Raw genomic sequence first — 288358 nt, forward strand, 5'->3', positions numbered from 1 at the left:
TTGCATCAGCCTCTGCAAACATCACTGCCTTCTGAGAAGGAACTCAGAAGGCCTTCCCCCCTTCTTTTTGCTGCACAGTATTAGAGACAAAATTAGTACAGGCATCTTGTGATCTGCTCCTCTCATAAGCTCTGCTAAAATTTGTATACATTCATACCAAATGACTTCCCACCATGCATCAAAGAGGTTATTCATTGCTAGTGAGGATATCCCACCCAGAGCATGCCAGTATAAACAGTTTGTGTGGCTCTGGGGCCTTCTAGTGTCTCAGGACCACTGGTGTTTGTCCCAGTCTCCCAATACTGTTCTCCTGGGCTCCTGGATGTGGCTTATGTCCAGAGAAGATGCCACCTATGGTATCTATCAACACAAGGGCTATGATCTCTGCCTCACTCACAGATGAAATGGGGAAGGGGACAACCATTCATGGAGTGCCTGTTGTTCAGTGATTTCAGTTGTGTCGGACTCTTCGTGACTCTATTTGGATTTTTTTTTTTGCAAAGATACTTGAGTACTTTGCCATTTCCTTCTCCAGCTCATTTCATAGATGAGGAACTGAGGCAAACAGGGTTAAGTGACTTGCCCAGGGTCACACAGCTAGGAAGTGTCTGAGGCCAGATTTGAACTCAGAAAGATGAATCTTCCAGACTCCAGGACTGGTATTCTATCTACTGCAACCACTTACCTTCCCCTAAGTGCCTGCTATGTGCCAGTCACTAAATGCTTTACAGATATTATCTCATTTGAGCCTCTCAGCAACCCTATGAGGTGGGTGCTATTATTATCCCCTTTTTATAGCTGAGAAAACTGAGTCAGACAGCAGTAAAGCGGCTTGCCCAGGGTTTCATAGCTAGTAAATGTATGAGGCTGGATTTGAACTCAGGTCTTCCTGACTCCAGGTCCAGCATTCTATCTGCCATGCCGCATTTCTGGATTTCATCATGATATTCTGTTTCTGTGTTAAATAACTCCTTTGATTAGAGGAGCTCCCACCCTTTAAAACAATTCCTCTCCCTCAAAGTGTGGACTAGCCTAAATTCCCAGGAATAACTCTCTATTGTCCGTTCCTCAGATGTAGCTCAATGCCAGCTGAGTGCTGCAGTGGACGGAGAGCTGGGCTTGTATTCAGGAAGACCTGAGTTCAAATTCTGCCTCAGATACTTTACTAGCTGTGTGACACCAGGCAAATCACTTAGCCTCTGTCTGCCTCAGTTTCTTTGACTGTAAAATGGGGATAATAATAGCCCCTACCTACTAGGGTTGTTGTGAGGATCAACTGGAATATTTGTAAAGCACTTATCATAGTCACTGGCACATAGTAGGTGCTTAACATATACTTGTTCCCTTCCCTTTGAAATTCTCCAGTAGGATTGGGGGGAAAAAACTTTTTGAATGGTTTTATTTGCCTTAATATTAGTGTTCTTAATTGTGCTGTCTTCCAAGACCCTCATTTTTTTTCTGACCTAATATTCTCCTTAAAATGTCTTTATCCTTAAGATATAGCTTTATTCCCACTATTAGAAGACCACTATCCTTTTCAAATGCAGATGCAAATGCAAGCCATCACTCAGCTGTTTCACTACCTGTCTTTTATAGACATTGCTGCCTGTGTGCTCACATTAATACAAAAATATCGATGCCCACAATAAATATGCAGCATTACGGCGACAATGCTCAATTGAATTAATATGCCATGCTTAAGCAATACAGCACAATAGCGCCGCAACTGACAAATTCAGATCATGAAGACAGAACCAATGGTTTTTTCATGTATCTACATGTAGCAATTAATTATGCATGTAGTCACATTGAAATTTTTAAGAGATACAGCATAGCAATAAATTCAGTAATCATCAGGCAGGATTGGATAAGCCCATCATAACTCCATAAAATAAAATAAAAATAAAAAAACACATAAGTACATCCAAAAAAATTCTAGGCTACAACTAGAAAGAAACAAAATTATCTGTGCTTCAAAAGAAAAAATTACTCACTGTGAAATGGAAAAAAAAATGCCCCAAAATGTGTTTTCTTGAATAGAAAGATAAAATGAGAGATGATTATGGAAAACATCATTCTTCAAAGTCAAAGAAGGTTCCTGCAACTCAATGTATAGCTAGAGGCAACACCAATTCAAATGAAAAAGGCTAAGTAAGGAATGGTAGACAAAGAAGAAGCCACAAGGATTTAACATCGGAGGGGGAAGGAAGGGGAATGTGCATTTATTAAATAACAACTATGGCATGTAGTATTCATGATATGACCAAACCTCAGAACCACTGAAAAAAAAATCCAATGATTTAAAAAAATTAAAAAAAGATTTTCTTGCAAAGTAATTGATTAGAAATTATTGTCATGTTCCTGTGAAGGGGTTCTCACTGTAGAGTGGATGTTTTTGTTGCCCATGTAGGGATGCACACACACACACAGACACACATATACATGTGGGTTATCTGAATGTGGCTCACAGAGAGACAAAGATAGATATCTCTGGAATCTTGTCCAATTCTCTCCCCTGGAAACCTTTATTCCTGCCTGGATGTGAAAAAGAGAAGGAGCCATGGCTAGCCGTGACTGATCACCTGTACTGAGACAGAAGAGTACCAGACTAGAATTATATCTATCTGTCCCTCTAATTGCTGGTATAGGGGAATGATTATCGTATCATTATTTTATAGGTTTAGGCCACTCTCCTAGTCCTTGTCTTTTAAAGAGAAAGCTTACATCTAAATGCTTGACTCTTTCCCACCGAATGCTAATTACACATGACTATCACAAATAGTGACTAAACCCATTTATTCAAGCAGAATACAAACAGAAATCAGAGAAATTATACAGATTAGAATATACATAGAGTAAAAGAACTCTCCCACTTTGGAATCAAGATTATCTCAGCTCAGAGAGGCCCCAATGTCACCCAAGGAGAGCTGGAAATCATGTTGAGAAGTCTGCTTTCCCTTACATGTGTTGGCTTCCAAAATCTGTGCTCCTCTTTGCACAGCTCTGTCCTTAAAGAGGGTCTGGGGCCGTGTTTGCTCTTCAAAGCAGTAATGAAAAAGAAAATCTCTTCTCCAAAACTTCTGCCCTATTTCCACTCCTCATGGAGGCATGAAGTATTTTACAAATGCCCCAGGCTGGAAACATGGGTTACATTTTTATTCTGAACTTAAATACCAAGTAGGATGGACCTTTGCACAAAGAGCAGAAAGATTATGCATGAAGCTTCAGGTTTCTATTATGTACAATTTGCTTTTCTTTTAAAGTATATGATAAGATCAAATTGTAGCTTTCAAAGGTGGCCACTTCTTTGACCTTCCCACTATTCTTTTGTCGCTATTAAAAAAACAACAACAAACCCTCCTTTAATTTTTTTTTGTGGGTGGGATGGGAAGGTTCCTTACTCCCTTTATATTCCAAGACTGACTTTTGGAAAAAATAAAACAATGAAGCTCTTGTTAAAAATATACATTGTTGTTGTTGTTGAGTCATTCAGTCATGTCTGATTCTTTGTGACTGCATGGACCTTATCACGCCAATGCTAGTCATGAGATTTTCTTGGCAAAGATACTGGAGTGGTTTGCATTTCCTTCTCCTGTGAAAAATATACATAGTCAAACAAAAGAAAATTCCCACGTTGACTGTGCCCCCCAAATGTATGTCTCATTCTGCATCTTGAATTCGTCACTTCTTCCTTAAGATGTAGATCCCAGATTTATCATCAGTCCTCTAGAAACAGGGTTGTCCTGTTGAGTGGATAAGTTGAGTGGATAAGAGTGGATTCAGTGGATGAGAATTCTCAAATTTTTCCAAGTAGTTTTTCTTTATAATATTGTTATGGTAGAAATTCTGCTTCTGCTCATTTCACTCTGCATCATCAGTTTTTACAGGTCTTCTCAGAAGCCCGAGTTCATTCTCTGACACCATTTATTTCAAAATTTCTTATGGCTCAATAATATTTCATTCCACTTATAAACCATAACTTGTTCAGCCATTTCCCCAATAGACGGGAACCCCCTTAGTTTCCAGGTCTTTGCCACTACAAAAAGAGCTGCTATAATTATTTTTGTACATTTGGTTCCTTTTCCTCTTTCTTTGATCTCTTTGGAGTATATACCTAGTAGTAGTATCTCTGGGTCACAGCTTATTGATTTTGGGGGGCCTAGTTTTGAATTGCTTTCCAGAATAGTTGGACTGGTTCACAGGTCTACCAACAGTTCATTGTGTACCTGTTTTTCCACAGGCTTTCTGATACTTGCCATTTTCCTTTTATTATTATTTCTATTTTTGCCAGTCTGGTAATATAACTAACATTTATTACAAAATGCTTTACAAACATAATCTCTCAAATGACCTTTACAACAACCCTTGAAGGTAGATGTTGTTCTCTCCTTTTTACAGATGAGGAAATTGAGAAAGAGAGGTTGAGTGATTTCTCCAGAGTCAATAAATGTCTGAGGCAGGATTCAAACTCCTTTTTATTCTTGACTCTGAGTTCAATGATCTATCCATTATTCTACCTGGCTGCCTCTGATTGGTCTGAGGTAGAACTTCAGAATTGCATTATTTTGCATTTCTCTAATTATTAGTGATTTAGAGCATTTTTTTCCTATGTTTGCTGACAGCTTGTGTTTCTTCTTTTAAAAGCTCTTCATATGCTTTGACCATTTACCAATTGGGGAATGAATGGCTTTTGTTCTTATTAATTTAAAAATGTCTTGAATATGAGACTTTTATCAGAAAAACTTTCTGCGCAGATTCCTCCCCTACCCCTGCCAGTTACCTGTTTCCATGCTTGAACTGGCTCACAAGAATCACTTATGAAGTTTTCAGTGTGAGCATTTATCCCTTGAAAATTGGCAAACAATGCAAATCAGGACTTGATTTATTGTTTTGTTGATTGCCTATACTTAGGAAAGTGATAGAGAAAATATTAAAAATGCAGATTCAACTTAAAAGTCTGGCATGTATCGATTTTTTGAGAGCAGTTGTTAAACATTTGCCTGTACCTACCTATTTCCCATCTAATTTTACCTGCATTGATTTTGTTTATGCAAAAACTTTTAAATTTCATATAATCAAAAATTGTTCATCATATCTTTTGTGATCTTCTTTATCCTTTGTTTGGTCATGACCTCTTAAACGCCATCTATTATTAATTAGTACAGGCTCCTTATTCTACATATGAGGTAACAAGGACAGGTACAATGACTTCATGGTCATACTTGTCTTTTTCCATGGCTAAGTCTTGGAAATCCTCTGCTTCTAGACACTTTTGAGCTTTCTTTATCCAAAAGTGGTATTTCATCGCTGAAGTTCTCCATAAAAGGAGGTTCCACAGCCTCCTTGGCTAACCTTGTTCAACATCTCTCGTTGAAAAGACTCTTAATGCTTGTTTCCTGTCTGTAAATTTGAACTCTCCTCTATTATGTTGAGTTGGGGGTCCACTACAATGCCCCACTTACTTCTTGTCTTCAAAGGCAACTCTGGTTATATATTTATCTCAATCATTCTGCAATGTATTTGCTTCCAGGTATTGGGAGTGTAAGAAATCCCTTCTCACCTAAGAACCTTATATCTAGTGAAGATTATCCCAGATCTTTTCAACTTTCTATAGTGAACCTATTTTTCATAAAAGATCCCTTAACTAATTTATTTATTCTGTCTAGTTCTTCCTGCTCATGTTGTGATGTCATTTTTCAGTATGACTGACACTTCATGACCACATGTGGGGTTTTTCTTGGCAAAGACAATGAAGTGGCTTGCCATTTCCTTCTCCAGCTCATTTTACAGATAAGAAAACTGAGGCAATGCATCAACAATGTTACTTGCAACTACTGTGGCTGCGTAAGGCCAATAACACCCAGAGCACACAGAAGGGCTGCTAGCACAGGTTCTTTGATCTGCTTTTCTAAGGAAAGTAACTTTAAGGGATTTGCAATCTCCCTTTAATCAAACATACATATATCATTCAGAGAAAACACAAACAGAAATTACAAGCAGAAATTATATAAACAGATCAGATAAACACAAATCAACAGACAGGCTTCTGTCTGACCATAGCAATATATACATAGTTACCAGAGAGAGAAGCACCAACATCTGGATTTTCAAAGCCGGGGGGCTCCTTAACAGCTACCCAAAGTCTCCACACTAACACTCTTCCAATGAGTGAGCCCCAAGTGAAATGCTAACCTCAGAGTATATATACACTTCTTCAGGGTCAGAGGGCATCACAACCATGTGCCTCAAACCCATGTGACCTATGCCTTCCTGTGACTTAAGCAGGTCATCGAAGACTCCCAATTCAATCAAAACTCTTGATTGAAACAAAAGGAAGACACAAATGGCCTTAGTGCTGAGAAGTACTGCAAAACAAAAGAAAACAAAAAGACCCACCCTGCTTGCCATGACAGGCAAACAGGGCTAAGTGACTTGCCCAGGGTCACACAGCTAGTAAGTGTCTAAGACCAGATTTGAACTCAGGGAGATGAGTCTTCCTGATTTCAGGCCCTGCACTCTATCCACTGTACCACCTAGCTACTCATTTGTCCCCATAGGAGGCTCTTAATAAATGTTACTGGATTGGAGCTCACCACTAGATGTGTGCCTTGCTTCTGCATCGATCAGCAATATAGAGATATGATCATTTGGTGACTCCCATGGTAATAATTTTAATGGTTTTAACAATTATAAAAAAAGAAGAACGTATCGGCATGACAACACGGTGTGCTGATTAGGTTAAGTGGTACAATGGAAAAAAGATGGGATTTGGTATCTGAGGAACTTGTGGGATTCAAATGGGTGGGATTCACCCAGCTCAGCCACTTCCTCAAAAAAGAGGAACCTCAGAGGTTCACCTCTCTAGACCTGTTTCCTCATTTGTAAAAGGAGGAGGTTTAACTAGATAACCTCTGTGGTTTTTTTCCCACCCCAGCTCTAAATCGATGTTCAAGTAACATACTGAGGGTGTGAGGCAGTCTGGTCATGGGGAATAAATGATAATGTTGAATCTTGGGGCTAAGAATTACAAACCAACAGAATACTGTCCGTATTTTAAAAATATTAGTAGGTATGTGTTAGGCAGTTAGGACTTTGTGGTTTTTTTATCCAGGCCAAATGAAGAAACAAACAAGATAAAAACTAGAGAATGATGGAAAATCTCCAGAGAAAGAGAGGTGATGGTAAATCAGTGTACTGTGGCAGATATGTAAGATAATTTGACATTGGGTTTACATCGTGGCTCTGCCACTCACTAATGACATAACAATTTTACCTCTTTGTTCCTTTGTTTTCTCATCTGTACAGTGGTCTTAGATGAGGTTACTGTAAGCATAAGCACAGTGGATTTTTGTTAGTATTTTTTGGATTTGGTTCTCCAGGATCCATGACCATAACAATCTCTTGCCCCCAGGTGTTAGATATGAGTTCTATGATTCAAAACATCTCCACCATGACCTGTGTAGATTGTAAGGACCAGGTGTTGCCTGTTTAGATTGTAAAGGTCAGGACCCTGGAGGGGTGGAGTGAGTACAAAGCAGATGGGCACTGGTCAGTGAGTGGGGAACCTTTAGGGCTGAAATGTACAAGCTAGGATGCTGGATGTGCCTCAATTGGCCCCCATCAAAGCTTGGGGGGAATCTGTGTTTGCCTCAACTGACCCCCATTGAGGCTTGAGGGGATTTAGTGAAGTGAATGCGTAAGTTGTGCCTGTCTTGACTGACCCCATCGAGTCGTAGGGGGAGTTGCCCCCCACCCCACTTCTTGCTGGCCCCTGCGAGAAGGGTGATTGGGAATGCTGTGGGAGTCGGGTGCTTAGTGACCCTTGTGAGAAGGTTAGATAGAATAGAGTCCGCATTGTTTAAATAAAGCAGGATTGTTAACCCCTTTGAAGCTGTCATTCCTTTACAAAAGCAGATCAAGAGCCTGTGTTGGCAGGCCATCCTGATACAGTCACTTCTAACAGTCTCTTCTAGCTCATGGTACTGATGCTCTGAATTCCCACAGCCAGGGGTCTATGGGGACCACGTTTGGCCTGGACATTTAAGCCACCTTCACCTGCCTGTACCTTTACATCCTTGTAATTCCCAAGGCACTAATTTAGGAAATAGTAAGTACACGTTACATATGTAAGTTAGTCAATGAGTATTTATTAAGCGCTTACTGTGAGCCAGGCACCATGCTCAGCGCGGCAAATACAAATACAAGTAGAAAGAAAAACACTTCCTGTCCTAAAGGAGCTTAATAATCATAATGATAATAATAGTGATAGATGACATTTATAGAGCACTTACTGTGTGCCAGGCACCATGTTTAGAGCTGAGAATACAAATAACAAGTAGAAAAAAAAACACTTCCTGTCCTAAAAGATCATCATCGTCGTCATCATCATGGCCATAGTTAACATTTATGGAACATTTGCCATGTGCCAGGCACTGCGTTAAATACTTTACAATTATTATCTTGTTTGACCCTGACAACAACCTTGGGAGGTAGGTTTTTTTTATCTCCATTTTATTATCTCATCATTATTATCCCACCAATATTATCTCCATTTTACAGATGAGGAAACCGAGGCAAAGATTGATTTGATGACTTGCCCAGGGTCACGGAGCTGGTAAGGCCGGATTTGAACTCAGTTCTCCCTGACTCCAGGTCTAGCATTCTATCCATAAAAGGGTTCGGAAAAGGCGGTAGGAGGTGGGGAGAGGAGTCTAGACTTTTTAGCTGGAGACAGGATGAAACAGTAGGAATAGGAAGAGACCTTTCTGATGCATAAAAACATGGGGCCATAGATATCCACCCCCCAGGAGTCAGCAGCTCAGAGTAGAGGCCCAATAGAGAGCAGGACCAGCAGGAGTTTTCAGGAAAGGCCCCTCAGGACGTTAGTCCTAAACCCTTCTATATTAGGAGGCATGAAGACAAGAGGGGACCGGTCCCAGCGTCCGGTGGGGATTGTGCTATTTCTGTCTTTCTGCTGGAGGAGATCGGCAGCTGGCTGCATTCACGGCGAGCCGGGAGAAGGTCAGGGGAGGACGGAGAGCCCGAGGATGCCTCTCTAGAGCCAGGCTCATTAAGGAGGATGATGGGTAGTGCCTTGACAGGGTGGAATAAATGATTGAAGAAGGGAGGCGGGAGGCCAAAGATTCTCCGAAGTCAGAGGGGATTTAGGACGAGGTTCAAGAGGCCAGTGAGTGGAAGAATGTGACACAGAGGAAAAAGGGAAGGAGTTACGTAAGGGATGGGAGGTGCTTTCTGGGGGAGGTGATTATATAATCTGAGGAATAGGCAGCATCCTATGCTAACAAAACAATGAAGCCCAGTTCAAATGAGCCAACCAATTAAATCCATCAATAAACATCAAACACCCACTACTTTCCAGGCACTGCCCAAAGCACTGAGGATACAAAAAGAGGCAAAAGGCCTCAAGGAGCTTACAATTTAATGATTGCCAAAATGTTTAAGAGGTGGCCTGGCTGGAGTCAGGGGGACTTGAGTTCAAATCCAGCCTCAGACATTTACTACCCATGTGACTTAATCCTGATTGCCTACAAAGGAAAAGAAAAAGAAGTGTGTCTGGTACCTGGTGACTCTATGCTGGAGAGATATAGAGGCATTCACATAGTACAACTGATATGAAAAATTGGGAAGCACAGTTTCCATCTGGCTTGGGTTTGAGAGTGCCAGAGAGATTCACCAAGTCCATTGATTGCTGCCAGTTTTCTGGTGATTTGTGCAGGGGCAAATGAAACTACTGCCAGGAGAAACCTCAAAAGTATCAGTGGAGGGGCAGCTAGGTGGCACAGTGAGTAGAGCACTGGCCCTGAAGTTAAGAGGACCTGAGTTCAAATGCGGCCTCAGATATTTGACACACCTTACTAGCTGTGTGACCTTGGGCAAGTCACTTAACTCCAATTGCCCTGTCTTCCCTGCTCCAAAAAAAAAAAAAAAAAGGAAGAAGAATAAACAAGTATCAGTGGAGACTATGATAATTGCCGTTGTTTATAGAGAATATTTAGGTTTGCAAAATGCTTTGTGTACATTATCTCATTTGAGCCTTACAGATGAAATCAGGAAAGCAAGTCAAAATAGCACCATTTCAAAGATGAGGAAACTGAGTCACTTGCCCATGATCCACACAGCTAGTGAATGTCAGAGGTGGAATTTGGATTCATATCTTTCTGAACTGAGATGACTTGGTATATCACACTGCCTTCTAAGTATAAAGCCTAGGGCAGAAAAGTGAACTACCTGTGGGCACCAGCATCATTCTAATCTGGTTATCATGCCTTCAAACTGGTCCCCGTAAGCATGATCAATGTAGCATGGTTAGCCTGCTAAAACTTTTTGTTAAAAGAGGGCCAGAGAATGATTCTTTAGGCTGCAGAACATCCTCTGTCTTTTCCCCATCCCTCTCAAGCTTACTGCATCTTTTATCCAGTTCTTCTAGCTTCTGATCTTAGATTGTTTCTAGTTTTTCACATCTTGTTTGCATCCCTGATTATCTCATCTGACCTCTGAGCCTTCTTCGAGGTCCTCTATCAGATCTGGGTTTAAAATTGTATCTGGTCATTTTTCTTTCTTCCATTTTCTGTTTAAAACCCCTTGGTCGATCAGCAAGTCTACAGCCGAACACATTTTTCCTAGTCCTGATAAGATGCGTTCCAACCCTAGCCAAGATTCTTTTTTTTTTATCTTTTAAAGCTCCTCCACAAAGTTTTATTTCAATGCCCCACTGTGGAGTGGAGGTGACCCTGGGTTCTTAAAGACTGTACCATACCAAAGCACTAGCTTTGACAATTAATGTCATGTTGGAAAGGCAACAGACTGGGTCTATATTCCAAGGACCAGCCTAAGAAAATATGGAGAAAGTCACGACCAGTAGACTGGTCAGTAAGGTGATGAATTCTTTGGTCTTGGCCACCATGTATTTATGAAAATTCAATATGGCTCTCAATTCTGTGTGTTCTCATTCTGTTTCTTTGGTGATGTCAGAAAAGGGACAGAGTGATAAGAATCACATAGCTTTTAGATAATCTAGAAGCATCAATTTCACTATTAGTACTCCAAATGTGGTTGGTGAAGTGCAAGTGATAGGAACTTTCAGGGACTGTGACTTTGTTGTCCTAGAATTCTTGAAAGTCAAGAAGGGGAATGCTGTATATGCTTGGATTTGTATCCTTGATTTTAGGAAAGTGGATTTCAAAAAATTAAGAGAAAAAATAGATGTTTTTCTATGTACTTGTATCATTCCCTCAATCAACAAGCATTTATTTTACACACGCACACACACACACACACACACACACACACACACACACACACGGTATGCGCCAAGACAAATAAAACAGTCCTTAACTTCAAGGAGTTTGCAATTTATTAGAAAGGTCAATGTGTACACAAATAAGGATATATGAAATACATAAAAAAATACAAAGTAATATTGGGGGAAGGCACTAGCAACTGCGGATAATTAGTGACAATTGGGGAAAGTTTCATGTAGAAGGTGTTGTTTGAACAAAATTTTGAAGGCAACAAGGAATTCTAAGATACATTTCAGGCCATACTTCAGAAGGATAAAAAATGAAATACAGATGATTCAATTGCAAAGGAAAGTCAATGAAGAAGAGAAGAAGGAGCTAGCTAAAGGCACTAATGTAACTTTACAAGGATCTTATGGTTGAGTTCATATTAAAAAAATCATGCACTTAAGATAGTAACAGGAGACTTGAAGGAAAAACATAAGAGTTTTATGGATTTATGAGAATGGCATCAGGAATAATATCAAGACAATGAGCCAAAAGAAATGAGGCAAACAAAAAATGGAGAAAATAAAAAGGATTTTTTTTTATACCAAACCTGGAGCAAGGGGAGGAATAAGGAAGTGGATTGACCCTGCTTGGAGATAAAGGTGTCATGTGATCAGAAAATGGAGAGAAAACTCAACGATTTAACTGTTGTTTGTCTTTCTTATTTTCTATCAGGGAGAATGATTTTTTAGATTGGAAAAATGTAGGAAAAACACAGATGAAAAAGAATTGCAGTCAAAGATATGTGAGTAACAATGCCTTGAAATTCTAAACGAGTTCAAGTGCTCTGGCCTGGAATAATTAAACAGCTCAATGCTGTGACAACTTAATGCAAATACTGAACCACTGTTGGCAATTTTTGAAGAATTGTGGAGAATAAGAGAGTTAGTGGAAGACTTGAGAAACTGGTGAACATGGCCTAAATTTTGGAAAAGGGGAAGAGGCGAGTTCTGTAAACTTTAGGCTTGTGGGCTTGGTGTCGGTTCACAGCAAAATTCCTGAAGAGATTAATAGATGATTTGTGAGCATTTAGAAAGAGAAAGAGTGGCTACTATGAGCCATCCTGGGCTAAGGAACATTATTTCATCCTTATATAACATTCTATAAAATGCTCACATAAAATTATAATTTTACTTTGAAATAAAATATTCATCCTGCTCTCTCTTTCTTTTTCCTCATGGATTAAAAATAGCATTATGGCAGTTGACGCAGCTTGGTCCTCAAGGTATTCTTAAATTTCAGAACTTCTAGTGTTAAGAAGTTATGCCAGATAAAACTCAATTTTTTTTTTCACAAGGGCCTGGACTGTTGCTTTTGCTTGTTTGTTTTTGAGTCTAGACTTTTGACTCTTTTCTCTATTCATGCAGATCATTAACTCATCCATAAGATACAAGGATCAGTTTAGATAGTTGTTTGGGGCCATATAGAGCGTAAGTGCCTCACGCAGCCAATCAAAGTTGGACTTGAATCCATGTCTTTTTTATTCTAAGGCCAGCCCTCTCTCTCTACAAGACCAGAAGGCAACTAGGTACTCTGTCTTTACTTTTGCAAAAAATTAAATTGTAAGCATAATCTTAGGGTCTGAGATTTAGAGACAGGAAGGATTTTATCCTTAAATTAGAGGTAATTTTATTCGTTTTGCTTTTTCAATAAGTTCTCCATTTGGTCACTAACAAATGGGTGAATCATTCACAAATTTCCCAAGTGGAAGTGCTCTTTTGGGGGACAGATTTGAGAAAATGCTTCTAATTGTTCAAAAATAGAGTCAAGTCTGAAACTGAAAATGACAAAAATGAAGGGGGAAGGGAGAGAAGGGAACAAGAATTACTAAGTGCTTGCTATGTTCCATGCACCATGCTAAGTGCTTTATGGATATGATCTCATTTGATCCTTATAACAACCCTGAGAGGTAGGTGCTGTTATGATCCCCCATTTTATGGTTGGAGAAACTGAAGCACACAAAGGGTGTGTCCAATATAACACAGTTAGTAAGTGTCTGAGGCCATATTTGAACTGAGATCTTTCTGATTCCATATCCAAGACACTATCCACTATGTTACCTAACTCATTATTATAGCACCTATTTGCCTAAGGGAAGGAAATAACTCATAGCTATTTTCTTTTTTTGGCTATCACCCCCCAATTTTAACATTTTCTTTACCTCTTATGACTTGGTAACTCCAGCAGGGACAGGGAATGGATTCAGCTCAAGGGCAACCTAGGACCCAGGTCATCATTGTCTAGTTCTCCAGAAGGTGGAATCTGTGTCCTGGCTCTGGAACAATGCACTTAATCATGTACACATATATACATACACACACATGCCCAAACGCATTTAAACAAGGGGAAAATACTCAGGAGATCCGGACCATCCCCAGAAAATTGTTGTATTGATCCTGTGAGTCTTGCCTCAATTCTTGCCTCTTCACAAAGTTCTCGTTCATAATAGCAAGGATGTCTAGACTAGTTTCACTAGTGAAAACCCTGCTTCTCTTAGCTTTTATGTATTGATTGCCTGCAGCCTTAGCATGGGAAGAAAAGCTGATACATTCTTCAAGGCTACTGGGTACAATTAGTCCCTTTCCCCATTAGCTAGCTCTCATCAGCTATATTGCTTTGTCTAGTTATGCTGACATCATCAAAGTTACTATACAAATGAAAAACAGTAAGCACAGTGCCTTGGAGATGAAAATTTCATTGATCTCTAAATGATAGTATACAAGAGAAGTGAGTTTTCCAACCCATATTTCCTTATGAAACTATCAGGCTAATTTGAGTTTTTTGGATCCAAAAGGGTAGTGGATGGATAGGAGAGTTCCCTGGTTGACTTTGATGAATTTGCAGAGGTGAGCCTTTGTTTCAGACTTTAATTGTATCTCCATGTGAAGAGTGTAACCATGCCCACTCAAACTACTCTGGACTCAGTATTGTGAGAGCAGAGTTGTCCCTTTGTGCTAAGTCTGTAAAAGGGTATTTTCATTAAAGATTTAACCCTTTTTGCCCAGATCTGTAATAACCTGAGAAAGCAACGGAACTAAGATTAGCTCTAGATCCTGAGAATTCTCCTCTTTTCTCTCCCTGTTCCCTGAAAGTCATTGATTAGTGCACTGGGGCATCACAAGGCATTCCATGCCTTGGAAGTTGCACATGCTCTTACTTTGTGATAGGATGTTCATTATACACCCATGTGGCCATAAAGGAAAGGTCCTGGAGTCAGATCTGGGGAGGTATTGGTACTCTCAACCACCTGGATATGCATGCAAGAACCACGTGGTCCAAGTGATGAAGATGCCTGACCTCTAGCTTTCCAGATGAGGGTTGAGAAATTTTGATTTTGAGACTTTCGGATAGAAGATGGAGTAGTTCTTGGGAAATGTCAGCCTTAGTGTTACTTCAGTAGCATTCCCAAGTTTGGTGGATTAGGGATTCACCCTTTCAAAGAAAGAAGAGGCATTCTTGGTCATGTCAGCCTCTTGGTATGAGGAGAGGATTGTATGTGTGGCCCCTATAGCTAGTAGGAGAAGCAAAAAACTGAATATGGGGGAAGAAAAGACTTAGACTTCCTCCCTATTACTGTGAGTATTTGGACAGTATGGGTCTTATGGAAAGTAGTTATACTCCTAGAAACACTAAATACAATTTCCTTCCCAGGGAGTTTAGGAATGAACCTGATGTGCTCAGCTTGTGCACCATAAAGATGGATGCCTATGTGGGTCTTTGGGCAAAAATAGATCTCAGAAGAATGTCGGGAGACAGAACATCTAGCAACCTCAACTTCTTTTCTCTTCCAATGGAGTCTAAAATCTCAAGGTAGTACCATAAGGCAGGATGATGGTATGGATCTCTGGCATGCAAGTGAGATTAACTAGAATGTTGGGAAATTGCTTGTTTAACAATGCCAAGTAACTTTCCCTTTCTACAGGAGTCTGAGCTTTCAGGATAGTTTGATAAGGCTGAGTACTTTTTTGGGACACTAGGGAAAGGAGGAATTTACTGATGAAGGAGTATCTTGTATTGATAATCTATGAACTACTTTCAGTTTTTTTAATGTGTTTTCTGTTGTTGGTGGTTTTTTTCCCTTGTAGCATGAAGTAAAGGCTGTCCTACACCTAATATATACATTTACTCTGTGTGTTTATAGGGGAGTTGTAGACCAAAGTCTATATCTGAGGAGAACTAGACATGACCTATATCAATATCATTTCCCAGAGTAAACTCTGAACAAAGTCAAGAAAAGTCCAAGAGAGACATAATTTTGGAGGCCGCCCACAGGATTGAATATAGTTCGTGTAAACCCAAAGACTGGGCAAGGTGGAGCTGTGATGGATTACCCAAATATTTCAACTTTGATAACTCAAATAATTTTTCTCAAAACTCTCATGCTGAATGGCCAGTCCCATTTATAAGGGACCTGAAGGTGCATGAAGTGCAATCCTCTAATTTGTGAATGTGAGAACTGAAGCTCAGAAAGGTTAAGTGACTTGTCCTGGGTCACATAGGTAATAGGATTTCATGCAGAACAGGAATTTCCACTGGAGACTTAAGACTGAATTAAGAGGACTTTTTCCTATGGTGTACCTACTACCTTTAAACTTTGGTATGACGTACCACGTGGTATCTCTTCCCATGGAAGAAAGTTTTTGGATGTTTTCTTGGGGGGAAGGCTATTGGATGAAGTAGTAACCTGACCTATTGGGAACATTTTAGTTCCCAGAAACCTCTGCTCAGTAGTACTGACATTGTAGGAATTTGTTTTTTCTGCCATGTGGAAGCTGTCTTTGTGTTCAATGATCAAATGTTCAAGATAAAATATGTTTATTGATTATATAAAAAGTTTTGTATACCTCCTTTAATCTGGGACATAATTTTTGACTGTTAAATATTCATGATAAAGGCAATATGTAAATATTATTCCATTTATGGAAACATTTAATTTTCATTCTTATATCTGGGCCGTAGCACATGTTCAGGAACCACAGGCTACCCTACCTATCTTAAATGTATAGTCAGTCACTGCTACCTCATGCCCAAGAAATTAATGGAGAATTAGAACATGGTTACATCGACCCCAACGGGTATGATTGTACCTACCTTGTCAATAATAATAGCTAACATATATAGAGTTTACTCTGTGCCAGGCACTTTATAATGATTGTCCCATTTGATATTCACAACGACCCTGGTAGGTGGAAGCTAGTATCATCCCCATATTTCACTAGATGAAAGTAAGGCAAACAGAGGTTAAGTGACTTGTCCAAGGTCACACAGCTGGAAGTATCCTAGGCTGGATTTGAATTCAGTTCTTCCTGACTCCAAGCCTGAAGAGCTATCCAATGTGTCACCTAGGTACCCATCGCAGTAATTCCTTTTTTTAAGGTTATAGATTCTAAGAAGGACCTTTAGTAATGAAACTTTTACGGACCAGAAAAATGTTGCTTTAGAACAGCATTTGGGAAATTTGTCATAAATAAGTGAGCAGCATGGGAAGGTGGAATGAGCACTGATCCATGAATGAAGGCTTAAATCCTGCCTCTGACACTTAGGAAATTGTGTAATTTAACCTCTCTGGGCCTTTATTTATCCATCTGTAAAATGGGGGAGTTGGACTACATGGCCACTGAAGTCTTTTCTTAACTCTAACATTCTAGTTAGAAAATTCTACCCCATTTCCTTTCTTCGATAATAGCACCATAAGGCAGGAAGTTGGTATGGATCTCTGAGATGTAAGCAGGATTAAATGGAATGTTACGAAATTGCTTGTTTAACAATGCCAAATATGTTTCCCTTCCATGAGGAGTCCAAGCCCTTCTAAAAAAGAATTAAAAAAAGAAAAAGAAGAGAAAATTCAGCCAAACCTGTCACACACTGAAAAAACCTATTGTTTTATGCAACATTTCATGCCTATCGAGCCTGACTCTTGTAAAGGAGAAAGAAGAGATACTTTCTAACATCTCATCTTTGAGGCCATGGTTATTCTATATAGCTTTGCTATATTCAGTTTTGATTGTGGCTGTTCTTTCCACGAACATTGTTGCAGTCATGAATTCTTATTCTACTTACTCTACTTTGCATCAGTTTATGGAAGTCTTTCTATGCTTCTCTCTATTACTCATGTTTGTCATTTCTCGCAGTGCAATTGTATTCCACCCTGTTAATGTACCAATTTATTTAGCTATTTTCCAATCAATGTTTCCAGTTTACAAAGGACATGCTTCAAGAAATACATGCAAGATGATGCTCTTTTGACATCTTTTTGCTTTATTTATAGCCCCTGGAAACATTAATAGCTCCTGCAAAGCACAAGGGTAGTTCATCCAAAAGATTCACATTCTGTAAATTGCTTACATTTAATAGGATGGAAGCTTTTTGAGAGTAGGGATACTTCACTTTTTGTCTTGGTATCACTAGCACCCAAAGGGGCCTGACCTGTAGTAGACGTTTAATGAATATTGGATTGAAGGCCTACTACAAGCAAAATACCAATTAGGTGCCAAGGGTTATGATGAGATAAAAAGGAGATGATTCTTGCCCTCACAGAACTTATTGTATGCTACTTTCCAATCTGATATTATAAGGGATTAACGTCAGTTCAGTTCTGGCTCACGTCCTACAGATGAAAATCCACTTCAAGCCAGAATAACCCGGTTGGATTTAGTCTAGTCCTAGGTCACATATATAGTACTTCAGAGAACACCAAATTTGTGGGCCAGACCGATGCAGATGCACATGTTCAAGGGTAGTTTCAATAGCATTTTCTATATGAGGTAGGTAGTCTTACATAAGAAGGCAGTTTTATAAATAAAGAGTACTGGATTTGGCATCTGAAGACCTGAGTTTGAATCTTGTTCTCCCACTTAGTACCTGTAGGATCCTGAGTGAATCACTTTACTTCCCTGGGCCTTAGTTTCCTCATCTGTAACATGAAAGGGTTGGACTAGATCATTTCTATGATACTTTTCAGCTCTAAAGGCCAAGATCTTACATGTGGAATCTGTACCTCTGAAACTCATCTGCCAATGCAGAATTTTCCAAACTGCGGGTCACGCCACCATAAGGTAGGGCACAAAATCCTCTTGGGGGCTTAAAGCAATGTTCAAAATTATTGAATATTTTTTAGTACAACTCCTGTTCAAGTTGATGACATTAGTCCATTAATCAATAAACATTTATTAAGTTCCTATTTGGTGCTAGGAATTATACTAGGTGCTAAGGTTAAAAAAACCCAAATATTTCCTGCCCTCAAGGAGTTTACCTTCCATATCTGTGGAAGATAACATATTACAGTAATAATTAAATAAGGTATGTGCAAACAAGGTCAAATAAGAGTAGGCACATGCCATTCTTCAATAAAGGCACATCACTGCTGCCATTCATCAGCATAGGCTCATGATACCAAGAAGTTGTATCATTGCTCTGCCCCCTGCATTTGAATGTAAAGTGTATAAGCTCAAAAGTGTTCATTTAAAGTTAAACAATACTTCTGCGGAAGTTAAAATTACCCTAATATCTGTTAAGTTTCTTAATAACTTACTGTAACTGCAATGTAATAAAGTGGTTGCCAAAAAACCTTCCACTTTTAAAAAAAATGAAATAACTTAAGAATGGTTATAGATAATCATTTGAAATTTTCAATGATTAAATTTTACTATAATTGACTTAAATTTTTATTTTCTCTGATAAATAGGGAAACAATATATCTTCCTGATGAATAAGCATATTACAAATTTGCAAAGAAAATCCACTGGAACAGTTCAGACCAGTATAAGCAAAAACAACAGAGACCATTTAACTAATGGGAAAAGAACAATACAAGGTAATACAGTTATAGTCCAGGAAATAGAAATACACACATATTTATATTTATTCATATGTATGTGTATTTGTTGTTGTTTGTCCTTTGTTTTTAGGGAGAACCAATGACATCACAGGTTAATGTCTTGACTTGCACATGAATTGGATTTAAGTGAGACAGAGTCATCAGTCTTGCTCTCTCTTCCAGAGTCATTGAAGTCCAGCGGCAAGGCAAAAGTCAGGTTGACTTGTAATGGCCCAGGATGCAGTGGATGACCTTGGCATCTTGAACACCTGACCAGGTTCTAAGAACTCCACAGTGCCTGCTTCAGCTGCCTTCATGGCTGTTGGAACACGTTGTTCTCCTCTACCCATTCTGCTGGGGGAAGTCATCATATGCTTGGGGGTAGATATTACCCTAATTCACCATCAGGTTTGAGGACCATCAGTTCCCCTCAACCTGGTTTATCTTGTTTGCCTGGATGATTTTACTGGGGTGTGGTTGCTGCACATTACAGCTTCTTGGAGCCATAAGTGAAAGTGAACGAGCAACCCCAAAAGGGCTCGGCAAGCCCTCACACCAGAGATGCTAGTCCTCCCTGAACACCCTATACACCCGAGATGTGTATACATACACATACATATATACATACATACACACATATATACATATATACACACATATATACATACAAATATATATATACACATATATACATATACAAACATGTATATATGTGATATAACACAATATAAAATAATGGAATATACCACAATATTATATAATATGATATATGATATAATTAATATAATTTGTCATCTACAATATAATATAATGATAAATTATAACATAATAAATACCATTGTGTCATAACATAACAAATTATATTATATAGTGGATTCTGTTTTCTGAACTATGGCTCTCTACTTTGCATTTCTCTATTTCCATTAGTCAAACAATAACATATAATATAAAATCATATAATGCGTATCACATGATATACATTATCAATAGTGAGTCATATTTTCTTTATTTATTATGTTATATGTTATAATATTATAAATTATATATAAATAGGCATTCACAAGTGCTACTACCGATGGAGAGGGAAAGCTGCTGTGTTTGCTTTTTAGAATTAATTATAGATAGCATGAAACCTAATATACAGAAATGACATCTTAAAAGCTTACTTAAAGCATATGCTGGCAAGGCAAGAGAATTCCCCCCCCCCCCGAGAGAATTATATACTTTTAATAAGAAAAAACAATTTTTTTATAGTCTCATGGTGTCCATGACACCAATAGGATTGTTACACTGTTCATAGAATTGCTGTGTGTTGGAAGCCTTATTTAATAGAAGAGAGATTTGTTATCTGCAGCTAATGAAATTATTGAAACAATGCTTGGAAAATCATATGCAAAACAGTTTTGAAGGATTCCACTTGCAGTAATAGAACAAGAAGGAAAATTACTGATGTATCTGAAGGCTTTTGCAAATAATTAATTGAGAAGCTAAAATCCTCCTAATTTGCATTGTTAGGGAATGAAGCAACAGATGTTGTTAAAGGTGCTCATTTGATTACATATGTATGATGCGTTGGAACTGACATCAGGGAAGTTTTTTTTTCCACTTTACAAACTTATTAATGACAGTGGCACAACAAGAGAAAATTTCAATATAGCTAATGATTTTTGAAACAAAAATGATATAATATAAAAGAGTTCAGTCAAAGTGAGCACAGAACACAATTCTACAATCAGTAGTTTAAAATGGGGCCCCTTATGCAATTTGGACACATTATATACCTCACAGAGTAAATCAATTGTATCAAGAATTATGAATGAAGAGTTATATGTAGTTTTTCATTTATTTACAAGTGTCATCAACTTTACAAAAACTAATCCATGAAAATGAAGGTTCTTGACAAAATTGTGGGATGGTAGGTTAGAGGACACTTCTTTTGTTTTCATCAAACATTCCGACTTGTTCATGCTAAAGTACTTCAAAAAGTGTTGGAAATAAAAGAAAAAATTGCCATTTTTCTTAGTGACAATAATAAAAACAAAGCAAATTCACTTTATAACAAAATTATTTTCTCCTGAAACTTGTCCATTTGATGGATTTTTAAAAATGGGGTATTCTAAATAAAACCACATGGTCTTCAACTTCATCCTCTGATCTAGAAAGATAAAATTATTACACTTACAAAAAAGAGCTATGTGTACTGAATTTCCAAATAATATTTTGCTATGTTTCCCAAATTAAAAGTAATTGCCCCGTGAATGAAATAGAATGTCAAGATTTGTGACTGATCACTTGAATGGTCTACAAAAGCAAATCTTGGTTTTAAAAAAAATCCCAACCTATTTATAAAAATGAATGGATAAGAAACCTATTTGTCATTGGAAAAAAAAAAAGATATATTTGGTCTATTCCCACGTGATCATATTGTGGACATGAGAACAAACTGAAACAAACATCAAAAAGACTTATGTTAGGGCTATAGGTGAATAAAGACTTTATTTCTGACTTGTCAGTGAGAGGCAGCTTAGTATAGTGGGTAAAGAGATGTTCTGGGAGTCATGATGGACCTGGGTTCAAATGCTGCCTCTTGACACATGCAAAAGGTGTAACTACAAGCAAATCATTTTACTCCTAGGAGCTCTAGGCAATTCTCTGGGACTATAAATTGCAAAGAAGATGCCAATTAGACTTGGTACTTGGAGTTCTCTATATTAGTGAAATCACAGGTATAGACCCTGTCCCCTAGTTTATTGAAGTAATATAAATTTTACTACAATTGTGCAACATTTTGTTTATGTGAAATGAGATTTCCTCCTACAATTGTTATAAAGAAAAATATTAATTTTATTAGTAGTTTTAAAAGAATTATATCTATATGAACTGATACAGAATGAAGTAAGCAGAACCAAAACACCAATATATACAATGAATACAACAATGTAAATAGTAAGATTGACCACACACACAGACGCAGACACAAACACAAACGCGCGCACGCACACACACACACATCAAAATTAAAAGTGGATTTTGCAAAATTTTAAAGAACCAGTGTGGCTTGAAATGAAATGAGAGAATGTTCCCACTCTACCCCTTTGCTGACTTGGGAAGCTCATGAATGTTGTACTTTGCATATATTTTCAGGCTTTCATGATGTATTGATTAGTTATATTGATTTTTTCCTCTTCTTTTTCTTTTTTTATCTTTAAAACATTATTTATTATATGGCATGGCTGTCTGGGAGAGAACAGCAGATATGAGGGGATGGTAATATAAAAAAAAACTATAGTAATGTAAAAGCAATGATAATGTAAAACTATGAGAATGTATAAAAAGATTAATAAAAACTTAACTATGGTAATATTAAAAAACCAAAATACTTTGATAAAAATGTATTAAAAATTATGAATAGCCGTATGATGTTTCAAGAAACTGTGCTGAAAGACACTCATCATATTATTAATACATAATTGTATACTTACATAATTAATATATTAGTAAATAATTAATAATTAATACTATTATGATCATTATTTTGTACCCTATAGATATGAACATTTTAAATGATTTTCACCAACAAATGTCTGTGCATATTGCGTATTTTATTATATATTTAAATTTTAATGCTGTTATGCAATTATAATAAATTCTTGATTTTAGTTGAATAAAATGAGAGCTAACAAAAATATTTGCATGATTGTTTTATGAAAAATGTGGTGGAGGCTGCTAAGATTTTTCCTTTCTAAAGCAAGACATTGCTACATAAAGTTTGGAAAACACTGAGCTAATGGTTGACGTTCTGTGAGCACACAGTCATGCATCATGTGAGTTTTACTCACAATGGTAGTCTTTGGCCTGAACTTTCATTCTTTGTTTTTTTTTTATATGTTTAGCATTAAAAACAAAACCAGCACTCCCATAAGATTTGGGAAGGAGTTACCATGGTGACAGGAGGAATTTCTCCTTTCTCCTTTGTAAGGTGTGTAGGTGTAACCCAGGTCAGAGGATTACAGATCCAGAACTTGAGGGTCTTTTAATTCTAAGTCATAGAATCACGGGATAATGGGAGCATAGACTGAGGTCATCCTATCCACCCCTCTCATTTTAAAGAGGTCCCCAGAAAGATTAAGTGATTTTCTCAGGGACACGCAGAGAGCAAGTTTCTAAGGCAAGATTAGGTTGAGTGGAGGATAGGACACTAGGACTGGAGTCAGAAAGACCCTAATTGAAAGCCAGCCTCAGATGCTTACTAGACGTGTAGGCAAGTCATTTGATCTGTCTGCCTCAGTTTCCTCTACTGTAAAAATAATAGCACCTACCTCCAGGAGCTATAGTGAGGATTAAATGAGATAATGTTTGTAAAGTGCTTAGCATGGTGTCTGGCAAATAGAAGGTGCTTAATAAATGCTTTCCCCTTTTTTTCACTGTACTATATAGCAGTGAGGTTCAATGTAATCAGATTTTTTGGAGTTCGATACTTGACATAGAAGTCTTGTGCTTGGGAATCCATGACCGTTTGCATTAATGGGAAATGCATGTGAAGCTTCTACACGGGGCGCAGGTGTCATACCTCATCGGCTCTAAGCCCTTGTGAATGGGCATTCTGGCCTCAAGTCTAGAAAGAACATCCCCTCCCAGGGTGAGGCAATCTGTTGGCCTGGCCAGAATACCCAAAGCTACTTCAGGTTACTCTTTGTGAAATCTTCCATTGGGTTTTTGTTGGCAAAGCATATGATGAAACCCATGACACTGAGGAGGAAGTTACATGTTATTTTTTTCAGGGTTAGTGTTTGCTGAGTGGCTTGCTCTTTTGCACTTTTCCTTGAAGGGATGAAAACTCTGTCTAGTGTCCTGGAATTAGGAGATTTTGCCCATTTGCCCTTGGGGAAAAGGCCCCTCCCTCTGGGCTATGAGGAAAAGGTGAGAGATTTAGAAGCAACCAATCAACAAGTATTTATTGAGCACATGCTGTTATGTGCCAAGGAAGCATTAGGGATATGGAGACAAAAAAGTGAAACCATTCCTGTCTTCAAGCTACTTCCATTCTGTCTGCTAGATAGATATATAACATATACAGAATACGATTGTGGCAGAGGATGTATGTATGCTCCATGGAATATGTATGGGGAGGGGAATTTGTAGCAGTGTGCTGGAGCCAGCTCAGACTGGCTGGAGAGCCCAATTGTCAAATTTTCCATGTGATTCCACCTTGGAAATCAGCAAATGAAAGCAAATCAGGGATCGTGTCAATATTCTGTTGATTGTATGGATTTAAGAAAGCAATGGATAAATTATTAATAATGCATTATGAGTGTATCCTCCTGTGTATATTTGTTTTCTCAGAGAGCCACTTGTTAAACATTTACCAACACACCACTGCATATAGGCACCATCCCAGGGAAGCTCTAATCTTAAGGCCATAGTTTGAGGGTTGGCTGAAAGAAACACCTGTGGGAAAGAGAAATGAAAAAGAGCAATTTGTGGAATAGACTGAGTGAAAATGAGAAGAAGGGAGTGAGAATTACGCTGGAAAGATGTTAGCTCATGACAACACACACTTAGAGTTGGCTGAAAACTGAATGGCCTGTTTAGGAAGGTAGAGTTCTTGTGACAAGATGGGTGTTTTAGAAAAGACTCCAATCAGGGAGAGGGTTGAACTAAATAATCTTTGATGTTTTTTCTAGCTTTAAGAGTCCATGGAAATGTTTGATTTTTATATTGTCTTGAATCTTTAAAAAATAAGCATTTATTAAATGCCTACTATGTGTTAGGCAAATTGAGTGGTACAGTGAATAGAACACTGGGCCTGGAGTCAGGAAGACCTGAGTTCAAATCTGGTCTTAGACAATTACTAGTCACTTAACCCTGTTTGCCTCAGTTTCCTCATCTGTAAAATGAGCTGGAGAAGGAGATGGAAAACCATTGCAGTATCTTGGCCAGGAAAACCCCAAATGGGGTCACAAAAAGTCAGACCATCTGAAAGGACATAACAACAAATGTGTTAGGCAGTATGCTAAGTGCTGGGGATACAAAGAAGAAAACAAATAGCCCCTCCCCCCAAACAAAACAAAACAAAAAACCTAATCCCTGACCTCAAGGAGCTCACACATAGTCTAAGGGGGAAATCACATACAAAAAACTAGGTATAAACAAGTTATTATCTAGAAATAAATTGGAGAGAATCAGCAGAGGGACAGCACAAGTTTTGGGGGCCCAAAAGGGCCTTGGGCTTCTTACAGAAAGTGAGATTTTAGCTGGAGATTGAAGGAAGCCAGGGAAGGGAGGAGGCAGAGATGAGGAGGTAGATCTTTCCAGGCCTGGAGAACAGCCAGAGAAAATGCCTGAAGACAGGAAATGATGTGTGTCTTGTCTGATAGTCATTGGATCATATATTCATGGGATTTAGATCTGGAAGAAATCCAATAAATATTTATTAAGTGCCTATTATGTGCCTAGTTTTGAGCTAGGCACTGGAGGAAAAAAAAGACAAAAATCAAGAAATGCCAGCCCATGAGGTGTTTAGATTCAACTGAGAGAAAGGGAGTAAACACAGCATTTACACAAGTAAATAAATAAAGAGTAATTTCAAGAGGGAGAAAGTGCTAATAACTAGCAGGAAAATCAGGAAAGGCTTCCTAGGAGCTGGTACCTGAGCTGGACTTTATAGGATTCGCTGAGGGGAGGAAGGCATATATTCTTTCTAGGCATGAAGGACTACTTTTGCAAAGGGATGGAGGAAAGACAGGATGTAATGTGTGAGGAGCAGCAAGCAGGTCTGTTTCAATAGGATGGAGAATGTATGGGACTAAGTACTATGAAATCAAATTAGAAAATTAGGTATGAGCCCAATTCTGGAAGGCTTTAAATGTCAGGCCAAGGATTTTATATTCTCTTTTAGAGGCAATAAGAAACTATTTGAATTATTAGAAAAGAAGGATAAAATGGTGAGATCTATGTATTGGGAATAATAATTTGGCACCTATGTGGAAGATGAATATTCAAAATTATCTAGTACAACCCTTTCATTTTCTAGATGAGGCCCAGATAGAGGTAAGTGACTTGTAGTCATTAGCAGAGCTGGAATTTGAACCCATCTCCCCTGACTTTAAATCTAATGTCATTTCTACTATGCTTTTTATGGGTCACCAAAGTAGAAAAAAGTAGAAAAAAAATGAAGACTAGATTTAAGAAATGGCCATTTCTCCCAGTACTTTTTGAAACTTGTTTTAATCTTTAGCATCATATTATCCACAGATTAAATAGTGGGCATGCCTATGCCCCTTCTCCTAGAAGTATCAGAATATTTTGGTTTCTACTTTCCCAAGTGTTTTAATGAAATAAAATGCTAAGTGTTTTGTTAGCTGTTACTATCATTTGAAAAATATCTGTGATTTCATCGGTGTGGATACTCCCTCCGCTGAAGTAAATTGCAATCTCTCTAGACCTTCCTTCTCATCCAATGTGATTCTTGTCCCTGTTTTTCTAGGTCTCCCAGATAACCAAATAGGTAATTGTTAGAGAAAAAGATCAACAGGGAGAGGGACGTGCAGAGACAAAGACACATTCCAACTACTCCAAAACACCCAGGGGACGAGAAAGCAGAAACCAAAACCAAAATAAAGGAAACAAGGTCCTCAGACATATCCTCCTTTTGGCAGAAACCGAGAAAGGGAATCATGAAACAGTGGAAACTCTGAGGGTTTAACTGTAGTGTGACACCATCGTGCAATCTTTCTGATATTTAAAGCTGAAAAGAAACAACTCGTTCGGCTTTTTCTCGTGAGCCGTTTTCCAAGGCCTTTGTAAAAAGGTCAATGCCTCTTGGTGATTGTTGAAAGGAATATAGAGACTGTTTTTCTTGAAAATGGGGAGCCTACAGCTTCTTGGAATTTTCTCTTTACAACTCACTGAGAAAATCTAGTTGTTGTTTTTTTTTAAGAACTTGTTACATTGCAGCTTCAGGGGATTTCTCAGGCGATGGTCACAGGAATGATATTTGTATAAGGAGCAATATGGGCACCTATAGATTATTTTGTCTGACCTTCACAATGTCTGTAGGAGGTTGAAAGTGTTATTATGCGCATTTTATGGATGAAGAAAAAGAGACTCAGAAAAGTTCAGACATCTGCCCAGCCAATGATGGAGACGGGACATTCACTGTCCATGTTCTGTGCATGCCACCATTTGGAGAAGCTATTGCCTCTCAGTTTTGTTAGGTGATACAGAACAGATGTGACATTAAGCAAAAATCTTTTTTGTTGTAGAAAGCCCAACATTCTTAGGCCTAAGGAAAAATGGTCAACACATATTCCAAAAGCATTTCCTGAACTTTGGGGTAGCTTCTTCAAAAGTTCCTTCTCCATGGCTTCAGACAGTAGGTTGATAAGCATTTATTAAGCACCTAGTACATACTGCACTAAGGAATTCCACTCCTGGCCAGCAGGACCTGAGCTACCCAACTCAGCTCTATTCCCCAAGGTCACCTACTGCAGCATCCACCCAGTTCCCAGAGTATTTGTTATACATCAAATGAGCCAGGGATGTTTTTATGGAAATGATAATCTACCATACCGCCAAGCTGACTCTTCACAATCCAACCCTGTTAAGGGAATATTAAATTCAGAAGCAAGCATGTTCCCCCTGGCCCTGTCCACAGACAGGAGCCTCTTTATAGTAGAAGAAAGAAAACAATGACAGACTCTTGGGAGGTGGTCTGCAGAAACAAAAGAAAGGTTGTGGAAGGCCGATGTAGCAGTGAAGAAGCAAGAGGGCCAGGGTCAGGAGAGGCATCCGAAGTCCAGAAACAGGGCACTTTGTGAGCACTCAGATGCAAAGAGGAAGAACCCGTAGGTGTGGTTGAGGGGAAGGCAAACGTTCAAGGAAGAAGTGACCCCAAATGAGCTAGGGCTCGTCCAAAAGAGCATACTTTCCAGGCTGCTATTCTTTAATGCCTCAGTGTTTGGACTCGCCCTATCCCCTCTAAGCTTCCACCTGGGTTTTGGCTGTTCAGCTTTCCTCCCTGCTGGTAGCGCTTCCTGTCCTGGTGACAGCTGCATTTGGGTGGCAGTGGACACAGAACACATTGACTGTACTGTGAAGTGTAGGAGTGCCTCAAAGATCCTCAAGAGCATCATTTTATTGCTCCATAGTATAATATGATAATTAGCAAAGTATAATGTCATAATTAGTATAGTATAATAATTAGCATCCATCTTGATGGCTCAGTCATTAAGAAAAGATCATTTTTTTTTAAAAAGCAGAAAGTGAAGCATGTGACATGAGTTAGATTTCTGTTCAAGAATGGTAAAGGAAAAAAGCAAGTTACATGGAAAATTCAGTTAGGCAGAACATCTTTCTTTTTTAAAAAGAGTGTTTATTGAAGCTTTTTTTAGGAACACTTTATTTCCCAATGGGGCATTACAGCCCCTGGAATTGCTGTCTAGTAAAGCTACTGCTTTCAAATGCATGTGACCAGTTGCATATAGATATGATAGTTTAAAGCAGAATTCCCAAGTAGACAAATGAAGTTGGTAAAACTTCTCTTAAACCACGACTGATTTCCTGACCTGGGCAGGCAACATCAGTTGTCCATACTCAGACCATGTAATAATGGCATATATCTCTTTTGGGTTCTGTGTACTATAGTGCATTACCCTCTGTCCAAAGGGCCAGTCACTGAGAAATTAAATGACTTGGAATTGGCATAGGACATCCTGATTCTGAGGATGGCTCTCCATCCACCATGACAAGCTTTCTAATGATAAATGATCCAATTTTGTCATGTATTTCCAGATTCCTCTTTTCAATCCAGAAAGCTCTCTTTTCCTTTAGACTCATAGAATTGTACCAGGGCCACACTTGACAGGATCTTTTTTCAATAGTAAAATGTAATAAATAAATATATTATATAATTAAATTAAACATATAACATTAACATAATGTAATATAATACAACACAATACAACATAACACAATATAATATAATACAATATATAATAAAATAAAGTCATAGTTTAACCTCCTTGTAGCCTAGGGAAAATTATTCCTGTCTCTCATCATTGACATACTCATATTAACAAGTACAGTTACAGTATACTAGCTTACCCTATAGAAGTAGTATTTGCCATTTTGGAATTTGTACCTAGTTATTGAGCAAACTGGAAACCATCATTTAGATAAAAACAGGAGTGACTTCTGGGAATGTTATTTATCTCATGGCCATTACTTCTGTCCCTCCTGCCCACTCAGTGTCTCAGCTAGCCCAAGAAGAGGTACAGGGTTTTGGAGGGCAAGGTCTTCAGGACAATGGTGATGGGACCTGTGGAGACATTGCTTATCATCACTGTTTCCCTGTTTAGGAAGTTCTTCCTTGTTTTTTTTTTTTATCTGACTCAATGCTTTCAGTGCCAGTTCAATTGAGGTCATCCTTTCTGCCGTCCTCAGGGAGCCTGATGCCTTTGGCTCACCCTCCATCTTTTTCATGGCAGAGATGGCTATGTGCCATCCTGTAGGAGCCATGAGAGGGAGAGGACAGTGGGGTGAAGACAAGTTCTATGCTTCTGTTGAATGAAAATCATATTCTGGTAAGGACTACAGACTGGCCAGGCAACATAATACCAACAACAAGCAACTGTGACAGAGAGAATTGCTTTTGTGCAACGTCACTTCACATGGTATGATTCTGGGGCTCTGGGTTAGCTTCTCTTAATGACTTTTTCCTAATGTGCCTTCCTGGGCGGCCTCAACATGGAATCACTCTGTCCTGGAAAAAAATAGCTAAGTAGTGAAATCAGCGAATTGAGAGATTAAGACGACAATGAATAATTATTCTCTAAAGCAAGGGAGAAAAGGAGTCTCATTGGAGCCTCTGAGATAATATTTCAGACCAGCTTCTTCCAGAGATCAATATTCCCTTAACCGACCTGCCACAGGTGACAGAGCTTGTTAACAGGATGCAGATGCTTTAGGAGCTGAAATTTTTTTCCTCCATTTTCCTTGTTCTCTCTACAAACCTTGGTTTTATGAGGCTTTTTTTCTTTCTCATTTGCTCCCAAGCAACAGGGAACAGACAAATGTATTAATCTATTTCTGTCCTGGGGAACATGCACACTGCAGGCCTGGAAACTTGCCCCAAATATCAGCTATCCAGGCAGATTTGCTGAAGGTGATACTAGGTGTCAGTTGACCAGGAAAGAGAACTAGCAAGTTCACTACCAGTTACCCATGGAGATGAAGCTCACAGATTTAATTTAATATTGATTTCAATTTCAGGGGAAAGAAATTGCCCTTGTAGTAGGATATGTATTCTTCTATAGGGATCCTTGTTGGATTTTTTTTTTCTTTTGACCAGGCCAACTCCTCTTCAACCCCTGCTTTCCCCCTCCCCACTGCTTTACACAGAGGACATTTTGAAGAGCTTTTCATCCATTTTCAACAAGATGGAATGCAGAATAAAATGCATTCAGCCGAACCCTTCTCTGTAGGGTGAGATAGCAGTCCCTGTCAGAGAAGGAAGATGCCTTATGTGAGATGTTTACCAACCACAGGACCCTTCCAGACATTTAGCATGTTCTTACAGCTGTTTCTTTTCTCCTTCCTTTCCTTCAAGCAAACAACCAGCCCAAGAGCTTTAGCTTTTTTATACAAATTAATTTGATAACAATTAGAGCTTCAAAGACATATCAGATTAAATCATACTTGGATAGCTATAGATGGTGGTGATGTGTTTTTTTTTCTCCTCCCTCAGATTTCAGACAAATAGCCAGGAAAAAAACATGACATCACCCAGTGGCCATGCTTGCTTAATGTGGCATCTTCCTGAATATGTGCTCCCACAAACACTTATCTATTCATTCTGTCACTGCCCCACAGCCCAACACAATATAACTGACATATAAATTGTCCTGGGGAAGAGACTGGAGGGTTAGCTAAGCTGGGGACCCTGCCCATCCTCCCATCATGTAATAACGAAAGCTCTCCAATAAACACCATGTGAATTAATTGAATCTAAGCTGGGAGATAGGGTTTTTCTTGAAGTTAATTACGGTCGGCAGCAGTTTGGCGTATGAGTGCAGTAAATCTAACTGATGGCAATTCCTGGTCCTGCTGATGAATTGTCTCCCCTCTACCCAGTTTTTTCCTTTCCTCTCCTGCTTTCTGCTTCTCTTTCACGTTGTTTGTCCCTGGTTTTCTCTCCTAACCCTTCCCCCGTCCTCGCCACCATCATTTTTAGACTTCTAAGCACCTTAGTTACCCAGCTGAGATGGAACTCGGAGAGCCGAGCTTTGTGCCTTTTGGGGAGTCGCTCCCACACAGACCAACGAAGTGGCAGAGTCTTATTTCTCACACAAAGAGCATTCTGGCTTCTTGGGAGAGTGTCACTGGCCACTGGTGGGTGGTTTGGTGGGTGGAGAGGGGAGGGCAGTACTTGCTGACTTTGGGCTTCTTTGTTTGTGGCCAGGAAGGAACAAGGAACTGTGGGCAGATTTGAAAGCTTCCTGACCAACTTGTCTCCCACACCTGCAGGATTAGTCCCTGAAGGCACAGGCATAAATGTAAATTCTGTCCAAACATCACCTGTGCTGCGGAGGTTGCTGGCAGGGAATGCTGTGACCTCGAAAATCACCCTTTTATTTAATAATAACCATGGTAAAGTGTTGGACTTGGAATCAAGATGACCCGAGTTTGCATTCTTCCTTATATATTTGTTAGAGGTATGACCCTGGGCAAGTCACTTTAGCTTCTATCAGCCTCAGTTTTATCATCTGCAAAATGGGATAACATACCTAAAAAAAGTATATCTGATGCGTGTAAAGCACTTTGCAAACCATATAAAGCTAAATAAAAGCTATTATTGTCATTCTTATTAAATGGTTGACTCTGGGTCAGATGATCTTTTTTTGAAATGATGCTGGTGGGGAGGAGAGGCTAGAGCTTAAATTTAGGCTGCCAACTAAAGGGGTAAAACACTTGCTTCTTTCTTCTTCTTTGAGAAGCAACATAGGACCATGAAAAGAACTCCAGATTTGGATTCAGAAGACCTGGATTCAAATCCTGCTTCGGTTCCTTTACTACTTGTGAGATATTTGGGACTCGGTTTCCTCATTTGTAAAATGACAGCTTTGGACCATATGACATTTGAGGTCCCTTGCAGCGCAAGGTCTATGATCCCATGATTCAATCAATCAACAAGCATTTACAAAGTCCTAGGGATACAAAATGGGGCCTGAGATAGGAAAACAAAAAACAAAGCAATTCCTGCTTTCAAGAAGTTTACGTTCTACTGGGGAGAGGGGGGAGGGAGGAACTGGGATAACCTGGACACATAGAAAGTATAAGCAGAGTACATACTAAGTCATTAGGGAAGAAAGGCACCAGCAGTGAAGGTGCCCACAAAGGCTGCACATAGAAGGTGGTGTCTGAGCAGTCTTGAAAGAAGCGAGCGATTCTATGGGAGGGAGTGCATTCCAAGCATGGAGCACGGAAACGGGATGTGGCATGGCATGTCAGGAAGGGTAATTTGGCTGGACTGTAGAGCCCAGGAAGGAAAGTAATGGATAATGAACCTGAAAATATAGGGTATGTTTGGGGGGAGGGTGTGGGTTGTGAAGGGCCTTAAAAGCCAAACATGTTTATATTTGATCCTAGAGGTAATAAATAGCCAATGGAGTTTGCTGAGCAGTGGGGTGATTTGGTCAGTTCTGTGCTTACGGAAAATCACTTTGGTAGTTGGGTGGAAGATGGTTTGGAGCTGGAGGAGAGACTCGATGTAAAGAGACCAATTAGGAGGGTGCTGCAATATTCCAGGGTGCACTGTCTATAAGCCAATTGGCTCATAGAAGAAGAGAGAACCACTTGAGTGGGAAAGCAGTGATCCTTGGAGTCCATTTTGTTTTCCTCATATACACTGTGTATTGCAGTCCTCCTATAATGCTCTTCAGCTTCATCGCTGAAGGATAAGATATCTTAAAAACAAAACAGAAACAGAAGAGGTCGGAGCCTTCCAGAAACCTTTCATTTTCTGCCCTCACTGACTTCATTCTCTTGAAGTGTTTTTCCTTGAAGTGTTTTGAAGTCTTTGAAGGGTGTATATGTGACTCACAAACAGCTTCTTCTACAGAGCTGAACACTGATGGATAGACTTGGAGTGGCATATTTCCCCTTCCGACCTTGCAGAAAGGTCAGAAAGCTTCCTGTCTTTCTCCTATTCCCCTTATGCCCAGTTTTTCAGCTTATGCCCAAATTTAATTTCATATGCCAGTTTGTTGAAGGGTGTGCCCCCAACTATCCCATCCCAGAATCCACTCAGAGATTGCCACCGAGCCCATACTTTTGGACATCCCCCAACATCCCTAGCTGAAACCATCCCTCCCAGATCCCACCATGATCTTTCCTTCCCTAAGGTACAACCTCCAGACCACAAGATTTTGCCATTGGTCCTACAGCTGAACTCTAACATATATGTTGTGTCTGCTAGCTAGAATGTGAACTCTTTGAGAGCAGGGATTGTCTAGCTTTCTATTTTTATTCCCATTTTTTTTAGTTCTGTGATTACAAAGTACTTAATAAATGCTTTTTCTTTCCTTTCTATAGAACACTGAACTAGGAACCAAGAGAGTTTTAAGTCTGTCCTAACTTTACTGATAAATAGCTATGTGACCTTGGAAAAGTATAATAATCCTTTCTGGTTCTCAGTTTCTCATCTATAAAATGGGAGAGGTTGACTAGATGATTTTTACAGTCCCTTTCAGCTAAGCAAAGGGTGATGATGGGAAACCAACTTGATTTTCAAAAGGAGTTCCATGCCAGGTTCTGTCCCATTGAGTCTGCTGCTATGTAGGAGTTGTAATGGGCAGCCAGATGGTATAGTGGATAGAATGCTGGGTCTGGAGCCAGGAAGACTTATCTTCCTGAATTCAAATCTGACCTCAGACACTTACTAGTTGTATGACCTGAGCAAACTGTGCCTTAGTTTCTTCATCGGTAACATAAGTTGGAGATGGAAATGGCAAACCACTCCAGTATATTTGCCAGGAAAACCCCAAATGGGGTCATGAAGAGGTAGACATGACTGAAACAACAAAGAAGTTGTAATGGAATCTCCTCCTACATACTTCTGTTCAATTCATGGAGATTTCCTTCCACAGGTTGTATGGGGCCAGTCTCTGACCTCTGGGTCAGCGCATCAGGCCCACTCCGTGCCTGGAGAAGCAGCCATCCATAGTCTCATTTTCCCAATGGAGACATCAAGCATTTGGATAACTTGGGTGAGTCAGATGGTGAATTATCACTTGAGACAAATAGAACTCAGCTATCTTAAATTTCCAACTTGAGTATCCCTGTGGATCACAATTTTTCAAAGGAAGAGCAATGCTATTTCTTCTACAGCACAGATGCCCTACTGACCTCTTCAGAAAAGTCTATCAATTTTAACCAAAGGATTCCCATTGGCTTTGACCCAGGTCAGATTACAGAATCCTTCATCACTGGGAAATCAAAGCATCTGGCCTACTGGGAACTCCAGGAAGAAAGGACCTGAATGCATCCTTTCAGCCCATTGCCCTGACTGGCTGTCCAAAATCCTTTATACAGACCCAGTTTCATTGAACATTTGTTTCTCTCAAAGAACCTGTAGACCCAATTGTCACTAATACGCTTCCTACTTAAAAAGGTACAAATGAATCAAGACACTTGGGAAGGCAGAAAAACATCCATTCAGCTGGTATTTTCAACTTGAAAAAGTAATAGCTGCTGTTTAGACAGCACTCTATATGCATTATTTTGACTTGATCCTCACAATAATTCTGTGAGGAAGTGAAAAAAGCAGTGGATTTGGAGTCAGAGGCCTTGGGTTCAAATTACACTCCTGATACAACCAAATCAACTTGGGTAATGAGGAGGTTGGATCAATGGCATCCCAGATCGCTTCTGGCTCTGAGTCTATCATCATATGAGCTAAGTTCTATCATGATCTCCATTTGACAAATGGAGAAGCTGAGGGTCAGAGAGATTGACTTGTCTATGCAGGTAGTACCTGGGACAGGTGGGATTCAAATGCAGGTATCTCCTAACCCCGAGACCACTGTTTATTCCTATTATCTTACCCCATAATTCAGCTACCAGACTAGTCCCTGAAACCGAAGAGGGGAGGGGCTTAGTCAACATTTAACAACCTAGCTCTAAAGACGATGGATCATTCTAAAAAGATTGTCAAATTATTTTTAAAGGTCATCTGCAAACAGGAGTACAATAATACTGAGTGTCCCCCAGAGGACCTACCTAAGTTACTGAGCAAATGACAACTACACAGTATAATGGGATTAATAAGTGATCACAGGCTCTTTATTGGCAGCCTGTTAAAGCTAGAAGGAACCTTAAAGGTCATCTAAACCAGAGGTGTAGATCTCGAATAAAAATGGGGGCCAGTAAAGCTGTTCCTAAAGATCCCTGTGGTCTATGTATTTACTTCGTTTTAAAACGTAATATTACCTATGTTTTATTGAATTTTTTTTTGTTGTGTATTCCCCAAAGATACTTTAATCTGGTTTGGGCCCCACTGGGGAGTGCTGTGGGCCATATGCTGCCCGTGGGCAGTCTACTTGCCACCTGGCGCCAGACCAGCTTCCTTATTTTACAAGGGAGATCGTTGAGGTGCCAAGTGTTTAACTGACTCCTCCAAGTCGCATGGTGAGCTTGGTCCTGTGGAAAGAGCAAAAGATTGCTGCAGTCACAGACCTGGGGCTGGAATTTCGACTCTGCTGTTTGCTAACTGTGAATCTGAGTGAGTCACTTCCTGTCTCAGTTTTCTTTAAGTCTCTTTGAGTTCTAGGTCTTCAGATCTAGGCTTGAATCCAAGTCTCAACTCAACTGTCTGTGCTTTTCAGAGCCTCTCACGTATGATGTCCTATCCTTTGCCTAAGTCAATTTTTCAATAAACAAGCATTTGTTTGCTTATCTACCAACTATTTCCTATGTATCTATCAATCTATCTACCTATTTCCTATCAATTTTTTCCTATCTATCTATCTATCTATCTATCTATCTACCTATTTCCTAGCAATCTATTTCCTGTCTGCCTGTCTATCTATCTATTTATCTATCTATCTCAGGGCTGTCCAAAATGCGGCCTGCGGGCTGCATGCTGCTGATAGGCTGCATGAAGCCTGCAGTGTGATTTAAGCACCTGCCTACAAGCATAGAAATTTACATAAATGCTTTAGTAAGGGCAACTGAGCTACCACAGAACTCTCACTAAAAATGCAAATCAAAATATATTGTCTATAGTTTCAATAAAAACCTAAGGTTGGACAGCCCTGATCTATCGCTCTATCTATCTATCTATCTATCTATCTATCTATCTATCTATCTATTTCCTATCAATATATTTCCTATCTCTCTATTTCCCATCTATTTCCTATCAATCTATTTCCTGGCTATCCATCTGGCTATCTACCTACTTCCTCTCTCTCCCTCTCCCTCCCTCTCTCTCTCTCTCTCTCTGTCTCTCTCCCTCTCTCTGTCTAATCCTCTGTCTGCTTATTCTCTAACTTTCCATCTGTTGTTGTTGCTGTTGAGTCATGTCCAACTCTTCACGACCTTACAGACCAGAGCACGTCAGACCCTTCTGTCTTAGCTCATGTTTGCTGAACGTGTTGGACACCTTCTTACCTGAGGGGATCCCCTTCTGATGTCATATCTTTTAGCATTTTAATACAGTCCGTGGGATTTTCTTGGCAAAGGCACTGGAGTAATTTGTCATTTCCTTCTCAGCAGATCGCCTATTGTCAGGACTCTCCACTCTGACCTGTCCGTCTTGGGTAACCCTGCATGGAATAGCTCATGGCCTCATTGAACTAGACACCCCCTTTGCCGCAGCAAGGCAGTGATCCAGGGAGGGGATTTATCTATCTGCCATCTGCCCATTTCTCTCTCTGCCAGTCAATCTATTTGTTTATATTCCTTCACTCATTTACTTTTTGTTTGTTTGTTTATTGATAGGCTGGGTCTCTATATCACTGGTGCTGGAAGTGCAATGGCTACTTACGAGTCCAATTCCGTTGGTGATGGCACAGAATCCTTGACCTGCTCTGTTTCAGATCTGGGCTGTTGCTCCCCCTTAGTCAGCCTGGTGGCCTCTCCCTCCTTGGGGTGCACCATACTGGCGCCAGACTTGGTGTGGACACCAGAATGGCTTTAGCCCCTCTGCAGTGCAGTAGCTCTCTCCTTAGTGGCTGGGAATAACAGGCACGTCCACGCCCAACAAACAATCATTTATCAGCATCCACCAGGTCCCAGTCAGTGTGCTAGGCACTGGGGATACAAGGAAATTTTTGCTCCTTGCCCTTATGGAACTTATGGAATTACAGAATATTATGGAATGTACCTGGGGGAAACAAGAAATCTACAGATAAGCAGAAACAAAATAGATACAAGATGGTTTGAGGGAGAGGCAGCATTAAGGCTGGCATTTCTATAGTACTTTGAGGTTTTCAAAGAACTTTACCCATTATTTCATTCAATGCTCACAACAACCCTGTAACGTAGGTGCTGTTAAGATCCCCATTGTGCAGATCATGAAAATGAGGCAGACAGAGTTAAGTGACTTGCCCAAGGTCACACAGCTACTAGGCATCTGAGACAGGATTTGAATTCCAGTCTCCCTGACTCCAAACATGGCATGCTATCCATTGTCCCCTATGTGTGCTAGCAGTGGTAGGCCTGGGAATCAGGAAAGGTTTCCTATTGAGAGTGGTGTTTAAGCTGAGCTCTGAGAGGAATCTAAAGCATTTAGGGTGATTCATTTGCATACATCTGACATCCCCCCCACTTCCCTGTTCTCCCCTCCCTTGCCCCAAGCTACAGAGGATGATTGTGTGGTCCAAGAGAGGCTATACTGGATAAATTTGTGTTTCAGGTACCCAATACAGACAGTCAAATACTCATAAGATGTGTCCCAGATGCCACAGCTGAGCTCAGGCAGGTGGTTCATTTCATAACTCCTGGAGCGTGCTGAGACTCCATAGTCCTATGGATAACTTGGCACCAGTGGACTCAAGAGGAGTTTATCTATTTATAGGAAGAAAGATATCTATTTATAGGAGGAAGCCCTGATGGGGGCTCACTTATCTGGGATCAGGAGGGCTGGAGCACAGCTTTGATTAGACCCTGCTCACTTTGTATGGTGTAAAGGGGACATACTTTTCTTACATTTACATGTATAGCCCAGGAGAATTTGCTTTCCCTGGGCCTGGAGAGATGATTCAAAGAGATAAAAGAATTAGGCAAATTCCCCCAGGCTACCTATGCAAAGAAAAACATATTAAAATCAGAAGTAATCAGAGGAGAATGAGGAAGTTCAGATCATCACAACACTGATGGATTTTTTTTTTTTACACAGTGGCAGGGACATCCTGTTTGGGAACCCACAGTTTGTCTGTCCACTGGAAGGAGAGGAGATAGGAGCCCTGGGCTGTGGTTTTAGCTTTAATAAGTACACAAAACCACCTACCCCGTTTAGACCTGTCAAGGGCAGGGAGTTTGGATCTTTCCTGCTCCATCTTTATGGCAGGATTAAGCGCAGAGGGGCAAGGATGACAAACCAAACAAATGGTCCAGCAAAAGGAACACTCAGGACTTAGAATTTGTTTGCCAGACCAGGGGCAGAGAGGAGGCCAAAGAGGAAATGAGGTCAGGAGTAGAGGGGGGTTGTCAATAGCTCACCAAGTCAAAATCATGAGCTTCTGAGAATATGTATGTTAAACCGAGGGCAGCAACAGTAGAGATGGAAGGGTAGGGGAAACACCACAGGAAGATCAAGGTCATCTTCTACAACATCTTACAAGACTTCGACACCTCACCTTCAGAGAACTTGCCCAGGGGCCCATAAATACCTGGCTGAACCTTGTGGTGTCTCCTCTTTCACCTCTCTCTGACTTTCCTATGAAGCCCAGCACACTCCCTTCCCTAGAGGGGGCCCTGACCTCAGTTTTCTCATCCATAAAATGAAAACAATAATACCTCATGAAAATAAAGGAGACAAGAGTTGTGAGAGCCCTTGGGAAAAGGTAAAGTTGAGTTGGCAGCACAGGATGGTGTCATTACCGTAATAATGAGCATTATTTAAGAAAGTTTCATCGATGTATTTCTTTTCACATCATAGACATATTCAATATGCCTCCCACAGTCCTCTTTGACTACCCTTCTGAGCCTTTCCTTGTAAATAGTATTAATATTATTTTCTAAATGCAAAAAGAAGCAGCAGTATAGTGGATAGAGTGTTAGGCTTGGAGGCAGAAACATTTAGGTTTGAATCCTACTTCTAATCCTAGTAAACTGTGTGTAAACTTTTAATCTAGTAAACTAACAAAGCAAAGGAGCTCCCTAGGTTAGTGGATGGAGTTTCCATCCTGGAAGTCTTATACTGACAAAGGATAGTTCCTTTGCCTATTTGCATAAAAAAGTCCCATCTGTGCTAATTGATATGTTTGTGTCCATTATTATTCTTCTAAGTATTTTGGGGGGATAAAAGAAGAGGCTAAAGACAGTCCCTGCCCTCAAGGGGTTTACAATATAATTAGGGGAGACAACTGGAATTAATAAGGTTTACAGAAGGTTTCCTTTAGAAGGTGGGATTTAAGGAAGCCTGGAAGGTCAGTAGCTGGCAGAGAGGAGGAAGAGTACTCCAGGCATGAGGGATAGCCAGCATGTCTAGAGCTGAGAGATGGAGTGTCTTGTTCATGGAACAGTATACTCTCATTGGACTGAAGAGTAGCTGTTGGGGAGGAAGGTGTAAGAAGACTAGAAAAGTAGGGCAGGCTAGGTCATGAAGGGCTTTGAATGCCAAACAGAGCATTTTGTGTTTGATCCTGGAAGCAACAGGGAGCCACTGGAGTTTATTAAGTAGAGGGGGGAGTAACAGGATCAGACCTTTGTTTTAGGAAAATCACTTTAGTGGTTGAATATGGGATGGACGGGAGTAGCTACTGTAATAATCCAGGTGTGAGGTGATGAGGGTCTGCACTAGATTGGTGGAGTGTTAAAGGAGAGAAGGGGGCATATTTGGGAGATGTTGGGAGATGGGTGAGAGATAGTGAGGAGTTCGGGATGACTCCTAGGTTGTGAATCTAAGGGACTGGGAGGACAGTGTTACCCTCTACAATGACAGGAAAGGTAGGAGGTGGGGGAAGTTAAGAAGTTCTATTTTGGATATATTGAATTTAAGACTAACAGGAAGATAGGCCGTGCCCTCAATTAGCTTCCATTCTAATGTGGGAAGACCATGTATAAAAGGTAAAATGAATGCAAGGGTAGAGCCATCTTCAGGGTGAAATGTTGATGGAGTGAAGTTGGGAAAATCTAGACGATCAGGCTTGGAGCTGAGACAATCACGCTGCAAATAGCCCAGACCAGGGGGGGTGAACCTGCGGCCTCGAGGTTCGCCGGCCCCAGACCCAGGGTCAAAATAATGGCAAACTGCAGAAAGCTAGTAGGCGGGGCTCTATATATGCAGAGAACTAACTAGCAATGTGTGGTTTACATGCTCCCTGTCCTTGCATTAATGAGTAGGTTCTAGTCCTCTAGGCTCAGTTTATAAGAGGAGTGTGGTTGATAGTAGGGTCAGGTTTATCTCTGTCAGCTCTTGCCCTGTGGCTGGACTTGACTCCAGAAGCTGCTAAGTGATTGACAGAGTTGAGAGAGTCCTCACAATCCTGATGAGCCTGGCACACGCCTGAAATCCTCGTCTTCACTGGAATGCGGGAGTTGAAAGAGCAATTAAAATTACCTGCCAGCCTCAGCTTTATCCAGTTTGCCAAGTTACCCTGTTTCAGCCAAAATTGTGGGAGGCACTAGTGTGATAAACATAGTGACTCAGAGGGTGCACCTATTAAACCTGTCTGTCCTGAGTTGTTTCTTGGGGGGTTAAAGAGCCTTGCAAATAGACCGAACTGGTGTTCTGTAGGCTAGTCAGTCAACACACATTTATTAAGTGCCCACTGTGTACTTGGCTCTGTGCTAAATGCTGGCCATATGTAGAAAGGGGAAAAAACAAGGGACAATGAACCTTGGGAGTAAAGAACTTTTCTCTTCTTTGTTGAGAACTGTATATGGATATGATTGGAGATTGATTTGTATATGGTGTTACACTTAATATTTCAAAGATTGTGATTTTTTAGTGTAGACAGTCACTTCAGTGATTGTACTCACAACTCTACATAGAATATACTGTTCTTCCCCTGACTGTTTATGTTATTGTGCTTGAAAAAGTTCATTTAGTGCTCCATCTTCTCATGATTAAGGCCTCCATGTTTAACTAGGTTAGTCTTTGGATGACAAATACCATTACTAATTACATATCACAAGTCTTTCTTTCTTGGTCAGACCTGGTGGAACATCTACTCCATTGGCAAAGCCTCTGAGAATTCAGGTATACCTCCATCTCATAGGGAGGTGTCATAGTTGGCCCCTAGTTGAAGAGGAGCCATTGTATAAAGTTTCCCTGGAAATTACTCAATTAATTGCTCTATAGCTAGTCATAGAAAAGATTGTGAAACTGCAAGTTGGGTGAGAAGCCAGAAAGGTTGAGACTTTCCTTGAAAGGTAAGTCATTGGCCCAGTTAGAGGAAGGATGTGTTGGAAGAGGAAAGAGCGTGCAAAGAAGGCAGCTGGACAGACCCAAAGGCTATGGAGAAGAGGCCATTGGGCCCAGAAGTTTGTGCCAACAGACTTGTTCTGGATTGGGTTATCTTAGGATAAGCTCTCTATGACCTTTAACTCACAATGGAAAGAACACTGGCTCTGGAGTCAGAAGACCTTGGGTCAACTATCACAACTGACATAACCACCTATGTGACTTTGGGCCCCAGTTCCTTATCTGTAAAATGAGGGGTTTGGACTAGATGACTGCTGAGGTCTCTTCTGTTTCTAGACTGATTATTCTTTGAAAATGTGGCCATCAATTCTGTTTTACTGTGCCCTTGCTTCAGTCTAATCCAACCTACTGAGCAATTATCAAGCACATGCTATGTATGTAAGGTACCAGCTCTCAGCGTATAAACTAAAACTGGGTAAATCCCCAAATCCAGCTAGGAATCCAGATTCTTCTGGAAGGTGCTTCTGTCTGGTCTCAATGAAAGGGAAAATTTTTGAGAAGACCCAGTCTTTGCTTGGGGCAACAAGGTAGTGCAGTGGTTAGAGTGCTGGACCTGGTGTCAGGAAGACTCATCTTCTGAGTTCAAATATGTCCTCAGATACTTACTAGCTGTGTGACTCTAGGCAAATCACTTAAGACTGTTTGCCTCAGTTTCCTCATCTGTAAAATGAGCTGGAGAAAGAAATGGCAAACCAGTATCCTTGCCAAGGAAACCCCAAATGGAGTCATGAAGAGTCAGACATGACTGAAATAACAGAAAGAGGAGGAGGAGGAGGAAAAAGGAGGAGAAGGAAAAGAAGGAGAAGGAGAAGAAGAAGAAGAAGAAGAAGAAGAAGAAGAAGAAGAAGAAGAAGAAGAAGAAGAAGAAGAAGAAGAAGGAGAATCTTTGCTTCCAGATTGACTAGGAAAGAAAAAGGAAGTAGGTATAAGAGCTAGTGATACCAATGAAAAACTACAAATGGGGTCATAGGCCTCTTCTCCACCCTAAATTTTGACAGTAAATAAAGGTCAGGGATATGACGGCAGCAGAAGAGGAAAATCCTTGTTGAGACTGAAATTGGGCATCAGGTACAGATGAGGGAGCCCGACCCTTTCCGACTTGGGGTTCCATTTCCTTCTGAGCCCCTGTTGCAGCTGGTTTGTTGTGAGACCTGACTTTACAATCATCCTCTCAGGCTTGGGATGGCTACCTGTTTCATATCAGATAGAAAGATTCAGTCCCTGGTGATGAAGGCTGTCACTCCTCAGAGAACCACACCCTCCTCCTTTCTACCCCAGTACATGGGAATGGCCATGCTAAAGGAAGGGTGACGTGGGGATAATGAGTTTGTTGTTGTGTGAAATGAAGGAAGGCAATCCTCTAGGCAAGGGGGATGGGGGCAGGAGGGGAAGGGAAGGACTATTTCAAGCACAGCTGAATGACTGCAGCCCTGTTTCAAGTTGTACAACATTGATCCCTGGGGAAACTCGGCAGCAGATGGAGAGTGTGGAGATGGAGGGCATCACAATAATAACAATAATAGATCCCATTGATATAAAGCTTTGCACTTTGCGGAGCGCTGGGACGGGCCTCAGACAAAATGTTCTCTCACCTCTCAGACAAGAAAGAGATCTGCGAATTGGAACAGGCCTTGGGGGGCAGGGAGGGGGAAGAGCTGGGGTTGATTATTAATGCGATTGGTTATGAAGGGGCGCTAACAATCTTTTGCGTCGGATTCATATACCCAGACAGCTGGCAGAGTTAAAGATGAGGCACAAACTTGTGGGGGAGGGAAAACAAGCCAATGCCCACCCAAACTCCCATGAATCTGTTCTCCAGACTGATATCAGCTGTTTACTTGAAACCAGACAACAGAGGCCTCAGGGTCTTCCAGATCGTGGTGTCAAAGGGAAAGGTCCCCTGCCTTCCAGAGAAGAACCAGCAAAGCAAACTAGCACCTCTCATTGTCCCCCTCACCCTACAAAAGCCTTGTGACTTGTCTCTTCATCCATAGGTCTTATGAAGGCAGGAGAGCTCTGTGCAACCGCGTAGAGAGGGGAATGATAGCTCCCCTGTATACTAGCGAGGGAGGGCCTTCAGTTGGGGAATAATCCTGGGCCTTTTTAGAGGGCTTGGTGAGTCCAGAGGATTTCGACCGTCTGCCTGCTGCAGCCTGGGAAATCAGCCACCAATCGCTGGAAAATGCTAGAGAACAAAGAAGCAATAAACATACGCTGAACGCTTTTACCAATTGGCCAGACCCCAAGCTGAAATGAAAAGGGAATTTCTGCGGGGCATGTGTCTGAGCGTCTTAAAATGCTCAGGGAAAGAAAAATAAACTCATCTTCGTGAGGAGGAAGAATTCATCCTGGCTCATTCTCATGGAAGGCAAGAATGAATAAAACGATTTCAACCCAGACAAATGGATCCCTTGAAAAACTGACTTGATGTGCCCTCGAATCTAAATGGAAGTTGCCTCTGACCTCTAGAGCCCCTAAAGCTGCTGCTGACTTCTGACTCGGAGCGCGTGTCTTCTGTACAGGGAGGTAAATGGATTTAAATCTGAAAACACAGACATGGGGACAGGTTAGCGATGTCTATTATATTATGATCCACAAGTTAGGAAGCTGGACGATGAAATAGAGTTTGTCTCAATATCCACTTTATGGATTTTTGTACCAAGCTTTGCAATCGACTAATTGACTAAAGAAAAAACAAAGACATTTTTCTCACAATAAGCAGACCAGGGAACCAGTCATCATGATCTTGGATCAATTTCTGGGTTCCTCACTCTTTGTTCTTCTCTATTAGTCCAGTGAAGGTAATGACACAAGAAGACCTGGAGTTCATCTAGTTGAACATTTTCATTTTATACCTAAGAAAACTGAGGTTCATAGGGCTTCAGTGGTTTGACCAAGGCCACACAGTTGGCAAGGGGCAGCTGGAACTTGAATCTAAATATCCTGATATCCCAATACATTCTCTCTACTGTACTGCTGTAAAAGGATGCTTCCCTTAATAGTCCTCCATTTCAAAAGCTTCAAAGAATTAGTGTCTCTAACCATCTTTCGAGTATCTTGTAAGAGTGTGTGTATGTGTGTGTGTGTGTGTGTGTGTGTGTGGGGCATCTCCAATTGTCCTAAAGTGTATCTGGCCACTGGACCCCAGATAGCCCTGGAGGAGAAAGTGGAGCTGGTGACTTTGCATAGCCCTCCTTCGCTTAAATCCAATTCACTAGCATGTCATGGCATCACCTCCATGATATTATGGTCCTCTTCAAAAGTGAAGGACAAACAACAATAAAAGTAGGGAGGTTTTTTGTTGCCCAGAATAGAGTCACAAAGGCCAGTGAAGAATCTTGGTTTTCCTGAGACAGTAAAATAATGAAACAGTCCCAAATTCTTCTTTGTTGGGTAAAATGAGAGATCATACATATATGCTTCATTTTTAAAAAATAAGGTAAATTATTTGTGCAGGGCTGGGTAAGAGTTTTATGCACACACACACACACACACACACACACACACACACAACAATGGAACCAGGAGCCAAATTACAGGCATGTCTAGACATGCAGTATGAATGCTAAGTAGAGAAAGATGTAAAAATCTTATTTCAAAGAAACAAACAAAACTCAAGTCATATGTCTTAAGCTGTTTATCTTAAACATTTGTCCAAAAAGTCTGATTTAGGTGAATCTGTTCTGTTGCTCAATATTTGCTGCTATTCCTGAGTGAAGAAATAGTGCAAACCACAATTGACTGGAACTATGTGACTTTAATCCAATTCTCCAGACCTAGGAGATGTGGTTGGCTCACTCGACCATTTCCAAGAACTGCCATTTATGGGTTAGGGGCCTACCAAATTTGCAGATGCAGGTTCTGAGGAGGAAAGCTTGGCAGGCCTGGCCTTGAAAACCTGAACTTTCGAAGAGACACCACCACATCTTTTCTTTGTATAATTGTCCCAGTGCATGCATTTTATTCTTTGAATTTCATGTGAACACATAGAAGGCGTCTTTCCTTTTGTTTACTTCTACGTCTCATAACCCAGTCCAGTGTAATGCATATGGTGGATGTTGGTATTTTGGTAAGTTTTTGTTTATAATGGACTTCCTGGTGAAGCCCCCCTCCCCCATTTCATTTCCTTTTAAAAACAAGAAGGAAGAAGGACAGAAGCCAATCATCAGTGTCCGTAGCTCATTTTGGCAGACTTGTGAATTGCTTTAAATTGGTCCATCAGATCATGTATTTGAAGTTAAAAGAGATGTTGGAGACCTAGTCCAACTTCCTTATTTATCTGACTAGGAAGCTAAGGCTGAGACACAAGGTAACTTGTTTAAGTTCACGTAGGTAGTGGGGTGGGGTGGGAGGAAGAAGAAGAGGAAAGAGAAAAAGAAGAGAAGAGGAGAGAGAAGGAGAGGGAGAAAGAGCTAAGGGGGAGGGAAAGGGAGAGAAAGAGGGAGAGAGACAGTAAAGGAGGGAGGGGGAAAGAGACAGTGAGGAAGGGGGGAAGAGGGAGGAAGAGAGAGAGAGAGAGAAAGAGAGAGAGAGAGAGAGAGAGAGAGAGAGAGAGAGAGAGAGAGAGAGAGAGAATGGAAGAGAGGAAGAAGGAGGAAGCAGTAGTGTGGAAGGTGGGAAGAGGGAGGGGAGGGGAGGAGAGGGAGGCTGAGATATAAATTACCACACATACTATGAAGTTAGAATAAACAAGACCATGTTGAAAAATCAGGTAAAAAGGTACATAATGATTTCAATTAAAATTCAGGCCCAAAGGGAATATCCTAACGACACCATAATGTGAATATTGTGAATAATGATTCAAATCTCAGGCTGCACCAGCCTGGCACACAGCCCTGGGTTCATGCCCGACATAACATAGTGCTATTAGCCTTCCCTGGTTTATTGGGTCCTCTTCACCAAGGTGCCTCAGCCACTTACATGTAAATTAGTTCTCTGGCTTATTCTGTGATACAACAAAGCAAGGTCATTGTCCAGAGAATTCTAGCCTAACAGCAAAAAGGAGGGGTGTATGTGTGTGTGTGTGTGTGTGTGTGTGCTCATGCCCAGGAGTTGGCACTGAGGTTGCAGCCGTTTTGCAAGGGATAGGCTACACACAGCTTGCCTGGGCACCCTGGGAACCCACAGAAGAGATCGGCAACTGTAATCCCAATGTGGAGCCTGTTTCTCAAAGCTGTCCTCCTCTGATTAATTTTGTCCTGTGCTGGGTAGATGTGCCTTGAGTCTGAATGCCTCTCATACCAATCAATGGCAGTGTTGTTAGTTTTTATAGAAAAGGAGACAAATCACTTCGACAGAAAGCATTCCCGGAAATCTAAATCAATACCGTGCTTTGAGCTGGGAGACTGGAATAAGAGAATTTAGGGGCTTCTCCTCTCAAAAGCTGTCTTAGCCAGCTGGGTGTTGGTAGTCATGACCTTTCCCAGAATCCTTAGCAATCTCAGTTTTCCCTCAGGGAGTTTTTTCTGAAGGCTCTTCATTATAGAGTGTAGATTCACCTGGCCAAACAGGCCTCTGCTCTTGGTAAAAGGCTGTTCCAGGATCATGACTTGGCCTCCAAATGCTTCTTTTCCCATTCACATCATCTGTAAGTGCAGTGTTGGAACTGCAGCTAATTACTTTCACACCTTGGCAGCGCAGCTCTGAGGCCTGAAAAGAGGGAATTTTTGTTTTAGTTATGAGGACCTCTTGGGGCCGATTCTTTTTGTAGGGAAAAAGGTATCCCTCCCCCTACGGCAGACCCAAGAGAGCAAAAGAAAATGGTCAGAGGCCCCAGAAAGAGCCATACTCCTGTGTTGACAAAATGACATGTATCCTGAGCCACTTTGCCATATACACAAGAGAATACCACCCGTCCCTTTCAGTGCATTGTAGTGGATTCTTTGGGATTTATAAGTTCCAAAGCTCTCTGGATCATATGAGATCATTTATAACCCCTAATTCTTCAGTACTTGGAAATTCACTGGGAAAGGAGGTAGATCATAGGACTTACACATACAGTGGGGTGGGGGAAGTAATCAGGGGAACCCTCCCTTGCTTCTCAATAGGCTCTTAAACAACATGCCTGGATTTGGTTCTCTTCCAGAGATACACTTACCCTGGCTCTTTCCCTACACTGTGCTGGCTCATTGATGAAAAACTTAAAACTTTGGGATGCAAACCTTGGCCTTTGTTACTAAGCAGGGAAAGGAGGTTCTAGCAAGGAAGACAAGCTGTCGAGATGAAAAGAACCACCAAAGGAAGGAAGGACTTTGCTCTATGGCGCTCTCTTCTTCTTTCTGGAATGTGTAGAGTCACACGTTTCCCCATCTTTCTCCAATCACACTTATTATCATTATGGATACCTAGGATCCGGACAGACCAAAGGCCCAATCTGCCGGGGCCATACCTAGGTAAGGCCCACTTGAGTGCAAGCTCAGCTATTGCATCAGGCTAACTCTCACAAGAGGAAATCATCCAGGCCATTGCTGGTGAGTCACTTATCAAGTCAGCCTCCCTGGTGTAGAGTTATTTAGGGCTTTCTTAAGTTATTTCTTTCCCTTGCTTCTGCAGGAAGCACCTGCATATGACTGTTGACAGATGGTTTTTCTCAATAGCATTTTGATGCCTCTTTCCACTTAATCCATTAAACCTTCCCTGGTGCAGCCTCAGCTGATGCCAGATTAAGGCTATCCATTCAGGAGGAGGGGGCTATGGTCTCTTAGGACCTGGGCCTGTACCTACTGTCTGTAGACAGCCAGTCCACCCTGGCTTGTGTGGATGAACCATCTGTGGGAGGATAACAAGCTCATGCCTTCATTTGGTCATGCTTGTGTCAAGATCCCCAGTGCCCATGTGAGGTCAAGTTTCCCTGGACTATACCTGTGTTGCTTGCCAACTCGTGAGAGAAAAGGTAGATCAGTTAGCTGAGAACACATGTAAAGCTTTCTTCTTCTCCTCTTCCCCCTCCTTCACCTTCTTTAAAATGAGGATAAGTGGGAACTGATCACAGGAGAAAAATAAGATTAATTATTGAAGAGAGGAGAAGGTAGGACCTCTGAAGAAAAGTCAAAGGATTTGAAGGTGTTTAGCCTAGAGAAGAGAACAGTAGTGGCCTCCAAATGTTTTTGTTCATGCACCCCATCAGTAAAAGAAAATTGTGCACATGCTTCCAATATGATTATTTGCTTATTCATACAACAGTATACGTGTACTGTTCTACCTATCATCGTATGTATCGTAAATTTTACACAAAAATAAAAAAATATAAATGAATGAAATGATATTTGATCTTAGAGTCAATAGAAAACCACAGCAATTTATTGAATAAGGACTGACATGATCAAATTTGGGATTTAGGAAAGTAATTTTGGTACCTGAGCAGAAGAGTAGAGCTTGGAGTCCAACTAGAAGGCTATTATCTATTGTAAGGGGCAGCTAGCAGTGGATAGAATGCTGGGTCTGGAGTCAGGAAGACTCGTCTCCCTGAGTTCATATCTGGCCTCAGACACTGTGTGACCCTGGGCAAGTCACTAAACTCTGCCTCAGTTTCCTCATCTGTGAAATTAATGTGAGGAAGAAATGGCAAAACCCCTCTTGCATCTTTGCCAAGAAACCCCAGATGGGGTCACAAAGAGTCAGACGTGACAAACCACTGAATAGCAATAACAATCTACTGCAGGGAAAGTGAGATATGACCCATCAATTGGGGAACGGCTAAACAAGTTGCGGTAAAATGATTGTGATGAAACACTATTGTGCTATTAGAAATGGTGGGCAGAAAGGCTTCAGATAAACCTGGAAAGACTCATATGAATTGATGGCAAGTGAAGCGAGCAGAACCAGAACATTGTACCCAGTAACAGCAATATTGTGTGAATGACTTACCTATTCAAAGCAATACAATGATCTAAGACAGTTCCAAAGGACTTATGATGAAAAATGCTACCCAACTCCAGAGAAAGAACTGATGGAATCTGAATGGAAATCAAGGTATACTTTTTTTTTTACTTTTTTTGTGGTTTTATTTTTTTGGTTCTGAGTTTTCTTTTACAATATGACTAATCTGGAAATATGTTTTGCATGATTGCACCTGTATAACCTATATCAAATTGCTTGCCTTCTCAATGGGGGGAGGGGGGAGGGAGGGATGGAGGGAATTTGGAACTCAAAATTTTTAAAAAAATGATTGTTAAAAATTGGTTTTGCACGTCATTGGGAAAAATAAAATATTCAAAATAAAAGGAAGGAAGGAAGGAAGAAAGAAAGAAAGGAAGGAAGGAAGACAGACAAAGGAAGGAAGGAAGGAAAGAACCCACAGGTCCCCTCCAGAGACAAATAAACAAAAAGCCCAACCCAAAGTGGCAAGCTCCAAGACATGTACTGGTTGAATTTAACAATTCACTTCAGAAACAGTGTGTGCAGAGTTCTCACATGGAAATTAATTATTGCTTTTTTTAAAGTATTTTTTTTATTTTCCTAGATTCCCCCGCAGGTAGTAAAATGCCCTATCACTCTTCTCACATGCTATTTTCCTCAGCATACCCTACAACCCAGGCAAATGGGAATATTCTTTGTTCTTTAATCATGTTCAAGAATTTATTACCTCATTGCCTTTACTCATACTATTCCTTATAACTGAAATATTCTCTCTCTCTCTTTTCCACCTTTCTGAGAAGGTGCCTCCTCCTCTGTAGACCCTTCCTCTGATTGGTCATTCCTCCTAGAATCTCCATTTTAAGGAAAATGCCCAGGTCAGCCATAGTCACTCCTCCATTCCTCTTTGGGCTGTGTTTCTGACTCGGTACACTTCTTTTTTTTCACAATCAACCAGTAGCCTTTTTACCCTGGAAGGTCTTCCCTCCCCTATAGTACCTTCCAATGACTGATAAGTTCTTCCCAGATCCTCCATTTTTAAGAAAAATGTCCAACCATGTACACTCCTACGGTCCTCTCTGCGATCCATTTCAGACTCTGGACTTTTTTCACCAGCATGTCCTCAAATAAGTCCCTCTCTCCTTGACCCCCTTGTTTTTTTTAGCTTCCTTGCATGTATTAATGTCTTTGTTAGAATGTAAACTCCTCCAGGGAAGGGACCGTTTTTCTTTTTGCAATTATTTGCATCTCCAGCTCTTAGCACAGTACCGGGCATATGGTAGGTACTTAAATGCTCATTGACTTGAATTCCTACACAGTCTTTCCACCCTTACACAGATCATTTCTTCCATAAACTGTTCCTTGATTCCCCCAGTTAGTGTTAAATTTTTCTCCCTTAGATATCACGTAGCACTTATTTTTTACATCTCTAGTGGACTTATCATTTTGTATTACAGTTTTATGTAAAGGTAGCATAACCCCTTATTAGACTGTGAGCCTTAAGAAGGCAGGTACGATCTCTTATCTAAACTTTATTTTCTTTCTTCGGTATCTTAAATAGTGTTAGGCATGAACAAATCAAAGTTTTTATTTAAAATTATGCTTAATTGAATCACATAGTTTTGTTTTTTTTTTCCTGCTCAAAAGCCTTCATTGCTTTCCATTACCAAAAGAATCAAGTCCAAACTTCTTATTTTTGCTTTCAAGGCCCTTCTACAACTAGCCTTAGGCTACCTTTCCAAACATATATATTGGGGCTCCCCTACACATATCCACCCAGAACAGATTGCTCTAGTCATTGTCTTCGGAGCCTCCCATGTGTACTCCTACCTCTACAGCTTAAATCCCTCCCTTGGCCCTGCCTAGAATGCCCTTCACCCTCCTCTTTGCCTATTTACAACCTTCCTTCCTTATCCTTCAAGTCTGGCCTCTTCCTCCTTAAGAGCTTCCTAAACGGCTCCATCTCAAAGTGATGTCTTGTCCCTCAGAAATTCTAAAACACCGATTGTCCTTGTCTTGCCCATTTCACTTTGTGTTGGTTGTCCCTTTTTTTTCTTAAACTTTTAAAAATATTTTTATTTTTCAATTAACAAGGATTTATTTTCTCTCTCCCCACTGGAAATTTTTTTTTGAGAAATCAAATTATGGTAACAAGTATGTACAGTCAAGTAAGATAATTTCCTGCCTTGTTTGTGGCCAGAAATGTTTGTCCCATTTTGCACTCTGGGACTATCACCTCTCTATGAAGAGATGATTAGTATTGTTCATCATTGGTCCTCTGGATAATGATTGGCTATTGCATGGATCAGAATACTTGCATCTGTCAAAGTTGTTTTGCTTTACAATGTTGTTTTTCTTGTATAAATTATTCTCCTGGTTCTGCTCATTTCACTCTGCATCAGTTCATACAAGTCTTCCCTGGTTTCTCTCAAACTGTCCCTTTTATCATTGCTTATGGCATGATAATATTCCATCACATTCATATACCAGAATTTTTCCAGCCATCCTCAATTGATAGGCATGCTAATTATGTTCTAATCAGTACATAGAACCATGGCATTTAGAATTTGAAGGGACCTTAGAGATGATCTAGTCCACCTGAACCCACCTTTCATTTTACAGTAAGTTAACTGAGACCCAACTTAGTTGAAGTGATTTGCCCAGGGGCACACAGATGATTAATGACAGAACCATAAATTAAACTCAAGTAGATGACCTGATTCCCAAGTAAGTGTGCTTTTTCCTACATTATACTGTCTCCTATATGCCTTTTAACTCCAAATAGATTTTTACTCTCCCTAAAATTAAGGACTGCAATATATACTTTGAGACTCCAGCCCACTTCCCCACAAGTCCTAATACTGTGTTATGATCAGAGAAGGTGCATAAAAAAGGAACAAAGAATGCTCTAACCTTTTCTGGAAGCTTTTGAAAAGGACTTCAACATCTTCAGCCCAATCACTTGTGGGTCGACTTGCTGTCTGCCTAGGATCTAGCTTGGGGAAGCAGATGGTTGAGTAGGTAGGTACCTCTAATTGCTTCTGCCTTGTCCTGCATGGCGGGAGTTCCTTGCTGAGTGCCTTGGTGCCCTGCATTCTATTTGAATCTCTGCTCCTGCAGCCTCCTGATGGCTGACCTGGAATAAGTCCCCAAAGCTTTTTACTACCTCATGTCCACTTTTTAGCGGCTAAAAGCTGGACAGCAGTATTTGCCATCTACTTTCCTCTCTGGGAAGGGCATTGTGAGCTCTGTTAGTGCTGGCAAAAGGCTCCAGATCTGGGCTGACTAAAACTGAATTAGCTCTCAGTACAAAATTTATTAGGATAATAGCACTGGCAGTCTTTGTCCCTACTGAGATTATGGTGCTTTGGAGATAATGGAAATGGAAAATATCTGTCCCCACTCTCTCAGGGCCAGACAGATACATCTCCTCCTCAGAGTTTTAGGGTACCCTGAGGAATTGGGGGGAGGGTGTATATTTTCTCCTTTGCCATTAGCTCAAACCCACACTGGCTGTATTTCCCCCTGTTGTTAGGGGCCAGCAACTGGCTCCCTACTTGTACTTAGCCACTCAACAGTAGGTAGTTTTTACAAAGGAATATTTACTTCAAAGAATAAAATACCAACGTTTTCTCCAATACCATGTGGACATACTCTTCCTCTTTGGGGCAGTAGGCTTAGTCCTATTTAGCATTGGTCCCATCAAGTTTACATTCAGGTGTAACTTGACTGACAGATGATTCCTTCTGTAGGGCTGGGGTCCAGAAGGTCCTCCCTGACTCCTTGTTCCTTGGGATATTGATACTGGGCTGGCTATAACACTTGGATTCTGATTCCTGGATTTCTGTAGTTCATGCTCCTGACCAAGGTTGGAGATTCAAGACTAAGTATTCAGGCCCTTTCGGGGAGGTCAGATGATCTCAGAGGGGGAAGAAGGCCCTGAGGCTTCCTCCCTTGCAGCAGAATTTCTGACTAAACACCATTAGAAGAAGTTGCTAAGCACTTCCCAGATGTGAATGAAGCCAAGAGGTAGCTGAAGATGACTCAGGCATTTTCTGAAAACATTGATAGTTCCAACTATGCAATCGATGGAAAAAGTCTCCTCCTAAATCCATGGAACCAATTAATCAAGCAGAACCAGTTACAGAATGTCCATGCATGCTCCCCAGTCTCTCCGCATCATTTCTCTTACATGTTATCAAGATTCTCCAAGAAGCCATCTCCCTAGTGTTCCCAGTGGAGAGTTACCATTCAATCAGTTAATAAGCATGCATCAAGCACATACTGTGTGTTAGACACTATGCCAAGCACTGGGATACATAAAAAGGCAAAAGACAGTCCCTGCCCTCAAGGAGATTACAATCTTGGACTCAATGTCCCTTGAAATCACTTATAACTTTGGGAGTCTATGATTTAAGGAACTTTTCTTCTGCTGGAATGTGAGCATGGGATATCCCCAGATAGAGTACCTGAGATAAGTTGGTCTAAACAGGTGTATTTGGATCCTTTCCTTATGGAGCAGTGATCCCAACTGGGCCGTGCTCAAAACCCAACTTCCAATCTTAAAAATAAGAAGGTGACTTTTTCCTTTTTAAAAAATAGAAACCTGAGCCTGGGTGGCAATAGGGGGTGGAGGAGGAGATGGGCACAATGTAATGTAGCCTTGGAGCAAGCCTAGTCATGAGGACTATGGGAGGGGAAGGCTGGGTCCCTTGACTAATTTGGGTGAGAAGGGAGAGGAAGAGCAGCAAAATCCTTATTGAGAACCTAGAATGTGCATGTCACTGTGATAGAGACTGGAGGCAACACAAGACATGGTCTCTTACTTTTGAGAAATTCATATTCCGATTAAGAATGTAAGACTAAAAACACAGAGGATCATAGATTTAGAGTTGGAAGGGCCCTGAGATTTAGTCCAAAATCATCATTTTACAGAGGGAGAAAGTGGAGTCCAGAGAGATTAGCATGTTGCCTGGCAAAAAGTAGGCACTTAATTAATGTTCGTTGACTTGTTGATCTGACCTGATTTGCAGAACCAGGATTTGAACCCACCTCCTTTGCCTCCAAAACCAATGCATTTTTCATTGCCCTAAACTGCCTCCCAAAGATAATGAAATATTGGTGCAAGATCATTCAGTCATTTCAAAAGCATTTATTAAGAGATGACTGTGCTAGGCACGATGCTATGTCCTGGGGCTCCGAAGACCTAACAAAAATATAGTCCTGTTCCCTGACATTTTACTGGGGGTACATAATATTTACATAGATAATTAGGATAATTCAAGGAACACTAATTGCTATAGAAATTGGGAAAGGATTCTGGCAGGACGTGACTTTGAAGGAGAGCCTTGATGGAAATAGAAGATTTTGAGGTGGAGAGGAAGAAGGAAAGAGTTCATTCCAGGCATCAGTGAGAGTCCGTATAAAGACATGGGAGGCAGGTGATGGGAGGTCATTTTGGTTGGATCATAGAGTGTATAATGGGGAGCAATGTGAAACAAATCCGGTCAAGTGGGCTAGGGCCACACCATGACAGACTTTGAATGCCAAGGTGAGGAGCCTTAATTTTACCTTGGAGGCAGTAGGGAGCCTCTGAAGATTTTGGAGCAATGGTTGGATGTGGTCAGACCTGTGGTTAGGTGATTATTTTGGCAGCTGTGTGGAAGACGGGCTGGAGAAAGAAAACAGAAGCAGGATGATCAGTGAAGAAGAAGCTGTTGAAGTAGTCCAGACAAAAGATAATGAGGGCCTAAGCTAGTTAGGCTGGTAGGCCGTGTGAATGGAGAGAAGAGGGGCAGATAAGAGAGATATCATGGAGGTAGAATAGCCAAGACTTGGCTATTGGAAATGAGGGAGATCATTTGTGACATGGGCCAGATGATTAGGAGAAAAGCTTGCTGTCATGAAAAGTACTACAGCGGCTTCGGAGTCAGAAACCTGTATTTAAGGCTTTACTCTGCATTTCGTGTGACCTTGGGGTAGATATTTGCTATTTTTGGGCCTCAGTTTCTTCCACTATGAAGTGTGGGGGTTGAACTAAATGATCTCTGGGGCCCCTCTGGTCTTTGGTAGAATGTGATTCTTATTGGCATGAGCAGAAGGTCTATGAGGCTGACTCAGTGGTTAGGGTATCAGGCATAAAGTCAGGAAGGCTTAAGTTTAAATACCTCTGGCTGGGCAAGTCATTTAACTTATGCCTGCCTCAGTTTCCTGAACTATAAAAAGGGAAGGACAACAGTACCCACATCCCAAGGCTGTTGGGAAGGTCAAATAAGATAATACCTGTGAAGCACTTCGCACTGGCACAGAGTAAGTGCTATATAAATGGTAGCTATTACTATTTTTAGAATGGAGAGGAAGAACAAATTAAGGTGGCAGTGTCTAGGAAAGACTTCCAGGAAAAGGGAAACCTGAGCTGGGCTTTCGGAAGAAAAAGCAGAGTACAGAAAGTGCTAATGGGAACGTATAAGAAGTTGTTGAAAGAGCTCTCCAAGCAAATTCCCACAAACCATGATTCACAGAAGTCCTAGGGGCAGAGACGTCCTTCTATTTTTTCCCGTTAGTTCATTGTTGTTTACATTCCCCAAGTACATATTGTGCACTTGGGTGGGTTACGAACAAAAGGCTGTCCCTGTCTCAAGGCACTTGCTAGTTGGGAGAGATTCACACAAGTTCCAAGAAGGTATCCAACCACTCCCCTGGTTCATGTTTCCACTCCAACAATCCCCACTGCAAACCAAATAAAGTCCATGGGCTTTAGCCTGGCATTCAATGAATCAATCAAAAAGCCTTCATTTATCACTGGCTGTGTGCCAGTCAAGGTACTAAGAGAAAACACTCAGAGTGCCTGCCCTCAACAGTACTTGACATCCCAACAACTCCTACATGAAATGGGCATGTACTGATGGGTACAGAGTGAACCAGAGAAGGGAAGGCCCCTGCTTTCAAGATACTCTTCAAATTGGCCTGACCCAACCCATCCAGACTTATTTCTCATTCTCTTCTGACATGATCCTTCTGTTCCAGCCAGACAAATGTGATTGTCCTCGGAACACACTGTGCTCCTTCCAGCTCCAAGCCTTTGCTCATGCTTTGCTGAGGGACTCTAAACAGTGTTTGTTGAGGCCTGAGAAGGGAAGGTTGTGTCTTTGAGGGGGAGCTCGGAGTAAGTACAGATGGGAGTAATAAAAAAAGGGGAGTCATGAGTGGAGACCTCGCTTCCAAAGACAGACAAAAAGAGTGTATGGTTGTGAGTCATGGAACCAGGCTGCAATCTCGAAAGGATTGAAGTTGACCGTCACCCCAATGGTGATGGAGATTTCTCAGAGAGTGTGAACAGGCTGCCTTCTCTACAAATAAGGAATCAGATGGGAGAGTTGCTGTGAAAGATGTCATTAAAGACATGAATGATAGGGGGAAAAAAGATTGGTGCTCCTGGTACTATAACAGTGTAACATGACTGTCCCACAACCCCCATGCTCTACTGGTACCCGTGCAATATCAAGAGAACATGAAGACGGCCCCACTGTGATGAACTTAGAGGATGAGACAGAAGAGGGTCCCATAGAATGGGTAAGAACCTGTGCTGTTGAAGAGAACACCTGCATCACTGAAATCACAGACCCTTGGAGGCCAAAGCTCGAACTGGAGGCACAGTTAGTCAAAGAAAAATAAACAGCTGCATGTTGAGTGGCAAGTGCATCTCTTACTCATCTGGGCTGTAGAGGGAAAGAATGGGTTCAGTATGAAAAATAAGAAGTCTACTGTAAACATATGGAAAATGTTTTTGACAGTCACTTAAAACCCTGGAACAGTACCCACAGAAAAGCTGTGGAATCTCCACTGGGGCAAGCTTTCGAGAAAGCTTAGATGGCCTCATGGCTCTTTCACTGAGTTTAATTATAATGCTTTGGTGTTCTACTCATGACATCTGCTTTTTAGTAACAAGGTAGGGGAAGTTGAGCTGTCCCCTCGGGCTCATTGTCTGTCTGAAGGTTTTTCCTTTTTTTTTTTTTAGTCCCTCTGGCAGTGTTAATTTTTAATGTTTGTTTTGTGAAGCATTAAGATCTTTCTTTTTCTTTTTCTCTTTCTTCCTTCCTTCTTTCCTTGCTTCCTTGCTTCTTTCCTTCCTTCCTTCCTTCCTTCCTTCCTTCCTTCCTTCCTTCCTTCCTTCCTTCCTTCCTTCCTTCCTCCTTTCCTTCCTTTTCTTTTTCTGCAGTAAACAGTTGAATAAAACATAGATGGTTTGGTCCAAATTGTCTCAATGCCCCCAGCTTTAAAGAGAAATCAGAGTGAATGCAGCACACCAATGAGTACCTAACCCTTCAGAGTTCATGCTAACTAACCTGTATGCATTGCAGGGTCTCCCTAACAGAAACTTTGAAACCATTCTTTAGACTGACCCTTCTCAGATGGACGTCAGCCTTCATTTTGGAGTGCTCTGCCATCTGAGGACGCTTTTAGGATGTTCTCACTCCACAGTGCAGGAAGCCACGGCAAGCCCAGGCTTGATTCCCTTCCTGGACCGAACTTGTACCTCAGAATTGCTGCCTCTTTGCCGTTCCAGTCATGATCCCCAAAGTATGATTCCTGACTTGGAGGCCAAGGAAGTATAGCCTGTCTTAGCATGTGATCTTATGTAAGAGACTGTGTGTGTGGAGCTGGCAGGAAACACATCTCTCCAGCCCCCTGCTTTCAGAGCACTGTTGGAAAATATTTCTGCTGCATGGCAAGTCCCCTTGGTTTGGGTCTTGTTGCAGGGCATTTGTTGATTCTAAAATCAGAACAGCTACATATTTTAAAAATCTGCCAAAGACTTGAGAAACGGATAATTCAGAATAACATTTTGAGCACAGGGGTTTTGTGGCTTCTTGGTCCCTTCTACAGCATCCAGGAATCAGCAGCTGATGGGTTTCTACTTGAATACTTCCAATGACAAACAACTCACCACCTATCCCTATAGCCCATTCCAATTTTGAGACATTCCTAATTGTTAGGGAGAAAGACAGCATAGTATAGCAGACAGAGAGCCAGGTGAAGATTCAGGAAAATCTGGCTTCTGGTCGGTGGTGTGCAGGTAAATGCTTAACAACTGGTGCCCTAAAGCTAGTTTGAGATGGCTCCAGCAACCCCTGGTTCAAGCTCTGTGACCTTGGGCAAATTTCTTAACTTCTCAGTGCTGCTAAGCAGTTCTCTAGACTACACTGCAAATAAGGGTCAATCTGTGTTAGTGGAGAGGGTTTTCTCAATAGCATGTCCCTATGCCAGGGGGATCACTGGTCCAGTTAAAAGAAAAACAAATTAGCAACTTCCTTCTTATATTAGCTAAAATCAGTGTCCTTGTACCTAGTCATTGGTCCATATCTTTGGGCCAAGCAAAATTAATCTAATTCTACTTCCCTATGTCAAGGTTTTGTGGGAACTTCTCTTGTGAGAATTCCTTTCTCTGATGAAGATTGTGACCATTTCCCCCTCATTTTAAAAATATGAAAAAAGTACAGTGCTTTGCACAAAGGAAGTATTTAATAATGCTTTTTTATTCATTTAAAAAGGAAACCAGGGATGCAGGAACTTCATAAGGCCATAGATTTGGAAATGGAAAGGACCTCAGACCTTCTCTTATCTGACCACATTGTTTTGCTACTGAGGAACTCAAACCCAACAGGTAATAAGTGGTAGAGACAGGATTTGAACTCATATCCTCTGACTGCAGCTAGGTAGTACAGTGGCTAGAGTTCGGGGTCTGGAGTCAGAAAGAACTCATCTCCCTGAGTTCAAATCTGGCCTTAGATGCTCACTAGCTGTGTGACCCTGAGCCAGTCACTCAATCCTGTGTGCCTCAGTTTCCTCATCTGTCAAATGAGCTGGAGAAGAAAATGGCAAACCCCTCCAGTATTTCTGCCAAGAAAACCCCAAATAGGGTCATGAAGAGTCAGACGCAACTGAACAACAATAAACAGCCTCTGACTCCAGAGCCACTTTAGCAAGCTTTTTCTTCTGAGTAAATGTTCTTAGATCGACCAATGCCTATGGTCCAGTTTCAGGGCCCCTCATCATCTCAGTTGCTCTTCTCCGGAGATAGTCCAGCTTGTTACCAATCTTTAAGCTAGACCATACTCCAGATGGGCACCGAGCAGGGCAGAGTGCAGCGGCAATGTCACCTCCCTGGTTCCAAACGCCATGTTTCTATTAATGAGCTCTTTTGGCTGCCAGATCTTTGTTTTTCTTCCACTTTTCCCAGCTGATGGGGGAGCAATGGTATTCTGTCACCTCTCGGCAGTTTCCTGGCAGCCTGGCACCGGGACCATTTGCCCGGCATGCTTTGGGGAAGATTGTTCTCCCCTCTCCCCAACCCATATGAATCACATGGTACCCAAGACCAAAATAACAGCTCTGATTTCCAGAAATGTAACTGCCAATTCTGGCTCCCAGACCAAGCACCTCAAAAAGCACCCATGAAAAGCAGTGAGACAAATTCAGTTGTGAAGGTCAGATGGGGGAACTCTGGGTGTCATTGTGGTAATAGATTTGGAGTCAGAAGATATTTTGTTGTTGTTCAGTTATATCTGACTCTTTGTGACCTCATTTGGGGTTTTCTTGGCAGAGATACCATAATGGTTTGCTATTTCCTTCTCCAGCTCATTTTACAGATGAGGAAACTGAGGCAAACAAGGTTAAGTGACTTGCCCAAGGTCACACAGCTAGTAATTTTGAACTCAGGTCCCAACACTCTATCTACAGCACCAACTAGCTGTCCCAGTCAGAAGACCTGTGTTCAAATCTTGGATATGCCGATTATTGCCTCCATAACCTTGAGCAAGTAATTTATCTTCAGTTTAGCCCTCAGGTCCTTCACCTGTCAAATGAGGGTGTAGTATGAAATGACTTTTAAGGTCCCTTCCAGCTCCAAATCTCTGCCTCTATGATCTACAACAGCCCTTGGTTCTTTGGATACAAGGCTCTGTCAAGGGAGACCTTGGGATGCTTCAGCGCTAATACAGGGGAAGCCCCTACCAAAGGAAGGAACAGGGCTGGTCTAGGTTGGACTGAGGAGATGAAGCATACTTAGGGTGTAGACATGTGGGACACGTGGTGCAGGGAGAGGAGGAAAGAGATATGACAACTGAGAGTGCCTTATTTTAACCAATTATTCCAGATCACTAGGAGCTAAACTCGTATTTCTCACTGCTAATGGAGCTATCGGCATCCTCTAAATTTTGTCGCCCTGAGGCAAATCTGCTGTTGCCTAGTCCTAGTAACAGTTTTACTAATTATTTCACTTTCCTGAGAATTGGAAGGCACTTTTCATACATGGTGCTAGATGCTGCAAAGACAAAAAAAGGAGTGAATTGCTTCTTTTGGGTTGGGTCTGGTCTGTAGTGCAGAAAGAGGCGACGTTAACCAGTCTTGGGTCATTATTACAGCTTATCTCTCTCTGACAGGATCAGATTCATGATGGGATTCATCTGAATTACCTCTCTGGGAGGTAATTGGTGATTGTCACTGCTGTCTTCAGAGTACAGATGGAAGGAGAAGGGAGCCACAAGGAGGTCAAGTGACTTAGCTATAGTCGCTCGGCTAGGTAAGTCCCCCAGAGTTTTAACACTGTGATGTCCCTCTAGTGGGCTTCTTCTAGTGACTTCCTCTTCCCTACTCTATCTCTCTGGAGATCAGGCTTGCCTCTTTCCTGGTTTGACTGTCCTAGGAGGCAGAACATCTTCTGAGCCACGGCCAAAATCCCCAGGAGCAAGAATTCCTCCCTCATTAGATCTTTGTTCCTACAACACTCCAGTCCTAGCAGGGATGAGGGCCATCTCCAGTCATCCTGATCTATATCTGGCCACTGGACCCAGATGGCTCCGGAGGAGAGAGTGAGGCTGGTGACTTAGCACAGCCCTGCCTCACTTTAATCCATTTTACCAGCATGTCATGGCATCACCTTCCTGATGTCATGGTTGTCTTTGAGAACAAAGGACAAACAATAGCAACCTAGGAGAGACAGAGAAGCAATAAGAAAAGCATGGGAAAGGACACGTTCTTTGTTATCTTAGCACAATCCTCTCTGGGTGAATGTAACCGACCCTGTGAATCCTTCCCTCTCCCCCATCGCTCACTACTCAGTAAGAAACAACTATATGAATCAAGCATTTGTTTTTTCATCGTGGCTAGCCATACACAAATTCTTTTGTGTTAAACCTCATTATTCTGCGTCCATTCACGAATATGCCGAAGTGGAGGATTTTGTTTTCCCTGAGGTTTGCACAGGACCTTTTTTATAGGGACATGTGGGTTCAGTTAATAAGAAGGGAGGAGCTGGAAGGTGGCTAAGCTCTGCTCTGCCATGATTTTCAACAGGATGTACATGTGTACAGCCAATGGGAGAACTGGGCTTTCGGAGTACAAAGACTCACTCAGAACTCATTGTAATCATCCTCCCTGATATATCTCCCTCTTGAACTTAGACATGATTCAAATGATCTGGTTTCACTTCCTTTTTCTCTCTCAAGGGATCCATAGGATGTCAGGTTTATGTGGAACATATAGTCTGAGTTAAGCCTTGTCATTAATACGACCATCTTCAGGGCTCTTGGGTATAGATTGGGGTGGAGAGCTGAAATGATGTCCAGATGATTTATCAGAATGACTAGACACCCCTCTATGACCCCTCCTCTCTATCGGGTACAATATAGTATTACAGACGCAAAGCACCAATGAAAAACACCCAACTTCAACATGATTAACTTTAATAACTGTCCTTGGGTATTACAGCCCTAATAATTTGACATAGGAAGCATATAAGGTTTAGGGGGTTCCAGCCAGGAACTGATAATACAAATTAAGTAGCCAGGTCCTGTCCCTGCCTCCTCACCAGAGCACTGGAGCTGAGAGCTGATTGGATCCCAAGTACTTGCCAGCCCAAGAACATGGCTGCCCAAGTCCAGGCCAGTGAGCAGCCTCCCTAGAGACTAAAAGCAAACAATCCTTAAACAACAAAAACAAACAGAACCTGTGGAGAGTCCCCAGCAAGACTATGGACAGGGATTCCCCTCCACATTAGCAACGTGAGACAAACAGCTCATTCTACATTGTTTGGAAGAGCTGTGGAACACAGTGGAGAAAAAAAAAGTAGTGAGTCAGGCCTAGAGAATTTCAGTTTCAGTAAGCACACCATAATGGGCTATTTAATTATACCTGTTACCTTCCATGGAAAGGTCACTCACTCTGTAGTAAAATATTAACTGCCGGCTGCTGCAAATTCTGTTCTGATTTCTTACACTCTGTAACTTAGCAGGAAAACCATAGGGTGTCTAGTTTTTTTTTTTTTATTAATAGCACATCGGCCCGCTTTGTGGCAAGTTTGATGATGTAGGCTTCCTCCACTGCCAGCTCCCCTCTCCCTGTTCTTGGGTCACAAGTATCAGTTGTGCCCCAAGCTGCCTGGCTGTAGTACATGAGCTATGGAATGTCTGGGATACCATTGGGTGGGCACCGGGGCATGATCAAGGAGAAGGGGAGGGGCCTGTGCTGCCATACAAACCAGCTGAGAGAAGGTTCTACTCTTTCCCCATGGTCTGTATTCTTCATCTTATAGGTATCAGCCTGCTGTGGTCAGCCATCAGTGTGGTCCAGAACGACAGGATAGCACACTACTCATGGGCTGTCAGAGCTGCTCTTACATGGGCGGATGGGGTCATCAGCGAGAAGCGGGACATGTCTTTGCTTTTGTCCCAAAGATCAAACCACAGTTGCTTCCTCCATTCAAAGGTAAAGTGGTAGTAGAGGGCTGAGTAGTGGAAAGAGGCCTGGATTAGGCATTGAGGTGACTCTGGCTCTTTTTAAAATGTATGTATTCATTTTTTGTTCTGAATATTCAAATAAGATGAACATTTGCATACACAAAACAGTCCAGAAAGAGAAGATTTCACATGCAGCCATGAATCTGGTATAGGTTGTGTCTCCCCCAGGGACACAACAAATTCAATATGTTATTTTCAAAGCCGTCTTGCTTTTCTGTTTATCACTGACCTTCCTTCTGTTCTCTTCTGTGCATTTAAAAATGCTTCTGCGTCTCTCTTTTCTTACTTCTATTTTTTCATTTTGGTAACTACTCCCCTCTTCCCTCTAACTTGCCCCTCTTCCAAATGAAGAGAAAGAAAAAACAAAAACTTTTGTCAAATATGTATAGTTGAGTAAAACAAATCCTCACCTTGGCCATGTTCAAAAATATTTGTCTCATCCTGCCTTCTGAGTTCATCATTCCACTGTCAGCAAGGAGGTTGCTTGACTGGTCCCTGAATTGATCAGAGCCCTTAAGTTTTACGTGGGTGTTTTAATTTACAGTGTTGTTACGGTATAAATGGTTCTCCAGGTTCTGCTTACTTCACACAGACTCGCACAAGTCTTCTCAGTTTGATCGGAAACCCTTCCTTTCATCTTTTTAGGCTACAATATTCCATTATGTTCTTATGCCATAATTTGTTCAGCCATTCCCCAATCAATGGCCACCTCCTTGTTTCCAGTTCTTTGGCACTTTGAAAAGAGTTGCTATCCAACACTGTGCGATGACCAACTTTGATTGACTTAGGTCTCCTCAGCAATGCAATGCAGTGATCTAAGACAGTTCCAAAAGATTCATGATGGAAAATGCCATCCACATCCAGAAAAAGAACTATGGAGTCTGAATGCAGATCGAAGCAGACTATTTTCTCTTTTTGTTTTGTTCTTTCTTGTGGTCTTCCCCTTTTGTTCTGATTCTTCTTTCACAACATGACTAATGTGGAAATATGTTTAATATGATTGTACATGTATAGCCCATAGCAGATTGCGCGCTGTCTTGGGGAAAGGGCAAGGGAGGAAGGGAGTAAAAAAAATTGTAACTCAAAATCCTGTAAAAGTGCATGTTGGAAACGATCTTTGCCTGTGATTGGAAAAAAATAAAATATAATTAAGTGGAAGAGTTACTAACAATATTTTTCTATCTCTCTGATCTCTTTATTATAGACCTAGTAATGATATTGCTGAGACAAAGGGTATGCAAGGTTTAGTGACTTTTTAAAAATTATTATTCCAAATCCCTTTGCAGAATGGCAGCCTCACCAACACAGTATTAGCATGCCTCTTTTCCAAAAGCCACTCCAACAATTGTGATTTTCTTTTCTTTTTCTAACTTTTGCCAATCTTTTGATTTTGAGGTGGAACTTCAGAGTTGATTTAATTTTGATTTCTCTAATTATTTGTTGCGTCTTCCCTCTGAGATGACCTCCAATTTGTCCTGCACATGGTTTCTTTGTATATGACTATTTGCATGTTGTCTCCCTTGCTACATTATGAGCTGCTTGAGAGAATGGACTGTTCTTTGCCTTTCTCCATATGCTCAGCACAGTGCCTGGCGCATAGTAGGTGTTTAATAAATCCTTGTTGATTTGATCTGGAGTATTTTTATATGTCTATTGATAGCTTACTTATATTTTTTTTTTTTTAGGAATATATCTGCTCATATCTTTCGATGGCTCTTTGGGCAATGCTGTTTGTTCTTACATATTTGAATTAGTTTCTGATATCTTTGATACTAGAACTTTATGAAGGAATCTTTCTGCAAATATTTTTCCCCCAGTTAACTCTTTCCCTTCCAATTTTAACTGCATTGCCGTGTGTGTGTGTGTGTCTGTGTGCATGTACACAAAAGTTTTTCAATTTCATCTAATCGAACTGTCCATTTTAACTTCTGTGATTCTAATTCTTGTTTGGTTATGAAATCCTTTCGTATCCATAGTTGCAATAAATATTTTTTCCTTGCTCCTCTGATTTGTTTATGATACTATTTGCCTTGTATCAATTTGGAGCTTATCTTGGTATACGGTGTGAGATAGCTACCAGACTGTGACTTTGGTTCTTATCTCAGCATTCCAATAAACCTACTTGTATGACCTTGGATAACTCATGTCAGTCCTAGACTTCAGCTTTCTCACCTGTGCTAATGAGCAGGGTGGACTGGCTGATCTCAAAGGTAACTCCCAACTCTAATATCCTGACTATGCAATGGTTTCCAAACTTTGGGCAGAGCAAGTGGGCCTTCTCTCTTAGGTACCCAAATTTAGAGGGCGCCAAGGGCACTTAATAGTTTAGAAATGATTGAAGTTAGTGCCTAGTGAGCAAGAATAATTAGTCAAGATTGGGAACTACCAGATGCTTTCTCAGCTGTTCCCCAGTTTTCTACTCTCCAAACCCCACAGAGTCCCAAGGTCTTTGAACATGGAGTGTCCTAGGGTCTCTGTATCTCCCCTGTGGTGCAGTATCTTGGGGGTTTCCCCACATCCAAAATTTGTCTTAAAAAGGTGTTACTTGTAATTAACATTTGGGCACAGTCACCCCAGATATGTTTTACACTATCTCCCCCGGCATAAAAAAATCACTAGTTATGTTATGGCTCTGCTGGGGGAAGGAGTGGCTGGAGGCCATTGAATTGTCTGTATTCAATGATGTGTTTTCTCAATTAGTAAATAGTACAATATCGTGACTATCAGCTGACTGTTTTCTTAGACATTGAAAAGAAGCTGTCATACTAAAAAAGAGTGAGATTCTCTGAATTTGAGACAGCGAGCTACCAGGAGTTTATGTACAATGCATAAAATTGCTTCATTTCTCCACTTCTTTATGTTTATGGAGACAGTCCTAATGCATTTCTCTTTTAGGCTTCTTAAGGGTAGGGGTTCGCCTTATTTATTTTTGTATACTCCTAAGTACCCAAGGCCTAATAGATGGGCACTCAATCTTTGTAAAATAAACACATGAATGAATGAATGCATTTCTTAAAGAAATTGTACATTTTATTTATAGCAGCCTTTTTGTGGTGGATAAGAATTGGAAATCGAAGAGATGCCCATCAATTGGGGAATGGCTAAACAAGCTGTGGCATATAATTGTAATGGAATATTATTGTGCTATAAGAAATGACAAGCAGGATGATTTCAGAAAAGTCTGGGAAGATTTACATGAACTGATGCATAAGGAGGTGAGTCGAACTAGAAAAACATTATACACAGTAACAGCAATATTGTTCTATGAAGAACTGTGAATGACTCAGCTATTCTCAGCAATACAATGATCCAAGACAATCCCACATGATACTATCTGCCTCCAGAGAAAGAACTGATATTGTTTGAATATAGACTGAAGCATACTTTCTTTCACTTTCTTACTTTCATTCTTTTTCTTCTATGTGAGTTTTCTTGAACAAAATGACTAATATGGAAATGTTTTACATGATTGCACAATATAATCTATATCTGATTGCTTACTATCTCAGGGAGGGGTAGGGAAGGGAGGCACAGAATTTGGTGCTCAAAACTTTATAAAAAAATGTTAAAAATGTTTTAACATACAATTGAGAGAAAAATAAATTAAGTTAAAATTAAATTTAAAATAAAAAATTAAAATAAAATAAATTTTAAAAAGAAATTGTATATTTTAGAAGAAGAAGCAAGGAGAACAGTGGAGGCAAGTTTACTTGACATGAGTAGGTTCCAAGTTGCTGACAGGCCTGAGGGATCAGTTTGTAAAGGGTGGCTAGGGAAATGGGAGCTCAGATTGGCCTCTTTAGCCTCAATGGTCTCAGCTCAAGCTCTTTTAAAATATCCACAGTATTCTCTTTGTCACCTTATCAGGTGACAAAAAAGCCTTGGATAACCTTGAGGATGCTGAAAGGAGGGTAGTGTGAGTGCAGAGTAGAGGGAGGGGAAAGGTCATTAAATTAATAGGAATAGACTTTCCCTGATAATACTTCCTTCTCACCTCTACCATTAGCAACTCTGGATGGGTAGTTCTCAGAATGAAAAGGCTCCAGGTGTTTGCTTATTAAGCATTTGGTGAAGGTCACCTCTGGACACCTGAAAGTTGCTGCTTTGAGACTTAAAAGATTACTCGCTTTTAGCTACAATTCTGAATTCATTGCTTAGTCTCTGAGGATTTATATGAATAGCTCAGATGTCTCTGCTGGGCCTTCGTGGATATCTTATGAGGGAGAGAATGAGAGAGAAGCTAATTGTCCTGGATGAATTCATCTCACCAGGCCCAGGTCAACCACACCTCATGGGGCTCATTGAACTGCTGGTTGTCACTTCTGTACCCTCATCAGTGATATCTGAAGGATTTGGAGAGTCGAAGAGGTGCTGTAGGACTTGAGAAGGTCAGATGGTATCCTGATTTCTTTTAAAAGAGAGAGAGAGAGAAGAAACTGGAGTCTTTGAACATTAGGTCATGAGCTTGAATTCAATTTTTAGCAAAATTCTAGAATACATTATTAAAGAGGTAATTATTGAGAACCTAGAAAATGAGTGGTGGTCACCAAGACTCAGCATGGCTTCACCAACAACAGGTCATGCCAAACTCAACTCATTTCTTTTTTTTGATAGGGTTCTGAAGCTGGTAGATACTTGGGATGCTATAGATAGAGTTATCTTCAAATTTATCTAAGCACTTAACACTATTCTATTCTATTTGCTATATTGTTTGACTAAATATCTTTTATTTGCCTTTCTTTGTACTCCCAGAACTTAGAGACAGCGTGGCACATAGCAAACATTGAATGAATGTTTGTTGACTGACTGGCTGTTGAACTAGTTTGTGGATAAAAGTAAATGCATTAGTTGGGGCTTGCAAACTTTGATTTTGAGTGGTTGCTGACTTCTAGAGGGTATCAAAGCTCTGATAGCTTTTTCTGGGGGTCATGGGAGAAGGGGGAGCCCCAGGTGCTACATGTAAAATTAAAGACTTGGTTTACATAATCTCTATGTCCTCTTCCTGCTCTAAATCCTTGATAAAATGTTTGTTGAACTGAATTGAACTCTGCTTGTTTCCCAGGTGTAAATGCTGAAGGGATTTGGAGTAATACTACTACACCTCACCTTTGACTACCAATGTTCCCTGAAGCCAAACTTCACAAACAGAATTAGAAGCCATGGATAGAGAGGCAGCCTCAGAGGAAGGAAGATTTGGATTCAAGTGCCACCTTACATACCTTCTGAGGGGGTGACTTCGGATGAGTTACCCTCAGTGACCAAGATAACTTTCCAAGGCTAAGCTGCAGAGCAAGGCTCAAAGTGCATTGGGGAAGAGGATGACCCTAAAACTCAGAATTCTTTCTTCCCCCTCTGCCGAAATCACTTTACTATGATTGGATAATGAATGCTGCCTCACTTCCTGTGGCATTACTGGCACTCTCTAGTAGTCACAGGGTCCCACATTGAGCAGGGGTAGACACAGATAAAGAGAAGTTGCTCATGTGTATTTAGAGTTTGTTTTTCCATAAGCCTTTCAAATGGAAAGCATTAGGAAAAAAAACCAAGGGAAGAATGAGGTCAATGATGAGCATCCCTCTTCCCTCAGCTTCCTCCACGCCGCCCCCACCCCCCCCAGCAAGTAAGAATACCATTTCCGAGAACTCTGTTTCCCTTCAGAGGTTCACATTCTCCTTTCATGTAATCTAATTTAAGAGGCTTAGACATTGCCTTGCCAATTGGTTCCAGCAATTGGGTAGTGGTTTTGACATCATTCTGAGGGATTAGCTTTTGTTACCTAGAGTTCAAGATGCCTCTTAAGTCCTCAATTTCTTGGACTTCTTTGTGAAATCTCTTCTGGGAACACTTTAAAAAAAAGCATGCAGGTCACAATTGCTCTGTTATTTATTTCACTGAGGTGAGTTAACATTTTATGCCTTGGGTAAAAAGAACATGAGCTTTAAGCGGAGCAGAAAGCATGTTTAGCTTATCTGGGGTTACGTGTGGATCCTGGCATGATAGTGGGGGTGCTGAGAAGGGGGTATAGAGGGCACACCATGAGGTCTCTTAAGTCAGGGTCAAGTCTATGACTTTAACCTCTATCCAGGTAGGATGGAATATTGTGCCTGCTAGCCCTGGCACTCTCTAGAATTTTGGTTCTCAGACAGTCTTATTAACTGAAGTCTGGATAAATAGTTATTCATTGTAGAGGTGAGTAAGTCCCAAGATATCCTGGGAAGATCACTCCCTTCTTCCTCATGGGTAAACAGAATTTGTATGTGGTATTATTTTCTTTGGAAAGTAGCATAGGGCACTTCTCCCCCACCCCCAAATCAGAGTTGGAAAGGACGTCAGAGGGCATTGAATCCAGTTCTCTTCTACATCATAACCAGCAAGCAGTCATTCCAGGCTTGGTTTGAAAACCTCTTATGAGGAGGAACCCACCACTACTTCCAGTGGCAGCACATTCCATTTTTCGATAGCACTACATATTAAGAAATTTTTCCAGGCATCGACTTTAAATCTGTGTCTCTATCACTTCTACTCATTGGTCCTTCTTGCCTTCTGGTACCAAGCCAAAAAAAAAAGATTAATTCCTCCCTTACATAATAGTTGTTCAAATACTTGAATACATCTGCCTTATCCTTCCTCCTCACCATAGTCTTCTTTGTTCCGTCACTGTTCTTTTCATCCTCGGGGTATGCCCGCTAGGCGGACATCCACTCTGGCTGCTTTCTCCTAGACAATCTACATCTTATCAATGTCCTTCCTAAAATATGGCATCTGAACTGAAAGCAGTACTTCAGAAATAGACTGCCCAGGGCAGAATACAGTGGGTCTACCACCTCTCTAGACCCGGACATACTGTGGCCCTTTTAGAGCACCCAAAGATTAGATTCACTTTTGTTGCCATGTTGCTCTTTTGAATCATCATGAACTTATAGTTCACCATAGTTCAGTCCCACTTGGACTTTTACAAAATAACATTCTTTTGTTTCTCACTTTCCATCTGTTCAAGCCTTTGAGGTCATCTCCTTTTATTTTTGTTAATTCTGCTCTGGCCTTAGATGCTGATAAGTCCATAGAAAGGCCTTGCTTATAAGTTGGGGCCAAGAGCACTTTAGGTAGTAAGCCACAATGTTCCCTGTCAAACATCTTCTAGGTTAGTTTGCATGCCACAGTAACACTGGGAGGCAGGAGGTGGGCAGAAGCAAAAGAAGAACCATTTGAGATGAAAGAGTCTAGTCCAAGTAAGCAAGCAGATACCAGAGGCAGGAGGTAAGTTCAATCTCTAAAGGAAAGGTCAGTGGTGTGGTAGCATTGGGATCCAAATTTTAAATAAAACATAGAAATGAATTCTAAGACTGGACAACAGTTTAAGATGGATGTTCAAACAGGTTTAAGTTTATAAAAAGGGATACACTGCCTAATGAATTTGCTCAAGATAGAAATCAGGCTAGATAGTTTTTGGGTCTAGTTCATACATATGTAGTATGTTCTGAATGAGCCTCAGCTAGGAACAGTCCTAGCCAACACCATTAGGGTAGACACGCTTTATTGTAGGGACAAAACCACTTGTTATAGTGAACAGGATTTGGTTCTATAATAAAATCTATCAGCAGTTCTTTGGAGAAACAAATAACATGAACACAGGGATTGAACCAAAATGGTAAAAGCAAAGATTTGTGTTATAAATGAAGAAGAATTTACTGATCGTAAGTTCAATGAGACAGTAGGGCATATTCCCAAGGAATACTGTTAAATTTTTCTTCTCAATATTTTTAAAAATAGGGTATGAAATTGTTATTTTGAGGGACATAATAATCTTAGCCCCACAGTGTTATCATGAAGAAATCATTATGTAATACTTGACATGTTAGATCATTGGGAAATATTATTCCAACTTTAAGCTTCATGAGGGCAGGATTGTTTTCTTCTTAGCACATGGTGGTTGATTGATTGATTGATGAGTGCTGTCCTTTTGAATTAGATATTTAAGAAAAACAGAATCAACACAACTGTACTTCTAGGGTCAGGTGGTATGATACAGAGGGAAGAACACTGGCTTTGGAGTTAAGACCTGGGTTCAAATTCCACCTCTAACTCTTAACACAATACTGGCAAGTCATTGCACTATTTCCTCATCTAAAATGAGGATCAAGGGTTCTTAACCTGAGGTTCATGAACTTGTTCTTTTTTTAAAAAAATATTTTGGCAACTAAATTCTAATATAATTGGTTTCTTTTGTAATCCTATATATTTCATTCAAAAACAATATTCTGAAAAGAGGGCCAAAGATTGCACTAGCCTGAAAAAGGAATCCACGATACATAGAAGGTTAAGAACCACTGGCTTAGATGCATTCTGAAGTTCCCCTTTTCCCCACTCACCCCAACTTCATGTTAATGGTCCTACAACGCACCAAATCATGAGCTTCATCGTTTATCTCTCTACTGGGTTTATCCATTGGCATAATATTTTCTCTATAGAACATTTTTATGGAACTGTTTTCTCCACTGTGTATGTCAGTTTTCCCCAGGGAAATTTAGGAAATAAAAACAACATGTTTTTCTATCTAGATGGAGGTCTGTACTAAACACAAAACTCACTCAGAGTAAAGGGTGCCCAGCTACAGAAGGATAAAGTAAACAAGAAGTAATGCTTGCATTTGGTCTAAGCCAAATGGAACATGGTGTTCAGAAGTTTCAAATTAAGTTCCAAAATTAGAACTAAATTTGGCAAAATACATTCTCCTGCCCCATTAGAAATGTTATCAGTTGAATTTCAGTGGTGGCTGCCTGTCTCCATGATTCATTTCAGTAGTTCTCAGGAGGCCTGAAGATCTGACCTCATGAAGCTCTTGACCAGGCCTAGTGCTGATGATTTCTCAATGGCCATTGCCAAATCCATGTCTCTTCTTTAGGAGGGAGCTAGACAGAACCAAGTTCTGCGGATGTGTGGCCTGCCCATCTTGCAAGGGTCTTCTCAAGGTCGACCTTCTCCACCTGGTATTTGCCCTTCTGTGAGGTACTCACCATCAATGCATTGACCATCTGGCATCCTGTAAAGTATATCTGGCAGCCTGGATGTCAGATCATTCAGTGCCTACATTTCCTGGCATGAAAGCCATTGAGGGAACATAGGATCATAGATTTAGAGCTGGAAGGCACCTTCAAGGTAGAGTTCACCCCCTCATTTTCTAGGAAATGGAGGCACAGAGAGGCTGTGACTTCCCCAGCATCGCAGACCTGGTAAGCATCAAGACAGGATTGGAATCCACATCTTCCTGACCCTGAGGCCAGCACTCTATCTATGACACTACTCTGCCTCTCCATCACTGACCTCTGACTGGTTCTAGAGCTTCTGGGGTCACTGGGCCACATTCTCTGGCTCATTCATTCATTTCTGCTCAGGGCAGGAGCAGATCTGCTTCTAGCTCAGAGAAAGTCCCATTCTGCTGCATCTTTTGGGCAAGCATCATGGTGGAGCTTAAGGAACACTGTCTCTGGAGCCAAAAGTCCTTCATTCAAGTCTTCAGCAAATGATTTTTCTCTAAGCCTGAATTTCCTCATCTACAAAGTGGGGATAATGATACCAATTGTACTATTTACTTAATAGGGTTGTTATGAGCAAAGTTCTTTGTAAACCTTAAAGTGCTGTGTAAATGTCAATTGTCATTACCACCATGATGTTATTTTATGTGATTACTTGCCATTTGGCTGAGGCATCATTAGAAGTAGATAGTGGGCAGTCAGGCATTTCAGGAGGCAATAAATGGACCTCTGGATGCTCAGGAAGGGGACTCTGGGTTAGATTGCATTTGAGAAATTGAAAAAGTTTTTCTGAGGATCCTAAATTGTTCATCACTGCAAAAAAAAAAGCATCTCTTTAATACTAATATTTTCTTGGCCCCCACATGCACCATAGTATCCATGTGGTTTTGATTTATTACTGAAGATTTGCCTCACACATGATTTCTTTTTTTCAACAGATACATTACGTCATCAGAGTGGATATGCCTTCCTCTAAACCAGATAGCAACCCTTTCAGTACTTAGCAGATGGTGTCATGAGTTGCTCCCCCACCTAAATAAAAACCAATTTAAAAGATCTATTACTTGGTAGCCAACCTTCTGGTGATGAATCTCTTTGAATTTAGCTAGGGCTGGTTTTCAGATTAGACACAGAAGTCATTACTAGATTTGTACCAGAAGCTTCTCCAACTCAGAAGGACTTGTAGAAGTCTACATAAGGATGTAGGTCCAGGCTTCAACAGCTCAATGTGTAATAGCGGAAAATGACACATATGCAAATGAATTCAACAAACCTTTATTGATTAACCACTATAGGACTATAGGACATGCAAATCACTCTGCACTGGGGAATATAGAGACAAAAGGGGGATGCCCTCTAGGAATTTCTCTTCTCTTGGAGAGATACAACATGTACATACAAGATAATTTGAACAAGAAGAGGTTACTGGCAATTGGGAAAATAAAAAAAATTCTTTTACTTCATACAGGCTGTATATATGAATTGTCTTTTTAAAAATTTTTAATTTTCTGTTCCAACTTCTTATTCTCTCTCCCTCTACCCCTTCTCCACTCATTAAGAAAGCAAGTAGTACTATATCCGTCATACATATGAAGTCCTGGAAAACATTTCCGCTTTAGCTGTGTTGCAAAGGAAAAAAAAGAAAAATGAAGGGAAAAAATGTTTCAATCTGCACTTGGAATCCAACTGAGCTGAGTCTTTAAGGAAGTTTGGTTCATTTCAATGTCTAAGGCTCTCACCCTACATAGAATTGTAGGAGTTCTCTTGGAGGTGAGAAATCTGAAGTATGGACACTTAACAGTTCTACAGGACTCAGATAGTGGAGCTGATAGACTGCAATACCACAGTCATAGTTCTGTCTTCAAACAATACATCGATCTGAAGGGCAATTCTCTATCTGGTCCTTAGAACTATCTGTGTCTCTTCTCAAGCTTTAAGAGATTTTCTTCATAAGTGGATTGGATCAGTTTCCCTTATAGAAATGTTCAGTTCCTATCCTTTTCAGTATCCAATTATTTATTTATAAAAGGGGAAGTATCCTACATTATAATTCTATGATCCACTTATATTTGGGGCCACCTTAATGACTACATCATTGACTAGAAATGTGGTTAGCGATTGGTAAAGGTCTTCCATACAGGAAAGGCTCACTGATCTATCAGCCAGCTCTTTGAGTTAGAACACCAACAGGAGGTATTGTGATGAGTAAACCTCTCTTTAGAAAGGACTATGTACAGATAGGATAGCCATGTGGTAGAGTGGTTAGAGTGCTCAGCCTAAGTCAGGAAGACTCATCAATCTAAGCTCAAATCTGGCCTCAGAGGCATACTAGCTGTGTGACCCTGGGCAAGTCACTTAACTTTGTTTACTCCAGTTTCCTCATCTGTCGAATGAGCTGGAGAAGGAAATGGCAAACTAGTCAAGTATTTCTGCCAAGAAAACCTCATGGGGTCATAAGGAATTGGAAATGACTGAACGACAAAAACAACAAAAACATATGCAGAAGTCAGGGCCAAGATCTTTGAACACTTCTCTCTCCCATCTCCACTGATTTCCTCAGTTTAACTTTTATCTGGTTTGTAGTCAGAAACTTATTTTAATTTATAGTTTTTATCATCTCTCTCTTCTCCCCTCCCCTCCCTTCCCTTCCCCCTATTCCTGTAAATAGCCCTAGGGCTCTACTTCCTCAAACAGAAAAGTTGCTGAAAAACACTATAAAGAAGTAACTGCTTTCACTCTCTCTCCACCTTGTTTCTCTATTCCATGCAAATCATTAGGTCTTGTTTAAGAGGATTTAAAATCCTAGTGACCTTGATGAGACTCTTGTCTTCCTCTCTCCCCTCTCCCTCCAAAAAAAAAATCATAGTCTGGGCTCTCTCTCCCTTTCTTCTTTCCTTTTTTTCTTTTCTCTGTCTCTCTGTCTCTGTCTGTCTCTGTCTCTCTCTCTTTCTCTCCTCCTTCCTTCCCTTTCCTTTCCTTTTTTATATATGTATATATATACATATATATGTATATTATGCACATATACCACACTATTTACTCATATTAAGTTGACGTTTTTTGCAATACCAATATCTTTTTGAAGATTATAGGGCTGTAAGGGCACTTAGCCCCTTATTTTGCAGATGAAGGTATTGAAGCCTCTGAGGAATGTAGTAAGTTTAATGTTCTGGCTCAAAAGGGTAATAAGTAACAAAGCAAGATGCAAACCCAATTCTTCTGACCCCATATCTAGTGCTCTGTCCATAATACCACACTGACTTACTAGGACTGTCATCCTGCATCCTATAATCATGCCATTGATTTTTTAAACCTGTTTTGGACTTTCCATTTATCCCTGTTAAATTTATTCCAAATAAATTTCTCCTTCTTAGAATCTATCCGTCATCTTTGCCTGTCACAATCTTTTTTGGATCCTAACTCTGTCTTCCAAGATTCTCTCATATGCGCTCAGGATATCTAGGATCTTTCTCTGGGGATTTCTGGGGAGGACTGATCCCAAATGTAGCTTTTTAAAACAGCGCTTCCCCTCAAGCATACTGAAGGCTGCCAGTTTGGCACTTTCTTCTTCCAGTGGAATCTGGCTCTGTCATAAATCACGTTGTGTTTGGGAACACAGTATTCTTAATATTTTCCCAATATTGAGCCATAATCAGCCTGTTCCTCTTCTATCTCAAAGGTGAGAGAGCTTTGGGTATAATGAAAAGAGGCCTCGAGGCTAAAGGTTAACAGGCTGGGTTTGCACAATACCCTGAATAAGTAAACACACACCCTTACTTGGATTCAGTTAATTAGGACAGATATCATTGCCAAGCTTTGGGACCCTGGGGTCCTATTGCCCCAGAAGACAATTAAGTGGCTCCAAGCTGTAGTCCAGAGACTTTGAAAATAACCTTCCTTTTATTTATTTTTTTTTAAATATTTTGCACTTATAGCAGGCTTATACCTTAACTACTAGTCTGCTTTGCTTTTCCCAGAGGACTTTGGTCTCTGGCCGTTTCAATTCATCGCTTCCTGTTACTTTAGAATTTCACTTAAAAAAAAAAAATGAAGAGAAAGTGTGTGGAGGTCACTTGAGGGCAGGAGGGAAGTTAACTTGACCCCGTACACATTCCAAGGACAAGGTGGGTTCAGGGCGAAACGAATGATGAAATTTCTTGGACAACAGTCATGTTTTATTCTATGGCCAAGCCAGTAGGACTGAGAGCACTGTGTTCCTGACAACAGACTTGACAATAATATTGTCTGTTTCGCGTCCAAAACCAAAAATGGTTTCTCTGCTTGAGAGGGGGAGCTTTCTTCCAAACCCACGGGATGTGACAGCTGGACATGGCTTCTGAACGTCGGGAACGCCTGCCTCCATCGGAGGGATCTGCCATGAAGGACCACCTGGCAGGGACGATCAGTTAAGGATGAACAGCTGTCTCTCATCTTGGAGCATCATCCCTTTTTTTGGCCTTTGCTGAGTGGGGGGAATTTCAGTTCCAAAGCTTTCTTTTTCTTATTCATCATCCATAAGCCCCAAGGCTCTGCGCTCTTTCACAGAAATTTAAGTCTGGGGCCAACTGCCTTTTTAGATCCTCAGTTCACACCAGTGTGAACTTTTCTTCAGGCTTGTCCTCGGTTGCTTCAGGTCAGCTGTGGTTGTTACTCATCCTTTGTTCTTGAAGAGAACCAATGACATCAGGAGGGTAGTAAGGCAGGGGAGTAAATGACATTCTCATAGAGAAACCGAAAGCTCATAGATAGCTAACCTTTAAAGAAAAGGGGGTAGGAACTTCGGGGCAGAGATGATCAGACAGTTGGCAGTGAATATGGGGTTATAGTTTTGCAGTATCAGGTACTACAGAGACATTAAATGTGGAAGAAAAAACCGTGCCATAAATCAGTATGCTTCCTTCATCAGTCTATAGCCTGCATGCTCGGTCCTGCACTCAGGCTAAGAGGGATGACAAAGAATTAAAAGAAACTGGGTCTGCCTTCAGAAACCCTACAAATTAAGGAAAGGGAATTAGGGGGAAGGGGAGGCAGGACAAACTAATGTGAATACTACGTAAAAACCTCTGTGGACAATCTCTAGTTGATAAATGGATAGGTAGCATTTGTAAGGTCAATTTGTAAATTGGTTGTTTAAATTTGGAACATATTTTCCTAAATGATCAATATTATAAATTCTAGAATCTCAGGGATGAAAAGATCCTAAGAGGCCATCTGATTCAGCTCTTACATGAACAGGAATCCCTCTACAACCTCACTCACCTATCAGTGATCACCTTGTTTACCCTTGGAGATCTCTATTGATGGGAAACTTAATTCCAACTAAAACCGTCAGTTAATAAGCATCTTTTAAGTATTGCTATGTGCCAGATGCTATTCTAATGGGGGACCCAACAGATAAATAATTAGGTTCTCTCTCTGTATATGTGTAACCTAATTCTGTATTTTGCTGTTTTATATACATTTATATATAAATGTATACAAAATATATTTATACACAAATATATATAAATAAATTTATATATTTCTATATAAATGTATATGTAAATGTAAATTCATAATATATTATACATAAATATAGTTTAATATAAATTATTTACATATTTTAATATATTATAAATTATTTCTATATTTATAATTATTCATAAATTTAAATAAATGAATATAAATACATTTATATAGAAATGAATATTTTTATATGTATATATAAACATATTTATGTATAAATACATTTATGTACAAACATATAAATAAGTAAGCAAATTATATAACAAATAAATATAAATTTTTATATATAAATGCACTTATAAAGTGACAAAATATATGATTAGGTTATACATATGCATTTATATATATACATATGCCTATATGCATGTGCATATATATGTATTTAAATACACATATAAAAATATATATGAAATATATATGTATATAAATATAAGGAAATCTCAGAGAGGAGGGCACTAGCAGCTGAGGGAGGGGCGATCAGGAAAGATTTCCTGAAAGTGGGATTTGAGTTGAGTCTTGAAGGAAGCCAGGGAAGCTTAGAGTGAGGAAGGGGGGAGAAGGGAAGATATTCAGAGCTAAGGCATGAAGACAAAAGATGGGGTATGATATGTAAGGAAAAGAAAAAAAATGAAACCAAACCAGTGTAGCTAGACTATGAAGAGGGGAGCAAAGTATATAGAAGACTGGAAAGGGAGGAAGGGGTCAGGTTGTAAAGAACTCTAAGTGCCAATCAGAAGGATTCATATTTGGTGCTGGAGGTCATAGGGCAACAGTGGAGCTTACTGAGAAAGGAATAATATGGTCAGACCCGTACTTTTGGAAAATCGCTTTGCCAAATGTAGGATGGATTGGAATAGGGAAGCTATTGAGGCTGAAAGACATATAAGAAAGTTATTCCAATAGTCTAGGTGAAAGGTGATAAAGGCCTGCACTAAAGTGGTGGCTGTTTAGTGGTAATAAGGGGACACATAGAAGACGTGTGAAGATAGAATAGATAAGATTTGGCCACAGATTGGATATGTGAGGTGGGTGTGAGGAGTCAAGGAAGACACTGAGTTTGCAAGCCTGGGTGACTGGGAAGATATTGGTGTCCTTCTCAGTAACAGGGAAATACCCAGAAGAGGGGAAGGTCTGAGGTTAAGGATAACGAGCTCTGTTTTGGACATGTGGAGTACGAGGTGCCTTTGGGACATTCACTCTGAGATATCCAAAAGGCAGCTGGCAATGTAAGACCTCAGGAGAGAACATAAGACCGGATAGATAGATCTGGGAAGCATATCGGTAGATATAATCATTACTTCCGGAAAAGCTGATGAGATTATTGAGTCAGAAGGATGTCAAAGGCCCAGGGTGGAGCCCTGAGGGGTACTTACAGTTAGTGGGAAGAGGAACCAGCAAAGGAGACTGAGGACAGAGAAGTGTTTTTCTTTATATCAAGCAGAAATAGGCCTCTTTAAAGCTTCTGCTTACTGTTCCTATTTTTGCCTTCTGGGACCACCAAAACAAGTGTAATCAATCTTCCACAAGAAAGGCCTTCAAGCTTCCATGGGCTGAGGCAGAGTGAAGTGAGCAGAACCAGGAGAACATTGTACACAGTAGCAACAACATCGTACAATGGTCAACTAGGATTGACTTACCTATTCTCACAAACACAGAGATTCAAGACAATTCCAAAGGACTTATGATGGAAAAGGCTATCTACCTCCAGGTAAAGAATTGGTGGAGTCTGAACACAGATCAAAGCATACTATTTCTACTCTATTTGTGTGTGTGTGTGTGTGTGTGTGTGTGTGTGTGTAGTTTTTTGGGTCTGCATTTGCTTTCACAACATGACTAATATGGAAATTTGTTTTGTATGATTGCACATGTATAACCTATATCAAATTGCTTATCATTTCAGGGAAGAGAGAAGGGAGGAAAGGAGAGAGGGCAAGAATTTGGAACTCAAAATTTTAAAAAGTGAACATTAAAAATTGTTTTTACGTACAATTCAAAGAATTAAGGCAAAAGTCCCATAAATCGTATCAATTGGGTATTGAAGGTACAGTTTTTGGGACCAAACTGGTGTTCTATTAATTATTAAACCTAAGACAAACATCTTCCATTTTGGTTTGAAGAAAAGAATCTTAGACTACCTAGGGTTTCCAAAATGGGAAAAGCCAATTTTATTTGGGTTTACTATTGACCCCTGGATATTGAGCATGTCTTGAAAGGCAAACATGTTTTATTACAAATAACTTATTTGACCTGCATTTTCTTGAAATTGACTACTCGGTGTATTTATACATCCCATCCCAGAACTTTTCCCCACAATTGCAATTTTTTTTGACAACTTTTCAATGAATTCAGTTGTGTATCAGGGGTCATCATTGTATTTAAAAAAAGTGTTCTGTTAATAGTTTGCTACCAGAATCTCATCCTTCTAAGGTAAGAAATAAGGGGAGGGATGAATAACTAGAAAGGAATATAGCTAGAGGGAAAATTTTTCAGTTGGTTTTAATAAATAGTTGTAATAAGATTAGGTAATTGTATATATCAAACATAAAATTTAGGTTCAGAATTTTTCAATTTTTCACTTATTCGAATTTGCCAACCTAAAAATGTAAATTCTCTGGGGTAGCGATGTTCATCTTAGTGCTGTTATGGTTTGAGCTGGCTCTTGCTACCCGACCTAGTTACTGTAATGGCAAACTAGATTAAGATCCATTTTGTTAGAGATATTTAACAGAGAAGGGGATCTCTGCGAGTGACCTGAACTGGAGAAGCAAAGCCACTAGAAGCCACTCTGAAGCCCCACTCATTCCAGTATTCCTGAGAGGAGAGATTTCCAGAGGACCACAGGAACGCATCAAAGGATGTTTCAAAGACTGGACAACTGTATGAGATGCATGACTAGGTGCACCTTCATCATCATCATCATCCTCTCCACAAACAACTAGCAATCCACCTGTTCCTGAGCCTGCAGTGACTGGAACCTCAAATCTTCCTTTTCAGTGTCTTGCTTCGGCTTTTGCTTTACTACCACCAACAATGACCAATAATTCCTTTGTTCATGGAACTCACCCTGTTCCTTATTTTCCTCCACTCCCTATGCTACAGCTGTCTAGATCTGTTTGTGTTGGCTGCAGGGATGTTGCCTTTCTTCACTGTAATGGAGTGGCTATTTTTTCTGATTTTATTTATTTATTTATTGTTTTCGACATTCACTTTTATAAGATGAGTTCTAAATTTTTCATCCTCCCTCCCCCTCCTCAAGATGGCATGCAATCTGATACAGGCTATTTACATTTACAATTATATTAAAAATATTTCCACATTAGTCACATTGTGAAAGAAGAATCAGAACAAAAGGGAAAAACCACAAGAAAGAAAAAACAACAAAAAAAGAGAAAATAGAATATTTCAATCTGTGTTCAGCCTCCATAGTTCTTTCTTTGGATGTGGATAGCATTTTCTACCATGAGTCTTTTGAAATTGTCTTAGATCGTTGCATTGCTGAGAAGAGCTAAGTCTGTCAAAGTTGGTCATCTGTGGGGGTGGCTTTTTGTTAAAATTGCTTGAATTGTTTTCATAAACTGAAAAGATTTCCAGAACCTGTGTGTAGGGCAAACAATGCTTGTGCTGTTGTGTTTGAACATGCCCTAAGGTCCTCCAATTTGCATATTTTGTAGGGCCTGTTTTGCTAGGGGGTACTTGTCTCTCGTGGTGCTTGGTTAAGTGAGAAAGTCACCTCGGATATTTATTGTGTATTTAGTATATTATGAGTCAATGTTATCGAATGGAACATAATCAATATGTTATAAGTTGTTCCTGTTTCCCCTCTTCTCTCACCTTTATGCCTCAGTAAGGGGACTGCCCCCTTCTGGTTTTGTGTTGTCCGTGGAGGACATCCCTCCATGCATGTAGGTGGTAATGATCCAAAGAAAGACTGTAATCTTTCTTTGTGGATCAAAGTGAGGGAATGTGAGAAATAAGTCATTTAGACCCCTACTCTCTTCTAATCAGTATTAATGAGTTCGATATTCTACATAAATTATGTAGGGCTAGGTAGGTTCTTAGAGTGGGCCCCAAACTTTAATGTAATGTTCACTGCTTGTTTACCAAGTTATGAGGCTCACTTGTGCAACCACAAGAATGCTGATAAAGATAACTCCATCCTGTTTTACTCAAATTCCATGTCCAAACGCAGCATGGGTGGGGTGCCTTGTTGCTTTGGAAATCCCCCAACTCATTTTTATACCTCTGGAACATTCTCTCTTGTCCCCTGTGAGCAGGTGACCATCTTATGACCACTTAGTGGAGATGCCCCATGCTTCATCCAACCTATGACACCGCCCCCTTCCACCCGCTAATATGTCATTTTTAGCCCTCAAGAGCAAGGTCTATCAACCAATGAGATTTTGTATTTTCCCATGCTTCTTTTGCATATTTGGGTATCAAACCCTACAAAAACAAGGTCTTGGAGGAAGAAGGTATCTCAGATCGTGAAGAAAATCTGGAGTCCATTTGATTGGAGGGGACCATGGACTCCTAATAAAGTGCCATTGGCTCAGACCTCTGTCTCAGTCCGTTTTATCATAGGATGGACAATTTTCATCACCATACTAGTATCTCTGCTAAGAGAACCCCAAATGGGGTCGTGAAGAGTCAGACATGACTGAAAACAGCTGAACAACAATGACGACAAAGTGTCATCTTAGGAGGGAGTGAGTTTCCTCTCCTTGGAGATCTTCAAGGAGAAGTTAGACATCCACTTGTCAGCTATGTTATGGGTTTGGGAGACAAGATGGCAGCTGAGGTCCCTTCCAACATTATCCCAGAATAATCTATGTGAATGCATGACTATGAAGCTAACTCTGAAGGTGCCAGTGGGAAGGGGCCAGAGAGAGACCCTGAAAGTGAAGAGGACATAGAAACAGCAATATCTGTCTTAATAAAAAGTCCATTGTTTGTAACCACAATCGTCGGCAATATGAATGACTACAGATGCATTGAGAGAGCTGGGGAAGTTCACTGAGTCACTGAGTCTTAAAGAATGTGGCCATTAGAATGGGTAGTAAAGGCCATGTAGTCCAACCTCTGCCTGAGGCAACGATAGGTGGCTAACCATGTAGGAGGAGTTTGGAATTACAGCATAGAAAATGATTTAGGAAGTCTGTCCACACTGCTCTACTGATTTCATTTCACAACTCAAGCTTCCCTGTGTAATCATAGTTTGAGAGTTAGGAAGATATAGGTTCAAATCCCACCTGCAACACTTATTAACTGTGTGACCAATTCTGTGTGCCTCAGTTTCTTTATTTATAAAATGATAGCGTTTACCTCACAGGGTTGTTTTGAAGCTCAAACAAGATAATTTATTTAGAGGGCTATATAAGTTTTAGTTATTAATGTTAGCCTCTCTTACTGGGAGAGTTCTCTGGACTTTGAATCAAGCCACAGAGACTGATACGAATCAGGACATGATGTTTTCATTGCATGTTGGGAAATCAGGAGACCTGGGTTTAAATCCATTTTCGACACTGATTATCTGTGTGACCTTGTCTTGGGTAAGACATTTCACTTCTCTAGCCTCAGTTTCTGTATCTATTAAATGGGGGTGTTGGACTAGAGGATCTGTAAGGACCCTTCAAGATGCAGCAACCAAGGAAGCAGAGACTCTCATCTCTTCTCTGTTCTCAATCCTTTTGACAAGAAGTGGTGTGTGACTTGGCATTGTCATCCCAACATCTGGTTGGCATTGATCACTGAAAGCCCGAAATGCAGCATCCAAGGGGGCGCATGGGCTAGGCACAGAAACAGTTGGGTTTAACTGGGCTGAAGCAAACAGAGAGCCCCAGAGGAATGAACTGTGCCTCCTGGGATCTGGATATGCTCCAGTGAAATCATGTAAAGCGTTGAGGAGGGGAGGGAGTGTTTGGTGCAGGGAGAGATTCAGCAGCAAAAAGGGAGTGCTGCTCTCTCAGAATCGGCTTTTCTCCTTGTTGGAGGGAGAATAAATTGACTGAAATATAGGCCCCAGAACTGAGGCTACTGAGAAACTGGTCATGGTGCATGTACAGAAAATGGCCTGAGTGAGCAGCCCCATCAGTAGGAGGCTATTGCCTGCATCTGCTCAGAGGGAGATTTAGGCTCAGCCACAGGTGAGGGCAGAGAGGGAAGGGAAGGCCAGGTATAGGGAAGCCATTTAAAATATTAAATTTTAGGTACCTCCCAGCTTTTTGGATACCCAGGGGTACAAGGTGCTCCTTCTACTATAATAGGAGCTGCCTGGTGGCAGCAAATGTTTATATCTTCAGGACCTTTTTCAAGGCAGCAATGATAGTAAATAGACATTTATACGGTGCTTTAAGATTTGCAAAGCATTTTACTTAAAATGTCTAGTTTTATTCTTATTAAACACAGGGTCGGGGAGAGGTGATATTCTCATCCCTGTTGTTAGCAATGATGAAACTAAGAGAGAAGTTAAGACGCTTGTCAAGAGCGATTCAGCTAGTATTTGTCTAAGGCAGGATTCCGATTCAGGTCTTCCTGACTCCAAGCAAGTTCTTTTTCTAGTTTTCTCATTTGGGGGGCTGCTTATGGTCTTATTTTTATTTCAGGGTTTCGTTTGTTTGTTTTTTTAAAAGCTTTTTGTGAAATAATAGCAGAGCTAACAAAGAGACTCCTTGTTAAGCATAGGTCTAGGGATAGGAAGCTTCTGCCATCTTTGAGATTGATGGAGCAGGAAGAATAAGGGACATCATGGTAGAACGGAAGGAGCATTAGCCTTGGAATCACTAATCCTGGATACGAATTCACTTTTCCCCCGAGAAAGGCAGTCTAGACTTTGAGTGGGAAGAACTGTTTCTGAAACTCACCTCCGACACTAGCTCTGGCCTCTTGGGCAAGTCATTTAGATTCCCCCAAGCCTCTGTTTCTTCATCTGTTTTAAAAAACAAAAACAAAACAGGGATAATATGACCTACCTCATTGAGCTGGTGTCAGGCTCAGATAGGAAAGATATAAAAAAGCACCTTGAAAGTTTTTAGATGCTCTATACATGTCAGTCGTTACTAATTTGTATGATCCTCAGTTTCCTCGTCTGTAAGATGGGGACAATGATACTTAGGTTACTGACTTCCCATGCTTGTTCTGGTGGAAGCCTGCTGTAAACTGTAAAGTGCCGTAAATATTCGAGGTAGAATTTATTATGATAAAAAATTAAGGCCAGGATTGCCGGGTAGTTCTAATTTAAATTCTGCCTTCAGAATCACGGCTAAAGCAGTGGAGGGAGATCATAATTAGGGTCGTGTAATCTGGGGTCAGAGTAATCTAGAGCTGGAAGGGATGTTAGATCAATCTAGTCCGAGCCCTCCTGCCCACTCCCACCCCCAGTTTTACAGGTGAGGAAACTGAGGCTCAATGGCTTAAAATCCAAAGTTACTCAGTTAATAAACTACAGAGCTGGTATTTGTACCTAGTTCCTTTGACTCTAGGTCCAGTGCCCTTTCCAATGGACTTCACATATTGTCCTATTGTTTGTTCACTTTTTTTTTAAGAAAAAGAAAAACAATTCTCCGGAGGTGTATCCACAGCCTTCTTTAATAGTAACTTACATTTCTATTTTATTTTATTTTATTTTTTTGGCAAATATTCTTCTCAACAATGCTGAAACTGAAACAGAGATTAGCTGATTTTTCCAGGGCCACAAACTAACTGAGGATCAGAAGCCAAGCCTTCTGACTCCAAGACATGTGCTTCTTGCCACCCTACTCTCCTACGGGACTCTGTGATCCAGTGACACAGGCCTGCTTCTGGCACATGCCACATTATCTCTCAGTTCGGAGAATTTTCCCTGACTCTGTCCCCCATTCCTGGGACATTCTCTCTCCGTATCTCTGCCTCCTGACCTCCCTGGATTCTTTCAAGTATCAGCTAAAGTCACCTTCTACAAGAAACCTTTCCCCGTCCTCCTCCTCCATCTCAGCACCTCCCCCCTGAGAGTACCCCAATATATCCTGTATGTATCTTGTTTGGCCATATTTATTAACATGTCATCTCCCTCATCTGTCAGTGAGATCCTTGAGAAAAAAGACAACTAGCAGCTCTTAAAGAATTTCCATCCAGTGTCTTATAAGTCCTAATGCTGGGATAGTCTTATGTCTAGTTAACCTAAATCCCCTGTTCCTCAGATTTGGGCCATTCCTTTTCTGCTCTGTCCTCTGTGAACATGGAGAGTAGCGGGCTGAAGGTTCTTCTTCTTTCCTGACCTTCTACCCTAAGGCTGTGACATGAAGTTAATCAAAAGATTTTCAAATATTAAGGAGAAAAATGAAGAAAGGGAAAAACAGTCTATATAGACTATCCTTAGAGAGAACCATGAGGTCACCTGTGCCAGCTCTTAAAAATAATTACAGAAGCTGAGGAAGAAATGCAGACATCATATTCTAACTTCACATCAGAGCCATCATGGGAACAGACTACAGCACACAACTCTCCCCGTCCCCACTTTCCCTATTATTTAACAGCCAGGCAGCCCTTTGTTTCCTGATTAATTAGGCTTGAATATTTGCAAAGTCATTGTCTCCTTTTTGTGAATGAGTATGCTGGAGCCAGCTCTAACCTGCTTATTTCACCATTGTTAAAATTTTAGTGTGAAAATTTATACCTTGGAAATCTGCAAAAGCTACATACAATCAGGGCTTGGTTTTATTTATTTATAATTGAAACAGTTAAGAAAATGATGAAGAAAGCGTTTATAATGCAGGTTGAACTTAAAAGTGTGTCCTGGGTACATTTTTTTCCCTTGTTAAATATTTACCAGCACACTCTTGCTTATGACTACACTGAGGCTTTTTCAGGGTGTATGGCTTATCCCAGGTTAACAAGAGAAGCAGAGAAAGAGGACCCCAGGTGCTGGGTTTAGCCCTAGGCAGAAAGTCTGATTGTCTTATTCACAATTACTCTTACAGGAAAAATGAGCTAAAATGGGCTTGGGAATGCAATTGTCCTAAAAAAACAGAGGTGTCTAAAACTCAATCCATGACACTCTCAAGTTCAGCCAAGCCAGAATAAAATGTAATTGTAATATTTAGTAAAATAAATAAAAATACAATAAAACATAGATAATGCCAATATGTGGTTTTCTAAGTTAATATGAACCCATAGGAAACCTTTTGTATGGTTTGGTGGCCTCATTTTCTATTGAGTGTGCCAGCAAGACTTTTAAACCAAGGATAATGCTGAAGCACAAGGAATCTCCTGGGTGGACAAGTCTGTCTTAGGGGTCAGTGTGAAGCTGACACTATCATCTTCATTAGTACTGGGAAAGAAAAGCCCTGTCTAGTCATGAACTTCTCAATTGGTGGGAAGGTCTCTCTGCTAATAATACTATCTGTGATGAATGTAATATATATATTTACCAGCCAGGTCAGGAAAGAGCTCAGTGGGAGAAATCTGCAGAGGATGACAGTTTATTCCAAGAGAGAGTGAGACCCACAAAACCTCCCAAAGAGAAAGAGGAAGCAACGACAGACAGACAGTGAGCAAGCTCATGTGCCTACTTGATGGCAAGAATGAGTTCACTACGTCCAGGGGGAAGAGGCTTCCCGTCAAAGGAAACACAAACTGTTACAGAAAGCAGGAGACACTTTTCCCACGGCAGTGGTCAGTGATGATCGATCTTATTCCCAGAAAATAATCACCACGTGAGTGGGAAGGTGATTTAGAGTTACTTTGACACGAGTTTATTTTTTCTTCATTTCAACTCACATTTATTAAGCCCTTCCTACTTGCAGAACACACAGTTGGTGGGGCAGATGAGGAGTTTAGATAACGCCTGGATCCCTGATGTCATAGAGCTTGTGGTCTTACAGGGGAATGTGACTCATAAGCAGATGATTGTAATGCAAAACGATCCATGCTAAATGTACAAGAAAGGGAAAAAATGCAAGTCAAATGATAGTCCAGGACTAGGGGAGAGAGGAAAGTTGTTATGGACAATTATGGAATCATCCATGATTCAGAGCTGGAAAGCCTTTTAGAAGCCATCACTTCATTTTACAGGTGGGAAAACTGAGTCCCCAGAGAGGTGAATATAGTAGTAGCAGCTAGCATTTATACGGTACTTTAAAGATTACAAAGCCCTTTATATATGGCATCTCATTCTATTCTCCCAACAATCCTGTGAGGTAGATGCTGTTGTTATCCCTGTTTAGGAGCTGAGGCTAAGAGGTTAAGTGACTGATCCAGGGTCACAGGGCTATTAAGTGTCTAATGCTGGATTTGAACTCAGCTGTTCCTGACTCCAAGTCCAGAACCCTAACCCTTATACTACCTGGCTGCCCTCATCCTTGCTGGTTGGGTGACTTGGGTGATGAAGCTAACGATACATAGAGCCCCAGTTTAAACGATGAATCTAGCCCTCTTTACACTGTGTTATTCTGACTCTTAGAAGAAGTAGCATTTGATCTAAGCAAGAATTAAATTATTATCGATGAACTCGCGATGGGTCTATTTCTGTGTCAATGGCCCAAAGTGGCTGATTTGCCAATGGCCTACCTTCACTTCCAAAATAGTGTCTGGTTTGGGTCTATGGGGAAGGAATAGTTTAATTCAGGACTTAAGAAACATTTAGGAGAAAGATAAGTAAGTTATGAGTGCCTTATGTACAACACAGAAGCTTAATACATGTTTGTTGAATGCGTTTCATAAAGTTAACTTAAAACACTTTTACTGAGTTAGCCAACAGAGACTTCAAAGACAAAGAAAAGCATGGGGGTGGGAAACTTTCACAGAGTTCAAAAAGCGGGGAAAAATTTATGGATTTGATTGTTTTTCTGAACTTAGGGTTTTTCAAATCAATACAACCGCCTTTTAAATTGCCTTTATTGTGTTTCATCTTGTTTCATTTTTACAACCTGAATTAAGTCTTTTTTCCTATACCCAGCCAAATCTTGCCTGCATGTTTTTCATTTCCAGTTAAGCATGTATGTTTGTCCTCTGGGAGGTAAGTATCATAAGCAAAATTATATAAGAAACCGAAACCCCATCAAACTTGCTGCTGAATCTCAGTGCCTAGAAAGACAGGTTTCTGAGGACTTCTATTTTTCCTGAGGGGGAAAACATTGAGAAATCTTAACAAGCCTAGTAAGATGCAGAGCTCATGTTGACAGAGCCTTGGACAAGGAAGTAGATGGTTTAGAAAGTGTCGGCTGGAAGAAGGAGGCACTGGGTGTGGAAGCTCAAGGTAGCATGGGGAAGGAAGGAAACTGAACAGGGAACAACAAGGCTGCTACTCAGGGATAGAAGATTCTGACAGGAAGAGAAAATTCATTTTGCTTCTATGGGCTGTCACTGAGGTTAGGTCTACCCCAAGCTGGACAATCTGAGCATCAGAGACATAGAGATGGAAGAGATTTCAGACTCCAACCTGTCCATCTTCCCCTCATTTTATGCTTAAGGAGCTGAAGCACCATGAGGTTAAGGGATTGGATTGAACCAAGGTCTTCCTAACTCCTGGTCCAGAGCTCTAACCACTAGACTATGGTGCCTGGTCTGCTCCCTCCTGCTAGTCTGTCTTCATAGTAATATCTTATTGTAATAGTAATATCCTTTTTAGTATAGTAATAGCCACATCTTTCTTTGTAGTAAGGAGCATTATGTAGTAGCACTATAGTTATCCATCAATGACTTTCCATAATCTTTGATTATAGGATCGTCCAATCATAAGACGTAGAGTTGGGGGCAAGCTAGGTGATGCAGCAGATGGAGTATTGGGCCCAGAGTCAGGAAAACTCCTCTTCTTGAGTTCAACTCTGGCTTCAGACTCTTACTAACTGTGTGACCCTGGGCGAGTCACTTCACCCTGTTTGCCTCAGTTTCCTCATCTGTAAAATGAGCTGGAGAAGGAAATGGCAAACTGCTCCAGTATCTTTGCCAAGCAAACCCCAAATGGGGTCACAAACTGAAGAACAACAGAATAAAGCAACTCATTTAAAAAAATAAAATAAGATTTAGAGTTGAAAAGACCTTAGAGATTATCTAGTGGTCTGTCTCTTCCGTTTGCTGATGAGGAAACTGAGTCCCAGAGAGGTTAAGTCACTCGTCCAGGGTCATACAGCTGGTAAGTAATGGCATCTTACTTTGAACTCAGATCTTGCTGTTTTCAAAGAGCATAACCCCAACCTATAAATCCACCTTTGCAATTACTTTAAAGATAAACCACCACTAGCTAGGACAGAAGCAATTTGCCTCCTAACAATTGCTTTTTTCTCATTGCTTCTAAAATGTAATTCTTGAAAAATACTCTGATGCAATCCGGGCCCATCTAATTTTTAATGACTTCCCTTGGTTCCATAGTAATTGACCTCACCACTAGAACAATTATCCTGATAACTGGTAGAAATTTTCCTTTGTTCCTTTCCATCCCATTACTTTATGTGGTCCCACACCATGCTGAGCAATTCACAGAAGGCTAGTTGGCTGGGATGAGAATATAGCCCAGGTCTGACGCTTTGAAAATACTGTTATTTTCCTTACAAGCCTTGGGGTAGTCCTTGTGATTAAACCAAACTCCCCCTTTTTTTCTCCAGCTGTAAAGTGAAGGGATCAGACTAGAAGGACCTCTGAGGTCCTTTCCTGATTGAAGTGGATAATCGTAACATCTGAAATAAGATTTGTGCCACCAGATGGCTGGCATCTTCATGTTTTAGGGACCAGACCTGTGATTTCATCCACATACCGAATTCTCAGGGAGGAAATTTGCTCTATCAGTGCAGGTCAGGTTTAGAGAGTTAGCTGAGGGCCCCGAGAGATTTAGGAACCTGCCCTGGGTCACACTGCCAATATAAGTCAAGGTGAGGACTCGAACCCAGATCTTTCCGACTCCAAAGACAGCTAAGAAATATCATGGGCTGTGTTTGAACTCAGCTCTTCTTGACTCCAGGTTCAACACTGTTTACTATGTTTTGTTGCCTCTCATGCCATACATCTGCAAAAGGTTAAATATATGTATAGTATTATAAACATTATACATATATTTATGTGAATATGTATAAGTATATGTGTATATGTATGTTATAATTATTTTATATAGACATATGTGTGTATACATATATGACTATATAAACTATTATATATACACACATATGTCTATATAAATTATGCATATATACACATATGTATATATAAAATATTATGTAATTATACATAAAAAGATAATATATAAAATATATGTATATATAAATATATTATATATATAAAATAATTATATAACTACATATGTACATATATACACACATATATTTCAATTCATACAGGCAGCTACTTGGCACAGAGGACAGAGTGCCAGCCCTGGATTCAGGAGGACCTGAGTTCAAATGCAGCCTCAGACATTTACTAGTTGTGTGACCTTGGCCAAGTCCCTTAACTCTATTTGCCTCATTTTCCTCATCTGTAAAATAAGCTGGAGAAGGAAATGATAAAACACTCTGGTATCTTTGCCAAGAAAACCCCACATAAGATCATGAAGAGTCAGACATGACTGAAATGATATAACAAAAATATATTCTTATGTTATGTATCAAAAATCAAACATATTATATCATATATATTGGTTGAGGAAGTCAGGAAACCCTGAAGTCAGGCTTTCATCCGACCCTTTCTAGCCAGGAATAGCTGGGTTGCCATGAACCCTTTACCTGTCTGGGTCTCAGTTTCCTCACCCATACAATGAGGACAATACCTGTCGTACCTTATTGTGAGGCCCATATGAGATAATGTTTGTAAGGAGTGTTGCAAACTTTAGTGCTCAATATGTCGGCTATTATGTGTGTATGTAAATATGGATGTGTTTGTTTGTTTGTATTTGTGTGTACACGTGTGACCTCCGCATCGCATATTCTTTCTCATTCCCAACAAAAATAGGAAATGAATTGATTGGGGGAGAGGAGCGGAAAATCTATTCAGTCTCCATGTTTTTGAAGAATTGGGCCCCTCTGCTGAAATCCATTTTCTCTTGTCCTCCCCACCCACTCAGTGCTTCTTTTCCATGGGGAATCCCCAGCAGTGGTGTTGGGTCAATATGTGTCTGGGTGTGTAATTTGATGAGTCACGCTAGCTGCAGCCCCAGCAGCCTTCTCCATCGAATTAGGGGGAAGTCAAGTCATTATCTTCCCACACTGTAGGCAGTGATGCTACACTGTGCTGGCCCCAAGGAGTAGGTGGTGAGGAAGGAGCAAGCAGTCCTCGAGGCTAATGGGGTTCAGGCCCCGCTTTGCTCAGCTGTGTGATGACTCCATGGCCTTGAAGGTCACCCTCACAAGCCTAGGAAGTGGGCCCTAGGGCATACTGCACACCTGGGGCTGCCAGGTCCTCAGAAGAGCCCTGCCAGCCACGCCCTTGCGTGTTCCTTCGGCACAAACACAGGTATATCAGGGTGCTCAGAAAATACGCCATGGCCGATGTGACTCATCTGGCATCACCCCAGAGCAAGCCCAGGCACTGGCATCCTTGTAGCACAGAGCAGGACGGAGCAACATTGATCGCGGGAGGATGAATTTCTCTCATTTGTCATGAGGCTGATGAGATGACCCAATACTCTCTCACCCAAAGGAGTCACTTTTCTCCCGTGGGTCAAATGGGCCTGTCCCTATCAATAGAAAACTTAAGCCCTCGCAGATGTCTCTCCTCAGAAAATTCACTTATTTTCTCTTCGGATGGTGACAGGGATGGGTCACAAGGCTGGGCACAGCTTTGGATCATCGTGAGAAAGACATGGCTGATAAATAAGATGAGAGTGGTTTTAATGAGGTCCAAAGGGCAAAGGTGCGCCGGAGAGGTTCAGTGGACAGGCCAGTGTCGAAGCCATGAGGACTCCTCTGGCTGACACCTCTGCTGTGAACACTGATTATGCCAGGGCCACAGCAGGAGCAGACAATGCAGGTGAGGCCTGTTGTTTGTGTCCTGGGCGTCAAGGAGACCAGGCCTCTGTTTGTTTGTCAGGAAGAAGAGACAAACTTAGGAAGCCAACCTAGCTTTTAGATTCTGGATTGTTTCCAACCTCCAGCTTGCTTATTGGCCTCAAAGCTCTGTCGAATTTAGTGATTTACAGCTCACTCTCTTTGTTTCTCTTTTTCTCTCTCTTCTCCCTTTCTCTTTTTTTCCTCTCTTTTTTCTCTCATTCTCTCTCTCACTTTCTCTCTTTTCTCTTTCTCTTTTCTCTCTTTCTCTCTTGTCTTTCCTCTCTTTTTCTCTCATTCTGTCTCTCACTTTCTCATTCTTTCTCTTCTCTCTTGTTTTCTCTCATTCTCTCTCTTGCTCTTTTCTCTTTCTCTTTTTCTCTTTTCTCTCATTCTCTATCACTTTCTCTTTTTCTCTCTCTTGCTTTCTTTTTCTTTTCTCTTTTTCTTTCACTTTCTCATCTTCTCTTTTTTTCCTCTCTTTCATTCTCTCTCTCCCTTTCCCTTTTTCTCTCATTCTCTCTCTTACTTTCTCTTTCTTTCCACTCTTTCTCTCATCTTCTCCTTCTTCTCTCTTTCTTTCTCTCTCTCTCCTATTTCTCTCCCTCTATGTATCTCTCTGTCCTTATCTATCTCTGTCTCTGTCTGCTTCCCTTTCTCCTTTTCTCTCTCCAAGTAGTTAAATACCATGTAGTAAATGAGGAGCAAAAAGTAAGGCCCATGTGCCCTGTGTCTGGAAGGACCACACCTAAGGTCAGCAGCTCACCCTTCAAAGCTCAGCTTAGACTCTGCCTTCTACACAAGGACCTTCTAATCCCAACCCCTCTCCTTGGCTGCTAATGCCTTCCCTAAATTACCTTGTATTTATTTTGTATGGAATGGGGGCAGTGGTGTGTTGTGATGGATGAAGAGCTGGCCTCAGAACTAACCAGATACGTGTTCAGGTCCTACCACTGACACATACTGGTTATGTGACCCTGGATGTGTCACTTGGAGTTTTCTCATCTAGGGAGTTCCCCATACTCATGAAATCAAAGATCTATTCCTTCTTGTTATCTATTTTATATACTTATGTAGAGCATGTGTGTTGCATATGTAGGTGTTCTATATATATATACACACACACATATATATGTATTCACAATAGTTAACTAAATGCAGCTTGTGACGAGACATGAATAGATATTTTGGGAATGATGCCCTCTCCTCTCCAATGCAGACTTTGATTACGGCCTAAAAGGGAGTAGAAGAGTCTACAAACCTGGCCTCTCTGCTCTTCTCAGAGCAGGAAAATTATTTTCCCTGCCCTACCCCACCCCCAGCCCTGCTTAGGTTCAGGTCATTTTCCTGGTCACTATCCTTTACAGAGGGGCAGCTAGGTGACGTAGTGGATAGAGTGCTGGCCTGGAGTAAGAAAAACTAATCTTCTTGAATTCAAATCTGGCTTCAGACACTTATAAGCTGTGTGACCCTGAGCAAGTCACTTAGCCCTGTCTGCCCTAGTTTCCTCATCTGTAAAATGAGCTGGAGAAGGAAATGGACAACTATAACAGCGCCTTTGCCAAGAAAACTTCAAATGGGGTCACAAAGAGCTGGATGCAGCTGAAAATGACTGAAGAACAACATGCTTTAAAGATGATATACCCCAAACTTGTATCCAAAGGTCTACCCTTTCCTACCAAACGCTAGTTACACAAAAGATTATCACAAATAGTGAACAACGCTTAAAACTCATTTATTCAAGAAGACAGTAAACAGAAATCAGAGAAGCTACGTAGATTGGAATATGCTAGATGATACAGAGAATGAATGAGCTCTCCCACTAAAAGCAATTTATCTTAGCTTAGCCGAAAGAAAGAGCCCCCAATGTCACCCAAAGGAAAAATCCCCTCACTCTAGGAAAGCAAGATGAAAATAAGGAACATGTTGAAGAATCTACTTTCCCTTACAGGTTTGTCTTCCAAGATCTCTTCTCTCTAGTGCATGGTCTAGTCCAAGGGTGAGGAACCTTTGGCCTTGAAGCCACATATGGCCCTCTAGGTCCTCAAGTGCAGCCCTTTGACTAAATACAGACTTCACAGAACAAATCCCCTTAATAAAAGGATTTGTTCTGTAAAATTTGGACTCAGTCAAAAGGCCGCACTTGAGAACCTAGAAGCCCACATGTGGCTTCAAGGCCACGGGTTCCTCACCCCTGGTCTAGTGTATGGATTGGAACTCCCTAGTATACAGGTCTCTCACTAAAGAGAATCCAGAACCTTGTGCGTCTCCCTCTTGAAGTAGGAAGGAAGAAGGTCTCTCACCTCCAAAGGGCTGACTCCATCCCCTACACAGGCACACAGTGTCAAGTCATCAGTCTCTCCGCTGATGAGGAGAGAGTATGCAAATGTTCAGAGCCTGAGACTTGAGCTACATTCCTCTATGTTCAAAGCATCTCTTCTGACGGAACATGACCTCCCTGAGGGACTGTCCTATTTTTGCCTTTGTGCCTCAGTGCCTTGCAGTACCTAGCAGGTAGTAAGTACTGGTTGAGTTATCTCCCAATAGAATCTGAGGAATTAGAACTAGAAGGAAGCTTAGAGATGACCTAGTCCACAACTCCCTCATTTTATAGATGAGGAAACTGTGTCACTACCATTATCCTCATTTCACAGGCTTGGACAACTTCAGTCTCCTTGACTTATAAATGTATGATTTTGTGAACCAGTGGCTTGTTCAGTCTCGCCTTTAGTCAGTGGCAGAACAAGGACCGAAACCCAGCCTTGTGATTCCAGATTTATGCTCCTTTCTGTTATCTGATGCTGACCAACTGGATGGAAGCAAGAAAAGGAAAAGGAGTAAGGAAAGAATCACATGGGCTCACAGAACGTAAGCTTCTTGAGAGCAGGTAACAACATTTTTGTCTGTTTCCCCAGGGCCTAGCATAGTGCCTGGTACACAGTAGGCTTATAATAAATGTTTATTATTACCAGGTAGATGGATAGATAGATAATAGATCACAGACAGAGATACAAAGAATAGACAAGTAGACAGGTAAAAGACAGAGCTAGGTAAGTAGATAATAGGCAGAAAATAGAGAGAGATAGAAAATAGATATAGGTAGATGGATAATAAAAAGATACATAATACAGATTGATAGTAGAGATAGATAGGCAGATGGTTAGTAGGCAGAGATAGATAATAGAAAGATAGGTATATAGATAGTAGATGGAGAGAGATAATAGAAGGAGAGAGGAGGTAGATAATAGGTAGCTAGATAGATAACAGACAGAGATAAGTAAAATAGTCAATAGGTGGAGATAGATAATAGATAGCGGACAGATAAATAATAGAAAGAGAGAGGTAGAGAGATAATGGATAGATAGATAATAGACAGATAATAGAGAGATAGATGGATAGATAGATGGATGGATGGATCGATGGATAGATAGATAGATAGATAGATAGATAGATAGATAGATAGATGGATAGGAATCATGGAGGTAATTTAGTTTACCTCCCTCATTTTATAGGTGAGGAAACTGAAGACCAGGGAATTGAAATGCCATGGTCAGGATCATGGAGCCAGTTAGTCACAATGGAACTGATAATTCAACCCAGTTCTTTGCATTTCACCTGCCAAGAAAGTACAGGGTTATCTGACTAATTGGGCCATAGGTTCATAGATCTTAAGTTGGAAGGGACTTCAAAGTCCCAGTCCAACCTTCTCATTTTATAGATGATAGGGCAGGGCTAAGGACAGATCATACAGAGGAAGGGATATAGACTGAGAAATTGAGAGTAGGTTGAATATTAGAGATTAATACAGAGATGATTGGAGAAGAGGAAGAAACTGAGTCTCAGAGAAGTTAAGTGACCTGGCTAAAGTCACACAGGCAGTGTGTAACAGGTGGGATTTGAATGCGGGCCCTCTGATTCCAGAGTCTGTGCTCCTCCTGCCGAGCTGAGCATGTGTTCTTTAAGCCCTCATGGGGATTAACTTCGGCAAGAGCACTCTCTTTCCTGGGATCTTTTCTCACGAGAGCCTTCCAATCAGCCAGCCAGTCAGTAAACATCTACTGTACTAGGCGTGGCAAGGGGTTCAGAACACACAGATGGCAAGCCCTTCTAGAACTTACAATCCAGCTTTGGGATCAGGGCCCACATGAGTCAAACACTTTTACAGGGTAATGAGTCAACAGGTGAAAAGTAATGCAGTGGAAATGGATTGCATAAGCATCAGAGGTGCCTGGGAGAGGAGTAAAATGAGTCATGTAAGGTCAACGCCAGGAGGTTCCCAAAAGGAAGTGGAATCCCAGAATCCCAGAGTGCTAGGACTGGAGGAGCCCTTTGTGATCCGCTTGGCCCACCTTATTTTATGGACATGCATTGTCAGGGCTGAGTTTTCAAGAGGGTGAAGGCTGTAGTTTCATGGAGAATAAAGAAGAGTCTGTTCCAGTCAAGGGTTTGGAAAACTGTGGACCTGTGACAGAAAACAAAGCATCTTGGCTGAGGAGGCCAGCCTGTGTAGAGGAGTGATAAGAATTGAGACTAAGGGGATAGGGAAGTGCCAAGACCTTGAAAATGAGACCAAAGAATTTGGCTTTGATATAGTAAGCAATAGGGAGCCCCTGGCGGTGGATGAGATTCTACATCATGTGGTTCAAAGGAGGGGTAATTTTTCCCCGGGGCTCTCTGAAAGGAGGATCTGTGAGTCCAAGGGGGAGGGAGGGACACCAGCTAGGAGGCTGTGGCAATAGATCAGGTATGTGGTAATGTCGATGGCCTTGGAAATAGACAGAAGCAGCCTCAAAGAAGAAATTAGAAGAATTTGGAGATGATTTGGCTATGGGGGAATAAAGGAGGAGGAGACCTTTAAAATGATTTCAAATTTTCAGGTTTAGGTATCTGGAAGGTTGGTGATACTGTTGACAACAATAGGAAAATCACTGGAACGTTTCCATTGTGGTAGGAAGATGATGACCTCACTTGGCGACACAGTAAATGGCAACACATGTAAGTGGTGGTGGTAATTCCTGATACAGGACTAGAGAGAGAGTTGAAGGCCTATGCTAAGACTGAGGGGGCCGATTGTGAAGCCGAGTGAGTCAGAAGTCCTTAATTCCAATCCTGCACTTGCTAAATACAACCTACAACTAACCTAACCTCTTTGGGGCCTAAGTTTTCCCATCTGTTGGATTACCTGACTTCCAAGGTCCACTCCAGTTTTAAATCATCCAACAATCCAATCCAGAAAGCATTTATTATGTACCTGTCATGTGCACGGTACTGTGTTAGTCTCCCGTGTAGAGTGGGGACCAAGAGAAAACCACTCTCAAGGAGTTTGCATTGGGGGAGAGGGTAAGAGAAGAGATGGAAATAACCCTATGTAGATTTGGAAGTTGTCAGACATACAGGCCCTTTCAATTCTATTTTTGGCTAGGCTATTGAGATCATTTCAGCGTCTCCTTCTTCCTTCTACTACAACAGAAAGCCAAGGCAAAGTGATTCCAATATATAGGCACTCAGCTGGTGATTGCACTGATCTAAAGAATTCTGGGATGAGAAGAATCACTTGACCATTGTTTGGAACCTTTCTCTGAAACTTCTAGCCTTAAAGAGTGGCCTGGGACACTAAGAGGTTAAGTGACTTGCCCAGGGTCATATGGCCAAAGGGCAGAGGCATTTGAACCTACATCTTTCTCCTTACCTCTTCCACCTACAAGCCTGAAGAGAAAACCCAGCCTATTGGGCTCTTGGTCACAAAGAACACTATTCAAGCTTGTGTGTGCCTCCAGTAGAAATGCACAAATGACTTCTTGGCTTGGGTACTAATGCACGGCATGTGATGTCATCAGAGACTGAGACTGGCATCCTCTCAGTCTGGAAAGATCCTCAGAGACTTGCTGTGGGCTCCGAGTTGAGAGGCCCAGACCATGGCTTTTGAAGTTGACAATCTCAATAAGCAAATGGAGACTGGGAGCTGGAAAGCCGATGTAAGTTCAAAAGAATGTCATGCGGTGGTATTGTTGTGAAAAACGAGAAACAGCAACTGCTGTATGGTATAGCACGCATTTGCAGGACTCAATTGTGTGGCGTCTGACTGAGCATGTTAGCAAAATAAAGACAGATGGTAATGGATTAGCTCCAACACTTCTTCAAGACAATGGCAGCCAAAATGGAGTTTTTGAGTGTACTCTTTCAAAAGGCCTCCCCCAGGAGCCTTCTTCTGTGAAGCTCAAGCAGCTGCCATCTAGCGACCCCTAAAGATACTGCACCTTATGTAATGCCTTCTGTTTATTTAGCACACACACTGGAGGCCAGTTGCAGGGTTGTTTCTGGAGAGGGAGAAAAGAAAGAAGGAAGGAAGGAAGGAAAGAAAGAAGAAAAAAGAAGGAAGGAAGGAAGGAGGGAAGGAAGAAGGGAAGGAGGGAAGGAAGGAAGGAAAGAAGGAAGGGGAGAGGAGGAGTGAAAGAAGGAGTGGGGAAGGCAGGGAGGAGCAAAGGAGGGAAGGAAAGAGGGGAAGAGAGAAGGAGAGAGGGAAGGAGGAAAGGAAGGAGGGAAGAAAGGGAAGAAGCAAGGAAGAAAATAAAAAATAAAAAAGAAAGAATAATTCAAAAGCCTAAGATTGAGAAGTTAACATTTACTGTTTTTTGTCACCTAGATAATAGCTATCTAATTTTTGGTTCTTCTCAGAATCTTGTGAGTCAGAAGCACTTGGTGAAAAGCAATGATAAATCCCAATGATAAAGGTTACCATTTCTAGGTCATGGAAAAGCATGTTCCAGAGAGGACAAACTAGTCATAGAATCATAATTCACAAGCTATAAGGGGCCTCAGGGGCCACCTAGTCCAATCTCTCTCTTTTATAGATGAGGAAATTGATATTTAGAGACATTAAGTGACCCTCTCAATGTCAAAAATATAGGTGTCCTCCGTAGTGGGATTTGAACCCAGGGCATCTGGCTGTGGAATCAATGCTCTCTCTGTTCTAGGCTTTATCCTGTAGTAAACCTGTCATATGGTTGAGGACAGTTTTTAAATGTCGGTCCTGGGCTTTTTAGTCCACTGGATGAGGAAATCTCCCAACTCACTCGTCGGTGACTGCTTGACTAAAAGAGGTCAGGACAAGCTGCCCATGTCCCTGTCCTCCAGAGGCCCTGAGGACAGCAGTTTAGGTGGTCATAGAACATGGAATCCTTAGCAGGCTGATATTTCTCTGGCAGAAGAAAGGATGGCAAAGGTTTGAGGTGTCCAGCTCTGAATGATGATCCTCAGAGTTGCAGTGTCTGATTATGTTTGCTCTTGAAACCCTCAGAATGCCATACATTCCCGGAGGGCTGAAAGCTTGGGATCTGGATGAGGTAGTGCATGGACACCCGTTGGAGTCAGAAAGACCCGAGTTTGATGATTGCTTCAGGCATTTATCAGTTATGTGACCATGCACGGGTCATTTAAAGCCTCACTTTCATCATCTTAAAATGAGCCAGATTTTAACATCTCCACGGTCCTTCTCAACTCTAAATCTAGGATTCTATATGACACTCTGTTCTGTGAAGTATATGAGAGAGAGAGACAGCAGCCTCCATTTTCTCATCTATAAGTCAGAATAATAATCACAGGGTTGTTGGAAGCAGCAAATAAAATATGTATATAATATATGCATATAATATATGATACAGGCATAAAATATATAGTATGGATATGTAGATGTGATATAAATATATATGTAATAGATGTATATAATATATACAATAATATATGTTTCGTACATAATATAAATAGCTACCATTTGTATATCACTGTAATGTTTACAATCCATTTTCCCTACATCTTCTCGTTTGCTCCTCATTGTAGAGGTGGAGATTGAGGCCCAGATGAATTCAGGGATTGACCCAAGCACTCAGAGGGGGTGAATGGAAAAGCCAGGGCCACAGCTCCTCATCATTCTGGGTAGTCAGTCATTTATGTCAATGGCCTTTCTTCTAAAGGTTCCCTCCCACACACAGCCCCTAGCACCAACCAGTGCTGTTGACCAAGAAAGCTTCATGATGTGTAGGTTCAGGAAAGATGACATGTAGACTCTCAGGGAGGAGTAATTGGTCTGGAAAGCCTTAGAGAGCCTCCTTTGAGGTTCATATGCTGGCTTGTCTGTCGCTTGCAGAGCTAAATATGTCTGCGCCATAGCAAAACAGGAAGCCACATTTCCAATGGTAAGAGTGTATGCTCCCAAGGGAATCTAGCAGCTGCTGCCCGGGGCTCACAGTACAATGGAAAGCATGCAGAATGTGGATAGGGAACTAGACATGGCAAATCAATTAACCTCTCTGTGCCTCAGTTTCTTTCCCTGCAGAAAGTGAGGTGTTGGACTGGAATGCCTCTGAAGTTCCTTCTGGCATGAAATCTATGATCCTCTTATCTTATGGCTGAGAGTGTGTGCCTTTGTTTCCTCAAATGCAAATGTTATAATTATAGCAAAAATATGCAACGTAATACAACATAGGCATAGCTGATAGCAGACCTTTGGGTCCAGAAGACTCTAACTTCAAGCCCTGCCTCTGACATGTACTAATTATGTTGACTCTGTGTAAGTCACAACCTCTAAATTACACAGAGGTTGCCTGTATGCACTGGTACGTGGAGTTTCCTCACAGACAATGTCCACATCAGGGAAATCACTGGTGTGAAAATCATAATCTTATATATTATTTTGTTATGTTATTGCTTATATCACATTACATATCATATCGTGATTTGACTCTTTTTTTTTGGAGGTAATTGGGATTAAGTGACTTGCCCAGGGTCACAGAGCTAGGAAGTGTGTGAAGCTCAGGTCCTCCTGACTCCAGGTCCAGCACTCTATCCCTTGAACCACCTAGCTGAATTGACAATCTCTAACACCGAATGATCTGAATACATGAAATGACTTTTGAAGAGTTTCATTTGCTTAATTTTTTGTTTACATAATTTCATTTCCAGTCACTGTTTAGCTCCTCCTTTCCCTTAGTCACCCCAACTCTCCAGAGCCATGCCTTGCCCCTGGAAGAGGAAGTGCCCGAGGACAATGAAAAATATAAACACAGAAGGGGCTGGTGGTATTGATCACCAAGAGACAAACCAAGACTATGGTGGCCAGTCAGGCAAGGCCTGGGGAGGAGTGATTGGCATTGGGGATGCAAGAGGAGCTAATGAGCTGAACCAGATGGTTTTTACTATTCCAGGAAGTGATAAGACATGACCACGTAAGGAATCAAGTACAGAGTCACCCAGGAAGTCTAGAAATAACCAAATCAACCTGGGTTAGTCAGGCTTCAGGAGTGAAGGACAGCGCCAAATATCAGGGTCAGCTCTTTGGCCTCAGGACTGGTTGGATCCAATCACTCCAAGCCTGTATTTCTGCTAAGAGATAGATAATCTTCTGCCCTCATACCACCTATAACAATGGTGTAGCTATCACGGTGTAGCTATCATGGGGCTAGGTGAAATGTGAGCCCATGGGGATCAGAGGGAGAACAGGAACTAAAAAAATCAGATGCCTCCTCTGTACCCCCCCCATAGGGGCTACACCTGGAGCAGCTTGACTGGGCCAGTTGTAAGACCCCTGGACAAGCATGTCGGCCCATTACTTCCCAGAGCCACATTGTTTACGCTCCCTCTTTTCCTTCCTTTCATATCCCTTCTCCATCCTTTCTGAACCACCCCAACCTTCTGAATTTGAATTCTCTCCATAACCTTTCCAAATGTCATAGAATCCCCAAATCTTAAATTTGAAATGAACCTTAGAGGTCACTTTGTCTCAACTATACCTGACACAGGAATCTTCTATACTAACTTCCTGACAAGTGGTCTTCCAGCCTGAACTTTCTTGTCACTGTCAGAATGAAAGCAATCACTGATCTGCCTTGTTAGAGGGAGTTTCTTCAGCAGGAGTCCCCTACACTGAAAGCTAATTATAGCTAATATATATGTATGTATGTATATGTATATATATATATATGTGTGTGTGTGTGTGTGTGTGTGTGTGATGTGTCAAGTACTATGCCAAACCTTTTACAATTATTTCATTTGATCCTTACAATAAACCTGGGTAGGTGGGTATCATGATTATCCCCACTTTTACAATAAGGAGGTGCTACCACTAACCCCATTTTACAGATGAAGAAACCAAGATAAGCAGAAGTTACATGACTTGCCCAGAGTCTCATGGCCAGAAAGTGTCCGTGGCTGGATTTGAACTCAGGTCTTCCTGACTCCAGGCCCATCACAGTATCCACTGTGCCACCTAGCTGCCATCATAGGTCCAGACCAAAAAACAAACAAGTAGAATAAGACACGCATCATCTATCTCTCAGGGTTGTTGTAAGGAAAGTGCTTTGTGAACCTTTATTGGGAACTGTTAATGTTGTGACTAATGATAATGATAGCAGAACTGATTCCGCTAAACCTTGCCTACTCACTTGGAGCTAGTACAGTGGCACATGTCCTGAGGCCATGAAATAAATGCTTCTGATTATGATTTTTAATGTTCTTGGCTTAGATTGTTCTCTATGTGCTTGGAAAGTTCCAATAGAACCACGAATCCTTTAGGAGAATTGTAGAGATTAGACTGATAGATATATACATACATATATATATATATGTATACATGACAGAGATAGATGAAAGAGAAATATAAACATATATACATATATGTATCTACATATATATATATATATATATACATACACAGAGAGAGAGAGAGAGAGAGAGAGAGAAAACATTTCTTAAACTTACTATATACTAAGCCCTTGGGATACAAATACAAGCAAACAAAAAGAGTCCTTGTCCTTCTGTTCTCATGGGGGAAATCAACACATATTGGAGACCTGGAAAATGGGGAAAGGGTACACTCATCTTGGCATGGCATGGCGGGAGTGCAGTAGGACCCTGGATATGGACAAGATAAGGCCAAAGTTGGCCTATTAAACCCCAGCATGGTTCTAGAGGTGGAGTCCAAGGTTCTGGTGGGGAAGAGGCAGGGATGAGGGTCCCAGTGGAGTCAAGTGGTGCTATAAGAATGTGATTTCTGAACAAATAAAGAAAACAACAACAAAGGCCTTGGGATAATTGGATGCTTGGGGAAGGCGCCTTTAGTGTGATTTTCCAATTGTATCTAATGGTATAGGGAGAAAAATGGGAGTTTGGAGAATGGTGTTTGTATAGACATATGACTTCACAGATAACAATTGGTCTAGTGGCTGAAGGGAACATATTCTCCATGTGTCTTTGCAAGGTAGTAGATATGCCCACCAATGGGGAAAAAAAACTGGGAAGCATCAAAATAAAAGAATCATTACATGGATTAAAAACTTTATATTGTGGTCATTGTTGGTATTTTGTTTTAGATTTAAAAGCATCATCATATACTTTCACACACTCCCACATGCATTTTGAGCATACTTCTTTATTTGTAGGAAACCAGAAGTATCTTCTACCTAGAGCCAATTTAGATTTATTTTAATCTGTCTCAGGTGTTGTTTCCTATTGGGCTCTAGATGACTTTTGGCCTGGTCTCCTTTCTCTAAGTCTCCTTGTTCAGACTAGGTGCTAATGAGGCTCTTGACATGGTCTTCTTGTCCCAGACTCCCCAGAGTTATTTGTTTAAGCATCAGGGGCTCTCTTGGTCTCTTATGAAATGTGATGATTGTCCAGGTAACCTTGAGGAGAAGGAAAATAGGTCAGGTTATCACAGCCTGGCCTCAGGACAACTCCAGAGTCCCCTGATGGTCTATAAGAAGCAGTGCCTATTGCAGGACCAGTCATGAGACCAGGCCTGAGTCAAATGCCAGCGTGAGAGCAGAGTCAAGAGTCAGGAACCAGGTTACCTATATGGGTCAGGAGCCAAGCATTGGACAGGACCAAGACAGACATGTCATTGCCCATTGGTCATCTTTACCTTTTTCTCAAGGCCAACCAGGACAATTGTCTGATTTGGGGTCAGAGCTAAGGCAGAAGAACACTTTATGGGAACAAGTACCATGATTGGTTTGGGCAAGGGAATCTGGGGAAGAGACAGGTGGACCCCAACATCCCCATCCTTTGTCCATCTGATGTAGAACTGTATGGTTCTGGGAGTTTGGGAGGAAGAGTAAACAAAACACATTTCACTAATAGGCTCAAAGACATGCTGTACTCATTCTTCGTCTTCCATGATGGTCGTCAGAGAAAGAATGTCCCTGTTATAAAGTCAAATTCACCCTGAGTAAATGAATGTCTCCATTTTCAACAGAGATTATCTATGTGGGCATATTGCAGAAAAATACAGCCACTGCTTTTTACTGTATCACAGTTGTGAGGAAGTGCCGTTTTGTTTGGACCTGTGATTTCATACTGTGGGGATTCCCTGGAAAGGAATTTGACTCTACTTACGTGGATCAGAAGAAACTGTCTTGCAACCATAGTCTCAGAGTTTCCTGAGGCGCTGAGAGGTTTTCAGTCAGTCAACAAGCATTTATCAAAGGCATATGTTATGTTATGTGCCAGAAACTATATCAAGTGCTGAAGACACAAAGAGAGGCAAAAACACTATTCCTACCCTCAAGGAGCTACATTCTAGTGGGGGAGATCACATGAAAAGATATGGGTATGTAGAAGATTTAGAGAAAGCAGATGGAAGGCAATTCCAAAGAGGAAGGTCCTAGCATCCAGGGGATGGTGGGAATGACTTTCTGCAGAAAGGTGGGATTTAAGTTGAGTGTTGAACGAGCTAGGCAAACTGAGGGGCTAGTCGAGGAAGACTATTAGTAGCATGGGAGGCAACCAGTGTGAGGGCATAGAGAGGAGAACAGCAAATAGGTCAGTGTAGCTACAGTGCGTAGAGGAGAAAATAAGATAGGAAGAGAACAGATTGTGAAGATGTGTAAAGGCCAAACAGAGAATTTGTATTTGATCCTAGAAGAAATAGGAAACCATTGGAATTTACTGAGTGGTGTGTGTGTGTGTGTGTGTGTGTGTGTGTGTGTGTGTGTGTGTTTGTGACAGAGAGACAGAGACAGAGGAGAGGGAGAGAGAGAAGAGAGAGAGACGGGAGAGAGAGAAATACAGAGAAGACAGAGGCAGAGAGAGATAAAGAGGAGAGAGGCAGAGATAGAGGAGGGGGAAAGAGAAGAGAGAGAGGGGGGAGAGACAGAGAGACAGAAAGGAATACAGAGAGGACAGAGAGAGACAGAGAGAGAGAAAGACAGAGAGATGGAAAGAAAGAGGAGAGAGAGAGAGAGGGAGAGAGAGAAAGAGAGAGAGAGAGAGAGAGAGAGAGAGAGAGAGAAAGAGAAAGAATTTCACTCTAGGAGAATCACTTTGGCATCTAAATGGAGGATAAATTGGAGTGAAATGAAACCTAAGGCCTGTAGATCAACCATTAGGTTACTGCAGTAGCTCAGAGGAGAGAAGATGAGGCATGAGGGTCTGGACTAAGGTTGGGGCTATGTGAGTGGAGAGAAGGGAATATCTATGAGAAATGTTATGAGGGTAGAAATGACAAGCTCTAGCAATGGATCTGATACATGGGGTGTGAGTGAGGGTTCAAGGATGGTGCCAAGGTTTCAAGCCTGGTGACTGGGAGGATGCTGGCACCCTCAAGAATAATAGGGAAGTTGGCAAGATAAGAGTGTTTGTGGGGAAATATAATGAGTTAAGTGACTTGCCCAAGGTCACATCGCTAATATGTGTCAGAGATGAAACTTGAACCTAGGTCAACTAATTTCTGAAGCCAGCTCCATGTTATTTCTTAGTAATAATTATAATGTCAGATAAACTAGCTTTTACTGTGAGCCTATTACCAAAGGCAGATGTTGTAATGGAAAGAAAGCTTCCCTGGAAACCTGGAAGACCTGGTTTCAGACTCTGCCTTTGACACACATAGGCTGTGTGGCCCTTGATGAGTCACTACCTTCTCACAGCCCTGGGCAACTTTCTGAGATTATAAATTGGAGAGAAGATACCAACCTGAATTAGTGGAGGAAGTTTCCTCACCTTGGAGTCCCCAATACTGATGAAATCACAAATCAAGGTCCTGTCTATCCCTTTCATGTCCTACTCTATAAAGGAGAGGAGATGGCCTAGGATTCTTCCATGTGGTGGCAAGTTATACTAGTCTTGGGAGGTTCCAAGCATAGGCCTAGCAGTGTTATGCAAGTCTGCCCTCCATGGATCAGCCTGAGTTCAAAGAAGCACATCACCAGGTTGGCCTGGGTGTGATGAACAGTTGACACACAGCAAGTCCAGAAGACCTTCTATTAAGTTACAGAAGAGCTGTGCGTTGTGGTGGTTGACGGGGATACCCACACCAGTGAAATTGCATAAGATTAAAGTGTTGAAACCTGTGTATTCATAGTTGTGTGTTTATGGTATACAACATAACGTAGTGAATAGAAAGTCAGCTAAGGAGTCAGGAAGACCTTAGTGTAAGTCCTGCTTTTGAACTGTACTAGTTGTGGGACTACATGCAAGTCATTCAACCTCTTAGTGACCCAGGCAAGACCTTATAAGCAATTCTATATGACTTAGTGCCAGGGCAGGTGCCCATGGCATTTGTACAAGGACTTTATTCATAAAGAGTTCCCTATACCAGTGAAAATACAGATCCCCAAAAGTATGTCTATCTACCTATGTATGTATCGATCTATCCATCCATTATCTTTCTTTTCCTCATGTCTATCCATCCATTATCTATCTACCCACCCACCAATAATCAATTTATCCATCTGTCATCAATCCATCCATCATCTTTCTACCCATCTATTTATCAACTATCTGTCGTATATCCACCTATCATCAATTCATTCATTATCTATCTATGCATTATCTCTATCTATACAGCCATTATCTATCTACTACATGGCTATCTATCTATGCATTATCTCTCTCTATTCATTATCTAGACATTATCTGTCTATCTGTCTATCTATCTTTCTGTCTGTCCATAATCTATCTAGTTATCTATCTATTATCTATCTATCTATCTATCTATCTATCTATCTATCTATCTATCTATCCATTATCTATCTAGCTAGCTAGCTAGCTAACTAGCTAGCTATCATCCATTATTTATCTATGCATTATCTATCTATTTGTCTATCATTTATCTATCTATCCAATATCTATGCATTATCTATCTATCTATCCATTATCTATCTATGCATTATCCATCTGTCTGTCTGTCTGTATGTCTCTCATCTGTTGAAGTTTTGGGGTCAGATTACGTGATATAGATAATGTGGCAGCGTTGGTGAAATGGAAAGAATACTAAATTTGGAGGGAGACAACCTGCACTGGAATGTAGGCACTGCCACTGAATAATTGGGTCACCTTTCTGATAGACACCGACTGTGTGACCCTGGGCAGGTCCCCTAATCTCCCAGTGCCCCCAGACAATTCTTTAAGACTCTAAATTCTGACATAGGTGCTGACTGACATTGATAGAGGTAGTTTCCTTACTCAGAAATTCCTTCCAACAAAGAAATCACAGGTCCGGGCTCTATCTGTGTGCTCTATTTTACATAGATACACCCTCAGAAACAATGTGATATAGTGGATGGAGAGTCAGAAGTGAGGAAGACCTGCCTCTGACACAGATTGGCCATGTGACATCTGGACCTCAAATCCGATACTCAGAGTTATAGAGCAGGTGCTAACCTGCATTGGTAGGAGGAGATTCTTCGCTGGGCGTCCGCTATGCCAATGGAATTCCAGGTCTTATTGAAAACAAAAATGTGTACGTATACTTATGTGTACATATACGTGGATGTGTATATGTTTGTGTGTATTAAGCTTTAATAGCTTATAACAGCCGTAAGATTTTGGGGATACACTATATATACATACATATACCTATGTTTACACAAACACACGTGCAGTGTTTACTTGTTTAATACAAACTTTTAGGCAATACTCAAGATAATTACAGCTATAATGTTGCTACGTACATGTGTCTAGGAATTTCCTGATGACATTCTGAGCCCCTTGAGGGAACAAAGCATATCTCAGTTTTCTTCAACCCCAGCATAGACAGCACAGAATAGGTACTAAGTACTCAGGACCTGCATGGTTGGTGATCGGTGGGACCATATTGATCCAATCTGAAGCGTGGTGGATGAGAAGTCCCAGTGGCCACTGGAGGCTCTCCCCTCTGTTCATTGCTAGGGCTCTCTCCTTCATCACCAACCCACAATGGTTGTGCTGGGATTGCCCATGTGCTCTGCAATTGCCTCAGGCCCCTGTTGTCTGTTTGCTGCTCTTTCTTCCCAGCAACCAGTGGTTATGCTAAACGGATTCAAATTATCGCTCATCATAATAAACATCCTCAGTGGTGCAATGGCTTCATTCATTCCAGGATCACCCAGTGCTTTATGGATACTTAACTAGTCCTTTGAACACAATCCACCATGGAGGAGGAGGGAACAAGTCTTTTGATTTCATAGATGGCAACATTGAGAGGTGCGGGGGTTAAGTGACTTCCTCAGTTTTCTATGATCCTTAATAGAGAGAATCATATTCCATTACTGTAGGGGCACAAGGCTCATTGACTCCCTGGAACTTAATTCCAGTCTTCTTTTTCCTTCAGACTCAAATTCTTTCCTCCACTCCCACTTTCATGAATGAATCACATGGAATTTCAGAGTTGGAAGGGACCTCAGCTGCCATCTAGTCCAACCTATACCTAGAAAGAACACAGACTTGACATGTCTTTGCTTGAAGACATTCAGTGAGCAAGGACCTACTATTGCCAAAAGTAACTACGTGCGTCTTTTTTCAATAGCTCTAAGTGCTTGTTGAATGAAGGACTAAATTCCTACATTCAAAAACGTCTTCATCTTCACTAAAACAGACTTTGGGCAAGTAACTTAACCTCCTGACCTCAGTTTTCCCATTTGTAACATTAGGGATTTAAACTAGTTGATGTCTAAAGCTCCTTCTGACTCTAGATCCTGTATCAAATTCTTGTATCTAGCCTTTGATCTTTTCCTCAACTCTCTCAGGAAGGGCTATCTTCATCTTCTTCTATAAACTACCCTCTCCAGTTGTATTCAGGACTACATCCCTTCCCATCACCCCTAGGACTTGACTAGCTGCTTGACTACCTACCTGTCTTATACCTTCCATCAACTCCCTTTTTTCACTTTCAAACATGTCCACATTCCCCCTAGATTACTGTTTTTAAATACTTTGCTGAAACCTATTACCCTTCCTAATGAGCATCCACCCTCTCTCCTTCACCCAACAGACTCTTCAAACACATGGTCTACACCCAATGTCCCTTCCTGTCCTTTCATTCTCTATTTAATTCTCTATAATCTGACTTCCAGTCACACTTGTTCTGTTGGAGCTGTTTATTTAAAATTCAGCGGCCTTATGTAGTGTCTCTCCTTCCTTAGCCTACTTCACACTGTACTCTCCTGGTTCTCCTTCTACCTCTTTGGCTCTTCCTCTACCTCCTTTTCTGAGTCTTCTTTATCTTCTAGCCCCTTAACAATAGGAATCCTTAGGCCTTTGATTCTCTCTCCCTCTCTTTCTCTCTCTCTCTCTCTGTCTCTCTCTCTCATCCTCTCCCTGTCTGTCATTCTCTTTCTCTGTCTCAGAAACAATATCCATTCCTCTGGATTCAACTATTACTTCTATAGGATAACTCCCAGAAACCTACTGATACCTCTGACTTCTCAGCTTCCATATTGTCCCATATTTCTAATGGCCTCCTTCTCTACTTGGGTGGTCCAACATCAACTAGAAACCATAAGGTCAAAACCTGGATACTTAACCTCAGCCTATGAATTGGCTCCTTTTTCCAAGAATCATATTCTTTTCAGGAGTGCCATTATTCTCTCAGTCTCTTAACCTGAGAGTAATTTGACTTATCTCTCTTCTTCATATCCAATTTATTCACCAAATCCTTTTGTTTCTTCTTTCACTTTTTGGATACATCCTTTTTTTTTATTCTCTCTACTCCCATGAATTATTGCCATGCTCATAACTAATCTTCCTGATTCTTTTCTCTCCTTTTTACATTAGTTTTTATATATCATCTTCCTGAACTTTCTGAATTGCTAATCTTCCTGAATTTTCCTCATGTCACTTCCCTGGTCAAGAATCTGCAATGGCCCCCTATTGCCTATCACACCAAGCCCAAACTCCCCAACCTGGAATTGAAGGCTTTTCACTCTGGCCTACCTTCCCTGGTCCGTCTTGTTTCCTCTTGCCTTAGAAGGCAATGAATTTTCCCCTCATTTTGGGGGAAATTGTATGTTGGACAAAGAACTCTTGTTCATGTATAGATTGGAAGGAAGGATGGAAAGAAGGAAGCAAGCAAGGAAGGAAGGAAAGGAAGCAAGCAAGGAAGAAAGGAAGCAAGGAAGGAAGGAAGGAAAGAAGGAAGCAAGGAAGGAAGGAAGGAAGGAAGGAAACAGGCATTTGTTGAAAGCCAGCTATGCTGTAGGCACTGTGCTAAGTACTTCTCAAGCATTATTTCACTTAATCCTCACAACAACCCTGGGAGAGAGATACTCTTATCTCCGTTGCACAGGTGGTGAAACTGAGATTAAATGACTTTCCCAGAGTCACGCAGTTAATAAGTGTTTGAAGTTGGATTTGAACTCAGGTCTTCCTGACTCCAAGTCCACCGCTCTATCCACTGTGTTCCCTAGCTGCCTAGATTGGAATACATGTCTTTTGAGGCTCCTTCTAGCTCTGATATTCTATGATTGTCATGGTAACAAATGTTTAAAAAATACTGATTGATTCTCATATATTTAGATAGATAGAACATTCATTAAGCACTCACTCTGTGTCAAGTACTGAGATAAGGGCTGGGGATACAGATACAAGCAAGTAAGACTGACCTTGCCCTCAAGAAGCTTACATTCTAACAGAGGACTGTTGGAAGGGCTAAGTGGAGGAGGGTACTACAAAGTGAGAAGACTGCTGGGAAGTGGAGAGGAGGCCTGGACCTGGCACAGGACAGAGCAAATGCTTACCTATCAGAATCGAAGAGATTCAGGGTCATAGGATATGTGAATGACTTCTGAAGAACATTTCAAAGAGTTGGGATTATTTGTCCTGGAGAAAACAAACATGAGACGTGATAGCTGTCTTTCAAAATTTTAAAGGCTCTCATATGGAAACACATGGAAACACACAGTCTGTGTTAGTCTTGGAGTCCGGATGAAAATTCATAGATAGATGTTATAAAGAGGCATATTCTGCTTAATATAAGGCAGGGCAAACTTTCCTAATGAAAAATCTGTCCGATGGATAGATAATTTGAATAATGGAATAGACTTCCTTGGGAGGAAATGAATATTTTTTCTCAAGAGAAAAAAATTGGATTTGTTCTATAGAAAAAGGGGGAGCCACTTAAGGTATTTTCCAAGTGGGCCAGTATTGGGGAGGAAGTTGTTTGGCCTTCATTCTCAAAGATAGGACCATGACATCAGGAAGGTGATGCCATGACTCACAAGTGAATTGGATTTGAGTGAAGGAGGGCTATGCAAAGTCACCAGCCTCATTTTCTCCTCTGGAGCCATCGGGGTCCAATGGCAAGATACAGATCAGGACGACTGGAGATGGCCCTGGATGTAGTGGAAGATGTTGGCCTTTTTAAGTTAAAGTCTTTCTCAGGTCTCAGTTTGACCGAGGCAATGCCCATTCATTGATTGGGAGGAAGTTTGTTGCAGTGAAAAGAACGCTGGATTTTAGAGTCAGAGGACCTGGGTTCAAATCCTGACTCTAACACTTACTACCTTGGCAAACTCACTTAACTTCTCTGAGCCTCAGTTTCCTCATCCGTAAATGAGGAGGTTGGACTAAATAACCTTGAAGTTTTGGCTCCAAATCTGCGATTCTATGTGCAAAGTAGTGTTTTTGGATGAGTAGCCTGTGTGGGATGGAGACAACTAGAGACAGGGGAACCAGTTAGAAAGCTATCGCATTGTTTCTGCTTTAAGAAGACAGTAGCAGAGAGGATGAGAAGAAGAGAGGGGTCAGGAAAGGCATTGTGAAAGAAAAACCCACAAGACTTGGCGGCTGGTTAAATTGGGGTGGCAGGTGAGGGAAAGAGGAGTCAGACGCATCTGGTAAGAACCGACTTCAGTAGGTCTATTCTGGATGTGTTTTTATTGTCTTTTGGTTTGGACAGGGCAGGCTCAAAACAACTTAAAGTAAGCTTTTGATTCGTGTTTTTTCACCATTATAGAAAAAAGTGGTCATTAAAACAAAGCTAAAAGAATCTCGGGGTCTGGGTGAGGAGGAGAGGTCGAAAAACACAAGTTCATGCACATATTAATACACAACATACACAGACCCATACAACTCCACTCTTGAGATTCTGTCTTTTCAAGATGACTGTCTTTTTGGGGGATAACCGGTTTTAGTTGCTAAGGAAAGGATAGACTTAGAGGTTTAGGAAATTACTCTGAAGGATTTTCCATGCTTTGGGAAATCATAGGTATTGCCACCCAGAGAGTCAGCTTTGCGAAAGTGATGGCAGTTTTGTCTTCCCTTGGCTCTCCCTCTCCCCTGCCCCAGCCAAAGGCGGGGAGGAATAAGAAATGGTACCACTCGGCAGTCATTCTGATTGGTCAGATCATAGTTCACCTCATCCACTTTGCATTAATGACTTGGCTGTGGGGTTTGGGTGTTGCAACATATAATCTACCTCAAAAGTTGTTTCTCTCTCTCTCTGTCTTTTTTTCTCTCTCTCCCTCTCCCTCTGTCTCTCCTTCTCCCTCTGTCTCTGTCTCTCCCTCTGTCTCTGTCTCTGTCTCTCCCTCCCTCCTTCCCTCCCTCCCTCCTTCTCTCTCTCTCTCTCTCTCTCTCTCTCTCTCTCTCTCTCTCTCTCTCTCACCCCGGATTTAAACTGAACCACCCTTGGTTCAGCAGGAGACCAAATTCTGCCTTTACTCATTAGTCTTTGTAGCACTTGAGAAAGAATATCTCCCTGATGGTAACCCTACCCACTTAGCTAAGGAGAAACAACCTATCCCTTTACATTGAGTTCCCAGATCAATATTTGAGGCCCAAAGTGTGACAAAACAACCTCACCGATTGCAGAACCCCAAATGTGGTGTCACATCCTTTCGACACTGAGGCAAAATTTCACATCCCCAGCCTCAGGGAACCAAAGAGTCAGACTTTCTCTGGTTCCTTCCTCTGACTCAAAAAACCCGTCTTATTTGACCATGCTCTGCAGACACTTGATGACTCTCATTTCACTTAATTGTTGCAGAAGAGGCACTAGGTTGGGGTTGCTTAGCAGCACTGATTGGTTTATTAAAAACAAGTTTCCATGAGGTAAGCAGACTCTTGTTTTCTTAAGGATTCGTGTCTTCAGCTTAATAACTGAGTTACGCAAAAGCTTTTCTTCTTTTCTTTTCTGAAGGGGTGATGAGAGAAAGGGGCTGAGAATACATTTTCAGCAAATCTCATTGTTCGACAGTTGACTGGAAATCTTTAGGTAACTGAGATACCATGTTTCTTCTTAGTAGGTACAAAGTAATGAGGTGCTTTTTATGATGATAACTGGAGAGACGGCATGCCCACACAGAATAGCACATTTATTTGGTGCTTTAATGTTTACAAAGTACTTTAGGATCATGGATCTGGAGCAATAGGGGACCCTAGACACCATCCAATTCCCCCCTTTTACGGATGGAGAAATGAATATGAAATATAAAGTAACAATCTTGCCCATGGCCACACAGGCAAGACAAAAGTAGAATTTGAATCCAGGATTTCTGACTCCAAACACCTAAATTTCCACAGTATCACATTGCCTTTAACAGGCTTTCCTCATAACAACCCCAGGTGATGGGTAATATTAGCAGTAACTCCATTTTACAGACAAGGAAAACTAGTTCTAAGGAGTAAAGTGATTTATCTATAGCCACCTAGTTAGTAAGTCTTAGAGCAGAGACTCAAACATGGGTTTCTTGTCTCTGGGTCCATCATTCTTTCTGGTAAGACTAGCCATATCTCGAAATTTGGGGGTGACGCTGAAAGGGGGTATATATTAATCTTTGTGAGATATGTATTGCAGTTATAAATATGATGACCAGATTTTCTAGGTCAGTTCCAATTTCAAGAAAGTGTCCTTTTAATAATGTCTTTGCAAAAAAAAAAAAAAACGGAAACCATAGGTTGGATATGAATGCTTATTTTTGGTCCAGAAGATACGGATACCATTGTTTGGGTAAGTTATCATCCATGTGTACGGACAAAATGTCAGGGCCAGCCCAATGGTGTGGATTAATTGTTGCCTGGGGTAAAGCACTATAAAATTAACCAGTACTAGGGGAAAGAGAATTTGGGGGAGGGAGGGAGGGAGAGAGAGAGAGAGAGAGAGAGAGAAAGACAGAGACAGAGACAGACAGAGAGAGACAGAGAGAGACAGAGCAAAAATTGAGAGGAAAGAGAGAGAAATTAAGAGGGAGAGAGGAAAGGGTGGAAAGACAGAGAAAGAAGGAGAGAGAAGCAGAGAGAGAGAGAGAGAGAGAGAGAGAGAGAGAGAGAGAAAGAGAGAGAGAGAGAGAGAGAAAGAGAGTAACCAAGACAGAGATAGAGATCAAGATACAGAGAGACAAAAGAGAAAGAGGAATGATTAAGACCTCCACAAATGAGGGAAAAAGAGAGAGGGTCCAGAATCAGCCAGCTCTGAGGAGTTGATTCTAACATGGCTAATGCCAGGGGACCACAGGCCCCCAAGTCATGTTGTAAACTGCAGGGAGGACAGGGACTCTCTTGCTTATGTCTTTGTATCTTCCACAACTAGCCCAGCACTTGGCACATAGAAGATACTTCACTGGTTCTTGAGTTTACCTGAGTCACTGAAGTTTACTAGCACGGCAGCTCTATTGTTGTTAGTTGCTGAGCAAATATCTTTGTTAACTTTGAGATTCTCTGAGATATACTGTATAATTTGTGAATTTTCTCTCTCTTCATCAGTAACCTTAAAATTGGCTCATGTCTGTAATTGGGGAAAAATGGGTTTAAGCTCCATGGGCCTGGGTATCCTGGTGAGTGAATTCCAGGGGCATTGAGGAGGTATGTCGAGGGTGGCACAGCCCAGAATTAGGTCAAATGTTTTAACTTGGGAGGCAGTGGCACAGGCCTGCCAGGAGATGTTTATCTTGGCAGTTGATCTGATGTTAGGGGCTGCCTGGCTCACTCTGGTGACAGAAGTGCCAGTAACACTTAAGTTCAAGACTATGTTATCACTACAGGAAGTAACACTTAGCGAATCTTTGGAGTTCCAGCTAATTTTGCACCCCCTCTCAGATTTCACTGTGGGTTCCCTTGGGTTAAAAGAGGGACAATGTATGTTCCTTTGGGTCCAAGTGAAGGAGGACAAATTGAATACAATGATTTGGGGCATCACAGGTGAACTAGGTCCTATCAACCCCTGTGCTGCCTGATCTTCTGAGGGAAATGACTCAACTCCTCACTCCGCTCCCAGCTGAGACAGACCTGGCCCTAAAGATGCTGAGGACAAAAATTGCTTCCAGCCCCAGTGCGTAGAACACATGCTGAAATCTTTTAGAAGTCAGGGGATAGATTGGTAGATAGATAGATAGATAGATAGATAGATAGATAGATAGATAGATAGATAGGATGGATAGATAGATAAATGGATGGATGGATGGATAGACAGACAGATAGATAGATAGATATGATGGATAGATAGGATGATAGATAGATAGATAGAATGGGTAGGATGGATGGATAGATAGATAGTAGATGGATAGATAGATGAATAGATGGATGGATGGATAGAAAGATATGATGGATAGATAGATAAGATGGATAGATAGAATGGATAGGATGGATAGATAGATACATGGATGGATAGATGGATGGATGGATGGATGAATGGATGAATGGATAGATAGATATGATGGATAGCATGGATAGATAGATAAGATGGATAGATAGAAAGATAGGATGGATTGATAGAAAAAATACTTATTAAGTGCTTATGATATGCCAGATACTGTGTTAAGTGTTGGACCTAACAAATAAAACAAGATGGTCCCTACTCTCAAGGAGAGGTTGTTCTTTGCTTTCTGAATTTCCAAGTGCTATGATCAGGGATTCAATGGTTCAAGGTTTTAGATAGTTCAGCAATGGGGATTAGCTTTTGTGATAGTTTAGCACAGTGCCTGGTACACAGTAGTGCTTAATAAGGGATTATTAATTGATATTGATTAACTGATTGATAGCTAGAATATAATCTCCCTGAGGAAGGTGCTGTTTCATTTTTCTTTTTGTATTCACAGTGCCTAGTACAGTCTCTGGCACATAGTAGGTACCAAATAAATGATGCTGATTTGGTGATGTTTAGTTCATACCAATGGAAATCGGAGGTTATTAATTCTAATGCCACAGTTTCCACATCTCAAGGCTTCCTTGACTCCACCTGAAAAGGATTTTAATTAGCACATGGACATTATCCTCTACTCACCTCTTCCTTCATTGCCTCACTGTGGCAGCACCTCTGGGTTCTCCAAGGTTACATCAATAGAGTTCAAGATCTAGATATGTCTTGCTAATCTGGAAATGCTTCAAGTACAGGTCTTGCAATGCCTGATATCCAGGGGCCAATCTAGCTAAAATCGGAGAGACTTATTCCTGGGATCTTGGCCAACAGATGATTAATGTATTTATCTACAGCGAATCATGAGACTGAGCTCTCAGAGACAGAGCATGGAAGGACTGTGATTTGACATGGAGGGAGACCAGTAACACTACAGATCATTAGTAGAAGTGGATATGGTATAGGAGTCTTTTCCCTAACAGTGACAGTTTATGAGCTGTGGGTTTACCCTTTCTTGGGTAAATATCCCATGCTCATTCAACAAGTTCATGAGATCTATGAGAGAAAGAATGTAAAGAATGTAGGACCTTAATAATAATAGCTTTTAAAAGTATGATTGGGAGAGATGCAGTTGGAGGCTTAAAGTCAGTGTAAGAAGTTTGAAGTGGAGAAGGAGACACAAAGGAGAACCAATGAAAGATGAATAGAAGCAATGCCAGGCTGTAGTGTGGACCCGGCTGAAGTTATGGACAACATTATGTATACACTTATGGTGACTAAAATCAGCATGATATGGTGACTTTCTTTGACCATGCCTATTAATCCAGGAACATGAATGGATTGAGATGGAGATGTTTCCCAGAGGTGAGATTTAATTGACTGGGAGCAACAAAAGGTTGGATTGGAAGAAATGGGTTCTGCAATGGTGACTAATGAATTGATGAAGTTGATAGATCGTGGGCTGAAGAATTTATATGGAGGAAATTGGAAGAGTTCAGGGCGACTGAGAGAAACTGAGGCATGAGAGGTCATCTTGGGGTTAAGCTGAAGGGTTGGGAGATGTGGAAGAATAGGAAGTTGTCATTTTGCAGAGTCTTATTTTAGAGTCCAGGTGCAGTTCCATGTGATGACGTGTGTGACCTTGCTGGCATAGGACTGAAGTAGGGTAGACACAGAGGCAGCTAAGGTGGAAAAATTGTGGAATAGTGAGTCTAGGATGCCTACATGGAGGGCTGCACCTCATGGAAGCACCAGGTGAAGTATTTCTCTTCCTTTTGTTTCTTTTTCTTAAGTGCATATTTTCCCCCCTTCAAAACCACTACATATTCTCTTTTGACCACCAAAATTATATAGCAATTTGATATTACCCACTATTGATCCTTTCCCTACTTTCCTCCAGTAGAACATTAACTTTTTGAAAGCAAAGACTGTGTAATTTTGTCTTTAGGTCTGTAGTACTTTGAGCGTAGTAGGTACTTAGTACATTTTCATTGCATTTAATCAATTGCCATTTACCACTGGTGTGACCTTGGGTAAATTTCTTTACTTCTATGGCCTTAGTTTGCCATCTGTTAAATGAGAGAATTGGACTGCTAAGTCCCCTTTCATGTTTAAAACTACGATCATATAATCCCATGAACTGACCCCAAAGCCTAGGATAACTAGGGTAGAACAACTGGGGCTTTGACTTTAGTAGCTAAAATTTATAAGGAACCAAAAGAAGTCCCTCAATAGTAAGGACACAATGGAGCTTGGCATCTAATGAAAAAGAATAATTTGTTAAAATAGGATGCTGTAAGATGGTGTGCTGGTGGTCATCTCCAGATTATTTCTTCTATATGTCCCCCTCTCTATCTTCCCCAGTTTCCATGGCAACATTTGAGGGCACATTCCAAGTGTTTACCCTGAGTACAGAAACTAATAGTTATGGTTCTTCCCAAAACAATATAGTAAAATAGCTATAGCTCACGTGTACATGGCACTTTAAAGTTTGCAATGACCTTCACATTATTTTATTTGATGCTCACAATAACCCTGTGAAGTGGATGCTAATAGCAGTCTCATTTTGCAGAACCAAGAACAGAGAATGTTAGCTTCAGCCAGCTTCTGGGGAGCTCGGGGGCACGGTGTCAGACTCCCTGCGACAGGTTGTACATATTATCCTAACCCTCTATGGGTGAGCAGAGGTTTTAGGAGCAGCACCTCTGGGCGTCAGGGATATTTATTCTAAGGTGGGGAGGACGAGAAGAATTAAGGGGCTGCCTGTCTTTGGTTAGCTCTCCAGGGAATCTAGGCTATCCCGCCTGCTACCTGACAGATGCCAACACTTAGTCCCTGTCCCTTATATTGGTGGCTGCCCTTTGAATTCATACTCTGTGCTTTCTTAGTCACATAACTGAGTAGCTTGTTCTGGAGAATCCCTTTCTACTTGTGTTGATACTGAGGATTTCAAGGGTCTCAGTTTCCCAATGTCTTAAAAGGACCCAGTGGAAAAGGGAGGCTGCAGGAGTAGAATAGCCCTGAGATCCATGGAGGCTTAGATAGCTTTCTGTTTTCCTGTTTTTGAATATGATCCCCGGAGCTTTACTCTTGATACAATCTAGTCTGGATTTTTTTCCCCTCCACAAATGGCTTATTACACTAAAAATAGACCTGCAGGTATTCTCGTACATCTGAAGTTTATTTAGAGCTCTTGCTCAGTGACTTGGATCTGACTTCATGGTTTTGGTTCAGTTCAGTACTGAGATGGATGAGTTTCTCCGATCTTTTGAAACATCTTTGCCAAAAGCCCTGATAGTTTTAAGTTTTTTATTCTTTCTCCTTTACTCAAACAGCCCATAGCTCTGAAACTCTGTCCCTGACTCCTTTTTACTGGTGAATTTACTGAAGAACATATTAGTTTTTTGGTATTTTTGAAGTTCACATGCCTTACTGCCTAGCAAAGGTATAACTAAGTTGAGGTGACATGGGTTCTGCCTCAAGGTGCTAAAATTTAGAGGCACTGACAGAGCTGTACTCTTTTAACTTCATATGGATTATTTGTGCTTGACTTGTGGTAGAGCCTTCCAAGCTTGTATTGGTCTGCTCAGCCACAGTTGGACACATGGTACCTTGACTCCAACATAGTGATGTCATTTTGGTCATCTTTGAGAACAAAGGACAACCAACCAACTCTTTTAGCATGTAAAAACAAATGAGCTCAACACCTCTTTGATTGCTGAGAGATAGCATGGTTCAGTAGAAAGAGCTCTGGATTTGGAGTCAGAGGACCTTGCCACTTACAACCTGTGTGACCACCCAAGTCATCTGATCTTTCTTGGGCTCAGTTGCTCATCTATAAAATGAAGGTGTGGGATTACACTGCCTCTAAGATCACTTTCAGCTCTAGATCTCTGATCCTGTAGAAATAATAAGGCAAAATAGGAAGATACCAAATTTCATATTTTCTCCTCCACTAATGAGTTCTTCTCAGCCCGTATTGTATCCTAGGTCTTGGTCTCCATGCAATATCCCTGATTTGCCATCTGAATTAGTCGTGAAATTTTGACTTTTCTACCGTTTGCCCTAGGTGTAAGAGATGACTAGTCAGAACTCTGTTCTCCAGTAGTCTAGGGGTAACTGGGCAGCTCTCGTCTCATTTCTAGTGTCCTTTCAATTTAAAAAATGGCTCATTCCCAAAGTATTCAGAGACTTACCCAGGATTCCTACTTTCCTTAATTTCAGCAGCTTCCATGGCTTCTAAGATCTATGGTCCCACTAATTATTTCTTCCACAGAAAGACGTGGATATTATCAGAGATCAGTTAGCCGAGCTGCCATATGCGCATCGCTTTTAAGGAAGTAACAATACTAAAGCAGGTCATTCATATACACCATCCTTTGCTCTTCTTGCTTCCACCATTCTCTGTTCTAAGACCCTGGCCAACCACAGCTGTCCAGAGCAATGAGACTGAGGCCAGGAGTTCTGAGAATGGTGGCGTGCTCTACTGGCCCACAAACTTCCGGTGAGTAGCTATTGTTCGTTCTTTGTACTCATCTCCTCAGTGCCCAACACAGTGCTTAGGACATATTGGGTATCTAATTAATACCGATTAATTGATTAACTCCATCTGCCTGGGCAACATCAGGAGGATTAACACCTTCCCCCCACGAAGGAAAGAAAGAAACAAACAAACATTTATTAAGTGCTTACTGTAAGCCAGGCACTGTGCTAAAAGCTTTACAAACATCTTATTGGATCTTCGCAACAACCTGGGAGGTAGGTAGTATTACTATTCCCATTTTATATATGAGGGAAACTGAGGCAGGCAGCAGTTAAATGACTTGCTAGTATCTGAGTCTGGATTTGAACTCAAGACTTCCTTACTCTAGGTCCAAAGCTCTATTGAATAGGTCGCCAAGTTGACTCGCAGAACCAATCCACAGAGTAAACCAGTTGGCTCAGATTCAAAGCTCAACCAGGGACCCTAATTTAAACATTAAATCCAACCTATGTAGATATATGACATATTCCACACACAACAGCATAACTGACTGTTGTTCACCCAGTCCCGGAGAATACAAAATAAAACATGTATTTGTAACAGCTAAAATAACTTCATCTGGCTTGAGTTGGTATCTGTTTTTTTTTTTTTTAGTTCCAAGAGCTCTCCTCCGTCCTGCTCAGAGGCTCTTAAGATATAAGAAGTCCAGATTCTCCACTGGTTCTTCTAGATCTGGGCACTCTGTCCGTTAGGCTTCTGGTCCCATGGGTGTTTGGATGGAAGGCCATCCCTTAAATGTGTCAAGTCGATGCAGCCCAGTCATGTATTACTTGTAAGGGGGAGACAAGGCACAGAGGTACTCTAGGACTCTCTCACCCACGCGCTACTGTCACTGGGGTTTTGTCACAGAGCCAGAGTGAGTAGCGTGCCGTTGGCATGGCGCTAGGCTCTTGCGATATCTTTTTATAGTCATGATCCTGGTGCTTAAATTAGAAATATGCTTTTGCTTTCTTCTTTCTGGCATCATTTGGCTGTCTGGCACTAGCGAGGTTTTAAGCTTTTGACCTACAGAAAGAAATTTTGTGGGAAAAGGCCAGCCAGCTTGCTAGTGTGGGCAGGTGGGATCATGTGGCCAGGTTATTTCCATCTGCTTCTTGATGCATTTCGTCCTTCATGCCATCCCTTACCAGGGATAGCAAAAACCCACAACTACATATCAGACAAGCTAAGTCTCTGAAGAGTGGCAGAAGCAAATTGAGCCTTGGAATCTGGTTTATGCTGGTCTGCAGACACAGTGTCTGACCTCAGGAATACCTTAGTTTCCCCATCTTTAAAAGGCATGTGATTATGCCTTCCCTCTTTGCCCATGCCTCTCTCCTTTCTTTTCTAGAAGATATACGGTGAGGAATGAGGCAATACTAAGAAAAATGCTTCAAGCTACTTGGAGAAAGGTACTGACGTAAATAAATAACTAGGTATGGTTATTCACAAGGACTCTCTGAATAAAATGATTCTGCAATAGCAAACACAGAAGTAGCTGCCTGCATGATTAATGTAGCCACAGTGATTCCTCTAGATGGAATTTAATGGGCTTGTGATGAATTTGTTTTCACACTAGCAAAGTGATGTCGATTATTTACCAAAATGCGAGAGACTTCAATGCTTTGCACCAGAGCATGGGGCATTTGTTGGGCAAGTAATGTAGAGAGCTCCTTCATTTTTGCCTGTAATCCAGTACATCGTTTCACCAAGAAGCACAGATGGCATTTAAAAAATGTATTTCATATTTTGTTTATCGATCAACCATCTATCATTTATCTATTTATTGCCACTCATTTATTCATTCATTTATGTGACTTATCTGAATTATTTTTCTGGTGAAAATGTTCTGGTAACTTGTATACATGCCCTATTTTCCAGAGCTCCAGGATGTTTACCTGAGGCAATCCCAGTTTGATCTGACAGAGGAGAACACTACATTGACAACTTTTCATGCTTTTGTCTGCTTATTTCTTACAACTGGAAATCTTTTACAATGTAAAGTTAAAGCTGGGATATCCCACTTTGTCATGTTGGGTGAGGACTGTATGTTCCTCTGGATAATGGGCATTTTCCCAACCACCCAAAAGCATTTCACTGTGCCAGACAGAACAATTTACCAACAGTCATTGCCCTTTTGAAAATTCTAGTCTATGGCATCCCAAAACATTACTATGGCTGAGCTTATTTTGGGGGATACTGTCCATGTCTTAATTTCCATTTGTCTCTATTTTAAGAACCAAAACTCCAACTAGGCTGGAACACTTAATCTTTGTTCTGGTCGCTGACCAGTCTCACCCCCTCCCCCCAGTTTTTTTCTTAAATGGCATTGATTTCTATTTCTCACCCAGTTGTTGCCTTCATATTTCCTGTGGAATCTTTCTGAAGTCAAAAGTATTTGCTTCACTCCTTGAATTAACCTCAAGGTACCAAGGAAAACATCCCCAGTTGGAAGATGGTATTAGAGTCACATGGAAAAAATATAGTCTTTGCACGAGCCCTCTTGAAATTGATTCGGGAATTTTTATTAGGAGTTATTTCTAGGCTTCTCTGAGTCAACAGCCTGGACAGCTGCCTCAGTTCTGGGACCATAAGAATGATTGAGTTTTCTCCATTAGGTCCATTTTAGATTATTCTCTCTGCTCAACAAATACATAGCCAAGCCCACAGACATAGATAGGAATTCTGGCACCTGGGACCACTTCAGTTGGGAAGGGGGGGACCAGATCTGAAATTAAATTGCTGATCATAGAACTTGAAGAAGCTCTTTTGAGAGGAGACAAAGGTACCAAGCTGTCCTGTTGGGAGGAGTCCCTAGGACACTGTGACTGGGGAAACCACCTGGAAAGGGAACAGGGCATGGCAGGGCAGGGCCAAGAAAAGCTTACCTGCAGTGTAGAAAGGCCTGAGAATCACACCTTAACCAGTGAGTAATATGCTTCACCTTAATTGGCCTAGGGATGGCTTTTAAGAAAGAGTTTGGAGACCAGGTGGGTCAGAGAAGGGATGGAGTCATGGCCCAGGGCCATGGGGCTCAGGGTGGGGTCTAGAAGACTCCCTTCTTTCCACTTCCCCCAAGAACTTCATGTCAGAGCCCTGGATCAAAGTTCCTATGGCCCTACTCTGCTTAAATGTTCTACCTAAACTCTAGTGGGAATGCATTGTAAAAAAAAAATTTATATATATATATGTAAATATATATATATGTATATATATACACATATATACATATAGAGACATATTTAAAATATATTTTTGTTATATATATATAACAGTTGTGTGTGTATACACACACATATACACATATATAGAGATGTATTTAAATTTTATTTTTTGTTATATATATAAAACAATCATGTGTACACATACACACACACATTAAAAAGACTACAAACTGGGGGGCATTGTAGCCCATAATCTATTGTGTAATCGATCCAAGACTCCTTGGATTTTGTCACTTTTTCCGACTTTCCTAAACTTTGCCCTACTTACCTTTAGTCATCCCTTCCACCACTAAGAACAGCACCTCGGGATTGACAAGCATGCCTGGGCCTGGCTGGGAAGGTGGGGTTGGGGCTCCAGCGCTCCCTCCTCTGATGAAATCTCCTGGGTCATCATGACATATGCATGCCATCACTCTCACCAGTGTCATCCATATTTTGTGGGAAGGCATTAGTTGCACACTCATCCAGACACGATGTTTGAGGCTGAGCCAAACCAAGGGGCGGGAAGGGCCCAGCTTAACACCTGCCTGGGCTGGGGAGGAACCCTGTCCCAGACTGCCAGATAAGGGCCTCATCAAATGTATTCTTGTGATGGAGCCCAGCCCTGGGGATCAGCATCTTGAAATAACTTCAAAGGCATCTCTAAGCATCTGGAGACTAGACACATTCAATGGTGGCCCCGAATGCTGAGAATGGCAAGACTATAAATCATAGATTTAGAGCTAGAGCTTGGAGGTGGAAGGATTGTATCAAATGAGAACATATTTGTAAAGCACTCAGCACCATGTCTGCCACATAGTAGGCACTTAATAAATGCTTTTTCCCTTCCTTTCATGAGAAAAAAAAAAAAAACCTCTGACCTTTGGCTCAGAATACTTCCTGAGGTTCTCATTCCATTTCCATCATGAGGTGACATGTCCAGAGATCATAGATTCAGATGCAGATGTGATTGATCATCTGACTTCCCTTACTCTGTAGATGATGACACTGGGGCCAGAGTAGTTGTGATTTACCCAGGTAATAAGTGTATGTGACAAGATGATGATGATCTTGATAATAATAATAACAGTCAGCCTTCTCTGGGTCTCAGTTTCTTCATCTGTTAAAACAACAGTAGGGATTTGATACTCTATAAGGTGCCTGCTGGCTCAACATCTGTGATTCTATGAAGCATCAGTTGGTGACGGAGCTGGGACTAAGACCTCAGGAAGTGTTCTGATTCTAAGACCAGTGAAACATCATCCTGCCACCCGGCAGGAGTTGAGAAAAGTACTGAATCTGATACTCTAGATTGTGCCTCATGGAGATAGCTAGTGGATAGGGGGAAACATTGACTATTCCAACTATGTATTGGCAATTTGGCACAATATGACCTGATGTCGTTGGGTCCTGGGTATCCTTGGGGACACATTAAGTCAAGATGGTGTGATGTAGAGGGTGCAGGAGGTGGTAGAGAGCACTTGAAAAGGGATGTGTGTGTGTGTGTGTGTGTGTGTGTGTGTGCACGTGCATGTATGTAACTGAGGAGTATGTTGCCATGGAGATTTTCCTGGTATACTTCCTGAAATGTAATTTCAGAAGAGATGAGTTTAAATCCTACCGTTGACATAAAGGCACGGGATCATACAACCATCTATAAGTCACTGAGCCCCTCTGAGACTCACAGTCCTCACCTTGCAAAATAGAGCTAATAATACCTACCTCACAGGATTGTTAGAAGTTATTGTGTCAAGTGCATTGAAAACCTCAAAACTCTATATAAATGTCAGTTATTATTATTCCTGGCTCCTCTCCCCATCTCTATCCTTTATCCCTCATCCCCAGGAGCAGAGCACATGCAGAGGATTTCTCTGGTCTTCTGCCTTTATCTTAGAAGCAGAATGTGGTATGGTATCTCAGGTGGGAAATGAATCCAGGATGTAAAGGTTGGTGAATTTTCCTTTGATGCTCAAGGGAGCATTTGGCTCACTCTTTGATGGATAAGAAAGAAGGGACTGACTTTGATGTCTTTCAAGAGAATATAGGCTCAATCCCAACTCAGTCACTTCTTAGCTTGGTGACCCTGGACAAATTGCTTAACCTCTCTGTGCCTCAGTTTCCTCATCTCTAAAATGAAAGGATTAGACTTCATGGCTTCTAAAACCCCTTCCAGCTCTAAATCTATGCTTCTAGTTTCTTAAAATGTTTAAGCTGTGAGTTTTGTTGTGTTTTGTTGATTTTTGGTATCACATGGATTAGTGAACAGATGCATCTGAGGCTGGCTGTGGCTAATATACCCTCTCAAGTAAAGCAGGCCCCACCTGGCGAGTACTAGCTCCTATGGCCTGTGGATAAGATGAGGTTTCTGGATTTCTCATGCTTTTCCTTCTACCCCTGCAGGGAACATCTCTGGTACTAGGCTCCCCAGTTAGAGACCATCCCTGGAGTAACCATCGAGTCCCTGGTCACTGCAGAGAGGAGAGCCAAAGATCTCTAGGGGAAGGCAGGAATTGGGCAGGAATTGACAGTCCCCACCCCTTTGTTCCCATGGAGGGTGGCTTCCAAGCGACAACAGATTGGACTTCAAACCTTGCCGTCACGTGAAAGCAGGCATACGTTCCTAACATTTCATAACCTGCCTCCTACAAAACACACGGCACACTTCCTTCCCCTTGTGTTCCTGGCTCCCTCATTCTTGACATTTTTAATGCAGCAAGTGTACATCAGACTTTGCATCTCTTAGACCGCCTACTTGCCCTGGCTCCTAGTCCCTGCATAGATTAGCATCCCAGCCACGAGCTTTTTAACAGAGGGCACTCTCAATTCTATTTCTTTCCCGACGAGCCTCGGTTCCTCGTTGTTCTGACATTTATGGTCTTGTTTGTTTGCCTCCTCTGCTCTAATAAATCAATGCTGCTCGTTATTGTCTACACAGTAGGTGGTGTTTGGGGGAAGGCAGAGTTTGGATAAGCGTGTGTGTTTTTTTTCTCTGCTGTCGGTTAAACACACACACACACACACACACACACACACACACACGCACACAAGCATTCTCCTCCTTTTTAGGCTTTTTAACATAGTATGGTGTTGAGCTTGAAATCTGGATGCCATTTTTTCCATCTTGTCTGCTCTGAGCTGCACAGGACATAGCATGCCTTCTTGCTAGGATCTCCTTTTAAATTGGCACATAGGATGGGCCCTTACCTGAGTCTCTCATGATTTCTGGCCCAGGGGTCCTGCTTTATAGTTCATCATAAGGCACGAAGGCATTCAGGCTCAAGGTCTAAATCATCCTAGAATCAAGAACCCAAGAAGTCAAGAACCAAAAATGGTGGTTCTGTGGCTGATTCTGGAGTTTGGGTTTATTCTTGGGCAAATGACAGAGTCCAGCCCTAACTTTGTGGAGGGGTAATGGCCATATTTATGCTTAGCAAGACTAATGGGTAGGAGGGACAATGGGGGAAAGGAAGAGGGAGGAAGAAAGCATAAAAGAAAAAGTAGAAGGGAGGGGATTAGTTAAGTTTTATTAATGAACAAATGAAAAAAGCATTTATTGAGCACTTTTTGTGCTAAGCACTGGAGATAGAACTAAAAAGCAAAGACAATCTTTGCTCTCAAGAAGCTCACATTCCAAAGGGGTACACAACCCACTTAAGGCAGAGTTGATATGATCATGGTGTCAGAATTGTTGATTGGGGAGTGGCTGGGGATGGGGGTGGGGCACAATTTAGGCCTATATATGATAGATATAGTATAATATAGAATATATAGATCTGTATCTATAGACATATATAGATATAGATATATAGATATCAAATATAGTACCATAGTAGACCTAAAAATTGCTGGTCTGGAATTGACCTGCCTCCAGAGTTGACCTGTCTCAAGAGTCACTGAAGTACATGATGCTATGGAAGAATTATTATCCTTTTCTCAAAGCCCTGCTCCCAATTCTTCCCAACTCTCTTCCCCACTTCCTACTTTCAGTGCTTTGCCCCAAAGGATAACCAGAAATGTACAGTTCCTGGCACACAGTAAGTACTTCATTCTTTTTTGACTCGACTTGGCAAGATGCCTAAAAATAATTCCAAATAACACGGCCTAGTTTTGGTCTAGATGTCTAGACTATACCCATCTGTCACTGCTAAATTTCTAGAAATAGTCTATATTCACTGGTTCTTCACCACTTCTTAACCATTTGCTCTTTCTTTATGTCTCTTCTATCTGAATTTCATCATGACCTCTCTATTGAAATTATTTTCTCCGGTATCACCAGTGACAGCTTAGTGGCCAACTCCAATCATCTTTGTTTTCCCTTCATCTTTTACTATAACATATTATATACTGTTGATCACCTCCTCCTTGGTAATCTTTCCTCCTCCAGTATTTCTTAAGTACTTACTATTTGCAGAACACCTTATTAAGTTCTCAGAAAGGGATTTAAGAAGTTCATTTGATCTTATTTAAGATATAGTTCTTGTCCTCTATGAATTTATAATCTAATAGGGAGATGACACCAACACAGAGAATTGTAATGCATAGCATCATCTGGTAAACAAAAAAGAGTTGTGTTGGGAGTGAAGAGGAAGGTCATTTCCACATGGGGAGGTGAAGGGACTTTCAAGAGGAAGTTACAATTGAGTTGAGCTTTGAAGGATGGGTAGAAATTCGATAGACAAAAGAAGGGTAAGAAGAATAATACAGGCACAGCAAACAGGCTGAGCAAAGTTACACGGGCATGAGAACAGTTTGTGTATTAAGTGAGCAGAGTAAGATGAATGGATTGTGAAACTATATGTCGAAAAACAAACCAAACCAAACAAAAAATGGAAGCCCTTGGGGACATAGGTGGTGTTTTTCTGATTATGGATTGTGGAAGGTAAGGGATTCAGTAGAGAAAGGGCAATGTAGGAAATAAACAAATGGCTAGGGAAGTGGAGTCTGAGAATGGGATTTGGATTTTTAAACCATGGCTTGTAATGTAGGAAGGGTGGGCTTGTAGCTAGAAAGGCAAATCATCTAATTAGGGCCAATATAACATTTTCTTGGAATCCTGTCAACTCTAATTAATATTTGAACAGAAAAAGAAGGGAGAAAGGAGAAATGTGCCATATATGTGTGTGTATATATATATATATATATATATATATATATATATATACACACACACACACACACACATATAATCCACTCAGTTTTGGAGCTCCTGCCTTTGGGCCCCAACTGCCCTGATTGACCAGTATGTGAGGCAATTTCAAATGGTCTTAATCACGCTTTATCTCCCAGCCAGTCATCCACCCCAATCATCTCTTGCCACCTGTCCTTCTACTTGCAGGAAAGTTTCTCAGTTGAGAGGGTAGGGAAAAGGGGAGCCATGGGTGATTTAAGGTAGGATGAAAAGGTGCAGGTGAGTGGGATAGTGAGTTAATTAAGAAGCTGTAAAAAGACTGCCTTGCAGCGGTGAAGGTCAGTTAAGGTTATGGAAAATTAATCGGAATGGACTCAGTCAGCATGGTTGTATGATTTTCACCACCTTTGTTCAGCAGTACATACATAGGAGCAAAGATTGTTATCTGGAAATGATCCAAGGCTCAGCAGGGCATGATCAGTGATATGATAAGGGGAAGAAAAGAACTAAAGAGGACAGTGTAAAGTTAAAATAGTTCACTAAGGGATTGAGCTGGGAAAGGGGGAGAATGTAGCTAGTACAGAGGTGATGGCTTGAGAAAGACCTGAGGGGTCAAGTGATTGGGGGGGTCACAGTGTACATGAAGAACAGCATTTCATATTGGAAGGCAGAAAGAGAAAGTAGAATGCCAATAGATGGTGATGAAATAAAGAGATTTCAGAGTTCTTGAACATGGAGGTGGTGGCGAGATCAAGGGTATGAGTATCTTTTTGTGTAGCTGAAGTGGAGTGGAGGTAGGTCTTGGAACATGAGTAAATTGAGGAACTGGGAGGTGAGGATGTTTGAGGGATTATCTCTACGTATGCTGAAGTCTCCTAGTATGAAGGCAGGAGCTGGGGAGGAAAGAAAGATTGTGAGCCAGATACTGAACTGATGTAGGAAGGAAGAGGTGTGTCCTGGAGGTCTGTAGACTACAAGTACAAGAATTCACTTTGGGTAATAGATATGGATTAAGTGAACCTCAAAAAGGGAGAGGTTTCTAAGTGATTGTGGTAGGGGAGAACCTGGAATTCCCAACTACAAACCTACCTTCTACAGAATGTCTTCCCTAATCCCTCTTAATTCCAGTCCTTCCCTACTTTTAATTATTTCCTATTTGTCCTGTTAATAGCTTGCTTTGTTTATATTTGCATGTTATCACCTCCAGTAGATTGTAAGCTCCTTGAGGGCCTGGACTATCCTTTGCTTTCTTTTGTATCCCCAGGGTTTAGGCATTTAATAAAGCTGTGTCATGGGGGGGTGGGGAGTGAGACCCAGAAGATATAAATAGTGGGAGAAGAAAGGGTGGGCACACGTCCCCCCTAGGAGGAGGATATGTTTCAGTCCTTCCTCCTTGCAGTGGTCACTGAATCCACACATTGCTTTAAGGTCCTCATCAGATGACCATACTGAGGGCCTATCTTTCCTCTGAATCCCTGTGGGACAGGACCCAGGACACTCTTGGGCACAGGGTATATCCCCTTTCAGCACAACTGTTCCCTGCTGCTCCACTCCAGCATAATTTTAGTTATGGCTCTGATTTTGCTATGATCCTAAACAATATCTTTGCACAGACATTCCATTGGTCCTTAAAATAAAGTCAATTTTGCACAGAGGTAAAGTAGGGAAATTCCTGGATGGTGTGATTTTAGAACCCCACCTCCCACCCCTGTCAAAGTCAGTTTGCTTAAAAACGTCTCCCTTAACAGTCAACCACGGTAACTCAAATTGCCACCATTTTAACTCGGTTAAGCCAGTATAGGATTTTGACAATCCTTTGGCATGGCTCATTAAATCTAATTGCCCATGACCATTGGCTGTCACCTCAAAATGGAGAAGGGCCTAGTGAGGAAAGGGTCACAGGGAGTGGGAGGATAGTTGACAGGGTGTCACTATGAGAAGTCAGAAAGCAAAAAAGCAGAAAAAGTCCAATGCCAGAACCTCCAATCTGACCAAGGTTAGGAGCTAGATTTTCCCAGCGCCACAGAACATTTTGTTTCTCTTACAAAACTCACTGTTATGAAAACATTCTTTGCTCTTCCTTGTTGGTTAGCACATCTTTACATGTCTCTACATTGTAATATCATGTTAAGTCTTTCAAAGAGCATACTATTACTGTTAATCACAGCGGCATTACAATTAGTAATAGCAATTTTTTTCTTTACATTTGCGTCATCGGCTGCACAAAAAGCCCTGAGGATTTGCACAGGAGTATTTTTAAAATGCTGTGTTAAAAAAAAACCACACACACACACACACACACACACACACACACACACCTTAATTATGATCAATCCCAAATACATAGTAGTAGTAACTTAGTGACTAATACAAGCTTTCCAACAATATGTTTTCCCCAGAGGTACATTAGGTTTAATACTGGTTATTTTGGGAAGGCTAATTAATAAACTTTGTTATAGGAAATAATTATATGTAAAGGTCCCTAGAGAGATTTTTGACCAAAAAAATAAAAACCCCATATATATGGGAAGGATACCTTGACAACAGTTCCTGCATCAAACCCAGGAACTAGTTTTTTTTCCTCCCAAAAGATCATGCTTCATTGCAGGAAAAATGAAGAGATGCAGTAAAGGGAAGGGGTAGAAAACATTGAAAAATGCTTAAAAACAAGAATAAGAAGCTGGTATTGAGAAATTCTGGATCAGGTCTGGATCAGGGTAAGGACCCTGCCCCAATTTCCAAGTGAAAAATCAATAGTGTAGCACCAACTCTGATGCCAGAGAGAAATTACACTGTGCAATGTAACATTTTTCTACGCAGTTGCTTTTTTATCTTGTTTTTTGACTTTAATTATTTATCACTGCAATTCCCACAGTGTATTTCACATAATAGGGTCCTCAGAAATGGTTGCTGTTGTGGTCAGTCCCCAACTTTGCCCAGGGCTACTCTTCTTCAAAGTGTGTTTGGCACTAAAGGTCCAGACAGATGGACACTAGCCCTGACTCACCTTGAACACACTTGGTCCTTTCCTTGTACCAAAATCTAGCCTATTTTAATTAGGTTTTAGCTCAATTATTTATGGCACCTTTATCCTGGACAATTGTCCTATGCAGCATAAAATAACTTTTAAAAAATGTTGGACCCAGAATTAGGAGACTTGAGTTTGCTCTCAGAGGTGCTCTGATAAATGTTGAACAAAAGGCTGGGGGTGGCAGTAGAAATTTATGAATGATACTTTTTTTTTTGGAAGGGGGAAGGCAAGATAACTGGGGTTAAGTGACTTGCCCAAGGTCATACAGCCAGTAAGTGTGTTAAGTGTCTGAGGCTGGATTTGAACTCAGGTCCTCGGTGCTCTACTCACTGTGCCACCTAGCTGCCCCTGAATGATACATTTTTAAAGTTTAATCTGCATAATTTACATTTTCTCCACAATTTTCTTAAGTTTAGATCATCAAATTAAGCCTTAATTTGTGTATTTGTCCATTTCTGGAGTGTAAATGCTCATGATGAAAGTTTAACAATGAGCTCTTATGACCCAGTAAGAGCTGGTTCAAACACACCACCGTATCCCGGGTCAGATACAAGTTCTATGACCATCGGAAAGTCACTTAAACTCTCTATGCCTTGGTTTCTTCATCTGCAAAGTGGGAACGATCATACTTTCAGAGCCCTCTCCACAGAGTGGTGAGGAAAGTGTTTTGTAAAACTTAAAAGAACTCTACAAACGTTAGCAATTAAGCAAAATAACTCTTCTGGAAAGAGAGTGGGTCCGTCATGTGGGGAAATCGTAGGATGGCTGACGGACAACCTTTGAGCTCCATCAGTGGAGGTAATGTGTACAGAATACTTTCTCACTATCAAGTGATTATAAATATGGGAATTATTGTTATAACAAGCAGATTTACTGCACACTCAGACCAGCACGAGAATCAACGCACTCAGCATAGAATGAATGAATAACCAATCCAATCACTTGCAGGATGGTGGTGAGGAAAATGCTTTGTGTCCTAAAGAATGCTGTGTGAATATGAGCGGTGGTGCTAGAGGTGATGATGCTGATGAGGAACTGCAAAAGAATCTGGTGATGATAATTCATAATTACTACCAAGCATATATGAAACATGGATAGATACCCACATGAAACTGGCAGAACTCTGACTCCTGCCTTCTAGAGGTTTACTCTCTACGACATAAATGTGAAAAATGGTGTTGAGGGACATAGAGACGTACTCACGCAACCAAAAAGATGATTGTCATGAAGAGCCACGTGCTAGAATATATATAACTTGATGTGATGGGTTTTTTTGGATTTGAGAATGGAACACCCACACAACAGAACAGATGATTATCATTAAGAGCCAAGTACTTCAATATATGCTACATATATTGAGATTTTGAGATTTGAGGAAGGGTAAATTGGAGAGCGAAAAAATGTGGACAGTTAGGTCAATGGATAGAGTATTGGGCTTGGAGTCAGGAAGACTCATCTCCCAGAGTTCAAATCTGGCCTGAGACACTTCCTAGCTGTGTGACCCTGGGCAAGTCACTTAACCCTGTTTGCCTCAGTTTCCTCCTCTGTAAAATGATCTGGCAAAAGAAATGGCAAACCACTCTAGTATCTTCGCCAACAAAATCCCAAAAGGGACCTGGAAGAGTTGCACATGACTGAAAATGACTAAAGAACAACAAGATGGTGGCTGGAGAGTAAGAAAATGTGGAAGTTTTCAAAGGGAGGCTAAATGATGGGTTGTTAGGATTATAGTAGAGGTCATCAGAGGGTCACAGGCTAGAGCTGGGAGGGGTCTCAGAGACCACCTCCTCAATCTTTCTCATTTTACAGATGAGGAAATGGCAGCCCAAGAAGGTAATGTGGCTCACCCATGGTCACACAGATAGTCTCCATCAGGCGAGGGATTTGAACCCAGGTCCCCTGAATCTAAGGCCAGTGCTCTTTGCTTTATATCAGATTTTTGATCCCATTGAATTTATAATAACTTGCATTTATATAGGGTCTTAAATGTCCTCTGAGATCCCTTCCAACTCTGAAATCTCATGATTCTACATACTTTTGACAGCCTGGTAAAAATGGGAAAAGCAGTGGTCCTAGTATCAGAGGGCCTGGGTTCTAATCCTACCTTTGCCACTGACTACTTGCGGTAGCAGGTCGCCCTGGGCCTCAGCTTCCTCATCCATCAAGTGAAAGGATTGAACTAGATGGCGGACCTTGGAGAGCCTTCCCAGCTGCAGATGTATGATCCTAGCATGCACTTGTGCAGAGAAGCTGCCATTTTCCCCTCCTGGAGGTCCCTCCTCATTTTCCTCCAACTAGCTGAATCCAACCCACTCTTCAAGTCCAGCTCAAATTCCATCTCTTCTTCCCTGAAGCCTTCCTTGGTGGCTCCACATGGACACAATCTCTCCATTTCTGAACTCCTAAAGTACTTTCAGTCTGGGCCCCTTTGGGCCATTCATCATGCCCAACTCACTATGGCAAGTTAGGTTTTCATGTGTACTTAGCCTTGTATCACTAACCTGATGATGAGCTATTTAAGGCCAACAATGATGTCTTCTTGACCAGCTGAGATCTACTCCTTGGCACCATGGGGGATACAGAATTAAGCTACCCTGTTTACTCTAGGCTGATGGGGTCTTTTCTCCATCTCAGGCAATTCCTTGACATACCAAGTGGTGAAACTATGCCCAAAGACTGAGTCAATTGACTAAGCAAAGGTAGAGAGTGCCATAATAGTAATATTTCTGATTCCTATTAGCACTTTATTATTAACAAATCATTTAGGAGTCCTCTCATTGGGGCAGTTCAATGACAAACCTGTAAGGATGGCCACAAGGGGATTTCTTATTCATTATTTAAGAGACAAACAAACTGAAATTTAGAGAGGTTAGTGACTTATCCGTTGGTTTTTAGTTGTGGTTGTTCAGTTGTATCCAACTCTTTGTGACCCCATGGGGGTTTTCTTGGTAAAGATATCAGAGTGTTTTGCCATCTCCTTCTCTAGCTTATTTTATAGATAAGGAAACTGAGGCAAACAGGGGTAAGCGACTTGCCCAGGGTCACACAGCTAGTAAACATCTGAGGCTGGATTTGAACTCAGGTTCTCCTGAATCCTGGCTTTGGCATAGCAAGTAAATGGCAAAAGGCAGAGCTGGCAGCCATATTTTCTAACCACAGATCTAATACTGCTCCTAGTACCCTATATCTTGAGTCAGAATATCCTGGGATCCAGGCCTGTGAGTGTCCATCAAAAGACAGCCTTTGCTCAAGTTACTTCTGTCTTGTCCCATGGAGGGATTACAGAAATCTAGACTATAAGCTCCTTGTAGGCAGAGACTCTGTCAATTTTTCTCTCTATAATAATAATAGTAATAATAGCTAACATATATATGCACACATACACATATATGTGTATATATATGCATATATTATATATACACATAACATCTGTGTACACATGCATATACACATATGTGATATATAATATTTATTATACCTCCTTGATATGTAGAATATGGTTTATATATTTATTTATGTATATATTTACATATTCATTTATATATACTTATAATACATGATTATACATGTCATGCTATACATATGTGTGTGTATGACTATTTGTATGTATGTATGTGCATTTGTGTATACACACACATTTTAAGATTTGTATCTCTATTCCGGCACCTAGCATGGCTTCTTATGCACAGTAGGAACTTAGTGTTTGTTGCATTTGAAATGATTTTTGCTGAGCGCATCGTCACAGAACCCACCTGTCAGCTCAGCCACCTTTGATCTCAAACCCATAGGGCATCCCTCCTCAGACTGGTCGCAATGTGCGGTTGCTTTTGTTCTCTCCAAACAGTGCCTTGAAAGGAGACAAAAGGCAGCTCGTGGAGCGAAGCCCAGAGCAGAAACTGTTCCCAGTCCTTCTTCTTCAGGGGTCTTCATCACTGGCGCTACAGTCCAGGGGTCAGGAGCCAGCCAGCCTGTCAACAAATAGTTCCCGTGCACCTGCTCCTAGGCTCTGTCCAAGAATGAGTCCAGACTTGGAGACTGAGTAAAAGGCTCCTCTAATCCGTCCAAAGCAGCTCCCTGCCAGCTCGTAAAGCATGCTGAGTTGCTGTGTGAACCAAGCTCCCTTAAATCGCTCTCCAGCCATGTTGGCACCCAACTATTCACCAGTGCATAAACAAGCCAGGATAAGGCCCCACCCGAAGCTGCTTTCTAGCCCACAAATCCTTGGCAAGAATAGGGAAGCAGCCTCTCCCAACGGGACGGTGCTTACTGTAGAAAAAGTCACATTTCTCTAGACCAGCTTCCAGTCAACAGCCAGGGCTGGGAGTCAAGAGATGTCCCATCTCTGCCCTGTATCTCTGTGCCACTGTGTAACCTTCTGTTCATGCTGTCAAGGTGCTGTCTACCTCCAGAGAAAGAACTGGTGGAGCCTGAATGCAGATGGAAGAGACTTTTTCTTTATGTTCTTTATTTTGGGGGTTTTTTGGTCAGTGTTTTTTTTCACAGCATGACTTACGTGGAAGTGTGTTTTGCACGACCACACAAGTATAACCTATGTCCAATGGCTCGCCTTCTCAGTGGGGGGCAGTTCAATGATGAACCTGTAAGGTTGGCCACAAAGGGATCTCTTATTCATTATTTTAAAGACAAGCAAACTGAAATTTAGAAAGGTTAGTGACTTTTCCATCGTTCGTTGTCATTGCTGTTCAGTTGTGTCACCATAAAGAAACCGTGACTCAGAGAGATTTTGACTTCGTGGTAACTTCATTTATAAAGTACTTTGAGGAGGGTTTTCTATGCATTGCCTCATCAGAGCTTCACAATAACCACATCAGGTGGGTACCATATCATTATGGCCATTTTACAGATAAGGAAATAGAAACTGAGTCAGGTGATATGGGACTGCCCAGGGGTCACACAAGTTTCAGAAGCAGAATTTGAACCCAGATCTTTCTGGCTTCAAGACCACGCTCCAGCCTTGGCGCTAAGAGTCAAACAGCGAATACACAGCCATCCCAGGAGTCGAATCCAAGCCTTTTGACACTCGACCAGGAGTCACTATAAGGACGCTACCTTTTTTTGTCTGTTGACCTAAAGAGAATTAAATAAAATGGCTCCTTGCTAAAGTTGGAAATCTGAGCCATTGTTCCTGGGGATAAAATGTTCTCAGGAACAATGAGATGCAGGTTGAAGCCAGAACTGTTGCCTAGAGATAGGAAGAATAAAGGGGGGTGGGGGGGGGACTCTTACAAATAACTCTGAGGCTGCAAGCTTCCTCTGCAGCTTTCTCCTACTCAGAGAATGACTTTCTGGGGACCTGCTGTAACAGGATCACTTATTCGAACTACAGGGGCTTACTGCTACCAGCACTCAGGGGGAAAAGCTAGACTAGCTGAGATCCAAATGAAGGCCTCTGTCCAAGGTGGTGCAAGCCTTCTGTCTGTCTGCCTTGCCTGGCCTTCTCACTGATTTCACTTGCACCCAGTGGCCTGGCTAATGATCCCCGATTTCCCCCTGCAAAGGTTTGGGGGCACAATAGCACCGCTCAGCTTTCCCCCTAAATCAAGGCATCAATGTTGCCAATTTGCCCAGTGCGATTACTCAGTCTTAGTCCTGAAAGACTCGAGGAAGTTATAGAATTAATATGAGGTTAGGAATGTTAATTGTCCTATGTTGATATTATTGTAGCTGGTGCTAATGTGAAAATAATTACTACCCTGTGTTTTTATGGCCCTTTTCATTGCCCTCTGGTGGATATGGAGTTATACGGGCTATTGACGGTGGTGACATAATGCAGGAGGGCTTTTATTGCCTTAGAAATACAAATGGGGGAAGGGAATGGCGGGCAGTGGGAGATGTTGGGGGTTGGGGGCTGGGTTTGGAAACATTGCTTTCTTTGTGATCTTTTTCCAAGAGCATTTAATCAGCTATAACAATAAAGAGGCTGAAAATATCAATATGTCTTCTCCCTAGGTGGATTTTAGGATTCAGGAAGAGCTGTAAGTAAGGTGGGGTCTTTGAACTAGGGAACAAAAATTCAGAGGGCGTTAAAAAGTGTTTGTGCTCCTTCAGAGGACAGAAATCACTGCACATGGCACTTAGTTCATAAGAATAATTACTTAAATTCTAAAGGGCTCATGATGAAAAAATGCCACTTCCGGAGAAATAACCGATGAACCCTGAGTACAGATTGAAGAGTACTTTTTTTATATTTTCCTTGTGTGTATGTATTTCTTTTGTAACACAGCTAATATGGAAATATGTTTTGCTTGACTTCACATGTATAATTGATATATTATTTGCCTTCTCAAGGGGTGGGGGAAGGGCAAGAGAAAGGGAGAGAATTTGGAACTCAAAATTTTAAAAAATGAATTAAAATTCTTTATATGTAATTGGGAAATATTTAATGAAATAAAATATATTTTGAAAAGAACAATTAATTAAAACAGGAGGTACCAGATACCAGGGCATCTCAGAATTGCAATCTGCCTTGATGGAAAGAGCATCCACACTGATGAGCTTACAGATCTATCAGAGCATCAAAGAATTTCTACTAACTCCTGCTTACCAAACTAATGATGAGTTCAGCTAGAAATGGGCCAGTTTTAAATAAATGACATAGAGATGTTTGAAGTTTCATTAACTCAGCCTAGATGAGGAGCCCTCCACCCTTATCAGTCTATTGCTAGCTGGGGGAGGCCATTTGACTGGGTGGCTCCAGCTGTAAGTTTCTATTTTGGAAAGGGTGTATAATTGCAATGGTGAATGGATTCCAAGCCATTTTCTGTGAAGATTGTTGAAGGAGCTAGAGATAGGAGGAGTCTGGGAGGAGCATGGCAGCTACATGTGACTATTTAAGAGCTTTTATGTGAAGGCCACATGGTATAGTGGAATGAGCTCTGCACCTAGAGTCAATCCACCTCATACTGGGCATGTGGGCTTAGGCGAGGCATTTCTTCTCTTTGGGCATCAGTTTCTTCATCCATAAAATTAGGAGATTGCACTAGATCATCTCTAGGGTCTCTTCCAGATTCAACAGCTTATAAGGCTTATTCTATGTAGATTGATAGATGTCATCATCTATGATGATAGATAGACAGGAAACAAGTAGATAGACAGACTAATAGGAAAGAGGTAGATAGGTAAATAAATAAGAAATAGGTAGATAGATAGGAGGATAGGAAAGAGGTAGATAGGTAAATAAATAATAAATAGGTAGATAGACAGGAAAGAGGTAGATAGGTAAATAAATAAGAAATAGGTAGACAGATAGACAGACAAAAGATAATAGATAGGAAAGAGGTAGGTAGGTAAATAAATAAGAAATAGGTAGATAGATAGAAGATGGGAGATAGATAGATATAGATAGAAAATAGGTAGATAGGTAGATAGATAAATATTTATAGTTGCTTACTATGTGCCAGTCACTGTGTTAAGAGCAATTACAAGTAGGAAGAAAGACACTCCCTGTCCTCAAGGAACTTATATTTTAATGAAGAAAGACAACCAATGTATAAAAGAAAGATGAAAAGGGGTTGGAGGAGGTACCAGCCTGGGGAGAGGTAGAGAAAGTCCAGAGACTCAGGAGTGTAGCCTGGAGGGAAATGAAGACAAGCCAGATAGGGAGGGACAATGCAGCTGGCAAGCAGGTGAGAAGAATGAAGTAGATTCCAGAGAAAGGTGAGGCAGGAGTGAGGTGAAGTATGGCTGAGATCCTTCCCAAAATGGCGGTCTCAGGGAGGGAGTCACGAATGTGGAGAGGAGGACCCCAAGGCATGTAAATCTACAGGGCAAGACCAGTACTACTGGATAATGATTACATGAGAATTACACTTTCCTCCATTTAAGGAAGTACATTCAAGCAATTCCAAAATGTAACCCACTGCTTCCTGCAGCAGTGAGTTCTTCGTTCCTGGGAGATGTGAAGGCACAGGCTGGACAATCACTTCTTGGAATGTAGAAGGGATTCATGTATGGGGGACGGTGTTGGGCTCCTTGACCTATAAGGTCCTTTTCAAACCTGGGGTTCTATGATGCTATGATGATTGATAGAAGTCATCCTCCTGGATCTTAGTTGATTTAGGTCTCTATAGACCAATAAGTTGAAAAACTAAGGATCAGACCCCTGTGGAAAGATCTAATTCCCTTTATCAGCTGAACTGTTCCCCTCAGGCAGAGCTGCAGGTTTCTTGGGTGCTCAAGATCTCAATATTCCAAACTACACATTAGAAAACCAATGTCAAACTGGCCACAAAAACTTATTTCTGAAGTAAAGGTACACATGCATGGTGTGTGTGCGTGTGTGTGTGTGTGTGTGTGTGTGTTACATACTCAGGTCACCGCTATTCCAAGCTTATAAAGTATTTACTATACCTTATTAGCTGGACTCATCTTTTAATATTCCTTATTCTCTTTGATATAGTTGCTTACAAAGTGTTGACTTTAAACAGACTCTATTAGACTCCTAATGGGCTAGGCAGATCCTGGCCAATGTTCTCTCTCCTTTTTAAAAGCTGTGAGCAGAGGATTGAACCAGGTGACCAAGCACCCTGCAGGCTGAGTACTGGTGCCTGGAGTTTATCATGATAATCAAATAAAGCCTACAATAAAGACAACCTGGCATATTTAACGGGATGCATAATCATCCTTGTGCAGTGTAGTAATTAGGAACAAATGATAAACACTTCGTGTAAACAACTGTAAAGAGTGTTGTTCTCACACACTCTAAATGGCCTCAACTGGAAAGAGGGAAAGGGAGGATTGGTTCTAATAGGAAGCTCCTCTGAGGCCTTGGGATCAACAACCCAAAATGACCCAAATGGGATCATAAATTTAGAGCTGGAGGCGACCTTTAAGTTGTTTCTGACTCTTCATGACTCCTTTTGGGGTTTTCTCGGCAAAGATTCTAGAGTGGTTTGTCTCCAGCTCATCTTACAGATGAGGGAACTGAGGCAAACAGGGTTAAGTGACTTGCCCAGAGTCACACAGCTAGGCAGTGTCTAAGGCTGGATTTGAACCCACGAAAAGTAATTTTCCTTACTACAGGCCCCGAATGCTACTCATTGTACCACCTAGCTGCCTGAAAGGGACTTTAGAAACTGTTTAATCCAAACTCTTCATTTTATAAATGAAGAAACTAAAGGTAAATTGGTTAAGGTCTCACAGATAATAAGTGGTAGATCTGTATTTGAATCCAGATCCTCTGCACCAAGATCTACAGCTCTTCATACTTAATTACAGCTGCTTCCCAGGGAGGCAGATAGAGAGGTGGGCTCATCACAGTCAGCCACAGAGCGTGGGCTGAGTGGTACCACTTTGCTCCAGGGTGAGCATTTCCATTGGTCTTGCCCCTCTATATGTGCTTATGAGTATTCAGAAGGCAGGATTCATGGGACCTAAACGCACAGGTCCCCAGGTGGAGGGAGCCAGGAAGGGTGGTTTAGCTTTTTTAGTTTTAGGGCAGGGCCATTCCCCTCTTCTTTGAAGGCTACAGATGTAAGAAAAATCAGTAGCCTAAATTTAAGGAAGCTAGTGGGAAAGAAGGAAATGAAGTAGTGACCCCCATCCTCCAGCAAGTGTGGAACTGGGGTGAGGGGTGAACTGAGCTTTGGAGGAGAAAGAAGAGTCATTGGCCTGTAAACATTGTGTGCAGGGGTTGGATACCCTGAATTCTCCTTTCATTGCCCCATTCCCAAAGCAAGTCTTATACAAGGGAGTAGGTTGAGTAGTATGGCTTAAGGCAGGGTCTTTTTCCCCAAATTACCGTCCTCCTTGCCTGAAAATCCATCAGGTATTAGAGATTAATTAGATTAACAAGAAAACACTCCTGGGAGAGTTAAGGGGAATTGCCAGAAAGTCATACCATAGAATAAATATATTTAATTAGTTTGTTTTTCTAACATCTGGCTGAGATTGACTGAAGGAATGGAAGTTTTGAGGGGATCTAGGGGGAGAGGTAATCTGGGAACATGGGAGTACTTTAGGGGAGTCCAGGAATGGATGGAATCATTATTATGAGGGAGTTCTAGAAAGCCATAGGGTAACATGAAAGCTTTGCATACCCAGGGGTGCCAGGAGGAAAAATGAAACGGCATCAGAGATAATACTGCCTAAAATCAGGCCTTCCTTCTCTGCTTCTAGTCAAGTTTGTGTTGAGTTGTTTCTCAACCATGTTTGACTGTTTGTGACCCCATTTGGGGTTTTCTTGGCAGAGATACTGGAGTGGTTTGCCATTTCCTTCTCCAGCTCATTTGACAGATGAGGAAACTGAGGCAAACAGGGAGAAGTGACTTGCCTAAGGTCACACAGCTAAGAAGTATCTGAGAACAGATTTGAACACTGGAAGATGAGCCTTCCTGACTCCAGGCCTGGTGCTCTATCCACTGTCACTTTTGCTTCGCCACCATCATTAAGTTCACTCCATTCAGTTGGAATAGATGGCCTTCTGGCTTGATATCTGTGTTCCTATGCCCTGTTCAGATCGTGATTGTTGTCAGCTATGGACGGTCACTCTCCTTCCTCCCTTCCAAATCCAGGCCCTTAATTGCATCTTCTTCTCCATCCCAACTCCTCCCCCTTTCATGCAGCCTTCCCCACCAAGTTCCCACCACCCTCCAACTCCTCAAGGCCTTTGTCTCTGGTCTATGTCAAGCACAAACAAGACGATTCTTACCTTACTACCCCTTCCCTTTCAATGACCGAACTGAATTTGCTCCAGGTGACAGAATTCCCCTTTATAACCCTGGCTGTGTATGGCTCATTTCTTTGAGACTGGATCTTCTATTTTTTCCTTTTCTTTTTCAGTCTCAGGTTGCACACAATCTTTGCTCTCTCCTGTCTTTTTTTACTCAGCATCGTATGCCTTTTCCCTTCCTTTTGTCTCCACCACCACCCACCTCTTCTCTCATCCTGTTCTTTCTTCGTTGATATATAGCACCTGTTGTCCAAAATACAGAAGGTCCTCAATCATCAGGCCATCTCTTGTGTCTGCAAGGTAACTGGATAACACTATCGCCTCCTAGAGAGGTTGTAACAGTGAGGATGGAGAGGTGGATGTTTTCCTGTCCCAGGTAAGATAGGACGATCTCCAAGTTCCATTTAAATCCTGTTGTTCTGTGATAAGAGACTATTCTTGGCTACCTATAAACCGGGAAAGGGACTCTGAATGCCGTGTAGAATCCCAGAACCAATGCTCTATCCACTGGTCAACATGCAGAGTTGGTTTTCCCCCCTTTCACATTGTCTTTTTACCATCCTGTGGAGGTTTAATAAAAAAAATAGACAACCCTCAGATGAAAATAATTATTTCGATCACCAGGAAGAGCTCCTGTCACAAAGCAGGGGACCCAGGGCAAGCAGCCAGTCAGCCTTTTCTTCATCATCCTCACAACTTGTTGACCCAAGGTAATGAACGGCCTATGCCCTAGGGCAGTCATGCTTATAGAGCCCAGGAGTATCTTCAGGCCCTGGTGAAGGCTACCCTGTGGGATTCTGGGAATGGCAGGTCGTTGTCAACGAGAGATGGACAGGCTCCTTGTGGGGAGATTAGGAGGCTGCAAACCTCTGCAGCATTACTTCCACAGCCCCCTCCCTCACCCTCAGAGAGGGCACTTACCCATGCCAACTGTTGGACTTTATCAAATAATAAAACATTCACAGTGGGTATTGAGAGGCATGGAATTATTCTAATGAGTTTGGTGAAATCTCATTAGCGTGAACAGCAGGCTATTACAAAATGTACGATCTGTGTGCAAATGGATTCTTTTCCCCCATCTGACTCTGTGCGGTTCCTTGGGCTCTTAGAATCAGAGCTGTCAGGGGGACAATTAGTCATTGCGATATACCCTCTGCATGGAGCTGTTCATTTGGAAGGGTTTCAAATGTATCATGGTTAAGGATGGCGATGACTTGAGACCTGGGGGATGCCCTCGGGGCAAGGCCTTGGTGTTTCTCCTTGAATTCAATCAGCAAGTGAGGGAGGTAGGAATGACTAAGAGAGCAGGGAGAGGGAGGCAGGAAGAGCATCAGGGACCAATTTTCCAACTGAAAACAGACATTGTTCTCAGGAAAGGAATGGCCAATCACTAAAAGAACTGCAGGGACCCCCTGCCCTGGTAGGAGCTGTAACTGAGAGAACATTACCTATTGCTATCACTCCTGGAACTGAAAGCTGGGGAATTCTTTTCCTATAATTATTAGCTTCATTACCATGATAAAATAGACCCTCCTGCATGCCTAGAGTGACAACAAGAAGCCTGAGGCACTCGATAATAAACCAGGGAGATACTGTTTAAGAAAATTAGCTGGCAACTCCATTGGAAGCTAGGACACCTGCGGTCTAGGATGCACCTGCAGTGAATCTCTCCCTCCTCCTCCCACCCCAATTCCTTTACATATTTCCTCTCTTTGGTTTCAAATATAAACCCAAAAGAAGATCCATCACAGGAACATTGAATTTGAGAGTTGGAGGAGACTTTTGTAAAGATCTTGTCCAACCCCTTCAATTAACAGATGGCCTAAACAGGGGTCATTTGTCCTAGGTCACGCTAACCTGCTAGAAACAGAGCCAGGACTATACTTCATGAATCCTGACTCCCTTGCCATCACACGGCCCTATGAGGAACCAGCATCCTGTGGTATATGAATCAAAGGCAACACAGGTAGGTGGTAAAGTGGATAGAATGCTGGATCTAGAATTAGGAAGACCTGAGTTTAAATCCTGGCTCAGATATTTATTAGCTAGGTGAATCACTTAGCTTTTTAGCTTCAACTTCCTTATCTATAAGATGGAGATTGTTGGTTGAGAACAAACCCCAAAATCTAAAAAATGTTTTTAGAAAGAACTTTATTAAGTCGGTTTGGCCAAGGAGAGAGCCTTGAGCTTATATGAGGTTTAGACTATAGAGTATTCCAACAAGGGTACCAGTACACGAACTTCTCAACATTGGTGGTTTGCTTGAGATGTTTATCAACAGGTAAGTATAAACATTCAACAAAATTGGGGCAAAGCCAAAACACAAACTAGTGGGAAAGCCACAACGCAAACTTTGAGCGGATCTAAAACTTGGGTGAGTGGACCCAAAACAAGACTTGAGTGGGACCCAAGCATTCCTTACAGCAGTCTTTCGCTTCCCTGGAGGCGAAGGTCAGTATGACCTACATAGTAAGTTTTGGGTTAGATAATTTCAAGTCACATAAAACTAGGTTCAAAAAATATTATAGATAATAAATGATAATAATAATGGATATAATAAATAATAGTTAATAAAGTATAACAGATAACAGATAAGAAAGTATTTTCCCCATAAGATAATAATAGCACCTATCTCACAGGGTTAGTATGAGGAGCAAATGAGATAATGTTAAGTAAAACATTTCACAAACCTTAAAGTGCTATATAAATGTTACCGAGATAGTAGTAGTAGCAGCAGCAGCAGCAGTAGTAGTAGGAACATCACAGGACAGAGTTTTTAGTCCAAGGGGGAGAGATGAACCCAGGTCTGAGAGCTCCTTCTTAGTGAAGATGCCTAAAAAAAAAAATCCCAGAGTAAAACTCATCAAGGAGGTGAATTGACTTTCAACTGAGCATATGTATGTCATATTCTTCAACCCTTCCCTCCACAAATATAAACTCCCCTGAGAGCAAAACCTGTTTTTCATTTTGTTTCTATGTCCCTAAACACAGCATAGAGCCTTGCACACAGAAGCTATTTAATAAATGCTCACTGGATTACTTTGGATTGGAGAAAGTAAAAGATTGACAAAACTGGCTAGGAGAACCAGAGGCTGAGGGGCCACTTGATTTGTGTCTATAATTATACTAAAGGCATATAGGAATAGGATAGATGGGTGTGTATTGAGCTCACCACCTCCATGCCACTACCATCTTATCCCTATAGGCGAGTGTGTGTTTTACTCTCCTTTTGGTTTTCTTTCTGTGTGATTATATAAGACCATGAGAGAAGGAAGAGAAAGATGATCTCTAGGGAGGCTTGGAGGAACAAACAGAGCTAAAAATCATATTAGAGACAGATCTGTTAAGCTGTGAGCTTCCCACTGGAAAAAGCAAGATTATAGGATGGTCGTAGATATGAAGTATCACACAAGGAATCACTCAAACTTAACCCTATGAGCTTCCTATGACCAGGCTGCAAACTCCTTTTCTTGGACATCTGTAACCAGCATACAACACTCTAATACGTGACTGCTCTTCTTTATCAAAGGTGAAAAAAGCACAGTGTGGTATAGCAGAGTGAGGGCTTGATCTGGTGTCAGAACACCTGGGTTTGAATGCTAACTGCATCCCCTGGGCCTCGATTCTTCCTCTGTACAATGAAGGGATTATGTGATATGGCCTTTATGGTCCTTTCAAGCCTCAAGCCTATGATGTTTCGTTATATCTTTATTACATAGAGTGCATATGATTAAGAGGCCTGGGGCTAAAAATCTCCCCTCAGTTTCCTCAGCTATTATTATGTCCAGTAGTGGGACAGTGAAAACATCAGGGTAGAGGTCTGATAGAAGGATTTCAAAGGAGGTTGCTCCTAAAAGACCTACAATTGGCTCCATCCTCAATTAAAGACCCCTAAGTCAACTCTGTTTTGTCCATACATGATGGACACTTAGGTAGGGGTCACTTTTTAAGCCTCACTTAGTCCCACTCCAGTAGTCCAGCCAAACCAGACTGCTCTCTGCCCCATGAACTTGCCTTGTACACCTCAGGGTGTGTCCTTACTGCTGCTGTCTCCTACTCTAAAATTATCATCTCTTCCCTGTGCAAATCTTACTATTTTTTTGTGGTGGGGTCCCCAGGGGTGTACTTCTATTTCAACCACTGCTTGATTTGAAAAACAACTCAAATGTCATTCCTTTCAGGAAGCCTACTCCAAACTACACATAAAACTTTGTGTTGTAACATAAATATACTTATTGAGTGATATTGGGTGTTAAAGGTATCTGGATCAGTGTCATACCTTTTGTTGTTATTCAGTTGTTTCAGTTGTGTCTGACATTTTCAAGTTTAATTTGCATTATTAATATTTTCTCCATTGCTTCCTTAAATCTAGACAAGCAACAAAATAATAGATGAAGCCGTGATTTGTAGCATTTGCCAATTTCCAAAGTGTACCTCTTCACACTGAATATTTAACAATGAGCTCTTGGGAGCCCATAGAAGCTGTCTCCAGCGTACTACTAAGGAGGTTGGGGGCGGAGATGGGGAGTAACAAGAAAAGAGGCTAGAAAGGTAGATGGGATCCATACTGTGCAGGAACCTACCTGCCAGACAAAGGCATTTGTGTTTTATCCTACGAACAAAAAGTAGTCATTTATTAAAAATAGATATTATTATATATTATTTAAAATTAATAATAAATGTATATTGGATTGGACTGGAGTAATTGAAGATTTTTGAGCGGGAGAATTACATGGTTGGATCTGGTTTTTTGGAAGATTTCTTTAGCAACTCTATGTGGGATTGGATTGGAGAGAGAAGAGAAAGGAATCAGGGAGACCACTTAGGAGAAGCAGAGAGATAGAAGTGAATGAAGAGAGAGTTCTGAGGATGCCCATCGTGGGTACTCTTGCAGTTCTCCTTGGTGTCAAATGAGATTGGACATATAGACAGTGCTTGGCAAAACTATAAAAATGCTGGTTGTTATTGTTGTTGTTTGTTAATTTTTAAAAGTGGACATCTTTATTATTCATAGCCATCGTTTATCACTGTTCTCTAATCTTCCTGAGGCCAGGGACTGTTCAATTCTTGCTTGCTTGCTTGTTTTTGTATTCCTAGAACCTAACACAGTGCTCGGAACCCAGTGGCTCCCAATAAATGCTTTCTGGTTGATTGTGGTTCAATTATTCAGATCATTAGTGTAGTAGCTGTGTCAATATGGTAGCTGGACACTTTCAAAAGCTTAGTTATTTCTCTCCCCTCCAAAGATGGATGCATTTATGCATAAAGCTGGTCAGGAATATTTGCAAAAGATGAAATAGCACCACAGAGTGACCAGTTAGAGCAGAATTTGATGCTTCAAAACATATTGGAATTCTTATAGCTGAATTCAGACGTTGTAAAAAAGCCAGCTGAGAGTTGGTTAATATGCAAATGTGATAGGAACCATTCACCATCCACTATTTATGGAGCTGGGATTACATGACCATCCAGGCTTCAGCCCCTCTTTATACCATAATCTGGTGTGGCGAGGGAGGAGTAGATGACAGAAAATGTGTGGGGAGGGAGATGGGTAGGCTACCAGTAGTGTGGTCAACCTAGCAACCACTGCAAGGATGTTGGCCGCACTGAGACTCCAGCCCTCTTTTCTGACTAATTCCTCTGACTGGAACATTTACAATTTGTTAGTGGCTGCCTTATCTAACTCCTCTTACATAATCACCCATAAGACCAAAGCACTTTTTGCAATCCTGCTTCATCAGTTGTGTTAAAATTACCAACAACCGAAATGCAACATGATGTACCCTCCCTAAAACCCTAAGCATGATGCCAGCGTCTTCAGAAGGCCTTATGATAAATCAGAGAATTTCTTGATGAAGTTTTAAGAGTGCTTTCAGTCCAGCTACATCCATTCTGGACTTCAAACAGGCTGTATTTTTTATGCTGGTGTCTCCTCAGTGTAGAAGGATGGTAAATACATTGTGAAGATTCAGAGGAGTTTGGCCTCCTTGTTCCTGAAAGTGGACATGTTATTAAACTAGACAAAGATGCTGCTCCTCCCCCCTTTCCCCCAATTCGTACATACAGTCCAGCACCAATTATGGGTTAACAACGCTTCCTTCTAAACAGGAGTCATATGTGAGTTATTGCTTTATTGTAGCAGAGACTAAGGACTAGCTGCACACAGACACAAGAAAACTTGGCCTAGAGATTCAAGTATAAATCAGTCATGGGAAGCTTGGAATCTTGTAGATTCCAAACCAGGGATCTCTAATGTGCACGCACACACACACACATACACACACACACACATACACACACACACACACACACACACACACACACACACACACACACACACACCAAAAAACCAAATGCAATTGAAACAAAGGATTGATTAACTAGATGGAGCAGTGGATAGAGTCCTAAAGTCAGGAAGACATCTTCCTGTGTTCAAGTCTGGCCTCAGACACTTAGTAACTGTGGGACCCTGACAAGTCACTTAACCCAGTTTGCTTCAGTTTCCTCATCTGTAAAATGAGCTGGAGAAGGAAATGGAAAACCATTCCAGTATCTTTGCCAAGAAAACCCCAAATGGAGTCATGAAAAGTCAAACATGGCTGAAATGACTCAAAACTAACAACAACAAAAGAGTCTCTGACAAATTGTAAAGCATCCAGAGGAGGGTTACCAGGATGCTGAGGGAACCTGAAACCCTCCATGAAACTTGAAATGTGACAATCCATTGAAGGAGCTGAGAATTTTTAACCTAAAGAGAAAGCATGGTGGTAGCATTGAGGGAAATGGGAGCATGAACCCTGCCTTCATATATTTGAAGGGACGTTGTGCAGAAGAGGGAATATTCACATTTGGCTCAACATGGGGGTTGGACAGAGAACTTTTGGATAATTTTGGTTGTCCAAATGTGTTTCATCCGTAGAGTTTGCCGTCACTGGAGGCCTTCAGACAAGGCTGGTGGCCACCTCTTGGGGATGTTGGAACAGATTTATATATCTATGTCTTCCCGCTATTCATGTGACTCCACGTTGTTGTATGCTTCGTTGCTCTTTTAGTTTAATACGGTCTAGATCCAAGATCAAAGGGGCTGTGGTCTCCTGGCTGTTTCAGTTCCATCTCTGCTCAGAGCATTTCTCTGCCTGTCTTCCGTGCCTAGAATGCTCCCCTTCTTTAGCTCTACCTAGTGACTTCCCTGGCTTCCTTTAAGTCCCTTAAAATCCCATCTTTTACTGGGAGCATTCCCCAACACCTCCTAATTCTATTGAATTGTCTTCCATACACCTATTTTTTCTAATTCTATATGTCTTCCCTCTGTTAATGATTTCCTCTTCATCCTGTATATTGCTTGGTTCATATATATATTTGTTTGCATGTTATCTCCCCCATTAGATAGTAAGCTCCTGGAGGGAAGGTACTGTCTTTTACCTCTTTTTTATCCCCAGTGTTTAGCAGAATACCTGGCATATAGTACTTAATAAATATTATTTGATTGATAAATAATGGAGCAAACATAGGAAACTTGGATTTTAGTCCTGGTTCTGCCAATAGTTTGCCGTGTGACTCTTCTAACGGCACGTATCTTTAATTTTTTCTTATGTCAAATAAAGTTGTTAGACTATATTGTATTAAAAGTTCATTCCAGTTCTAACATTTGTACTCTGTCTTAATAAAATAGAGTCATCTAAGTCACTAAGACTGCATATATACTATATTTACTACTAAAACAACTATATATAATATATACCATGTATACTACATATACTACCGTAACAACTATACCTACATACATATATATGTACATATGTATGTATATATACACACACATACCCCTACATATATACACATACATACATACATGTATCTATGTGTGTATATGTATATGTGTGTGTGTATGTATATGTATGTGTGTATGTATGTACTATAACCATGTATCAGTTCTAGTTTAGTTTTAACCTTATTTGGAACTTGGGGTTTAAACTGGACAAATACCTGCAGCTATTTTCTGCGCTAGGATTTCATATTATTACCATCCTCTCGGCATGTTCCCATTCTAGAGAAAACAGGACACAACAAGGTTATGTGGATTACTCAAGGCCACACAGAAGGTTAGTGGCAGACATTTGGAAATTTAGCCCTTGAATTCTGCATCTCCTGCTCAGTTCCCGGAGGCCTGAAGCTTGTGATCTAATATTGGGAAAAATCTGCTGAATCCTACTTTTATGCCAATGACAGAATGAGGTGAGAGGAGATTTTTTTGCTCCTCCACACTTTCATTCCCTGATTCCTCCCCCCTTTTATCTAGCCCCCATTCACATAGATGCCAAAGTTAGATGTAACCAGGTCCTTCAACGGGGATCTCAGGTAGATGCGTTGTGTGAGTCTCCCTTTGAAACCAATACCATTCTTAGTGTTCAGTTGGTTAGAGTTAGGCTGAACATGGGCCGTATGGTCTAAACAGTTGAGACAACTATGAAGGTCATTTGGGGAGAAAAGAGGGGACATCTCCATAGGATACTGTGCTCTTCTCTCCCACTCCTTCCAGGTTTGAAGTAGGAATAATAGGAGCCCAAAATGCAAAATATCACCAGGGCTATGTTTAGATTATCTTAACCATTAGCTTGTTCATCGTTTATAGTTTTCCAAAGCAAAGCTGGATATGATAATAATAATAGCTAAAATGTATATAGTGTTTTAAGGTTTGCAAAACACTTACCATGTGTTAATGAGGGAAGACAACAGACAAAAGGATATGAGAAGAGGGTTAGGCAACGAAGGTCGTTGTTGTTTAGTCCTGTCAGATTCTTCATGACTCCATTTGTGGTTTTCTTGGCAAAGATACTGGGGGGTTTGCCATTTCCTTCTCCAGCTCATTTTACAGATAAGCAAATTGAGGCAAACAGGGCAAAACAACTTGCCCAGAATCACACAGCTAGTAACTGTCTGAGGCTGGATTTGAACTCAGGAAGATGAGTCTTCCTAACTCCAGGCCTGGCCCTCTATCCACTGAACAACCTGAGAATGAGGGTACTTGATGCAGTTTGATGGTTTAGAAGTCCAGCAAATCAGGAAGAAGGCCGGGAATAAAATAAAGACAGTCTGGACCTTTCCCAAAATTGTTAGCTCAGGAAGAATTCACCAATGAGAGAAGGGAGGTGGGCCTTGGGAGGGGGTGGGGAGAGCTGTTCAATACTTCAGGATGAACATTTATTAGGGATGGTAGTCTGTTCCAGCATGAGGAGGCCTAGGTGCTTAGGGAAGTTCCAGGATGAGAGAAGAGATGATTTTGAGGAACAAAGCAAGGAAAATGACTGAAAGGATCCATGACTTCATTGGTCTAGACCTTAGTACACAGTCCTTATGAGTCATTATAGTGAAAAAATTACCCTCAAGGCTATCTATTAGTAACGAGCCTCTCCATACTTAAAGGTAAGCTGGTCCTCAGACAGTAGAATGTGCTGACTTACCACTGGGCCTATCCAAGGACCCTTTTCTCTTGGTAGACACTTTCAGAGTTCATGCTGGCTTGGTATTATCTTCCAGAGCTCGGGGTTACCTCTGTACCGGGGTGAGTAGAAGATTTTTTTGGTTCCCCCTTGAATACTCCCTAAAACTAAAACTCGTCCCTCAGAAACCCAGCTCTGGGACCACAAGGACCAAGTTCAATCTTGAAGAAATATTTAATAAGAAAAAATCTCTATAATAAGAGTATGATCCATTTTGCTCCCACCCGTGGAAACTCTAGAAACATCTGGATCTGGGTCATTTCAACTTCATTCATTGACTAGGTGGGCAAGTGGGCAGAACACTGGGCTTGGAGTTAGGAAGTTTTGTTGTTACTGTTTAATTGAATAGTTGTGGCTGACTCTTCATGACCCCATCGGGGGTTTCCTTGCCATTTCCCTCTCCATCTCATTTTATAAATGAGGGAACTGAGGCAAGTAGGCTAGTAAGTGTCTGAGGCCACATTTGAACTCAGGTCCTTTATGACTCTAGGGTCAGCACTCTATCCACTGAGACAACTTGCTGCCTGGAATTAGAAAGACCTGAGTTCAAATCCTGCCTCCCACCTCCACTTAACTTCTCTCCACCTCAGTTTCTTCATATGCAGAATGGGGATAATAATACCATCATACAGCTGGTGTGAGGATGAGATGAGACAGCATGTAAGGTACTTTTCAAATCTCAAAGTGCTATATAAATATTAACTTTTACTTTTATTATTCCTTTCCCCTGTAGGCATTCATCTGCCTACTAACCTACAGAACAGGTTTATTCAAAGACACATGAAGAACAGAAGAGGTAATCTCATTTAAATCAGGTGACTAATGGAGCATTTAAAACCCACTTTCTTGTGTCATGTTCTCCCTCCTCTCCCATCACCATGGGTTCAGTTAGAGTCCCTTCAATACTGATAGCATTGCTTAGTCCAGTCTCTCCCTCACTCCTTGCTAGTGTGGTTTACCAGGCCAGCATAGTATCAGCCACCACCCTCCCTTTTTCTCTGGGGCCTGGGGTCTCTTGTTCTGAGCCTTTATCTTGGCTCATAGCCACCATCACCACTTCTCAACACAATTTCACAGTCATCCTGGCTTCCAAACAGCTTCCAAGCTGGTCGAAGGACCCTTTAGCACTCACTGGACACTACTATCTCTACCACGTCTGTCCTCGCCCTTTTGTGTTTCTTATAGTGCTGGGACACAGCAACCCCTTCTTCCAATCCCTATGTGACCTGTCGCTTGGGACATCATCTCATGAGAAATGTACTCCATTTAGAACTGCTTGCTTCATGCACATGAAAATCTTGGGCTTACAAGGAACTGAGCTTCAATAGGCCTATTTTCCATTGTGTGATTTACAATGGATAGTCTAGGCCAGTCACAGAACATGAATCTCTTAGTTATGGGAGCTCAGCTCTCCTATGACTAAGAATCACAGTGGCTGGTATAGTTTGCTCTGTTAAGGGGGATGAGTTGTTGCCTGGAGGAAATGTGTGTGTATGTGTGCAGGCTTCACAATGACAAGGACACCCAGATGCTTGCTAAGATGGATTTCAGGCTGTCACTCAATCATAAAGAGTTGGGGTGTGTGTGTGTGTGTGTGTGTATGTGTGTGTGTGTGTGTGTGTGAGAGAGAGAGAGAGAGAGAGGGGGAGAGAGAGAGAGAGAGAGAGAGAGAGAGAGAGAGAGAGAGGACTTTACCAAAATGGAAGAAAGTATGTTTCTTCAATACTTCAAAAAAAAAGAATCTGTCATTTCACCACCATGAATATTCCCTCCAGGCACACATATTGGACTCCCTCCATGTTTAATAGAATGTTCATGAGTTGCCATAGACAAAATAACTCAAAAGAATTTCTGATTTCATGGATTCAGGAGTTTCCTCCAGTGATTCAAGACACTACCCAACCCTGCCCACCTCTCTTGGATGCGACTCTTCTTTATATCCTTCCATACATTCTCCACAGGGGGAACCACAAACATGTTGGAGGCCTTCCTTGCTTTCTCCTGGTGTTACAAGGGTATTTACCAGTGGAGCACTCTGCCTGTCCCCCACTCACCCCACATTCTTGCTATGTAGTCCAGATTCTCTTCCTGTCATACAATTCCTTGACCATGCCATCTGCTCACCACCACTATACCCTTTTACATTGCCTTCAGCATGATATACATTTTAAATTAGAAACAGTATATCCTATGTCTTGTTGCCAGATAGCAATAATAACAGAATATTAGAATTGTTGAAAAGATATGCCTTTGTCTTCATGGGAAACTTGGAGGAAAAGTACTTTAAAACTTAATGGGTAGTTAGGTAGTGCAGTGGAGAGAATGCTGGGCCTGGAGTCAGGAAGACTCATCTTCTTGAGTTCAAACTAGGCTTCAGACACTTACAAGCTATGTGACCCGGGGCAAGTCACTTCACCCTGTTTGCCTCAGTTTCCTCATCTGCCAAATGAGCTGGAGAGAGAAATGGTAAACCACTCCAGTATCTCTGCCAAGAAAACCTCCAATGGATAATGGAGAGACCCACACAACTAAAACATGACAACAACAAACTTCAAAACTTCCTGAAAGCAATCCGACCCACTGTCCTCTGGTTCCAACTCAGTGTCCACCTATACCATCTGAACATGTGACAAAAGAGCTCTCTTTCTCTCTGTTCCTTTATAGTAATTATTCTGTTGCCTCTGAGAGAAGCCAAAAGGCCACGATTGCGTTAATCATTCCAATATGTGTGTCATGCCTTTCCTCTCTTCCTTTTTTTCACACTCAGCCCAAGCCAAGGCCTTACTTACAGTGAGACAGATAATTCAGACCCCAAATCTCCTTTGGTTTAAATGACCTACATAACTGAAGGAAACAGTTTGAAGGTTATTATTTGTTCCCTTCTTAAGAAGAGGAAAACATTTGGAGTCACAGGACCTAGATTTTTAATCCTTACTCTTCCACCATGAACAAAACTCTAAATTTATCCAAGCCTCAGTTTTCTCATCTGTAAAAAGAAGCGGTTGGACTAGAGTCCAGGATAGTCACTTAGACTATCTCTAAAGTCTCTTCCACCTTTAAATCTATGATGCTGTGATTCATTGATCTGAGAGTCAAGGAGAAGAAGGCAGAATTTGCTTCCATCCGTGACTCATTACAGATCTTCCTTCAGATGTAGGAAATTATTCTAGCTCATTCAGGTGCCCGCAGTTCCACACCCAACAGCTGGCACCCAGGGGAGTGCTCAAGTGCCCACCTCATCGCTTTGATCATCCTCTTGTGGCAGACCTTTCCAGATCTGTGCTTCTGACCTAAGCCCCCTTCCCTAGCTCTTGGCAGCCAGACATCCTCCTCTGGGGCAACTGTTTGGATGATGTAATCCTTTGGCCGTCTGCCTAGCGAGCGTTGCTGTTGTGCAGGGCTAGGGACCACACTGGGCTGAGTGGGTAAGAATGTTCATCGTCACATTTAGCCTCCGCTGACATCTGGGCTGCGGTCCACAATCTGGGGATAAAAGATGATATCAGGGGACCCTGAGCCAACGGAGGCCATGCAAACCACTTCTGACTGCTGCTTCCTAAGGAGAGAAGAAAAGACACCACCTACAAAAATATCTTGGCAGGGAAGCCTCCGTAATGCATAGAAAATTAAGGTTGGAGACAGGATTATTAGGTTCTAGCTCTATAAGCTAGAAAGAATAAAATACTCTAAGAAATAATAGCACAGGTCAATATGCTATGTGGCAACACTGCTTTCCTCATCACAACCCTGTGCAATTCATAGAATATTTCCAGTAGTTTAAGGATTATCTCCACCAGGTCAAAGTTGAGGATTGGGGGGGGCTGGGGGGAGATTGGTGTGAACCTAGAGCACTGGGCCTGGAGTCAGGAAGACCTGAATTCAAATCCTGCCCCAAACACTTACTAGCAGTATGACCCTAGACAAGTTTGCCTGTTTCTTTCTGGGCTTGTTATAAAGATAAAATGAGATGATATTCGTAAAATGCTTAGCATAATGCCTGACATATAGTGGGCACTATATAATAATAAGAAAAATCTGTGATTGTCCTGGTATGGGGAAAATACCAGTTCCCTCCACTAACGTAGACTTGCAGTCATTTTGTTTTTAAACTGAGGGCCTAAGGCATTTAAGGTATTCAGAACTCAGAGAGACTTTAAATGTCACTCTCTTGTCTTACAGATACTAATGTCTTAGTCTTAGACTGGAGTCTCAGAGAGGTGAGGTGAGGGGTGTGGCAAGGCAAGGACAGTGGTTCATCTCTTGGGTCTGCTTTGTTATAGCCTATATGACCTTGGGAAAACCACTTAATCTCTCTGTGCCTCAGTTTCCTCTTCTGCAGGGAGTTGGTCTGAGGTCCCTCGCAGCACTGAACCTACCATCTCACTAAGGCGCACAGGCAAGATTCAAACCCAGGTTTCCCGACTCCAAGTCCATTCTATTACATCTATTATTCCACCCTGCCTGTTTATGAACACATCCCAATGTGACAGCATGAATCGATCGATTGATCAACATTTATGAAGCACCTACTATGTGCCAGGTATTGCGCTAAGTCCAGAGAGTACAAAAAGAGGCAAAAAAAGATCCTTACCTCAAGCTTACAATTTAATGGGAGAAACAACATGCAAATACACACACACGCGCGCACACACACACACACACACACACACACACACAGACACATATATACAGAGAGAGAAAGAGAGAGAACAATGGAGGAGATAACATGCAAATATATACATATATGTATAAAGTTATATACAGTTATATGCAGGATAAATAGGAAATTACTAATGAAGAAAACAGAATTAAGAGGGATTGGAGAAAGTTTACTGCAGAAGATGGAATTTTAGTTGAGACTTGAAGGAAGCCAAGGAAGTAAGGAGGAAGAGCATTTTAGGGATGAAGGACATCCAGAGAAAATGCCCAGAGCCAAGAGATGTAGCGTCTTATGGAACAGCCAGGAGGCCCGGGTCACTGTTCTGAAGAGTATGTGTTAGAGGGTAAGGTGGTGTAAGAAGACTGGAAAGGTAGGAGGGAGCTAGGTTATGAAGGGCCGTGAAGGCCAGACAGAGGATTTTGCATTTTATCCTGGAAGCGATAGGGAGCTGCTAGAGTTTGGTGGGGTTGGAGGGAGGTGGTGACGTGATTGGGCCTGCACTTGGGAAAATCACTTTAGTGGCTGAATGGAGAATGGATTGGAGCGGGGAGGGATTTGAGGCAGGCAGAGCCACCAGTAGCTAAGGCAATAGCTCCGGCGTGAGCTGATGAAGGCCTGCATCAGAGTGGAGGCAGCATCTGAGGAGAGAAGGGGGTGTATCTGGAGATGACGCAAAGTTGAAATCCCAATCACCAGCTCAGTCTAGCCTAGCGACCTTCATTTATGCAGAATTCATACAACGCTTAGTGTCTGGATCGCTTAAGTTAGTCCTGGATAAGATACTGCCTTTTATTGTGATTCCATCATTTCCTGTTCTTTATATTATCTCCTCCCAAACAGATCATAAATGCTTATGTGTCAGGAACAAGCGTTAGCATCGCTAGTTAACCAGGTCCGTTGCTGGAACTAGAAGGGTTTGTGACGAATTAGACCATCTAGTTCAGGGCTGTCCAACCTTAGGTTTTTATGGAAACAATAGACAATGCATTTGGATTTGCCATTTTAGTGAGAGCTCTGCGGTGGCTCAGCTTCTTTTACTAAAGCATCTGTATAAATTTCTATGTTTGTAGGCTGGCCGCGTAAATCACACCGTGGGCTGCATGAGACCGGAGGGCCACACTTTGGACAGCCCTGATCTAGTTCATGCTGAGAAGAGTAGGCCTTTTTATATGGAATTTTTAAGCAAAAGTCTGAGGTAGAAAGTCATGTGGTTTAAGTGGAGCTGCCTAAGGATCAAGAGTAACGGTCAATAAGGGAAGGGCCTAATGTTACCCCCACACTGGGGCCATAACAGACAATGCCAAACCTTTTACGTTGGGGCTAGGCCCAGAAACTCCTAAGTAGGAACTGGAAAGGCAAGGAAAGGACAAAAACAGGAATGTTGGGAGGATCTTCATGCTCAATACTCTTCGGGCCACAGAAGGGGAAAAAAATCTACTCTGGCTTAGGCAGAGGCTGTTCCCAGAATTTGACAAAGGGTACTAATCTGAGTCTATGCTTCAGGTAAGCTCCTTGGGTCATGGTAGCTCCCAGATGATAGCTAATAATAATAGTTCTCATTTATACAGCTCTTAAGGCGTACCAGGCACTGTGCTAAGCATTTACAATTATTATCTCATTTGGGCTTCATAACAACCCTGGGAGATAGGTACTATTATTATCCCCATTCTATGAGAAAACTGAGGAAAACAGAGATTAAGTGATTTACCCAGGGTCACTCTGCTAATAAGTGTCTAAAGCTGGATTTGAAGTCAGTACTAATAATAGCTAACATTTATGTAGTGCTTACTATGTATTGTACAATTACTATCTCCTTGGGTCTTTACAACAACCCTGGGGGATAGATGCTATCCCTACCCCCATTTTAGAGATGAGGACATGGAGGTAAAGAGATGAAGTGACTTGTCCCGGGGGAGGGGTGTCATTCAGCTAATAAAAGCCTGAGGCCCGATTTGACTCAGGTCTTCCTGATTCCAGGCCAGGTGCTCTATCCACTGCACCACATAGCTGCCTATGCCTCGAGGCAGCTCAGGTGTTTGATAGGGAGAGGTGGGGTCTCATGCTAAGGTAAGAATTGATGTCTCACCACTGGAGTCACAGGCAGGGAGACATTAATAAGCTAGGAAACCAGAAGATTCTGGCTGGGCATAGGAGATTCCAGATGCATAGGGTTCCAGAAAAAAGGGTCAGAAGAAACCGGGATACAGGTACAAGGAAAGGGAATGGACGGGGACCAGACAGGATTGTCGGATAGAGAGAGATTAGATGAGAAAAATAACCAAAGGCCTTCTCAGCATCCTCAGCATCCCTCTTAGCACCCAGGCTGGTGCCCTCCCATTGTAGTCATAGCAACGCTGAAATGTTAGAGCCTGAGAGATTATCTAATTCAACCCTCTTCATTTTACATGAGGCCACAGGGGCCCAGAAAAGGGAAGTCATATGCTCTAAGGTAGTGGTAGAATGGCAACCTTTACTTGATTTTCCTAACTCCAAAGAATCATTGAATGAATGAATGAAGAAATGAAGAAAATAGGAAATGGTTATTGACCAAATAGATAGACTGATAGTGCTCAGGAAGGTCCAGAAACAGAAATCATTTAGGAATGACAGATAAGATCAGCTAAGTCAGGAATAAAGAGAAAGCTGGAAATGTAGTTTTCAGACTATTACCTTTCGCTTGGGAGAGAATGGGCAACACAATCAACACAGTGATGAAGTCCTTGGAGTCGATATTGTAAAAACAATAGCCAGCAGTGCCCGGCATAAACCGATAGAACACCAGCCTGGGAGTCCAGATTCTTAACATCACAATGACCTCGGGCAAGTCCTTCGTCTCTGGGGACCAAAGTTCCAGCCCTAATCTGTAAAATGAAGGTATTGACTAGATTTCAAGGACTGGCAAACAATGGCCCATGAGCCAAATCTGACCCAATAAATCTTTATTTAAAAATATGAAAACTGTTTTTGGCTCATGAGAGATATAAAAGCAGGTTGGATTTGGCCCATGGGCATGGACATGCTGACCCTTGAACCAGATCTCTATAGTTCCTTCCAGGTCAAACACTCTATGTTGCTATAAATGTATGACAGCCCATATTATATTACCCAACTGTCCAAGAGAATTTACAAGTAAACCCATCGAGTCCTTCCATGGAAAGCCTCACTGGGCTCTGATTAAAGAAAAGACACCAAATTGATGTAAGATCAATCCTCATCTGCCAACGATAATGAGGTCAGGGAGTCAAAGGCACTAATCACCAGCAAGGAATGGGATACTTTGGGCTGCCAATAGAAGTAGCTCCTAGGTTCCAGATAGCCTGCAGCTGTTTGGGGTTCCCATGTTCTGTGACCCACTCCACTAAGCACCTCTGCCCATGGTACTAAAGAAAGAACAGGGTCATAACCTAGTTTGGCAGACTCAGGAGAAGCTTAGCAGAGATGCTATGTGTCATGGGTAAATAGAAAGTGATAATTAATTCCCGGTGTCTGTTGTCTGATTCTGGCAATAAGCTTTTTTTTTTACCCATTTTCTAGCACTGAACAGCAACATAAAAGCATTTCATGTCAAGAGCCATGAGAGGTTCCACTCATCCCATCTAGGCACGTGGCAAGGACACAGGCCTCACTGCTATTTCTCTTCGCGTTGGCATGATGATTCCCAGACAGACGCAGGGCAAGCTATTCTGAAAAGAGTACCAGGAGCACTTTGTAGGCAAAGAACTATGTAAATCCAAGGTATTATTAGTACCTCCTCCCACCTCAAGGCTGTATTTCCACCCACTGCCTCCATTTCACCAAGCTGGGCATCCTTCAACGGGGCACTGTCTGGTACACACAGATGGAGACAGCTCTCGATTCAGCATCCGAGGCCCTCACGTTGTCTCCTCTGCTGGAGGACTGACTCACTGGATCACGCATAGCAGCAGGTGATGGAATGCTAAACATTTTTCTTTTCTGAAAAAATGGAAACAATGCTATTACCACCCAACATACAGGGATTCTTTGGAGGATTAAGCAGGAGTATATGCAAAATGCTGGAAACATTACATTATTTTATCTGACAGTTACCTGCTTATGGTTAGGTAGAAACAAGGAAACTTTAAGTGGCTGTTGTTCCAGATGACACAAAACCAAAGTTCAGAAGCAGAATGTATTGCTTCTCCAAGTGTAGTCCAGGGCTGGTTGGGGATGTCTGAGACCCTTTCAGGGGGTCCATGAGGTTAAAAAAAATTTAATAATAATACTGAGATTTCTTAAGTTCTAAAACAGTAAATTTGATAAATATAACCTACATAAAAATCTTGGTGGTGGTGGTGTCTTTGGTGATTTTTAAGAGTATAAAGGGGTCCTGAGACCAAAAATTTTGATAACCATTGGTGTAATGGATAGAGCACTGGGCTTGGAGTCAAGACAACTGGGTTCAAGCCCTGCTTCTGACATTTGTTAGCTATGTGACTCCAAACACATTATTTAACTTCTCTCGACCTTGGTTCCTCATTTGTAAAATGAGAGAGTTAGATTAGATCTCCTCTATGGTCCCATCCAGCTCTATGCCTATGATCTGTGAATGAACCTGGTGTGCTTTTCACTGATATTATTAGTCTGGAGCAAAACCTGGGTTGTCATTGTCCCATTAAGGACTTATCCTGCGTGTTACAGCTTTCCCCAAACAGTCAAGACAAAATAGGTCTTATTTTTCTATCTGATGTTTTTTAAAGCCACGTTTACTTTTCAATCCAAAATAATATTCCTTAAAGACAGAGTTAACCATGTGACTCTCCTCAACCAACCCCAGTGGCTTCCCATTACCTGTAGGATAAAATATAACCTCCTCTGTTTAGTGTTCAAAGCCTTTACAACCTGGCTCCAACCCATCATTCCAGCCCCTATCTTGCCTCCTTCAGTCTAGCCCAACTGGTCTTCTCTCTGTTCTTCTCTCAGAACCTTCTATCTCTCATCTTCTTGGCTTTCCATTATCTGCTCCATCCTTCCTTAGCTCTGATTAGAAGGGCTCCTCCTTTAGGATGCAGTTCAAGCACCATGAAGCCCCTCTTGTCTAGGGGCCTCCCTTCCAACCAACTTTGCATTTAACTACTTTGTATTCATGCATATTTCTTCACTGTAAATGTATGCCGTATATATATGTGATGATTACATATAATCTGCCTCATTAGAGTGGAAGCGCATTGCAAGTAGGGATTGTTTTACTCTTACTTGCATCCCCAGTGCCTCGCACAGTGTCTGACATACGATGGACACTTAATAAATGATTGTTCATTGATTGAACCCTTGACCTTTCTGTTTATCCTAGTGTGGCTTTGAGACTTGGGGGGAGGAGAGAGGAAGGAAGAAATACTAATGATGATTATCCATTAGACAGATTAACCCCATTGGAAGAAGTCAGAATTACCAAGGCACCAAAATGTTTTGTCAATAAACATTTTCCTAAGATATCTTTCCCTTTTAATGAGCATCATGATTTTAAAATATGGTTTGAACTCACAATGACATTCCAGAAGCTTGGGGGCAATATGCAAATTGAAAGGATAGAAGTCTTTATTTTCAATTATATTTTAACCCTGAAATAACCAAGGTCACAATAATTAATGACGATCCTTTCTAAGTATTTGTTTTGTTTTCATAAAGCCTGTGATTTATTTGCTGTAGGCAACTCCCTCTACCTATCTCTGCAGGCATCTTCTTTGCTATTTAGATAGTTGTAGACAGTTTCATGACTGTCTTGGTGAGGGTCACACAGCTAGTATGTATAAGGGGGAACTTGAACACAGGTCTTCCTGATTAATGCCTCATATGCTATAATGTCAGAAGGCTTTATGTATTATAAGGTCAGAACACCTTACATGCTTGCGCTCTACAAGGTCAGAAGGTCTCATATGTTATGAGGTCAGAAGATTAGAGATAAACCTCTGACTCTTTCCTCTAGAGCCCTCATACCCCCAGTTCTGCCTGTTGATGACTTTGCCTGGTCCCTGTTGGTTGTATAGCACAGCTCTCTTTTCTTCACTCTTAAGTCCTTCCTGACTGTACGTATCACCACTAGTTCCCTGCAATCCATTAGTTTCAATCTCTTCCCCTTGCCAGTACCTTCTCTTACCTGTCTTCTCCTCCCACCCCTACCCCACTTTAGCATGTAACCAAAAGGCCAATGCATATATAACTGGGATTGTGCCCTACTCTTGGAGCATGTGCAGAGCTGCCTTGCCTGCTTTATGGGTGATGGCTTACTTAGCCCTGACGAGCTGGGGGAGCTTTGAGTGGGTAAAAATAATCCCAGTATTAGTCCCTTCACTTGAAAACTTAAGGTAGGAAGGGGCTCAATCAGTTTAAAAAAGAGAGTCAACTTTTAGTTTCCTTTTTTCCTTCAACTCTCTTGTGTAGCAAACAGCTATTTCACTAGAATTCTTACGAGTGAGGGCAGGCCGACGTAGTGCCTGCCAGTGAATAACAGCTCAGGCAAGGACTTGTCTTGGTTTGATGAGTCTGAGCCTTGGGGACCCCAGTTGAATTTTTCCACTTGTGTCCTTCCAGTCCAGAGAAGAGAACTTAGTCACCTATGATCAATAGATGACTGAACAACAATCCTAAAATGAGCTTGTCTAGTCTTGGAGTCAGTTTTGTGAGTTCTGAAGGTTGGGAGATACTGGATAGCAAAGTTTCTGCATTAGATCTCGTTGATAAGAAGAGGAGTACAACCTCTGGCTTGACTTGAAAGAAGATGTGGACCTAGAGGTAATTGTTTATGTAGAGAAGAGTTGAGGTAAAATGTTTAACCAACAGCTTCATGTATCATATCATGAATTGATGTTTTAAGTGACAACCTTTCAGAAAATTGTAGCGATAGTCAATGTTGTTTCTTGTTTTCTACCAATATTTGTTTTGGGGTCTTTTGTTTGTGTCCCATTTCTTTTGCATAGAGGAAAGAAATAGCTGTCCCATATCCAATTCGTAGTGCACAGTGAGTAGCTTTCTATTCCCCCCTTTTTTTTTGAAAGATCCTAGACAAGAACCAAACCTAAGCTTTAAGTAATTTTTCCCCAGGGTTCTGTAGTGAAAGGGTATGTAAATATCCAAAGAGTGTGAGAAAAAGATCCCAATACTTCTTTTAGGTGCTCAGGCTCCCCCAGAGTTGAACCTTATTATATGAGTCTTAAGCATCAGGGATTGTTAGTGGAGAGGAAGAGAGCACAGTGCCCCATCCCCATGAGGCCAGCAACACTTCTAATTGTTACATGTGAAACTGCTTAAGAGAGAATCAAAGATTTAGAGCTAAGAGACCCCAGAGATCATCTAATTTTGCTGATAAGGAAATTGAGACCCAGAGGGGTCAAGTGATATACCCAGAATCACAGATGTAGTGACAGTCAGGCAAAAACCAGCGCTCCTACTTTATCACATTCTGATTTCTGCAAGTTTCTACTGTTGTAACTTATACATTTAAAAAAATTTAGTAGCACTAATATGATGTAACCCCCTCCTCCCCACCCTCAATGTCTTTCTCTGGTTTCTCATTGTAATGTAAAGGTGATCCTGGGTTGAGTTTTGGAATTTTTTGTAATTTGGAATTTTTTAACATTCATTTTTCAAATTTTGAGTCCCCAGTTCTCTCCCTCCAGCCTCTCCTCCTCCCATTGATAAGGCAAGCAATATAATACCCATTATACACGTGAAGTCATGCAAAACATATTTCCAATCCTAGGTTCTTAAAGGTCACACCCACCAAGCTCTGACAGTTCCTACTAAGGTGGGAAGGCTTCAGTTACAGGCCCTAGCTGTCCTGAATGTTGGCCATGCAAGGATCAACCTAAGGCCCAGGAAACTTACCACTGAAGAATTGGCCAAGGGGAGAAATTTTTGCCAACAAAAACTCATTAAACTGTCTCCTAAGGTATAAAGGGTTTATAATATCCCTCAGTAAAATGAACACCTGCATGCTAAAAATTAAAAGAATTTGAGAATTTGAATGATTGAACTATTAATGTAATATACTGTGATGATGTCTGCTTATCTATTTGAATGATTGATCGTCTTTAAATTTCACCCTAAAATGTGACCGACATGGTTACAGAAAATGTGGAAGCTTCAGGTTTAAATCCCACATTTGGCTCTTACTCATATGTTTGTCTTATTTGTGTTAAGCAAATTCTTTCTTTGGGCTTCAGTTGTCCCATCCACAAAATGAGAAGGATTGATGAGGTAACCCACAGACTCCAGTCTAGCTCTAAATAAACTCCTCTTTTCCATTCAGTGCTGGGGTCTCAGCTTTAAATATTTCACACCTCACACTCTGCTTGTCTTTTTCATACATAGTTAAAATGATGAAACTCCTACTGATGACCCCCTCCCCTCCAATAGGATGAATTAATGGAGCATACTCCATTTTCCAGATTGGTTAAGCTTCCTGAATCATCACAGGAGCTAGGAGCAAGACTGTTTCTGCTTTTCTTCAGGCTGCCTAGTAACCATATTCTTGCCTCAGTAATCTCTTAGAGGACAATGATGTCTGGGATGCAAATCTCAAACCCTGATCTTCAACTCTCCATCCCAAACTACACAGACCATTTCCCGTGAAATTTCCGACAAGCACATACCATTATCCTTTATACACCGAGATGACAATCTCCGCTGTTCTCTTTCTCTGTGTGGGTAAATCATGCTTCTTCCATTCTTTCCTTCCAATTCCAAACCACATTGTGTAGAAAAGAACTTACTTCCTTCCCCTCCCTTTCTGCCTTTTATGGGAAGGTGATGGTAGGCTGAATCAGGAAGGGACCAAACTGAAGAAGAACTGGACAGTTCTGTTGTCTATGCAAAGATTTCTCTTACAAGCATTATGAACTGCTACCTGGGTGTAGGTTGAGGGACTCTGGGAAGGACATGCTTGCCTGGAAAATTTTGTTGTTGCTGAGTTGTTTCAGTCATGTCTGATTCTTCGTGACCCCATTTGGGGTTTTCTTGGCAAAGATACCCTAGTGGTTTGCTATTTTCGTCTCTGGCTCATTTTACAGATGAGGAAACTGAGGCAAACAGGGTTAAGTGACTTGCCCAGGGTCACACAGTTTATAACTGTCCAAGGCTGAATTTGAACTCAAAAAGCTGAGTCTTCCTGATTCCAAGCCCAGTGCTCTATCCACTTAGCTAGAAAACAATGTCCTCCATTTGCTTACTGGTACCCATTTTTTTAAACAGGGGAATGAGTTGTTTTATTTTATAATTAGCAGTAAGGCACAGAAAAATACTGATAGCCATGGCAGTGGAAGTATATTTATTTGATTTCACATTCCAATATAAATGACTAATATCATTGAGAGTCGGTGAGTTAGAAAAACCTGCATTAAAATCCTGCCTTTGACACTTATTCAACTGGGTGACCATGGACAAGCCATAACCTCTTTGAGCTTCAATTTCTCTATAAAATGAGTTGGTTGCCAGATTACTTACAAGTTCCTTTTTTACTCCAAACTCTCTTAAGACCTGTCCTCTTTTCCATTCAGTGGTTGGATTTTTATTATTTGGGGTCAAATGTCATTACAAGGCTTTCATCTGTGACCTTGAAGTGTGTGCTAAAGGCTTGATGAAACCAAAGAAGGTTCACATGAAATTGTTCAATGGTTTTTATTGTTCTTTTAATGCTCTGGGGTTATTATTTGGTCTTATTTCTTGACTTCTTGGTTTTTATGATGTGTGGGTACAAAAAGAATTATGCCCCCCAGCCACAAGAGGCAAAACTCAGCCAGAGAGGATGAGAAGTAGACTGTTGGGACCTAGAGTCTAGACAGAACCAAACACCACCAAGCTAGAGCATGTGCTTGGGAGAGACAACAGTCTAGACATTCGGGCAATAGGAATGAGACTCAGCGTCTAAATTTCATGCTCCAGGACTTGTGTGGAGAGCAAAGCAAGTCAAAATCAAGTGCACAACCATTTATTAATCATCTACTATGTGATGTGACAGGTGCTGTGCTAAGTAATAACCATACGAAGGACAGCAAAAACACAAGCAGAAATCAAAAACAAAAAGTCTCTGCTCTCAAGAAGCTCACGGGCTATTGGAGAGGCAGGATTCAGCTCCCAGGGGAACTCAGTTGCCAGGCCGGGAACCAAGATCATGACTTTTGTAAGGAGAAAAACAAAAAAACCCAAAAAACTCTAACAACCAAGCACACAGGTTTTGTTGGGAAATGAGCTGGGTAGTAAATATTAAGAGACCCAATAACAAAGACTCCAAGGTCATCAGATACTGTCTCCCTTCTGTACCCCTGGTATTTCCAGTCTCTCCAAAGACTGGGAATGCAAATCTTGTAAAATGCATCGCCAGGGTAAAGGACTGAATGACTCCCAATGAACAGCACTTAAGGTTAAAAAAAATTAACGAAGGCATTAGACTGATTTTCTTTTGAAATGGTGGAGACAGAGTAAACAAGGAAAGATTTCGTTTTCCTTTCATCCTGGAAAAATAACATTTCTTCCTTTCTAGCTCCATACAGTTGACTGAATTGGAGAGGAATCTGTTTTCTCTGGAAAGATTTATTTGCCCAACAGCAGTGGGGGTTTTTTTGAGTGTTGGCAAAAGCCAATAGGTTTTACAGAACAAGGATCATCTTGTTAGCAGGTTTAAAGGAACCGGTAATTGACTGGAGTCACTGAAAGATGGAAAAGGCTTAGGAGCTGCCTTTCACATTTTTTAAGATACAGAATATTGAGCTATTCAAAGTCCCAGCAATGGAGTAGTAATAAGTGGGGACTAGGTACTGAAGAGGGGGAAAAGGCAGGGATTGTGCAGGGAATTTCCCATGATGGGTACCATCAATTGGTCATGTGTAGTTCTTTAGTTCTAACACTTCCCAAGAGGATTCCCAAGCCCATTACAATGACTGTCAGGAGGCAAGTATCAGGATTTCCATTTTCACATGGCGAGTTTGTTTGGCTAAGTGGTTATACAACTCACCTAAGGTCACCTGGTGAGTCAGTGGAAAAGTTAAAAGTAGAACCCTCCCCAGATTCCTCACAAGATTGCATTTCCATACCTCAAGCAGACATTTTCCATGATCAAACAAAGAATAATATGTGAGGAGCCTTCCTCATCAAATTTGAAAGAAGCCTCAAAAACATCAAACATTTCCCATCTCCACCTCAACATGACAACACAAGAACTGGGCTTGACCTTGGAAATTGGACAGCACATGTTTTCTATTTTCTGAATAATTATTTTCACTATAAGGGCAGCTAGGAAGCACAGTGGATGGAACATTGGGCTTAGAATCAGGAACACTCATCTTCTTGAGTTCAACCTCAGACACTTACTAGCTGTGTGACCCTGGGCAAGTCGTTTAACCTTTTTTGCCTTAGTTTCCTCATCTGTAAATGAGTTGGAGAAGGAAATAGCAAACCATTCCAGTATCCTTGCCAAGACAATCCCAAAATGAGGTTATGGAGTTTGACTCGACTGAAAATGACTGAACAACAAAATTTTTACTGTAAATAATATATAGGAGATTATTTTTTTTGTATTGTGCAATAGGATTCTTTGTAGTAGGAGATTAAATTTCATTGTTTTGAATGTTCTTCCGAAGTTGTTTGTTCCATACAGAATAAACTATTTCTTTTTTTCTTTAAAATTTTAAATTTCTGTCTTTTGGCTTTACATTACCATCTAACATCATCAAATATGTTCGCCTTGGTCCAGCTCCTACCCAGAGAGCCATTCTCTGTAACAAAGACTAAGAAAGAATAGGGGGAAAAACCTCAGCAAAATTACGTACATCAACTGAATTTGATGCAACGTTCTTTATTCACAGCCCTGTCCTCTGCAAAGAAGGAAAGAAAGCACATTTTCTTATCTCTTCTTGGTCATCAGAACTACAATAATTGCTGTAGGCAACTCCCTCTGCCTATACAGGGAGGCACCTTCTTTGCTCTTTAGATAGTTGTCCATAATTTCATGAGTGTCTTGGTGAGGGTCACACAGCTAGTGTATATAAGAAAGGACTTGAGCACAGGTCTTCCTGATAGGTTAATACCTTATGTGCTATAAGGTCAGAAGGCCTTGCATGCCTACACACTACCAGGTCAGAAGGCCTTCATTGCTACAAGGTCAGAAGATTAGAGATAAACCTCCAGCTCCTTCCTCTAGAGCCCTCATACCTTCAGTGCTGCTTGTTGATGACTTTGTTTGATGGCTGTTGGTTGTATAGTACGGCTCTCTTTTCTTGACTCCTACATCCTTCCTGGCTGTACACATCACCACCGGTTCCCTGCAATCCACTAATTTCATCCTTTTCCCCTTGCCAGTACCTTCAGTTTTGCTAATTTTTTTCATTTTTTCTTTCTATTACCTTGGTTATTTTTTGTGTATGTGTTGGTTTCTTGGTTCTGATTTCTCGATTCTGCATCAACTCATAAAAACCTACCTGTTTCTCTGAATTCTCTATCATTCCTGAGGGAGCAGTAGAATTCTATTACATTTGGGCATAACAGTTTGTTTAGCCTTTCCCAATCGATGAGCCATCTACTTTGTTTTTAAAAAATAAAAATGCAGCATGGGCATTTTTTTCCCAAACGAAAAGCTCAGCAAATTTTATGAGTTTCAAGGCTGGAGATTTTACCTCCTGTTTTTCCCAAGGACCAGAGCATCACATTCTTTTCCAAATCACCTATTGCCCAGCTCACAGGTCAAAAAAGTTGGAATCCACACAAGTGACTTTTCACTCAGCCACTCTTGGCCTTGCCAGGTAGTATCAGCCAAAATAAAGGAAGGGAAAGGTGTTTTTCCCCTCAGCAGGAGATTTAAATCTTATACTTTATTTTTCCCACCACCCAATATCTGTTTTTATGGAAGTCCACACTGGCAAAAAGCAAGTCAGAGGGGGAGCACTCCTTTGTAGCTGTTGGCTCCCAGTACCTGGGTTCATTTAATTTGGCAAAACACAAATAATTAAATGAAGGGAAAAAATGAAGTTTTGCTTGGATGGGCAAAATGATTTCCAGAAGGAGAAACTGTCTGTCAAATTCCAGGCTATGAAGTGATGTGGAGAAGTTCTGCAGCCAATCAGGGGCCTGCTTTCACAGTCTCCACATTCTCAAAGCATTGGTAAAACAGTGATAGGAAGGTTGAATGCTCTTCTAGCTCACAAACCACTCTCCTTTTTTTTTAATTTTCAGTGCAACTTTATTTTTGTAATCCCAAAGGTATACCAATTATACTTAAGGGTCAAAAGTACCCAAGTTATACAAGGTGCAAAAGTATACAAAAGGTTTGCTTACATGCCTTTTGCACTCCAAGTTCATTTACTTGGTGTGATCAAAATATTTCATTCTTATTAACAATGGTAATTATCATACTGAACATAGTGGGAGGTGTCTGGGAAAAATCTATATAGCTGTTTCTTTGAAGGACACGGCTATATAATACTTAGAAGGACCAGTGAGGATGTTCTTGATGTATTCCAAAGGGTTTTCTAGAACAGGACCATTCCTTTTCAAAATACGTGCCCTTTCAGGATATGGGGATGTTCTGCACATTGGAGACATCAATCATTTAGACAATTAACAATGTCAATAATAGTTTTTTTTAATTTTTAAAATGCTTATACCAGTAACCCAGAAACAGAAATAACCAACCACAAGGCATTTGGGTAGGCAGCATGGCGCATTGGAAAAGTCATACTAGTTAAGGCGTTTTGACTGGCACTGATTTCCTTGCATGGTCTTGGACTTACAAGTTTGCATCTCTGAACCTCACTCTCTTTATCTGAAACAACACTCATTCATCCAATAAACATCTTTAAGCACCGACTGTGTGCCAGGCAGATCCAGAACTGGAAGGGATATAACAACTTGCCTAGTCCAACCCTTTCATTTTACCAATGAGGAAATTGAAACTTAGAGAAATTAGATGACTTGCACAATGCCATCCAAATGGTAAGGAATGGAGTCAGGATTTGTCCAAGTTCCGTGCTCTTTTTTTCCAGTGACTCACATTGTAAAATGAAAAGGTTGAATGATAAGATGTAAGAATTGAAGTGTGGGGACCTCCACAATATCCCCAACATGTGGCCATTCAGTCATTTTTTTTTGAGGACATCTACTGATGATGAATCCACTCCCTCGTGATGCTTTGGATGGCTCTAATCACTAAGATGACAGGCAGCTAGGAGGTGCAGTGGATAGAGCTCCAGGCCTGGAGTTGGGAAGACTCATCTTCCTGAGTTCAAATCTCACCTCAGATACTACTAGCTATGTGACCCTGGGCAAGTCCCTTAACCCTGTTTGCCTCAGTTTCTTCATCTGCAAGATGAGCTGAAGGAAGAAATGGCAAAACACTCCAGAATCTTTGCCAAGAAAACCTCAAATGGGGTTGTGGATGGTTAGACATGACTAAAGAATGATTTAACAACAAAACTGAGGATAAAGGGTTGAATTAAGACTCTTTTAAAAATGCTTTTCAATTCTTAGATTTAGAGATCTAGGGCTAGGAATTCAGAGGCCATCTAGTCTAATCTCCTCATTTTACAGATGAGGAAACCAAGGCCCAGTGAAGGTAAGAGACTTGTCCAAGGCCACACACTTAGTAAGCAGCGAGCCAAGATTTAAATGTAGATATTCGGACTTCAAATCTCAGATGATTTTAACTGCACTGCTGGCATAAGAATGGCCCTTTGGCTGGCTTTCACAAAAATCTCTTAAATCATTTTCATGTCAAATGGCTCAGAAAATGCCAATGTCCCAGCACTAACATCTTTCTCCAAGGGCAAGAAAGCAAGTGAAACCTAAGGTCCACTGTGAGGCAGAGTCATATGGTGACAGAGGAAAGTGATTGCTCAGAGTACCTATGGGCTGTCTGCCCCATTAGAATTGTATGTATGCATACAATCTATCAAATTGCTTGCTTTCCAAGGATGGAGGAGAGGAGAGAGGAAGAGAATTTGGAACTCAAAATTTCAAAAAATGAATGTTAAAATTTTTTATATGTAATTGAAAAATAAAAGGGAGAGAAAGAAAGGAAAAAAGAAAGAAAAAAGAGAGAGGAAGGAAGAAAGAAAGAAAGAAAGAAAGAAAGAAAGAAAGAAAGAAAGAAAGAAAGAAAGAAAAGAAGGAGGGAAGGAAGGGAGGAAGGGAGGGAAAGAGGAAGGAAGGAATGAAGGAAAAAGGAAGAAAGTAAGAAGAAAAAGAAGAAGGAAGGAAGGAAAGAAAGAAGGTAGGAAGAAGAAAGAGAGAAAGACAGAGAGAAGGAAAGAAGGAAAGAAAGGAAGGAAGAAAGAAAGAAAGAAGGAAAGAAAGAAAGAAAGAAAGAAAGAAAGAAAGAAAGAAAGAAAGAAAGAAAGAGAAAGAAAGAAAAGCTGTATATATGCTGTCAGGTGGAAATGGAAAACCAAACACTTCAAAGTCAGGAAATTGCTATGTAGGCACATTAGCTCAGCCGCATGACACATATATACACCATTTTCTGGTTTTCCTTTTAATATGAAAAGTGTAGAGTGAAATGTTACCATCAGAGTTAAGCACTGACCATAAAGTACACAGGATATACTGGTATGCGGCTGAGCTAATGGGCCTGGAGAAAGCTGGATTTCTCAATTTCCTGGTCTAGAGCTGCCTGATTTTTTTAAACCTGAAGACTGCAGGGAAGTATTTTCTCAACCATCCAAATAAGCCATATTATATGGAAGACAAGCTATAAGACTGTTTTTACTACTAACCTATTGTTAAAGGTAAAGAAAAACCAGACTCAAAAAATGTTGGAGCTGGAAGGACCCTTTGGGATCATTTAGGCCTGCTTTCCCATTTTAAAGGTGAGGAATCTATGGTTCAGAAAATGGATATGCCTTAACCTAATAATTTCTTTTTTGAACCTATGGTCTCATTGGGTGCAGGGAACTCTCTCTAGGTGAGGAATTCCTTCTTCCAGTGCAGGTCAGCACCTTCTCTGAAACTTACGTTCTTGGTGAATAGGGCACAGAGTGGTTAAGTGATACCTGGTCAGCATCACACAGATGAGGTGTGTCAGAGATGGGACTCCAGCCTAGGTCTTCCTGGCTTTTAGGCCAGCCCACTCTCCCTTGCATCAAGCTGCCTCCTAGGTAATAATCACAACAAAAACAGACATTTCCATAGAGCTTTAAAATGTAATGTTTACAAAATGTTTTATATGTATCATCTCATAAGAACCTGGTGAGGTAGGTGCTATTATTCTCCCCATGTTACAGATGAGAAAACTGAGGCCCAGAGGGTGATTTGACCATGGTCACAAAGCTCCTAAGCAACAAGTCCAATGATCATTCCACTACCCCACACAACCTGACCAAAAACCTTGGGCTACAAAAAACAGTGGGAGCATGCCCACATGGCTTGTGATGCATTCTATTTTGCAATTTTCTACATTTTTTTCATAACTCACATTTTTTTCAGGGCTTTAAGGATTATGAAGTAACGTTTCCTCATAAATAACCCAGGGACTCAGAGTGATTAGGTAAATAAAAACACTAGACTCAATCAAAAGTGAATGGAACAAGCATTTATTAAGAGTCTACTGTACGCTGACTGTGTTGTGCAAATATGATCTCATTTGATCCCCACAACAACTCTGGAAGGTAGGTGCTAGTATTATCCAACTTTACAGATGAGGAAACTGAGGCAAACAGGTTAAGTGACTTGCCCAGGGTTAAACAGCTAGTGAGTGTCTGAGACTGCATTTGACCTCAGATCTTCTTAACTCCAAGCCCAGCACTCTAGCACCCGTGCCATCTAGCTGCCTCTAGAATCAAGGATCCCAAGTTTAAACCCTGGCTCTGCCACTTATTAGCTGCATAAACTTAGGAAGTCCCTCAATGTCTCTGAAGATAATGACTCTTTTTTTATTTGCTTCTTTCTCTTAAAAATATTTAATATTTTATTTTTCCTCAATTGCATGAACAAATAAATTTTTAACATTCATTTTTAAAAAAAATTTGAGGTCCAAATTCTCTCCCTTCTCTCCCTTGTCACTGAGAGACTATGATTCTTTAATCACTACTGAGCTAATTCAAGCAAAGAATGTTGTGATTATAAAGATCTATGTACATGTTAGCTCTTATTATAGAGCTGGGCTTTGCTCTGAGGCTAACTGAGGAGTCTGTACTGAAGGCCTCTGTTGTAGATAGGGCCATAGCGCATGAGATACAAAAATGAAAACCCTGTGGATATAGTTCAATCCAAAAAAAAAAATCCACATTGCCACTCACAGCTCTAAGCTTTAGCGAGGCCTGTTATAGTGAGGCTCTAGTCATGTCCAATTTCTTGTTTATATTCTCAGTCCGTGTTATCTGTCTGCTTTTGGGTCAGCTTCCCTTTGGGGAAGAGGTGTGGATAGAAGGTTGGTGAACTCAAAGTAATTACCAGGCGGACAAAATAGAACATAGAGGCCCCTTAGGCCTCTAGAGTCTGATAGGGGCCTGCAAGAAGAGACAAGCCAGGGTCAGTTTGCTTCCCCAGTGCTAAAGTTTCCATTATCAGATTATCATTCTTTTTTCTATCATTGTTCATTAAACACTGATGGTAGATTTGGCCCCGAATGTAAAATTGCAAACTATGACCCTGCATAGGTCTAACTATCCAAACTGATTAAGGGAGGCCTGTCTAAACACGAGTTCTTTAACCTGGGATCCATGTACCCTTTTTCGGTAGGATAGATTTCAGGGGGTCCATGAACTTTGATGGGGGAAAGATTACATCCTTATTTTTGCTAACCTCTAACTGAAATTGAGCATTATCTTCCGTTATGAACATAGGCAACAAACATTTTTCTGTGAAGGGGTCTAAAGGCTTCACCAGACTGTTAAAAGGGCCCATGAGACAACAAGGTTTGATCCAAGGTAAATGCTACAGTGAGGAGGTTCAGTGGATAGAGTGATGGGCCTGGAGTCACACAGACTCCTCTTCCTGAGCTCAAATCTGGCCTCAGACACTTACCAGCTGTGTGAACCTGAGCAAGTCATTTAACCCTGTCAATCCACTATACTACATTGCTTCTCTCTGCCCAGCACATTGTATGTACATAATGAACATTTCTTGAATTCAATTAACAAGAAGAGAGAAAAGTGAGTAAACAATCTCTCCTTTTTCCATGGATTCTTTTTTTTTTGTTTGTTTTTTTTAAGGAGCAATAAATTATTTATTTTTGAACTTCTTTTTAAAATTTTGAATTCCAAATTTTCTCCCTTCCTCCAACTCCTCCCCGAGTCATTGAGAAGGTAAGCAGTATGATACCATCATACATGTGAAGTGATGCAAAACATATTTCCATATTAGCCATTGTCAAAAAAGTGAAAAAAGTATGATTCAGTTTGCACTCAGTTCATCAGTTCTCATTCTGGAGGTGGATAGCATTGTCTTAGGTCATTGTATCGATCAGAGTAACGCAGACTTTCACAATATTGCTGTTACTGTGTTACTGTGTGTGTACAGTGTTCTCCTGGTTCTGCTCACTTCACTTTGCATCAGTTAATATGTTTTTCCAGGGTTTTCTGAAACCTTCTCCATCATTTCTTATATCACAATAGTATCTCATCACAATCCTATACAACAACTTGTTCAGCCATTCCTCAATTAATGAGCATCCTCTCAACTTCCAATTCTTTGCCACCACAGAAAGAGCTGCTAGAAATATTTTTTGGTCCTTTTCCCTTTTTTAAAATCTGTTTGAAATACAGATTTAGTGGTGTTTCTTGTTGTTGTTCAGTTGTGTCCAAGTCCTCTTAACAAAGATACTAGAGGGGTTTGCCATTTCCTTTTCCTGCTCATTTTTACAGATGAGGAAACTGAGGCAAACAGGGTTAAGTGACTTGCCCAGGATCACAAAACTTGTAAATGTCTGAGGCTGGATTTGAACTCAGGTCTTCCTGACTCCAAGCCTGGCTCTGTCTATCATGCCACCTGAATTAAGGAGATGACTGTGTTAGTGGAGACAAGGGGACATAGTGGAAAGATGTTGTGAAGGAAGAATGGAAAGGATTTAGCAATGTATTGTATATATGGTACAAAGAAGAGTGAGGAGTTGAGGAAGAGATGAGAGATTGGGAGGATGGTGGTACCCTTGATGGTAATGATTGTGTCCCTTTAATTTATGCTTCTCTTGTCTTTGGATGCTCAAAGTGAGCAACTTCCTTCTCTTCCATAGCTATGGGCTATCATTTGGGTTAGTTGTAACTCTCTAGGTCTTATGGCTTCACTCAGAGCGAGAATATCAGGGAGACGATCTCCAGTTGTCTGGATCTATATCTGGCCACTGGACCCAGATGGCTCCAGAGGAGAGAGTGAGGCTGGAGACTTTGCACAGCCCTGCCTCACTTAAATCCAATTCACTTGCAAGTCAATACATCACCTTCTTGGTGTCATGGTCCTCTTCAAGAACAAAGGGCAAAAAACAATCAGTGTGGCTGATATTTCCTTCAGCAATTTGTCACTGTGGTGGCCAACGAGCTTATGTTAAGAGTACCAACTAAATTTTTTTTCTTTTTTTATTAATTTATTTTAAACATAAATACTAAAACTTAAATACACAGTAAGAAAAAGAAACATAAACTTAAACACTAAAACTTATATACAAAATAAAAAAGCATTGCCATGTGCACAGTGGAACATAAGAGACGATTCAGAATATACAGCAATACATTTCCATTTCAAGAAAGCCTATATAATAAGTACCGCATATTGTGTTAAGAGCTGTCCATCTTTTCTTTGCTTTGTTGTGAGTTTTCTTTTGTTCTCTGCTGTGTACGTTTTACTTTGTTCTTTTTTTTCCCACTTCCTCCCCTCCCTTCCCCAAGAAAGCTATAATTAAGTGTGGACATATATATACATATATATGTGTGTGTGTGTATATATATATATATATATATAAATAAAATATGTGTGTATACATACATACATATACACGCATATATACATTTATGTCTATATGTTTAGCTGTGTATATGTATATATACACACTTATACGCAGCTATGTCTATATATTTAGCTGTGTATATGTAGATACATACATATACACATATACACACACATATACATATACACATATTTACATATACACATACATAGATTTATATACACATACATATAGTTAGATATCTATGATCATACTTCTATATAGACATTCATATGTATCTATGTGAGATTGTACTGTACTTGTTTGTCTTCTGTTTCTCCGAGGGTGGCTATAACAGCTTCTTTTATAATAAGTCCAGGTCTTTCTATATTTTTCTAAGTCTGCCAACTCATCATTTTGTACGCCACAGCAATATTCCAACCTTATACTAATTATTTTAAATAGTCTAAAACAATATTGATTAATATGACTGACATGTAGTGTAGTTTCCCTATTTTTCTCTTTTGATTAAATCTCCTTTAGCTTTATCTTTGTCAGAGATCATGATTGCTACCCCAAGAGTACCAACTATTAAATGGTCCCAATAAAGTATGACTCCTTGCACCGTTCCCCACCCCCCACCTCATTTTTTTTTCATCATTTGGTCACTGTACTGAGGGCTCTTTGGTATGATTTGTCCATTTTTATATCTCAAGGCTAGCACTATCTACTATGCCACATTGCTTCTTGTCTTGTCTTGTATAATGTATTGAATGGGCATCCACTTGCTACAACACAGGTGTCCTAGATATGTACACAATATAAGAATGGAGGACCTGGCAGCTGTGGGCCCAGCTGAATAATGCTCATAGCAGGTCCACAGGGAGAAGTAGGCCCTTGTTCCTTTATCACGCACACATGTTTGGGTAGCAAACCGGCCTCTCCCTAACGCTGATTATCAGGAGGTGGGATGAATGCAACATAGGACTCTTGGTCATCTCCTTCATATTGAGTAGAATGAGCAAGCAGGATCATAGAGCTGAAATGTGCTTCAGAGGTCCCAGAGTCCAACCCTTACAAATAAGGGAACACAGACTCAGAGAGATTACGGCTCACCCAGGGTGACTATCTGAAATGGGACTCAGACCCAGATCTGCCTGACCTCAAGTTCAACACTCTACCCTCTGCACTAGCTTGTCCCTGTCAACATGACCATCATGATCATTGCAATGAATAGCAATAAAATAATAATAATGATGATGATATAATTTATATAGTATTTTTCAAACTAGTCTCAAAATAACTCAGTAATATTAATTAATAGTAATATATTAGTGTTCATAAGTATTAATAAGGATTACCTACAAATATCACTATTTTACAGAGTAGGAAACTGAGTCTCAGGTGACTTGTCCAAGCTGCCCCCTCTACCCCAAGCAGCTGTGGTGGGGCCATAGAGAATGAGAGAACAGAGGGCCGTTGTGTGACTCTTGGCATGTGTACTACTAGGTACAATTGAATACGATGTTGATTACCAAGCATGGGTGTAACACGAAGTTCCTTCTGTATACAGACCCTCAGAACCAACTCTGTCTTGGGAGTAGAAGTTAGGAAGGTTGGCTCCTGAATGGGGACTTTTGGAGCCTTTTCTGCATTAGTTTATTTGCTAGTGGGAGACTAGGGATGGTAGAGAGAGAATGAGGAGGTGAGAATTCTATAGGTCTGCTGAGCAGGTGGGAGGACAAAGAAAGATCCTTGGGGTATGAAGCCCTTGAGACACTTCTGTATCTCATGAGCAATTAAAAAAGCAGCTCTTTAATCTTGTGAGAGTGTTTTCCCCACTGCTCTATAATTATAAAATTACTCTGACTGCAGAATCAAGGCTCCTACAGGGCAGGAGCTGGTTCATTTCTGACCGTGTATCTCCAGGGCCTCACACATTGGAGGCATTTTAATAAGTGATCGCTGGAGTCAGTTCAGTTGGTTGAAGGATCAAGTGGGCAGTTGGGAGTTGGGATGAGATGTGAACTAGATAGATAGATAGATATAGATAAATGGATAGATACAGATATCTATCTAGCTATACACATACATATTATATACACATGTATATATACACACATACATATATATTTATATATGTATATATACATATATACATACCCACATATATATATATGCATAATTTTGAAAACTGTATTTCAAAAGGGTCAATTTCCTTTGCAATTCCATGTATTTTATTTTACTCACTCCAAAACATTATTCTGAGAAAGGGTCCATAAACTTTGACTGACTACCCAAAGTGTCCATGACACAAAAACAACTAGGAACCCCTTTCCTTAAGGAGATCATCAATTTGTCAAAAGTCAGGACTCAGACGGGTCCAATCAACATTTCCCTTTGTAAAAGGAGGCTGGTGAATTGGTGTCAATCAGTATTCTTGGCTGATGCAATCTCCCATGTGGAAGAGGAGGAGAACCTACTTCCAAAGACTCCGGATGACTTGTAATGCAAGTGCCTTGGAGATATTTGGAGCACGCTCAGACATTCCAGAACTGGATCTGGTCTGCTAATCATGTGTTGGACAGCAGCCTCTGTGATGGCTGAATATCTGCAACTGGGAGAAATCCAAAGGTACCAGTTGACCAGAATATGTCCTTTCTTTTGCTGTGACTTCTCCCTGCTTGGTGGGGAATACAACGAATAGGTAGTTCTAGCCAAGGGGTGGGGAACCTGCAGCCTCGAGGCCACATGCTGCCTTCTAGGGCCAATAAAGAGATACCTCAATCCCTAGAAGCCTGAGGGAGAGCTGTGACCAGCTTTGCTCTGAGAGAATAAGGCTGGTATAATCAATATGATTTCTGTCCAACCCCAACTGCCAGGACTGCCCACCTCCCCTTTCCTAAGATGCTGGTCCCTTACTCTCCAACCCCCACCAGGGCAGTCTCTACTAATAGGGAAGGGCCATTCATCAGGCCCTCCTCTGGACATACCGTATTTCCTCATGTATAAGACGCACACTTTTCCGAAAATTTTGGGGTCTATAAACTAGGTGCATCTTACTCAGTTGTAAATTTTTTTTACTTGCATTTCCCACTTTTTCACACTTGTTGTCTTTGCGTTCATTGTTTTGCATTTGTTACTGGTATATTAGGTTATGTTTTGCCATGTTCTGCCCAGAAATGGCTCAGAAAAGATATTCGTGCAGTGCTGAATTCAAGTTAAAAGTGATCCAGTTTGCAAAAGTGAATGGAAATCGTACTGCTGAACGCAAGTTTGGTCCTCCTCCAACTGAGAAAACAATCTGAGACTGGCTACGGGAAGAAGAAACCCTACTGAAAATGCCATTGCAGAAGAAGGCCATGAGAGGCAAATCAGCAAAATGGCCTGATTTAGAGAGGGAATTGAAGATATGGATTGAAGAGCAAAGGGCAATTGAAATTCCTGTGTCCACAAAGATGGTTCAGCATGAGGCAAGAAGAATTGCTGATGAAAAAGTTACTGATTTCAAAGGAGGACACAATTGGTGCTTCAGGTTCATGAAATGGAACGGACTAAGCATGCGTATACATACCAGACTTGCGTAAAAGGTGCCTGAAAGCTATGAGCAGATGAATAAAACTTGAGTTCAATAACTTTATGGAATACAGTTTTTTTTTCAAATTTCAGGCCCCAAAATTAAAGTGTGTCCTGTACATGGGGAAATACAGTACTCTGCTTTTCCGTCCTCAGACAGGAACAGCAGAACTTGTTTTCTCCCATTGTACATAAAGTGGATGAGAAGGTCTGATCACTTTAAAGTGAAGCATCATAAAAATCTCACAGGCACTTCATGCCTTAGAAACATACCCATCCATGAACTCAGGAATGACTTGTCTGACCTTCTGAATAATAGTAATAATAATAATAATAATAACAATAGCTGACATTTATTGTGCTTCACATATATCATTTCATTTTATCCTCACAACAACTCAGGAAGTAGGTGCTATCGTCATCCCCATTTTTGTTCAGTCATGTCCAACTCTTTGTGACCCCATTTGGGGTTTTCTTGGCAAAGATACTGGAGTGGTTTGTCATTTCTTTCTCCAGCTCATTTTACAGATGATAAAACTGAGTCAAACAGGGTTAAGGGACTTGCCCAGGGTCACACAGCTAGTGTCTGAGGCTGGATTTGAATTCTGGAAGATGAGTCTTCCCAGCTCCAGGCCCAGAGCTCTAGCCACCGAGCCACCTAGCTGCCATTTTACAGATGTAGAAACTAAGACAGAAGGTCAAATGACTTGTGATCGTCGCATAGCCGATAAGTGTCTGAGGCAGGATTTGAACTCCGTTCCTCCTGACCCCAAATCTAGCATTCTATCTACTATACCGCTTTATTGTGGCTCCTTGGGAACTTATAACCCTTCTTGCCTGGGCTGGATTTCCTCCTGAACTCCTTTCCCTTTTTCTGAACTAGCCAAAAGCGGTCCTTCTACTTACAAAACTGATTGGGAATTCAAAAATTCCCCACCCCCTGAGATGTCAAGACCTGGCCTCTCCCTCATGGCCTATTTATTTACTGAGTCACTTGGGACAATTCGGATAATTCCTTTTTTACCCCCATTTATTTTCTAAAAGCCAAACACCACCTAATGGCCAGTCTGGCTACATCTGTCTGCCCATTGAGAAGGGTCAGGCAATTAGGGAAGTGGTCACTTCAACACTTTCAAGATCGGTCATTTGGGAAGCAGCCAGGATCCCTCCAGCTGATTAACAGTATTAGTCTGGATGTCTTTATCACAGAACAAGGCTCCAAGCAGGGATGGGGAACCTGTAGCCTCGAGGTCACATTCAGCCCTCTAGGTCCTCAAGTTCAGCCCTTTGATGGATTGAATTTGGATTAAGTCAAAGGGCCACACTTGAGGACCTAGAGGGCCACATGTGGCCACAGCTTCCTTGCCCCTGCGCTAAGTCCTCTATCTTTCTGATTAATGTTCAAAAAACCTGAAAGCCCACAGACTTACACATTCATTTCATCCTCTTCCAGTGAATTGTATGTAACCGATAAAAAAGGGGGAGCATAAAAAAACCCCTTCAGAAGTCTGCCAACATCAGAGGGGAATGGACTGCTTAAGAAATACTGATTGAATGAATATACACCCTCATAACTAAAATAAAAATTCCCATTATGGTGTAATTTTCCATTTCAACATATGACATAAAGAATTAGGGTACTGAATAACCAAATTATTTGTATTTCCTAAGGGACGGCTCGTCATAACAACGCTTTGCTGATACGATTATAGGGAGTGCCTTAGTTCAATTAGTCATGTACAAATCTTTTTTTACTGTAATTCCTCTCCATGTAATTCCTGACAATTGGAGTTGTCCCAAAGCAGAATGAGTCTTCTCAGGAGGTATTAAGTAGGTTCTCTGTTCCTAGAGATTTTCAAGCAGGGACTGGATGACAACTGGTGGGTGGTGGGGATTAATGGTTGAATCAGGTGATTTCTGAGGAGGAGAAAGAAGGGAAAAGAGATGGAAGCAGGGAGGGAAACTTTTCATGTCGTGACAGTCACTGGTACAGAAGTTACTTTATGACGACAGTTACTCTTATTTTAAATCCAATCACTAATAGGATTGATTGGAGAAAAGAATAAGATAACACCAAAGTTTTGGAGTGTCAGAATGGTACCAAAACCTAGGTTTTCGGACTGTTTATCAGTCTCCTCTTTTCAAGGAAAGCCCTTTCCTTAAGAGACTCCCACACACTAGAGTCTGCACTACCCCAATAAAATCATAGATTTTAAGTTGGAAGATGCCTTAGAAATGACCTAGTCCAACCCCCCTCCCCATTTTACAGATGTGAAAACTGAGGCCTTGAAGATCCAAGTGACTTATCCATAAGCCAAATAGCTAGAAAGTGACTTAGGTGGGATTCCAACCCAGGACCTGTGATGCCAGGGTACTGAGCAACATTTTGGAATTTGGGGTGGGGGGTGGGAATTTGCATATTTATTCTCCTGAGAAAGAAAATACATGGAAGTTCATGTGGAAGTGGAAATACTTAGTTTTGTTATAATCTGAACAGACTGAATCCAACTCAGGGTTATGCGGTTTATCTTTTATAAACTAAGAGATTCTAGCTCTTAGAATATTGGGAAAAATAGCTTGATTTTTAATTTTTTATCTTTATTTTATTTTTTTTTTACAGATAGAAGAAGTAAGCAAAATGGTAAACATGGGGTGTCTTTGTGGTCAGTGAAACAACAACTTAGGTTCAAGGCACTGGGAGAGAGTTCATTATTTCTTGCCAGCTTACCAACAGGTACAGCAGGTCCCAAAACAAAGTCTGGGGCTTAAAAAACTGAGGGTACTGGGACAGCTAGGTGGCACTGGCCCTGGAGTCAGGAGGACCTGAGTTCAAATTCGGCCTCAGACATTTGACACACTTACTAGCTGTGTGACCTTGGGCAAGTCACTTAACCCCAATTGCCCTGCCTTCCCCCCTCTAAAAAAAAAAAGGAAAATAAAGGAAAAAAACCTGAGGGTCCCGATGGCAGTCAGCATCTGCCTCCCCTTCCCCATTTCCCACCAGGTCAAAGAATGCAGAGCTCTAGTCAGCTTACAAATCAATAATCAGAATAGTGATTTTAAACAGCTGCCATTCTCAAGGCTAACAGCTCTGCTCAGTGGACCCAGGCTAACGAAGTGAGTGGCGCTGCTTATTCAAACCCAAGAAAAACAAGCAGATTTCCCTCTGATGAAATTTAATTAGGGTGGAAAAGCTTGAAATAATGTTCTCCTTCTCTGCTGGGCTTAGAGTAAACAAGTCGCTGCTGTCACATAATATTGCCCGAGCTGAAGCCGTGGGGCTGGAGAAGGTTCCTGTTTCACTGTGGTGGAGCATCTTAGACTCCTCCTTAGACATCCCTGGGCTCAGAGCTTGTTCTTTTGGGTTGATTCCCCAGCCCAAGGCTGCCCCTCCCTCAAAAGCCTGCTCACCTTTGTAGGTCACTCAAGGGGGAGCCACCCCCTTAAGTGGCTTAAGGCCACTATGAGGCAGATGGTGCAATGAACCCTCCCCTGCCTCCAAGTCAGTAAGACCTGAGTTCAAATCCCTGGCTCATGCGTTTTACTAGCTGTGTGACCCTGGGCAAATCACGTGAATTCTATTTGCCTCAGTTTCCTCAACCGTAAAATGGGTGTAGCGGTGGGATTCAGCTGGTTCGCACGGGTTTGATACCTAATTTTAGGTTTAGTTCCTCAAACTGGTAGTTAGGTCAGCGGCAGGGGCGGCACCTTGGCTCAGTTCTGTGGAGAACTGGTTGTTAATTCATTTGAATCCCACCACTGAATGGGGGTCATAGTAGCATCTACTTCCCAGGAAAGATGTGACAATCAAATGAGATAATGTTTGCAAAGCCCTTAGCATAGTATTTGGCACATAGTAGGTGCCTTATAAATGCTGGCTATTATTAGTAAAACTGTGTTTTCCATCCTAGAGCACAGGATTCTTCAGGCACTGATAAGCAGTAGACCTTCAGGAGTAATTAGGGAACTCAGTAAGTAGGCACAATTGCGTTGGCAAACACTCCCCAATCATGTGCCCTAAGAGGTTGACCATAGCTTCCCCTTTTCTCTCCTGAAATGTCTCAGTTTCTCGCAAAAGGACAGGAGAAGCTCCACATTTTGGAGCATTGTGGACAATTAAACTCACTATTTACTCCTCTTCCCTTCTATTACTCTGGCATTGGTGTCCTTTGGTTCATTCTTCATGGACGGCAAAGAAGAAAGAGGTCTACATTTGGAGTCTGTGCGCCAAGTTAGGAATCCCTGATGTTCTCTTCTCTGATGGGTAGGAAGCTAGGTGTTTCAGTGGCTAGAGGGCTAGGCAAGGAGTCAGAAAGACCTGAGTTCAGACACTTATAGCTGTGTTGACCCTGGGCAAGTCACTTAACCCTGTTTGCCTCAGTTTTTTCATCTGTAAAATGAGCTGGAGAAGGACATGGAAAACCACACTGCCAAGTTTTCTCTGCCAAGAAAACTCCAAATGAGGTCATGAAAAAGTCAGACACACCTGGACAACAGCAAACTAAACATGCTCTGTGTGGGTAAATCACAACCTCTCTGGGTTTCTCTTCTATTCAATAAAAGGAGTTGTCCACCAAGGTCCCTTAAAGCTCTGAGTGTGCCGGGATTTAGATCTCACTGAGCCCTCTTTATCATGTGAAAGACTCAGTGTGACCTTTTAAAAGGTCACACTAGCCCCACCCAAAAGACATTTTTCCTATACAAAGCTGGCCCAAGTAGGTAAGCCTTGTTAGGGCAAGCTCATTATCTTTCGGGGGTAAAGACTTGCCAATTGGAGTCAATGGTACTCAGGTAAGGGTGTGTTATCTGTCCCTAGGACACCTTCTTCCTTCTTAGTAAGTAGGTTATCTGTGCCCCAAGATTTTACAGCTAAAGAAACTGAGACCCAGAGAGTTAAGCTGAATTGCCCAAGGTCACACTGGCAGCAAATAACAGAGATGGAATTTGAACCCAAATCTAATTACAGATTGAGGGCTGTGATCACATGAGTAGTGAGAGACCCAATTAGGATTTGAACCCAGGTCTTCTGACATCAGATTTTCCTTCTATTGAAACACACTGCCTCCTCCTTTATAAGTAAATTAGAATAAGAGCATTTCCCCAGGGTGCCCATGAAAACCAACCAGGGAGAAAAAGAAAAAGCAAACATCTCCAGTGTTCATTTGGTGCCTTTTTACAGCATGAACCATAAAAAGATTTGGAGAGGTCTGGAGATGGATTATTCGCACGAAGGTTAAAGCCTCTATAGATTTGAACAATCTGTGCCAACCTCCCTGACCCACCACCATAGATAATGGAGGACTATTTGTCCTCTGGTTCAACATAATAATGCTTATCTCTGTGTCCATAAAGCATCCAAAAATAACAGTACCAGTCCCTTTAAGCCAAATAATTACCAAGTAAAAATAACTTGGCGCCATGTCAAACCCAACTTTATGGTGTCCTTAGAATCACCCAACCCAGCACGCCGTCTCAAGTGCCTGAGTAACCAGACGGAGGCCCCGGCTGCCTCAGACCAGTCGCTAGCTAACCTTGGGGATGGACCGTGACTCACCTGTTTACCGTAGAGTAAAGGTAACCTGGGATGCTATAACTAACAATTGCTTCCCAGGAGACAACAGGTACCTGGAAATGAGGAGTGTGAGGTCCTGCTGGGTATGTTTCCATGGAACAGGCCCAGCCTGGATGCTCTCATTCCCAAACATGTCTATGGGACATTTATTTAGAAGCTCTCCAAGGAGGGGCGTGTGTGACAGTATGTACTTTAACCGACTGGCATAGTCACCGCTAATGAGCATCACTGAAAGCGTGACGCCTTCTCGTGAAGCTGGTTGGTGGCTTCTCTAAGGCTATTTTTAATCGAATCTCATTAGTGAACTCCTGGGTCGAACATCATGGAGGTTAGTCACCTTCGGTTACCCAGGCTCCTGTTGTCTCTCCAATGGACCCTTCGTGCCTGTGGGCTAAGCTCCCTAGCTTTGGCAGAGGAAGATGAAGCACAGCTCTGCTAATAGGCAGTGACTCCCTGCCTCAATGGGCTCTCTAGGGAGAGGCCGAGTGATTCGGTGGAAAAAGACGTGGAGTCAGAAGTCCTAGGTTCAAATCCTGTATCTAAAGGTTACTGCATATGTGGCAAGTCATTTAATCTCCTTGGATCTCAGTGTCAATGAGAGCCGACCTCCGAGTCTTTTAGCTCTGAGTCTCGATCCTGTGATGCTCTAATCTGTCCTCGACACAGCTGACAAACTGGTATTTTTAAAGCCTATGTCTGACCAGCTAGGCGATGTAATGGATAGAGTGCCAGGCCTGGAGTCAGAAAGACTGAGTTCAAATCTGACCTCAGACACGTATTAGCTGTGAGACCCTGAGCAAGTCACTTAACCCTGTTTGCCTCAGTTTCCTTGTCTGTAAAATGAACTGGAGAAGGAAGTGGCAAAACACTCTAGTATCTTTTTTTTTTGCATTTAAAAGTCTAAACTTTTATTATTTATATTTTTAGTGTATATTCAAGTAAACAATTTAGTATATATTCAATTTAACAATCAGAATTGCCCTGTTTTTCGTCTTTTCTGAGTGTTTTAAAAGAAAATTTGTTCTGTGAATTTAAAATACATTTTTATAAATATCTTACCTTTTACATATCTTTATCAATGTATTCCTTTAATTTCCATACATGAGAGCTATCATTTATACAAATAAAAAAAGAAAACTATAAGAGCAGCAAAACAAATTGAAACAAATGCATAGTTCTCTCCACCTCTGGAAATTGTCAAGATAAACAAAAAAGGGAAAATCTTGAAAATCAGAGGAGAAATAGTAAGTTTCAAGACCAACCAAAAAAAAAATCCAAAACAACAACTAAAAGTGGATTCTTTGAAGAGATTAGTAAAATCGATAAACCTTCATCCAACCTGATTAAAAAGAATGGAGGAAAATCAACCTGACAATTTTAGAAATGAACAAAATGTATTTGTGATGGTCTTAGAATAAATAGAAGTAATTGCAAGAACATGTTGTGTAACATTAGATGCCAGCAAGACTAAGGATTCGAAAGAAATAGAGAATTATCTATGAAAATAAAATATACAAATTTGCAACATGCCCCCACCAAAGATCTTAAATAATTCAATATCAGAAAAAAGAATTGTAGTAATAAAAGTCCTGTGAGAGGACGAAAAAAAACTGACAAAACAAAACAAAAAATATCTTACTCAAGATTTAAATGAGAGTTTTGATGGGCTTTTAACGAACCACTCCAGTATCTTTGCCAAGAAAACCCCAAATGGGGCCATGAATGGCCAGATATGACTAAAAGCACGGAACAACATCTGACCATAACTGTCTCTGGCTCAAGAAGCTCCAGGGGCTCCCTATTGCCCCAGGACAAAAAAGAAACTATTTACTTGGCATTGAAAGGTCTTCACAATCTGGCTCCAGCCTACCTTTGCAGGCTTGTTGAATATAAATAATGTTCCTCTTCACACACTCTACATTCAAGGCCTACTGGCCATTCCCCTTATATAACCTTCAATCTCCCACCTCCCGGCCTTTGCCTGAGCTGTTCCTCACACTTCCTCCTCCCCTCTATCCCTAAGAGGCTCAGTTTAAGCACCCCTTCCGAAACCAGGCCTATCCTGACTCCCTGAACCCCAAACTCCCAAATTATTAGTGTCTCTCCCAACGTGCTCTGTATCTTTCATGTATTTTTATTTACTTCTCTGTATCTATGTTGTTCCCTTCCTCTTTGAGAGAAGAGACCGTTTTGCCTCGTTTTGCCTCGGCCTTTGTATCTCTAAGACCTCTACGATGTCTGGCGCATAGTAGGACCTTATGTAGCGGAGAGAGCATTGGGCCCAGAGTCGGGAAGTCACACACTCAGTAGCTGTGTGACTCTTGCTGCAGTCTTCCTTGGTTTCCTTATCTGTAAAATTCAAATAATTACGGCACCTCCCTCCTAGGGCTGTTTGTTGTGAGGATCAAATTGTAAAGCACCTAGCATGTGCCTGGCACATAATGTGCTCTACATGAATGTTAGATATTATTATTATTAATTACTAGCTGTGTGACCTTGGGCGAGTCACTTAACCTCTATTTATCTCAGTTTCCTCGTCTGCAAAATGAGGATCATAATGCCCCCTCCCTCCCAGAGTTATGAGGATCAAACCATCTAACTATAAAGCACTTAGCACCACTTAGCCTGATGCAAAATAAGCGCTATTTAAATGTTCGCTATTATTATTATTAAAACAATAATATCAATGCTATTACGGCCCAGAGGTTGAAAAATGAGACGGCAGCATTTTCTTAGGGCTTCTAGGACTATTGGAGGCATCTCTGTCCCCAGCCCCCCACCCGCTCCTTCACCCTCCCCTGCTTGCCAGCTGGACCAAGATAAAAGCCTGGTTCAGCCTGGTGGGGATACAAGCAGGGAGAAGAGCAAGAGTCAGCACCAATTGATTTTGTTTCACCGATCGCAGTAAGTGCTGGCCTCTGTCCAGGTCCCCAGGGTGTGGGGCGAGGGGGTGTGGAACCACAGGAACAGGACGCAGAGGACGCAGCTGGGCCGGACCCGGGCGTTTCAGCACTGAGACTGTGCCCTTTGCCCTGGTCTACATTTCTGGGGAGGCAGGGGATGGGCCAGATGTAATCCCTCTCTCCTTCCCACTTACGATCTCCAGGGCTTAGGTCAATTCAGCGCCGAGCCTGAGCTCTCTAGGGCTTCTATAAACAGGATGGGGATGAACTCCTTTGAACTTTCTTAAAATCCCAGGTGAGAGGGAATCTTACGACGTGCATTTTCGGTCATGGCTTTGAACAGCTGTGAGGGGGCACTGATTCTCCTCTGCCTCCGTTACCCTTTGCCCGAAGGGTGATGAAGACCACTTTGGAGAGCTGTAGGAAGAGAGGTGCCCTTCTTATGGAGTAATGAGCTCGGGGAGTTATCTTTACAACTCATGGAAGAGTAGGAAAACCCTTTAATGCAGGGGGAAAAACAGGCAGTCTTTCTGTGGAGGAAGGATGGTGCAGAATGTGGAGAATCTTCCCCTTGACTTTCAGAGGTCTGGATTCCCTTCCCCATTTCCGGGCCAAAATGCAGAGTCAGAGGTGTTTCCCAACTTTCGGGTGAACCTTTCAAACAGAGAGGATGTATGCAGAAGGCCTGCCTCCCACCCCAGAGACCCTCTCCAGACCTGTCATTGGCTAGGCAGGGCAAACTACAGACAAGGAAGAAGTTGGCTCCTTTGGGTCCCAAAGAGTCAAATAAGACTGATTAAAGAAATAAAAAATGAGAAGGACACTCAGGACTTTCTTTTTTCCATTCATGCTTTCTAGAATTTAACTATTTAAACGTCACTACAGCTTTAAAATTGTATCTCTTTTCCTTGGGAACTTGTTTTTGAGTTTAAAGTGGGTTGTTAACGATGGAGGAAAAAATCAAGGTCATTGGTTCATTTTGCATAGGATTTAGAACTAGAAGGTCCCTTAGCAGACACCTCGTGTGCTCCTTTTGCCCCCTCCCCACACATATTATTTTATTTTTGTTTTTTTTTCCACGCATAATTTTATTTTATTTTTTGCATATAATTTTATAAGTGAGAAAATTGACTTTTCTAAGGTCAAATAGGACCAAAGATGGAATTCTGACTGTAAAATCAATGCTTTTTTCTTCTTTTATGCCAAACTAGCTCTTCTGTATGAGCATCAAATGCTTATTAAGTACCTACTATGTGCTTACGGCAGCCTGTTTTGGTAGATAGCAGACTGGCCTCAGATTCAGAGAGAGCTAGGTTCAAGTCACTCTCTGAGATACACTAGCTGTGTGACCCTAGGGAGGGTCTGACCTATATTGGTAGACACATTCCTCTCCAGTAGCATCCTGGACTGATCAATTCCCCTCCCTGCTCTACTTCTCTCCCTGCCCCATCCCCAAAATGTGAAACGTGCTGGGGACAAAAGCAACTCAAAATGCTTGCTCTCAGGCTTCGGTTCTATTAGGCCTTAGTGGATGGGCGGGAGGAAGGGGAGGATGGGACAAAGGAGACATCCAGACAAAGTCCTCTAGGAAAATTTGAAGAGAGAAAAAACACTTTCAGCTGTGAGTGTGAGGAAAAGGATGATAGCCCCTGAGCTGAGCCTTGGAAAAGAAGAGTTTCCTAAGGTAGAGAGGAGAAGGGGTGGGGGTAAGCCTGAGCAAATATACACAGGTGGGAGCCAGCCTGTTGAGCTTGGGGAACCCTCCAGGCTGATGAGAACAGTGCCTGCCAATGTTTTTTGTTCTTCATGTCCCTTTCAACAGCAAAAACAACAAACATATATTGTGAACCCCCAGGGTAATTTAACATACCATTCATAATATTGCCTGCAATTATGTACAGCTTAAGGCACCATTAAATAATTTTTTAATGTGAATCCCGCTAAATGGGAACTATTAGGCTAAAACATAGAGCGCATGAAGGGAATAGAGTGGGAAAAAATGTTGAAAAATAGATTGGAGCCAAACTTTGGAGGGCTTTAAATGCCAGGATAAACAATTACTGTTTTATCCTACAGGCCATAGCAAGCCCCCAATATCTGTTAAGCGGCAGAAAGAGGCACTCAAGCTTTGTATTAGGACACCTGTAAGACTGTGAAAGATGGATTGGAGGTAGAGACTGGTGGCAGAGAATTCAGATGAGAGAGCTATTTCATTAGTATAGACCAGAGCAATAAGGGGCGAAACTAGGGTGGTGATAGTATAAATGGAGGGTTTGGACAGATGGGAAAGATAGCTTGGAAGCACAATCTACTGACTATAAAAGGTGTGGGAGAGGAAAGAACTAAATATGACCCTGACATTTCAAGCCTGGATGGCTCCATAAATAGAAAGAGGGAAATTGAGAGAGGGGCAGGTTTAGTAGGAGAAGATGATGAGTTCATTTTGGATAAATCTAGATTAAAGTATTGGAAGGACATCAAGTCCGAGATGTCCAAAAGGTAGTTAGAAACATGGCACCCAAGCTCAGATGAGATACTCAAGCTGGGTATATAGCTTCAGGAGCCATCTGCCTAGAGGTGATAATGGAACCCATGGGAGCAGATGAAATCACCAGGAGAGAGCGTATAAAGCAGGGCTTGGCAAACTTCCGCCTGTGGCTCAAGTCCAGCCCTCCTGTATTTAAAAATGTAAAACCCATCCTTAGCTTGAAGGCCCTACAAAAACAGGCTGCAGTCTGGATTTGGCCCTCAGTCTAGATAAAGAAAAGAAAGTCAAGGACAGAAGCTTGGGGGTGGAGGGTACCCACATTTAGCTGTTATTATCATTCCTGGCTAGCTCCAAATAATTGCATGGTCTCTTGCTAGAGGCCTAACTGTGGTCCCAGCAGCTTGGGGGACAAATGTTATGAAGAACCTCAAGAGTTCGACTCAGGTGTCAACAAAGAGCATAACAGAGAGTAATAGAGAACTTTAAAGCTTATATGACCCTCAAAACACCTTTTTCAACAATGCCTTACTTGTGGAAGATTAGTTATATAGGTTTTCAGTAGCTTATGACTCATATGACTCTGGTCTACATGGGAAAAGGGCAAAGTGGTAATGGAGAGGGAACCTGAGTCAGAGCTGGGGGTACTGACATTGAAGATTACCTCCCTAACCCATCCTCATTCATTCGGAAAGGAAATCCTGAATTGCAGGTGTTTGAACATGTCAGGACTGGTCTAAAGAACAAGAGACTTGGGGTCAGTAGACATGGTTTGAATTCTGCCTCAGTTACTTACTGGCTGTGTAGCAATGGATAAGCTAATTAATTTCTCAGTGTCCTAGTTTCTGCATATGAAGATGAATTTATTAATTCCTATACTGTCCACCACGCAGGGTTGCTGTGAGAAATGGACTTCACAAAGCCGAAAATGCTATACGAATGTGAGCTATTATTTGCTTCTTCAGCAGTTCACACGGGAAGAAGGACTGTTTTTGCTCTGAGGCCACAATTTTCTGCCTTCTGAAATTAAGAACTTAAATTTTCCATCTGGACTCAGCTCATGGCTTTCCATGTGGTTCCATACAGGGCCTACCCATTCTTAGAGTTGGGGGATAGGGGGGAAAGGGGGAGAGAAGGGGTAAAGCAGAATCAGTGATTACCTACCTATCATAATAGATGAAGGGACCCAAGATTCCCTGACTTTTCTCGCAATAGATTCTTCTGGATGTAGACGGTAGGGTCAGAGGGCACAATCTCACCGTAAAGCATGGGACTTCTCTACCAAGAGCTTAACCATTAGCACATTGGTGTAGATTAATTTCTGAGGCCTGACAGCTGTCCTCTGGGACCTATTGGAAAGCACTGGGAGCCTAGTGCTGATGAGTGGACCAGCAAATACCGTTCCCTGAATGTTGTTCAGTAGTTTCCTTCTCTTCATTTGGCATTTTGGTGTTTTCTTGGCAAAGATACTGGAGTAGTTTACTATTTCCTTCTCCAGCTCATTTTACAGATGAGGAAACAGAAACATTAAGTGACTTGCCCAGGGTCACATAGGTAGTAAGTGTCTGAGGCCAGATTTAAACTCAGAAAGATGAATCTTCCCTACTTCCCTACTGTACCACTTAGCTGCCCCAATCCTCTAGAGGAGTGCCTTTGAATTATGGGACAGAGAAGCTTCAATTGCATATGGTAAGGGGAGGAAAGTGGGAGGAAGAGGTCCCCAGGGTGGGTAGTCAGAGAAGGGAAATACAAAAGAGAATGAGATTGGGACTCCTGCTGATGAAAATATGTGAGAGGAATAGAGAAAACTCCAAAGTACCAGGTGAAGAGCTGAAGACAAATCTGTGCTATTGGAGAATTTTGCTTAGCCCCTCAAATTGGGCTTTTCCTCTTTCTATCTGTAAATAGGAAGATCAATGTGCATGTGGAATATTTATGCAATCTTTCCTTGTGGATCTTTGGTGGCCAACACCAAGCTGAGAACGGAGGGCATCTGGTTTCTAGGAGGAAGCAACGGAAAAGCAGAAAGAATATTGGGTTGAGAGACAGGAGACCTGGGTTCTAGCCCTGACTCTGCTACTAAATAGTGACGTATTTTGAGGCATATTATTTAAGCTCTTTGGGTCTCACCTTTCTCGTTTGTAAAATGAAGAGGTTGGCCAAGAACTAGAGTTTTTAACCAGGGCCCCTAGGGCTGGTGAACTTTTTTTTTTAAACATGTTGATCATTATTTCCATACAATTGGTTTCCTTTGTAATTTTATGCATTTTATCTTATGCATTTAAAAGCATTATTCTGAGAAGGGGTCCATGGGCTTTTCCATCCTGCCAAAGCAGTTCATGATACAAAGTTTAAGAACCTTTTTGTCTAGATGGTCTCTAAAGTTGCTTCTAGTTCTAACAGTCTATGATTCTAGGGACCACCCTGCCCTGGTGACTTAATACACTTAGTGTTGGAAATACTGTGCTGAGTGGAGAATCAACTAGCCCAAAGGCATGGGTCCCACCAAATCTAGCTGGCCTCAGACCCTGCTTCTTATCCAATACCCACTCAAACCATATCCTTACTGTGTTCCTATCTCCCCAGTCTCTTACTGGAAACAGTAATCAGATGAATGTTATCATTGCTTCTTGACAGCACCCATTGATTGACCTGCCTCTCTCTCTCTCTCTCTCTCTCTCTCTCTCTCTCTCTCTCTCTCTCAGAAATGATCTCTATCAGGAAGAAATTTATTATCTAGCCCTGCCAGTCCCTTCATTACCATTTCCCATTTAGACTGGGCCCTCTTTGCTAAATGCCTCAACTCTTACGAGACCCTCCTAATTGTTCTTTCCACCCAACCTCTCAAATCCTTATTCCCCACATTATTGCTAGAGTGAACTTCCTTAAATATAGCCTTCATCATCTTCAGCCCCGTACCAAAATCCTTCAATGGCTAAGTACTGCTTAAGGCCATACTCCTAATTCTGACATTCGTGAGCCTCCGTATTTTGTCTCTAACCTCCCTTTCCAGCTTCAGTGTCTACTTTTCCCCTAAATGAGTCATTGTCCCCTAATAGACTGGGGCTTTCTTCACTGTTCCTGAGAGGGTCTTGTAAGAAATTACCTTCACACATTTGCTCTTTCAGCTTCCCAAAGAAAATGTCATCTCTACTTCTTTCTCTTGTATACTCTGTGTCCTTCTCATCCTCAATCAAATAAGCATTTATCAAGTGATTAAGATATGCCAGGTACTATACTAAGTGTTTGGAGATAAAAAAGAAAAAAGCTAAGATAGTTTCTGCCCTCAAGGAGTTGACATTCTGATCCTTTTCCAATCCTAGCTCAGATCTCACTTTCGTGAAACCTTCCTGGACCACTCCAGCTGGAAGACTGGCTCCCACTGAGCTTTCTATACCCCTCTACTTGTAGGATGTAAAATGCTGTTGTATTCAGCTTTCATTTGTCCACACCAAGATGAAGGCACACAAGGCAGGCTTCAGGCAAAATCCCAAGTCTGGGATTTGTCAAAGAAGGCTTCTTGGAAGAAATGGGATGTGAACTAGTCCTTGAAGGGAATTTAGGATTTAGGTTGGCAGAGAGGAGGGAGACAACCCGGAATAGGAAATATTTCAGCTCCTTGGCTATAAAAGGCAGCAAGTTGTGATCTGTAGAAAATTGTATTGAAGGCAGCTTTACAGTTAATTGCTGCTCTTTGAATAAGCAAACACTAAGCTGTTCCAAAAAGACCAAAGTTCAGCAGTAAGTGGACTTTACTGGGTCAGAGGAAGAACAGAATAAATGCTGGGAAAAAAAAAAACCCAGGGACATTTGTTGTTTATTTTATTTGTTTGATTATAACTTGGGGCCAAAAGAAGACTATCTCACAAGTCTAGTCGAAATTGGTCAAACAGAAAATTCTGTCTCAGTCCATAGGGAGGTAGATGGGCTTTATTATACTTAGGAATAAAAATCAATAGTCCCAGCTCCCTCCACCGTTTGCAGAGAGCTGCCCACAGGAGCCGAAGGGACACAGAGGTTTCCTTCACCCTTGTGTACAGAATCTCAGCCCTGCAAATCTTAGCTTCTTTCACTTTTATTTTCCTCAGTTCACTGGAGAAGGTGCCCATCCATGAGTGCTGAACCACCAGAGAAGAAGGAAGGCACAGAGAAGTAGCAGCCAAGAAAAAAGACCAGTAAGTTCCAGGTTAATTGAAATGATGAGGAATTCCAGAAGCAAGATGGTATAATAGGTAGAGAGTCTGGCTCATGAGTCAAGTTCAAATCCTGCCACGTACTGACTGTACGACCCTGGACGAGCTTCTAAACCTCTCAGTGACCAAGCTACTCTCTAAGACTATAAATTGACAGAGCAGGTTGCTGATCTGCCATTGGTCTTACTCCAAAAATAATTATAGCTAGCATTTATGGAGCATGTTTTGAGGTCTGCAAAGTGCAATACAGACACTAACTCATTTGCCTCCCACAACTACCTTGTGATGTAGGTTTTATTATTAAAAAATACCCATTTTTACAGGTGAGGAAACTGAGTCTGAGAAAGGTTCAACCACTGTCATTCCCATACACTTTAGAGAACAGAGTATCAGATAGGAGCATAGACTTAGAGATGGAAGAGATCTTGGAAGCATCCTAGTTACTGCCTCCATTTTACACACGAGGAAACTGAGACCGAGTTTCTGAGAGGTTAAGCGACTTGCCCAGGGTCACACAGTCACATTAAGTGTCCGAGGTAGACTTTGAATGGAGGTCATCTTGACTCCAAGTCTTGACTCCAACTCTTACCGAATACATTTTTTTTTCACTTCAAATGTTATAGGAGAAAGGGCATTCCAGTTGTGAGGAGCCAGATAAGAAATACTACAGAAGTAAAGTAATCCAGTACCAGTGATGACTAACAGACAATTATATTTGCTCTCCTTTTATAATACGATTTTAAATTTAAATGATTTTTTTAGAAGAAAGCTGTTGATGAACAGACTTCAGGTGATGCAATAATATGGGACAATGGAAAGAACACGGGGTTGGAAGTCAGAGGAGGCAGGTTCAAATCTCACTTTTGTGTCTAGTTCCCTGAATGACCTTAGGCAGGTTACATAATCTCTCTGGCACTCAGTTATCTCATCTGTTAAATGAGGAATTAGATTAAATGGCATCTACTGTCCCTTCCAGCTCTAGGTCTATGACCCTGTGACTTAATATTTCATGAAAGCTCACCTTTCATTTCTTTGCCCCTTTTGTGCTAAAATGTACACGCCTCAATTTCAGAAAACCCAATATACAGGGTGTTCTGAAGAGCTTAGTGAACTTTTAACCTTAAGTGGCTTTGGAACAACCTGTATAATTTGTGGAAATCTGAACTTCAAAATAAAAAAAGTCAGGTGATTTTATGTACTTTATAAAATGACTTTCAGGAGCAGCTAGGTGGGGCAGTGAGTAGAGCACCCGCTCTGGAGTCAGGAGGACCTAAGTTCAAATCCAGCCTCAGATACTTGACTAGCTATGTGACCTTGGGCAAGTCACTTAATCCCAATTGCCCTGCCAAAAAAACAACCCAAAAATAAAAGGACTCTTTCCTCCAGGGGGGTTCTTTCCTAGCTGAGAACTCTAGTCCTCTCAGTTGTTGGTTTAGATCTACCAGACAGAGGTTAGATCAGAAAGGTATTTACCTTTCCAGTCTTACTTCATTCCACTGCCCTTTGTTCATTCACCTCTATTGATTTGAATCAAACTGGACCATTACATGTTTTGCCATCTAGACTTGTACTCTCTGACCTCTAGATAAGCGTCAAGGCCGTATATGCATCCATGAATGAATGAAATAACAAAGAGGTATTCATTGAGCATTTTTCATGCTCCATGTACTGTGCTAATTGCTAGGGATACAAAGCCAAAAGAGACATTCCCACCCCTCAAAGAGCTTACATTCTGATAGAAGGAGACAACATATATAGACAAGGGGTGGCCAGTGAAAGGTAAAGTCACAGGGATAGTGAATGAGGCCATGGGGCATGCCCTTTCCAGAAGGCAGTCTTAATTTTTCGTCATCTCTCCCTCATATGTGAAATGGACTTTCTCCTCATCTCCACTTTCCAGGATTGTAGGATCATAGATTTAGAAATGGAAAAGACCATCTGAGGAAACTGAGACCCAGAGAGATTAAGTTACACTCCTAGGTCACAGGTGGTAAAAAACACAACACGGAATGTCCTCCAAATCTAACATCCATTCCACGATGCCAAACATCTCTTCTTTCAAGGCTCACTTAGGAGCGAGGCCTTCTATGAGGTCTTGTATGAGTTCTTCCCGCCCTCCTTTGCTGAAAGCCGTATCTCCCTCTTCCAATTTTCCACAAGGACTTTGCAATTCCCATTTGCTTCTCTCATATTCAGCTCTACCACTTACTTATTTGTATTCATGTCATACTCCTCCATTAGACTGCAATCTTCCTAAGACACAGGAGCTGGCTTACAGTTTTCCATCTTTCCATCCCTGGCTCCTAACATAGTACCTTGCCCATGGAAGACATTTAATGTGTAATCATCGAATTGAATTAATTATGTTGATTTGAATCGACACAGAACCTTCTAAATTAAATGTTAATGACTAATATGGAAGTATGTTTTGCATGATTTTACATATAATTGATATCATATTGCTTGGTTTCTCAATGGGTGGAGGAGGGGTGGGTGGGAGGGAAACATCTGGAACTCAAAAATTTTTTAAATGAATATTAAATTTTTTTAAAAAATTAGTTGGGAAATATTTAACGTGATAAATAAAATATAGAATTAAAATAAATTAAACATTAGGAACCTCTGCTAGTGGTGTCACCTGATCCATTAGATATTCACATGAAGCATCTTTTAAATTATAATATTAGAAAAATTTCAAATTACAAAAATTCCATTCACAAATTACTTTTCTGGAAGATACCTATTGTCTTAAATACACAGTAAACTTGTGTTCAAGGGTCACATTCTACCAAATTTCTAAACATTATCCATTTGCTGAAGCCTAAATTATTCAGGGGATTAAAGGTTAATTACTGTTGGCTCCCTTTGGCATTGGTGGTGGCGGTGGGAATTAGAGGAGCTCTTCTTTCAGGTTATAGCTCAGAAAGCTACTCATTCCCAGCCTCCTGACTTCATTTAACTGTGACAGTGAGTGTTCTGTGTAGGCAGTGGGCGGCACAGCGTCCGCAGCACCTCCCAGCCTGGATTGTCCCTCTCCCATTGGCAGAGGATTTGTACCAATGGTCCTACCTGGGGAGCTGCCAAGAGCAGACCTCCAGCCTGAAAATACTGATAATAATATTAGCAAGCTCTTCAGGCTGCCCCAAACTCACTCACACATTGACTTCCTGAATCATTGTCTCTTGAACCTTTGGCTATTTATTTCTTATAAGGACCTGATCCATTCTGCCGTGGAGAGATAAGAGACTCTAGACTTTGGTGGAGCATCCAAGCACCCTAAATGGCTTCAATTTCACTGAATATAATAAATGGTCTTTTAGAGAAATCAGCTCTTTCCAAGCTGGGAAACTCCAGGTTCAGAGTGAGTCACCCCAAAGCTTCTGTTTCATTTGAAGAAGGCTAGTTTCCTTTTGCTTTTTTGTTTATTTATTCCTTTTTTATTCATTCATTTATTCATTGGTTTCTTTGTTTGTTTTTACCTACCCCCGATGTCTGATTTTTCATAAACCATAAACTAGGCTTGGTTTGTAAGGAAGGATGGTATCTTGCAGATTGAAGGGCCCATCCTTTTAGGGTTGGGTGGGGTCCCCTATTGTCCTCATGCAGCTATGATTTCACTCTATTGGAGCCTGTCCTCACAGGTCTCAGAGTTGATTTTTTTCCCGTGTGTGTGTGTGTGTGTGTGTGTGCACTTGGTGTGCTCCATTTATTTGCTTTACCACCTCTAGCCTGTATTGCAAAAGTGCCCCAGCAAACATTGACTCTAGAGATGTGTCATGGCAGCACATCAAAATATTGACACTTGCTCCATCTGAAGGCTCCCTGTGAGCCAGCAAATAAGCAAGAGAAGAGTGGAAAAAAATGAGTTCAGATCCCCGGGACCTCTTGCAGACTGATTAGTTCAGTGACATCATAGCAACACAGTTACTGTTCACTCCTTCATCTGCAGACCTGGGCTCAAAAGACTGAGGCAAGCCGATGAAAATGAAATACAGGAGCCTATGATCCCAGTTCTGAAGGAGAGCAATCAGACATCAGAAGACCTTAACAATAAGAGGGGATCATGGCTTAAAAGCCAAAGGATCCCTCTGGCTGCTCCCTTGTGTCTTGACTCAGGGGACCGGTGGGATGAGAAAGTTGATGATCCTACCTTGAGACCTTGAGAACCCACTGGAAGTAGGGTTCTTTTAAATCTAGGGCAACTTACCTACATTAGGTGAGGTTGGCCCACAGTTGTCCTTCTGGGAAAATTCACAAATTGCCCTAGAAGAGGCTATGGGACCACCCTGACTATTCAAAGGAGCTCTTCTCCTGACCTTGTCACAGAGACACGCCCCACTTTGTCCAGCTCTCTGGCCTGTTGAGCCCGGATCCTGTTTTTGCCTGCTGTGATGTTCTGTTGTCTGTATTTCGATTTAGGCTGATTTAGACCCAGCATGGGCTACTTTTGCATTCTGACTGCAATTTGGGCTGTACCTTTGCCTAATCCTCTCCCATAATCCTGATTCAGCCTGGCCTTGGACCTCACTTCTGGCTGTCAGCCAAATGAATAACTACCATTCCTCTCTAGTTACCTTCTGCCCTCTGTCTGGAAAGTTCTGGAAAGGAACTACAATTCACCGCACCTTTGGTGTTTCTTAACTCATAGAATTCTAAGTGTTAGAGCTGGAACTGATATCAGAAACCATCTAGCCCAGCTTCTTTGTTTTACAAAGAAACTGAGGCTCAGAGAAGCTATTAAGTAACTTCCCCAAGGTGAAGGTGGAGTTGGTAAGTAAGTGGCAGAGCCAGGATTGAAATCTTGCCTTCTTTGCCCCACAACCTCTTCAGCCTTGCTCACAACCAATAACCAATAAAATGCCTATTTAGGAGACACACTGGTCAGTTTTTCCTTCCTTTTGTGGGGAGAGGCAATGCAGGTTAAGTGACTTGCCCAGGGTCACACAGATAAAAAGTATCTGAGGCTGGACTTGAACTCAGGTCCTCCCAGCTCCAGGGGCTGTGCTCTATCCACTGCACCACCTAACTTCCCCTTTCTTTTAAAACACATACATACACTAATGATGGTTTGATAGGAATGGAGATGCAGCATCACACTAAACAAGGAAAGAGAGACTAACCTGTATCAGCTGAGAACAGAAGATGGTCATGTCACTTGCACTGTGGCAGGCTTTTGAGAACTGTTGACCAACGATTTTGAACTACCCCTGGAAAGTACATTGGAAAGATAGCACCTAGAGGGCTAGTGGGCTAGCCTTGGGATCAGGATGACCTGAGCTTCCTTTTATATCATAGTTTACCATCTGGGTGACCCTGGTCAGATCATTTCCCCATCTGTGAGACACCTAGCTAAAAGGATTGCTTTGAGGACCAAATGAAACAATACATGTAAAGCATTTTACAAACCTTAGAGTGCTATAGAAATACTAGTTATTTTCCAAATAAAGCCACGTCAGTTAGAACCAGAGTTTCCACGTGATTTCTCTCTTAACTTGAAACCATCCTGTTTTGCCTTTGTCTTTATGTCTTCAGAACCTAGGACAAGTCCTCAAATATAATAAGTGCTTAATAAATACATGCCGATTGATTATTCCATTATCTAAAAAAATACAAACATTCCCATGACATCCTTTTATAAGGATGTCATTGATACATTATAAACAAATCCTGAACCAACAAATATTTGCTTATCAAGTACCTAGTCTGCAAGGCGCTCTGTTAGTTCCTGGGAAACAAAAGCAAAAAATTCTACCCTAAAATATGTTTTACATGATTGCACAGGTATAACCTTTATCAGATTGCTTGCATCTTGGGGAAAGGGGAAGGAGGGAGAAAAATTTAGTACTCAAAATCTTTCCAAAAATGAATGTTGAAAATTATCTTTACATGTAATTGGGAAAAATGTTATTAAATTGAATTAAACTAGATTAAATTTTTTAGAAATCTGCCCTAAAAGAGCTTATTTTTTACAGGGAAATATGATGTAAACAATCAAGTATGTCCGTGATCATTTGAGGAAGGAGTGAACAGTAACTATGTTGCTATGATGTCATTGGACCAGTCAGCTGAGAATAACTCAGATGCTTGGTGATGGAAGACTAACTCTGGCAGCCCAGTGAGCTTCAGCCTTCTTACTGAAGCTAAATTCCCCACTGCTTGTGCATAAATTACCCATCCCCCACCTCTGATGCTGTTTCATCTGACATCACGTCTTCTGGGAAACAATAAATGACATTTGGTGGGAAACAGTCTGTACATGTATGTTCTCCAAGAATTAAAGGAACTTAGCTTTCCCACAGTTTGGGCTGGATCCCAGGTGCTTCTGTCAAATACATTGCCCTCGTGGAGATCTATTAGTCCTTAATTTATATAGTCAGCTCTTGTGGTTTAATCAGGCCACTTGTTCATTTCCTTTTTCCTTCCCCTGCACTGTCTGCCTTGTGGCTATTTCATGGATTGTTAACAACTCTATCAGAGTGTGAGCAAAAACCCAGAGCGGAGATGAAATTCATATCTATCAATTTTGTCATATTGATAAAATGTCTTGGAGTGGGGCGGGGCTGGGGGAGGGGAAGAGCCTGGCCAAATGAGGTTTGGAGATTATCTGTGGATTCCAATTATTTCTCCTCCTCACTACTTTCAATTCACAGTTAATTGGAAATTTGTTAGCCATTGACAGAAGAGAAAAGGCTTGAATTTTAAGGTTTCACCCAGAATCCATTTTTTTTTATCACAATCGCCTGAGGTTTAGACAGATGGAGGAACAGAGGGAAGGCATGCACCCTTGTTTAAAGTCACGTCATTAGTTTAGTAACCATGGGGAGAGGGGAAAAGGAGAGTGTTTCCAAAGATTTCATAAGCTATTAACAGAAATTTACTTGTCAGAGAAGGAGAGGTAGTGGGTGTTCAGTGACTTATATTGTGTGGCTGGGTTGATTTCTGAGTTGCTTTATGGACCCTTATTAGGTATTAATAAATCATCAGACTATGTTCTTGCAGGGCTTAGCGGTCTGATGGATAATGATTCCTCTTAGGGAAGAAACTGCTTCACTAATAAGGGAAGAAATCATGGAATGATAGAATTACAGGGTTTGGGGGTTTTTGTTGTTGTGGGTTTTTGTTTTGTTTTTTTTTTGGTATCATGGATTCCTTTGGCAGTCTGAAGCCTATGCGTACCTTCAAAGGAGAATTTCTGGTTTTTAGCACAATGCCTGGCACAGAGTAGGCCCCAGGCTACTGTGCTTATTTCTTTCCTTCCTTTTTAAAATTCATCATTAAAAGAAATGCTAAATTTAAGTTAGAGGTTAATTAAAATAAAAATATAATTCTTTTTCCATCCAAGTTCATATACAACCTCAAATCTATCCATGGACTCCGACCCCAGATTAAGATCCAGTCCAATACTTTCCTTATACAGATAAGGAAATAAAGGCCCACCAAGACAGATGAAATAGCTTGTCCAAAGTCTAACAGCTAATTAGGGACATTTCACTTTGCTACAGGGCAGCTAGGTAGCAAGGGCAGCCAGCTAGCACAGTGGATAGCTTGCCAAACCTGGAATCAGGAAGATCTAAGTTCAAGTCTAATCTCAGTTATTTATTAGCAGTGTGACCCTGGGCAAGTCACTTAACCCTGCTTGCCTCAGTTCCTCATCTGTAAAATGAGCTGGAGAAGGAAATGGCAAACCATTACAGTATCTTTGCCAAGAAAAGCCAGGGAGTCAGATCCAACTATTAGCACCAAAACAAAAGCTTCACTATGAATTTTCATCAGAAAAATTACTATCTCAAGAAATTCTCCATCATCAGACACACCACTATCAAAGGTCAAATGCTAAGAAAGGTGTGGTTTTCATTTAGGCATGGCCTATTGACTTTAAAAGTCAGGAAGAGGCAGGTTCAAATACTGCCTCTGATGAGTACTAGCTGCATGACCCTGTGCAAAGCATCTAACTTCCCAATGTTCTAGGCGAAACGTAGAACTAATCTGAGGAGAAGAGAGTTGGTGAAATTGGGAGAAGGAATTTCCTCCTCTGAGAGTCAGAGACTGTCCCTGGATTGTCAAAACAAAGACTCAACTGGTAACCCTAAAGAGAAATACATCTCTTGGCAAAATCCTTTCCCTAGTATCTGTCTTACAAATAAGGGGGATTAAGTCCATTGTACCACTAGAGGGGAATCGCTAAAGCCCACTTCAACCATTAGGGAAAGTCTTTGACTTTCTAGGCAAGTGTTTAATGTAATAGAAGTCAGAATTTCCCAAACTAATTTGTCCATGTAATTCTTTTTTGGATTAAAATATGTTGAATGAATCCATCTTTGCTACATTGGGTAACCAGGCAATATGGAATACCAGCAGGATAAAGAGAAATTTGGCCAAAACTATAAAGAAAGATAAGCCTGTGTTCATGCCCCCAAACTGCCATGATGTTATATTTGAAATGTATAATTTTATATGGAATTTATATTTAGCATTCTTGTTGGGAAATAGCATAAGCATTGGCTGGGTTCGGTAGGAGATCTGTCTGGGAACTAATAGCATCCACTTTTTCACAGAGTGAAATGCCATCTTCACAGCCCTACCATGGGGCCAGAATGATTAAAACGAGGTGGGCATACACCAAGAGGAGAGAATGGATCCTGGAAGCCCATTGGAATTTGCTCACTGCCTTGGTGCATTCCAGAGCACTAGACGTCTTCAATAGAGATGGATGAATAAGGACCACAGCCGTAAAAGCACTCTCCTTCTCTGTTTGTGAGCTCTCGGTCTGGTTCCTTCCTCTCTGAGAGCGCTTGTTTATTCCCTAAGCGGCCACCACTCCATATATTCAGAGCATTATCATTGTGCAAGAAGTATCTTTGAATAATTTAGTATATTATTGCCAGTTGCCGTGGCCACTGGATGGACCAAATGGCCTGCCATGTTTGATTAATAGTGAACCCTTCACTCCATTTCTTCCCTTTGGTTAATGTTAGCCGATGATTTCTAATTGTACCCCTCAGATTACCGCCCCACCCCCATTCTAGTGAGTAGTTCCAGAAGTTTTAGTTGAAGCCTGGACTTGAAGATTCTTTAACTGTAATCCCAATTATACAGTTGTGATTCTGCCTAAGGTAATATAGCCTCAGTTTTTCCATCTGTAAAGTGGACACAAAAATTGTCCTCCTCATCTAAGAGCAAAGTGACTTTCCATAGGATTTGTAATATATTACTTAGAACTGTGGTGTCAAACTCAAATAGAAATGGATCCCTGTAGGCACATATTGACTTAGAAAAGCCACAAATTAACATCATCTATGATTTATTAATTAATTTTGTTAAATTATATAAATAAATACATATTTATATATTGATATATAAATATATATAAAATAAATGAAATTTGTTAATTTTGTTAAACCTTTCCCAATTACATTTTATTCTGGGTCCGATGTACTCAGAAGCATTGCAGGTAGCCTATACTTAGTGGGCCTTGAGTTGGGTAGCCCTGACTTAGAGCATCATTACATCCTGAGATTTCTTGACTACCAAAGAGAAGAGATATCGGCTGCCCATGGCCTGACTGATAATGTATTATTAATGTTTTCTAAAAACCCCAGCATCACAGGAAGTTTCAAGCATCATTACTGCATTGCTTCTTGTTACTACGTTAATGGATTTCTATTTTTCACTGTCACCATCATGGGTAGCAAAAAGTCCATATGAGCAGTTAAGTTCTGGCCTTTGTTTATATGTAAGGGGAGACTACTGACTCCTGGGGAGTTGAATGGATTCACTTCTACGAACACTCAGAATTTCCTACAGACACAGATGTATCATGGGGGATCTTTGAGCCTTTCCCCATCTATTCTCTTACCATGTTGTTGTTGTTATCCTTTGTCCTTCATTCTCAAAGAGGACCATAACATTAGGGAGGTGATGCTATGACATGCAAGTAAACTGGATTTAAGTGAGAGAGGGTGTAACAACAATGTTGCTAGCAGCTTCTGTGGAGGTGTAAGACCAACAATAAGACCAACAAAAAGAGCTCACAGGAGGGCTGCTAGCACAGGTTCTTTGATCTGCTTTTCTAAGGAAAGCAACATTAAGGGGTTAACAATCTCACTTTAATTATACATATATCATTCACTTAGTTCAGGGGAAAAAGTCAGCACCCTGAACTTCAGGGAAAACACAACCAGAAATTACAAGCAGAAATGATATAAACAGAGCAAATAACACACAGAAATCAACAGACAGGCCTTTAGCTGCCTGACCAGGACATTACATACATAGTTACCAGAGAGAGAGAGGCACCAACACCTGGATTTTCAAAGCAGGGGGAGCTCCTATGGCTACCCAGTCTCATCTGGCCATATCACCAACACTCTTTCAGTGAATGTACCCCCAAAAGCAAAACAGCAACCTCGGAGCTCATATACCCTGTTCAGGGCCCAAGGGCTCAGAGCCTACTTAGCAAAAGGGGTGTGGGAAAGATCTTTAATCACTAGCACCACATCATATACATTGTTTCCAATCAATGACTCTTGATTCAAACAAAAGCAAGACTCATTAAAGGCACTCGATTGCCTCAGTGCTGAGAAGTACTCCAAAACAAAAGACAACAAAAGGTTCGCTTTGCTGGCTATTGCATTTGAAAGACAAGACTCATCAAAGGTATTTGACTGCCCTAGTGCTGAGAAGCACTCCCAAACAAAAAACAAAGGCAAAAAGTCCCACTCTGCTTGGCATTACAGAGGGTCTGTGCAAAGTCATCAGCCTCACTTTCTCCTCTGGAACCATCTTCATCCAGCGGCCAGATACAGATCAGGATGACTGAAGATGGCCTCAGATGCAATGGACGACCTTGTCTTAAAGAAAAGCAACAAAAAGCTACATACATTTAGTTTACAATTTCATGGCTGAAGGATGAAAACAAAGAGAGGAGAGACTGGGTAAAGAAGAGCATGAACAAACACGCAAAATTTAAAATATGGAAGGATAAAGACAGAAAAAAAATGAGTACCTTGGATAGGGAAGAGAGAAAAAAAGAGAATGTTGGAAAGGTAAGTGGGAGCTAGACTGTGGAGGGCTTTCAATACCAGGATAAGGAATTTAGAATTTATCTTGAAGGCAGTAGGGAGCCATAGAAAGGTTTTGAACGAAGAGAAAGGAAGGGAAGGGAAGGGAAGGGAGGGGAGAGGAGGGGAGGGAAGGGGAGGGAAGGGGAGGGGAGGGAAGGGAAGGGATTGATGGGGGCTGGGGGATGGAGGGGGGTGATAATATAAAGTATCCATCTTTAGTCTAATCTTTTTCATGGTTCACCATGCCATGAAGGATTCTTAAGAAAATGCTAACAAAAATAAAAATTTTGTTGGCTCAATTGTCCCTCAGGTTGGAGTGAATTGGACATGATGCCATGTTGGAATTTGTTCTTATAGAGGTTGTGTGCTTTGGATGATCTTGTTTCAGCTACTTAATATGTATAACCTTGGGTGGATAATGGTAAACACTTATTAAACACTAGATTTCATTTTTAAGGTCCCTTCCAGCTCTAAATCTTACGATCTAATGACCTCTGGACCTCAATTTCCTAACCTCTAAAATCAGAGATCTGCCCAGATGATCTCTAAGAGTCCTCCCAGTTTATCTGTCACTCTCTCAGCATTCAGAATACATTGTTTACATCATGCCTCAGATGGGATCTCAGAATTTCCAATAATTGAGCAATTGAAGGATAATTCTGCATACAATAAGGGATAACCATAAAAAGTAGGATGAGAAAGTCTCCATGAAGCTTTGAAGATAATTTTTGAAGCTTTTAGGATTTGGAAGGAACATTTGTACACCATCTAAAGCTTGAAATGCCTCTTAACTCAAATGGAGCACAAGGGGGTGTTTCCAATTTCCCCTCCGGAACTGAGCTGGAACAATGAGTGAAATTAGCATGAATGAAGGCTTTCAGTGGTGAAGGGAGCAGAGAGACTTATATAGCTCCAGTTAATCCCAGAATTTTGGGCACTCCTAGAAGAGGGAGGTGTTAATCCAACCGGGGAAGGTGCCTATTCTGAAAGGAAATCGTTAACTCTGCTTGGGAGCTGACTGTGATATCACCCCCTCAAATTCTAGGCCTAGTCAAGAGACTATGAGGTAATGGATAGCCAATCAGAGTCAAAGAAGATATTTAAAGAGAGGGAAAGGGCAATGAAAGGAATAGGGATGTGTGTGTGTGGGTGGGGGGTGGGGGAGGGAAGGATTTCACTTTTACTTGAGAAGTAAGAGGTTCCATGATGGAGAAGTCAGGAAAGCCCAGATAAGAGATCCTGGGGTACATATATGCATTTGTCATTATTGAGTTGAGAGATGTGTTATAGGTGCCATTTACTGCAGGGGCAAGGTTTTTTCTACTCAAGCTATTGATAAAAGCAATTCTCTATGTGTGTGACAGAGTTTTGTCTAGTATAATAACTGACTACACATTAATAGGTATAAATCAGAGCAGTCTGGAGGCCAATCACTTGGGATCATAGATCTAGAATTGGAAGGGGCCTTTATTTCAAGCCACTTGTTTTACAGATGAATAAATTGAGGTTCAGTTTAGTGGTTCAGTAACTTGGCCGCATTAGGTAATAAGTAGCAGAAGTGGCTTTTAGACACAGGTCTTAGGACTTCAGATTTTCATTGTTCCATACTGCCTGATTCTGCGCCATTTTCTCCTCTGGATTTCCATATTGCTAGGACTTCAGTTGTGACAACATGCGGAAACAAGTATGACAGTAGAAAGAGGGCCAGATTTGTGGTCTAGATCTGCTTAAGACCCAGTGTAGTGTAGTGTGCTGAAAGCAGTATACACTATAGCATAAAGGATAAAGTGCGATGAACTGGGAGTTAGGAGAGACCTAGTTTTTAATTGTCTTTCCAACTCTTGCTTAAATGTGTGACCACAGGCAATTCAATTAACCTATACAATCCTCAGTTCTTCATCTGTAAAATGGGGATAATAATATCTGCTTACACTACAAGGCTGCTGTAAAGATCAAATATTACATAAACAAGTATTATATATGTATATATATGTGTATATATATGTATATATATATATATATATATGTATATATATATATATACCAGCTGCTGTCTTTTACTGTCTTTAATACTAACTAGCTTACATGACTTTGACCATATATAAGTAGGGAACATCGGACCGCCTTTCCTATCCAACTACATTTCCCTAATGCCTGAAGATCAGGAAGCTCTCTGCAAATAATTCTCAGATTTATTTATCCAGCCCTAACATCTCTGTAGTCTCAAATCTCCAACATCTTAAACTGGATGTCTTTTAAACATCTCGAATGTAACATGTTCAAAATTGAGCTTACTATCTTTTCCCCAAGAATCGCCCTCTTCTCAAACTTCCCAGTTACTATCAAGGGCACTGTGATCTCCGTAGTCACCCTGGCTTGCAAATTAGCTGTCATCCTTGACTCTGCGCCCTCTCTCTCACCCTGCACCCCACCCCATACGTTCTTTTGCAAAGTCCTATTAATTTTACTTTCAAACCATCTCTTGTATAAGCCTCCTTCTTTCCTCTGACATTGAACCACTCTAGTTAAGGTCCTTGTCACTTTATGCCTGGACTATTGCAATGGCCGACTGGGTCATCTTCCTGCCATAAGTCTCTCCTCATTCCAGTCCATTCTCCATTCAGGTATCGAAATGATATTTCTAAAGCACAAGTCTAGTCATGTCAACTGCCCTGTTCAATAAAATGCAGTGATTCTCCATTAATTTCAGGATCAACTATCAAATCCTTTGTATGGCTTTTAAAGCCATTCATAACCAAGCCCCTTTCTACCTTTCCAGTTTTCTTATACCTTACTCCCATCCAAGTACACTGCCATACAATGACATTGACCTCCTTGCTGTTTGATGCACGAGACACCCTGTCTTTCAACTTTGTCCATTTTCCCTGGCTGCCCTACATGCACAGAATGCTCTCTCTCCTCATCTCTGCCTCCCGGTCTCCCTGGATTCTGAAGGAATCTCAGCTAAAGAGTCTCAGCTAAGTCTCAGCTAAAATCCCACCTTCTTAGGGGGTAGAGCCAAGATGGTGGAACATAGGCAGCAGCTCAGGTGGACTCTTCCAACATTCTCCTCCAAACATTAAAATAGCCCCTCAAATTGGATTCTGGAGCAGCAGAGCCAACACAAGGTCAAGGTGAGACACTTTTCTAGCCCAAGAGAACTTAGGAGGTCGGCAGGAGAGCTCTGTGATATTAGAGTGCTGGTTAGCCCAGAATATAATGCAAGTTGTGTCAATGCTGCCTCCACAACACCAGCAACAGGCCACAGAGGCAGCTGCAATAGCAGCAATATAGCTTTGATAGCTCTCAGTCCACAGACAGTAAAGGGGTCAGACAAAGAGATTATAGAGGACCCTTGGATAGCACTGGGTACAAGACTGTTTTGCATTGCCCATATATGTTACCAAATCACAGTCTGAGGGCAAAGAAGATCACTAGCTCACTAATGCTTGTGGTCACAGGGGAGCAGGGGCACAGCTCCAGGACAGAGAAGAGTGCTTGTGGTCATTCACAAGGGAGCAGGGGCACTGGTCACAGTTCCAAGGCAGGAAGGAGCACCAGTGCTTACAACTATAGGAGAGCAGGGACCCAGGTCACAGTGTCAGACCCAAGAGGAACACCAGCAGTTGTAGCTATAAGGGAACAAGGTCCTTTCTGGGAAAAAGCCTAGAATGCAGGTCAGGTTTCTTTGGATCATTCCATCTTAGACACATCAAAAATTTGCAGATCCCCCCAGAACTAACTCTGAAAACTGAAGCATGAAGAATCTGAAGCTTGGGACAGTGTTCCTTCTACTCTAGGAGCAGAGCCCAAGTTTAACATAAAGTCAAAATCAAGAAATAGGATAGGAAATGAGTAAACAATAACAAAAAAGGACCTGACCATAAAAAAGCTACTATGGTGACAGGGAAGATCAAGAAACAAACTCAGAAGACAATGGTGTCAAAACAACTACAAGCAATGCCTCAAAGAAAAATGTGAATTGGACACAAGTCCAACAAGAAGTCCTGGAAGTGATGCAAAAGGATTTAAAAGTCAAATAAGAGATGTAGAGGAATGAGAGTGATGCAAGAAATTTATGCAAAGAGAATCAACAGCTTGGTCAAAGAGGCACAAAAATACTGAAAAAATTAATGCCTTAAAAAAAATAGAATGGGCCAAATGATAAAAGAAGCATAAAAATCCACTGAAGAAAACAACTCCTTAAAAAGCAGAATTGGACAAATGGAAAACTATGTACAAAAATTCACTGAAGAAAAGAACACCTTAAAAAGTAGAATTGGTTGAATGGAAAAGAGGAATAGAAGCTCATTGAAGAAAATAATTCTTTAAAAAATTAGAGTTGGGCAAATGGAAGCAAATGACTCCATGAGACATCAAGAAACAAACAAAGGCAAGAGAATGAAAATAAATAGAAGAAAATGTGAAATATCTCATTGGAAAAACAACTGACCTGGAGAATAGATTGAGGAAACATAATTTAAGAATTAATGGACTACCTAAAAGCCATGATCAAAAAAAGAGACTAGACATCATATTTCAAGAAATTGTTAAGGAAAACTTCCCTTATGTACTAGAACCAGAGGATAAAAGAGAAATTGAAAGAATCCACAAATCACCTCCTGAAAGAGATCCCAAAATGAGAATTCCCAGTAATATTATAGTCAAATTCCAGAGCATCCATATCAAGGAGAAAATGCTTCAAGCATCCATAAAGAAACAATTCAAATATCATGGAGCTGTAGTCAGGATCACAGAAGATTCCACAGCTTCCACATTAAAGGAATAGAGGGCTTAGGATATGATATTCCAGAAAGCAAAAGAACTTAAGTTTACAACCAAGAATAACCTACTCAGCAAAACTGATTATAATTCTTCAGGGGAAGAATGGCTATTTAACAAAATGGAGGACCTTTAAGCATTCCTGTTGAAAGACCAAAACTGAATAGAAAACATTCAAACAAAAGACTCAAGAGAAGTATAAAAAGGTAAACATGAAAGAGAGATCATAAAGGATTCAATATGGTTAAACTGTTTAAATTCCCCTTTGGGAAGATGATACTTGTAACTCCTAAGAACTTTATCATTATTAGGGTAATAGAAAGAATCAACATAGAGGGCATGGGTGTGAGTTGACTATGATGGGATGATTTCAAAAAAATAGAATTAAGAGCTGAGAAAGAGAGATGCACTAGAAAGAAGGGAGAGGAAGAATGGGGAAAATTATCTCACATAAAAGAAGCATAAAAGGAAGCTTTTACAGAGGCAGGTAAAATGGGAAGGAGTAGGAGGCATTGCTTGAAACTTATTCCCATAGGAATTGGTTCAAATAGGGACTAAAATATACACACAATTGGGTATAGCCACTTATCTCACCCAACAGGGAAGTAGGAAGGAAGCAGGGATAAGAGAGAGGGGAGGAGGCATCTGATAGAAGGGAGGGAAAATTAAGGGAGGAAGTGTCAGAAGGAAAACAGATTTTTGAAGAGGGACAGGGTAAAAAGAGAGAGAAGGCAAAATAGGATGGGGGGAAATACATAGTAATCATAACTATGAATGTGAATGGGATGAACTCACCCATAAAATGGAAGTGGATAGCAGAATATATTAGAAACCAGAATCCAGCAACGTGATATTTATAAGAAATTTCAAACAGAGATACACACAGAGTTAAAATAAAGGGCTGGAGCAGAATTTATTATGCTTCAGCTGAAGCTAACAAAAAAAAGCAGGGGTAGCAATCATGATGTCAGAAAAAGAAAATGGAAAAATAGACCTAATTAAAAGCTAAAAGGTACCATAGACAATGGAGTAATATCAATATTAAACATGTATGTACCAAATGTCATAGCATGCAAATTCTTCAAGGAAAAGTTAAATGAATTACAGGAGAAAATATGCAATAAAACTATACTAGTGGGGGACCTGAACATTCCCATATCAGAATAGATAAACCTATCCATAAAATAAATAAGAAAGAAGTTAAGAAAATGAACAGAATTTTAGAAAAGTTAGATATGATAGACCTTTGGAGAAAATTGAATGGGAATAGAAAGGAATATACCTTTTCTCAGCTGTACATGGAACCTTCACAAAAATTGTCCTTGCATTAGGACATAAAAATCTCAAAAAACAAATGCAGAAAAGCAGAAATAGTAAATGCATCCTTTTTAGACCATAATGCAATAAAATTGCATTCAATAAAGAGCTGTGGAAAAGATTAAAAATTATTTGGAAACTAAATAATCTAATCCTAAAGAATGAGTGGATCAAAGAACAAATCATAGAAATAATCAATAATTTCATTAAAAAGAATGACAAGAATGAGACAACATACCAAAATTCATGAGATGCTGTCAGAGCAGTACTTAGGGAAAAGTTTATCTTTAAAGAGAACATCAATGAATTGGGCATGAAACTAAAAAGACTAGAAAAAGAACAAATTAAAAATCTCCAATTAAACACCAAATTGGAAATACTGAGAACCAATGAAGAGATTAATAAAATTAAAAATAAGAAAACTATTGAATTAATAAATAAAACTAGGAGCTGATTTTATGAAAAAGCCAAAGGTAATGGGAAATTGCCCAGTGATAAGACAACCTTGAATAACAGGATTTTGAATGTTTGAATAATATGGAATATTAGGATTAAATATTAGTATTTCTAGACCAAGACACGTTTTTATCCTTGTTTAAGTTTACAATCCAACTCGTTGTTGTTAAATGCAAGTGATATAAAAGAATAATGTCATTGCTAAAAGGTAGCAACCATTCCAGAAGTTAGCTGTATGTAGTCTGGGGCAAAATATTAGGACCAAATTCATTTTGCAGATGGTTAAACATTAGAACAGATTATAAAGGTCTTGTTCAGTGTCAGTCAACATTCCCAGTGTGAAAAAGAATCTAGGATATTGATTCACAGTCTAATAATGATCTGTTGTAGTTCAGCCGTTTCAGTCATGTCAGACTCTTCATGACCCCACGGACCTCTGTCTGTCGTTTTTTTTGTTTTTTTTTTTGGCAAAGATATTGGAGTGGTTTGGCATTTCCTTTTCCAGCGGCAAGCAGAGGTTAAGTGACTTTCCCAAGGTCACACAGCTAGGAAGATTCTGAGGCTAGATTTGAACTTAAGTTTTTCTGATTCCAAGGCCAGAGCTTTGGTTCCATCCTCATTGGAGGAAAGTATTAAAAAAAAAAAAAACAAATGACCTTAAGAAAAGGCAGACTTGTGGTGGTGGTTAAGGATTCCTTATGAAACAGACACCCAATTACAGGCTGAGGAAGAAATAGATTTTTCATAACTATGCCTAGAGGGGGAGGATTGGATTTTCCTTTCCCTGTCAGGAGCAAGGTCATTAGAAATGCAAAGAACAGAAAGCAGAAACATCCTCTGTTGGTTCCATACAGAGGCCAGGGACCCCACAGGCAAGTCTGCTACAATTTAAACATGATCACGCAATAGATCCATTCACTCTAAGCCTGTACATTTAAACAGGAAAAGATGGAATGAATACAAAAAAAAGTTTACAGATTTTTGGTTGAATGTTCTGACCAGTGTGGCCTGATAGTGGAGCTTTTGTAATGCCCTGAGAAAGTCTACTGAAATCATGCAAGCACTGAAAAGCTAAGTGTCCAGGGTATAAATAACTTACATTTATACTTTACAGCAAATGAAATGCTTTTCCCATAATAACGCTGTGAGGCAGGTTGTCAGGGCAAGCATTATTATGCCTATTTTACAGACAAAGAAACTGGGGTTCAATGCCCTTGGCAACTCTTTTAAGACCATAAACTATAGTTCAGTGCTGACATGCTTTGATGGGGGACAGGGAATTCACTAGAATTTCCCTATGCAAGTAAAGTCACAGGTCTGGTAAATACGGGGGTGTGTGTATGTGTTTGTGTATGTGTGTGTATGTGTGTGTGTGTACACATATGTATACATCGAACATATATACATATACACATACAAGTTCACATGTATAAGCATTAATAATTTAACCTTATTCAAATATGTATATGTGCAGAAATATAGATAGAAAAGAAGAGGGAATTGTTGGTTTTATTTTTTAAATATTTGTTAAATGTCAACTTCAAGCCTGGAGTTGTACTGGGTGCTATTCAAGATTCCTGCACCCTAAAACCTTTGGGCCTTTCTATTCACACTATAATTGGACCCTAAGAATCACAGGGTCTTTCTGCCTGTTCCTGTAGCTTCGCTCTCCCTTATCTGCCTATTCCAATTAAAATGGGAGAACTTTGAGAGCAGGGACTATCTCACTTTTCTATTTGTATGTCTGGCACATGTTGTTGTGGTTCAGTCATTTCAGTCCTGTCCAATTCTTCCTGGCCACTTTTGGGGTTTTCTTTGCAAAAATACTAGAGTTGGTTTGCCATTTCTTTCTCCAGCTCATTTTACAGATAAGGAAACTGAGGCAAACAGGGTTAAGTGACTTGCCCAGGGTCACACAGCAAGGATCTGAGGCCATATCTGAGCTTAAGTTTTCCTGACTCCTGACACTGCACTCTAACCACTGAGCCATCTAGCTGCCTCTGGCCCATACTAAGGGGTTAATAAATGCTTTGTTTTTCTTTCTTTTTTTCCTTTCTTCCTTCTTTTCTTCCTTCCTCTCTTGTTCTCCTTTCCTTCCTTTTTCTTTCTTTCTTCCTTTTCTTCTTTCTTCCTTACTTTTTTCCTTCCTCCTTCCTTTGCCTTTCCTTCCTTCCCTCCTTCCTTCCTTCCTTCCTTCCTTCCTTCCTTCCTTCCTTCCTTCCTTCCTTAAAAAAGGAAACAATTAAAAGATAGTTAGGAATGAACCTTCAGAGCTAGACTAAGTACACAAAGTGGTATCTTCTAACACCTTGAGTCCCTATCTACACAGTGGCCTTTATTTGGAACAAAAGGCAGCAATTCAATATTGACTTTGGTGGAGGCATCCATTGTCATACAAAAGGTCACTGAAAAAGGAGGGTGGACCTTGTAGCTACCCTTGTGACCTTGAGTAAATCAAGGAAAGTCTGTAGCCCTAAGTGTCCTTAGTTTCTTATCACAGGTGGGGAAGGAGGTCATTGAACTGGAGTTTTATGGTTTGCATAGACTTGGTGGAGTTGAATTTCATTATTCTGCGTGACTATTTTTAAGTTTTCCTACCCGGTCACCTACTAGGGAGTCAACCTGGGCAATTCACTTAACTTTTATGATCTATAGCTTTCTCAGCTGTCGTTCTGGATGACTTCTAGTGGACCTTCCAACACTAACATTCTATGAGTCTGGCTCTGGTACCTAGACTTTCAATCAACCAATCAGCAAACATTCATTAACTACCTACTGTGTGCTAGGTACTAAGGATGCAAATACAAAGAATGGAACAATCCCGATTCCCAAGTAGTTTACACTCTAAAAGGGGAGACAAGGCTATATCTAAGTGTATGTATATATAGAAGACAATAATATAGAAGCTCTAGTAATACATAGTAATATAGAAGGGAATAAATAAGAAATAAGTACAAAGTAGTTTAATATATATTTGAGAGGTAGGGCAAGTAGAGGGATTGAGAAGGAAGGTGGTTCTTGAAGCATGTCTTGAAGGAAGAGATGAATTCTATGAAGTAGAATGAGGGAGTGTATTTCAGGCATACAACATGGCCATAAAGATGAGAGATGGAATGTTTTTAGTGAGGAATAGAGAGAGGCTTAGTTTGGCTAGATTGCAAAACTCCAGAAAGGGAGTAATGTGAAAGGAAGCTGGAGAAATAGGCTGGGGCCAGGTTATAAAGGGCCCTAAAAGTTAAACAAAGGTGTTTGTGTTGATTTTAAGAGCAAAAGGAAGTCACTGGAGTGGATTGAGTCAGGGAGGAACAAGGTCAGATCTTCACATAAGGAAGAAAGTTTTGGCAGCTGTGTGGAGGATAGACTGACATAGGGAGAGACTTGAGGTAGGTAGGACCTCTAAGTAAGAGCCATTGCAGTAATCTAGGTGAAAGGTGATGAGAGCCTGAACTTGGGTGATTGCTCTGTATGGGGAGAGAAGGGATCAGATATGAGAGATGGAAGTTAAAATCTTGCTTAATCAGGATTTACCAGTTGATTGGATTATGTGAAGTCAGCTAAAGTTGGGAGTTGAGGATAATGCTCATGTGGTGAACCTGGAAGACGAGAAGTAGAGTGGTGCCTTTGGCAGTGCAGATAGTCTAAAGCAACTTCTTTTGGTGTATCCTTGGCCCCGTTTGTATCGAAGTCTCTGCCCTGTTTACAATTCTTCCCTCTTTTTTGCTGAAACGGCAAGTAAGCCAGAAGAGTTCCACCTATTAAGGTGGGGTTACGAGACATAACTAGCCGAAAGAAAAGCCTTTCCTGTTACAATCCTATCTGCCCCATACAATCAAGAGGTGCCCCATTGCCAAAGTACTTCTTATCTAATTGAGACCTATTTGAACTTTGCCCTTTAGGTTTCTTGGGAAGCCTCCGCCCATGAGGCTGCCTTGCTGGAAAACTCAATAAACTTTCATTGGTTCCAAAACTTTCTCATGATGGTATATGTTTGTTTGGCACTGGCAATTTTATCCTCAGCAGAAATAGGGAATTTTGGAAGAGAGGTAGATTTTGGGTTTGCATATGTTGAGTTTAAGATGTCTACAGGACATCCAATTCGGAATGCCTAAAAGGGAACTGGTTAGGAGGGATAGAAGCTTGAGCTGGGTATTTAACCTGGGAGTCAGAGAGGTGATAATGAGTCATGAGAGCTGATGAGATTAGGCAAAAGTGAAGAGAGAGAAGAAAATACGGTCTAAGAACTTTGGAGATTGTCTATAGTTGAGGGAGGTTGATCGAACTGATGAATCAGCAGAAGAGACCAAGGAGTAGTCAGAAAGGCAGGAGTAGAAATAGAGGAAAATAAGACCATGAAAACCCAGAGAAGAGAGCGAATGATGAACAGCATCAAATAGAGCAGACAGGTCCAGAGGATGAGAACAGAAAAAAGACCATCAGATATGGCTATTAAGAAATCATTGGCAACTTTAGGGAAGGCAGTTTCATTTCAGTGATGAGATCAGCCATTCAGCAAAGGATTTAAGAGTAAGTGAGAGGAGAAGAAGTATAGTCCAACGGCAAAGATAGAAGCTTTTCCTAGTAGTTTCTTTGAAAAAGGGAAAAGATATATATGTAAGAAGATTATGGTGGAGGGAAGGTTCTAAGTGAAGATTTTTTTATGGTAGGGACTGGCATGTCTGAAGGCAGTCAGGATAGAAATAGTAAATAGAGGTGGAAGATTAGGGAGAAAGTGGTAATTGAAGTTGTAACCAGTTGGAGAAAACAAGAGAGGATAGGAAATTCAAAATAAAATCCATTACAATATTATTAAAGATATTCAGAAGGGTTTTGTTTGTTTGTTGTTGAGTTAGTTTTTCACTCCTGTCCGACTCTCCATGACCTCATTCGGGGTTTTCTTGACAAAAATACTGGAGTGGTTTGCCACTTCCTTCTCCAGCTCTTTTTACAGATAAGGAAACTGAGGTAAACAGGGTTAGGTGACTTGCCCAAGGTCACACAGCGAGTAAGTGTCTGAGGCCAGATTTGAACTGAGAAAGGTTAGTCTTCCTGACTCTCTAAGTCCAACCCTCTATCCACTGCACTGCTAAATTCAAATCAGACCTCTGCTACTTACTGCCTGTGTGACCTTGGGCCAGTCACTGAATCTTGCTAGGTCTCAGTTTCTTAATCTGTAAAATTCAGGGGTTGGACTAGATAAACTGTAGGCTCACTTCCAGCTTTAAGTCTATGATCCTATGCAATTCTGTGATACTCATTTTCAAATAAACATAATACTCCCAAACATACTTCAAATTCAGGAAGAAAATAAAATTGTATGGTATCAGAAAGGCAAAGCAATTAGGCTTTCATTTCTGAATCTATGAATTCACCTTGTGATGTTGAACAAGGACAAGCTCTATGCCTGTTTTTTTCATCTGGAAATTAATAGTAATAGTATTCACCTAAATTACTTTAAGGATTAAGGTAACAAGTATATAAGAGTATGTTGAGTATATACTGAGTATATAAATGCTAAATAAATACCAGCAAAAAGGGAATATTTTTCCTTAAGCTCCTCAGCTCAGCACTTAAAGCCCTCTACAACCTGGATCCCCACCTACCTTTATGGTATCATATAATATTTCTCCACTTCCCACACCCTGTGTTCTACTTAAATAGCGTGCTGGCTGTTCTCCACTCTCCATTCATAACTTTCTGTCTTTGTACAAGTGGTCTCCATGCATGGAATGCACTCCCCCTCTTGGAATTTCTAGCTTCCTTCAAAGCATAACTCAGGTGCTATCTCCTAGACGACGTCTTCCCTGAGCCATTCAATCTTTAGTCTTCTCTCCTTTCTGAAATTCTTCTGTGGATTCCTCTTTGTATTTACTTTTTTTTGTACATACAACCCCTGTACTTTCAGTAGAATGTAAGCTCCTTGAGGACAGGGATGGGACTCATGTTTGTCTCTTTCCCCAGCATCTAGAAGAATATAAGCCTTGAATATAAGCCAGTACTTAAGAGGTGGTTGCTGAATCGGGAAAGCAACCAACTCCATGTATTGGATGGTGAATTAACGGTTTGCTTAATAGATATAACTAGTACTAAATATACATGTGAAGTGGCTGCATTTTTTAAAACCGATGTGACTTTCCCCAGTATCTAGAATAGCGCTTTGAATGTCGGAGGTACGTAAGAGATGTTGATTGAACTGAATTGAATTGAATTGGGAAATCGACTAACTCTCCATCTTCGTTGGTGAAGCTCATGGTTTGCTTAATAAATATAACTAATACTAAATATGGATGTGAAGTGGCTGTATTTTTAAAAACTAATATGACTTTCTGCAAGAGAAGAAGCAGTCATCTTATATAAGAGCTCCTTAGAAGAATACTGACATTAATTGGGTATGTTGCAGCTGAGCATATTTGCTGAGTCAGGTGTCACTGGCAATATTGGAGGGAGTTTAAAAGGATTGTAGATCACATCAAGGACTTTGTGCTAAATCTTTAATGTTGGCTTTATCCAGGGGAAGATTTAAGAATAAAAAGACAGAGGCCGTCATGAAGAAATAGGACTGAGCAGCTGCCTCCTCCTCAAATGAAGACTCAGGTATACATTCTTGGATTTGACTCGTGTTTATTAGCTGCCACACAGCTTAACATAAAAAAATTATATGGGCTCCCTCTCTTAGCAATGGCCAACCTGAAAGCACCTTGTACATAAGACCAGCAATGGGGCAGGTGGTGGCTTCACCAAAGTCCCAAGAAGCATCCTCAGAGCTACAGCTTACTGAGAGTAAGAACTATCATTACCATTGTCTCTTCCCTTGGCATCAGAAAAGATTTACCTGCCCTAGGGCACAACTGTGGAGCTTGTGACTGATCATCCACGCCCCGCCCCCCTCCCCAGTCACAGCTACTACTTTCATCTGCAAACAGTCTAGCCATAGTGATTATAAATCCCAGTCCAGCAAGCTTCAGCATGCTGGCTATGGCCATTCTCCATCTTCACTGGGAGTTATTTACAGAGCTATTCCTCTTAGTGAGATACCATTAATGAGATTATATTGGATGTGTTTTGCTGACTGCTTGTGTCTTCATTGTCCAGAAGTTTAACCTCTGCGATGTGGATGTGTATATCTTTCTGGGCCAATGATCTGGGAAATAATTCAGGGAAGATACAAGAGCCTGCGTGTTTCTTTAGGGCAAGGAAAAGTTGAATCTAAGCTGGTTCATCTACCGGTTATGGTGGACATTGATAAGAATTGACTTCTGGATAGTCCAGATCGATTCAAATCTAAGAGTATGAAACTTGAAACCTCAACAGTGCCTAGCCATGGAGGGAGTTACTGGGGAAAAGACAGTATATTTACAACCACACTGCTGTTTCATAATAGACGCAGTAGCTGTAGAGTGGGGTAATTCTTACTGGGGAGCCAATGGTCACCGTAGATATGGGAGATGGAGATGTGTTCAGACTTGGCTAGTAATTTTTCTTAGAAACAGTGCTATAGATGGTGGTTTGGTCCTTACCCTATCCCACAAAAGCCAAATCCCAGTTGAGTTAAAAGGTTATATTCTGCTTGGACTTTAGGAATGACTTAAACAATAATTGATAACAGTTAAAGGATAGCGAGAAAGATATCTAATTCTATCCATGTTGTTTACTTTCTTTAACTCTGTAAATGATAGCCTTTCAAAATCTAGTATTATCATTTTTTTCTGTATAGTTATTTAAATTGGCTTTTATTTTTATAAGGCATAGCTGAGTAGAAAGGAATGCTAATCTTTTCATCAACTTTGAAAGACTCAGTAACTCTAATCAACAACACAACTGGCAGTCATGATTCCAAAGGACTTACTATAAAACACGCTCCCCACTTATAGTTAGAGAGCTTATGGAGTTCAGATAGAAGCATATTTTCTTCTTCTTTCTTTTTCCTTTTTTTTTTTTTTTTTGAAAAGGCTAAAGCAGGGACTTAATTTTGCATGACTATTACATCTTTGTAGCGGGTTTTGTGTTTCTTACCTTCTCAATGGGTGGGGGAGAGGGAGGGAGGAGGAAGAAAATTCAGAACTGAAATAAAATGAAATTGAATAAAAAAGAGAATGCTACTCTTTGTTTCTCAGTTAACCTTCCTGAAGGAAGCTATGAAACCATAACTCAGATTCCCCTAGCCCACCTGAAGCTGATGTAAGCTATCCTAATTATAGGCGCAGAACCTAAGAGAAATAAAACAGCTTTTGGAGTACTACCAGCCTTGCAAACATAAATTTACAGAGTGATGGCAAATATCAGGTCCATATTTTGGAATTGGTTTATCAGTAAAATGGCTTTAGAATAAATTAACTTGAATAAAATACTCTGATAACTAAATCACCCTGGATGCGATCCAAAACAGATCTATCCCAGTCAGGAATTGTCTCTGCTCCCTCCCCCCACATGCCTCAAGCCAGACAGTTATTTCCGGTTGCCTTCCTTTTTGAAGCCCCCAGGGCCTCACCACTCAGGTATTAACTCCCATTCGGGCAAAAGAGAAATACAGACCACTCGACTGATGCAACAGTCTCGGCTAACCCATTTTGTTTGATTCTGACACCATGTGTCTGCCTTGTCAGTTATTTCTAGGATCCTCTCTGGCTTTCCCATTCTTATTCATGTACCCAATGCTAATCCTAGGGTCCTAGAGGGTACATAATTTTCCAGCCAATGTAAGAATCCCCTTTACCATATGCCTAGTAACCAGCCATCTCTGTTTGAATATTTCCATGGATAGGGAGCTTACTGCTTTGTGGGACAGTGAATTCCACGGTCATCCGCTTTAATTGTCAGGGTTCTTCTTTGCAGTGACTTTAACATCCATCTCCCTGAAACTTGGCCCTTCTTCCTCGATGGAACCACACTGAATATGTCTAACCTCTCCTTCACATAGCAGCCCTTCTAGCATTTGAACAAGTCTTCTTCTCACTGTATCCTTCTCTTTTCCAGGCTCAATATCTGTAGTTTCCCAACAATTTCTAAATTCTGTGATATGCTTGGTTCCCTCCCTACCCCCAATACTTTACTTATCTACTCCTAGCCTGTACATTTGGCTCTGATCCACATTTTATCTGACCTTGACTCATGTGTGTACCTTGGCTCATTTGAAGCTGCCTGGTCCTAATGTCTGGCCTGATTCTGATCTAGGACACACATTGTCTCTTGCTTGGGCTCCCCATCCACAGCTATTTGTCCTGTGCTTACAGTCTATACCCCACCCTATGGCATCTTCATACCGGATTCTGCTTGAAAGTGGAGAGTAACATCAAGATTTTCGTAATGTTAACAATATGAATTTTACTTACATGATTTTGAGTACAGTGATGGGAAATTCAGTTCAACTTGTTTATCAAAGGAAAATGATACTTAGTTACATGAAGATACTAGGAAAATTAGGAATATTATAGCAGCAAATTGATACAGGTAGTTGACAGTTCTCACGCTCTATGAGAGTTATGGCTATAAGGCAAAGGAAGCAAATTGATCATGGGTATATTGGACATTTAACCTTCGATCCATGGTGAGGGGTGAATGGGGGAAGGAAGAGCCTGAGAATAGTAAGAAAACTGGAAAGCAGAAAAGGCTCAAGGGAAAGCAGGGAAGCAGGTAAGGATTGTCTTTATAGCTGCCCATCCCCCAGCTACAGTGCATGCCACCACCCACCAGCATTTTGCAACCCAGGCACCTATCAAGTCAAGTCAAACAGCATTTATTAAGCACTTACCGCATGCTTAGTACTGTGCTCATTTCTGGGTATACAAATAAAAGCAAAAAGAAAGCCAGTCCCCATCCTCAAAATTCTAATGGAGGTAATCTAAAAATGGTATTCTAATGGCGGGAAGACAAAGGAGCTAAAAAATGAGAGGTGGGGAGATGGGGAAGAGAAGATACTAGGAGAATTGGTAATATTTTAGCTATCGTTTAGAATAGAAAATGACATGATATAATATAATATGTAGCCGATCCTGTCATGTCATGTGATATCAGATATCATGTGTCATATAGCATCATATCTTCTCTCATATCATATCATATCATACCATGCCCATGTATGAGCATGGTGATTAAGTCCAGAGAGTCAGAATCAGAGGTAGGAGCGGAATAAAGGGTGGCTAGGCTTGACCCTTCCCCAAAATGTTCCAGGAGGAACCCACCAATGGGATAAGGGAGCCACAGGGGTAGAGGGATCTTCTAGGACAGGGCTGTCTACAGGCCACATATGGCCTACAGTGCGATTTATGTGGCCCTCCTACAAGCGTAGAAATTTACATAAATGCTTTAGTAAATGAAGCCCAGCTACAGCAGAGCTCTCACTAAAATGGCAAATCAAAATATACGGTCTATTGTTTCAATAAAAAACTAAGGTTGGACAGCCCTGTTCTTGGATGAGAAGGCCATGGGGAATGAGGGAATTTCCAGGGCGAGAAAGCAACTCAGAGTTAGTGGTTAAAGTCCAGAGAGTCAGAAGCAGAGACAGGAGAGGAATTTCCCATAAAAACATGCACTTTAACCTTTCAGGTTGGAAAGGATCAGGTCAACTAAAGTAGAAAAATGGATGAACATACATATCTTTACTTCCCAGGGGTATGAACCTGTTAATAATGATGTCTCCAGCATTTGCAATAGATGACTGAGAGATACAGGATCATAAGATTATAGATTGAGAGGTGAAGGGAACATCAGAGTTAATCTGGTTCAATCTTCCTCATTTTATAGATAAGGGAACTGGGGCCCTTTTCATTATACTCCCAATCCCATTATGTGCACAATGGTGGCTTGGCCAATGGTGTTCCATCCCCAGAGTATGAATAGCAAACCATTCCTCGTGGAGCCCGATTTTGGAAAATCATGAAAACAGGCAATGGAAGAGTCCTGCTTCCTGATTTGGAGCATGCACAGACGTTCTTTAACTGATCTTCTAACTAAGATGCAGAGATGGACTATTGCTGATTGCTTGCTGAGCTGGAAATGGGCTACATTTTAAAGGACTAAATGGTAAAAATGAACCTTCTTTTCCACCTGGCTACATTCAGGTAATGAGGGAAGGACCACTGTAAGTCCTCAATGGAATTTATCTATTGTGCCACCCCACCCCCAATTGTAGCTCATGAACACCTGGTCCTACTATTGCTTCTGTCTCTTTCTGGTTTTAGGGGAAGAAGTATCAGAGATGGCTTTGAAAGGTCAGATTAGCAAGCACCAGAATTCCAAGAGCTGAAGTCTATGCTGGTATCTGTCATAGATAAAGCACGGGTGAAACAGGAGCCAGGAAGACTTGACACAGTAGAAGAGATACAGCCTCATCTGTTGGCTATGCTACATTTATTTGGAAGTGAACTTGATAGTGTGAATTCTACGTAGAAAAGAAGTGGTATAAGGGAGAGTTTACCATCAGTACTGGGGGGAAATGCTTTGTAGCTTCTATTCTTGCCATGTCTTTGCAGTAAATATCCCCTTGTCAAAGCTAATTGCTGATACTTGGTTAAAAGGAACTGAGTTGCTAATCACTATTGGTTAACATTGGGGAGAACAGATCAGAAAGGGGGCTCAATGCAATAGTATTAGAAAAAGCTACCCCCAAACCCTCAGGGATATCGCTAGAACCCTGAAGGGGAATAGTAGCTTAGCTCTGGGAACCTGACTTGCTTGTATAAATATGGACTGAAAAAAGCAAGTTCAAGGTCTTGTTATATCTAGACATCTCTATGGCCCCTTATTCCACCTAGGTGTATGGAAAGCCCAATTCTTCCTATTTAATCCCTTTCTAGTCTATCCCCAGTCATCCAACTTTTATATCCCTTACCTTTCTAAGCTGTATTTACCATGCAGCAAAAGCGAAATCCTTTAATCTTATGTTTTTGGTCCTATGTTTGAAATGGATTAAAAAGCCAAGCCAAATCAGGTTTAAAACCTTCAATTTTCTAGGCCCCAGGCATCCTCTTTCCCTCTCTCAAAAAAGAAGGTGGCTTGAAGCCATCTGCTACTTCCTGTAAAACATTTCCCCTGGCTGTCACTGTTGATGGTTGCACCCCTTTTTAAGGGGAAAAAAGAGTGAAGAATTAAAAAACAAAGATCAGCTGATGGCCACCCGCATGTTTGGCTTTGTTTGGCTTTGTTTACTGATCCTCCCGCTTCCTTGCGAGATCCTGCCAAGGAGAAGCTCCATTTAGCTGACAACAGCCTTTTCTCATTAAATCCTCTATTTAAACAAGCCCAGAGTGAAAAATTGCAAAACAGGAAGCCTGTAAATTGCATCAAAGCTTTGTTATTAGACATTGCAAAGAAAGACCTCTTTCTTATGCAGTAGAGAAAGAGCTATGGGTTTGGAATCAAGATGATCTGGATTCAAATCTGGTTTCTGCTTCTTACGAGATTTGGGTCCTGGATCTTTGCAGTTAACTGCTCTGTGCCTCAGTTTCTACACTTGCAAAATGAGCACAACAGCATTCCGGGTATCTAACCAACAGAATTGTAGTGAGGATCAAATGATACAACGAACATTAAAAAGTGACGTAAGCCATGAAGTGCGGTATAAATGTCAGCGATCATCCTCACCATCACCTGTGACCTTGAGCAAGTAATTTATTCTTTGTTTTGTTTTTTGGAGTGGGGGAAGGCAGGGCAGTTGGGGTTAAGTGACTTGCCCAAGGTCACACAGCTAGTAAGTGTCAAGTGTCTGAGGCCAGATTTGAACTCAGGTCCTCCTGGCTCCAGGGCTGGTGCTCTACTCACTGCACCACCTAGCTGCCCCTTGAGAAAGTGATTTTAACTTTCATAAGCCTCGGTTTCCTTTTCTCTAAAATGAGTAAGTTGGGACGGATGGACTTTGAGATTCCTTCTGCCTCTAGTTCAATGATATTGTGGAGAACAAGAAGAGTTTTAATCTTCTGTAGGTGAGATTTAAGGATTTGTATTCAGCACACCCAATGGGCTCGGACTGGGTAGCCTGTAATCAGTATTGTTGGGGCCTTCCACTCTGAGAACAGGATACCTATCAAATCTTCCCTTTAGTCTGATTGATAGATAGCTCATGGAAGCATTAGTCTACATTACTGATGACCCAAGTCTTTCCAGGAGCTGGAAGACAATGATTAAGGAATATGTCAAGACCTTGACTTAATCATAGAGTTACTTTAAGACCTTCAGCAATTCATTCTAATCTCCCTGTTTCAGTGGAGAGGCAGGGTATTGAAGAAACAAAGAGGAAAATAAAATTGTTCTCACCTTTGTGGAGATGGCATTCCTACAGAGAACCAAGAAAGAGTCTTCCCAAATTTGCAATATAGAAAGGCTTACTGAAACAGAATCACTGAATATTAGATCAGGAAGAGAACTTTGAGATTATCTAGCCCAACCCCCCAATGTTATAGATGGGGAAATTGAGGCCAAGAAAGGTCAAGTGGCTTGCCTCTGGTCACAATAAAGTAATAGCAGGGTTAGCATTAGAACATAGGTCTCTCAAGACTCCTGAGTGTAGTATTCTAGTATTCTATCCCTCCTAGTATTCTTTCCATGGCATCTCATTGCTCATTGCATCTCACCAGTCTTTTCAGGAACAGTTTTTGGGTAGTTATCATCTATGGATAATTGTGCCATTCTATTCACAGTGTCCTTTCTTTTTTTGTTGTTAGTTTATTTATTTTTAGTTTTCAACATTCACTTCCATAAGTTTTAAATTTTTTCTCCTTCCTTCCCTCCTTCCTCCTCAAGATGGCCTTCAATCTAATGTAGGCTCTACATATACATTCCTATTAAACATATTTTCATATTAGTCATATTGTATAGAAGAATTACAACTAATGGGAGAAACCATGAGAAAGAAAAACAAAACAAAACAAAACAAAAAAAAGTCTGCTTCGCTCTGCATTCCGACTCCATATAGGTTCTGAATCAAAAGTAAAAACAAAGAAAATGCCATCTACAATAGGTGCCTCCCCTTTCTTCTCATTCTTTTTTTTTAACCCCTGAAAATCTGGTTTTTTGGCCTTATTATTCCACTGAAGCTCTCTCCAAAGTTACTAATGATCTCCAAATTGCCTAATCCAATGGTCTTTTCTCAATACTCTTGTTCCTTGACCTCTCTGCAGCCTTTGACACTGATGATCACCCTCTCCTCCTTGACTCTCTCTTCTCTCTAGGTTTTTGGAATACCACTTTCTCCTGGTTTTCCTTCTACCGATCTGATCACTTCTTCTCAGTCTCCTTTGCTGGCACCTTAAGCATGTACTCTTCAGTTCAGTGGCACTGGCCTCCTGGCTGTTCCACAAACAAGACATTCCATTTCTCAGCTCCAGACATTCTCTCTGGATCTCCTCCATGCCTGGAACTCTCTCCCTCCTCTGCTCTGATACTGACCTCCCTGGCTTCCTTCAAGTCCTAACTAAAATCTCACCTTCTACAGGAAGGCTTCCCCAACCCCTCTTAATTCCAATGTCCTCCCTCTATTAAATATTTCCTATTTATCCTGTATATAGTTTGCTTTGTATATATTTGTTCTCATTAGATTGGAAGCCCCTTGAGGGCAGGAACTGCCCTTTGCATTTTTTCATCTCCCTAGTGTTTAGCACAGTGACTGGCATATGGTAGGCACTTAATGGGGCCATGGACATGACTGAACAACAACAAAAAATGTTTGTTGAATGAACAAATGAAGGAATGAATCTAGACCAGAAGCATCAGACACAAAGGCTGCTTGCACTACTGAGTGCAGGTGTAAACCAAATTAAAATGTAATTGAGAAACATTTAACAGAATAAATAAAAGTATAATAAGACATAGATAATACCGCATTTTAAAACAAAGTCAATATTTTGCCCACTGGGATTCTTATGTACAGTTTAGTGGCCCCTGTTTCTGAGTGTGACATCACTAATCTAGATCAGTGTGCTCATTGTACAGATAAGAAACTGAGGCCCAAAGAGATTAAATGATTTGCCTTAGTTCACTCAACAAATGGCAGAGGCTGGACAGTCCAGCAAAAAGCAATGGAGGGGAGAATGAGTCAGGGGAGAATGAGGCAGGACCTAAGGAAGGCAGATCATAGTATATAGTATTAGAATTGGTTCAAATCCCACTTTGCCATTTACTCTATCGGTGAGAACTTTGATAAGTCAGTTAACTTTGATAAGTCAATTAACTCTGAGAAGTCAACCTTCCGATCCTCAGCTTCTTCCTCTATAAACTAACAAGGTTGAACTAGATGTCCTATCAGCTCTTAATCTATAATCTATGATTCATTTAGTCACAATCAGAACATATTCAGACCTGTTGGGAGTTAAAGACGTTGAAACTTGTCTCCCCCTTTCCCTCCAATACTGGGACGATTTTCAACTCATGAAATTTGATTGCAGGTCATTGCATTATTATTTTTTTTTAAGATCTAGGTGTCACAGTAGATAGAGTGCTAGGCCAGGAGTCAGAAAGACTCATCTTTCTGAGTTAAAATCTGGCCTCAGACACATACTAGCTGTATGACCCTGGGCAAGTTACTTGACCCTGTTTGCTTTGATTTCCTCATCTGTAAAATGAGCTGGAGAAGGAAATGGCAAGCCACGTCAGTATCTCCACCAAGAGAACCCCAAATGGGGACACAAAGAATTGGACATGCATGAAAGGACTGAACAACAACCACCACCACAAAAGGTCCAACTAGCTAAGCCTGATTGATTCAGGATCAAGTAAATGCAAAAAAAAAAAATCTGTATCTAGAACACAGAGGTCTGGAATCATTATGGTTTTTTATAGGTACAAAGAATGAAATAATCCTGATTAGCAAGGAGCATACATTCAAATGGGAGAGACAATGTGTGTGTGTGTGTGTGTGTGTGTGTGTGTGTGTGTGTGTGTAAAGCCAGTCCCTTGCTGGCAAAGAGTTCTTATTGGAATTATAGTTTATTCCAACTGGAAGGAGATTCAAAAAAGGCAGAAGCCATTTGACACAGGGTAAGCCCAGGAATTTTTCCTTTCTGGGGAAAAGGGAAAGGCCCAGGACAAAAGAGAACTAGTCACGAAGCGATGGCAAGACAGGGCACCACTGCCCCCAACAAGATAATCGTGAATTGTGGGTGTCTTGTCTGGCTCAATGACCCACTGGAGGAGTGATGTGCATTTTCCTGCACAGAATTTGCTGTTTGTCAGGATGTACCTGCTTACCATGCTGAAGGACATGGTAAAGTTATCGCCTCCCCACCCCCTCTCCCTTTCCTCATTACTATCTGGTCACCCAGCATCACTACTCTCAGAGGTTTCCTGTTCTATTTTAACCTTATTAAATTGGCTGTCTGAACATCTCTAAGAGGTTTAGTCTCTAGATAAAGATAAGCTGATTTACAGTGCATTCTGCAGTAGTATTTGCTATAAAGGAGGGGACCATGCAAAGGAGGGAAGGTCAAAAAAGAACCTGAGGCCAATTGCCTTAATCTTAACCACTAGTCTTATTAAGCTCCCTTGCTGATGGGCAAAGAGGGGCTTCAAGCAAATATACAAAATATAAAGAGAAGAAATACAAATTAAATAAGTACATGTTTATTGTATCTACAAGAAGCTTTTCCCAGTCCTCAATCTTAGAGCCTTCTCATTGAGATTTTCTCCAATTTATCTTGTATGGATGTTATTTCTACCCAGTTTGTTTGCATGGTATCTTCCCCATAGACCGTTGAGCTCCTTAAAAATAGGGACTATTATTTTAGTTTTCTTTGTATCCTTAGTCTTAGCCCTGTACCCAGCACACAGTAGGTGCTTGCTGACTATAAAACTGGAGATTATTCCCTTATTCTTTCCCACAGGGTTATGTGATAATCAAATGAAAATGTAGAGGAGGTGTTCTGTAAATTGTAAAGAACCATACAGACATAGCATAGTTCAAGTCCCAGCCCAAGCTCTACCTTCTTGATGAACTCTTTCATGTATGTGAAACTGTTTTCCTTAAGTACACATCTGAACATGTCACCCACCCACTGAGTAAACTCCAGTGGCTTCCAGTCTCCTCTAGAATAACATAGACACTTGTAAACCTTTCACAACCTGGTCCCAGTGAACCTATCCAGTATCTCCATGTGTTATTCCCCTTCCACACTCTGCTGTCCAACCAAAATGTCCTTCTGGCTATCTCCTATCTCCATATCTTTGCCTTGACTGTCCCTCATGCCTAGAATACTCTCTCTCTTTTCACCTTCACCTCAACCAATCCCTTCTTTGTTTTAGGACTCGGCTCAAGAACTCCTATGTACATAAAACTTTTCTTGGTCCCTACAAATGCAAACTCACTTTCTCCCTAAACTACCTTGTATTTACCTTATATGCATTTGCATAAACCTATATGTATACATGGCATTTCCCTGGTAGACTGGAAACTCCTTGAGAGCAGGGGCTATTTCTTTGTGTCCATACTGCTTAGCTCAGTCTGGCACGTAGTACATAGTTAAATGCATTTTGTTGCTGAGGTTTTTGATACCTTATTCTCAGTGATGTCTTTTATATAATTTTTGTGTGAAAATATGGCTAGTAATATGTTGTGACCCATACCGTGTGCCTTGCCATTGCCTTTTAGGTTAAAAACAGTCTGCATGCTTCAGAGATTATGGTATACCATGACTTGTAGCTCTGTAACATCACTGGGTGAGTAATGGTCTTGAAAACAGGTGTTTTCATATCTGGGAACAGCTTGAGATCATTGAAAACACTACACTGTCTCTAGCTGTCATCAAGGATGCACTGTAGAATTCTGGGGCTTAATGCAATCAGCCCAGGAGTGTCTGGGGGTGTGGTGCGGGGTGGGGGAGGCTCACTGTCTATAGGGGATCCCTCTCAGATATGGACTCTGCATAGGACATCTGCCGTGACATCGGCAAACAGATTTGGCCAGTGTGTCTCCTTTAATACTGATAAACAAATGATTAACAAACAATTTTATCTCCATGGCTGCATGATCAAGGAATCTTTTATGATCTTCACATATGCATGGAAGATCTCTCCTTTGGGAAAAAAGAGCTGTTAAACCTATATTTTTCTCTTTGTGATCAAAAAAGCTCTTTTATAACCCACAAACAATAGACACAGTGGGATCTTTTATTCCCTAGACATCTCTGTCTATGAAATCATCAAGACTTGATATTATCAAGGCAGAAAACCTGTAGTCTGCTATAAAAAGCCATCTGCGAATGTCTGTCTGTTCCTTTCTCTTATTTTTATCAAGGGTTCATTTGTTGTGTAGATAATCCTCAGAAACACATTACAGATATAAATAAAGGCATATGCTGAGGTAGCTGCTGATGCCTGTTGGTTCATCTTGTGTGTTTTTTTAACTTTTGTGTTATCATGATCTTTTCCCTTCTTTGTGAATCATCCATTCTCTGAGCTTTTATGAAGACAGGGCAGAGCCAAGATGGCTGAGCACAGGCTGAGAACTCTCCTAATTTTCCCCTCTAAACAACTTTAAAATAATGCCCCAGATCAAATTCTGGAGTGGCAGAGCCAACAAAAGGTCAGAGGGAGACACTTTTCCAGCCTAAGACAACTTAGGTCTGCAGGAGAGGTCTATAGCATCAGGTTAGGGGCAGGACCAGAGCTTGTGCGGAACACCAGAGGTAGGCCTTGGAGGAGGCTATGACAGCATCAGCAGCCGCAGCCACAGGAGCTCTCAACCGAGTCAGTGAAGGGGTCAGATGACTGGTCAGAAAGAGTTTACAGGGGACCGCACCGGGTGTGGCTGGCACTGATTGGCAACTGTTGCCCATAAGCAGTTCTGGATCACAATTCCAAGATGGAGAGGAATGTTTGTGATCAGTCACAAGGGGGCAAGGACCCTGGTCACAGTTCCAGGGCCAAGAGCAGCACTTGTAGCTATAGGACAGCAGGCGCCCTTCCTGGGTAAAGACCTGAGTGCAGACCAGGAGAGCAGTGACCGTACCTCTCTCAGGATAATACTCAACTTGGAAGCACCGAAAACTCCCAAACTCCCAGAACCAGCTCCGAAAATAGAAGCACAAAAGACTGAAGCTTGGCAGAGTGTGTCCCCACCACCAAGTAAGCAAAGCCCAACTTTAACATAAAGTTGGAAATGAGGCGGTGTTGTCTCTATTCTTCCATCATCCTCCTGCATAGTGTTTTGAAGATGATGCTGAGATTTTGTAGTTGCCCTTGAAACTGTGGCTGTCCTTGTCTTCCATGCATCTCTACTTGCCGAGGAGATCCATTTGTTTGTTGGTTGAGTTGGTTTGGGGATGTTTTTAGCCTCTGTTTTGGTGACTGCTTCGAATTGATTAAATTTCTCCCAAGAGATGGTAATAAACAGAGTCAATGTCTTTAATTTTATCATTTTCCCATATTTCAGCCAATAGGTTATTTGAAGAGGACAACCTAGCTATTCATATGTCTAATTTTTTCTAACCTGATGTTAACTTTCACATTTGCTCCATGAAGATGATGAATCTAATTGTTAACAGATGGTTCTGAAATGACTCATATGTATTTCTTACCTGTTAAGATATAGTCGATTCTATTTTTATACTGCTCGGTGTCTTTGGGAGTAGCCTGATCAACTTTACAAGGTTTAATGTTGAGACCTTACTTCTGACTTTATTCTAACTTCAAACATATCTTCCTATGGAAAGTGTGTTCATCCTCATTAACAAACAAAACAAAACAAAACAAAACAAAAACAACCCTGACATTGAGATGATTGATGATGCCTCCTCCATAGGGCAGTCTCGGTCAGGGGTGGGGAACCTGTAGCCCTGAGGCCATATGTGGCCCTCTAGGTCCTCAAGTGCAGCCCTTTGACTGAATCCAAACTTCGCAGAACAAATCCCCTCAATAAAAGGATTTGTTCTACGAAGCTTAGATTCAAAGGACTGTGCTTAAGGACCTAGAAGGCCACAGGTGGTCTTGAGACCATGGGTTCCTCACCCCTGGTCTGCGTACTTGTACTTGTTGATACATTGATACTTCAGTGATAATGTCTGATGGCTGTTGTGGGTCTGGGGAACATCCCAGTTCTCTAGCCTATAAAATGGAGCAAAGCAATCTGGAAGAGGAATGTTATATGTGTGTGTAAGTGTGTATACACACACACACATATGTCTCATGTAGTTTTCATTTATGATTTCTTGAAATATAGCTCTAGTAAGCCAGGCTTTCGTAAATTCCATTGGGCTTCAAATGGAGATACCTGACTATTATACCTTTAAGCCCAAATCACTCCGGCTCTCACTGATTGGCCAATAATAGGTCTCAGCCCAGGCCTCACTTGCTCATTGTTTGGGTTTTGATGATGTTTCAACAATCCGGCTAGCAGTTTCTGTGGGGGTATAAGATTCACCCACAGCCAGCACCCAGAAAGCTGCCAACAGCACAGGTTCTTTTGATCTGCTTAATTAAGGAAAGCAAGGTGAAGGGGTTGACGAGCTTACTTTTAATTCAGCATTCAAATATCATTCAGTTAGCTCAGGGGAAAAATCCAGCACCCTGAACTTCAAAACAAAATGCAAACAAATTTCAAACATCAACAGACTTTGATTCAATCCCAACACATAGTTACCAGAGTTCAACAAAGTCTCAACATCCAGATTTACAAGCTGGAGGGATCCTTAGCTACAGCTGCCCGGAGTCTCCTCACCAACACCATCTCCAGAGCCCCGCACAAATGGCTCTGTCCTCCCTTCTTATAGGCTTTCAGACATCATCAAACATCATCTGAATCACCAGAGCTCAGGCTCTGGTGATTGGTTCTTGAGTTGGCCCCTCCCCTTAGGACCCTGGGAGGTTCACATCCACATGGATTATGTTAACACCTAATGGGGTTTGGGCCTGGGGCTTAGCACCTAGTAAAGCTCACTGAGATAAATTGAGTCACTCAAAGAAAACAAAGGCCATTCTGGTTACAGATGACTCAGAGTGAGTACAAATAGCAATTGCTTCTGTTGTGGACAGAAGCTCTGAGGGTCTTCCCCTCCCAGATTGATTCTTTTGGGAAGTCAAACTAGGTCATCTTTTGCCCCAATTCTTATCCAGTCTTTAATCTCTGAATAGGTGTTGCCTCTGAAAAACTGAGACCTGGGAAAGACCTTAGCTTAAAATGGCCAAGTTCCCCTGCTGCATCTGGGGCCATGACAAGTTGTCCTGACCTATGTCTTGCCACTGGACTTGAATGACTCTGGTGGAGAGAGAGTAGGCTGATGATTTGTATAGCCTCACTTAAATCTGATTCACTTGCAAGTCAAGACATCACCTTCCTGATGTCAGTGGTCCTCTTTAAGAATGAAGGATGAATAACAACATATGTGTGTATGTATATGCGTATGTGTATAATACACATACACACATATATTGTTTTCTTACATTATATCCCAAGAATGGAGTTATTTCTGAAGGGGATTTTTCATTTGAAGTTATTGGAAAACCAATCACCTTCCCAGTAGACTTGCATAGTTCACATAACTCATGCTGGTGGAGGGAGATGTCCAAATTTATTCTTCCACATTGTGACTCCATAGTTTGCTGTTCCTGAAGTTCTGTCCTCTCCAGGAGACTGCTCAGCAACTCAGGGAGAACTCTTCTCTCCCAAAGACTGTCCAACAACTCAACATTGTCCAGAGAATTCCCTTGTTCTCTCTAAGAGGCTTTGTCTATTTTAAGAGTGCTTGCTACTCCAATGCTGTCTCCAATTGCTGCCATCTTTGTGCCTTAGTGGTTCCCTATGGAGAGGCTGAGCATATAGGGAGGCTTCCTTTTGCTTTGGAATCTAAGCCTTGGTCACTATTTGTCTCTGCTTAGCTCTCTCTCTCTCTCTCTCTCTCTCTCTCTCTCTCTCTCTCTCTTTCTTTCTCTCTCTCTTTCTCTCTCTCTCTCTTTATCTCTTCTTTCTTTTCTCTGCCTCTTCTCTTTCTGTGTTTTTGTCTCTCTGTCTTTCTGTCTGTCTCTCTGTGCCTCTCTCTCTGTCTCTTTGTCTCTTCTTCATTTTCTCTGTCTCTTCTCTCTCTCTGTCTTTGTCTCTCTGTCTCTCTCTGTCTCTGTCTCTGTCTGTCTCTGTCTCTCCCCCACCCATATATGGAGAGTAAGGGAATTTCCTGGACAAGGTTGAGTTCATGGATACATTTTTCAGGAGAGAAAAGGAGTTCCACCTGAGTTGCCAAGCAGTCTCCTGGAGAGGACAGAAGGCCAGTAACAGCAAGCTGTGGAGTCACAATGTGGAAGAGTAAATCTGGACATCTTCCTCCCACTACCATGAGTTATGTGAACTGTACTGGGAAGGTGATTGGTTTGCTAATACCTTCAAATGAAAAAATTCCCTTCAGAGAGAACCCCATCCTTGACATTTAATATAAGTCTAGAAAACTGTACAGGTCCCTGAGTGTAAGTGAGACTCACTTATGAGAATGAGGAGTCATCTCTCCGTTAGTCTCAAGAATAATTCCCTTCCAGGGTAGGCAATAATAGGATGAAACACCTATTTTTTATTTCTCCAGAAACCTGGAGACAACTCAGCATTGTCTAAGAAATTCCCCTCTTTCCAACAAGAAGACTGACCCAGAACTTCTCACCCCACCCTTCTGTTGCCACTCCTGAGGCCCAGAAGTTCTTGGAGAGGGGACAGAGAAGGCTGTTCAAATAAGCAGGCTTTCCTTCCCCACAGGGATGCAAAACCATTCTTATATGTGATATCTGTCTGCATTCAGCTCTCCCTGCATCTCTAACCTATTTTGTTGTGTGTCTACTTCCTTTTACGGTCTGGAGTCCTATGAAGCCCAGGATATGGCTTAGATCTACAATGGCCATGATGCAAAGAATCATCCTCAAGAGATTATCAGTTCCCCATGCCAATCGAGATCATCAACTCCATGTTTGGTAAATGAGAAATCACATAGAGCTAGACAGGGATATTAGAAGCCACTTAGCCCAACCTCCTCATTTTACAGGAAAGGAATTGAGGGGGAAAATAAAAAACAACAAACCTGAGACTCAGGGCAAGTTAAGTGACTTACCCAAGGTCAAACAGATAGTAAATGTCATAGGTGAGATTGGAACCCAGGTCCTCGGACTCCAGAATCATTGCTTTTTCCAGCGTGCCTTGCTCCCCACAGGAGAAGATTCCCACTTTTGCATAGGCAGCTCACTTTAAGGCTAAAACAAAAACCTGATGTTTAACCTTATTGAGTTGGCCAGGCTGTTCATGGTCAGCAACCCCTAACCCACGCCTGTTAAATCCAGCACCTTCTGATAGACTTTTTAAAGAAGATATTCATTCTATGTAAGTGTAAGACTTGTGTTCAGTCTATATGCCTTTTAATGCTTTCATTTCTTAAACCTGAGCTGTTGGTTTCCAAAAACAATTTTCCCCATGTTCCACTGGGCCCATCTTTGTATTGAAGTAATCGAGCATTGTGGTATATAATGAATTGGTTTGGAGGATCTTGTCGAATTGTTCACATATTTTCTCTCCTTCATCCCCTGGAGCAGATGTTAACAGACAAACAATCGCTATCTTCATTGCCTTCTTTTATCTTGTATATCTCTTGAGCACTTCAAGGTGGCATGACCAAGTGCCCTATGTAATAATGTTTTGTGTTCTCTTGAGAAAACATAATGAAAGCAGCTTCACCAAACCCTTTATTTGTCCCTCTGTGGAAAAACCAAGAGAGTTTCGTTTCCTTTACTGTAACATCTTTATTTCTTCAGGCTTCGTTTATATCAATATTCTTGTGGTTTGGTTCTTACAGGATATCGCCTCATTGGTCCTGTGTTTGCATACATGTTTGCATGCTTTCTCTCCCATTAGATTGAAAGTTCCTTGAGGGGAGGAACTGTCTTTTGTCCTTTTTTTGGATCTTCAGTACTTAGCACAGTGCTTGGCACATAGAAACCACTTAATAAATGTTCCTAGCCTTGGCACATAACAGGAGCTTAATAAATGCTTATTTATTGGGCAATAGGTAAAGATGTAAGACCCACGACTGCTTTGGTATAGAGAACTCACTTATGGGAAAACACATTTTATCATTTGGCATGCATACCATATGGTGTCCATGGTATGGATACCATCAATGGTATGGATACCATCTCTGCAATTTGTAGTTTGATAGAGTTGCTTGTGGCCCTGCCAGGTTAAATTACTTATCCAAGGTATACATATAGCCAGTATATGTCACAGGTAGGACCTGATCACTATCACAATTCGCAATGGGCACCATATTTATTAACATGGACACCATGTTTTATTAACATAGCCTAAGATTGCATTAGCTTGCCTTTGCCTCTCACATGATAGCACCAACCCATATTGCACTTAAAGTCTACTGAGACTCCTAGGTCTTTTCCATATGAACTGCTTTCTTGTTTTATTTGTTTCATCAATTGATAGTTTGAACCCAAGTGAAGGATTTTGTATTTATCCGTATGAAATTTCATTTTATTTGCTTCATCTCAATCTTCCAGTACTTTGAGGTTTTTTTTTTTGAATCCCAGTTCTATCATATGATGTGTTGGATAAACTTCCCCATTTATGTGATCTGGGAATCTGATAAGTATACCCTCTATTCCTTCATTAAAGTTATTAATAAAAATGTTGGATGAGAACTCAGCCCAGAAAAGTTGTCTGGCCAACGCCATTAGAGACTTTCCCACGAGTTGAAATCTTCCCTGCTTGGGGGTCAAGGTTGTTAGCTATTTTGAAGTTCAACTAATGGTACCACCCCTGAGTCTTCAGTTTGCCATCTTGACCACAATGATGTTGAAACTGATTTGGTCAGATGCCTTATCGATAAATTGTTCCCATTGCATTCTTGTGATCTACAACTTGGTCAAAATAATAAAATAAAGTTACTTTGGGGTGATTTGCTTTTAATTAATCCATATTGGCTCCTAATAATCACTGCTTCCATTTCTGTGCTCTCAAATCATTCCTTTAAAAATCCATTATAGGGTTTTCCTTATTTGGGATTGCAGTTCATTCAGACTAGATTATTTGAATCCTTTGAGGAGAGTGAGGTACTCTCACCTTTAGTTGACTATTTTTTATACTTTCCAGTATTTCATGGTACCAGGGAAAGAATACTAGTTCTAGACCCAAACACTTGAGTTCAAATCCTACCTCTGACATATATTACCTGTGTGCTGTTGGGAAAGTCATTTAACAGTCTGAGGCCTCAGTTTCTTTACTATAAAATGAAGAGACTGGGTTTCATCTCTCAGATACCTTCTAGTTGCATGAACCTGAGTACTTTCCTTGGTAGAGAAAATGGAAGCAATATGAAATTGAATAGTTCTGCCTGCTCCCCATTATCCACAAGTATCTTCCCAATCCTTCCAATGAATTCATCTTCCTCTACATGCCTCTTTGAAAGCCCATTTTTTGGTCGCCTTCAGCATTATTCTCCAGCCTTAGTTCACACTGTCCTTTCATTCCTACAGGTTCATATCTTCTGTAATTGCCATCACTTTCTGGTTCTTCCTTCTATTTTGCATATTTATCCTCTAAAGATTATTAGTTAGTTGATGGATTCTCTGAAGCCATTGTGGTCTCTTTAGACATTGCCCTCCTTTTATTCCTTATTCTTCAGAAGAATGATTTTTGACTTTCTCTCCAGGATTTCATTATGAAAAGCAGAGCTATGCCTGGGAATTCTGGAGCCCTGGGTAAATTCAGTTGATTATGAGATAAGTGATAAGAGGAGACTTGTATCCCAGGAGACTCTGAAGCTGAGATGCACCGCCATTGCCACTGATGGTGGCATGGGTCCCTAGGACAGATAGTACATGAGTAGTCTGTCTTGGTTGGGTACAATACTCTGGTACAGGGGAAAGAGAACTAGAGTGTGGGGCATGATGGCAACTGAATTCTCTAAAAGTGGTGGCTTGGGGCCAGGCAACAAAGGAGTTGGCATACTTCCCCTTTAGGGAAGAAATGTGTCTCTTTCCTCCAGAAGCTCTGGGGCAAGCCCTAGTGGCTCTGTGCTAATTAGAGATATACCTGAAAGCCACCCATCTCTCTTAAGCTTATTGATAAACAATGCAACCCCCTCCCTCATCCCTTTGATCTAATCTGTTCCTTTTGAACCTGCAATGTCTTTTCATTGCTTAATTCTGTTCATAATTCATACCCCACTGAGTCTCTATGAAATCTATAAAGTCATTTTTTATCTTTTAGGAATTAAGATCACTTAAAAAAAACCCTTAAATGTTTTTTTTAAAAACCCATTTACATATAGCCATCTTAGGTAATGAGCATCATTTTTGCCTTTCTCTCCTCCCCCTCCCTTTTTTTGCCTCTTGTGAGTTACTAATCATCTTTATAGCTATTTCTCTCATGTTATACCTTCTGCTCCCTGTGGTTTCTAGCTTAACAGCTGTATCAGAACGCTTTTCTTCCTCTTCCTGCTTTTTCAATTTAAGGCCTTCTTAATCAGATCATATATTCTCCAGGCAAATACTCCAGTTTTCCCCGGTCACCATTTGATTCACTCTGACCCTGGCTAAAAGTCCATTATTTCTGCATTTTAATCCGTGGTCCAGACAGTCAAATTCCATTATTCACTCCCACCTTCTGAGTTAGCTGTTCATTTCCCATATCTTACTTGATTTTCTAAACTCCCTGCCCTCTGTTGTTTCCTGACCAGTCTTCACAGTCCTTAGACATTCTTCCTGGGCTTCTTCTTGATAGTATAACTTGTTTCATTATCAATCACCAGAAGTCAATAACGTCCTGCCTGTCTGCCAGACCTCGGGAGGTTCTCTGGCATGTCCTGAATATATGCTCCTATAAGACAACCCACCTCTGGATAAATACGTGCATTTATTTAGGTTCCACTCTGTACTACTCAGAAACATAATCCTAGGTTGTTAGCTAATCATTGGATCATAGATCCCTTCTGCGTGGAGCCAGTGATGGGTGCTCTTGCTCTTGGTGGTCCGTGTGGATGCCCCTTATCCTTCCATGGAGTATGAGAAACTGCTTCTTCCTCAGAATTTCCTGAAACAGCTTCTGTTTGTCTGTGATGTCATGGAGTACGCTCTATAGTTTCACTATTTTTTCCATCTATGCCAAATCACTTGTGCTGCTATCTTTATCGGATTTAGAGAGGGGCCCTAGAGGGTATAGAGTCTAATTCCCCATTGTAGAGATGAGGAAACCTAGGCACATAGAGTTACGTGACTTGTCCAGGGTCACACAAATAGGTATGCATTTAACAAAGGCCTTTTAACTCTAAGTCTTGTGGTCTATCTCCTACACCAATTAGCTGTCTTCAGGTTTCAGATTGCCTCCACTTCTTGCTTACTGCATGTACCCAAGGCAATCAGGCAAAGAAAGAAAGGACTTATATATACAAGAATATTTATATGAGTTTCATAGCTGGTTTCTCTCTCTCAAGGCACTGCTGAGGCATCATCACATCCTCTGTCTCCCTGCTCAGCTCGAGCCTTCCTTCTTACCTTAGATTAAAAAGGCCAAGGTCTCCCACTACATCTGGGGTCATCTCCAGCCATCTTGACCTATGTCTTGCCACTGGACTCAGGTGACTGTGGAGGAGAGAGTGAGGTTAATGATTTTGCCAATTCACTTGCAAGTCAAGATATCACCCTCCTGATGTCCTCTTTGTGAAGGAAGGACAAACAACAACCTGTGAGTAATCTGAGCTACCCAACTGGGTATCCAATTGACCAGTTCCAGTTGGGCAACTCAGCTCCTTCCTCTCCTCTCCTCTTCCCCTTACCTTGTCTCCTTCCTCTCCCTCTGTCCACATGAGGTATCATACTCTTACCTGTGGGTGCTCTGTCCAAAGGAATGTAAATTTTGATGACTGAAACATAGCAAGATATCTTGGGGTTTATTGGCTAGATTTCTTGTTTTACAGACCATGCCTTAAATCCAATTCTCTCTGGCTTTCACTGATACAGAAAGTAAATTGAGAAGGGAAGGCTCCAGCATCTGAGGGTGATTGGAAATGGCCCTATCCAGTTCAATCTCTATGAAAACACAAGGCAGGTGCCATGAATCCAACCATAAGGATTTTTATGGACCAGGGTCATGGAGTAAATAACAAGTCAAGCATTAGAATATTTTTCAGTCTTCCATACAGAGATAGGTATCATTTCCCACAGAGTACTGTGTCATTAGGAAAGGAAATGGTGCAAAATCTCCAAGGCATTCTCACAGAGAAGAAGAAGGTAGGAAGATTCATTCCTGTATCTTCTGCTTTTTGCCATCCCAGTGTGGTGAGTATGCTCTGGGCACACCATCCCACAGGCAGGCTGGCTACCTATCCTCCCAGGCTTCTGGGGTACCCCTGAGGGTTTGGAGTGTCTTTCTCTAACACTATGGGCTTGAGCCCTCATTCCAGGTATGTTTCCCTTATTATTAATCAACAGTGACTTATACCCTGGCTCCATTTAACTCATTCATATCAATTAGCTTTCACAAAGGGATATTTATTTCAAAGATAGGGCAAGAACAAAAGTACTACCATTTCTCTTCAATGCTTTGGGAGCATACTCTTCTTTCCTACCTGACCTCAGTATCTGAAGATAATGTGCTCAGACTAAATGTAGGTCCTACATAATATTGAGCCTAGCAAGCTTCATATTCAAATGTGCAAACATTGTTGGATGGGTCCTCCTCTCAACTATCACTAGGCTGGGTCTAACAGAAGTGAGGAACCTGTGGCCTCAAGGCCACATGTAGCCCTCTAGGTCCTTAAATGCAGCCCTTTGACTAAATCCAAACTTCATAGAACAAATCCTTTTGTTAAGGGGATAATAAATAACAATAAAAATGAATTTATAAATAATAAATAAATAATCCTTAACAAAAGGATTTGTTCTGTAAAGTTTGGCTTCAGTCAAAGGGCTTCACTAGAAGACCTAGTGGACCACATGTGACCTCAAGGCCACAGGTTCGTTCCTTGTATTTTAGGGGATTTATGTTGGTAGTCTAGTTGCAAAACTTAGCATGAACTATTGGACTCCTGGTTGCCTTTTCTCCTAACTTTCAAAAATCACAAGATTATCATTTCCAACTTCCTAAAACAAAAGAACGAATACCAAAACAATGACCAAGGTCTGTTTTCATGAGACCACATGTTGGCCTTAGACATAGTGATGACCCAAGATCTCTCCCGTTACAGTCTCTTACCATCTAGTAAGAAGTCAGCTGACAAAAATCAATCCAAGAAAAGGGATTAAACCAAGAGAGAGGGAATGAGGCCAACTGAAGCTTTTTGAAGGTACATCCAGTTCTGATTCTCCAATTTCAGCCAAGCAACTTCCGCCCAGTGGTTAGCAGACTAGAACCTGTTACAAAATGTCCACGTGTCTCTCCAAGGTCCTTCTATTATGCATCATCATCATTCTCCTGTAATATAGCTTCCCAGGACCTCTGCCATGTGGGTACTGCATCTGCATGCTCTAATTCCCTGCTATGCCAGTAAGATCAAGAGATGTTGAATGTTGTCCTGTAATGGGAATTACTTCTGCCATGGATGGGCCGGGCTTGATCCTGCCATGTAGGAGGAGGATCCTAGGTCTCTTCTTTCAGCAGACATGTCTTTTACGCAACATGTAAATCTGCTTCTTCAGCCCAATTCTAGGCCTTAGGCATCTCAGGTCTCTCCTCCTTGCCAATTGGGTCTCATATATCCAACGAGATAGCTCAACTTCTGGTCACACCCCATTGCAGACTTACTTCAGTTACTTTCCTTCTCACGTGTTTCTCAACACTGTGGTTAAAACCTACTGTGAAATCTCACAGGATTTTCTATCCTGGGATGTCTAATCAGATATAAGATGTAATATGGCTAGAAATGCTGTTCGGAAAAGGAAAATGACAAATATTGGAGGGGATGTGGGAAAATGAAACAGTAATGTATTATTGGTGGAGTTATGAACTGATTCAACCGTTCTATAGAGCAATTTGGAACTCGCCCAAAAGGCTATAAAAGCATGCATATCCTTTGACCTGGCAACACCACTACTAGGTCTGTATCCCAAAAAAGATAAAAGACAAAAAGGAAAAAGACCTATAGGTGCAAAAATATTTATAGCAGTTCTTTTCTGGTGGCAAAGAATTGGAAATTGAGGGGATGTCCATCAATTGGAGAATGGCTGAATAAATTGTGGTATGTGATTATGATGGAATACTCTTGTGCTATAAGAAATGATGAGCAGGATGCTCTCAGAAAAACCTGGAAAGACTTGCATGGGCTGATGCAAAGTGAAATGGACTGCATCAGAATTAACAGCAATATTGCAAGATGATCAGCTGTGAATGACTAAGCTATTCTCAACAATACAATGATCCAAGACAACTCTGAAGGACTTAGGGTGAAGCTATCCATCCCTAGAGAAGGAACTGATGGTATCTGAATACAGATTGAATCATACTTTTTTTTAACTTTATTTTTCTTGAGGTCTTTTTTTTGGTCTGTGTTTTCTTTCACAACATGACTAATATGGAAATGTTTCGCATGACTACACATGCATAACCTATATCAAGTTGCTTGCCTTCTTAATGGGGTGGGGGTGGGGAGTGAGGAAGGAAGAGAAATTGGAACTCAAAGTTTTAAAAATGAATGTTAAAAATTGTTTTTACATAAAATATAAAGTAAAATATATTTATATGATTAATTTTATTCATATTTAATTATATTATTAATACAAAATATAAAGTTTTATGCAAAAAATAAAGTACTAAATAAAAAATCTATACAAGCTATACCCTGTTATGTCAGGGCTCTGTGCCCTGATTTTATCTTGTTATATGGATGCTATTTATTTATTATAGGCAATATACTGAGACTTTGTCCACAATTTCAATAAGTCACCAAATATTCCCTAAACTTACTATATGTCCAGTGCTGGGCTAGGTGCTGATGAGATACAAAAGAATATAAGACACAGCCCTTGTCCTCTAAGAGATTACAGCCTAGTCAAGGAGAAAATAAGTATAATATATAGTCTCTGCCACCAGAGTATTAGCAATGTAGTTATAATTTAAAATATAATATTATATTTTCCATGACTCTAGTAGACTAATACCTATTAATATCAATAGAATTATCATTCATAATAAAACATACTCTTTAGATGCAAAAGGGATTTTCCAAAGCAAAGAGACGAAATGGTACAGTGGAGAGAGGGCCAGCTTCAGTATCAAGGAGACCTGGGTTCAAATCCTGCCTCAGACATTTGCTAACTGTAATCCTAAAGACATCACTTAAAATCTCTCAGATTTAGTTTCCTCATCTGCAAAGTGAGGGAGTGGGTTTCAAAGGCCTGGAAGTTCCCTTCCAGCACTAACTCTCTGATTCTATAGTTCTATGATCCTTCCAGTGCCCTTAGGCAATTGTAGAACAGTTGTTCTGTAGATCTATATTGGTTTGGTTGTGGCTGGGGTGGTTTCCTCACTGGGAGTTCCCTATGATAATGAAATTGTGGGTCTGGAACAAAAACCAAACAATCAAACAAACAAAATCGGAACCCCACTGGGGTTTATTTCTGATTATTTCTAAGTTTTATTTTTGAGCATTTAGCAAAACATTTGCCAAAATGTCGTCCATTGTTCCCTCATACCCTTATGAGTCAAATGGACAACAGGTCCCAAATGATTTCCCTTTACCAGTCTTATGTAATGTACTGTATCTGCCATACAAGTAGTGAAATGAGTATATAACATTTCGTCCTACTCCCCATCCTGTAAAAAAATCACTGATTCACTCTACTACAGGCAGCTACTATGCACATGACCTGTGGATGGTGCTATGGAGGATTCGGGAGTCCAAGATTTGGCCCCTGCCCTCCTGGAACTTACAGCCTCAATGGGGAGACGCGACTAACATACATAAACGTTATGTAACTACAGAACACCACAACATTATGCCCAACAGTACACAATAGAGCATGAAACTCAGAAACAGCGTGTACAGCGGCAGTTCTGAGAAAAGGGTGGGTAATGAGAATGAGAACCATGGCGGGGGCGTCTACCTGCTTATCTGTGAACTTCTCTGCCTTTCAAGTGTCTCCGGAGGAAATTCTATCTTGAGTACAGAAGGATGGAAAAGAAAAAACCAATATGCCGTCTGGCTGTAATTCAGGACAAAATTAGCCCTAAGCCTTCCATTTACTGACGGTCTTTAAGGAGACAGAACATTTGCCCTGTTTCCTCTGTGGTCCTTTTGTGGCTATAAGTTCATGTCACAGTGATTATTCCTGGTTTCTTCCTTGTTGGAAAGAAACCAAGGAACCATTAATGAAGCAGACAGCAAGAGAAAGCGAGATCGACCATGGGGTGGAAAAAATTGGGCATTTCTTTTTTAAACTTGGAGAAGCAAACTGTTTGGACTGAATCCAAAGGTATTTGTGGTTCTGTTTTCACACATGTCACAGAAATATCTAAGAATGGTCCCATTCTTCTTCTATTTTGTACACTCACTGGAAGAAATGATTCTACCATGATCCAGTATTGGTGACTTTGAACTTGGAGGCTCATGAGCGGGTCTGTGTTTGACTCATCTAGAACAGTAGCTGGCCACGTTTATTGCTCTGGGGTTGTCCATCTTCTCAACAGAGGAACCAGGCTCTCCAGTACTTGGATTCCACCCCCAACTTGGATTCCCAAAGAACAATTCAGTTTTGGACTCTAATATAAGGTTGTTGCTGATCAGTTGCTTAAAAGTATGCTGTTAATACATTTTTTTTTTCTAGAGAACTGGTTGTTAAATATTTACCACTTCCATTCATCTGTCATTTCTGTAACTTTCCAAATTAAAATATCCTTCCCTGGCCACCACTTCCTATGTGCATGGTCTCCCCCGTTAGAATATAATCTCCTTGAGGGCAGAGACTATCTTCACTTTTTGTAAATATATCCCTAGCACTTAAAACAGTATTTAGCCCATAGTTAGCGCTCCATAAATGCTTGTTTATTCACTCACTCAAAAAACAAAGGAATATGGGAAAATCTTGAGGGCAGTGACTGCTTCATTTTTGTCCTTATAAGAAGAGAGCCTATCACAGAGTCTGGGACATAGTAGGTGCTTAATAAATATTAATCAATTGATTAATTAATTAATTTCATTTTTTATTATACTATGTTAAAAATTAATTAAATAGTTAATAATTGTTGAATGAATGTCAGCCAATAAACATTTATTAAGTGCCTGTTATATGCTAAGCATTATGTTGAAAAAATCATAATACACACACAAAAAAAATACTGGCCTAGGGTTTACCCAATATGTAAGCGTGGTCCTTTTCATGGACTAACCCCGATGCACTGAAGTTTCCATATTTCATTTGGAAAACCCATTCCCAAGGCTGATAATTTTGACTATCCAGTATTCATTTATTTTATATTATTTTATTTTTAATTTATGGAATAAAAGAAGCATTTCCATAATATAAGATAATAAAAAAATGATTGTGCATGAAACTGCAAATCTATTAGATTTTCTGTTCCTTTCTAGTACTCATTCATATTTTCATATTTTCTCTCCCCCTTCCCTTCACCCCTTCCTTTCCTTTTCTATCTCTTTTCCTTCTCCCTTTTCCCTTTCCTGTTAATTCTCTCTTTTCTCTTTCCTTCCCCTCCAAGGACAGAGAGTTGAATTCAAGTTAAATTAAACGAGCTTATGCTTGAACTTCTTGTTCTAGCCTACAAATCTCTCTGCCCTCCCCCTAAATCCCCCTACAACCCTGGCAACAGAATTTACTTAGCTCTCACCTGCAATTTCAGCCCAACACTTGGCTCTAGAAATCAATCCCAGCCATAGGCTGGGGAGATAAATAGGAGTAATGAAGCAGTTTCTTACTGTCCCATCCCTATCTTTCACAAAGTGACCTCCTATGGATAGGGACAGGTAATTCAGATAACAAAGCTGAACACCCAGCAATTTCCTAACTTGGAGCTACACAGCTCATTACAGACCACTCCCAAGATATCATGTCTTTAGTTCTGGGGTGATGAAACATCAGATTAAAAAATTGCCCAGATAATTACATAATAAAGACCACTCACACCCGCTAAGTGTCATTCCTTCAGAGTGGGGTGATCTTGAGAGCACACAGACACAGACAAAAGGAACATCCTCAGAAAATCCAACTGTACCAGTCAGCCATGTGTGATAATCAGGCCTGGATCCTCCTTATCCATCACTAATCACCCATAATCTTTCTGCAACCACAGATTTATGTCATTCAGGCTTACGGTAGATACTAGCAATGTCTGCACTGTTTCCTTCCCCTAAATATTATATAACTAAAATGGTCCTGCACAGAGATGAAATGTGTCAAGAACACCAGCTTATTATCCTGTGTTCATGATCTCTCTGTTTTGCCTTATCCTGTCTCAGACGCTAGCTGTGTGACCTTGGGCAAGTCACTTCACCCTGTTTGCCTCAGTTTCCTCATCTGTAAAATGAACTGGAGAAGGAAATGGCAAACCACTCTTAAGATCTCTGCCAAGAAAACCCCAAATGGGGTCATGAAGAGTCTGACATGACTGAAATGACTGAACAATGGTCAAAAGTTCAAAATTTGCTTCAGAAACTTACTAGCTTTAAGACTCTGGGCAAGTTGCTTAACCTCCCCTGCCTCAGTTTCCCCATCTGCAAAGTGAAACTACTAATAGTTTCTGTGAAGATCGAATGAGATAACATAAGTAACAGTGTTTTGCAAACCCTAAGGAACTATATGATGTTAACTCTCACTATCAGCACAGAGCTCAACTTTGCAGCCCTCTAGTCTGACCTTGGTTTCCCTGTTTTACAGTAACAGTGTTTATATTTTGTTTCCAAGTTTCCCAGTGACTGGCTTCCCAGCCCTGTACTTTAGCTATCCAGTGACAGGATATCCTGTCTTGTATCTCTGTCCTCAATGTCTAAGTTCCCTGTCTTTGACCCCTAGTCTGTCCCTGGGTCCCTGATAATTGTTGCTTTCCTACCTTGACCACTCGAGCACCAATTTACACCCTGTCCTGTTTCTACTTGGGTATCTGCCTTGGATCTTAGATTTAGCTGGAACATTGGCCAATGCTATTCACATCCCACTTGTCTTTTTCTTAATGGAATGTCCTCTCAGTCCCCGATCTTTAGATTCACATCCTCACTATGACAGGAATAATCTAAAAAGAACACTCTCTGGCCTTCCTCTGACGACTAAAACCCAGCTCATCACATCATCTGCAGTTCTGGCTAGACTCCCAGTCCTTCCCACGTCTGGCCCTTCCGCAGTGTCAGGAAGGTTCAACCCAGATACAACAGAACGCGTACAAAATTAGATACTATTGCTCAGTGGGTAGAATGCCAGACTTGGCATCAGGGAGATCTGAATTCAAAGCCCAAGGCCTTCAAGATACTTAGCAGTGGTATAACACTGACCAGATCAAGTATGCTCTGTCAGCCTCAGCATTCTCATCTGTGAAATGAGGGGGTTAGACTGGATGGCCTCTGGGGTCCCTACTAGCTCTAAATCTCTGATTCTGTGATCCCTACCAGCTTTAAATCTATGGTCCTATGGAACCCATGTTTCCCTTTCTGTTTATGTCCCCCACATCAAAGGAAAACATTGAGAAAATGAATAATAGTCATGACTAATTGAATAATAATTATAGTAATACAAAAGGAATCTGTCTGGGAGGGGAGGTTGAAGATTCCTATCTTCTCTGAAGATATCCCTTCTCCCCCATCCCCAGTCCAGATGATTCTTATGGCATGGGACCTAGTCTCTTAAATCCTCAGGCAGCTGGCCTCCACCAGACCTGGTAAACATCTGCACTGGACAGATACCGGGACAATTTGCTTCTCTTTTCCGACTTCGTTTTTGCTCTTGACCTCATTATCACTCTACCTTGTCTTTCCAGGCTATCTAATAGGACTGACTTTGGACTCCACCCTTGTCTGCTTCCATTTGTACCAGGACTGTTCATCCTTCTGATTAGGACTGACTTTGAACTTTGTTCTGTTCTACTACTGCTACCACTCTTCTACCCATTCCCCCTTTTTATCTGAACCTGTTTGACTTTGCACTTTACTCTGGTCCATTACCACTTGGGCCATTACTCCCTGGGTTTAACCAAGACTGGCCCCCTATCTGACACTATCAAGTTGCTATCCAATCCCATGTGTACACAGCCAGGTATCAGTCTCCCTTCTTTCCTGCCTCCCCACCCCAATCTCTTTTCCTTGGAGGATGAATGGCAATCAGCAATTAGTGGGGGTTATCCCCAGCCTACTACTGGATTTCCGGACTTCTCATAGCTTAACAAAAAGGAAGTGAGAAACTATTGTACTCTCTGACACTGACCCATTGTAATAGGGTTAAAAATGTACAATCATAGAAGAAACAAGTATGAGGATTTAGATGAAAGTGGATGATCAGCAGGATGGGGAAGGCAAGGGAAATTTTAGATGGAAGATTGATTATCATTGTTCATTGCATCTGTCAAAAGAGATTTTGTATAGCACTCCATAAACCCCCAAAGGGTATACACTCCTACATCGTAAGGATCATTTCATTCTTTGTATGCACAGAACCTACCACAGTGCCTTGCACATAGGCCTATGATAAATGTTTATTGATAGATTGACAAGTTACTATATATGAAAACAGAGAAGCAGCATTGTACAACATTGACTTTGGAGTCAGGGGTTGTGAGTTTGAGTTCTGCTTTTGTTACTTATTACCCATGTGACCTTGGGCAAGTCAATTTACTTCTGGGTCCTCAGTTACCCAATCTGTAAAAATAAAGGGGTTGGACTAGGTGGTCTCTAAATTCATTTCCAGCTCTAAATCTGTCATCCTATAAATTCTTAACGTTCCAAAACTTTCATGGAAGTCCTCCTTTGGTAGGTATGGCACAAAGCTGACTGAGTCATTAAAAGCCATGCCTAAGGAGCAAAATCTCTGGCAGACCCTACAAGGCTGGAAGGGCTTTCAAACTTGGTCTAGTGATGTATCGATAGTCTAGTGATGTCTCGATAGTCTAGTGATGTCTGTCATTGGAGACCCAGCCCCAATAAATTCAGAGGGAGCTGTCATCAGATGTTTTTTTTTGGCCATAGCAACTCTCAACCACAATGTTATGCAATGGTTGTTATCTGTGTCAGTGAACAGAGTCCTCACTCCAATTAAACAGGGACCTTTGAAGTGTTGGAGTGTTATTCTGGAAGAGCTTAACAAATGAAGTGAGAAACCATTATTGTTCTCTCTGGTGTTGTCAGATAGAATTCCCAGAAAGCAGTGATTCTTGGGCACTAGGCAATTAAATTCATTTTGAAAATGAATAGAACATGTACGCCTGGGCAAACATGTGCATGTGTGTCTCTGTCTAACCCTTAGCAGCTCCTCACTGATCCATAAATAGCCTTATATCCTCCTATGAACAGACATCCCATTTGTCTTTCAAGGTCAAGAGCAAATGTGACCAGAAGTCTTCCTCCACCCTTTCAGCTGGTAAGGATCACATAATATCTGATTCAAGAGCATATTCTACTCTTCTTACAAATTTATCAGATTCTATTTTATGTTATATTTAATTGTGTAGATGCCATATCCCTACTAGATTGCAAAGTGTTTGAGGGCAGAATTGTATATTACTTATCTTAATAGAACTCAGTAGATCCTATACTTCTTATTTCATTCCACACGTTCCAAACTATTTCTTCTTTCCCCCTCATCACCAACCACAACCCAAACTACATTCTATATATCTACAGCAGGTGATCTGGTTCCTACTTTACTGAGAAAACCAGTGCCATCCAAGCCTAAGCTTCCCTCTTGTATTGCTTAAAAATGTCAGCATCTCTCTCTCTCTCTCTCTCTCTCTCTCTCTTTTTCTCTTTCTCAATTTGTCTCCCTCCTTCCCTCCCTCCCTCCCTTTCTCTCTCTCTGTCTCTCTCTCTCCCTCTCCCCCGCTTCCTTCCTTCCTTCCTTCCTTCCTTTTTCCCATTGCTCCCCACTCCCATGCCATTGATTTGGTATAATGGAATGGATTTTGGTTTGGGCTTGGAGGGCCTGAGTTCAAATCCTGACTTTGCCATTCATTACTAGTATGACCTTGGCCAATAGGTTAATTCTGTAGGTTTCTATTACCCCATCTGTAAAATCAGAGGGGGAGGACTAGATGCCTCTAAGCTCCATAGTTCCTCTATCACTCCTAGCTGTGATCTGATGCTCTCATTCATTACCTTCTGTCAATCATTTCCAGGACCTTGTTTTAGTATTCATCTCTATGCAGACCTAAGCCTCCTATTCAATTTGTGGGCTCCTACAGCTTTTTGTGAGCAAGGACTGTGAACTGTCATCTTTGAAAAGCAGGCACTAGAACATTGTTCTGCACAAAGTATATACTTAATTTTTTTCCTTACATTTATTAGGTGCTTAATAATAAATGTTTATGGATTTAAATTCTAGAGTGAAAGATTCCAAGTTTTTTCTGCCTTGACTCTGTTCTCCTGATTCCTATTTTTTTAAAGCAACCATCTTTCCATGAATACCTCCAGCTGCTTGCCTTTAACCTCTCCTCCCACCACCAGCCAAAATGATGAAAAGCTGAGACTGTGAAACCAATCCATCAGCAGATGGGCAGATGTAGACCTACATGTGGGTATATGCAAAATCGAAACCATGAAATTTTATTGCTACCAAGATATCAGTCGAAACAGAAGGAAATAGGAATGGGAAGCTTGATTCTGCAATGTAGATATGGGTGTGGGGGTGTGTGTGAGCGAGAATGAGAACTGCTAATATCCTCATTTATTTTTAGAGAGCAGCTCTGTCATTTTGTCAGGTAACATGATGATCTGGCAATGTGACTTCATGATTGGAGAAGCTGACTTCGAGGCAGGAAATGGTGAACAACAAGTCACTTAAGCTTCTGCATTTTGCAAGAGTGGAGGGTGGAGATCCAAGCCAGGGTCTCCTTTCCCTGGTCATCACCTAGAGTCTCAGCCCCATGACATTTCTGAGCTATTCTGGGTTGGTCAAGTCAGGGTGCAGAGTGATGAAGAGTGTGGCTAGGGATGTCAGAGTGTTAGGGTAGGCTTTAGGGTGCCTCACTCAAAGCAAGAGCTCAAGAAATATATGACGAATGAATGAATGAGCAAATAGTCATTATACTTGCACAACTTCTGTATCAAGTTCAAATTCTACAGCAGACCATTAAAGTCTCCTCTCCACCAAGACCTTGCGTGGAATCCACCCTCTCCCAACATGGCACAATGTAGAGTCCTGGGCTTGGAGTCCTTAGGTAAAATCCTGCCTCAGACACTTACTAGCTGTGTGACCTTGGACAAGTAACTTATCCTCTTCAGTTTTTCATCTGTAAAATGATGTGGTTGAACTCAATGACCTTCCAACTCTAAATCTATGATCTGCCTCCTCCGTTCTTCCAGGGGCAGTGAATCATCCCATGCTCATACTTATGTGTGCCAGATGTCCTTTCAATTATATCAACATGTCCCTGAACCAGAGTAAGTAGCAGCTTACTGCAGAATTGCTTCCAGAATTGACTCTTACTGTTGGAAGAGCCATGGGAATGTAGCAAAGAAATTAGTGACTTATTTGGGGTGAGAGAGAACAAAACCAAACCATGTCCACACAAAAGCCCTTCACAAGAACTATTAGGAACCCTTTATGAGAGAAGGCCATCAGGCTTGGGAAGGATGGATTCAACTTAGACTGGCCTCTGAAATGTACTCTTTGCTTCCTGTTTATAACTAGAACACAATGAGTCTTGAAACCAAACCCGGCCCTTTGGAATTAGTGATTATAAGCATGACAACTGATTCGTGGCACGGGGGTCAAGACCCTGAAAGAGGCACATTTCTGACGCCAAGGACACAAATATGTTTCAGTCAATGTTTTGACTTGCAGGGATGTGACTTTCTCAGAGAGACACTCATGCACCAGATTCAGAACCACCCTGCCCTCTTTCTACCATTCAATGTTTACTCTTCTGTCTTGAAGCTATTGACATGAAGTGTTAAACTGTCTCTAGGACTGCACCTTTAAGGGGAATTTTCTGTCTGCCTTTCTTCCCTTTCAGACACTGGGCTGTTTGTGTTTTGTTGCTGAGCCGGGGTCTACAATGCTGATATTCACACACTGGTGACCAATGTGGGAGCCCACCTAGAAACAGCTAGCTCCTCCCATAGTTTCATTTCTTCTTTCTAGGATTGTTTTTCTCCCTTCATTTCCTTTCATATCATTTTAACAGGGTGTTTGGCTAGAGACAGTTTTAGGTCTTCTGTAATTTTATTCATATTGCTAGTTTCATGAAGAAAAAGGTCTGGAAACAAACTGACTACTGGACATGTGATGACGAAAAGTGTCAAGGGCAGAGGAGGAGGGAGAGGAGCTCTTCCTGTTGGTTGATATTAAGACCTTCGGGACTGAGACTGGTTCTAGACAAACTTGAGAGGATGGAAATGTCCTGAGGACAGAGGAAGGAAAGGGCTAGCTGGTGGGAGAGTAGAAGTTGTCTGAGTTTACAAGAGCAATTGAGGTCACAGGAGTTGGGAATTAAAAGGGTTCATTGAGTTAAAAGAAAAGACAGAGACAGTATCCACTGCTTGGGCTTATTTTTAGGGACCCTGGGGGGCCTGGCTATAAAATAAATAGTGGTATTTACATTTAGAATGTCAGTGCCCTGAGGGCAGTGACCATTTTCACTTTTCTCTGTATTCCCAACACATAGAACAGTAATAAACTCTTAATAAATGCTGATGCCACTAGTAGCTCTGTATCCCAAAGAGATCATTAAAAAGGGGAAAGGACACATATGTACAAAAATATTTATAGCAGCTCTTTTTGTGGTGGCAAAGAATTAGATGTTGAGGGGATGCCCATCAGTTGGTGGGGGGGGGAGTGGAATGGCTGAACAAGTTGTACTATATGAATGTAATGGAATACTATTGTTCCACAAGAAATGACGAGCAGACAGTAAGCAGAACTAGGAAAACGCTGCATACTGTAACAGCAACATTGATAGACTTAGCTCTTCTCAATAATACAATGATCTAAGACAATTCCAAAAGACTCATGATGAAAAATGCTATCCACATCCAGAGAAAGAACTACAGAGTCTGAATGCAGATCAAAGCACACTATTTTCTCTCTTTTTCCTTTCTTGTGTTTTTTCCTTTTTGTTCTGATTCTTCTTTCACATCATGACTAATATGGAAATATGTTTAATATGATTGTAGATATATAGCCCATATAAGATTGCTTGCTGTCTTGGGGGGGAGGGGAGGGAGAAAGGGAGAAAAAATTTGCAACTCAAAATCTTATAAAAGTGAATGTTAAAAACTAAAAATAAATTAATAATAAATACAAAAAATATAAAATATAAGAAAAAATGCTGGTTGATAGAGTAAGCCATTCAGAAATGATAGGAAAAACTAGCAAAAATTGCCAAAACACACATATAACACATATAACTACCAAAACACACATAAAACACTCCCAGAAGAACTCTAGAAAGGTAAGCCATTTGATTTCAGGTTGATTTTTGTTTTCCTGATGTAAGGGTATGCCTCCTTTAGTAGCAAAGCTGATGGTAAGATGGGGGGAAAAACCCAGCAGAAAACATCATCTTTAATACCTGATACTGAAATGTAAAAGAAAAGTCCATTCAAGATATGTAGGAAGCATGCCACACCCTAAAAAGGATCCCAAGCTTGGACAGCTGGATTGCAAGTAAAAATGCCAACAAAAACAATGAACTTACTTTAGAGTACAGAATACCTCTACCACCACCACCACCTCCCTAGCCACTGATCTGCATGAGACCCTAACAAGAACCTGGCTGATCAACATAAGTAAAGGCAGAGTCCTTCACTGATGAAACTTTCTCTGAACCAGAAAAAAAAATTGTCCCACTGGAGAGGCTAGGCTTTTTCCACCTTTTGCCACAGAGTGAGGTCCCTAGGGAGTCAAAGAGGAAAGATGTTTTCCAATCCAGGGTTAGCGGTTATAGCTCTTTTTGAAAGCAAGCAGCTCCCCAGCTGAAAAGAGTATGGTCACTCCAACTGAAGAAGGCTCAATAATACCCAGGTAAGCTAGAGACTGAAGGGTGGTGACCGCAGCAACCCATGAAAGAGGGAGCCCAGGAAGCACATGGAATAGATCCATCCAGCAGAGATGACACACCCTGTGAAGAATCCAGAGTCAGATTGATCTGCCCGACCCACTCTAGCAGCAGCAGACCAGTGAAGACCTAGTTACATGCTTTAACCTATTCTAGAAGGAGAGAGGGGGAGAGAGAGAGAGAGAGAGAGAGAGAGAGAGAGAGAGACAGAGAGAGAGAGGAGAGAGAGAGACAGAGAGAGAAGAGAGAGAGAGACAGAGAGAGAGAGAGAGAGAGAGACAGAGAGACAGAGAGAGAGAGAGAGAGAGACAGAGAGACAGAGAGAGAGAGAGAGAGAGAGAGACAGAGAGAGAGAGAGAGAGAGAGAGAGAGAGAGAGAGAGAGAGAGGAGAGAGAGAGAGAGAGAGAGAGAGAGAGAGAAAGACACAGAGAGAGACAGAGACAGAGAGACACAGAGACAGAGAGACAGAGACAGAGAGACAGAGACAGAGAGACAGAGACAGAGAGAGAGAGAGAGAGAGAGAGAGAGAGAGGCTCATCCATCACTGATACCAATGGCTAGCTCCATAGTGAATTTAGTGAGGATTCCCCATAGAAAAATAGGAGGCTGTCCTGTTCCAGGTTGTGAGCAGCTTTGGACACATGCATTCCCTTCATGTGTACCTCACTACCTTGGTAGAAGTTTGTGCCCTTCATGCCCTTCACTACCCCCACTCCTGGGGAGAATTCACTACAAGTTTTGGAAATTTTTTTTTGGGAGGGTCAAATATGTAATTATTGTTCCAGCTATGCCATTTGAGAAAATGTCTTTTTTCAATTAATTTATTATTTATTTGATTTAAAAACATTTATTATTTACTATTTTCTTTTTTATTATTTATTTATTAACATTTATTTAATAGTTATATTAGTTTTAAAATTCTTTTACTTTTAAATTTTGAGTTCCAAATTCTCTCCCTCCCTCTAACTCCTACCCCACCCATTGAGAAGGCAAGCAAATGATATCATACATGTGAAATCATGCAAAACATTTCTATATTAGCCTTATAGCAAAAAAGAAATAAAGTGAGAAAAACATAATTGCCTTTTCTTTATTATTAGTGATCTGGAACATTTGTTTTTCATAGAGCTGTTAATAGCTTATACTTCTCCTCTTGAGAACCACCTCTTCATATCCTTTGACTATGTAAGTGCACCCTATACTCTTTCATGAACTCTATTTCCACATTGATGATTGTCTGTTGGACATTTGACCTGAATGCCCCAGCATCTCAAACTTATAATTTCCAAAACAGAATAAATCATCTTCCCCTCCTCCATAAAGTTCACCCCTTTTGTAAATGTTCTTATTTCTACTGATGGTATACCTTCCTTGCCTATCCTCATCACTCGACTTTGAAACTTTAGAATCATCTTTTTAATTCTTCCCCTTACCCCTCATTTCGGCTCAATTTCTAAATCTTATGAATTTTACCTTCAAAATATTGCTTGCATTAGGACTCCCCCCTTAGTCCATGTTATTACTTTCCTATCTCAGGCCTTCATTAATTTTGGCCTATTGCAGTAGCCTGCTAATTGATTTCTTTGCCTTCTCTCTCCAACCTACCCTTCAGATAGCTATAAAAATAATCTTCTTAAGGTATCAACAACAAACATTTATGAAATGTTTATTATGAGCCAGGCACTGTGCTAAACACTGATGTCCAATTATATACCATGGCCCTGCTCAGACTTATCAGTGATATCTTGCTCACTCTGAGATAGAAGACAAACTCAATATTTAAGGTCTCCTAGAGGCCGTCTGCTTCTGTCTGATGGACACACCCATATCTTTGGGTCTCACATTGTTCACCTTCATATCCAAAATGGCGACAGACAATGACTCAAACCTAACATGCATCTCCCAGCCCTATGCATCCTCACATATACCTGCAGTGCATGCCCTCCTCATCTCTGCTTTTCAGATTCCTTATTTTTCATGTTGCATTTCCTTCAGTTAGTCTTCCAACCGTACTGTAATATCTTCCATCTCAAATACTGCTGGAAGACTTTGATCCCTCTTCCTATTGTGTATGCCCCTAGTATAATTCGAGTTTCTTGAACACAAGGACTGCTCTCTTTTGTTTCGTCTTTGTGTCTTCAGTACCTTGCATGTAGTAGGTGTTTAACAATGGTTTGTGGAATTGAAAAGCTACTTTCTAAGATCCTTCCTAGCAATAACAATCATGGACATTTATATAGCACGTCAAGGTTTCATTAAAATGCTTGACACATTTTATTTCATCTGAGCCTCACAGGAACCCTATGAGATAAGTGCTAAAGGTGTTATGATGCCCATTTTCACAGATGAAGAAGCAAGGTGACGGTAGTTAAGTGACTTGCCCAAGGTCACACAGTCAGCGGGTATCTTAGGTAGAATTCAAACTCAGGTTTTCTCGACTCACCCAACTAAACACAATTCCTCCTAGCTGCCTCTATTCTTCCAAAATTGACAGTAGGGGTTAAAAAGAGAATTATTAAGAGAAAAGAGCATTACTAAGTCTATAGGACCAAGTATATTGGGATTTCAATGGTATAAGGATCTCTTCATGAGCCCTCTCTAGTCTTGGAGTTGTCTAGGAGCATTGTTGTTATGGTTGCTGTTTGTGCTTTGTTTTTAAGAGGACCATGACATTGGGTAGGTGATGCCATGACTTGCAAGTGAATTGGACTTGAGTGAGGGAGGGCTGTGCAAAGTCACCAGCCTCACTTTCTCCTCCAGAGCCATCTGAGTCCAGTGGGCTGGACATAGATCAGGACAAATGGAAATTGCCCCAGATGCAGTGGAGGACCTTGGCTTTTTTGAGCTATGGTCCTTAACAGGTCTCAGTTTGGCTGAGGCAACACCCATTCAATGTTTAAGGGTAGGTAGGAAATGAGCAGCGCCATTGAGAGATAAGTCAATAAGCCCAAGGCCGCACAGCCAGGATACGTCAGAGACAGCCCTTGACTACAAGAATCCTTGACTCAGATGCCAGCTTTCTATCCTTTGCACCATGCTCTCTTTCTCCTAGATACCTAGGAGCTATCTGGATAGGAAGTGAGTTGAGTCGGTTGAACTACTCTGCGTGGCAGTCTTGCTTCTGAAGCATTCTTCAATCTTTTTCAAACCGGAGTTCTGCTGAGGAATCCTTTTCTTTTTTTGAGTTCCATATCTCTTGCTGAATAATCATCCTATTTTAATTGTAAATGCTTCGGAAGGTTCAGCTGCTACTATTTTTTAGGTTTGCTTTGTCCTGGTCCAACAAATTCTAGGCTTTGATCTGAATTTTAAAAAAAGGAGTAAAATTTGAATTATGAAAAATAATGATAACTGAATTTATATTATTACTTCAAGGTTTACAAAACACTTTTATGTATAATAAACCCTATCTAGGGAAGCCTGGTTCTGTGGGTGCAGGGACTCTTCCCTTCACCTCAGAGTATGTGCAGGCATTCTATGGCTGTTTCCTGTTGTCTTACTGAATGGTAATGAAAAGCCTCTTAACTGGCTGAATTGAGCCAAGAGTGAGAGGGAATACAAAAAGATTTAAGTGGACAATATGTCAATTTCTTCCCTGGCAGCTTCAAATGAGAAGGAAGAATTATAATTCTCTGTACGGGAATGGGATGAATCAGTGCACTCCCCTCCTGGGTTCCATGTGGCCACAAAAGTGTGGGAGCTTCTGTTTCTGTTGTCTCAGATTTATTATTTCCTGATTGTGGGTGCCCGAGTATTCAGAAATAGACTTGACCAGGTTATGACTCTGTGACTTTTAAAAGGTCAGAAGAATTATCTGGGATTTAGAAATCAGAGCTGGTAACAGAATCGGCTAGTAACCTCAGCAGCTGAGTCCAATGAAGATTCTTCTAAGGAGTCTGATAAGGGGACCATGTAAAGGCTAAGTTATTGCTTGACTCAGGCTATTGAGAAACCATTCTTGCTAAACAAGAGAATAACCTGTCCATTGACTACATTATACCCCAGAAGTGAACCCGGTGAAAAATTTATAAAGGGAGAAAAGTGCTCCCAGAGCTGAAATTTATCCTTTGGTTCCCTAGACAGGTGCTTCAGTGCCATGCACATTGACAATTTTAAAAAAATTATTTTTTACCTAGTTACATATTAAAATAATTTTTAACATTTTTTTATGTTTCGAGTTCCAAATTCTATCCTTCCTTCTCTTTCTCCCTTCCCCACTCCCCAAGAGGGTAAGCAATCTGATATGTTATACATGTGCAATCACGTAAAACATTTTCCATATTAATCATTTTGTAGACTCAAACAAAAAAAAAGAATGAAAGAAAGTGAAAAATAGCATGTTTCAGTCTGTATTCAGAACATATCAGTTCTTCCTCTATAGGTGGAGAGCATTCTTCATCATGAATCCTTTGGGATTGTCTTGGATCGTTGTATTACTGAGAATAGCTATTCATAGCTCTTAGTTCTTCATTGTACAATGTTGCTGTTATTGTGTACGACAATCTCCTGGTTCTGCTCACTTCATTTTGCATCAGTTCTTGTAAGTCTTTCCAAGTTTTTCTGAAATCATTTTCTTATAGCACAATAATATTCCATCACAATCATATGCCACAGCTTGCTCAGCCATTCCCCAGTTGGTGGGCATCCCTTAGATTTCCAATTCTTAACCACCTCAAAAAGAACTGCTATGAATATTTTTGTACAAATAGGTGCTTTTCCCTTTTTTTAAAAAAAATCTTTCTGGAATACAGACCTAGCAATGGTATTGCTAGATCAATGGGTACAGCCCTTTGGACATAGTTCCAAATAGGTCTCCAGAATGGTTGAATCAGTTCGCAACTCCACCAACAGAACGCTGCACAAATTTTAAAGACAGCATAGTGTAAAAAGAAAGTGAATTGGATCTGGGAGTCAGAAATTCTGCCTTCACTATTTATTAGCTGCATTCCCTAAAGGATCCATGTTCAAATATTGACTCTGCTATTTTCTTCTAGTGTGATCATGGGCAAATAACTTCATAACTCTGGGCCTTAGTTTCATCATCTGCTTAACAGAGATATGGACTGGATGACCTCTATGATCCTTTCTCCCTTTAAATCCTATGAAACTTTTAAACTGTTTTACCTCAGTTACCTCACATTAATAACATTTAATTTAGACACATTAAAATTACCTCTTTAAATCTAGCTTTTCTTCCACTCCATTACACTGACTCTCTATTAATAATTGTAAGTGCCAACTTCAAAGGAAACTCTTTTGTAAAATATATAGTACTGTATAAATGTGAATTTTTGCCATCATCATCACTATCATCATCATCATCATCAAATCTAGGCAGTGAACAGAAGGACGTTCTAGGAGATTTGGTACTTTCCAAACCAATTTCATTCAAGGGGTGTGTGTTATATTTGGACAATCGCTAATGACGAAAAATCACCCCGACTTAATATTGACGACAGTAACAGCAATTGTTATAATAATAACAAAATAGCTCCTCCCTGACTGCCAAAATATCGGGCCCCAGAATATTTGCAAACTCCCCAATACTAAATTTTTTTTGAAAATGAAAACTAAATAACTTTTTTGGGACTTACTTTTAGGTGTCCCAGTCCATCTCAGACTGAGGGCACTTGTAATACCTACCTTCTCTGGCCCCGTACATCTACGCATGTCACAAAAGAGGAAGGAGAAAATTTGGGTGTCACTCTTCTTCCTAAATCTATTTTGAACTTATTTTTCCTGGTTTTACTGTTAAGCATAAGAGAAAAATACAATTTCAGTCGAAAGGTTTCCATTGTCACACAATATACTCACTAGACACATAACTGTGAGCTTAGATTAAGCCCAAGGTTATCAGACAAACAGCGCCTTGTCAACAGACTGGCCAAGAGGTCTAGTTTGTGCACGTAATCTCTTATGATTTAGAACTTAGAGGCTCTAAATTTAGAACTTAGAGATCCTAAACTAGAGACCCGAGAGGTTATCTACCTCAGTAATCTTACATTTTAGATACAGAACCTGAGATCTAGTGAAATCTCCTTTGAGCCTCATGACAGCCCTGTGAGGCAGGAGCTCTTGTTACTTTACCCATTTTTACTGGTGATGAAACTGAGTCAGAGTTTAAGTGCCTTGCCCAGTTAGTTAAATGGCTAGTAATTTTCTGAGGCGGGATTTGGACGCAGCTCTTCCTGACTCCAAATCTAGATAGTTGACATTGTAGTTCACTTGTCTGGGGTGTAAGTCTTCATTAAGAGTTCTGAAAAAAAGAAGTTACCCAATATCTTGAAATAGTAGTTGCTGATTTGCATATTGCGGGAAAGAATGTATTTTTGCTTTCTACCGCCACTTGTTAAGAATAAGAAAACTTTTGCCAGAATTAGGATAAAGGGTACTGACTTTTCTTAAATTTTAGGACCTAAAAGAACATAATACTACTTTAGCAGAAGGTATCAACTAAAGCATAAAGGTAGAAGTGATGGATACTACAGTTGCTGTCAAGGAACAGAAATAGCCCAGGGATTGACTCATCCACCTGAGATGCTGTGCTTAGTGAGGTGTTATTCCAACATAGTTCAGATCAACTCAGCCTAACAATGAAAGCATTTCTTCATGCAAAAAAGCTATGGTCATCAATGAACTTTTTAATGGACAGTTCCTGAGACAAAAATACTACTTGAGACAAAAACCAAAACAAAATAAATAAAAAAAAACTACCAATCCAGAGTTGAATTGTCTTGTCCACATGAATTCCCTACATTATGCCTTTTAACTCTGGAATTTTAAATGTGTTCCCATTCTCTCCAAGGTGAGAGAATGTGATTCAATTTTATAGATGGAATTTTATGTATTACATGTGTTTTCTTTGTATGTTCAGAAAACATTTTAGTAAATGTTGAGTAGTATTGGCTGATTTATTAATGGGAAATACACATATGGAGACTCATCATCTAAAGCATTAGTAGGAACAGTCACCAACAAGCACCAACCCCTAGGACCTTGAGAGTAGTAACATGTACCAGCTGCCCCAGCTCTGGTGAAATCCTAACCTGCCAGTGTGAAGGCAAGGTGAGGAGACATTAACTTCCCAGACAGGGAAAGTATACATGCCAATGAGAGCGGGCAGGAGAAGGGTTGTTGGTCCTAACCAGGCATGCAAGCACTACAAATATAGTACACCAACATTACATAATAACTGGGAACATGACTTGGATTCAAATCTTGGTCTTCTCTTGCCAAATGAAGTGCTCTTTCTACTATACCAGATTTTCTTCAATCATGGAAAAGTGGGGACGAAACTGCTAGGGAAGGAGAGATCATTTGCCTGATTTGCCCTATGAACTTGGAATAGAGGCCATCCATTATGAGTTAACTCTTCTGCATTTCAAAATATCTTAATATCATCCTCCATTCTCTCTTCTTTTGTTTCAGATGGCCCTTCTCCTCACCAAGGTCCATAGCCTTCTTTTCTTGACCCTTCCATGATCCTCTCTTTCTCTAATCTTCAATTTCTCTCTATATTCTAATTCCTTTAAACATGTTTAGGTATTCCTCATCCCTAAAAAATAAAAAAAAACCTTTCAATAGACTATATCATTCCCTCAGATTATCATACTCTACTTTTCCCTTCCATAGTCAAACTCTTAGAAAAATGTCTACACACTTTGCCTCCATTTCCTCCCTTCTCATCCCTTCTCAGCATGTTCCAATCTAGCTTCTTATCTCATCATTCAGCTAAAACAGCTTGTTCAACAGTTGTTGACCTTTTAAGGTTCACAAGATCTCTTAATTACCTTTTCTCAACTTTATCTTTCTTGTCTTCTCCAAAGCCTTTTGCATTTATGGCTATTTCCTCCTTCTGGATGCTGCCCCTTCCTTTGGCTTTCATGACACTACTCCCTACTGGTCCATCAGTCTAATTGTTCCTTCTCAGTCCCCCTCGTTGCATTGTCCTCCATATCCTGTTCCCTAACCATGGGTATCCTACAGGGTTCTAGCTTGGGGTTCTTCTCTCTCTCCACCTTCTCTTGTGGGGATTTCATCACTGTGCCAGCTAGCTGTCTCTACCTGGCTTAATAAATGCTTATTTCCTTTTGAGCCAAAAAAAAAAAAACAAAGGAAAGTTTTGTCAGAGAAATAACAGGACATACTAAAGTCTATATATGTGTGTGTGTGTGTATATATACATATATATATTTTACTTCTATTTTCCAGACCAGCTAAAACTATAATATCTTGGGAGTACATTTGAAGGGGGAGATTGTATCAAAGTACTTTAAAATTCAAAACACATTCAAATCCCACAATTCAATTTGACTCATTTATTAAGTATCGACTATTCATAAGGCACCATGATTAGGTACTAAAAATACAAAGAGAGAAACAAAATAGTATATTCCCTACCCTCAGGGAGCTTATATTTGCCGAAGGGAATATAAAGAAAATGCAGTGGGGGAGGGGCTACTGCTGAGAATGAGCAGCAACCTCAGCTGATCTGTGCTCTAAAAGGCTCAGAAGCCTTCTTCTGAAAGGGCATGATGACACGTAATAAGACTTTCCTGCTCCCTGATTTGCATCAAGAATAGATGTGCCACAACTAATTCTGGACTGCTTACCACCCTGTTAAGAGATGGAGCATTGCCTAACAGGAAACAGTGAGGGCACTCACCAGCCAAAGCCAGTCTGTGACTCTGGCTACTGCAAACTGAAGAGCAAAGCTGGTCCGTTACACGTCATGATGCCTTTCTGAAAGCAGGCTCCACAGCCTTTTCCCTATTTTATAGCATCAGCCAAGCAAACTATGCTTAATTATCAGCCCTGCCATGCCCCCAGTCCACCAATATACTAGAACACAGACAAAGAAATGCAAAGTACATACAAAGGATTTTCAAGATGTATAAAGTGCTAGTAATCTGGCATTGGGCAGGTGATCAGGAAAGGCACTTGAGCTGTATTTCGAAGGAAGCTAGGAATTTTAAGAGGTGAAGACCCTACCATTAATGCCACTGTTAATGCCATGGTGCCTCCTAGTGGAGTCATGAATGCCCAGGGGCAATAGATAGAACTTCATGTTCCCTATAGCTAATAGAGAGTTAGAACTGTAATAGAATTTCAAGGTCATCTAGCCTGGTTCTCTCATTTCACAGATGAATAAACTGAGATTCAGAGAGGAGAAAGGCCTTGAATTAGGTCATGGTTGTAGTAAGTACCATAGCTAAGATTCAAATCTAGGTCTTCTGATTCTCACATCCAGAGCTCTTCCCAGGGCACCAAGCATACATATACCAAGCATACACACATACATATACATATATATTCATACATACATATATATGTATATGGAGAGAGAGAGAGATAAAGAGAGAGAGAGAGGCAATGATATGCTGGTAAATGTTTAACAGCCAGCTCTCTATAAACCAACACATTTTTATGTTTAATCTGCATCATTAGGATTTTCTTCATCACTTTCTCAAATCTAAACAGTCAACAAAGTAATGAATCAGTTATGAGACAGCTTATCATACAGCGGATAGGCTGGTCCTAGAGTCAGGAGGACCTGAGTTTCAGATCCATCCTTAGATACTTACTAGCTGTGTGACCCTAAGCAGTTTACTTAACCTCTCTTTACCTTAGTCTCCTCAACTAAGGGGTGGAGTTCTACATTGATAGAGGGATTTTCCTCACCCGGGAGTTCCCTATACCAATTAAATTACAGTTAAAATTCCCATCTTTATTTTTATTATAAGATATAGAAGTACAAAGAGGAGATGGTTGGTAGAAAGTGAGACCCACACTGCTATTTTCAACTAAGTGTAATGCACAAATAATACTTCTTCACATTTATACATTTCTGTACAGCATATGCCTGCATCTTGCCTTGATTGTGAAGAAACTTCATAGAATCACAACTCTAGAATTTGAAGGTACCTTAGGGGCCATGTGGCAGCCTCCTCACTTTACAGATTAAGAAGCTGAGGTCCAAGGTCACAGGATTTTAGATTTTAGAGTTAAAAGGGAGATCCGGAGTCATCTAATCCAACCCTAAGGAGGGTCAGTGACCCCACCAAGGTCACGTGTAACAGCACAAGTGACAAGAGCTGGGAAGTGAACACTGGATCTTCTGAATTCCAATTCAGCCATCTTTTCTGCCTAACCTTGCTACCTTCCACCTGTTAGTAAGCTACATGACACAATGGATAGACCCCTGGGCCTGGAGTCAAAAGTATCTGAGTTCAAACCTGACCTTGGATACATAATAGCTATGTGACCCTACCTGACACTTATTCTCAGTTTCCTCATCTGTAAAACGGGGATTTAATTAATTAATCCAGACTATTCATTGGAAGGACAAATACTGAAGCTGAAGCTTAAATACTTTGGCCATATAATGAGAAGACAGGACTCATTGGAAAAGACCTTGATGTTGGGATGGAGAAGGGGATGGCAGAGGATGAGATGCATGGACAGCATCATGTAAACAACAAACATGAGCTTGGACAGACTTCAGGAGATAGTGGAGGACAGAAGGGCCTGGAGTGCTATGATTCATGGGATCACAAAAAGTTGGCCAAGACTGAAAGATCAAATGGCAAAGATGGGGATAATAGGAGCCCCTTCGAAAAATGAGACAACATGTTTAATGTGCTTAGAACAGTGCCTAGCACACAGTAGGCACTTAATAAATGCTTCCCTCCCCTGTGCCTCTGTTAGTAAGCTATGCCATAGGATTCTTGAGACTGCATGAAAACAGTAAACCTTACAGATTCCCCCTCTTTAGAGCTGGTGTATGTTTACTGTGGCTGGGAGCAAATAGCTCCCTCCACCCCTTACTCTGCTTCCACATGAAGTTCCATTTTCTTCCCAGCAGCATCTGGCCCATGTTCTGAGATGACAAAAGCCCCAGAGGAGAACATGCCATGAGACAGAACAGAGCTTACATTAATAATAACACCTACCTCTATTCCCTGCCCCAAGGCCATATTGACAATGGAGAAAATCTATACAGAAATGCTTTTTTTTTTTTTTACCAGAATGTCTTTTTATTAGAGTTACTAGTCAGCCAGGGAATTGGAGTCTCTAGGGGACATAGATAGAAGACTTGTTTCTTTGGGGAATTCACATACACCAAGCTTCATTTCCCATATGTATAGAATTTAACACCTGGAGGATCATTTCAGACAACCTTCTCATTTTATGTGTGAACAAAGTGAATCCCTGAGAGGGGACAGAAGACTTACCCAAGGTCATAAAGCCAGACAGAAACAGAGCTGAGATTAGAGCTCAGGTCTCCTTCTCTCCTATGGGTCTCTTGGTTTTCCCATTATGATACACTGTCTCCCAGGAGAAAACATTGCTAGCCCTCTCCTATATACTAGGAAAATAATTTAGGAGATTCACATCCTTGTATGTGCTGCAGCCAGCTCAAAAGGGAGCTGTTTGTTAAAATTTCTTTTTTAAAAAAATTTTTTGGAGTGGGGGGAAGGCAAGGCAATTGGGGTTAAGTGACTTGCCCAAGGTCACACAGCTAGTGTGTCAAGTGTCTGGGGTCAAATTTGAACTCAGGTCCTCCTGACTCCAGGGCTGGTGCTCTACTCACTGCACCACCTAGCTGCCCCCTGTTCGTTAAATTTTCAGCGTGAGTATTTACACCTTGCCAATCAGCAGATTCTACAAATCAGGGCTTGTTTTGTTTTGTGTTTTTATCATGCAGACTTAAGAAAATGATAAAGAAAATCATGATAATGCAGATTAAACTTAAAAATGTGTCAGGGATAAATTCTTTGGAGAGTCAGTGGTTAAACATTTACCAGCACACTTCAAAATATGGAATACTTCATAAATATAGAAGACATCCCCGAAGTTTTAAGCTTTAATAGTTATATACTATATTTTTAGTATATCCTGTATGTTTCTATTCTACTGCAGTCCTTACATCTACTCTTTTTTACAGTCCCACACAATCGCCTTATAACTTTCATTGTTGTTTATTCACATCTGACTCTTTGTGACCACATTTGGGATTTCCTCTGCAAAGATACTGGAGCGTTTTTGCCACTTCCTTCTCCAGCTCATTTTGCAGATGAAGAAACTGAGGCAAACAGGGCAACGTGACTTGCCCAGGGTCACACAGCTAGCAAGTGTCTGAGGCGGGATTTGAACTCATGAAGATGATCCTTCCTGATTCCAAGTCCAGCGCTCTATATGCTGCACCACCTGGCTGCCTACCTTATAGGTTAGTTTTTTCCCAATAAATCAAAATGTTTTCTATCCTCATTTGAACATACAGAAACTGAGAAACTGAGAGTTGAATGAACTTCCTCAAAACCGCAGAGTCAGCAATGTTCTGGATTTTGTTGGCCTTCAAAAATATTAACTGACATTCTAGAGAGCAGGGGTTTTTAGAAAACTTTTTTTTGGAACTTGGATCCCTTTGGCAGTCAGTCTGGTGAAGCCTGCGGACCCCTTCTCAGAATAGTGTTTTCAAATGCATAAAATAAAATCCCACCAGATTACAAAGGAAAGCAATGATATTGAAATACAGCTATAAAAATAATAATAAAACAAATTCATGGCCCCCATGCTAAGGACCCCCTGCTCTATAACCAGTTAGAATCTCCCAGCCCCTCACTCTTTCTACTAGTCTACAATGCCTCCTTAAATGAAGTGCTGGTCCAAATATCCAAACTAGAGTAATGACTAGGGTAGTAACTCTCAGCTTGGTGTTAACACCAGGGGAACAGATTTCCTTCCCACAGGGGTCCTCTAGGTCTGCCAGCCATGAGCCCCTAAAGCACCATAAAGGCCCTGCCCCTCTCTAGGCCTTCCCTGTTGTGCTGCCCTCCCCCTCAGCCTCCTCTCTCCTCTCTCTGCTTCTTCGGGGGAGGTGTGGGGGGGGTGATTTCCCGGAATAACTGCCCTTCATTGGGACTGACTGTATTCTGTGCATTGTCCCCTGGCCCCCACCCAAGTCCAGAGTTCTCCTTCATGCTCTGACAACCACTTTTTCCAAAGATACTTCTCTTCATTATAACCTGGTTCATATAATGAAAATAGAAAATTTAAATTGCCAGGCTGCATTTACAGGCACTTGGGATTGTCACCTTTTGGTAACAAAAGGAAATGAGAAAGGATTTTTGGATTTTTCAACACTTTGGTCACTTAAATCGTGTTCACTGCCACCCATTTATTAGACCTGTGTGCCCGGCTTTCCTTTAGTCTAGGCATATTTCTTTATGCCTCTTCCATTCTCACTTCCCGGCTCTGGTTCTCTAACTCTTACTGCCTGCTGAAGGAAAACGCCCTTTTCCAGCACGATTCTCCATGTACTGGCCCCCCCTGTGTTTTCCAAGACAGAGATGCCCTTTTGTTCTCATCTCTGTGGGGAACAGACCCAGACACACCAGTACAGGGCCTCTCTTCATTCCAGAATGTGTCTCTTCTTCAACCTAGTTCTGAGGGAGGTACAAGTCTGTTGGGAGCTGGGGCATATGGCCAGGGGACCTGGGTGCCTGGCTTTTTTTGTTCTGCTCTGTTTTTCCAGAAAGAGGCGAATGAACGTGGTGTAGTCGGTCTTACAGAAGCACAATTTACAGCCAGTAATCTAAAGTGCTGAAGTCTTCTTGCAAGACCAGCCTCTCAGATTACAGCTTTATGATTTGCCTAAAAATAAATCACCTATTTTAGGCCTAGACTTGAGAAAGAAGAAAAACAAAGTCTCAGGATCATTTTTTCCAAGTTTTCCATGGCACTTTCCATGACATGTTTCATGTTTTGTGCCAGGGGAGGTGCAGGGGAGGGGGAAGCAGGATGAGGTGGGTTTTTTTTTAAATGGAGATGGGGGAATCAAGCAGAATTTTTCCCTTTGGCCTGTTTATGAGATTGAATTTCCCTAGCCTTATATACTATTTTCCATTTTATGACTTAAAAAACTAATTCACCATGTGTTAAAAATTATTTTAGCTCATGTCAGATATACACACATATGGATATAGATATACATACAGACGCATGAATATATGTATATATGGGTGTGTATATATATATAGTAGATATCTTAAATACACACACATACACATATCGTCAGAATTTTTCCCTCAGATTCAGCTTCTTCTTTGTAGGTAATGTTTGTGTTCTCGTTGCCATGGTGATGGAGAAGGGTTAAAATCAGGGCCTGAGGAAATAGGGGAACTGTGTGGTAAAGTATTAAAAATTGTACACTTGCTCATTGGAAATATGCTTGTCAAATACTTCAGGAATTTTAATGCCACTTAACTGAAAAATAGTTTCCTGCTTCTGCTCACTGGTGCCTCTAAGAACAAAAGGAGGGGAGGGGGAGATAGATTAAACAAACAGACTGAGAGAAACATTCTAGGGAATCCGCTTTCTCACTCCCCAAACCCTCCTCTCTCCCACAGCCATTTATTTGCCTCCACAGAGAAAGAATATGTAAATGCCCAGGAACTAGCTCTGTTTTTGGTTTTGGATATCCAAAGAAGATGCCCCAAAGACTATGAATCAAGTTGGTTTCTTCTCTCATTGAGGTCTCCCCTTTAAATTCAGCATTTAGGAGGAAGGAAGGTTTGGGGTTTTTGCATGTGTGTGTGTGTGTGTGTGTGTGTGTGTGTGTGTGTGTGTATTTTCCTCTAGTTTGTTTAAGAGCTGGATAAACAGCCCTGGACCACACTGGACCGTGCCAAGATGTTAAACATTTACCACCTAGAAGAATTCAAAAGCTTCTCTTTATCAGCTAAAACCTAGGCTCCTACAGACTGAAGGTCCTTTTTATTTTTTTAAACCTGGTGAGATTTTTTTTTTAACACGGGTTCATTTTCCATCACTGTCCTACAATGTGTCAGACAGCTATCATTGCTCTAAGGCACAGGGCCATTTCAGCAACAGTCAGTGCCTGGCTAAGTCAACAAATCCCATGGGATCATAGATTAGAGATGGAAGGGGCCTGAGTCAGTCACCTGGTCTACCCTCCCTCTTCCATGGATGATGAAACAGGCTCAGAGGTTAAGTCACTTGCCCCAGTTCACACAGATGGTGAAACTGAGTCAGGCTTCAAACCCAGATCTTTTGATTTTAAAATAGTGCCTTCCTTCTCTCCTAGGTATCACCACCAAGTGCCAGAGAAGGACAGCATCCTCAGCAAAGAGTGCCCATCTATACCCAACACTTTTTTTACCTGGAGATTGTCCAGAAGGAGGAGAAAAGGGTTTCAGAAAAGGGTTTTAATCAAAAAAGGGTTTCAGTGATATAGATGAAAGAATGCCAGATTTGGCATCTGAGGATCTGCGCTTGAATACCTTCTCAGATACCACACTGGCATCCTTTCATCTATATCAATGAAACCACTTTTCGATCAAAACCCTCTTCTGAAACCCTTTTCTCCTCCTTCTGGACAATTTCCAGGTAGAGAAAAGTTGGATATAGGTGGTCACTCTTTGCTAAGGATGTTGTCCATCTCTAGGCACTTGATGGTGATGCTAGAAGAGAAGAAAGGTGATATTTTACAGCGGGAAGAACATTGGATGTGGAATCAAAAGATTTAGGTTTGAAACATGGCTTGGCTACATTAGCTATGTGACTTTGGGCAAGGGATTTAACCTCTGAGTCTTGATTTTCTCATCAGTAAAATCAGAATGCTTCCACTATTTACCTAACAGGGTAATAGCGAGAAAAGACCTATAGCAATTATTAGAAATGTGTTGAATTGTTGACTCTCCATGTAGACTCCAGTCTTCAATGTCTTGGTCAGTTTTCTGGACTGTATTTAACACATTCCCATAGCCTAGAACCCTGACCAAGTACTTAATCCTCATTCTTTTCCTTCTCAAGTCACACAAAGAGCAACTATTTGTTAAGAAATTTTGATAATAAATAGTAACCATAAACAGTATAATCAGGACAAAATTGTTGCCCTGCATTTGAGCACTAGCATGGTGTTTTGGAGTTTCTTCTTTTATACACGTCATTTTCAATATTTGCAGTTGTTAATGTGAAGCTTAACAGGGCTCTGCCTTTGATGTCTTGTTCCTTATCATGCCACCTAGTGGAGAAATAAATACTGGGAGATGAAGGAACCGATCAGGCCTTCACTACAGAATCAATCAATAATAACCATAATAATATTAACTCACAGTTTTATAGCCCTCTAAGATTTACCAAGTGTCCTCCCCACAGCCACCCTGTGAGATTATATAACTTCATTAATTATCACATACTTATGGAATGCCAATTATGTTTAAGATGCCGTGCTAGGTACACTGCCCAATTTAAGAAGGTGCGAAACACAATCCTTGGCCTTAAGCAGATTTTTAACCTAATGGGCAGACAAGGTACAGTTATCCGACACTAATTTTGGGCAATCCATTATATGTCTCTGGGCCTCTGTTCCCTCTCCTACAACAATGGTGACTCACCTTTACACAGGACTTAAGGTATTTTATTATCAAAGAATTTTCTTCACAAGTCTGTGAGGTAGGTTGTACAAATGTTATCATTCCCATATGAAGATGAGGACCAGAGAGGTTAGAGCTAGTAAGTATTAAAACCCTGATTTGAGCCCATTTGAGGACAAGAGAGGTTAAGGCACTAGTCCAATAGCTAGCTGGTTAGAACCATAATTTGAACCCATTTAAGGGCAAGGGTGATTAAATCACACATCATACTTACAGCTAGTAAGTATTAGAACTAGGATTTGAACCCAGGTGTCTGTCTCCTGACACAAAATCATCATCTTTTCATTATAAAGTTATCTGTCATAAACTGGAGGAATTAGTCTGGCTCCTTTCAAGCTGCAAGACTTTCAGGTATAACATAAAACAGCCAATAAGGCATTGTTAGATCATAGCTCTAGAGTTGGAAGGTACTTGAGAAAGCTATCTAGTCCAATAGTCTCATTTTACACGTGGGGAAATTGAGATTCAGTGTTCAATGTCATTTGGGTAAGACTTTAGGGGTAGGATTTGATTCCAGGGACACTGACTCCAGAGCAAGTGGTTTTGCCACTGTGTATGATGCCGTGTTTACAGTAGTATAAGTGCCATAGGAGTGGTAATTAGTGAAGAGTAAAGGACTTTAGAGAAATTATTTGGGTCTGAGGACACTATGGAAGGCCACAGATGAGATTAGGCTGATGATGGATTAGACACAAAGGAATGGGTCCTGTATCAAGTGAGATAAAATTGATTCAGTTCCTTCTACTTGACCTTTGTAGAAAACAAGCATTTCATGAGATATAGTCAGGAGAGATAATCCCATAATAAATTATTAAGGAAAATCATGATGCATAGACCTGAGGCAAGTATTTCTTGACTTCATCAGTAAAATGAAGGTCTTGATCTCAATGATTGCGTAAGTCCCATATTTCTTGCTCTTTGCCAGTTTTCGAAGAAGACCAATGACATCATGGGGTGATATTTTGATTCATTCGTGAACTGGATTTAAGTGAGACAGAATTGCACAAAGTCTTTAGCCTCACTCTCTCTTCCAGAGTCATTGAAGTCCAGTGGCAAGACAAAAGTCAAGACGACAGGTGATGGCCAGTGGATATCCTTGGCATCTTTGATGTCTGACCAAGCTCTAAGAACTCCATGGTGCCTGCTTCAGCTGCCTCCATGGCCATTAAAACAAACTGTTCTCATCTGCCCATTCCCCCAGGGAAAGTCTTCATGTGCTTGGGGTTGACATCCTCCAATTCACCATTTGAGGCCTGTCAGTTACCCTAAACCTGATTTAAAAACTTCCATGACAGCTTTACCAGGGTATGGCCACTGTACATGCTATAGGTTCTTGGAGCCATTGGGTGAAAGGTGGACACTGAAGATGAATGAACAGCCCTGAAAAGGACTTGACAAGCCCGCACACCAGAGTTGCTAGTTCTTCCTGAATACCCCATGCACCCCCTGATATTTCTACAATTCTATAAAAACAACCTGGTGTACTGTATGGTGCCAAAATCAAATAGGAAGGATCTCTGCCTACATGTTGACTTAGAAAACCAGGAATTAACATTATCTATGTTGCATTGTGTTTTTATTTGTTTTGTTAAACAATTACAGACTAATTTGGTTTGGGATTACAGGAGAGTTTTGCCATAGATAAAGTGCTGGGCTCAAGTCCACAAGACCTGAAGTCAAATCCTATCACTAACACCTGGGTAGGTCACTTAACTTTGCTGTGCCTCAGGAAATTCCCTAAAACTTACCTATTAAATTATAAACCAGTATTCATTAGCAATGGTGGAGGGAGCCCCCACACTGGGAGTTCTACAAGTAAATGAAAATTCTAGATCCTCCACATATGTATGAGAGTAACAACCACGGTGGCCATATTCCATTCACGCTCTTCTCTGAACTCCTATGGTCCTCACTGCCTGTATCACACAATTCAACCCTCACTCACCACTACCTTGCATTGTTTCTTGAATGTTTCTTATGGATGAGTTTTGACTTCTCCTCTGTCTAGGGTGCCTTGAGGATGGGAACTGTTTTCTTCTCTCCTTTTCTCCTTAGCCCCCAGCACAGAACTGAGTATATCTTAGGAAAATAATAAAGACTCGCTAGACAAAAATTTTAAAATAAAAAGCAAAGACTTCCCACGAACAAGGATGGGCAGGTAACTGTTGAACTAATGAGATCACAGCTCCATTTGAGGAGTGTCTAGAAAAGAAGGGGCAAGGTACCCCAAGCAAGAGAAAAAGTAGTGAAAGGTAGGCAGGGGTGGGGAACCTGTGTTTTTGCTGGGAATATTTTTCCAGTCCTTTTTATTGCTTATTCTGTTTCCTTGGGGTGTGAACATTTCATTTTCCCCTTCAAACAGCTGCAAACCTGCTATCGCAGTGTACAGAGAGCTTTCCTATTATCTCCATCAAATACTAGCCCTCAGGTGCCACCTGTGCAGGGCTTCCCAGTATCTTAAATGTTATATACAGTGCGATAATCAAACTCTGTCTTCTGTCTATCCCTAGAATCATAAATCTAGACTTGGAAGGTCCCTCGGTGACCATCAACCATTCTATAGTCGAGAAAAGGGGAGTCGAGCCAAGGAGCAGAGCTGGAATTCTAACCAAATGCCTCTGACTCCAGAGCTATTAATCTCCCCACTATCCTACACTGTCTCCATAGAACAATGATAGTAATAATTTGAAATAATGATGGCATTTATGCGGAACTTTAAGGTTTACAATGTGCCTTATAAATATCTCATTTTATCCTCACAACAACCCTGGGAGCTAATAATTAACAATAGTATTAATCCCCATTCTGCACTTGAGGAAACTGAGGAAGACAGAGCTTAAGTGTTTTGTCTGAGGGCAGATTTGAACTCAAGTGTTCCTAACTCCAAGCCCAGCTCCACTTAGGTCTGGTTACCACAATTTTACCATGTTTCCCTTATCTTCTCTTATTTATTTTTTTTGGAGGGGGGAAGGCAGGGCAATTGGGGTTAAGTGACTTGCCCAAGGTCACACAGCTAGTAAATGTGTCAAGTGTCTGAGGCTGAATTTGAACTCAGGTCCTTCTGACTCCAGGGACGGTGCTCTACTCACTGTGCCACCTAGCTGCCTCATTTCCCTTATTTTCTAAGAGTGAAAGGGCAGGAAATTGGTCTTGCACTTACTTGCTCTGGACAGACTGACTTTGCACACTTGGCTCTGCTTTCTTTCTTCCATATAAGTGAAGAGTTCACTTAACATTATGATCCTCCAGCTCCATCGGGTTAATGTTCTCTCCATCACTATGTCTTTTCATCAATGAGCAATAAGTTATTTGAAGGGTCAGACCTTCCTGAATAAACAGTTTTGAGAGAGAGAGAAAGATTTTAATGGAGATTAATAACCATGTGGACTTTCATTCAGGGGAATTTCTGGTTCAGGATAAACATGAAAATCCATCAAAAATGACTCGTGTAGTTGTGAATATCATTCTTAAGAGTAACTCTAAAGGCACAAGACACAAAAATACCTCCAAAAGGAAGATGGGAGTGGATTTCCTCTCATGCTTTCCCTGACAGATAATATGAGAGAGCAAGAAAGACAGATGTTTGGTCCTTCCTTTGTGCATTATGGAGAGAATACCCTAGAACGGTGCCCCACGTTTGTATTCCAGATAGAGGAGAGAAGGGCCAAGAGGAGAAAAGGTGAGTATTGCCTTCTACCCTCCCTACCCACCAGAAAAAAGAACTAGAGAGGTTAAGTTACTCGCTCGGGATCACACAGTGAATAAATGTCTGAGGCAGGATTCAAATTCAGATCTTCCTAATTCCAAGTCCAGCACCATGCCACCTACGTACCTAGGCGTAATACATATAATTGTCAGTCTTCCACGTAGAGACGATAACTGACGCTAACAGTTTGCTGTAGGGGTTATGAAGATCAAATCGTACCTTAAACTTTGCAGAGCTCTTTATAAAACACTTTGACATCATCTTATTGATCCTTAATTAATTGCTGGTGCTGTTTGTCCTTTGTTTTCAAAGAGGATCAAGGACAAGGTGAAGTCCTGACTCATGTGAATGAGTCTCTTCCAGACTCATTGAAATCCAGTGGCAGCACAAAAGTCAGGACAACTGGCGATGGGCCGGGATGCGGTGGATGACCGTGGCATCTTTGATGTCCGACCATGCTCCAAGCACTCCACAGTGCCTGCTTCATGGCTGTTGGAACAAATTGTTCTCATCCACTTGTTTTGCTGGGGGAGTCTTCATGTTCTTAGGGTAGACATCCCCCTAACTCATTGGTGTGTTTGTGGCCCATCAGCTACCCTCACTCTGATTTAGCTCTTGCACTGAAATGGTTTGCCTGACTGTGGCTGCTAGGCACACCAAGCTTCTTGGAGCCACATATCAGAGTTGAGTGCCAGACGGACACCAAAGATAAATGAACAGCCCTGAAAAGGGCTAAGCAAGCCCTCACACCAGAGGTGCTAATCCTCCCTGAACATCCATACGCCCCTTAGTTAATTGGGTTTAAGAGATGGAAGGAAAGCCAAATGGTAGTAGAGCTCCAGGCCTCTAGTCAGGAAGATTTATCCTCCCGAATTCAAATCCGGACTCAGTCACTTACTAGCTGTGTGACCCTGGGCAAATCACTCGACTCTGCCTCAGTTTCCTCATCTGTAAAATGAGCTGGAGAAGGAAATGACAAACCATTCCAGTATCTTTGTGAAGAAAACCTCAAATAGAGTCACAAAGAGTCAGCCACCACTGAACAACTGTGACAAAGAGATGGAAGACCCCTTAGAGACTGGTTAATCCGACTCCCTCATTTTACAGATGACAAAACTAAGATCATAAGAAGCGAGTCACCCAAGGGTATACAAATAACAAGTGCCAGGGGTTGAGACTCAAATCCAGGACTTCTGCCTCCAAATCCAGGACAATTTCTGTTATACCACATTGTCACTGCAAAGAGTGAAAAGAATGAAGAATGAAGGAGGCTTCCACTTAGGGAGGGGGTGGGGGGAGGGACCAGCTAAGGAGACTAAAAGAGACTTTAATTATCTTGACATTTGTTGGAAGTATCATTCTATTGAATTCAAAACATCTGACAAATTTTTGGCCTGCCTTGCTGATAGTTTTATTCTCAATGCTCTCTGCCTCTTGCAAGGTATTGTTTGTAAGTCTGTGGGTATGTGGGGGACAGTAGTTCAGTCTGAGTCACTGTCATGAGAGGACCAGACAAAGGTCACCTCAGTCAAATCCTAAAGCATGAGTTTGTGAGGTTGTTGACCCTGGGTGTGCCAGGCACACAGAGGGCAAGGGATGGGGAAGGCAAGTGAGAGTTTTAAGTCTGTATGTTCTATGAAGTTATTTCACGAGACTTAACTTGTGCGGTGTTTCTAACTTCTTATCTTGTGGATTCAGCTTTCATTTAGTTTAATTTAGTACTTGGTGAATATGTCTTTTTGTGGTAGTTAGGTTGGAGAATTATGCAGAAATTGGCCATCTTGCCCACCATGTGATACTTGACAGCATCTCTCATGACAAACATTTGGACAAGATAGAGAAATGTGGGTTGGGAGTTACGCCTACAACACATGATTTGAGATTGGAAAGGGGCCTCAGTGGCCATCTAATCCAAACCCACTACAATGTACCCAAAGAGTGGTCATCCAGCCTCCCTCCACTTAAAAACTTTTAAGTCTACAACCTCCCAAAGCACTCCATTCAATTTCTGGATGGCTCCAATTGTTAGGAAATCTTTCCTGACATCGAACCTACGTTGGCTCCTTTGCCATGTCCACCTATCATGCCTAGTTATATCTTCTGGAGTTGAGCAGAACAAATCTAATGCCTCTTCTAATACTTGAAGATAGCTATCCAGTTCCCTAGTCTCCTTTTCACCAAACTAAAAATCCCCCAGGTACTTCAAATGATTTTTATATACACTTCATGACATGGTCCTTACCTCCTTGATCCAGTCTCTAGCCTGACACTCCAAGCTCCTGCCTGGCTTCCCTGGGATCTTAATTGGTGAAATTTCTCCCTATCTAGCAGGAGCCCAGATCCACAACTTTGGTCCCTGGCCATCTTCATGCTATATTGTGCCACCTGCTTGAACTCCCTTCCCATTAACACTCCCCCTTTCGAATTCTAGTCCTGGGAACAGTAATTAAGTTAGCATGCTACCATTTTTGGAAAGGACCTATGAATCAGTTTTCCTATGGCTCCATTCACCATCCCTGTGGTTCTGTGATTTCTCAGACCAAAATACCCCTCCTTGGTCACCATTCCTATATGAATGTGTGTATACATACACACTTATGTATACACTTATACATAAATACACACATTTACATACATATTTATATACATACACACACACATATAGCTATGATCCACATAAATAAAAGCTCTTTGGCCTCCTCAATAATTTTTAAAAGTGTAAAAGAATATAGAGATGATAAATTTGAGAACTGCTAATCTATGTATCTCTGTCAATATCACTTCATCTTTAGTTTAATTCATATATATAATATAATTTATATATATTTAATTTGTGTGTGTGTGTGTGTGTGTGTGTGTGTATGTAAGCTCCTTGAGAGAGGGAATGTTGTCCATTTTGTATTTCTCTAAATGCTTATTCACTCATATGGCATGGTCTATATCAGCGGTGGAGAACCTGTGGCTTTGAGGCCACATGTGGTCCATCAGGTCCTCTGATCAAAGGGCCACACTTGAGGACCTAGAAGACCACATCTGGGCTTGAGGCTGCAGGTTTAGATTCAGTTAAAGGGTCACACTTGAGGACCTAGGGGGCCACATGTAGCCTTGAGGCTGCAGGCTTGGGTTCAGCTAAAGGGCCACACTTGAGGACTAAGAGGGCCACATGTGGGCTCAAGGCTGCAGGGTCCCCACCCCTGGTCTATACCCTTTCACTATCCTGATTCCTTCCTCTGAATATTATCCATTTTAAAATCCTAATTTAGCCCTTCTGCTGAAATGGTTTACCTGACTGTGGTTGCTAGCCATGCTAAACTGCTTGGAGCCACAGGAGAAAGTCAAGTGCCAGGCGGACACCAAAGATAAATGAGCAGCCCTGAAAAGAGCTAAGGAAGCCCTCACACCAGTCATGCCAGTCCTCAAGAATTGAACAGAATATCATAGATGCCATACAACCAGGGCATAGGGCAACAGGACTGTTACCACTTTGTTACTGGAAGATATGCCTTTCTAAACACAGCTCAAGATCTAGCTATCTTTTCTGGCTCCATATCACCTAACTCCACCCAATTCCAGTAGGTTGCATCCAGAACTAGACAAACAACCATGCCCAAAGTTTGTTAATTGCTGTATCGATGCCAGTATCAAGGGAGATTTCAAGTGGCGTGACACCAGACTCAAACCTCAAGCCTGCTATTCTCGATATTTTTCTAACTGGCTTAAAAGAAGAGATAAAAGAAGTGCTTATCAAATTTGCAGAGGAACAAAAAAACTGGGAGGGGTCATTAATAAATCATATGGTATAATCAGGATCCCAAATAGCTCAGCAATCAAGAAACAGGAGCTAACTAGCAAGGTGAAATTTAATAGGAGTAAATGTCAAATCTTGAATTTGCGTTTCAAGACTTGCCACTGAAGTGTAGAATGAGGTAGATACACCATAGCTGGAATGTTCTCATTCCTGGCCTTCTTGGCTTTCTTCAAGTCTCAGCTAAAATCTTACCATCTGTAAAAAGTCTTTACAAATCCCTGTTAATGCCAATGCCTTCCCCCAAAGTTATCTCCAATTTTACCTGTTTATATGTTGTCTCCCCCATGAGATTGTAAGCTCCTTGAGGACAGGAATCATGCTTTTTGCTGTTATTTGTACAGTGCCTGGGGCATACTAAGCACTTAATACAATACTTACTGACTTGACTTGATGTGACTAGATTGCATTTCATGCCAATAACACCTAGGGATTTTAGGACACTACAACTTCAATATGAGTCAACAGCCATGAAAAAAATATTAGTGCAATCTTAGGTCGTATCAGAAAAATATACCGTTTCAAGAATGAGGGCAGTAAAAATAATGCCCTTTTACTTAGGAGTGATCAGATCACATCTGGAGTACTGGGGTCTGCTCTAGGTGCCTCATTTTGAGAGGGCATAGCCCAACCTTAGTATGTTGGTTGTTTTTTTTTATTGTTCAGTCATTTCAGTTGTGTCTGACTCTTCATGACCCCAATTGGGGTTTTCTTGGCAAAGATGCTGGAGTGGTTTGTCATTTCCTTCTCCACCTCATTTTACAGATGAGGAAACTGAGGCAAACACGGTTAAGTGACTTGCCCAGGGTCACCCAGGTAGTAAGTGCCTGAGGCCAGATTTGAACTCAGGTCTTCTTGACTCCAGCCCTGGTGTTCTATCTATTGTGCCACCTTGCTGCCCTTTAGCACATCCAGAGGAGACAAATCAGGATGTTGAAAGGATTTGTGAGGAGTCATGGATGTTTAGCCTGGAGAAATGAAAGGCAGAAGAAGACATGATACTTGTTTTTAAATATCAAATATTGAAGAGGGGTTGGCTGTAAAGAAGAGAATTATGGCCACAGGGTGGATGTTTTAAAGAGGTAGATTATAACTGGATATAATGAAGACTTCTCTATCTCCTCATCTTAAAGGAGTCTGAAAGTGAAACTAACTGTGCCATTGTGGAAGATGTTTGAGAAGCCGAATGGCCGCTTCTCAGGCATTTTGCAGAGAAAGGTTGTGCGTTGGGTAGTAGGTTAACTTCTGGAACCTTCCTAATTCTGGGATTCTGTGCTTCATTACTTTTAGCTTTTCTTTGTATCCCAACATTTTGCACAGTATTTGGCATACAGTCATCATTTAATAAATGCTTATCAATTGAATCTTTGCTGTGCATGTTTGTAGTGAAAAGGAATATTTTTAAAATGATGACTTGGGGGAAAATATTAGATTCCGAGAAATAAGGTAAACTATTTTTAAATGCCCAGAAGATCTTTGTATAAGAAGAAATGGAGTCTCTATACTTGAACTGTCTCCAATTTCATTCCTTCACAGATTTATGGGGCTAAGGAGAGCTGAGCTGTGATAATGATCGTCCTACTCACAACAGATTCAAGAAAAGTGATAGTCTTCTCAAATTAGATGAAATTCAATAATACTCTAGCTCTCCCCTAGCATATATACAAATGAAATTTCTCCCTCGCTGCTGCCAAATGCAGCTGTAAATTAAGGAGAACGTACCATGCTTGTTAGTGAATCATCTATAAATTCCATGGAAAGGTGAATTTTTATGTCAGCAAATTCTGGCTGGAGACCTCGAGGACAGGAGGGGGATACATTTCCATAGTAAAAAGTGGTTATTGGCAGAGTCTGATGCTATATGTTCCTTTGGTCTCAAAGGGACACTGCCAAAATAAAACTATGACACTCCTCAAAGCCTATAATCATCAGTAGGAATAACATTAAGTAGAGATGAAGCTAAATAAAGGAAAGACAATCTGAGACGTTGGTAGACTTGTGATATGATCAGTCTGATAATTTCCACATGCAATGTGGCTATTCTTGCAACTGTCCTTGCCTTCTTATCTTGGGGTATTTCTGTCTGCATGTTTTCATATCCATCAATGCAATATGCACATGGGTAGGCACCTACCCTGCAAAATATAATAGTTCAACTGACTTTTGAGATGTGAAGTTCACAGCCGGCCAGTCTGCATCAGACACACCAGAATTTCTGCTACAATGGTGGCTGCTTAACACAGTTTCTTTACTTTGATGTCTTTGTTCCCAGAGAGGTTGGATTTACCTGATGCCTCAATCCAATTTACTTCTGCTCGGCTCTGTTGCAAGTCAGTCCACGAGCATTTATTAAGTACCTACAGTGTGCAAAGAATCCTACTAAGCACTGGAGATACAAAGCAAGGCAAAAGACACTCCCTGCCCTCAAGGAGTTCATCCTCTGTTGGTGGAGTCAACAAACAACTATGTGCAAACAAGATGTATACATGAGAAATAAGAAATAATCAGCAGAGAAAAAGCGTTAGCATTAAAGAAGATTGGGAAAGGCTTCCTCTGGAAAGTGAGACTTTATTTTTTTCTAATTTCATATTTTATTTTTCCCAATTACATTTAAAAACAATTTTAACATTTTTTTTCAAATTTTGAGTTCCAAATTCTCTCCCTTCCTCCCTTACCCCGCATTGAGAAGGCAAGCAATTTGACATAGATTATACATGTGTAGTCATGCAAAACACATTTCTGTGTAAGTAATGCTGTGAAAGAAAACAGACATAAAACCAGGAAAAATAAAGTAAAGAAAAAGTATCTTTGATCCCTATTCAGGCTCCACTAGTTCTTTCTCCAGAGATGGACAGCACTTTCATCATGAGTCCTTCAGAATTGTCTTAGATCATCATATTGCTGAGAATAGCTAAGTTATTAACAGTAAATCATCATCCAATGTTGCAGTTACTGTGAACAATGTTTTCCTGGTTCTGCTCGTTTCACTTTGCATCAGTTCATGTAAGTTAGAAGGTTAGACTTTAGCTGAGAGTAGAAGGAAGTCAAGGAAGCCAGGAGGCAGAGATGAGGAGAAAGAGCATTCCAGGCACAGGAGACAAGCAGTAAAAATACCCAGAGCTGTGAAATGTAGTGATTCAGATCTCACATCATAGAATGGACTACCCCTTGATTTACACTTCTATATCTTTCTCTATGCCCAAGAAACTATGCCCCATCATAAGATTTAAAGATGCAAGGGACCTCAAGGGTCATCTAGTCCAACTAGTGGGCTAAAAGGGCTTACCCTGGAGGGGAGACACTCCACCCCCTCCCACAGTGACCACTCTCCCAACCCCCACCCCCACCCCCAGTCCATGCTCCACAGTATCCCATCACCCATCACCATAGTGCCCCTCTGAGGGACACCCCTTATTTCCCATCCCCATGGGGATGAGAACTGGTCTGCTCCTTTTCCTGAAATAACTACATCTGGGTCAGGCTGCCATCTATGTTGCCACTGCCATGCCCTGCCCCAAATCCTTTATTTTACAGAAGAGAAAATTGAGGGCAAAAGAGGTAAAGTGGACCACAGTTAGTGAGCAGAAAAGCCAGAATGTGAACCCAAATGTTCTGTCTTCTCCTTCGAACTACAGAAATCGTTACTTGCCCCAGTCATCCCTGGCTCCACTTCACCAAACTTTCTGACCCTGCCACTTGCCTGAAATGGCTCTCTCCTAGGTTACCAATGATCTCTTAGCTGCTAAATCCAATGACATTTTCTCATTTCTCATCTTCCTTGGACTTTCTGCAACCTTCTTTCTTTTTGATTCAATTCAACAAACTTTGATTGTTTCCCCGTCTCTTCCATTGTACCCTCAAGGATCCCTGTTCTGCTATTAATAAACTACCAGTTATGTTATCACAGAATAAAACCAATTATTTACAATTTCGGGTATAAGTCAGTAAAAGTCTTTATTTGGCCTATTGTTATGAGTCAAGGCAGGTAGAACTATCCATTGGCACAAAGAGATAGAAATTTCTTTGAGCAAATGGGCTTCTGAATATAAACCACTTGCCACAAGTACTTAGAAAGCTACAGATGCTACAAAAAAAAAATAATCATTCTGAGTTCACAGCCAGTCACCACTGGCCTTGGAGGTAGTTTATTGTGTTCCAGGGGAGTGGACAGAAATTTCCTAATATTCTAGTCTGTTGTTGACCACAGTTCCTGAAACAAAGATGGCTCTTTGTGCTTTGGCTGCTGGGGCATAAGAATTAGGGTAAAAGATGACAAAATAGAGGTTAGATGTACTGGCATATTTATATGAAAATGAAGGCTTATTCTACTATAGTGTTATTCATGTTAAGAAAGGAAAAATTCAAGACCCTTTTCTCTGTGCCACAGGAATTCTCTATTTTGAAGTTTTCTGAGCTCCATCCAATGGTTTTCACCTTTAACGCTCCGTATATGCACAATCAGCATTTGAGGAGCAGGAATTAGGGGGAGTAGTTTCATGGTGTTACCATCTTTGAGATGATGGAGAGCTCTGGTTACGTACTTGGAGACATAGAGGAAAGTGGAAAAGCAAAAAGGCAAAATGGGAATTGGGTTGGGAGGAAGGAGACCCCAGGAGACGTGCCTAGATCGGAAGATCCAGAGAACAGGGGCCAACTTGAGTCTTTGGTTGTCAGATGGCATAGCAGTATGGATTCAGATGGTGTGGAGGCCATGGTGTAGTGCTGCAGGATAGGAGGCATCCTGTTCTGAGAGTGGTTATGTAGGCGATAGGCAAAATGGAGGAGGAAGGGGTGGCAAGCATCTTAGTGAAGACATTCCTTTGCCCTGTGATGTATAGGTCTGTGTCTTGGGCTCTCATGATGAAAAGCAATGTTGCTAGGTAACAGGACCTGAAATGGACTCTTCCAGGGAGATAATGAGGTGCTTTTGGACTCAATAAGGTGGACCCAATCTTTTCATTCAAAGTTGTGACAGGGGGTGCCAGTATTTTGGTACAATATTATAATTTTGTACTCTTAGAAATTTGCTTTGCATACACTTGCATTTAATTTTCAGTGTAAATGTCATTCCCCCCCCCCCCCCCCCCAGAATAGAGGCTCCTTGAGGGCAGAGATGGTTTCATTTGTTGTCGCTGGTGCTCCATGACCTAGCACAGTGCCCCCAGTAGATGTTTGATAAACATTTTTCAAATTTAATTACATTACTGTAATTGCACATTCCATTTTCTCGTTATCATTTCTTCTAATTTGATGTTTACTTTGACCTTTGCTCTAACCAGCTGATCATTCGACTGCACAGAGCCAGCTGATTTTAATGATTGCTATATCTGTAGACAGTTATATCCTGCCTGTTCAATGCTTCTCATGTCCGGTGCTTTCTGACTCTCTTCTTGAGAAAGGCATTCACAGTGAACACGTGAGTCATCTCCAAGATGACTGTCCTCTTGTATCTGACCCCAAGGCCGACCCTATCAGAGGGAGAAAGAGATGCTACATTAAACCGCCCTGCTCAAGACAATGCTGACAATGAAAGTTAGCACACAATCTTGGACTGGACGCCCATTTCAGAACAAGCCACTGCCTCTCTGACTTTTATAGCTTCTCTGAATAGTGCTTTATCCTTCACATAGCCCATACTGGCTCCCCTAATTTGGGAACCATTGCTACAAACCCCATTTCTTTCCTTCAGCTGGTTCTCCAGTGACTTGCCCAGGGTCACACAGCTAGTAAGTATCTGAGGTCAGATTTGAGCTTAGGTCTTTCTGACTCCAGGCCCAGGGCTCTATCCACTGAGCCACCTAGCTGCTTCATTATGCTAAGTAGTGGGGATACAAAGAAAGGAGAAAAAAGAAAAAAAAAACCCAGTCCCTTCTCTCAAAGAGCTCACAATCTAATAGAGGAACCAAAATACAAACAACTATATACAAACTCAGCTTGGCACTGGGGATACAGCTAGACAGGCAGTCAGGAAGACCTGAGGTCAAATCTTGATTCAGACATTTACTAGCTCTATGACCCCACCTTTCTCAGCCTGGTTTCCCTCATCTATAAATGGGGTTAATTATATCATGTACCTTACAGGGTTGTTATCAAGGCCAATTGAGATAATATAAGTGAAGCCTTCGAAAACCATGAAGGACTAGATCCCGCCCTCTTTTTCTCTAAAGGGTTCCTCCTTCTACCTCTGTGGATTTTCCTTAATTGCCAGCAGACATCAGCCCTATTCCCCTTGCTGTTGTGTTATTATGTTATAACACGACACATTGTGTTACTCTGGGCAAGTCCCCCAAACCTGTCTTTGCTTTGTTTTTCTCATCTGTGAAAGGGAAAGGTAATAGCACCTATCTCACGAGGTTGTGAAGATCAAATGAGAAAATATATGTGAAGCCTTTATAAAGTTTAAAGGAATACACATACACACATGTGCCACACATGTATATATGTACGTGTATGCACACATATCTAACTACATACACATCTATATGCACAGGAATGCGTAAGCTATTTACTTTCAGGTTCCACCCTCTTTTCCTCTGTAGGGTTCTTCCCTTGAGCCTGTGGATTTCCTTTAATTACCTCCTAACTTCAGTCCCCTTCCCCCTGGACTAAGCATTCCGAAGTATTTTTCTTTGAGAGATCCAGCCTAACTCTCCGCCCTACCCAGGCTCTCCACAATGGCTACCACTCGTTACACTGGAAAGCCTCCAGTAACAAATGAAGCGGTTTCCCAGAACTAACTCTGCTCTGGGATGTGTTTACATCCCGTCATGTGAATGGCTCCGGTGACTTCAGAAACAGGTGGAGTCAGTTGCCATTTTTGGCCATGCAGGGAAGTTCCCTCCAGTCTTTCCAAAAGATCGGCAAATCAGTCTCCCAGGGGTTCTGGGTGAATACAAATAGGTTACGTACCACCACCTCTGGGGACAACACTAGCTCCAAACTTGGGAGGACCCATGGTGCAATCAAGAGTCCCAAGATTTGAAATCAAAGGGCCTCTCTAAAAAAAATAGAGCATTTACTAAGTGCCTACTATTTGCCAGGCACTGGCACTATGCTAGGCATTTCATAAATAATATCTCATACTATCCTCGTAACTATCCTGGGAGGTAGGTGCCATTCTTTCCATTTTACAGATGAGGAAACTGAGGCAGACAGAGATTAAGTGACTTTCAGCCCAGAGTCACACCACAACATTGCCACTTACTACTGGCACGAACTTGGGCAAGTCAAATGTTTTCCCTTTGTTGATTATCTCCAAATTATTCTACAGATATCTCATTCCTACGTGGTTGTTTGTATTCTGGTTCCTCTATTAGATTGTGAGCTGTTTAACGGCAGGGACTGGATTGTTGGGTTTTTTTTCCTCCTTTCTTTGTATCCCCAGTACTTAGCCTAATGAAGCAGCTAGGTGGCTCAGTGGATAGAGCCCTGGGTCTGGAGTCAGAAAGACCTAAGCTCAAATCTGACCTCAGATACTTACTAGCTGTGTAAGCCTGGGCAAGTTTACCTTAATCCACCGGAGAAGGAAATGGCAAACCACTCCAGTATCTTTGCCGAGAAAACCCTATGAACTGGCATGCTATCATCCATGGGGTCATGAAGAGTCAGACATGACCGAAAAATAATAGTTTAGCATGATGCCTGGTAAACAGTAGGCACTTAATGCTTGCTTGTATATTTGTTGTCATTATTAACTTCAACTATGTTTCCATATCTGTAATAGGATAAGGTTGGACAAGATGATCCTGCGAATGTCTATTTGTTCACATCCTGCTTGGTGGGACAGGCCGTTCACTGGGCTATTTCCTATTTTACAATCCATGAGAAATAGGTAGAGAAATTCCTCCCCAAGCTTCAGGAAATGCTCAAATGTTTGAACCCCACCTTCCCTCAATCAGTCTACAAATACCAACGTTTTGTTTCTACCGGAACAAGGGACCACGGCAGACTGCGACTATATTTTCCTTCCAGACTCAATGTCAGGATACGCCATAGAATACTCCTGTTTTGGTAAATCAGTTTGTTGAGAATTTTACTCTACCTACCTACAGTGAATTAACCCATGTGTAGATAGTTAACAAACTTCCTAGTTCATCCAACAATGTTGCTGCATTTAGTCCTACCTACGATTGTGATTCACGTCATAGGGGTTCCTCTACACATCTCCTGGTTAGCTCTCCATTAGCTTAACATGTGACAAAGGAAAGTCTCTACTGCTCTGGTGGTACCAGGCCTTGCCCATCTTTGTTGGAAAGGTTCTGACTACCTACCACCTTGGCATGGAGTCATCCATGGATCAATCTACTTGCAATCGTGGGCAAGGGTTCATGAAGTCACCCATTCCTCACTCTTTTGTAGACCAACCAATCTCATAGCTTCCCCTACCGTCTACCTGTCTCTAACCCTCAAAACCAAACTTTTAAACTATAAGAAACTGGAATATAGGCAGAAAAGAAAGGGGCCAAGCATCTCCACTCCAATGTCTAATAGGCCGGTTAATATTGTTTAGTAAGCTCAACTTCACTGTCACATTCCAGGTTTCACAAACTGCAGCTAAATTGCTGTCATGGAAATCATGATTTAGATACTGGATGGATCGACCACTGTGATAGGTCCACCTGAAGATCATGCTTCATCATCTA

At 41.2% G+C, this 288358-nt stretch overlaps 1 long non-coding RNA gene across 2 annotated transcripts; it reads left to right on the top strand.

Moving 5' to 3' along the window:
* Window positions 1–189583: 189583 nt before the first annotated feature.
* LOC118845684 lies at window positions 189584–202216 on the top strand. 2 transcript variants are annotated; one of them, XR_005010134.1, is made up of 3 exons: window positions 189584–189652; window positions 195931–196017; window positions 202008–202216. It is a non-coding gene; the product is annotated as an uncharacterized LOC118845684 (long non-coding RNA). The 2 variants fall into 2 exon arrangements; XR_005010135.1 differs by lacking the exon at window positions 189584–189652 and adding an exon at window positions 192753–192783.
* Window positions 202217–288358: the final 86142 nt, after the last annotated feature.

This window comes from Trichosurus vulpecula, chromosome 4 (assembly GCF_011100635.1).
Source record: "Trichosurus vulpecula isolate mTriVul1 chromosome 4, mTriVul1.pri, whole genome shotgun sequence".
NCBI classification, from domain to species: domain Eukaryota; kingdom Metazoa; phylum Chordata; class Mammalia; order Diprotodontia; family Phalangeridae; genus Trichosurus; species Trichosurus vulpecula.